The sequence below is a fragment of the Musca domestica genome, unplaced genomic scaffold (assembly GCF_030504385.1).
Source record: "Musca domestica strain aabys unplaced genomic scaffold, Musca_domestica.polishedcontigs.V.1.1 31, whole genome shotgun sequence".
In the NCBI taxonomy this organism is placed as follows: domain Eukaryota; kingdom Metazoa; phylum Arthropoda; class Insecta; order Diptera; family Muscidae; genus Musca; species Musca domestica.
The window spans coordinates 9,437,362-9,725,719 of NW_026712309.1; the positions used below are offsets into that span (position 1 = coordinate 9,437,362).

The 288,358-nt window shown below is 35.0% G+C and overlaps 5 protein-coding genes and 4 long non-coding RNA genes across 11 annotated transcripts in view; 7 read left to right on the forward strand and 2 right to left on the reverse strand.

The window, feature by feature from the left end:
• Positions 1-12,487: 12,487 nt before the first annotated feature.
• On the forward strand, positions 12,488-13,753 carry LOC131803644 (uncharacterized). The gene is made up of 3 exons (XR_009342699.1): positions 12,488-12,816; positions 13,084-13,367; positions 13,441-13,753. It is a non-coding gene; the product is annotated as an uncharacterized LOC131803644 (long non-coding RNA).
• Positions 13,754-18,184: 4,431 nt separating this feature from the next.
• Positions 18,185-227,435, reverse strand: LOC101888324 (poly(U)-binding-splicing factor half pint). 2 transcript variants are annotated; one of them, XM_059124983.1, is made up of 6 exons: positions 227,288-227,435; positions 227,144-227,231; positions 118,553-118,785; positions 117,569-117,627; positions 19,583-20,086; positions 18,185-19,525 (listed from the first exon to the last, which is right to left on the reverse strand). In XM_059124983.1, exons 1-6 carry the CDS (start codon positions 227,288-227,290, stop codon positions 18,526-18,528), a joined length of 1,887 nt encoding a protein of 628 aa, XP_058980966.1. In that variant the 5' UTR covers positions 227,291-227,435; the 3' UTR covers positions 18,185-18,525. The 2 variants fall into 2 exon arrangements, 1 of the variants encoding a protein (XP_058980966.1); XR_009342677.1 differs by lacking the exons at positions 18,185-19,525; positions 19,583-20,086; positions 117,569-117,627; positions 118,553-118,785 and adding exons at positions 166,375-166,649; positions 166,718-166,829; positions 166,916-167,028 and having other exon boundaries at positions 227,288-227,358.
• Positions 139,950-140,953, forward strand: LOC131803600 (uncharacterized). Its single transcript, XR_009342679.1, has 3 exons — positions 139,950-140,236; positions 140,306-140,462; positions 140,527-140,953. It is a non-coding gene; the product is annotated as an uncharacterized LOC131803600 (long non-coding RNA).
• LOC131803597 (uncharacterized) lies at positions 141,020-143,391 on the reverse strand. Of its 2 annotated transcripts, none has more exons than XM_059124986.1 (3): positions 142,165-143,391; positions 141,559-142,085; positions 141,020-141,495 (listed from the first exon to the last, which is right to left on the reverse strand). In XM_059124986.1, the coding sequence occupies exons 1-3, from the start codon at positions 142,458-142,460 to the stop codon at positions 141,437-141,439; spliced, it is 882 nt and encodes a 293-aa protein (XP_058980969.1). In that variant the 5' UTR covers positions 142,461-143,391; the 3' UTR covers positions 141,020-141,436. The 2 variants fall into 2 exon arrangements, with proteins under 2 accessions (XP_058980969.1, XP_058980968.1); XM_059124985.1 differs by having other exon boundaries at positions 141,022-141,499; positions 142,165-143,364.
• Positions 161,687-163,163, forward strand: LOC131803596 (uncharacterized). Its single transcript, XM_059124984.1, has 2 exons — positions 161,687-162,639; positions 162,705-163,163. Exons 1-2 carry the CDS (start codon positions 161,759-161,761, stop codon positions 162,763-162,765), a joined length of 942 nt encoding a protein of 313 aa, XP_058980967.1. The 5' UTR covers positions 161,687-161,758; the 3' UTR covers positions 162,766-163,163.
• Positions 183,724-184,431, forward strand: LOC131803599 (uncharacterized). Its single transcript, XR_009342678.1, has 3 exons — positions 183,724-183,857; positions 183,949-184,086; positions 184,162-184,431. It is a non-coding gene; the product is annotated as an uncharacterized LOC131803599 (long non-coding RNA).
• Positions 194,182-194,810, forward strand: LOC131803598 (uncharacterized). Its single transcript, XM_059124987.1, has 3 exons — positions 194,182-194,321; positions 194,413-194,550; positions 194,626-194,810. The coding sequence occupies exons 1-3, from the start codon at positions 194,219-194,221 to the stop codon at positions 194,739-194,741; spliced, it is 357 nt and encodes a 118-aa protein (XP_058980970.1). The 5' UTR covers positions 194,182-194,218; the 3' UTR covers positions 194,742-194,810.
• Positions 221,599-222,209, forward strand: LOC109612398 (uncharacterized). The gene is made up of 3 exons (XR_002194488.2): positions 221,599-221,690; positions 221,930-221,979; positions 222,041-222,209. It is a non-coding gene; the product is annotated as an uncharacterized LOC109612398 (long non-coding RNA).
• Positions 227,436-262,102: 34,667 nt separating the features above from the next.
• Positions 262,103-288,358, forward strand: part of LOC101901661 (activator of 90 kDa heat shock protein ATPase homolog 1) — a 27,093-nt gene continuing 837 nt past the window's right edge. Inside the window, exons 1-3 of the mRNA XM_059124924.1 lie at positions 262,103-262,367; positions 262,428-263,040; positions 279,777-279,912. Of these exons, the coding sequence (XP_058980907.1) occupies positions 262,220-262,367; positions 262,428-263,040; positions 279,777-279,912 (897 nt within the window). The 5' untranslated portion in view covers positions 262,103-262,219. The remainder of the gene's footprint in view (positions 262,368-262,427; positions 263,041-279,776; positions 279,913-288,358) is intronic.

Consider the following 288,358-nt stretch of genomic DNA (forward strand, 5'->3'; position numbering starts at 1 on the left):
TACAAACCCCAATGCGTAAGGTATTCAAATAAAAAATTATCCCTGGCCCCAAACAACTACCAGGCTCCACTTCAGCCTCCGAGTGTCCTTTAGCCATAGAAGAATCCAACCCTTCCAATGAAATCCCCAAAAAAAACCCCAACAGTGACCATTCTCCAAACACCAAATGAGGCAAAAAATTATTATATCCATTTCGCCCATATCATGAGAGGTATAAAGCATATATGGAAAAACGCAATCAGATTTTCTCTATTGCTGAGCTCTCTTTAGAAAAGGCCAATCCACCAAAAAGATCCACCCGCCGATTAAGGCTTCATTACAAAAGACTAAAGATAGCTTCTAAATATATAAATAGTCCGATAGACCAGAGATTTTACGCCAAAGTCAACTTCTTCGATTTTAGTGAATACGGCTTGCTAGATACCGGCGCCAATATTTCTTGTATCGGATCGGATTTAGCAAACCTAGATTTTTCAAACTATCCGGAATTTATTCCAAGGAAAACCAGAGTTAAGACTGCTAATGGTTCAATAAAGAGGACCGCAGGTTCTTTGGAAGTAGAACTATATTTCCACGGTGAAAGCCATAAATTAACGCTTTGGATCATTCCATCCATCACTCAACGGTTGATTCTCGGCTTAGATTTTTGGAAAGCATTTTCCTTGGCACTGGAAATTTTCGATTGCTCAATCATTTCCAATCCATCTAATTTTGCCAGTCTTCCGTCTGTAATATCAGCAGTAGATTCGCCTGGTTGTCCATCCCATCCTAATATGTTCTCTTCTGATCAAGATTTAAAATATCCTTTAAGCTATAGCCAATAAATCCAGTTAAAAGCTATAATTAAACTTTTTCCCAGCTTTGACAAGCAAGGCTTAGGGAAAACATCATATTTAAAACATCACATTGACATAGATGACGCTAAGCCAGTAAAAGAGCGCTTCTATCCTGTATCACCGGCTGTAGGGAACAAGGTTCGTCTATGTTTGGACGCAAGAAAATAAAATATTGTTACCAAATAAGACGCCTACCCGCAGCCTAGCATCGAGTGTATATTTTCTTGGTAATGCCTTTCGGGCTCTGTACGGCCCCCAAACTATTTGTCGCTTGGTCGATATGATGATACCACCGGATCTTAGATACTGTGTCTTTGGTTATCTTGACGACGTCGTAATTGTCTCAGAAGACCTCGATAGTCATCTCTCGGGTTTAGTCAGAATAGCCGAAGAACTGAAAAAGGCAAATCGAACCATAAACATAGAGAAAAACCAATTTTGTGTTATAAGGACAGAATACTTAGGGTATGTGATAGTCATCGGGGGGATACTAACCGATTCCGAAAAAGTGGAATCTATTATTAACTGACCTGAGCTTAAAACCATCAGGCAAGTTCGTGGGTTCTTCAGGCTTGCGGAGTGGTATAGGAAACCTTGGCACTGTGATGCATCGGATTTTGGCATAGGGGCGGTTTTGGTCCAGCTAGACAAACAGGGAAATAAACGACCTATAGCGTTCATGTCAAAAAAAATTAATACTGCCCAAAGAAGCTATAGTACAACCGAAAGGGAGTGTTTAGCTGTGATCGAAGCCATAAAAAATATCGATGTTATCTTAAATTACAAGACTTCGAAGTGGTGACAGACTACTCTTCATTGTTATGGCTAATGAAACAAACAGATTTAACGGGTAGGTTAGCAAGGTGGGTTTTTAAGTTACAACCCTTTACATTCACTAAAAGCCACCGTAAGGGAAAGGGCCACATTGTTTCGGATGCATGACCGAGGTTACATGTCGAAGAAATAATTTCCTTAGAACAAACAGAGCCCGAGATAAATTTAAATTCTCCACATTTCGATGATATTGATTATGAATTGCTAAAAACTAGAATGAGTATATCATAGTATCCCAATATGAAAATAGTTGATAAGTACATTTACATACACACTGAACATTATAGAGAACAGGAGAATCTGACATGGAAGTTATGGATTACGCAGAAATTAGGATCTTCTATCATAATTAGGTTCCATAACTCTCCGGTCCCAGCTCACGGCGGAATGGGAAAAACCGTGGACCTGATCCGAAGGCACTTTTACGGTGAGAAGAAATTCAACGCGAAATTAGCACCCATATTTTTGCCAGCAAAAATTAAGAGAAAAGTAGGTAACGTGTACTATGATTTGGAAGATCTTGATGGTAAATTCATAGGGACTTTCCATGCCAAGGATTTACGTCCATAACATATTGCCTTATTCCGATTACAATTTTTATTCAAAAATGAATTTTAGTCGGTTTTGTGGTAAATAATGGTCACGCAATTATGTACCCATAATAAAATCAATTCCAGTGTAGTGATGAATCGCCCAATTATCCGGGAGTTGAGCCGAAATTTATTTTCCGAAAACTTAAATGTCAGTAATGACTTTTAAGTGCCTGCAAATCCTGCTAATGATTTGGTGGATGATTCCGCCACACAAAACTTTACAATCCCGAGCAATAATCTTTCGAGCATTTCAACTTCGTTGCAGAACCAAACTATAAAGAACTCTAGATTTCAAAATCAAACGGAAATAGATTATTCAAGAATCAATGAATATAGGAACATTGATTTCAAATCAAAATAATTAGACTCACACACACTTAACTATGAATTTTCCATTGAATTACACGACTGAAAATCAAAGCTATTCGGATAGACCTTCCAGTTCTGAGGAAACTTCGTCATTCCTACGGCCAGATCGAGTGACTTTTATAATTCAGAATTGGAATATTCATTTTGATGGCTCTGGTAATAACTTTCCTGCAGATAAATTTTTATTTAGGATCAACATTTTGACAAAGGAGCACCTCAACAACAATTTTGCACATAAATAAAGCCAAAGAATGGTACTGGCGATGCAAGAGCATCGAATCTATAGAGTGATTAGAATTTTGTGGAGCTTTACGATCTGAATTTAAAAATTTGAGGTCTAATTTTGATCTAATGGAATCGATTAGAGGCCGAAAAATGAAGGCAGGAGAATCTTTCGAATCTTGTGCAGATGAGGGAAAATTTACTGAATGACAATGCGTTCAGAAAGCACTAGCCTCAAAAACCACAAATCCCCGTGAATTCTCGTAGAATGGTGGGGGAACTTCAAACAGGGGAATATGATTCTCCAGATATTATTGATAACGCTTGCGTTGATGCAATTAAAAGAGATGATTCGAGAGTGATCCTCAAGGATCGCTCCGTTTTTTGTTACGGCTGTGGGAGTAAAAATGTTTACAAGCCCCATTGCGTAAGATGTTCCAATAAAAAAAATTATCTGTGGCCCCAAAAAACTTCCAGGCTCAACTTCAGCCTCCGAGTGTCCTTTAGCCATAGAAGAATCCAACCCTTCCAATGAAATCCCCAAAAAAACCCAACAGTGACCATTCTCCAAACACCAAATGAGGCAAAAAATTATTATATCAATTTCGCCCATATCATGAGAGGTATAAAGCATATATGGAAAAACGCAATCAGATTTTCTCTATTGCTGAGCTCTCTTTAGAAAAGGCCAATCCACCAAAAAGATCCACCCGCCGATTAAGGCTTCATTACAAAAGACTAAAGATAGCTTGTAAATATATAAATAGTCCGATAGACCAGAGATTTTACGCCAAAGTCAACTTCTTCGATTTTAGTGAATACGGCTTGCTAGATACCGGCGCCAATATTTCTTGTATCGGATCGGACTTAGTAAGCCTAGATTTTTCAAACTATCCGGAATTTATTCCAAGGAAAACCAGAGTTAAGACTGCAAATGGTTCAATAAAAAGGACCGCAGGATCTTTGGAAGTAGAACTATATTTCCACGGTGAAAGCCATAAATTAACGCTTTGGATCAATCCTTCCATCACTCAACGGTTGATTCTCGGCTTAGATTTTTGGAAAGCATTTTCTTTAGCACTGGAAATTTTCGATAGCTCAATCATTTCCAATCCATCTAATTCTGCCAGCCTTCCGTCTGTAATATCAGCAGTAGATTCGCCTGGTTGTCCATCCCATCCTAATATATTCTTTTCTGATCAAGATTTAAAATATCCTTTAAGCTATAGCCAACAAATCCAGTTAAAGCTATAATTAAACTTTTTCCCAGCTTTGCCAAGCAAGGCTTAGGGAAAACATCATATTTAAAACATCACATTGACATAGATGACGCTAAGCCAGTAAAAGAGCGCTTCTATCCTGTATCACCGGCTGTAGGGGACAAGGTTCTTCTATGTTTGGACGCAAGAAAATAAAATATTGTTACCAAAAAAGACGCCTACCCGCAGCCTAGCATCGAGGGTATCTTTTCTTGGTAATGCCTTTCGGGCTCTGTACGGCCCCCAAACTATTTGTCGCTTGGTCGATATGATGATACCACCGGATCTTAGATACTGTGTCTTTGGCTATCTTGACGACGTCATAATTGTCTCAGAAGACCTCGATAGTCATCTCTCGGGTTTAGTCAGAATAGCCGAAGAACTGAAAAAGGCAAATCGAACCATAAACATAGAGAAAAACCAATTTTGTGTTATAAGGACAGAATACTTAGGGTATGTGATAGTCATCGGGGGGATACTAACCGAAAAAGTGGAATCTATTATTAACTGACCTGAGCTTAAAACCATCAGGCAAGTTCGTGGGTTCTTAGGTCTTGCGGAGTAGTATAGGAAACCTTGACAAATACGAATCCTTTGAAAACATTAAATCTCTTCTCACCACAGCACCTGTACTGTCAAATCCCGGTTTTACTAAAAAGCAAATAAAGTAATATTAGACACTTTAATAATATCAGTAACAGTGATATTTGTAGAGCGCTCATTGATTAAATTCGTCAAATCACTGGAGACTTAAATTGATGCGTTAATTTTCCTAATTTTGAAAGAGTGATAGATAACACTAGGTTTTCAAATTCCATGATAATAATTATATTTCTTGATAGTAGTTTCTCATACAAATATTCTAAATAATAATAAACATAAATTTCTGTGTTTATCTGTTTTGTTTTTTCGTTGTTTATCAAACTATTTATTGTTTCTGATAATTTTTCAAAGTCGTCAAAATCAGGAGTGCCAGTTTTAACTTTTAACGCGGTACCCAGAAAATTTAGACTTACTTCACTAGTCAGCGGATGAATTATGTCAATGGGTCGTTTATCCGTGACGGAATGAATTGTCCCATTGTATTCTATTGTTGCTTGATATATTAAGTCGGCTGTGTCTTCAATGTTTCTTTCGATTTTCAGACATTGTGCTATTTCTACCACGGTGCTGTGAAATCTCTCTATCTGTCCATTTGAGAAACTATAAAGCGGTGGAGCATTGGAGATTTCTACGGCAAAAATTACTGATTACACCAATTCGAATTACATACCAATTACGGACGGAAATGCCGTTATTTGGGAGGAATTCGGATAACTAAAACAGTCAACAAATTTAACCATGTACTCAGTGATCGCAAAAGAGACTGAGGAAATGATAATCAATTTTCCCAGGTCACACATGAGACAACTATTGGACTCGGATATACGACATATGAAGACGCTTATAGAAACACTAAAGATTCATCATAGGCATGCTCGAAGTGTAAATTTTCTGGGTACCGCGTTAAAAGTTGTAAATGGCACTCCAGATTTTGACGACTTTGAAAAAATAAAATTTACACAGAAAGAGCTCATTCAGTCAGAACATAGGCAGATAAGCATTAATACTAAAACCCAAGAAAAAATAAACGAATTATCAGAAACAATAAATAGTTTGATAAACAACGAAAAAACAAAACAGATAAACACAGAAATTTATATTTATTATTATTTAGGATATTTGTATGAGAAACTACTATCAAGTAATATAATTATTATCATGGAATTTGAAAACCTAATGTTATCTATCACTCTTTCAAAATTAGGAATAATTAACGCATCAATTTAAGACTCCAGTGATTTGGAGAATTTAATCAATGAGCGCTCTACAAATATCACTGTTACCAATATTATTAAAGTGTCTAATATTAAGGTCGTGTTGAACGACAATTTTGTACATTTTATAATAAAGTATCCTACGATTAAATTAGACGAAAACTGTAAATTTCTACTTTTTATAGGTATAACTTTTCGTCTCGAAGGATACGATCTTTCACTCCACGTTGGGCGCCATTCTATTTGTATAATGTCCGAACATAACGGTTTAGATGTTTATGAGGATTTTTAGTTTTTTCTTCAAGCTCTTGGCACAGGTTTATTCGAACAAGGAAAGGAACATTTTTTAACACAAGACGAACGGGGAGCCATTGAGTATACTAGCTTAACAGTCGGGAGGGGGGTTCGTGTCCGTTTTGAGCTTCACGAGTCCTTTGTAGACTTAAATAAAATTATTATAGACTCCCTAATATAGAAAAAAAAAGAAAAACAAATTACTTTGGAAAGGACTAAGGCTCTGGTCAAACTCTGTAGACCCCTATTGGTCCAGAAAAATTAAACTAACATCACAATATCAATTCTAGATATGCATAATAGGAACTCCAGGTGGTAGTTGGTATCCTAGCTTCTATACCCTGCCTTACCATGATCTCTGTCGCTTTTCATTTATTGAGACCCCAAATACGAAGATTCCCCTCTTTAAATTACCTCACCCTAGCAAGAAGAGAATTTCGATTATCTTATTCCATAGTTGAATACATATCTATACTTGTATCATAGTAATTCATAATGGGTTATCGAATCGGAACTCGACTTTTTGAGACAAATTCATATCAGTAATGGAAATTTATATAATTTTAAATGGTATATATTAATAACAGAAAAAGGTGATACTCAAATTACTTTCTGCCTTGATTTCAAATATTTAAATAAATTGTGCCGGAGACGAGAGTCGAACCCAGATTCCTACAACTGCCAGCAATATGATGCTCACTACATCAGCCGCTTGCGCTCAGGCTATCGATGTGGTTATGAATGGGATGTTAAATAAAGCTTAGGTGCGCTATGCAGTAGATATACTTCTGCCAGTCTCCGCTTTTGGCAAAACCGATGAAATTTGGTTAGTGGAACAAAGTTGAAGAATAATTTTTAGCTTGTAATGGTAAATGTTCAAATAAGCACTTTCCTTATTGTGGTCACTAAAGGTGAGTTTGCAACATACAATTAATGTTAACCGTTTTAAAGAGGTACCCTTAGTTACTATGATTTTCATGCACAACTTAAACCGATAAATGATAGAAGATGGCGATGACTTTATTTCATGGTATCGAATGAATCTAGGTCCTATTGGGGACGCCGTGATAAAATTAGTTTTCTCTATAGATTTGAGCCAACGTTAAATCGTTATAGATATTAATACTTAATTGGTTTTCAAAAATCACAAAGGCCGCAAATTGGAGAAATCTTGCCGAGAAGAAGACGAATATAATTCAGTTTAGTAGTCGGTTGATTGTGGTAAAAGGGAATTTTCGTACATAAAAGATCTAAATGAGAGAGAAACAGTGTGTATCCAAAACTCTCTTGTATTATTTTTTTTTTTCCATATTCTTACCTCAATGTTATAATGTTGAGAACAAATTTATTGGCTCATTTAGTGGAAATATGTTTGGTCACATACAAAGTATAGATAATCAAAAGATATCCTAGCAATCACAATTTTCAAGGAATTATTAACAGATTTCTGTATAATCTGCGGATCTTTAACCAATTACCTGTTAAGGTCTTTAGTTTTTTTTTTTTTTTTTGGTTTTCTTTTTTCAATCTGATGTAGAATGAAACTTGCAAACTGTGATGCTCAAATTAATCCACTATTCATTTGTACACAAATTTTTGCTCCCTGATATGCGTGTTTTCTTCAGAGTGTCAGACAAGGAAAAGAACTATGACAAAAATCTGTTACTTCTAAATGAACGAATATCTAACAGCCCTCCGTTTTCACCACTAAGGGAACAACATTTGCGAGAGCTTAACGAAACTCATGAAAAAATCTGGATCCTCCACTTCTCACATATACCATGGTAATAAATCTACGTATGCCTTGTAATCTTGGTATGTGTTTCTTTTTGCTTTCCAGCAAGCATTGCGTAACTGAGCCGAACAACCAAGACACAAAAACATACGTTATAAGAATTCAAAATCCGTTCAACGTGATATTTCATTAAAATTCGAGATAAAAATTATGATTGTGTTTAACAATAATGAAAATTTAAGATATAATAAAATTTAAAAATCGGTCTAAATAGTATGCGCACTCGGGTCCTTAGTACTAAACTATTTCAAGGTTAGTGCGTAGATTGGTAAATTGATGTCCGGCCTTTTGGGCTCAATTGGGTGGTATGGCATACGCACTTAAAACCGTTAGCATACGAACTAATTGAGAATTTATCCCAGTAAACATCTAAGGAGAAATTGATTTTATTATGGGTATTTAATTGAGTGACCATAATTTACCCCACGTGACATCCAACTAAATGCTCGATGTCTCAAACCATTCGTCATGACATGTTATGACTAATAAAAGGCGATGTTGAATAATCACCCTTATTACGGTCGGCGTTGTCGTAGGCGTTGTCATAACTAATTTTTTTGATATTATGTACAATATTCGAATACGTCTTTTATGTAATGATGTGAAAAAGCAGGGTGCTTTGGAAAAACAAACATTTGTAGAATTACGAGCTACCCGGTAAAAATAAACAAAACGTCAGTTTAAATAGTTGAAGTAAAACGATTATTTGTTAAATTAAATATAGAAATATGTTAAGTGATGGCATTTTTATACCCTCCACCATGGGTAGGAGGGTATATTAACTTTGTCATTCCGTTTGTAACACCTCTAAATATTCGTCGTAGACCACATAAAGTATATATATTCATAATCAGCATAAAATTCTAAGACGATTTAGCGATGTCCGTCTGTCTGTCTGTCTGTCTGTCTGTCCGTCTGTCTGTCTGTTGAAATCACGATAGAGCCCACATTATTTGACGTAGACCTTTGAAATTTGGCACAAGTGTGTGTATTGTCCCTAGGATGGTTGGTATTGAAAATGAGATATATCGGTCCACGTTCTGGTATAGTCCCCATATAACGGTACCTCCCGATATTCGGTATTTTGATGATTTATGCCACATTTTTTCACGGATTTATCTGAAAATTGGTATTTGTAGGTCATGACGGGTCCCTGAGCGTGTGGCAAAACATTGCATGTATAGGTCCACGTTTTGGTATAGCCCCCATATAACGGTACCTACCGATATTCGATATTTTGATGATTTATGCCACATTTTTTCACGGATTTGTCTGAAAATTGGTATTTGTAGGTCACAACGGGTCCCTGAGCGTGTGGCAAAACATTGCATGTATAGGTCCACGTTCTGGTATAGTCCCCATATAACGGTACCTCCCGATATTCGGTATTTTGATGATTTATGCCACATTTTTTCACTGATTTGTGTAAAAGTTGGTATTTGTGGGTCATAATGGGTCCTAGTTCGTGTGGCGAAACATTGTAATTATAGGTCCACGTTTTGGTGTGGCCCCCATATAACGGTACCTCCCGATATTCGGCATTTTAATGTTTTTTGCCACATTTCTTCTAATGTTCTTTTACCCTAGGGTGGAGGGTATTAAAAGTTTGGCCCGGCCGAACTTAATGTTTTTTTACTTGTTTTATCTGAGGACGAATATGAAAATATTCAAAATGATTTAAACGTGAGGCGAAAAATACAATTCGAATACTGGCTGAAGGAAGTTATCAAAAGTGCGCTGGCAACGATTACCATGTCAGTTTATCACATTCGTCTGTTAGCAATGTGTATTGCATAATAAGCTGTGTACAAATTGGATTTCTTTTCCCACTACAGAAGAAGAGAAATATGAAATTAAGGAACAACACTGGACTTCCTGGTGTGATTTGAATTTGTAGTCGGCTTTCATCCAGGCCTCGCCTGTTCGAGCCCGCGGTCCTAGTATATTGAGTTTTGCACCAATTTTGTTTCAAGCCATTGCTGTAACCCCAAATCAATCCAATTTGGCTTCATTTGCAAGATCTGGATCATTTCGTAAAGTTGTTTCTTCGTTGTGACTTTAAATCTAAAAAAGCGAAATGTTAAAAGATGTACATACACATATATTTTTGTAATGTAAATACTTACTGCAGAGTCGTTAGAGATTTTGTTGCCGACAACAAACAAAAGTTCCTCCAAATTGACATTACAAAAGATTAATATACAAAAGGGATATCCTAGAACCGCCGGTTCGAACAGGGTGGCCTGGATGAAAGTCTTGGCCGACTACAAATTCAAATTGAGGAAGAAGCTAGTTCATAACAAGGCAGAATGTCGTGCTGCAGGTGGAGGGCCCTTTAAGCAGTTAACTTTAAGCGACACGGAGGAAGCAGCATCATCCTTGTTACAATTAGAGACAATTGTAAATGCAGGCGTCCAACACTTGGTGAACTGGAGACTGAGGAGGAACTGCTTGAAGGGTTTGAAATTAGTGAAGACAAAGAAAACTACAGTCGCTTCAATCAGACTGCACCGAAATATGCAATAGAAGCTGGTTGTGGTCATCCAGGATGTCTGTACGCTTCCCTCTGTAAGCACAAATAACCCGCATTATTTTTCGCCTCACGCTTAAATTATTTTGAATATACTCATCTTCATCCTCAGCTAAAAAAATGCCAGGAGTTGAAATATTTCAATATGTAATTAAACAAATAATCGTTTTACTTCAACCATTTTAACTGACGCTTTTATTTTTTAAACCGAGTAGCTCCTAAAATCAAAAAATGTTTATTAGCCCAGAGCACCCTGCTTTTTCATATCTATTACAAAAAAGACGTAGTCGAAAATTGTACATAATACCAAAAATTTCTAGTTACGACAACGCCAACCATAATAAGGGTAAATAACAACAATAGGCAAACAATTGCCAACCAAAAAGACACATGTAATGAAGACAAAGCGCAATCGCTACCTGTTTTTCCAATATATGAAAAAATACATTTCTTGTAACAAAGTATTTCTTGGCAAATACTAACATATTACAGGTACTTCTAATTAGCCCACACAAATTTTTCTCATTTCGTTTTTACTGACGAACCAATCCAAAATGCCAATCCTTATTAAAAACAATAATCCCCTGACCAAATTTCGTAATAAAAACACTGTTCGGTTTTTCTAATTTTGATTATACTTTCATACTTTTTGCCTCCGGTACTGAGGTGTAAATGAAAATGAGTGCTACTTTAATTCACGTAAACAACATTATATACTTTCATTGTTCTATTCTGTCCATATTCTGTTATTGAATGAGAGTCATATCTCTGCCCACTTACTTTAATCTTAATAGAACATATTTAGAAAATAGGCAAACAATATTTACGTATTATTTTATGTCCACAAATTTATGATAGACACCAATAAATTGGGATTGTAAAGTGTATTTTCCATTTTTTCTAGTCATTTGTTGATGTTTATGCATATTTTGTTATTGAATGAGAGTCATATCTGCCCCCATCTAATAATAATAAGAATAATTTAATACAATAATAATTATTAGTTTGGTACTCAATTTTACATTTATGCTGTGTTTGTTACTTCAAAATTACAGTACACACAAAAGCACATCCTCGCCGTCGAAAGTAACAAACACACACACACTCTCAATTTAAGCACACGTACACATATGACACACAAATATGACGACGACATGGTTCGATGTCATCGTCGACACCCTGCATTTATGGAGAACGCAATGCAAATATTCGAGTCAGCCATGCCACTATCGAACCTTAGACAATGGTACACATGCATCAAAATGGGGAATGTTGTTGGTTGTCATTGCCTATCAAATATATAGCTCATGATTGAGTAAAATTATATAATATTTAATTCATATAATTCGCATTGTTCTAACCTTATGTATTGTATGATGTACATCGAAACTTCTTAAGACTATTCTTCCGAATTCGGTCGGTAAGAAAGTCGGCAAAAAATCAGAAATGCGCACGAGATTGTAGAGACTCCGATTTCGAGATCGTCCGACAACTCCAATTTCCATTTCGAATTACCCATGGAATTCAGACTTTCATCCGACCCTTCGGTCCGACAACACGTCAACCACTTTTTTTTGGAAATTTGAAGTTTCATTCGATACTTGGTTCGCTGGGAGGTGTGACTAAATTTAGAATTAATTTTAAAAGTCAGATGCTGTCTATGAAATATAAATATAATATATAAACGTATATCATATGTTGCAATATATATATATATATATATATATATATATATATATATATATATATATATATATATATATATATATATATATATATACACGAAATTCTTCGCTCTGGCATCCCTAATTCTATTTCATAAGTTTCGAGTTAACCATAAGCTTTGCTTGTGTTTGTGTCGCTCAATTACTCAAAATGTCCGTTTGTGTCTTATCTGTGGCTTTTCAATTTTCCTTCTTCCTAATAAATTTACTTGTAAACCAACCTACAATCACAACTGTTGTTATTGGTAAGCGTCCTTCAAATTTTCCAATTTGAATAAATTAAGAACCATAATTGTTCTTTTTCCAAACCCAAAACTCATCCAATTGTTTTATTCCTTTCTTTCCATTTTTTTCGATTCAAAACCGAGAGGAAAATATTTCTTACTCCAAGGAATATTTTCTGTCCACCAACAGCAGCATAACAATCCAGCATTTTCCAGGAAAATACCCACAAATTTAGCATTTTCATTTGGTCCACTTCGAACCGGATTTTATTGCTGTTTAAATTTCCATGTTTTACATCGAGTTTCATCAAAAATCAAGGTCAGTTCGCATAAGTGCATTAAAAGAAAGAAATTAAATTTCAGTGCGTTAGTCAAAGTATGTTTTGCCGTCGGCAATTCGATTTTATATTTTCTATCTAACGCACAGTGTTTCTATTTACATTTCGAAAAGTATTCATTTTTTCGGTATACTTTCGAACCAATTCAAGTCCAATATTAAATATTCCTTTAAATCTCCATATTTTTCTTAGATTCCTTTAATAAATAAAGTGAATAGATATTTCATTTATTACTTTATTATTTACAGCCAGTTCCACGATATCGAAAGAACACGTTCGCACAACTTTTACACGACAAACAGCTGTTTTCCGTTCCACTAAAATCCATCAGAACGAAAATTTGCACGAAAATCAAAGCGAACGAAAACGTAAGCATTTCAGTGTAATTTTGCGTTCCACTATCTTTTTTCTTTCGTACGCATGCGAACACAAATGTCAAAATCAGTCACTTGTGTGTTTGCTATCGTATAATAACAATTAAGGAAAATTGTTTTAACATAAACATTGCTTGATTGAAAATGGAAACAAAAATGTAAGTAAAAATAATAAATGCAATTTAATATGTGAAAAACAAATATATATTTTTTTTATTTTCTCAATTCCAGCACGAAAAAATCATCAACTACACAGCTGCGGGCACTAGTTGAGTATATGGAGGAGAATCCTGTGTTCGCCAGAGGAGTGCCAATTTTTGGAAGCAGCAGAAGAAGTTTTAAATCGGGGCGGATTTGGGTAGTTCTGCAACCGGGCACCCACATCTCTTCCATCATATCCAAAAGAGCCCGAAAACTTCCTTCGACACACCAAAATTGGACACAAACCTAGAAAAAATCATTTTTTATTATTTCAAAAATGTAAAAATACAATCATACTTACTGGTTGTTAGGTACTTCAAATAAATTCGAAGCATCTCTTAAATGCCTCCGTGGCACATTTTGAACCTCCTTCACATCATCCATAAAAAATAGGACTACGGAAATATTCTTTTTTTTATTTTCTAAGAGCACAAATGGTTTGAACACAATCACTAGAAATTTTATTTTGTTTGTTTATTTACAATTTGTTTGTTTACAACTGAAATGTCAGTTAAGACAGAGCCACTGCTGCTTTTTCGCGTTTAAATTAGACATTTGGCGCTTTTTTTGCCTTATTTCGAGATTAATTTTTCCAAAAAAATATTTAGCAACACTGAATCACGTAAGGCTATGCGAAAGAAAGAACGAAAGTTAGTGGAACGCATTCTTATACGAAAGTGAGTGAGTAACCTTCGTTCGCACAAATTTTCTTTCGAGATCGTGGAACAGGCTGTTAATTTTCTTATTCCACGTATTTCTTAACACGCGACAGTGTGTTTCCTTTTTCATTTTTGTTTTGCCGCGAAAATATTGCATTTTTTCTATTATCCATCGTCATTTTTTTTTTCATTATTATTGTTGTTGTCGTAAAAGAACCCTCGCTGAATCTCTTCAACAACATCAATACTTACATACAGTCACACACATTTCCACTTGTTGTCGAGTCGTTCGTTCTCAGCCTCATCCAACACGTTGATTCTCAAATGGCGATTTTTCGAATATGTGTTCAACGGTGTTATCCAGAAAATGTACCGTCAGATCCTGGTTCATTCCGATCATATCCATTCCAAAGAATAGTCTTCCGCAAACACCCAGGTGATATCATTCAAGATTTTGAGCTACAAACTGTCACATTTGGTGTCAATTGTGTTCCGTATTTAGCTATCCGCACTCTGCTTCGGCTAGCTGATGACGTCCAAAGTAGCCATCCAAAGGCTAGCATGATTATTCGTAATTATATGTACGTGGATGATGTACTTTCCGGTGCACATTCAATTTCCGATGCTCTTCAATCCAGAAATGAGCTTTAAACCGCTCTAGCATCAGCTGGCTTCTCCCTCCGAAAATGGACAGCGAACTCAATGGATATTCTAGCGGATATTCCAAAAGATCATTTGTTGTGTGATGATTTCGTAAACTTCGATGACTGTAGTACAGCCTATACGCTAGGGATCCGTTGGAATGCTCGTTCAGATTCATTTTTCTTTGCGACAACGCCTTTTCCATCTTCGTGTACTTACACAAAAAGGGAGATTCTGCCATGTATTGTTGTGGCTAAAATAATAATGCAGCAGATATGGTCCGATGGTACTGGTTGGGACGAAGTCCTAAGTCCACCCACCTTGCACCAATGGAAGATGTTTCAATCCGACTATTCCAGTCTTGATCGAGTAAAAATTCCGAGATGGCTTAAATATGTTCCGTCTGCTGAAGTTCAGTTTCATGGGTTTTGCGATGCTTCTGAAAAGGCATACGCAGCCACTTTATACTGGCGGTAATGATCGACGTACTACTCCCAACGCTCGATATTCCCAATTACTTCGTATTCTGCTGGTCAGTCTCCACAATAGCTCTTTCCTGGCTTTCAAAACCTCCTTCTCATTGGTTATCATTCGTAGCCAACAGAGTTTCCACTGTTATTCAAGTGGTGGATCCTTCCAGATTCCATCACGTTCCGTCCGAATCAAACCCTGCTGATCTGGCAAGCCGCGGTCTGTTACCCCGAGGCATCATTCGCAATGATCTCTGGTGATTTAGACCTTTATGGCTTCGGGAATCCTCAAGTCAGTGGCCAAACTGTGGTCGTATTCAAGAAACATGAGTCCAACGTAAACCCCTGAAGGTCCACTTTTCATACTTCGAAGATTCCACCGATATTCTTGAAGACTTTTATTCATATTCTCGTCCGCTTAGAGTGTTTGCCTACATTCATCGGTTCTTTCGCCAAACACACCCACGACTTCGCTATAATTTCCTCCACAAGACTCTGCTTGTTTCCAGTGTGGCCCGAAATTAATTGGTCAAATGGTACCAGAAGTTTCATTTCCCTAATGAGTACAAGGCATTATCTTGCAAGCAGCAAGTTTCACCATCAAGTTCCATTTTAAGTCTAAAACGCCCAATCATCCTTCCATACAGCTGCAAATTTGCCCGGCTTTATGTTGATTTTGTTCATAAAATCACTATCCATGGTGGAAATCAATTAACTTTTCGAGTAATAAGATCCCAGTATTGGATTCCTAAAGTCAAGAACCACATTAAAGACTCGATTCATAAATGCAAGCCTTGTATCCCTTATAAAAAGCGCTGACAGAAACAGATAATGGCTGCTCTTCCTCCTTAACGTACAGAGCTTATTGCAGACGCACATGCCGTATAACAAATGGATACGTATGTATATTCGTATGTTTTTCCAATAAAGCAATACATCTCAAAGCAACGTCCTATCTTTCCAATTCCACCTTCTTGGCAGCATTTCATAGATTCGTCTCTAGATGAGGATGTCCTGAACATCTTAATTCCCATAATGGTACAACGTTTGTGGAAGCGTCCAAGGTCCTGGCGAAAGAGTTTATTCAAGCTACTCGTTCCGCTGTTATTTCCAATTATTCCGTGCAAAATCTTAGCTGGCACTTCATTCCGCCTGGGGCTCCTCATATGGGAGGGCTCTGGGAAGCCGGGGTTAAAAGTTTCAAAACCCATTTCAAAAAGTTTGCGGGCTCATTCAAGTTTACGTTCGAAGAATTTCTAACGCTTTTTATGATGATAATCTTCTGCCAAATTCCTGACGCCTTGGTAGGGTTTGCAAGGCTTATCAAGGTTCCGATCGTCATATCCGTGTTGCAGATATTGTAACTCAAAAAGGGGTTATTACTCGCCCTATCACTAAGCTTGTCGTCCTTCCTAGCCACTAACTTAATACTTTATTTTTTCCCTTCTGTGTCCTTTTGTCCGCATTCTATTTAGAACCATGCCCAAACATTCCGCACCAAAGTTCAGCGCAACCACAACAAAGCCCCATACCAAAATGGGAAGTTCTTATGCCGGCTCTGCCAGCGTCCCCATTCATTACGTCGATGCCTGGATATAGACATGACGGAACGATTCGAAGTGGTTCGCAAACACAAATATTGTGTGAATTGTTTGGCCCTGGACCATTCCCACGGTTCGTGTTTCAGTGACACCGGCTGTCGCCACTGTCACAAATACCACCGCACACTGCTCCACGTAGAACCTATGCTGCGGGCCCAGATCCTTCCACCATCTCCTAGGTCCCGATCGGAGTCTAGGTCGGTTTCACCACGACCATCAACATCCAAAGCTCGGCGAGTACCACAGAGGCCTTCATCGTCCTCAGAGTCCTCCCGCAACCCGAAGAGATCTCTCACATCCCTGATCCAGCAAAATCGGACCATTTTGCTACCCACGGTCCTGGTAAGGATAGATGCGAAGAATGTGGCTCGATGTCTCTTGGATTCTGCTTCGCCAGTGAGCCGCGTCTCGAAGAACTTCGTGGAAAAAATTAAAGTCAACACCTTGACATTGAGAAAGGAGACAGTGTTCCAATTGACTCTGTTCTCAAGATTTGATTCGAAGGTAAAAATCGAAGGTACTTTTCGCGTGGATAATCGGATCACCACAAAGACGACAGCCGAGTCCCTGCCCGACAACTTCAAAAAAAATTTCCCCCACCTATTCTTGGTGGATCCGAAATTTTACCAGTCATCGGGGATAGATATCGTCATAGGCGTCGATATCTACCCGAAAGTAATTTCGGAGGGGGTGTATGCCAGGAATGGGTTACCAACTGCCCAAAGTACAGTTTTTGGTTGGGCCATCTATGGGCTATGTTCTTAGAATTGTTAATTCGTTCATTTTAAATTTATTGCCTGAGTATTAATTAATAAATTCCTGAATTCCTTAAAATGCACCATTGTCTTACTTCCCCCAAAAAGCACAAACTTTTCTTTTCAGCTTGTACATTCCGAAGCAGGTGCGAGTTCGTGATTCCATCTGGTCTGACGACAGAAACCTATGTATTTGATCATCATCTTTATAAAAATTATCCTATTATTAAGTTATTGCTTTTGTAACCAGACCAGGACATACACGGATCAGATTGCATATTTTCCATTGCAGACCCAACTGCAAGGGGCCGGTGATGTAAATACGAAATTTTTCGATCAAAATGTCCGTTTGTGTCCTATCTGCGGCTTTTCAATTTTCCTTCTTCCTAATAAATTTACTTGTATACCAACCTACAATCACAGTTTTTGTTATTTGTAAGCGTCGTTCAAATTTTCCGATTTGAATAAAAAAAGAACCATAATTGTTCTTTTTCCAAACCCAAAACTTTTCGATTTAAAACCGAGAGGAAAATATTTCTAACTCCAAGGAATATTTTAATATATATTTAGTAACAATCATATATAAAATATGTTTTTATCAAAATAAGTTATAAATAAATTTGCCTGGAATTATGAAACAATAGATATTAATTGCAATTTACACTTTATTTAATATATCCATGTTGAATGTGACAAATATGAAATTAGTTTGATACCATTACTCTAAATTCGACCGTCAGCAGAAATAATTGTTATTATAATTTTCCTCAAAATACTAAACTTGTATGTATGACAATTTCCCCAAAATAAGAATAAACGTTTAAAAATTGAATTCGTTACATTCGACGTATTTTGTTACGATTCCAACATATATGTTTAACTTTGGTTGCGGAAAGTTCAGTCCGACAGTCACATTTTTGGTAATGTTATTTATATTTTTTTTAAATCATTTAAATTATATTTAATTGAAGGTATTTATAGTAATCATTCAACCCGATAAGTCACCATGATCAAATAGAGATTGGTCATATAGTTCCGCAATAACTCTTCTTCCGCCGAAAAATCGCCCGTGAAGAGCTTCCTTGCCGCGCTCCGCTTCCGATGCCATAGAAAACTCGACAAATATTTTGACAATTATTTCTGCTTCATCATCGTCTTCATTTTCAGTTTGTTTTTCATTGAAAATAATTACGCGGCTTACTGTTCCAAATTTACTGCATTCCTCTTGAATTTCTTCTTGCAGGGTTTCATCGACGTCTTCAGGTCCAACCATATTGCGGAGAATTATAACCCGTGATTCTTGAGGTCTCATCAAGCGTTGCATTACGAATTGTCTTGCACTCTGTCCCTTAATAGACATGTTCTCTTGCTGCTGTAACGTCTGTGTTTCTCCTTCTTCGATAAGTTTTTTTTGTAACTCTTCTTGTTGCTTTTCTTGAGCTTTTTTCTGGTTGTCTGGTTGATTTGTTGCAGAGACAGCAGTTTTTGCTATTAAAGCGCCAACAACACTTGTCTGTGGTGGAGCTATGAGACCCTCAGTCGTCACAGTTCCAATCTTACCTACAACTGGTACAGACATACCAGAGGGATTTGCAATTATTGTTTTGTTAGCAGAATTAATAGCTTGTGCGGTTACAGCTTGTATAGTAGAAGCTGTGGCAGTTAACAAGCTAGGATTAACACTGGGATTTTGAAAAATGCTAGCCGCTAAGAACGCAGGCCCTGTTGTTGCCGGTAAAGCTATTGAAGGGTGAAAAGAGCTTGGAGCCGCTGCTAAAGGCAATGTTCCTACTTTGGTGTTACCAATTGAAGATATACCCAGGGCCGGTGTTGTAGCAGACAATCCAAGGACGGCGTTACTAGCCACAGCATCTAAAGCTTGGATTTTAGCAGTAGCCGCAGCAGCTGCAACTGCTGCTGCTGTTGGCATTGTAGAATTGGTAGCCGGGCTAACCAGCGCATTAGGGGGTGTAATTGAACGTCCCACCCTGTAAATACAATGACAATTTATACAAATGAATAAAAGAAATTTACAAAACACGTACCTTAACAGCTGTCCACCAAGGTCAAAAAGATTCATACTCGCAATTGCTTCGTCCATTGCTTGCTTATTGGCATATTCGATGAATCCGTATCCTTTATGTGTATGGAGTGATGTGCCTTGTGCAAGTTTGCAATACATTATAGGCCCAAAAGCTTCAAAAACACTTTTTATATCCTCTTCTGATAAGTCTGGATGTATAGATGCAACGTAAATTCGGTTAAAATTTTTAGCTTCCTCTTGTATTTCGTCGATAACTTGCTGAGCTTGAGGCATGTTACTTGGTCGTCCAACTTTTATATTGCGGCCACCCATAAGAGCGCCATTCATTTGTTCCAACGCAAGTTGTGCACCCTCCGGAATTTCGTATTCAACAAAAGCGAATCCTTTATGTTTCTGGGTTATCGGATCCCATGACATATTTATAGATTTAATTGGCCCAAATGGAAGAAATGCAGCTCGAATAGTGTCCTCCTTCAACTCGAATGATATGCTTCCGACATAAACCCTGAAATAAATACATGAAAACGTTGTTTTAAATACATTAAAAATAACTTGGTAGTAACATGCATGTTAAGTAAACTTTACGTTCTTACATTGCATGTTTAATGGCAAAAGTAGTAAAGGATTCAAATGTGAAATTCGGCCCGACAAAATAATTTTGTACAGAAAGAACAAGAACTGAAAACTACTAAAAATTTAAAAATTAGTAGACAATCCCTCAAAATTAACTCGATAGTTTCTACGAAGGTACAATAAGGACAAGGCAGGCTATGTTGAAAAATTTGCAACCTGTATGGATTATTACTATAATACTACTAATTACTATCAACATATGCAACACGTTGCTTTACATCCAATAAAAAATAACTTGCTGTATAGTTTTTAAAATAATAATAAAAAACCCGAAAACGGAATGACAAGTAAAAAAGCAGCTAAGTTCGGCCGGGTCGAACTTTTTATACCCTCCACCATTTGGAAGAAACTTGAAAAAAAAATCAAATGAAAACCGTTTATGGGGGCTATACGAAAACGTGGTCCTGCAAAAGTAATTTGTGTCGTAGACTGTAGTAACTGCTCCGAACTCTTGACCTATGTACACAATTCTCTTCTAGGGGATAAAGTACTGATAAGAAAGTTCTTATGAGAATTTTTAGACGATTTCATTGAAATATTTGGCTAAAATCATCAAAATACCAAATATAGGGGGTACCGTTATATGGAGTATATACTATATCGTGAACGTATATAGACAATTCTCTTTCAGGGGTTAAAGTACTCGCAAAAAACTCCTTGTGTAAAATTTCAGACAATTCCAATGAAAAATGTGGCTAAAATCATCAAAATACCGAATATTGGATGGTCTCGTTATATGGGGGCTATACGATATCGTGGACCGATATAGCCCATCTTCGAACTTGACCTGCCTGCAGACAAAAGACAGATCTGTGCAAAATTTTAGCTTCCTATATTAATTCGTTTTGCCTGTAGCGTGCTTACAACAGACGGACGGACGAACAGGTCTAAATCGTCTAAGAATTTTAAGCTGGAGTGTATAAAAATGTCTTTACAAAATCATGTTCCATATACTTGTGAAGACTTATTTTCCGCAAAAAGGGTAGATTTTGTGCACTCGAACGTTGTAAGAAGCATTTTCGTTACAACATAATTGTAAAGGATACTCACATACAACACTAACGTTGATATCGTAAGCCAAGAAAATAAATAAAACCAGTAAAAAAGCTGTCATTTCGGCCGGGTCGAACTTTGAATACCCATTTGGAACGAATGTGGCAATTCTCAAAAACAATAAATAATACCTTAAAAATACCGAGTGTAGGTATATTAGGGTCTATACGACGACATTACAATATTCAACTGCGAAACTTAAAAAATCGGTAATAATGTAGCTAAAATCATCAAAATACCGAATATCGGGATGTACCGTTATATGGGGGCTATACGAAGACGTGGACCTGCACAGACAATTTTTTGTCTTAGGCTGTAGTATCCATTACAAACTTCAAATACCAAATTTGAAACAATCCCGTTGAGTAATGGCGCTAAAATCATCAAAATACCGATTATAAGGAAGTGCTATTATATGGGGGCTATATGAAAACGTGGAGCTGCACAGACAATTTTCTGTCATAGGCTGTAGTATCCAAATTCCATATTTGAAACAATTCCGGTGAATAATGTCGCTAAAATCGTCAAAATACCAAATATCGGGAGGTACCGTTATATGGGGGCTGTACCAAAACGTGGACCTACATACAAAAATGCTTGTCATAGGCTGTAGTACCCATTACGAACAAAAATATGACATTTGAAACAATTTCGGTAAATAATGCTATACGAAAACGTGAACCGACATTGCCCATTTACGAGCTTAACCTACCTACTGGTAAACTATGCATGTATGCACAATTTTAGCCTTCTATCTCAATTCGTTCGAAAGATAGTGTAATTACAACAGACAGGCCGAAATAGATAGCGATATAGTCTTAGAATTTTACGCTGATCCAGAATATGTATACTTTGTAGGGTCTATTATTATTATTTCGAGGAGTTACATACGGAATGACAAAGTTAATATACCCTCCATAGAATGGTTGAGGGTATAAAAACAATTGTACATTGCAGAAAAACAAAATTAACAAAAAAGTAAAGGAGAGGAAAATAAGCTAAAAGATAAGCCTACCTATATTTCAACAATTTATTTACGAGCTCTATTTCTAAATGCTGGCAAAGGAACAAAGCTTTGACTAACACAATTTTTGCTTAAATAATTTTATTGACTTTTGACTGTTTACTAAAAATTCCATTTTAAATAGCGAATCAAACAAAAAGTTGATTATTGCGAGTTGCTGGCTTTTACTGGTAAACATTTTTCTAGAGATCTAACGAAGATCTAACGAAGTCATCCAGCTATTATTTTTTAATTTAGGGTCGAAAAGGAATTTAAAATCAGAGTGTATTTTTAAAATCTAGCATTTCTTTTTGAAGAACGGGATTTTAGTTGGTAATTTGATGTCAACCAAATAAAAATTAAATGGTTGTCCCATCAATTTTAATTTAAATGAAGGCGATAAATGAATTTAAAAAACAGCAGCTGTTTTCTTGGTAATTTTTACTGAAAGTAGGCTGTTTACCTCTTGTCTTATTTTCAATTGAGTAAATCATTTATTTAGAAAATTTCACTGAAAATATATGCAGACACATAAAAATAATGGGTAATGTGAGTAAAATCGTATTGTTCCATCGATTTCATAAAAAGTTTATATATTTACTAAAAAGAACAGTGTTGGCATGTTTGTTCGGGATACCATAGTATATTGTTGTTGCAAACTGGTCAGGCTTAATCCCATTATTGTTGTTTTTATAAAAACAACGTTTGTTTCTTTCTTTTTTACACTACTTTCACGTGAAAGAAACGAATTTCTCAGTACGCAAAATTTCGTAATTTTTAATGAATAATTTTATTGTACACTCCTATAACCCCTAGAAATGCATCTACTAAATATGCCTTTTATTTATCAATATTACATTTTTATTATGTTTTAAAGTAGTCATATCGAAAACGGAGGCCATTTTTTCTATTTAAATATTTTAAATATATGTTCTATTAATATGCGTTACCTGCTGTTTTTGGTCGGGGATTCAAAGGAGCATCTCATATTCAACTTTAAATGTGTTTTGAAACCTTTCAAAAAAGCAATAAGTACAGACGGGCCGAACTTTCAATACCCTCCACCATTTTGAAAGAAATTTGCAAATTAAAAAGAAAATCAAAAATACTACTAAAATCATAAAAATACCGACTGTAGGGATTAAAAGTTATATTGGGACCCTTACGAAGACGTGGACCTGTATATTAAATTTTTGTCATAAGCCGTAACGATATTCAAATACGAAACTTGAAACTTGAATAATGTCGCCGTTATATGGGAGCTATAAGAAGTAACAAGCGGAATGACAAAATTAATATATATTGTGGAGGATATAAAAATCAAACCAATAACAAAAGATTAGTTAGTTAATAATGGTTCCTTAGTCAATTTCATCGTGGCATCCTAACTTGCAATAAATCTGAAAATATTTATTTTATTCCAACAATTGGCTAAATGTACAAAATCAGCATACTGTTTATCTACAAGTGTCACAGAATGGACTGAAAATGAGAAACACATGTAAGTATAGTATATAGATCGCTTTATGGAATGGAATATAATAAGAAATTTAATTTTTACTTTTTTTACTCCAAATTTACTGTCAATAGGCAGCATGTGTTCCTATTATGTAATAAACAGCATAGCGTAGCACTGTCAATATAGTTTGTGTGACACTTTTCACCGGAATTGTTTCAAATTTCGTATTTGAAGTTCCTAATGGGTACTACCGCCTGCAACAGAAAATTGCCTATACACGTCTTCGCAAAGCCCTTATATAAAACTTATATACAGTGGTTTCTATTTACCTGCATCAACATTAGCTGCGCATTGGCCTTTGCAGACCAAAAAACTTTTGTTATGCCATTTTTTTCTGAATCCCTTTATTTGAATTGTATTTAAGTGCCCAATCGATAGCTGCACATTGGACATTCCTGCCTCGAAAATTTGGTATTTTTTTTAATTTGGTTACAAAAGTTGTATTTATCTGTACAAGAAAATTTTTTGCAAACTTAAAAAAGACACTAAAAACTACCACTTCGTTTTTGTTTTTGTATTCGCAAAAACAATAACAACACAAGAAAAGAGCATGCATTAAAAACATATTCTCGCTTCCTCTCCCACACTAAAAGATGGACCTGCATTTTTGGCATTGCTGCACAAGATGTCGTGCAATTTTTGATTGTGCAGGTAAGCAAAAAATACTGAACTTTATTCACCGAAATTGCATAAAATATCGTATTTGAAGTTCATAATGGGTAGTAAAGTTTATGACAGAAAATTGCATATACAGGTCCAGGTCTTCGTATAGCCCCAATATAACGGTACATCCTTATATTCGGTAATTTGATGAATTTAGCGACATTATTCACAAGAATTGCTTCAAGTTTCGTATTTGAATATCGTTATGGCCTATGATAAAAATATAATATACAATTCTACGTCTTCGTATAGGTCCCAATATAACGGTAAATCCTACCTACATTTGGTATTCTTACTATTTTAGCAGTATTTTTCTAATGTTTTTTTTTATTATTTGCAAATTCCTTCCAAATGGTGGAGGTATTCAAAGTTCGGCCCGGCTGAACTTAATGCTTTTTTACATGTTTGGGAGATTTCAAAACACATTTAAAGTTGAATATGAGATGCTCTTTTGAATCCCCGACCAAATACAGCAGAAAATGTTGTAATAAAAAAATAGTCTCCGTTTTCGCTATGACTATTTTCAAAAATAATAATTAGCCTTACATGTTAAAAAGTCGCCAGAACCTCAAAAGACTCATCGATTTGGAAAAAATTTAATATTAATAATTATTTAGTAGATACAAATTATGATTTTTTTTGTATTTTTTAATACATTTATTTTTATTTAATAATTAATTATTTTTGTGTGTTATTACTACCATGAGTTGTTGTCCACTGCTTACATTATATTTCATTCCTTAATCTAAGCTCCTACGAAATGCTCCACTGCCGTAGCTCTGCTACCGGTTTGCTGACATTGCGAGAAGTTGCTCTGCTACCGCTGTGCTGATGTTGCTGCACTATATTTGGTTACTCAGGTGTCAAGAACTTGTGGGAACGCGTATAGCGTTCAGTTACCTGACAAAAGCCAAAACTGTGGGAATGATGAAATAAGTGTATTTCTTCACGATATCTCCTCCTCTTCTAAGTTAGGGCCGTCCACGGTCCCAAAGTTAGCGTTTTTTATTGCGACCTCCACAGATTTAGTTAAAAGAATTTTTTTCTTTGTGGAGGCCCTGCGTCGGAGTGGGTAAGCAATCAGTCCTATAAGTAATAGAATTCCAATAGTCGATAAACTTGCGATATGACCTTGATATACCACATGTTGTAGGTGATGGATATGTTGGAGATTTTGCTTATTAACATGATGGAGATAGGACGTGCTTAGTATATCGGTATGTTGCGTTAGGTTAATCATAAAAGCCCATGGAATATCTGGTTGTAGGGGTGTCGTTGAATTCTCGTTGTAGTACATCATATTATTGAGTCTAACGAAATCATTGAAGATAACTAGGTAAGTACCATTGACCTAACAGGGGTTCGTCGTGGTCATTGATGACCACCAAACCATTGCCTATCGCTGTAATTGGTGGGAGGTTCTTGACTGTTGTGCTGCAGTTAGCGGTGTTACGTGTCATTAGTTCCAGAGCGCATGATGTGAGTGATGATGACAGACAAAATGTTGGTATATTTTCGCTGCAGTTTCTTACTGCTGAGGTGTAATTGTGACATGCAGCGAGGGTTGATTCTTGCAAGTGGAGCATGAGGTGACCTCTTGCTACTGGTAATATAATAATTTTGTTATATTTAAACTTAAAGATAGGATATCTTATAAGGAAATATATTACATTATTGTATTGTAAAATCTTAATTTTAGCTACGGCCATAATATCAGCTACGGAGAGGTTTGTGAAGTGTTGGTTTTTTTATTGTGAAATTGATTTCATTGCTATCTAAAAGGATAAGATTCAAAACTCCAATTTTTTGCGAATGTATGTGATAGAGGTTACTAAGTTATTTAATTCTGTTATTATCGCCCTGTTTCTGGCTATGATGACATCATAAAGATTTCCTGTATCAACTTCCCTTTGTTTTTCTGCCTTTAAAATTTTGTTTACTGTAGTGGTGAGGCTATTAATTTCTTTCTGCCCTTCGGCGTTGATAGTAAACTGTCTCTCCTGTGAGTTGATTAGTTGGTCAACTGTGTTGGTAAGTTTGCCGAAGTTATCATGATCAGGTGTCCCAGTGAAGTATTTCAAGACTGTTCCTAATGCATTCAGGCTTCTCGCTTGTCTGTGGTGAATATCTACCGTCTGTATCAGTCTACTTATTTAGTTTACGTCCGCATCCAGCAATTTTCGCATATGAGTTTGGGAAAAGTAGTTTGTAGCATTAGCTGTTTCGTCTCTTAGTAATTTGTATAAAGTTAGGTTAGTAACATGTTTTATGTGTCCAAAGTTTTCCCAAATTACGAGATCTCTGCCGGTTACCGGAATGTATCTCGCATTAGAGTAGACACTAATATGGCTTTGACCAATCTTAAGGCAGTCCTAAAAAATATAAACAATATTTATATTGTTCTCACTATAAAGAGGAGAAAGTTTGTTCCCTAATCTCCTATTATTCTTGACGAGAACTTTTTCCCCTACGGAAAACTCCCTGTCACGTCGGTTCTTATTGTGAGCTGCTAACTCTTTATCCTGGGCGGATTTTTAACGTGACACTATTTTTTGATCATCCTTTGTTGAATGGAAGATGCTTATGGGTTTCATTCCAGTCACCGTATGTATTGATTTATTATACTCAATGGTGGCTAAAAGTACTATATCTTCGATATCGTCCAGATTCTTGTCAATTTTAAGGCATCGCACTATTTCCATCAGTGTGTTGTGGAAGCGTTCCACCTGCCCATTTGATGTGCTGTGTAGGGGTGGGGCATTCACGACATCTATGTCAAAGTGATTTTTTAACATAGCCTTAATGGTGTGCGAGTTAAGTGACTTTCGTTGCCACAATAAATGGTTTTTGTGCCATGGAACATATTGAGCAACTGTAGTAACCGTGGCTTAACATCCACTATAGTCCTGGAATTTAGTGACTCTTCTATCGCGAATTTTGAAAATTTTTCAGAAAGTATTTTGACCCAGTGGAAAATTTGTCAATGTGAAGGACTTCCCCACAAAACGTTGGTATGGGTGTCTGGGCAATAATTTGCCTTTTTGGATGACGATCATACTTTGCCTGGGAAAATACTCGGCAGTTTGCCACCAACTGCTTCGCTTTCTTTTCCATTTTTGAAAAAAATAGTCTTCCAGAATATGCTTCACATTTTCCTGAGCTGCTCGGTGTGTACGATTATGTTCAGCTGTTATAATTTCCTGTTGTTCATTCGGGTCGGATATATCAATAACTAACTTCTCCGTATGTCTCAACTTAACATTGGGAAAGAGTTCAACCAATTTATGCTGGAATCGTCCGAAACGGCAAATGTTAGTGGTTGATGATCTGTGAATACATTCAGATCTGATACTCCGTAGAGATAATTTCTAAGCGTTTGTAGTGCCCAGACGATGGCCAACAACTCCCGCTCATTAGTAGCGTAATGTCTTCGCTTTTGGATAAAGTGCGGGAGATCATAGTAATAGGTCTGCCTCCATGCGAAAGAACAGCTCCTATAGCATGTGACGATGCATCCGTCGTTAAATCAAATGTTTTCCGAAAATCTGGATATGTTAACGTTACATCTTCGGACGTTAGGATTTCTTTTATTGTGTTGAATGCCTCTTTCTGTTCACTGGTCAAATCAATTTTGATTTTTTTTCGACTGCAATACAGAAACTCTGCCATATTCTCCTCTATCGTCCTCTGAAAAATGCTTGGAGCATTCTTCAGACTGAAGGGCAGTCTATGAAACTCGTATATTCCGTTTTTTATGGAAAACGCAGTTTTTCCCTATTTGGTTCTGATAGTTGTATCTGGTAAAACCCAGATTTCAAGTCAATTGTGGTAAAAAATTTACTTCCTCCAATATTGGACAAGGTCTCCGTGATTTCTGGAATCGGATATTTATCGCTGATAGTTTTCTCATTAATCGGAAGTTCATCACCAAACGTTTTTTCTCTTGTCCAGTTTCGTCAAGACCCTTTTTCTTTACTACCCATATTGGGTTATTGTATAGAGACCTAGACTTTCGAATAATACCATTCGCCAATAAGTCCTGGATTTCTTTGTTTACAAAATCCGAAAAACCTAAAGGATACGGGTACAATCTCGAGTACACTGGGTCTTCGTTTTCTGTGCGGATCGTCGCAACGACGTTTGTATTGTATGGAAGTGCTTCATTGGGATCTGCAAACCCTCCATTATCATTTTTAATTGCCTTGAAAAATGCTTCTTTCAAATGGTTTGGTACCGACTTGGCATGAAGTTGCAGATGATTTAAGTCATGTCTAGTTATGAATAAAATAGTTTCCTTTCCATTGGCACAAGATGTCGTGCAATTTTTGATTGTGCAGGTAAGCAAAAAATACTGAACTTTATTCACCGAAATTGCATAAAATATCGTATTTGAAGTTCATAATGGGTAGTAAAGTTTATGACAGAAAATTGCATATACAGGTCCAGGTCTTCGTATAGCCCCAATATAACGGTACATCCTTAAATTCGGTAATTTGATGAATTTAGCGACATTATTCACAAGAATTGCTTCAAGTTTCGTATTTGAATATCGTTATGGCCTATAATAAAAATATAATATACAATTCTACGTCTTCGTATAGGTCCCAATATAACGGTAAATCCTACCTACATTTGGTATTCTTACTATTTTAGCAGTATTTTTCTAATGTTTTTTTTTATTATTTGCAAATTCCTTCCAAATGGTGGAGGTATTCAAAGTTCGGCCCGGCTGAACTTAATGCTTTTTTACATGTTTGGGAGATTTCAAAACACATTCAAAGTTGAATATGAGATGCTCTTTTGAATCCCCGACCAAATACAGCAGAAAATGTTGTAATAAAAAAATAGTCTCCGTTTTCGCTATGACTATTTTCAAAAATAATAATTAGCCTTACATGTTAAAAAGTCGCCAGAACCTCAAAAGACTCATCGATTTGGAAAAAATTTAATATTAATAATTATTTAGTAGATACAAATTATGATTTTTTTTTTGTATTTTTTAATACATTTATTTTTATTTAATAATTAATTATTTTTGTGTGTTATTACTACCATGAGTTGTTGTCCACTGCTTACATTATATTTCATTCCTTAATCTAAGCTCCTACGAAATGCTCCACTGCCGTAGCTCTGCTACCGGTTTGCTGACATTGCGAGAAGTTGCTCTGCTACCGCTGTGCTGATGTTGCTGCACTATATTTGGTTACTCAGGTGTCAAGAACTTGTGGGAACGCGTATAGCGTTCAGTTACCTGACAAAAGCCAAAACTGTGGGAATGATGAAATAAGTGTATTTCTTCACGATATCTCCTCCTCTTCTAAGTTAGGGCCGTCCACGGTCCCAAAGTTAGCGTTTTTTATTGCGACCTCCACAGATTTAGTTAAAAGAATTTTTTTCTTTGTGGAGGCCCTGCGTCGGAGTGGGTAAGCAATCAGTCCTATAAGTAATAGAATTCCAATAGTCGATAAACTTGCGATATGACCTTGATATACCACATGTTGTAGGTGATGGATATGTTGGAGATTTTGCTTATTAACATGATGGAGATAGGACGTGCTTAGTATATCGGTATGTTGCGTTAGGTTAATCATAAAAGCCCATGGAATATCTGGTTGTAGGGGTGTCGTTGAATTCTCGTTGTAGTACATCATATTATTGAGTCTAACGAAATCATTGAAGATAACTAGGTAAGTACCATTGACCTAACAGGGGTTCGTCGTTGTCATTGATGACCACCAAACCATTGCCTATCGCTGTAATTGGTGGGAGGTTCTTGACTGTTGTGCTGCAGTTAGCGGTGTTACGTGTCATTAGTTCCAGAGCGCATGATGTGAGTGATGATGACAGACAAAATGTTGGTATATTTTCGCTGCAGTTTCTTACTGCTGAGGTGTAATTGTGACATGCAGCGAGGGTTGATTCTTGCAAGTGGAGCATGAGGTGACCTCTTGCTACAGGTAATATAATAATTTTCTTATATTTAAACTTAAAGATAGGATATCTTATAAGGAAATATATTACATTATTGTATTGTAAAATCTTAATTTTAGCTACGGCCATAATATCAGCTACGGAGAGGTTTGTGAAGTGTTGGTTTTTTTATTGTGAAATTGATTTCATTGCTATCTAAAAGGATAAGATTCAAAACTCCAATTTTTTGCGAATGTATGTGATAGAGGTTACTAAGTTATTTAATTCTGTTATTATCGCCCTGTTTCTGGCTATGATGACATCATAAAGATTTCCTGTATCAACTTCCCTTTGTTTTTCTGCCTTTAAAATTTTGTTTACTGTAGTGGTGAGGCTATTAATTTCTTTCTGCCCTTCGGCGTTGATAGTAAACTGTCTCTCCTGTGAGTTGATTAGTTGGTCAACTGTGTTGGTAAGTTTGCCGAAGTTATCATGATCAGGTGTCCCAGTGAAGTATTTCAAGACTGTTCCTAATGCATTCAGGCTTCTCGCTTGTCTGTGGTGAATATCTACCGTCTGTATCAGTCTACTTATTTAGTTTACGTCCGCATCCAGCAATTTTCGCATATGAGTTTGGGAAAAGTAGTTTGTAGCATTAGCTGTTTCGTCTCTTAGTAATTTGTATAAAGTTAGGTTAGTAACATGTTTTATGTGTCCAAAGTTTTCCCAAATTACGAGATCTCTGCCGGTTACCGGAATGTATCTCGCATTAGAGTAGACACTAATATGGCTTTGACCAATCTTAAGGCAGTCCTAAAAAATATAAACAATATTTATATTGTTCTCACTATAAAGAGGAGAAAGTTTGTTCCCTAATCTCCTATTATTCTTGACGAGAACTTTTTCCCCTACGGAAAACTCCCTGTCACGTCGGTTCTTATTGTGAGCTGCTAACTCTTTATCCTGGGCGGATTTTTAACGTGACACTATTTTTTGATCATCCTTTGTTGAATGGAAGATGCTTATGGGTTTCATTCCAGTCACCGTATGTATTGATTTATTATACTCAATGGTGGCTAAAAGTACTATATCTTCGATATCGTCCAGATTCTTGTCAATTTTAAGGCACCGCGCTATTTCCATCAGTGTGTTGTGGAAGCGTTCCACCTGCCCATTTGATGTGCTGTGTAGGGGTGGGGCATTCACGACATCTATGTCAAAGTGATTTTTTAACATAGCCTTAATGGTGTGCGAGTTAAGTGACTTTCATTGCCACAATAAATGGTTTTTGTGCCATGGAACATATTGAGCAACTGTAGTAACCGTGGCTTAACATCCACTATAGTCCTGGAATTTAGTGACTCTTCTATCGCGAATTTTGAAAATTTTTCAGAAAGTATTTTGACCCAGTGGAAAATTTGTCAATGTGAAGGACTTCCCCACAAAACGTTGGTATGGGTGTCTGGGCAATAATTTGCCTTTTTGGATGACGATCATACTTTGCCTGGGAAAATACTCGGCAGTTTGCCACCAACTGCTTCGCTTTCTTTTCCATTTTTGAAAAAAAATAGTCTTCCAGAATATGCTTCACATTTTCCTGAGCTGCTCGGTGTGTACGATTATGTTCAGCTGTTATAATTTCCTGTTGTTCATTCGGGTCGGATATATCGATAACTAACTTCTCCGTATGTCTGAACTTAACATTGGGAAAGAGTTCAACCAATTTATGCTGGAATCGTCCGAAACGGCAAATGTTAGTGGTTGATGATCTGTGAATACATTCAGATCTGATACTCCGTAGAGATAATTTCTAAGCGTTTGTAGTGCCCAGACGATGGCCAACAACTCCCGCTCATTAGTAGCGTAATGTCTTCGCTTTTGGATAAAGTGCGGGAGATCATAGTAATAGGTCTGCCTCCATGCGAAAGAACAGCTCCTATAGCATGTGACGATGCATCCGTCGTTAAATCAAATGTTTTCCGAAAATCTGGATATGTTAACGTTACATCTTCGGACGTTAGGATTTCTTTTATTGTGTTGAATGCCTCTTTCTGTTCACTGGTCAAATCAATTTTGATTTTTTTTCGACTGCAATACAGAAACTCTGCCATATTCTCCTCTATCGTCCTCTGAAAAATGCTTGGAGCATTCTTCAGACTGAAGGGCAGTCTACGAAACTCGTATATTCCGTTTTTTATGGAAAACGCAGTTTTTCCCTATTTGGTTCTGATAGTTGTATCTGGTAAAACCCAGATTTCAAGTCAATTGTGGTAAAAAATTTACTTCCTCCAATATTGGACAAGGTCTCCGTGATTTCTGGAATCGGATATTTATCGCTGATAGTTTTCTCATTAATCGGAAGTTCATCACCAAACGTTTTTTCTCTTGTCCAGTTTCGTCAAGACCCTTTTTCTTTACTACCCATATTGGGTTATTGTATAGAGACCTAGACTTTCGAATAATACCATTCGCCAATAAGTCCTGGATTTCTTTGTTTACAAAATCCGAAAAACCTAAAGGATACGGGTACAATCTCGAGTACACTGGGTCTTCGTTTTCTGTGCGGATCGTCGCAACGACGTTTGTATTGTATGGAAGTGCTTCATTGGGATCTGCAAACCCTCCATTATCATTTTTAATTGCCTTGAAAAATGCTTCTTTCAAATGGTTTGGTACCGACTTGGCATGAAGTTGCAGATGATTTAAGTCATGTCTAGTTATGAATAAAATAGTTTCCTTTCCATTGGCATGAGTCAGTTCAGGTAAAATTAAAAAATCAGCAACTACACCAAAAATTTTAACTGCACATATGCATATATATGGGTAACCCCGTGGATTGATTTTACTGAAAAAGAATGCTGAACTAATTTAATTCCTTTTAGTTCAGGTAGTGGTTTGTTATACCTCTTTGATGCTCATGTGTCGACAAGGAGCTTAGCTTCTCTCCCCCCAATTGACTTTGAAATCCAAGGCAGGAGGGGCTTTGTCACCAATAAATTAAGCTCATCATTTTCGTTGTCATCCTCGACCTGTTCCGCTTCTTCTTCGTATGTTAGGTCAGCAGGTAAATCAGGTAGATTACGATCATCATTAAGATGATTTACACGTTGCATTTTTGGTCCTGTGTATCGTCCAGAATTGGCAGGTCGTTTCGTCATATGTCCTTGCGGCCTGTAAGTATGATGCGTACGATGCTTAAATTGGAAGAGGGAGGGGGGTTCATCCCCATAGGCTCCACTCGTCTTCGGTCAGAGTTGTTACCACTGGCATATGATTTCTGATAACCCGTGAACTGCTGCGAGTGGCCAACCTGTTTCTGTCTATTTACCGAATAATGTGGATTCTTGTGTCCTACATTGTGTTCTTGATTAGAGAAAGATTGGGCAGAGTTTGCCTCTTTATTGTTAGAATTTTCATAAGATTTATTTGCGAAAATTTTCGCAAAAGCTACGCTTTTTGTTATTTGCGTCTACTTCTTGTGCCAAAGCCAGAACAGATGGAAGGTCGGATGGTCTTGAAGCAAAAAGGATATCGCACAGAGGCTTCCTTAAACCAGATATGAATACCCTAAGTGAATCAGCCCTATACTTTTCTTTTGTAGTGTCTGCTACACTGTTTTCGTATGACATAATTGTCTTGTTTACTAATAAAGTTAGTTTCTTTTCTACTTCGTCATAGACCTCTAAACATGACATTGAACCCTGTCTAAGTGTGGATAGTTCCTGTTCTATTAAATAAATGGGATGTTTGTCCGCATAGGTAAAGTCCAGCCTTGCAATGATTGCATTAAAATTTAGCACTTTGTTAAAAGATGAGAATACCGCATCGGCTGCACCCCGCACTTTATTTCTTAATATGGTCACTGCTTGATAGTGGCGTTCACTGCCATCATACCTCTTAAATAATTCATAAGAGTTGTCCGCAGCCTCACACCAAGACACATAGGTGTCTTGTTGTCCGGAAAATTCCGGAAGAGATTTTATCTCATCTAGAGTAATTTCACACGGCACAAGTGGGTTGATCGTAACCTTCGCGAATTTGTGGATTTTCTTTTTTCCCAAGTCAAATTGGCCTTGAATCGCGGTAATTTTTCTGTAAAATTCTACTTCAAATTCGGCATTTGAAGTTCGAAATGGATACTACAGCCTAAGACAGAAATTTGTCTGTGCAGGTCCACGTCTTCATATAGCCCCCATATAACGGTTCTTCCCTATATTCGGTATTTTGATCATTTTAGCCACATTATTCACCGAAATTGTTTCAAATATGGTATTTGAAGTTTGTAATGGATACTACAGTCTATGACAGAAAATTGTCGACGATACCTTCCTATATACGATATTTTCAAATTTCGAATTTTATTTCATTTTTTGGCTTATGAAAAGAGTAAATGATGTTCAATGTTGTCACTTCTCATAGCACACAATCTTAGCTCTGTTCTACTCTGCACATTTGCACTTTCCATTATCACAAAACGTGGTAAATTTACTAAACGTGCTCTAACAGACGCTGTATCTCGAGGAAGTCAAATTTCCGAGTCAGCAGTTTAATTTTTAGGCCTTGAAACAACTAGCTCACTTCGGAAGCCGGTTTATATAGGAAATATTGGTGAATACATTGAAAAATGAAAATTTTCTGTAAATATTGACTTGTTCAACGAAAACAATAGTTACTTCTTCTTATAGACCAAATCCTTCATATACTCAAAAGAATCCTTAGCTGAATGTCACTTTTTGGTATAATCATTATATGAATTACGCTATTTTCGTGATATTGGCCACTTTTTTCATTTTTTGGCCCTTAGTTGGCATATTTTTTTCTCATAAAATTTTCAATTTTCGGAGTAGGGTCCCTCTTGATCTTGACCACATTCATCAATCAATAAAATTGTATTTACAGAACCATATTACAGGTAATGGTCAACATAGGCAATTACCAAGTCCACTTTCCCAACCATTATGTGGTCAGAAAAGAAAATTTTGTATTTTTATTGAATTTTTAAGCCCCAAGAGAATATTGGTTGGGAACAAAGATTTGGGATGTATGTAGATTTGGGATTAACGTCTACGTGAAATAAACAACTCATTCAGTTGGAAATAGTGGCAGAAACAAGAAAAAAAATTACGAATATTAGAATGTAGTACGGGACCTAAGATTTGTTTAATCCTAATTAATTTATACTATAATGAAAAATATGGACTTTATTGGGTCTCCAACTCTATCTTACGATAATGGATGTAAAAGAGTAATTATGTTTGACTATTCTAAAATCATTGTAATACTAATTATGAGATGGAAAATAGTATTTAGCACGCAGCACGGTATTCTAAATGTCGGAAATTACAGCTACTTTGAAAATGTTTGTAAGCTCTTTACTATACCAAAAATTGAGGCCGTATAAAATTTGAAAGTTGAACATTCCAACATTGACAATTGAAGATATGGATATGTGGACCTGACGTATTTGTTATACGGACGTACAAAACATTTTATCATAATGGGGAATTTGAATATTTGTGTACGCTACATCGAATCTTAGGTAATGCTATGTTCTCATTACACTTTCAATCACGTTGTTCGCTCTCAGAATTAGGTACACGAATTAACCCGTTCATACGGCACAATTCGTTATTCATAGTAAAATAACTCTTTTTTTTTAAATTTTGTTTGTTGATTTTAATAGGCATTTAAACGAAAATACATGAAAATTTCACTAATATGAATAGAAGAAATTATTGTTTTTCTCCCAGGGATTTATTTTATAATTAATTTTACAATTTTCGTTTATGTTTTCAACTTTTTGTGTAAAAGGTGAAATTTTGAACAAATTGTTATATTTTTCTATTTTTAAATTCTGCTGTCAAACATTTATCTGCTGATACAAACATTTTGAAAATATTGCCTCTTTTCTTTGCAAATTTCTGGGGAAATTTCAACTCGGGGACAAAATGCGCACCTCGGATGAGAGAGAAAACAAAATTAACATTCGTTTAAATGTACATACGCCATTCAACATTGTAGTTTTCATTCATAATTTTCTGTCTTCTCAAAAAATTTTTAAATTTCATTAAATTTTTCTATTTTGAATTTTTAAATGTCATAATTTATTTTTTCGATAAATGCTCTCATTTGCTAGAGATGGCACACATTTCATCTTAGTTCTGAGAGTGATTTGAATTAAACAAATCAAAGTAGATTTTACAGGTAACCGCATCGGCGAATTGCTACAACAAAGCAACTTCTGTGGTACCCTCAAATGTAAAAATTGGCATCTAAGGCGAAAAACATACATTCGCCATGACATTTAAAGTTTGCGCAAATTTGTTTCAACCGATCATGTTTACATTTTATGTTGTGTGTGGAAATTAAACCAAATAATAATACGACTGTCGGGGACCATTGCAACAGCCCCAAGTTGATAGTTAGCCCCTGAAATGTCTATACAACCCCACAACTGTAATATCTTCTACGTCATAGACAAATACCACTAATATTCCAGCTAATGTTGGAAGCTGGAGGTTACACCGACTCCAGCACATGAATCAACAGAAGAACAAAGAGTTTTCACAGACCACAGAGAGCTGGAAGAGCTGGGAATAGTAGAAGTTTGGATAAGACCAACAGAGTCATAGCTCTCGTGACTCACGGTATTTCTTATTGCAAATGGAACACTTTTTCATTTTATTTATAATTTTTTTACTGGTAATTTACTCTAAACTTGCTCTTAAATTTTGAAATATCAGAAAAAAATACTTTTTGTGAAGAAGACACAAACAAACTTTGTTTTTGTGTTGCATTTATTTAGGGCGAATTCAGCATTACAACAACTTGTTTTGACATTTAAAGGTGCCGTCAGCTGGGGTGATGCGACTACCTAGTAGATCTAACTTAGAACAAAGAACAAAAATCTTTGTTCGCTGAGGAAATTTTGTGAGGGGAATTAAGTAGATATTTCTTAATTAATGGTCGAACAAGGAATAGAGAGCGAATCACGTGCCATGTGAACTTAGCATAACGCTGTAAAAAGAGATTCGTTTTGAATTAATAGTTTTATTCGAGCAGTCGATGAGGAAGCTGCTGTCGGATATTTTTATGAATAAACCGTTAGCAAACTTTATAGATACATATAAATATTTAATTTTGATTTCAGAAAAAGGCGTGACAAAGATGGCCATGGACTATTAGTGTGTTTTGATTTGCTCAAACACAAACAAATTTTATAGTTTACTATCTATCCCGGTCCGCATTGCTGGCCCTTTAGGTATAGTGTTTAACACATAAACTTTTAGGAACAGTGTTTAAATGAAATTGAATAATTGAAATTGAATGTAATGTTTGAATTAGAAATAAGTTGCAATCTAATGCGATTCCTGTTTAAAAAAAATAGCGTGTGTTTCCCTAAAAAACACACGCACATTTTCCAGCCACTGTATTTTAATATATCTAAAAAACTTATACTCGTCATTTTGTATGTTTCTGTCATATTCGATTCGAATAAGCTGTATTATTTAGACTTGCGAAATATTTTTCTGCAATAATTGTTTAACATTGGATCACTGACGTAGCTAAAAATGCTTTCCGCGACAATTTCGGAGGGTCCAAAGGACAAAAAAATAAGATTTTAAAGTGAACTGTGCGGAAAATATCTAAAAACATACCAGACTAATTCGGTTTATTGGTTTCCTGTTTGGCTTATTCCAATCAAATTAGTATTTTTAGCGTCCAGGTTCTCAGAGGATATAAATCCGCCATTTGATATTGCCTTCATATAGAGTAAATCTTGACATCCGAAATTTCACTGATTTCCATCCCAATGTCCGACTAAATGGGCTGACATTTCACATTATGGGTTTTTATTGGATGCAAATTTGCCATAGAAAGATAATAGGCTCACGTTTCGATATAAGCTTCTGCTGTTTTGGTCAATTTTACAAATACCATCCTACTGTGCATTAATTTAATTTTCTTCCCTTTTTAATGTAAATTCAAAAATCCTATGACAGAAAAATGCACTTTTTTCAGTATTTTGACAAAAAATTTCGTATGCAAATCCTCCTCTTCGTAAAGCCACCATATAACTGTTTTCATTTAAACAGTATTTTTCTACGAAATTTTCTGTAAGTTTCTTCCTGGTGAAGGAGTTTTTTACTTGTATATCCGTTTTCATAACCACTTTTCGGTTATAGAAATTTATATTTTGATTAAATAAATTCGCTATTAATTTGACAGATTTTACTTACATTTTACTTAAAATTACGGTAAAAAGGGTTTTATGAAAGAACATTTTTAGGAAAAGCCGCAAAATTGGAAAAATCGAAATTTAATTATTGATATAAAATTTTGTGTAAAATTGTTACAGTATGGTAAAAAATCTTGGTGGAAAGCACGACAAAATAGATGAAGTCGCATAATATATTTTGTCATATATTTTTAAAATGTTTTTATAACGCATAACATTTTTTCAATTTGACTTTCTATTTTGAATTGTATTATTTTGTAATACTATTTGCTTTGTTTTTGAATTTACATTAAAAAGCGAAGAAAATTAAATTAAAGCACAGTAGGATGGTATTTGTAAAATTGACCAAAACAGCAGAAGATTATATCGAAACGTGAGCCTATTATCTTTGTATGGCAAATTAGCATCCAATAAAAACCCGTAATGTGAAATGTCAGCCCATTTAGTCGGACATTGGGATGGAAATCAGTGAAATTTCGGATGTCAAGATTTACTCTATATGAAGGCAATATCAAATGGCGGATTTATATCCTCTGAGAACCTGGACGCTAAAAATACTAATTTGATTGGAATAAGCTTCTTAAAACATCCAAATACTTAAAATCTGCAGATACCGTTATATTGGTGCTGTGCCAAACAGGAGACCAATAAACCAAAGTATTCTGGTATGTTTTTAGATATTTTCCGCACAGTTCACTTTAAAATCTTATTTTTTTGTCCTTTGGACCCTCCGAAATTGTCGCGGAAAGCATTTTTAGCTACGTCAGTGATCCAATGTTACACAATTATTGCAGAAAAATATTTCGCAAGTCTAAATACTACAGCTTATTCGAATCGAATATGACAGAAACATACAAAATGACGAGTATAAGTTTTTTAGATATATTAAAATACAGTGGCTGGAAAATGTGGGCCCCCTTTAAAGGGGAGCTGAGAGCCCATATATTTTTGCGAAACATACGCTATTTTTTAAACAGGAATCGCATTAGATTGCAACTTATTTCTAATTCAAACATTACATTCAATTTCAATTATTCAATTTAATTTAAACACTGTTCCTAAAAGTTTTAGTGTTAAACACTAAAACTAAAGGGCCAGCAATGCGGACCGGGACAGCTAGTAAACTATAAATTTTTTTTGGAAGAGAATAGATACACGTATGACGTAAAAAATATTTAATGTGACGTTTTCACAAAATTTTATAAAATTATAAAAGCTTTGTATGTTGAGATTATGGATTAAGGAAAACTTATAAAAAAAATTATACAAAAGTATATTTGGAACCTTTCTCATTCACTATCATTATAAAACTAAAAATACATATGGTTAGCTAAAATGCAAAAAGGCGGAACTAACAAGAAATTAAAAATAGAGTTTTCGAATGAATATTGTGAATGTCATTATACTAAATGTCTTGACAAAATTTTACACGTCTGTGATCAAAAAAGGCACTCTTATTAACTTAGAGAAATCTTCATCCGACATGTTTATAGTTTACATTTATAAAAGTTTGTTTACTTCCCCTACGCAATTATGTTTTTTTTAGTTGCGCCTTTTTGCATTTTAGTTAACGATATATTTCTTTTGTGTTTGAGCAAATCAAAACACACTAATAGTCCATGGCCATCTTTGTCACGCCTTTTTCTGAAATCAAAATTAAATATTTAAAAGTGCTTAAGTATGTATTCGATATGATCCAAACATTCGCCTATGTATCTATAAAGTTTGCTAACGGTTTATTCATAAAAATATCCGACAGCAGCTTCCTCATCGACTGCTCGAATAAAGCTAAAAATTCAAAACGAATCTATTTTTACAGCGTTATGCTAAGTTCATGGCACGTGATTCGCTCTCTATTCCTTGTTCGACCATTAATTAAGAAATATCTACTTAATTCCCTTACAAAATTTCCTCTGCGAACAAAGGTTTTTGTTCTTTGTTCTAAGGTAGATCTACTAGGTAGTCGCATCACCCCAGCTGACGGCACCTTTAAATGTCAAAACAAGTTGTTGTAATGCTGAATTCGCCCTCAATAAATGCAACACAAAAACAAAGTTTGTTTATGTCTTCTTCACAAAAAGTATTTTTTTCTGATATTTCAAAATTTAAGAGCAAGTTTAGAGTAAATTACCAGTAAAAATTTAAAAATAAAATGAACAAGTGTTCCATTTGCAATAAGAAATACTGTGAGTCACTAGAGTTATGACTCTGTTGGTCTTATCCAAACTTCTACTATCCCCAGCTCTCTGTGGTCTGTGAAAACTCCTTGTTCTTCTGTTGTTTCATGTGCTGGTGTCGGTGTAACCTCCAGTTACCAACATTAGCTGGAATATTAGTGGTATTTGTCGATGACGTAGAAGATATTACAGTTGTGGGGTTGTATACACATTTCGCCTTAGATGCCAATTTTGACATTTGAGGGTACCACAAAAGTTGCTATATTGTAGCAATTCACCGATACGGTTACCTGTAAAATCTACTTTGATTTGTTTAATTCAAATCACTCTCAGAACTAAGATGAAATGTGTGCCATCTCTAGCAAATGAGAGCATTTATCGAAAAAAAAATTATTACATTTAAAAATTCAAAATAGAAAAATTTAATGAAATTTAAAATTTTTTTGGGAAGACTGACAATTATGAATGAAAACTACAATGTTGAATGGCGTATGTACATATAACCAAAAGTAAATTTTATTTTCTCTCTCATCCGAGGTGCGCATTTTGTCTACGAGTTGAAATTTCCCCAGAAATCTGCAAACAAAAGAGGCAATATTTTCAAAATGTTTGTATCAGCAGAAAAAATGTTTGACAAGTGTCTCTCCAGCAGAATTTAAAAACAGAAAAATATAACAATTTGTTCAAAATGTCAACTTTTACACAAAAAGTTGAAAACATAAACGAAAATTGTAAAATTAATTATAAAATAAATCCCTGGGAGAAAAACAATAATTTCTTCTATTCATATTAGTGAAAATTTCATGTATTTTCGTTTAAATGCCTATTAAAATCAACAAACAAAATTTAAAAAAAAAAAATGAGTTATTTTACTATGAATAACGAATTGTGCCGTATGAACAGGTTAATTTGTGTACCTAATTCTGAGAGCGAACAACGTGATTGAAAGCGCAATGAGAACATAGCATTACCTAAGATTCGATGTAGCGTACACAAATATTCAAATTCCCCATTATGATAAAATGTTTTGTACGTCCGTATTACCCAAATACGTCAGGTCCACATATCCATATCTTCAATTGTCAATGTTGGAATGTTCAACTTTCAAATTTTGTACGGCCGACGTATTTGGGTAACACTTATATAAAAACATGTGTTTAAATTGTGTTGAAAAAACGTCGATTGACTACATCGAATTTCAGGTAACGTTATTACCTTGGACGCTTATTATCTACCCATGTTATCTATACATATAAATGTAAGTTGTGTTAGTTACTACGCTTATAACTTAAGAACCGCTGGATTAATTTTAACGATTCACACAAATTCGGAGTTGTCTACTCTCCGAAAAGGATAATATCCAAATAAATCGCGTAAAAATGTGATATATTAACATTTTCATTTTGACTTTTCAAATGTACAATAGTAATATTTTATTTTGCATGATTTTTTTCCATTTTGACTTACTTTTTTCTAATGTACATTTGTAGTGTTTTTTTATATTTTATTTTTGAATTCGAATATTTATACCAATTTATTTAATTGACTTGATTTCTTGAGAACTGAAATTGATGGCGGGTTACATGGAAGTGTAGTAGCGAATTATGTGGTGGCGAAACGGAATAGATGATATCGAAATAATTTAACGCGGTCACACCAAAGTTAAAAGATAATTACTTTTTCTAAATCGCTGAAAAATCATGAAAAAGAGATCTCATTGCAAAAATCAAAAAAACATTTTCAATGGAATCGAATTTTAAAGTAATAGTACATTCTATTGACAAACTTTGTAAGGAAGGATCTTAAAACATTTGCTGTAAAAAATCAGCGAAAAAGTTGAAGACTTTTTCAATTTGTTATTCTTTTTTTTTGTCAATTTTTTTTTTCAATTTGTATTATCATATTGAATTCAGTGGATTTTTTGTGAACAAAATAAAGAATAATTTTTCACTAAAAAAATTAAATAAGTGCGAAATAGGATGTTAACTGACATCTACCTTTCAACTCCAGGGCCTACATCGTGGGTTAGCTGAAAGATGCGAACACATTTAAACAAACAAAAATGACCGAAAAAGCTTAATGGGGCTCATTTCAAAGCGTGACAATGATCCGTCCAATGAGAGCTCAAAATGCAAAATTCTTTGGGAGAATAATAAGTAATATACCAATATTGAAATAAAAGGTGCAAAATAGTAGAGCGAATGGGACTTTTAGTAAGAAAAGGTTTTATATCCTTCCAGAAATTCTTCCCAAACATTCAAAATACCTAAAATCACTTTTGCAGGTCTTTATATCGATCATAACTCATGGATAAGGGAACAACCCGATTTCATATTTATATAACCATCTATGATTTAAGTTATTTTTGGGGTCTTGGCCGGCCACTTTTTTCATTTTTTGGCCCTTATTTGACATTTTTGTTTCTAAGGGGGTAGATAACCTCTTCGCATAAAATTTGAAATTTTCAGAGTAGGGCCTATATTGGTATTGACCAAATTCATCAATTGATTTGGCTAAAAAAATTTATTTATGCCACCCTGGGGTAGGGAACCATCATACAGATAATTGCCACATAGGAATTTATTTAAGTAAAGTCCCCACATTGGAGTATCCCCAAGTCCACTTTCACATCTAATGTGTGGTCAGAAAAGAAAATTTTGTATTCTATTGAATTTTTAACCCCCAAGAGAATATTGGTTGGGATCGTAGATTTGGGATTTTCATCCATATGAAATAAATTGTGGAAACATGAAGAAATTACAAATATAAGAAAGTAGCACGGGACCGAATATTTGATTGATCATCATTGAATTATCCTATGATGAAAATATGGACTTTAAGGGGTCTCCAACTTACAATTTAAATTGCAAATAAAATTAATTCCCATCTTATCATTCTGCCCTCAATTATGAGGTGGATAAAACTATTTTTACTTATTTAAATCACGCGAAATGCTATGACATGCTATATTGTTCTGCTATATTTTTGATTTGGCCTCTATTTGTCATCTTGGATTATAAGGGGTAGAAGAAAGTTTTCAATGTAGGTCGATGTTTCGGAGTAGTGCCCATATAAAGAAGGTACCTCCTAATTTAACCACATTTCAAAGAATTTGGCTAATAATGCGTATTAGGGGGGTGAAAATCTTACACTAAAATTTCAACATATCTACAAATTTTAGACTTTTTATCCATGTTATAATACCCTCTCAAGTCCACCTTTTGGCGGACAAACAGACTGACATGGTTAGGGGGACTTATGAGGACTCTAATGCACAATCTAAGTTGCTAATGGGTTTAAAAAAGTAATTAACTTTGGCTATTCTTAAATCATTCAGCCCTCAATTATGTAGTATACAAAATACAGCAAATTCCAAATTACTGATCATTTGACTGGAAGATTTTGCTACGATTTTTACCATATTAAAAATTAATTTGATCCCTTATATGGCGATAAGATTGATATATACTTTTTAATAGATTTGTATAGCACATCCTCACAGTTGAAGCCCACGGTTTAAATATTGAAGCCCACTGGTTAAAAATGGGTACAGGTATTTTAAAACACTTTAAATCGACCTGTACGTGAACACTTATATCAGTCATATCTGTGAATAATTATGCTTGGGAATATATGCATAATAGACAAAAACTACGGGCCAGCAACGCGGACCGGGCCAGCTAGTAAAATATATATCTAATATCATTATAAGCGTCCATTATTCAGTTCAATCAGTTATTCAATTCAAGGTTGCACAATCGATTATGAATGGTCGATTAATCGGTTTTCACCACAGTTCATAATGCTAAGTTCACATGGCACGTGATTCGCTCTCTATTTGCTGTTCTATCATTAATTATGAAATATCTACTTGATTCCCAAACACAAAATTTTCTGAGTAAACAAAGATTATTGATCTTAGTTCCATTCAAATCACTCTACGAACTACGATGAAATGTGTGCCATATCTAAGAAATGAGAGCATTTATCGAAAAAATAAAATATTAATTAATTATATTTTTTTAGAAAAACTGAAAATTATGAATGAGAGATATAAAATTGAAGACTGGAAAGAAAAGAGACACTATTTTCAAAATTTTTGTATCCACAAAAAAATTTGTTGACAAGTGGCTCTCCAACCGAATTTAAAAACAGAAAAATACAAAAATATATGTAAGATGTCAACATTTATACAAAAAGATCTAAACATGAATGAAAATTGTTAAATGAAAGCTAAAATAAATCTTTGGAGGAAAAATAATAATTTCTTCTATTATAATTAATGCTAATTTCATCTACTTTCGAATATATTCCTAAAAAATCAACAAACAAATAATTTGTAAAACAGCAATTATGTTACTATGAGTTAAGAATCTTGCCGTATGAACGGGTTAATTCGTGTACCTAATTCTGAGACAAACAACGTGATTAAAAGTGCAATGAGAACATAGCATAAACCTGAGTGACCTGCGTGAAGTTAGCAACGACGCTAACTTTCGATAACACGTGCTATCGAAATTCACATTTAGTACTTTTTTATACCCTCCACCATACTATGGAGGGTATATTAACTTTGTCATTCCGTTTGTAACTCCTCGAAATACTCATATCAGACCCAACAAAGTATATATATTCTTGATCAGCGTAAAATTCTAAGTCGATTTAGCGATGTCCGTCTGTCTGTCTGTCCGTCTGTCTGTCTGTCTGTCTGTCCGTCTGTCTGTCTGTTGTAATCACGCTATCTTTCGAATGAATTGAGATAGGTGGCTAAAATTTTGCACACATGTTTATTTTTCCAGTAGGCAGGTTAAGTTCGTAAATGGGCCATGTAGATCCACGTTTTCATATAGCCCCCATATAACGGTACCTCCCTATATTCGGTATTTTGATGATTTTAGCGACATTATTCACGGGAATTGTTTCAAATTTTGTATTTGAAGTTCAAAATGGATACTACACCCTAAGACGGAAAATTATCCGTGCAGGTCCACGTGTTCGTATAGCCCCCATATAACGGTACCTCCCGATATTCGGTATTTTGATGATTTTAGTGACATTATTCACGGGAATTGTTTCAAATTTGGTATTTGAAGTTCAAAATGGATACTACACCCTAAGACAGAAAATTGTCTGTGCAGGTCCACGTCTTCATATAGCCCCCATATAACGGTACCTCCCGATATTCGGTATTTTGATGATTTTAGCGACATTATTCACCGGAATTGTTTTAAAATTGGTATTTGATGTTCGTTATGGGAACTACAGTCTGTGACAGAAAATTGTCTGTGCGGGTCCAGGTCTTCGGATAGCCCCCATATAACGGTACCTCCCTATATTCGGTATTTTGATGATTTTAGCTACATTATTCACCGTTTATTTCAAGTTTCGAATTTGAATATGGTAATGGCTTATGACAAACAATGCCTATGTATGTCCACGTCGTATAGACCCCAAAATAACGGCTATATTCGGTATTTTTAAAATTTTAACAGAATTTTTTAAGGATTTTATTTTTTGAAAATTTCCCAATTCGTTGCAAATGGTGGAGGGTATTAAAAGTTCGGCCCGGCCGAACTTACTGCTTTTTAACTTGTTTAACTATTCTGATAAGAAATAATTGGTCTGTTCCAGAACCAACAATATTTGTAAAATATGGCTAAATTGCGTATATTTTTTTAATTTCAAGATTTTACCACTATCCTAATTGTACTTTATTTAGTGCATTTAATACTTATGATACACGTATTGTTAGAATTTCGAAAACCCTTAGGTTTGTCTATACCAAAAGCAAAGACTCTTATTAACACCTTCTCCAAACATCATAGTTAATAATATTCAGTTCTTTTAATACTTTTTAGTACATATTTCCAAATCCCACGCCAAGTATCAAGCAAACAGCCCAAAACATGATCTTAATGGCAAATTGTAGACTTGTAAGGCGGTGCCTTCTATTATTAATCTGGCCCTCTTATTAAGTATCTTCTGTCTCTTATTGAACACGTATACATTGGGTAACAACTTAAACGGATATCCAGTGACGATATGTTGGTCGATTAAATACCCTTACACCACCTATACGGATAGTTTCTGCTGTTATACCGGTCTATTTATCAGCCAGTTGGTAGCTACAACATATTTATTTGTCATTGCTTTTATAAAAATATTTTGACCGCCATTAGAAAGATTGGTGGACGCAAAAGTTTTATTACTCGGTCATTTTGTCGTCACTAATTCGAAGTGTCTAGAAAAGTCTTATAACAATTATATTTTATCAGAAGTTTATATAAAGTGATTATTTATTTCTTTGTGTCCATAATCGGGAATTGGTAAGTTTACTACCATAAACATACACCATAAAAGATTTTCTTGCTACTTTGGATCTCAATTTGTAGATTTTTTTGTCGAGTGGCATATACGTTTTGTCCTGTGAACGACAAATATTTATGGGTTTGCATTTAATTGATCGTCTTAAATCCCAAAATTGTTCAATTTTTTTTACTCTGGTGCCATTTCGCTAATAGCGGTAATATGTTTTTTATTATTCTCATTTAAATTGAGAGCTAAAGTCATCTTAATGTTTTTTTTTCTAAATGTCACCATATGCGTATAAACCTACAAAAATGCAATTGCAATGTTCTTCTTAGCTATGTAGCTCCATAAAGATACCGGTTTTTTCACTATCAAGCTGAGGTACGCACATGAAGATCAGCAAGAACAGCAATCATTTGACGACAATGTCTTTAAAACGGGTACAAATTTGCAAATCACAAAAGTGCCAGACGAAATTCATTACTATTGGGGAAAAGGAACATCATGTCCCTTTGGAAATAAATCCGGTAAATTAAAGGACATAATGACATTTTATGAGAGATTCGTGGCCTTTCAGGGCAATATTCAAGAAAAAAGTTGAAAACAGCAGCAGTGGAAGCAACAGCAAACCGCAAAGCAAAGATTTTGTCAGAAGGAGCTTCAAGTGTTTTTTTTATTTATTTAAGTTATAGTGAAACAGGAAACAAGTAGTGGCAAGTGAATTGTAATTCCAAGATATGTGGTATATATTTTTTATTGATTTTTTCTTAATTGTTTTCAAATGCCAATATTTAGTTGCACTGTGAAAATGTTTAAAATATTTCTTATACTACACCTTTTTTACCCCTGGTTTCGTCAAACTGGTCAAACACAAAGCAAATACACCACTCACCATACAAATATATCTGTCTGTGACCGACATTGTAATAGATAAAAAGGAAAAAAAGAGATGTCTGGGTTGTGTTCCCGACTAAGATTGATTGAAACAATCTATCAGAGAAATAAGCCATTCAAATTGCAAGCGTGTTGCCAGTGCTGAGTTGCAGACGGTTATCAACATTGTTGCAGAAAATAACATTTGTACTTACAAACATACGATCACTATGAAAGGTCTTTTAACGTGGGATTATGCAGAGTAAGTGAGAATACACATTTCTCTCAAAATATTTCTCTTTAATTGTCGTAAGTACTTTGAGAAATTTAATATTTGGTTTTACACGGTTCTCTTTCTACATAAAGCATGTTGATTGTACAAACTGCAATTCATGTACATTAGAGTGGGTGGCGATTTAAATTTTTATATTGTTATTAGTTTTTTTTTTTTTTTTTTTTTTTTGTTGATACCAATTTTAGTTTATCCCCACTCATCGTACTTTTAGTTTTTTCCTACGTTTTTACATATTCGCCGCTAATAATAATCCAAATTTAAATGTACATTAAAGTGAACTATGGACTTAAGATCTATAGCCTCTCTTTTCATTACTAAAGCTTTTTTTGTAAACGAGCACGTAGAGTAAAATATTTATATGTAGCTGAAGGAAGGACATGAGGGCTTCAAACCTGCCCCTCCGACGAGTAAGACCTGACGTGCTCAGTCTCTCTACATATGTTCTTAATACCATCTCCTTCTATCACCGATCGTAGTATGCTATAGACTTCCAATCCCTTACCCAAAAAGCACTTTTAGTACTTTTCAGTAAGTATTTCCAAAACCACCTCCAAATCTCAACCCTACACATAAACAATGATCCAAATTTTTTACCATTCAGTACTTTTGGCACACATAATAACAAATTTCCAAAGGTTACCACATACCTCAATCCTGTAACATTTCAAGATTCTAGCTTAAGTAGCATAGTGGCGTCGACTATGCTGGATCAAATTTTAACACACACCATTTAAACCTACAACAAATCAGAACTTTGACCAATACTGTAAAATCTTTTCACTTAATTTGTTTTATTAATTTTCATTTATATTTTTTTCTTATTGTATTAAATTTATTTATTTTATTCTCATAAGCTTCTAATTATGTAAAATTTGTGTCAAAATTCCGTTTGTACCTCAACGAAATAATAATTTTAGACCCAACAAAGTATATATATTCTTGATCGGTGTAAAATTCTAAGACGATTTGGCCCTGTCCGTCCGTCCGTCTGTCCGTCTTTGTAATCAGGCTACATTCAAAACGAATTAAGATAGGAAGCTAAAATTTTGCACAGATCTGTCTTTTGTCTGCAGGCAGGTCATGTTCGAAGATTGGCTATATCGCTCCACGATACCGTATAGCCCCCATATAACAGTACCTCCCGATATTCGGTATTTCCATTATTTTAACCACATTTTTCAATGACATTGTCTGAAATTTTACACAAAAAGTTCTTTTTGGGTACTTTAACCCCAGAAAGAGAATTGTCAATATACGTCTACGATGTGGTATATCCCCCATATAACGGTACCACCGATATTCGGTACTTTAATGATTTCAGCCACATTTTTTAACAGCAGAATTGTGTATATAAAGTTCGGAACAGTTACTAACTACAGCCTACCCAAATTATTTATGCAGGACCACGTTTTCGTATAGATCCCATATAATGGGATTCATTTGAGCGGTATTTTCCGAAGGAGTTTTTTTTAAATAGCGTATAAAAGGTTCGGCTCGGCCGAACTTCGCTGTTTTTTTACTTGTTTTAATTAACATTATTGGACAACTAAAAACAAATAAATATGTATAAATACAGAGAGACGGACGGCCAGCGTATCTCTTAAAAACGCGATATCTCACTCTTATGGGAAAAATCACTATAAACTTTTTGTAGATATAAGATTCACTTTTTTTTTTTGAAACTATACCTTTTTTGCACACAACATTGTTTGTAACGGTAGCAGTACACTAACATTTCGACGACTATTTTTATGTTCACGTTGACCCCACCACAATAGTTAATGTCTAGTCTTATAGGGGATGATCCAACACCCGAATCAGCCGCCACTTAATCTTTATTTCGACATGTGGACCGAAATTTGAAATTTTCCGTGAGACGACTTTTCATACCACCATGTCGGGTATCGTTATATGATATTCATACTACGTGGAACTTCGTGGCAATTTCTCAATATCAACAATTTCACTGTCGTAGAATGCGCCATAAAAAAAACATAGAGCAATTTTACAGATGGATGTTATGTCCTTCATCTATGTTTAATGTCATCGTTATCGATATATAGAGCATTTTCATTAATAAAGACTTTTCTAAGTTAAAAGAAATATTTACCAAATTAAATGAAAGCTATATATAAAATTTGTGTAAAAAATATATAGTAACTCATCAATTGAGAACGGTTGGACCGATTTTACTGAAATTTTCATTCGCTTTGTTGTAATTCCAGTGAATTAAATTTTCTTTCGTAAAACCCTTCACGAAAGAAAATGTTTTTGTGTGGAACTGTTCTGGAATAGCTGTTTGAATAAAAAAATTAATTTCTAGTGAACTCGGAAATTTCCGAAAAACGCGAAATTTTGCATATATTGAAAACTTCGTTCTGAAACTTGTCAAATTTCGGATAATTACGAAATTCATGAAATAAGACGTTTGCGTGAAGAAGTTAACAAGGTAAATATGTGATATTTCTATGCTGGATCAATGCCACAACTTGATATATTGCTTTATACGTTGACTTAGGTACGTAAGCAGCTTGAAGTCTTACATGACATATCATAAAGGAACGCCAGAGCCGTACTCGAATTCTGCCGTCGTTTTTTTTATCCCTAGCTATAATACCAAGCTGCTTATGAACCGAACTAAAGGCCTGCACAAGACGAATTATTTGAATTATGCTTTTTTCGACACACTGACTTTGTCTACTCAATCATGCGCTATGTATTTGAAAAGCAATGACAACCAACAACATCCCCCATTTTGATTCATGTGTGCCATTGTCTAAAGTTCGATCGTGGCATGGCTGACTCGAATATTTGCATGATGTTCTCGAAAAATGCAGGGTGTCAACGATGACATCGAACCGTGTCATCGTCAAATTGTGTGTCATTTGTGTACGTGTGCTTAAATTGAGAGAGTGTGTGTGTGTTACTTTCGACGGTGAGGATGTGTTTTTGTGCGCTGTAATTTTGAAGTAACAAACACCGCGTAAATATAAAATTGAGTTCAATAACAAAATGTGCATTGACATCAACAAATTAATAGAAAAAAATGAAATATATACTGAACAATCCCAATTTATTGGTGATTATCATAAAATTTTGGTCATAAAAAAGAGGTAAATATTGTTTGCCTATTTTCTATCTGCATATAGTGTTCTTTTAAAATTAAAGAGATTTGACTCTCATTCAATAACAGAATATGCACAGAATTGAACAATGGAAGTATATAGTGTTGTTACGTGAATTACAGTAGCACTCATTCTCATTTACACCTCAATACCGGAGGCAAACATTTATGAAATTATAATCAAAATAAGAACATTTATCAGGGGATTATTGTTTTTTAATAAGGATTAACATTTTAGATTTTTCGTCAATAACCACGAAATGTGAATGTTTCGTGTGGATCAATTAGAAGTACCTTTAATATTTTAGTATTCGCCAAGAAATTCTTCATTACAAAAAATTTATTTTTTCACATATCGGAAAAGCAGGTAGCGATTGCGCTTTGCATTCATCACGTGCGTGTCTTTTTCGTTGGCAATTGTTTCATAATTGTTGTTGTTTTTTTGATAGAACATTTTTGCCTGACACACTATTCAACATTCCCTTTTATTAGTTATTACATGTTATGACGATGGGTTTGAGTGTGACCGACATGACGAGACATCGAGCATTTGGTTGGATGTCACGTACTGTTATGCGTTTGATCAAACAGGGCACAACATGACGAGCGTTTTCTCTCTGTTGGAGCAAAAGTTATTTATTATTTTTATTCTAAGTCTTATTATTTCATTTATCATAATTATCTTATTATTTTTATTATAATTTACAATCCCTATTTGTCTGAACTGACATCCCTAATTACATTGTAAAATTTTGAACCGGCATCCCTATTTCTTTTCTAATTGCAATTTTTGACAATTCCTCTTTTAATCGCATTCTTCGATTCAAGGTCAATATTTGTCTCAACATAAGCCGGACAATGATCTTTGCTGACTCCGTTACGTTATGCTTTGTTGTTGTTGTTAATTTCTCTATTTACCCTAATGAGTGGAAATGTAAACAAAGCAATAGCGTCAGCAGAGACAGTAAATAGGTTCAATGCTGGCTCGTTATGTTGACGATTACAAATCTATTTTTAGTATTGTTCCTTTTCTCTGCCGTGCTGCATTAAATCGATCAAACATAATTTTCTGCCTTGCTGCTAATAAAAACAAAACGACCTAAGTCGCAAATTTTATAAATTAATATTAAATTAAAGTTTAAGAATATCAATATGAATTAAGTGTCCCATCAGGAGCAAAACTATTAACAAATTATATTTAATTATAATTTTGATTAAATAAAATTGCCCCAGTGACAATAAATTTTAAAGAACATTTTAGTGTGTTTTTTTGCTCTGGCTCAAGCAGCCAATCTCCTACATTTTTATGGTGCCGAAACCCGGGAAAAGTGAAAATTCCTGACTCTAAAACTTAATTAAAAACAGTGTTCGTGAACTTTAATTAAATAAAAAAAAAGAAAATAACTTTACTCGGTCTCAAATTTGTGAAATAAAATAATGAATAATATGAGAAAGATTAATAACATTTAAAGAATAGTAAAAGTGAACTTCCGAAACAATTAAACTGCGATAAAAATCAACTGTGAACATTTTATAAAAATATATGTCTGCCGCTATTCTGGGAAAATTCTAAATCTAAACAAATATACAACCTGAGAAAATTAATTGGACAAATTTAAAAGAATAATACTGTGAACTTCAATACTTACCCCTGTGTTGAACTTCTATACTTACCACTGTGCTGAACATCTCTACTTACCACTGTTCTGAACTTCAATACTTATACCTGTGCTGAAAAAGATATTTTTTTTTGGAAAAAACAAAGTGAAGTCTTCGTACTGCAACAATAGCTCAAATAAGTTTTGTTATATTTTGGTGCTGTCTCATACTGGTGAGAAATTGAATAGACATTTTATATAAATTTATGAACATTTGCGCCATTTTGACACATTTTGCTGCCTCAAATTTTAATCAAATTCAAAATGGAGGATTACTCGAGAGCAATTGAAGACCAAAGGATTTTAATGAGCCGTGTCCAACGCATAATTTCTGACTTCGATCAATTGTCTGTTGGTGAAAAAACGCGAGGTTTGTGTCAAAGTTGTCTCGACGAGATAGAAGAAATTAAGAAAACTTTTGAGGCCAACCATGAGCAGATTTTTGATGCGGTGCGTGACCGATCAATCAACACTGATGATGTCCCATATTTTCATGAAGATGTGCATTACTCATTTTTCAAAATTTATCTCAGTGGTAAAGGAAAGTTGCTTGATTTTATGGCCGAATATCGAGCTCCAAATTCTCCAAATTTTCATTCTACTTTTCATGCCTCAAGTTCCTCTCAAAGAAACGATTCCATTATCCCAGACATTCGTCTTCCGAAAATCGACATTCCAATTTTTTCTGGTGACTATTTAAATTGGGTGTCATATAGAGACATGTTTATTTCGCTGGTTCACAACAACCAAAGCTTGTCCAATGTTCAAAAATATTATTTTTTGAAAAATTCTTGTCGAGATACCCCATTAACTATCGTCAACGAATATCCTGCCTCTGAGACAAGCTATGATCTTGCGTGGACTGCATTGAGTAAAAGATACCACAACAAACGAAAAATAGCTGACACTGTGTTACGCAAACTACTTAGTATCCCGAAATCCAATGGTTCATGTGAAAGCATAAAAAATCTTCTTGATTCTACGAGAAATAGCTTGGCTCTCCTAAGCAGTTTAGGTGTTGATTGTTCCACTTGGGATCCGCTCCTGATTCACATTACTGTCAGTAAATTAGACCTGCAAACATGCAAAGAATGGGAACAATCATTAAAAGCTGCCACAGAAATTCCCAAAATTACCATCTTATACAACTTTCTCGAAACGACATTTCGCACATTAGAATCGATCTCTGAGTTTACTGAGTGCATTCCTAAGCCACATTTTAAATCAAACAACTCGAAATCGTATCAATCCCAAAGAATGACTCAACATCGTCGAATAAATATGGCGACGATAAACGATGAAAATTGCCCCTGTTGTGGTAAGCGTCATTTTCTTTATAAGTGTTTCAAATTTCTTGCGATGCCCTCTGCCTCGAAGCTTGAATTTATCAACTCCAAGAAAGTATGTCGAAATTGTTTAAATGTTGGTCATTTCTCGAGAGACTGTAAAAGTACAAGTCGTTGTAAATCCTGCCACCTCGCTCATCATACGATTGTACACAACGATTATAACTCTCGCAATACCTCAAGTTTCTCCGATGTTTCTCATAGCAGGAACGATAATGCAGCTTCTACTTCCGCCGTTGAGAATTCTAATGTCAACTTGTCTCTATTGAATACCACAGTCATGCCTCATGTTCTGTTAGCAACCATTCGTGTATTAGTGAAAAGCGAATTTGGAAACTTCAAATTAAGGGCCATTTTGGATCAAGGAGCCCAAGCATCTTTGATAACGGAAAGTGCTTCCCAACTTTTGCGGCTTCAAAAATACAACACTTTAGCTCAGATCACAGGTGTAGGTGGAAAAACAGTAATGGTTAAAAAATATGTTAAATTTGCTCTTGCCTCTCACTACGAATCAGGCTTTGAATTAAGAGGCCAAGCATATGTCATGCCTTCCCTAAATAATTATTGTGCTGGTCCTGTGGACAGACATAAATTGCCGTCTTTAGCAGAATTTTCTCTAGCTGACCCTGAATTTGATAAAAATGATCCCATAGATTTACTTATTGGTGGTGATTTATACGGAGACATACTACTACCGCAACAAAAGAAATTCGAAAAAGGCATTTTTCTTCAACTTACCCATTTTGGATGGATTGTTTCTGGCCCTACCGCTGAAATCTCTTATGCGCATTCCGTCAATGTCAATTTATGTTCCATAGACACACAACTTAAGGCATTTTGGGAACAAGAAGAGCTCATAGAAACAAGAAAAATGACCCACGAAGAAAAAGCATGTGAGGAGTTCTTTAAGAAAACTTGTTCTCGTGGCTCTGATGGAAGATATACCGTTGCATTACCATTCATTTCTCAAATACTTGGCAAATCTTCCCCTGTATTTAGTCACAGTGACTTCAGCGCTTTAAAACGTTTAAAACAAGTGGAGAGTAAATTCGTTAAAAACCCCAAATTTGCCTCAGAATATAGGAATTTTATGGATGAATATGAATCGCTAGGACATATGGTCAATATTGGTCCCTATCCTCAATCCATTCATCCTTACGGATATTTTCTGCCCCATCATGGCGTTATTCGGGAATCAAGTTCCACGACAAAATTACGTGTGGTTTTTGATGGTAGCAGCAAAATCCCTCTTTCTCCTTCCTTAAATGAGGAACTGTTCCCCGGACCTGCTTTGCAAAATGACTTGCCGGCAATCATCAATCGCTGGCGTCGATTCAAAATTGGTTTCAGGTCAGATTTAGAAAAAATGTTCCGTCAGATAAGAGTCATAGAAAACCATCAACATTATCAGCAAATTTTGTGGCGAAATTCCGATTCTAACATTCACGTATATAAACTGCAAACCGTCACCTATGGTACCTCCTCGGCTCCGTATCTCTCAATAAGAGTTCTTCATCAATTGGCTCAAGATGAAAGAGAAACTTTCCCTGAAGCTTGTAAGATTTTAAAATCTGATACTTATGTCGACGATATTATTTCTGGAGCTGACTCTGAGTCCGAAGCAATATTTTTGCAAAAACAGTTGGTCCAACTACTCTCTGCTGGAGGATTCAATTTACGTAAGTGGACTTCTAACTCTCCAGAGCTTATGTCCCACATACCAGAAGACTTCCGTGAAAAGTCAAATGTTTTTGATTTAAATGGACCAAACTTGGTAAAGGCCTTGGGCTTATGTTGGAATACTGACAAAGATACGTTTTCATTTGAGGTTAATTTTCCCATAAAACCTCACGTCACAAAAGCTAGTCTTCTCTCTGATGCCGCCAAATTATATGACCCTTTGGGATGGCTAGCACCTGTCACGATACAAGCGAAAATTTATTTCCAAAAGTTATGGCTCGAAGGCTTCGATTGGAAAGATGATGTTTCTGATACAATGAAATCTAATTGGCACTCTTACTTAAAACGATTAAAAGGCATCGAAAATATTGCCATTCCCCGCTGGTTAGGCAGTTTTAAAGAATGCCCCGTCGAGCTGCACGGATTTTGCGATGCATCTACTTCAGCTTTTGCAGCCGCGGTTTATATTAAAATTTTGAATGATAATGGAGTAGGTGTAGTAAACTTACTACAATCAAAAACAAAAGTTGCCCCCCTAAAGGTTTTGTCTATCCCGAAGTTAGAATTATGTGGAGCAACGCTTTTAACAAAACTGATGCATAAAGTACACGATATGCTGGATCTCAACATTACTAATGTTTATTACTGGACTGATAGTATTACCGTTTTGTGCTGGCTCAGAGGAGAGTCGTCCAGATGGAACGTTTTCGTTGGAAATCGAGTCGGTGAAGTCCAACGACATTCTAACATATCTCAATGGCGCTATATTTCAACTCATGACAACCCTGCTGACTGTGCTTCCCGTGGTATTACGTCTACTGAGTTAGTTCAACATCCTCTTTGGTGGTCTGGTCCTCTTTGGCTCTCTCATCCTCAAAATCTCTGGCCCAAACAACCAGACAACTCTTATGACACTAATCTGGAAAAGCGGAAATCGCTTAACGTTCATTCTTCTACTGTGTCAAAATATCCGGATTTATTAACTGATTACTCTTCTCTTACTAAGTTAACTCGAGTCATGGCTTATATTTTGAGATTTCTTCAATACAAACCTGGTTCTAAAATCCGACATAAAGGCTTTCTTCGAGCGACGGAATTGAATAAGGCGCTACAAAAACTTGTTATTTTGTCTCAAGACGTCGATTTCCCCGAGGAACTACAAATATTAAAGAAAGGAGGAAGCATTTATCCAAGAAGCAAAATTGCCCAATTGTGTCCCTTTATTGACGACGATGGCGTACTACGTGTTGGAGGCAGATTGCAAAAAGCTAAGTTTCACTATGACTTTAAATATCCTATGTTATTGTCCAAACACAGTCCTTTATCTCTCTTAATATTTACAGATGCTCATAAGAAGACACTTCATGGAGGTCTCATCCAGATGCAAGCCTATGTCACTAGAAGGTTTTGGATATTATCTGCCCGAAATCTTGCTAAAAAGGTCCAACGCCAATGTATTACGTGCTTTAAGTACAAGGCCAAATCCCTGCAGCAAATCATGGGCAATCTTCCGTCTGTGCGATTGCAACCCACAAGACCTTTTAAACATAGTGGTGTGGATTACGCTGGCCCAATAACCATTAAGCAATCAACTGCCAGGAATTCTGTCACGACAAAAGGATACATCTGTCTCTTCATATGTATGGTCACGAAAGCTCTACACCTTGAAGCCGTAACAAGTCTCTCTACTGATGCTTTCATTGCTGCCTTCAGAAGGTTCACCTCACGACGAGGGATGTGTTCAGACCTTTACTCCGATTGTGGCACGAATTTCATTGGCTCTAATAAGGAACTTAAGATTCTACAAAGAAGAAATACAGAATCTCTACCGGAAGATTTGGCAAACCTACTAGCTGACAATGGCACAAATTGGCATTTTATTCCACCGGCTTCCCCAAATTTTGGAGGACTTTGGGAAGCTGGCGTCAAATCCACAAAACATCATTTAAAACGCATCATGGAGCATCGCATTCTTACTTACGAAGAATTGGCAACTCTGTTGGCTCAAATTGAAGGATGTCTCAATTCAAGACCGCTATGTCCTATTTCGCCTGACCCTTCAGATTTCGAAGCACTAACTCCATCTCATTTTCTCGTTGGAGAACCGATTTTATGTGTCCCAGACGAAAATCTGTTAAATTTCTCCATTGATAGACTTTCCCGGTGGAAAGTTGTCCAACTCCTTAAACAACAATTCTGGAAACGCTGGTCCTCAGAATATGTAAACCGTTTGCAGTCTCGCCCTAAATGGCTCAAACCTCAAAAGAATCTTGAAGTCGATGATCTTGTCATTATTTTCGATGAAAGATTGCCTCCAGGACAGTGGCCGCTTGCCCGAATTATCGATGTACATCCTGGTACTGATGGAAAAGTAAGAGTTGTCTCATTAAAGTCGAAGGGAAAAATCTACAAACGTCCTGTCTCCAAAGTCGCACTACTTCCTCTTCAAGACTATTTCAATCCCCCACAAGGCCAACATAAGAGTTGCTGTGAGCAGAGGCATAGCATGGTAATCTCTAAAACCAAATAAAACACCTCATCATTCATCATGGTCAAGAACAGTTGTTCTTTGTGCGGGGGAATGTTGGAGCAAAAGTTATTTATTATTTTTATTCTAAGTCTTATTATTTCATTTATCATAATTATCTTATTATTTTTATTATAATTTACAATCCCTATTTGTCTGAACTGACATCCCTAATTACATTGTAAAATTTTGAACCGGCATCCCTATTTCTTTTCTAATTGCAATTTTTGACAATTCCTCTTTTAATCGCATTCTTCGATTCAAGGTCAATATTTGTCTCAACATAAGCCGGACAATGATCTTTGCTGACTCCGTTACGTTATGCTTTGTTGTTGTTGTTAATTTCTCTATTTACCCTAATGAGTGGAAATGTAAACAAAGCAATAGCGTCAGCAGAGACAGTAAATAGGTTCAATGCTGGCTCGTTATGTTGACGATTACAAATCTATTTTTAGTATTGTTCCTTTTCTCTGCCGTGCTGCATTAAATCGATCAAACATAATTTTCTGCCTTGCTGCTAATAAAAACAAAACGACCTAAGTCGCAAATTTTATAAATTAATATTAAATTAAAGTTTAAGAATATCAATATGAATTAAGTGTCCCATCAGGAGCAAAACTATTAACAAATTATATTTAATTATAATTTTGATTAAATAAAATTGCCCCAGTGACAATAAATTTTAAAGAACATTTTAGTGTGTTTTTTTGCTCTGGCTCAAGCAGCCAATCTCCTACACTCTCCATGGCATAAAGAGAGAAAATTGTCACATTTGCAGCCCTTTAAACCGAACCCTTTAGGCTGTTAGAAATTTGAAATGTTCCTTTAAAATTGTCATTTCACATTGAGTACATGTGACATTGGTTTAAGACGAAACATAAAATCGTAACATTTTTTTTTCTTGGATATTTTTTGGCGACTACTCATTGAATGTGTGCTAAAATTAAACTATTTTTTATGTTTTTTTCAGGATTCTACTTAAAAATGTGTATCCAGTTTCGCATATCTCCTATGGATATCCATTTTATACAATTATCTTTGAAAAATACAATATTTTTAACTTTTTAGAAATGTTTTCTGTTTTTTTAAATAAAATATAAAGCAATAACGTTTAAAAAAACATCTTCTATATTTGCTCTGATATACTTCTATAACTACGAAGAAAAATTACATATACTAACGCAATAACAAATATCTGCTTTCAGATCAGATTAGCACCTACAAGGTAAGTTTTATATTTGCTCTGATGTACTTCTATAACTACGAAGAAAAATTACATATACTAACGCAATAACAAATATCAGCTTTAAGATCAGATTAGCACCTTCAAGGTAAGTTTTCAAATGCGTAAAATTCAATTATGGTGAATAAATTTGAATTTTTAACAGTCGTTAGATAATACCGACGATATTTTGGTGCTTACGTGCACTACGACTAATTATATACTATTTCATTTTTATGAAAAAAAAAAACCAACGTCGTTTGAGTTGATTCGATTATTATTACGAGTAATGTGGTCTATACAAAATTGTCGATTTGTGCCGCGAAACAATAGATTTTATCGTTCGAAATTAATGAATCACACGAGAACAGGGGCCAAATCACCGCGTTCGTCATCGAGTTCTGTTTCGTATAGAGATCGCTTTCGATCGCTGTAAATTTTTGGATCACCGCATTCGATCGCAATTTATTTTGTCTACTACTTTTTTATACCCTACACCACATAGTGGTAAGGGTATTATGTCTTTGTGAATTTATTTGTAACATGGAGAAGGAAGCGAGATAGACCCATAGTTACTTTTGAGGATCTCCATAGAATCACTCTCGAGTTGATTTATGCATGTCAGTCTGTCCGTCCGTCTGTACATGTATTCTTGTGAACAAAATGCAGGTCGCATATTTTTAAGACACTGGCGGAATATTTCTAAGACACTGGCGCGAGTAGACGTGTTTTGCTACACCTCCACTAAAATATAAAAATATTTGGTTCACATTCGTTTGTTCTGAAAACAAACCTGGCAACAAACAAAAATCAAATCCTGTGTATAAAATTCATAAAATAATAAGTGCGCAAGCTTTATAAGCTTTATAATTTACGTATCCGCATTATACTTCGGCAAAAATAATAAAAAAAAACGAAAAGTAATATCAAAACAATAAAAAACAATTGAGAGAACCATAAAAACGAGAGTGAGTGTCAAATAGTCTCTCCACTCCAAGTGTCAAACGCAATTAAAAAATCGATATTAACAAAACAAAAGTTATCCCAACAAAGCTTAAACATTGCGCTTAACAGACTCTGAGAGGTTTTTCAACATTTTAACATTTTATATGTTAATTAACACTATAAACTATACGATAGCGCCTAAAAGTATGCTGTAACATTCACGGGTAAAACTTATTGAAGTATCTGTGTACCTGTATTACAAGGAAGACTTTGACCGTTACTTTAAAAGTTCTGTTTTGCTCATTTTAAAACCAAAATACATATAAACAACATGGCTGAACAAAATGAACTCGACTATACTCAGGTTAACATTGATGACCAAAATGAAGGCGTGGTAAGTGAAGAGTTCATCCGGTTCAGATATAGCTATAGCTCCCATATAGGTTGTTCATCCGATTTGTTATTTTTGTCCTCCGCAGCCGTAATATGCACTCTGTAACAACAGTATTTGGACAAATATGTCAAATGCAGCTCAGAAATATCTTTGCTAAATTTTACTAAGATCGGTTCAGATTCTGATTTACGTCTGATTTACCTTTTATTGTGCACCAAACGTCAAATGGGATGAAATTTGGCACTTACGACCGAATTGAGAATAGAAGGTAGTATGTCAAATTTGGTGGAGATCGGTTCAGATATAGCTATAGCTCCCATATATATTGTTCATCCGATTTGTAGTATTTGCTATCCACAGCCGTAATATGCACTCCGTAACAACGATATTCAGGGAAATATATCAAATTAGGCCTGAAAATAAGTATGCCAAATTTGATCGAAATCGGTTCAGATATAGCTATAGCTCCCATATTGTTCATCCGATTTGTTATTTTTGTCCTCCGCAGCCGTAATATGCACGCTGTAACAACAATATTTGGACAAATATGTCAAATGCAGCTCAGAAATATCTTTGCCAAATTTTATCGAGATCGGTTCAGCTCCCATATATATCTTTATCATGCTTCAGCATATTTAGTCCTTTGAACTTTAAATTATAATTATAATCATAGCGTGTATGATTGAATTCTCCCATAAAAACTTTTAGTTGTTATGTGTTTACACTGCTGTAAACATATGGTAATAAGAAATTGGAAGCGAAAGAGAATTTCAAAATAAGTTTTTGCGATCAAAATATATTATTTCTGAGAAATGTATATTGTGTGTTTAAATACATGTGTATAAATATATTATGGATGCAAGTGGAAAAATATTCGTGGCAAATTCAGTCCTTTAACTTTGCCTGAATTGGTGTGATTCTATTTAAAATAGAATAAAACTTACACTTTCACCAATTGATTGTTTCTTTTTGTTTTCATTTTTCCCGCACAAAAATCTATACATGCTTTGTTTTCGATAGCATACTACCTATCGTGTACAACTTCGAGTAAAAACAATTCGATAACGACTGCGGTGATCCGCGTAAACTACATTACGATGCTGAAGTACTCGATTTCGACTGCGGTGATTTAGCCCCAGAGCAGTTTAATTATGACCAGACTTCATTTATCACAAACACAAGAAGAAATACAAACGGTACTAAAAGTATTGACCACCACAACATCCCGGAAATCTATATCAACATCAACACGTGAGTATGAGTTCTTATATAATCGATTTGAATGGAGGAGAGTAATTTTATGAATATATTACAATTCCATGAATATTTCTCTATAAATAATGACATCAAGGTATCACAAGTACCTATGCATATGTAAAAGTTATAATGCAATATAACGTTTGCCGAGTCATATAAATTATTATAAAATATGACACGTATATTTATTTTTATCGTTTTTAAATAATTTCTTAACTTGAAATAGTGGAATTTTAATAAAAAAAATGGTTGTATAGTATTTGTGAATAAAAATTATAGTTATCGATGTATTCTTGTATTTTACTTTTTTCCTAAAAAAAAGTATCCCAACAAAGGAAAAAGCTAATATTCACAGACGGATATCGATTTGATCTTAACTATATACTATAGAAGAAGGAATTATCTCACCGTTTATCATCAACAAAATCGGATCAGCAAGTGTCGTCAGGTGCATGAGTGAAAATATTGAAGTCACTTAATTCTCAAATGTTAAAAATATCGACAACTGAAGCCTATTTCACAGTTAAAATTGGTCCAAAGTAAAATATAAGTGTAACTTACGTGATGAAATTAAAAAATGCGAGAATAATCAAGTGAAATTTAAAACAATAATGTCCACAACGATGAATAAAAATATAACACTTACTTTTGCAAAAGAAAAAAAACAAAAAAAAAATTGGGAGTTGTGCATTATAATTAAATTATTAAGTGCGAATGTAAAATTCAATTCATAGAAGTTTTTTGGTGGAGATTACTCCAAACATAGAGAACGCATTTCTAATAATGGATTATGCTAAAACGGACAATTGGTAGAAATAATATAGCATAGATAGACCACAAGAGATGTCAACATAAATTCCTGTTTATGTTTAATGTTTAATCCACTTCCTTTTTATATGCTCCTACATATGGCTACAGAAGGTATACATCAATCGGACAAAATGTTAATCCTAAAAATAACGGTTTTAGACCATTTGACTGTTTGCAGCAAATCCTTTTAGGACATTTGTATCTAGGAGGATCCGTCTATTTGTCTGGCTGGATTGGGCGCATGATAACTCTCAATGGGAGCATCCGATTTGGTATATGCTTGGTACATCGTAACAAACAAAGTTCGGAGATTTGCAATATCGATCCACTCCTTCTGGTACCTCATCATCCGAAGGTACATTTTTTACAAAAACTAGTTTACCTCATATGAAGGAAAGGATCATCCGATTTTGTTCAAATACTTCTACTTGTATCAACCACCCCAAAATAAAAACGTGAAATAAGAGTCAGATTGTCTGTAAATTTCACACATACTGAAATTTAATCAATACAGTGGTCCTCCACTATATCCACTCCTTCTGGTACCTCCGCCACAACAGATCAAAATGTTGTATAATAAGACGCTAATAAAATAGATTCAAATCTTTTCAGACTTCACACATTCAAATACATTTACAAACATACGATCTGGTGGCAATATGTGATATAACGGACTATTCCTTCAAGTACCTGCACCAAAAAGGTCTCCACTCCTTCTGGTACCTCCGCCACAACATGGATTCAATAACATGGATTCAAATCTTTTCAGGCTTAACATATTCAAATACATTTACAAACATACGATCTGGTGGCAATATGTGATATAACGGACCATTACTTTAAGTACCTGCACCAAAAAGGGTCAAAATTTTGAGTACTTATAACAAGCGTAAGAAGTATGTGAGTAAATCTAATGTTTACTAAACCCAGGATCAGATGTAAATATCGAATTTTTCGACTCACTCGTTCTGATACCTTCAAAATAATTTTTCAAAGTTTATATCGCTCAAATCAGTAATTTATTCAGACATAGAGTATCTTATAGATGTAAATATGGAATGTGTCGGCCCACTTCTTCTCGTACCTCCCTCATAAAATATAACAATTTTTATTAACAAGTAATCACATAAACATAGGAAAAAGTAATTTTTGCACATCTCGATATTTTTTTTTATCAGCATTAGATAATTTGTAAAAATGAAATATATTGGTCATTCTTTGTCGTACGGGAAGTAGTTGATATAGTATAGATCTGGCATATCGCAATATTTTTTATCAGAATTGAGTCAGATGCAAAAAGGAAAATATTGGCCCATTCCAACAAAGAGTCAATATTTTAAAAAGTCATAACGCAAGTCAAAATATATTTTAATAAACCGACAGAGGCAGAGGTATAATTATTATAACTTGTTAAAAATCAAATCTGTGAACTGGCCATAACATAACTTATGTTATAAAGGACAACATTCATTACATAAATCAGCAAGATATTTCCAACTATGTATTGGACATGCCGTTGAAAATTCTTCAAGCAGGATATCGGGAGCCGCTCCATTAGATAAGAAAATTAATGTGACATCAATAATTCTTTTAATCCCGCTTCTCGTCCCGAATTTAACATTAAACAAAACCTAGCAACAGTCAATTTTTTCTTTAAGTTTTAAATGGTGTGCAATGGAATCTAGAAATTTTTTATTCATTTTCTTGTAACAATATTTTTGCCAATCCTTCGAAAATTTACCAACTGAAAAAAATTGTTTTCTTCTTTGTGCTCAGTGACATTCGCTCGAAAGCTTCTACTTCCCATTGTATTTTTGGGTTTTTATAATACAAGAAAGAACGTGAAAAAAAAGATAGGAAGAGACCTATCGTTTTGAAGAAAAAATCCCCATTTCGTACAGAATCAACATATGAACTGTTTTAACACATAAAAATTTTTGCTGGCACCTCTTGCAGGTCCATATTATTCCACTGTTTTTATACCTTTTTATTTTATACTTTTTTGATATGTTTTCAATTTATTGGGATTGAAACAAGCAGCACTACTCATAATAAAATTTAATCAAAAACTTAACAAAGTAATGGTTACGAAAATACTAACATATTAAAGATTCTCGGCAATAGACATGAACCTTTAAAATTTATATAAAAACATAAATTAAAACGAATACGTTTGATTACGAACGATTCGAATGAAAGCAACGTTTTTTTACAAAAACAGGCTGTTTAAGTTCCCAATTCGTTCGGAAGGTAGAGCGGTTTCCACAGATGGACAGACAGTCGGTGTTAAATCGAAATAGAATTTCATGCTGATCAAGAATATATCTTGTGGGGTTTAAAATGTATATTTCGATGCGTTGCTATCCGATGACAAACTTAATATACCCTCCATACTATGGTGGAGGATATAAAAAGTAAAAACAAACCATTACATACGTACTTTATTGTTTTTTTTTTGCATTTACTTAATGTTTATACCTTTGAACGTATTTCCCATTTTAACTGCACAGACACACGCGATTTGTTCGGAAAGTTAGCTCTATCGCGATCTCCAAATTTGTGTGCAATAGAAAAAACACAAGATGATCGATCGCAGATATAAGTTATTGTGAATACAAAGTTGGTTGGTTGGTTGCCACATAATTATATTGGTAGAAATTTCGATGAATAGTTGCACGGCTTATTGGAATCTATTGAAAATTCTTCAAAAAGTGGTTGAACTAAACTTAGTCCAAGGTGTTCCAGCTTTTTTTCTTGAACCTTGACATAAATCAACAAAACAGTAAATTAAGTTTATGAAGCTCTTAAATACTTAAAACCATTCCTGATTTTTCGTATTCATGCACTGATATTTAGTGCACTATTGCTCAGTGGACCTGAATCGTGACAAAAATAAAAAACCTGAATAAAATAAAAATTAACTTTAGCGCTGCAAATATTCTCTTAACATATCAATATCATCATTTTATTATTTTAAACCCGTATTTGGCTACACAAAGCAGAGAAGTACTCATAGCAGTATAGTGAGTTCAAAAATTAAATTACACCAAAAGTTTTTAGATTGAATGTTAAGGACAATTTTTCAATCGAAAACTTAAAATGTATTTTCCCTGAAACTGCACTTTTTGAGATGTGACAGATTTTATAGAAAGGATCACAAGGTAGAGTACACTTTGATACAAAGTGATGACGACTATGCCTGTGGTTTTTCTGGGTCACTTCTACAATTGATTTTATAACGGTAAATAATGAGAAAATCCAACTTTGAACGTGCATTGATTCTATTTTGAACAACGGATTTCAAACGGATAATCTTTTGTGTTTTATATTATAATGACTTACACAATTTTCACACTTTCTGAAACCCCACCTGCAACATACAGGGTTTAGCATAATAATAATTTTAATTAACCCATTAACAGCCATTGTACCTGCTTGAGGAGAGAAAAATGAATTTTAAAACAAGGTTTCATTCTGCAAAAAATATCATAGAAAATAAACAATTTTACCTGCCAGTTTCAATGATCTTTCAAGAAGAATTTCTTTTAAATTAAAAATTTGTATGGGATAAAAGGGTAAACAAGACCAACAAATTAACACATTAATGGTCATTGTACCTACTTCAGTAAAGAGGGGCGAATGTTGAAAAAGGATTTCATTCAGTAAAAATTACCACAGAAAATACGATTTTTTTGGGAAACTGGCACAGTATAATTTTTGCAAGTGAACAATAAGAATCAAAGTGATTTTGGTTTGAACAATAGGTATCTTATAGTTCCAGGCTTTAAAGCAGTGCTTTTGCATCATGATGTATTGCTCCCTTCTGTACCATTGGCTTACGCTTCAAGGCATCGTATGTCGGTAATACTAAATACCACAGATTACAGTACGCATACATGACTAATTGTGTCTGATTTGAAAGTGTTGACAATCTTGATTGATTTGCCCCACAAAGTATCCTTGCCATTTCTGTGAATGGGACAGTCGGGACATTTCCAAATATTACATTCAGGAAGACTGTAAACAGCGTTCATTGGTGAAAAAAGCGGAAAATTAAAATAAGGTAAGATATATACTATGAACGTATGTACTGTAAAAACTAAACAAATGAACTCGGAAGAGAATAATGCATGGAAGCGAAAATTTTTCTCGGAAACAAAAAAGTGAATATTATGAACAATATGCTCTCTGCCTATAATGCAATGTGTTGCAAAATGTCTATAAAAGTCATCTATCTGCATTCTCATTTGGACAGATGAGTGATGAACAAGGCGAAATATGCCACCAGTTGAACAACGATACATAGGAAAAACTAAAATCAATCACTGAATACTGTTGGCCTTTAACTCGCAGTACTGACGGCGAAGTTTATAAAAGGCAAAGAAATACAAACAATTTTTAAATAAAGAACAAGAAAGTTAAAACTCAAAAAATTATAACTCATCATTTTCTCAACCGATTTTAGTGATCTTTCCAGTTTTTGAAAGATTCCCTTTCCCTTCCGTTTTTAGCAAAAATTTATAATATTACTGTTTGGTATCAACTTTGCAGTGTAGATCACGAAAAATAGTTTTCCTGTTTTTTGGTGCTTATTTTTCACACTTAAACTACTGTAAATTTGCTATTTCAAATATCTGTGATTTGTTTGAAAGGTATAAAAAGACAAATCCGCTGTTAAAAATAGTAGCAATGCACGTTTCGAGCTCGTTGCTAAAAAACTAACGTTTCTTTTTATTCCAATAGTTGTTTCGTGTTGTATCATCATAGATCATCTTCAAATTTAATCATCCTTTGCATACATATTATTAACCGTTATTTTTATTAAAAGAGACTGCTACACATATGGAGTTTTGTTGTATTATATTAATACTAGCTGAACCGGTCCGTGTTGCAGGCCCGTACTTTTAGTATTTAATGTATATTTTTTAAAGCATAATAAATCACAAATCTCGCTTATGTAAGCGGTCGGTTTTAGATATTTTTAAAAACCTGATCATATTTTTCAGCTATAGGCTTTAATTTGAGTGTTAAAAATCTATATGATATAGAATATATATAATAGCCCCATAAGAAAACTCAGCTCAATTTTTGCTATTGTTAAGAGCTTAGCAATATTTTCCATTCAAATGACCTGTAATTTGGAATTTATATTTCCAACATTTAGAATACCGTGCTGCGTGGTATTTAATTTTGTCAAATATTTTCCTCTGGTTTTTCGTTTGGTTTGAGGTCAGAATTAAAAAAAAAAACAGACGAATTTGCTTTTTTATATTTTAATTTATTTTTCCCATATTTCGACTATCTTCGATAGTCATCATCAGGGAGTTGAATTGGATTCTATCGCTTCTGTTTTTAAGTTCTCTGATGCAGCTTTTCCATCCTTTCCTTTTTACTCGAATTTTCCAACAACAATTTTCCAAATGTATTTACTCTTTTACACCCATTACCGTAAGATGAGAATTAATATTCTGGTCATTTAAATTGTGTTTTGGAGACCCCCATCTATATATATAAAAGGAAGTTGTGTTAGTTACTACGCTTATAACTTAAGATCCGCTGGTCTTATTTTAACGATTCAGATAAATTCGGAACTGTCTCTTGGCAGAATAGGATACATTCGCGGAAGAATGTGAAAATTTTCATTTTGACTTTTGGAATGTGCAATAATAATGTTTTATATTGCATGATTTTTTTCCATTTTGACTTACTATTTTCAAATGTACATTTGTAGTGTTTTATTTTGTTTATATGTAATATGATGTTCAGTGTCTTTGGGGATTATAAAGAGACAACGGACAAAACTGTTATTTATAGATTATATATATATTGAGTAAATGAAACTATACGAATAAAAGATGATAAGCTATGAACAAATAAAAAGTCAATATTTTACCATGTACGAACGGTTTTTTTTTCTAACTTTATTTAATTGAGCCGATTTTTTGAGAACTTATATTGGAGGCGGGTTACATTGAAGTGTGGTACCGAATCATGTGGTGGCGAAACTGAATAGATGATGTCGAAATAATTTAACGCGGTATCTCATTGCAAAAATCAGGAAAAAAATCGAGAAAAAAATTTCAATGGAATCGAATTTAAAAATAATAGTTGACATGCTATATTGAAGCGTACATTTTTTATTGTTCTGAATTCTGAATTTTAAAAATAAAATAAGTGCGCAATCTGATGTTAAATGTGAAAGAAGTAGGTCCACGTTTTTAAATGAGCCCCATAACGCTTTCTCGGTCATTTTTGTTTTTTTAAATGTTTTCGCATCTTCCAGCTGAAGCACGATGTAGGTCCTGGAGTTGAAAGTTTTAGGCATGAAAGATCGCCATTTAACATCGTATTGTGCACTCATTAAATTAAAGTAAAATATTATGATAACAATAATTTTTATTCATACACAACTTTAAAAACTTTTTTTTATTAAAACTACATCATTTGAAGATAAGATTTTTTTTAAAACAACAAAATTTACTATGCTTTTAATGTTTCCTGAATTAATAATAGATGTTCCATTTAATTTTAAAAAAGTTTCATTTAATTTGGAAAAGATATAATTTCAAGTGAAAAAGGTTTCATATCATTTGGAAATAGTTTAAATTTATTTGAAAGTTTCATTTCATATAATGTCTTCTGCGCATAATATAATGTCTTCTACGCTTATGGAGAACCTTCTGTTAAAGCCCTCAGGTTTGTCATTACGCATTGATCATGTAAATACTTTTTATCAATCATTGTGTATTGTTTACTACTATCTTTTTATACCCTACACCACATAGTGGTAAGGTATTATGTCTTTGTGCATTTATTTGTAACATGGAGAAGGAAGCGAGATAGATCCATAGTTACTTTTGAGGATCTCCATAGAATCCGTCCGTCCGTCTGTGCATGTATTCTTGTGAACAAAATGCAGGTTTCATTTATTATCCGATTGAGATGAAATTTTGCACATATCATTTGTTTAACCCAAGGACGAACCCTGTTGAAATTGGAGATAATCGGTCATAATTTAGATATAGCTCCCATACATAAGTTCGTCCGATTTGCCTTTTATTGTGCACCAAAAGTGTAATATCAGCCCGAATACAATGGAATATTGCACATACAACCAAATTACGCCTAAAAATAAGTACGCCAAATTTGATCGAGATCGGTTCAGATATAGCTATAGCTCCCATATATATTGTTCATCCGATTTGTTATTTTTGTCCTCCGCAGCCGTAATATGCACGCTGTAACAACAATATTTGGACAAATATGTCAAATGCAGCTCAGAAATATCTTTGCTAAATTTTATAAAGATCGGTTCAGATTTGGATACAGCTTCCATAAATAGCTTTATCATGCTTTGGCATATTTAGTCCTCTGAACTTTAAATTATAATTATAATCATAGCGTGTGTGATTGAATTCTCCCATAAAAACTTTTAATTGTTATGTGGAGCTCTACTAAATTAGCAAAGTGGTGTAGGGTATCAAAAAGTCGGCCCCGCCCGACTTTAGCACTTTCCTTACTGGTTTCACATTGCTGTAAACATATGGTAATAAGAAATTGGAAGGGAAAGAGAATTTCAAAATAAGTTTTTGCGATCTAAATATATTATTTCTGAGAAATGTATATTGTGTGTTTAAATACATGTGTATAAATATATTATGGATGCAAGTGAGCGCAAAGAGTACAAAGTGGCATTACTAAGGAAAGATATTCGTGGCAAATTCAGTCCTTTAACTTTGCCTGAATTGCTGTGATTCTATTTAAAATAGAATAAAACTTACACTTTCACCAATTGATTGTTTCTTTTTGTTTGCATTTTTCCCGCACAAAAATCTATACATGCTTTGTTTTCGATAGCATACTACCTATCGTGTACAACTTCGAGTAAAAACAATTCGATAACGACTGCGGTGATCCGCGTAAACTACATTACGATGCTGAAGTACTCGATTTCGACTGCGGTGATTTAGCCCCAGAGCAGTTTAATTATGACCAGACTTCATTTATCACACGGTACTAAAGTATTGACCACCACAACATCTCGGAAATCTATATCAACATCAACATGTGAGTATGAGTTCTTATATAATCGATTTGAATGGAGGAGAGTAATTAGATGAATATATTGCAATTCCATGAATATTTCTCTATAAATAATGACATCAAGGTACCACAAGTACCTATGTATATGTAAAAGTTATAATGCAATATAACGTTTGCCGAGTCTTATAAATCATTATCAAAATATGACACGTATATTTATTTTTATCGTTTTTAAATAATTTCTTAACTTGAAATAGTGGAATTTTAATAAAAAAAAATGGTTGTATAGTATTTGTGAATAAAAATTATAGTTATCGATGTATTTTTGTATTTTACTTTTTTCCTAAAAAAAAGTATCCCAACAAAGGAAAAAGCTAATATTCATAGACGGATATCGATTTGATCTTAACTATATACTATAGAAGAAGGAATTCTCTCACCGTTTATCATCAAAAAAATCGGATCAGCAAATGTCGTCAGGTGCATGAGTGAAAATATTGAAGTCACTTAATTCTCAAATGTTAAAAATATCGACAACTGAAGCATATTTCACAGTTAAAATTGGTCCAAAGTAAAATATAAGTGTAAATTACGTGATGAAATCAAAAAATGCGAGAATAATCAAGTGAAATTTAAAACAATAATATCTACAACGATAGATAAAAATGTAACACTTACTTTTGCAAAAAAAAAAAAAAAAATTGGGAGTTGTGCATTATAATTAAATTATTAAGTACGAATGTAAAATTCAATTCATAGAAGTTTTTTGGAGGAGATTACTCTAAATATAGAAAACGCATTTCTAATAATGGATTATACTAAAACGGACAATTGGTAGAAATAATATAGAATAGATAGACCACAAGAGATGTCAACATAAATTCCTGCCACCTTACCCCATGTTTAATACACTTCCTTTTTATATGCTCCTACATATGGCTACAGAAGGTATACATCAATCGGACAAAATGTTAATCCTAAAAATAACGGTTTTAGACCATTTGACTGTTTGCAGCAAATCCTTTTAGGACATTTGTATCTAGGAGGATCCGTCTATTTGTCTGGCTGGATTGGGCGCATGATAACTCTCAATGGGAGCATCCGATTTGGTATATGCTTGGTACATCGTAACAAATAAAGTTCGGAGATTTGCAATATCGATCCACTCCTTCTGGTACCTCATCATCCGAAGGTAAATTTTTTACGAAAACTAGTTTACCTCATATGAAGGAAAGTATCATCCGATTTTGTTCAAATACTTCTACTTGTATCAGCCACCCCAAAATAAAAACGTGAAATAAGAGTCAGATTGTCTGTAAATTTCACACATACCGGTCCTCCACTATATCCACTCCTTCTGGTACCTCCGACACAACAGATCAAAATGTTGTATAATAAAACGCTAATAAAATAGATTCAAATCTTTTCAGGCTTCACACATTCAAATACATTTACAAACATACGATCTGGTGGCAATATGTGATATAACGGACCATTCCTTTAAGTACCTGCACCAAAAAGGGTCAACATTTTGAGTACTTATAACAAGCGTAAGAAGTATGTGAGTAAATCTAATGTTTACTAAACCCAGGATCAGATGTAAATATCGAATTTTTCGACCCACTCGTTCTGATACCTTCAAAATAATTTTTCGAAGTTTATATCGCTCAAATCAGTAATTTATTCAAACATAGAGTATCTTATAGATGTAAATATGGAATGTGTCGGCCCACTTCTTCTCGTACCTCCCTCATAAAATATAACAATTTTTATTAACAATTAATCACATAAACATAGGAAAAAGTAATTTTTGCACATCTTGATATTTTTTTATCAGCATTAGATAATTTGTAAAAATGAAATATATTGGTCATTCTTTGTCGTACGGGAAGTAGTTGATATAGTATAGATCTGGCATATCGCAATATTTTTTATCAGAATTGAGTCAGATGCAAAAAGGAAAATATTGGCCCATTCCAACAAAGAGTCAATATTTTAAAAAGTCATAACGCAAGTCAAAATACATTTTAATAAACCGACAGAGGCAGAGGTATAATTATTATAACTTGTTAAAAATCAAATCTGTGAACTGGCCATAACATAACTTATGTTATAAAGGACAACATGCATTACATAAATCAGCAAGATATTTCCAACTATGTATTGGACATGCCGTTGAAAATTCTTCAAGCAGGATATCGGGAGCCGCTCCATTAGATAAGAAAATTAATGTGACATCAATAATTCTTTTAATCCCGCTTCTCGTCCCGAATTTAACATTAAACAAAACCTAGCAACAGTCAATTTTTTCTTTAAGTTTTAAATGGTGTGAAATGTAATCTAGAAATTTTTATTCATTTTCTTGTAACAATATTTTTGCCAATCCTTCGAAAATTTACCAACTGAAAAAAATTGTTTTCTTTTTTGTGCTCAGTGACATTCGCACAAAAGCTTCTACTTCCCATTGTATTTTTGGTTTTTATAATAAATACAAGAAAAAACGTGAAAAAAAACGATAGGAAGAGACCTATCGTTTTGAAGAAAAAATCCCCATTTGGTACAGAATCAACATATGAACTGTTTTAACACATAAAAATTTTTGCTGCCACATCTTGCAGGTACATATTATTCCACTGTTGTTATACCTTTTTATTTTATAATTTTTTGATATGTTTTCAATTTATTGGGATTGAAACAAGCAGCACTACTCATTTAAAATTTAATCAAAAATTTAACAAAGTAATGGTTACGAAAACACTGACTTATTAAAGCTTCTCGGCAATTGACATGAACTTTAAAAATTTATATAAAAACATAAATTAAAACGAATACGTTTGATTACGAACGATTCGAATGAAAGCAACATTTTTTTACAAAAACAGGCTGTTTAAGTTCCCAATTCGTTTCCACAGATGGACAGACAGTCGGTGTTAAATCGAAATAGAATTTCATGCTGATCACGAATATATCTTGTGGGGTTTAAAACGTATATTTCGATGCGTTGCTATCCGATGACAAAACTTAATATACCCTCCATACTATGGTGGAGGGTATAAAAAGTAAAAAACAAACCATAAAATACATGTCTATTTTATTGTTTTTTTTATTTTGTTTTTTTTTGTTTTGCATTTACTTAATGTTTATACCTTTGAACGTATTTCCCATTTGAACTGCACAGACACACGCGGTTTGTTCGGAAAGTTAGCTCTAGCGCGATGTCCAAATTTGTGTGCAATAGAAAAAAAACACAAGATGATCGATCGCAGATATAAGTTATTGTGAATACAAAGTAAAACCAAAATAATAAATGACGCTGCAAAATTAACTATCATTAAAAAAAAATTGTGGCAAAATCCACTACAATGGCGAAGGGGCATGAATGCACAAAAGAGTTGGTTGCCACATAGTTATATTGGTAGAAATTTCGATGAGTAGTTGCACGGCTTATTGGAATCTTTTGAAAATCCTTCAAAAAGTGGTTGAACTAAACTTAGTCCACGTCATCATATCGCTCATTTAAAAGAATGACATAACTTAAAAAATTCATTTTTTTATATCTGTAAAATTCAAGGTGTTCCACCTTTTTCTCTTGAACCTTGACATAAATCAACAAAACAGTAAATTAAGTTTATGAAGCTCTTAAATACTTAAAACCATTCTTGCTTTTTCGTATTCATGCACTGATATTTAGTGTACTATTGCACAGTGGACCCGAATCGTGACAAAAATAAAAACCTGAATAAAATAAAAATTAACTTTAGCGCTGCAAATATTCTCTTAACATATCAATATCATCATTTTATTATTTTAAACCCGTATTTGGCTACACAAAGCAGAGAAGTACTCATAGCAGTATAGTGAGTTCAAAAATTAAATTACACCAAAAGTGTTTAGATTGAATGTTAAGGACAATTTTTCAATCGAAAACTTAAAATGTGTTTTCCCTGAAACTGCACTTTTTGAGATGTGACAGATTTTATAGAAAGGATAACAAGGTAGAGTACACTTTGATACAAAGTGATGACGACTATGCCTGTGGTTTTTCTGGGCCACTTCTACAATTGATTTTATAACGGTAAATAAGGAGAAAATCCAACTTTAAACGTGCATTGATTCTATTTTGAACAACGGATTTCAAAAGGATATTTTTTTGTGTTTTATATTATAAAAATGTATAATGACTTACACAATTTTCACACTTTCTGAAACCCCACCTGCAACATGCAGGGTTTAGCATAATAATTTTAATTAACCCATTAACAGCCATTGTACCTGCTTGAGGAGAGAAAAATGAATTTTAAAACAAGGTTTCATTCTGCAAAAAATATCATAGAAAATAAACAATTTTACCTGCCAGTTTCAATGTTCTTTCAAGAAGAATTTCTTTTTAATTAAAAAATTGTATGGGCTACAAGGGTAAACAAGACCAACAAATTAACACATCAATGGTCATTGTACCTACTTCAGTAAAGAGGGGCGAATGTTGAAAAAGGGTTTCATTCAGTAAAAATTACCACAGAAAATACGAAATTTTTTTGGGAAACTGGCACAGTATAATTTCTGCAAGTGAACAATAAGAATCAAAGTGATTTTGGTTTGAAAAGCAGTGCTTTTGCATCATAATGTATTGCTCCCTTCTGTACCATTGGCTTGTGCGTCAAGGCATCGTATGTCTGTAATACTAAATGCCATAGATTACAGTACGCATACATGACTAATTGTGTCTGATTTGAAAGTGTTGACAATCTTGATTGATTTGCCCCACAAAGTATCCTTGCCATTTCTGTGAATGGGACAGTCGGGACAGTTCCAAATATTACATTCAGGAAGACTGCAAACAGCGTTCAATGGCGATTGTTGGTGAAAAAAGCGGAAAATTAAAATAAGGTAAGATATATACTATGAACGTATGTACTGTAAAAACTAAACAAATGAACTCGGAAGAGAATAATGCATGGAAGCGAAAATTTTTCTCGGAAACAAAAAAAGTGAATATTATGAACATATAGTGAACAATATGCTGTCTGCCTACCATGCAATGTGTTGGAAAATGTCTATAAAAGTCATCTATCTGTATTCTCATTTGGACAGATTTCCAATAAGTTTAGGACAGATGAGTGATGAACAAGACGAAATATGCCACCAGTTGAACAACGATACATAGGAAAAACTAAAATCAATCACTGAATACTGTTGGCCTTTCACTCGAAGTACTGACATTGAAGTTTATAAAAGGCAAATTTTTAAATAAAGAACAAGAAAGTTAAAACTCAAAAAATTATAACTCATCATTTTCTCAACCGATTTTAGTGATCTTTCCAGTTTTTGAAAGATTCCCTTTCCCTTCCGTTTTTAGCAAAAATTTATAATATTACTGTTTGGTATCAGCTTTGCAGTGTAGATCACGAAAAATAGTTTTCCTGTTTTTTGGTGCTTATTTTTCACACTAAAACTACTGTAAATTTGCTATTTCAAAAATCTTTGATTTGTTTGAAAGGTATAAAAAGACAAATCCGCTGTTAAAAATAGTAGCAATGCACGTTTCGAGCTCGTTGCTAAAAAACTAACGTTTCTTTTTATCCCAATAGTTGTTTCGTGTTGTATCATCATAGATCATCTTCAAATTTAATCATCCTTTGCATACATATTATTAACCGTTATTTTTATTAAAAGAGACTGCTACACATATGGAGTTTTGTTGTATTATATTAATACTAGCTGAACCGGTCCGTGTTGCAGGCCCGTACTTTTAGTATTTAATGTATATTTTTTAAAGCATAATAAATCACAAATCTCGCTTATGTAAGCGGTCGGTTTTAGATATTTTTAAAAACCTGATCTTATTTTTCAGCTATAGGCTTTAATTTGAGTGTTAAAAATCTATATGATATAGAATATATATAATAGCCCCATAAGAAAACTCAGCTCAATTTTTGCTATTGTTAAGAGCTTAGCAGTATGTTCCATTCAAATGACCTGTAATTTGGAATTTATATTTCCAACATTTAGAATACCGTGCTGCGTGGTATTTAATTTTGTCCACCTCATAATTGAGGGCAGAATGATTTCAGAATAGTCAAATATTTTCCTCTGGTTTTTCGTTTGGTTTGAGATCAGAATTTAAAAAAAAACAGACGAATTTGCTTTTTTATATTTTAATTTATTTTTCCCATATTTCGACTATCTTCGATAGTCATCATCAGGGAGTTGAATTGGATTCTATCACTTCTGTTTTTAAGTTCTCTGATGCATCCTTCCTATGTATCTGATGCATCTGATCCATCCTTTCCTTTTTACTCGAATTTTCCAACAACAATTTTCCAAATGTATTTACTCTTTTACACCCATTACCGTAAGATGAGAATTAATTTTCTGGTCATTTAAATTGTGTTTTGGAGACCCCCATCTATATATATAAAAGGAAGTTGTGTTAGTTACTACGCTTATAACTTAAGATCCGCTGGTTTGATTTTAACGATTTAGATAAATTCGGAATTGTCTCTTGGCAGAATAGGATACATTCGCTGAAGAATGTGAAAATTTTCATTTTGACTTTTGGAATGTGCAATAATAATGTTTTATATTGCATGATTTTTTTCCATTTTGATTTTTATATCTAATATGATGTTCAGTGTTTTTGGGGATTATAAAGAGACAACGGACAAAACTGTTATTTATAGATTTTATATATATATATATATATATATATATATATATATATATATATATATATATATGTATATATATATATATATATATATATATATATATATATATATATATATATATATATATATATATTGAGTAAATGAAACTATACGAATAAAAGATGATAAGCTATGAACAAATAAAAAGTCAATATTTTACCATGTACGAACGGTTTTTTTTTTCTAACTTTATTTAATTGAGACGATTTTTTGAGAACTTAAATTGGAGGCGGGTTAGATTGAAGTGTGGTACCGAATCATGTGATGGCGAAACTGAATAGATGATGTCGAAATAATTTAACGCGGTATCTCATTGCAAAAATCAGGGAAAAATCGAGAAAAAATTTTCAATGGAATCGAATTTAAAAATAATAGTTGACATGCTATATTGAAGCGTACATTTTTTATTGTTCTGAATTCTGAATTTTAAAAATAAAATAAGTGCGCAATCTGATGTTAAATGTGAAAGAAGTAGGTCCACGTTTTTAAATGAGCCCCATAACGCTTTCTCGGTCATTTTTGTTTTTTTTTTTAAATGTGTTCGCATCTTCCAGCTGAAGCACGATGTAGGTTCTGGAGTTGAAAGTTTTAGACATGAAAGATCGCCATTTAACATCGTATTGCGCACTCAATTAATTAAAGTAAAATATTATGATAATAATAATTTTTATTCATACACAACTTTAAAAACTTTTTTATTAGAACTACATCATTTGAAGATAGGAATTTTTTTTAAAACAACAAAATTTACTATGCTTTTAATTTTTCCTGAATTAATAATAGATGTTCCATTTAATTTTAAAAAAAAAGTTTCATTTAATTTGGAAAAAATGTAATTTCAGGTGAAAAAGGTTTCATATCATTTGGAAATAGTTTAAATTTATTTGAAAGTTTCATTTCATATAATGTATTCTGCGCATAATATAATGTCTTCTACGCTCATAGAGAACCTTCTGTTAAAGCCCTCAGGTTTGTCATTACGCATTGATCATGTAAATACTTTTTATCAATCATTGTGTATTGGTGTAGATTCATTAAAAATGGTTTGCGGAATGCATGTAGCTAATGTAAGCGATTTGTGGTTTACAATATCACAAACAGTTATAATATAATTAAAACGGAGCGTGATTCTTAAGTGAACAGGTATGAATGAACATGTATTTGTCAGTCTTAAAGATAGCCAAATAATATTTATTTAATATTTTAAAATTGATGAGCGAAAATTAAATTTCAGAAGATCAATTTAGTTCGCTAAATACAAATTATTTATAACCGAATAGAGGAAACAAAATTATTTTTATGGTAAGCAATTTTATTCTTCTCAACTAGGGTCAGGATTATTTAGTGCGCAAACATTTTTGTAATTTTAAAAAACAAAGCCAAAAAGCAAGCATATTATAAACATGAATAATATTATCTTCAATGTCATGCGAATTATTAAAATTAAATTCTTGAAAGTTTGAGTCTTTTTTTATTATTGATATAAGTCATGTTCCAACTTAAAGGAAAAATTATGTTAAATTCTATCCTGTGGTATTTTCAAAATTAAACGCTAGATTTTACAAATCAGCTCTAATAATAATATAAACATATGTTATGAACCTTTGTTCCACTCCTTTTACACTTTTGAGCAAGAAGAACTTAAATAAATAAATTAAAACCAAATTAAATACGAAATCATAAATTTATTGCAACTCCATTATACATCGGATTGTTGACTTCAAGAAAGATTGAGAGCTTTTTTAAAGTTGTAAAATTTAAAACTAAATACCTTAAAAAACTATGTTTTACCCGCACCTGTAGTTAACCCATTAGTGGGCAGTGTCCCTTATAAGGGACTCTCACATTTTCCACTGTAGCACTTTCCAATACTCGTTTTTTTTTGTATACAACTAGGCTATGCCATTACTGACACTCCAACGAATTATGTTCTATCCCATTAATTTAATTTCTTGCGAGTTGCGTGTTGTATTTTGTGCAAAATATGGAAAACCAATTTGTGAAAAAAACAAAAATCTCGAGCTTGGTAAGTAAAATTTCAATAAAGCTATGATTCTGTGAATATTTATGATTGTGTTTGTATTGTTATTTGTAAGTAAGTGTAATAAACTACTTTATGTCCAAAAAATAAAATAAATTGTTGTGACACGTGCATAAAGTGAATATGAATGTAACGTCCCCTAAGAGGGACACTGCGCCCGTAGTACAATTGTAATCCACTGATTGAGTAATAAATCTGGTATGTGCAGACTTACAGTTTCTGAAATACTGAATGAATTGGATGTTATTGGCGATAATGAGTTGCACGACATTGAAATTTACGCGATCCCCCCAATAGATGGTGCAGATACTGATGGTGGTGGCCCATATTTGCATATTTGCTTGATGGTCAGTAGTGAATGCATGGCTGTTAATGAAGAAGTTACATCCCAATGATACAGTATGTTCAACTCTTCTAAATTTTCGCCGTTACATTGCAACATCATATCTGGAATCGTATGGTACCCCAGCATCAAGAGGTTTGCGCAATAGCAATGTCACTGCAGATACTAGATATGATGACAGAAACCACATTATTGAATATTCAAAAGCAGATAAACGGAGTGAATTATGCGGCAAAAAGTCTAACTTTATTTGTAAGAAGTGTGACAAAGGTCTCCACCCTAAAAATTGCTTTAAGGAATATCATAAGCCAAGTGTACCCAATGCGCAGCGTCCCTTATAAGGGACGGTCCATAACTCCAAAACCATAAGCTTTTTTGAATAAATTGTTTTTAAAACAAATTAACTAGACGATTTTTATTTGTAATTGGTGTAAATCGCTTAAAGATAGTGCCCAGGGAACTTCGTCCACTAATGGGTTAAATTAATAAACAGCGGCAGCTCTATTGCGATTCGCTTTCTATCACATACCACAATGTAATAATAGGCAAATGAGAGATTATGTAATATGTTGTTGTAATCATATGATTTATATTAAAACAAGTTAAAAAGCAGTAAGTTCGGCCGGGCCGAACTTTTAATACCCTCCACCATTTGCAACGAATTGGGAAATTTTCAAAAAATAAAATCCTTAAAAAATTCTGTTAAAATTTTAAAAATACCGAATATAGCCGTTATTTTGGGGTCTATACGACGTGGACATACATAGGCATTGTTTGTCATAAGCCATTACCATATTCAAATTCGAAACTTGAAATAAACGGTGAATAATGTAGCTAAAATCATCAAAATACCGAATATAGGGAGGTACCGTTATATGGGGGCTATCCGAAGACCTGGACCCGCACAGACAATTTTCTGTCACAGACTGTAGTTCCCATAACGAACATCAAATACCAATTTTAAAACAATTCCGGTGAATAATGTCGCTAAAATCATCAAAATACCGAATATCGGGAGGTACCGTTATATGGGGGCTATATGAAGACGTGGACCTGCACAGACAATTTTCTGTCTTAGGGTGTAGTATCCATTTTGAACTTCAAATACCAAATTTGAAACAATTCCCGTGAATAATGTCACTAAAATCATCAAAATACCGAATATCGGGAGGTACCGTTATATGGGGGCTATACGAACACGTGGACCTGCACGGATAATTTTCCGTCTTAGGGTGTAGTATCCATTTTGAACTTCAAATACAAAATTTGAAACAATTCCCGTGAATAATGTCGCTAAAATCATCAAAATACCGAATATAGGGAGGTACCGTTATATGGGGGCTATATGAAAACGTGGATCTACATGGCCCATTTACGAACTTAACCTGCCTACTGGAAAAATAAACATGTGTGCAAAATTTTAGCCACCTATCTCAATTCATTCGAAAGATAGCGTGATTACAACAGACAGACAGACAGACAGACAGACGGACAGACAGACAGACAGACGGACATCGCTAAATCGACTGATATGAGTCTGATATGAGTATTTCGAGGAGTTACAAACGGAATGACAAAGTTAATATACCCTCCATAGTATGGTGGAGGGTATAAAAAAAAAAACCAAAAACCTACCTTTCCAATTGGCAACCGGACTAGCAAAAATTCTTTTCCTTTCAACATTCAACAAGTAAAGAAGAATTCTCAAAAATAAATTAAAACACCTTGGGTCCACACAATACCGATTTGTATTATGCAATTTAATAATTTTGAAGTGAAAATATTTAAAAGAAAAATCAAATTATTAAATTATTAAAAAAATTGAAAGTAACATTTAAAAAATTTTTAATTATTTATAGAAAAAGTTAATTAAGTTTATTAATGAGTTTACCTATGAGTTAATCATGCTAATTGGTGTTCTTTTCGTGTAGAAAAAAATTATGCTGAAAATTTTGTGGTCGTATTTAAAAATGACAACACATTTTCTATCCCGGTATACTTCTTTAACCTACGTTCCATCTGAGACACACCATCGTAGCATCAGTGTATACAGGGGGCGACAAAAATATAGAAAACGTCATCTTAATTGCATTGAATTCCACCATCCTCACGTGAGATAATTTTGGAGCGGTATTCCAACAAATTTTGATGAAGTATCAGACATATAACATGCACTGGTGCCACAATTAATTGATTAAGAATCCCAATAACACTTGCAATTGATTCAACTGATATCATTAAAAAATCATGCTTGTGAAGATTTACTGTCTCAAATACCAACAAAAACAACAATATTAATTTCGTCCTTTTCCTATTCGTCTTTATGGCTAAAATGACACAATCTTTTGAAGGAAACACAATGTGGATCTTTTTAAATTAAGTATTTTGTCAAACAAAAAATTATAAGAAATATTATTTAGATTAACATATTTTCTTGTTACCATTTAAGGCATACATATATCACAACATTATTTTTTAAAACCGTCCTAATTAACATCAAAAATTGTGTCATTAGATCATAATTTTTAATTAAGATGCAGAAATACAAATAATGAAGTAATTGCATGTGGGCACACGTTGCATGTAGAAAAGTTTGATCAAAACTCATTTGTATTGCACTAAGTTTTTAGTGCACTAAGTATTAAATAATTAGTGGCAGTTCATTTTTTTAATCCACTACCACTAAAGGGTTAGTGGTAGTGAAAAATAAATTGCACTACCACTAACCATTTTGTGATATTTAGAAAAAAATGGCAATACCACAAAATTTTAGTGGTAGTGCAATTTTAATAGCACTACCGTTAAATTTAGTGATTCCTTAAAAAAAATTATAGCGAAGCCAAAAAAAAGCACTATGTACATAAGTATTATACCAGCTAACATGAAGTTTATTGAAGTGAGAAGCGAACAACAATCCAGAATATATAGTACATAATCATAAAATTTTATATTTTTTATGAAATACCACTAATTTAGTGCGATTGTTTTTAAATACCACTAAATTAAGTGGTAGTGCTATTGCAATTTTACTACCACTTAAATTTGGTGGTAGTGCAATTTTTTTAAAATATCACTAAATGGTTTGTTTACCAGATATTATAAGGTGAAAGGTAGTATACAGGGTACTGTTGACGCTCCGTTCAAGTATATATATATATATATATATATATATATATATATATATATATATATATATATATATATATATATATATATATATATATATATATATATAAAAAAAAAATATATATATATATATATATATATATATATATATATATAAATATATATATATATATATATATATATATATATATATATATATATATATATATATATGTATATATATATCACAATCTGACTACCAAATATAATTTGACGGTAAATACAAAAACAGCTGATTTTGGGAAAACAAAATTATTTGCCAGAAAACAAAAATTTGACCAGTGTGTCCATAATGTGAACACCTATGATCAATTATTTTCCTCTTTTTTGGTCAAACATTTATTTGACGGAGCAAATGTTTTGTAAGGTCAAACAAGGAAAAATATCAGTTTAAAACATTGGGCAGCATTTTGCTTTAAGAACAGGAGCATTTGTAACATGATGTTTAATGAATAGAAAAGCAAACGAATACAATAGGTGGTTTTGTTTATTTGATATTTTTGAATTAACTGAATTTGAATGTTTAGTAAAAATTTAATATATGGTCTGTTCCAGAACTGCAAGATGTAAAAGTTTTTACTACGATTGCCGATTTTTCCTTTATTATATCGAAGAAAATTGACAAACTGGTAGATTCTTGCAGGTTCATGAATACGATATAGGTAGATGCATCAACGCTTGAAACATTGATATGTCAAACATTTTGAAATGTTTTGACAAAAATAAGAAGATTTTTCTATGTTTCCTTTTACGTAATAATATGTATTTTTCAACAATTTTTACAAATTTCAATAATATTTCATTCATTATTGTTTTGTCAGTTCATTGTCCCAGCAGCTATGTCGATGCGAGTACCAGTATTCTTCTACCGTGATACAAACATACAAAAATGCAAAAAAAAAATGTTCTGACATGGAATTTATTCCGAAACTCCATTTTCTTTATGTCTCTCTTTCACTCTCTCTGTCTATTTCTCCCGGCCAAATAAATTTATGTTTCCTCACAGTTTGATCAAACAATTTATTGGGAAAATATATTTTACGAATGTGAACTTGTGTCAAACATGTTTCCCCATAGCACTATTTGACGCTATTTGGTGACTGTTTGAACAAACAAAGTCTGTCAAATATTTGACTGTAATGTGAACATCGAATCAACTCTGTATGAATTTCACATTTGTTCAGTCAAATATGGGAAAACAAATTTCGATCAAATATTTGCCCAGTGTGACCGTACCTTAAGAATGATATAAACACACGGATATAATTTAATCGACTGTAACGTGCTGACTCTCATACGAATTTATTATTTCATTTATTAATATTAAACTAAAAATGAAATTACTTTAATTATTTCACTGCTATTTTTATGATCATGATTGTTATTATTTCTATTGCACTCATTTGACAAAATCTGATTTTTGTATAGTTATAGTTTCACTCAATTTGTTAATGAAACACTCAATTTATAATTTTGCAACAACAAATCAACATGTAATTCATTTATGTTTTCTCTTGGCCTCATTTTGATCCCGTTACCTTTATTTTGTTACATTGTAATATTCTTATAAGTAACGATGATCTGTCGATATTTTGTCATTCTGTTTACGAACCTTTTTCAATAAAGACATAATAAATGAACATACATACCCGCTTTTAATTGGTAATAAGTGGGAAGTTAGTTATAAAATTATATTCTTTAATAAATAATATTACTTTTGAAAGATATTCAGATTTGACGTATGACGACTGCCAACAATTCTTTCATATAAATAAAAGTAGGCGAATTTGACGGAAAACGTCTGTTCAGCCTCTTCATAAAAAAAGTAAATTTAATAAACCGAAAGCAGAACCATCTCATGCTCACCCCCACACATTACATTGGCGCCCAACAATAAAAAATCCATATAATTTAAAGACATTGTTACAGTTTGTAGTTGTTGTTTGGAGATTTGTTTATTTTATATGTTTGTGGGTTACAAGGAATAACATCGAGATGATTCGTCGCAGCCCCAGAAACACGCCAAATACTTCAGGCAAAAATCATGCATCGCCTTCAAATGGTGATTTATCAAATCCACCTAGGAGAAGTCCACGTACCACCACAAATACTTCTAATGTAGCTCCTTCAAGTCAATTTTCGGCTCCAATTCGATCAAATAGTGATTCTAATTCTGCGCAAAATGTGGATGTTGCACAAAATCCTGGCAATGACATTCCGCTGTTATTGGAAGGTTATGTGTCTACATGGTGGCAGGGAGTCCAACATGAGGCTAAAAAATTTTATATGGCTATTGATTTTTTGCGTAAAGCATTTTCTCCCCCAAAACCCGATTGGCGTATATTTGCAGAAATAACGCAGGATAAGCAGAAAATTCTTGAATCCACCGATTCATTTATATGTCGAAAACGTAGATATTTTCCTCAACTTTCTACTAAAGGCCTGCACAAGACGAATTGTATGAATTATGCTTTTTTCGACACACTGACTTTGTCTACTCAATCATGCGCTATGTATTTGATAGGCAATGACAACCAACAACATCCCCCATTTTGATTCATGTGTGCCATTGTCTAAGGTTCGATCGTGGCATGGCTGACTCGAATATTTGCATGGTGTTCTCCATAAATGCAGGGTGTCAACGATGACATCGAACCGTGTCATCGTCAAATTGTGTGTCATTTGTGTACGTGTGCTTAAATTGAGAGAGAGTGTGTGTGTGTTACTTTCGACGGTGAGGGTGTGTTCTTGTGTGTGCTATAATTTTGAAAATATAAAATTGAGTTCAATAACAAAATGTGCATAGACATCAACAAATGAATAGAAAAAATAAAATATATACTGAACAATACCAATTTATTGGTGATTATCATAAAAATTTGGTCATAAAAAGAGGATATTGTTTGCCTATTTTCTATCTACATATAGTGTTATTTAAAAATTAAAGTTTGTGGGCAGAGATTTGACTCTCATTCAATAACAGAATATGCACAGAATTGAACAATGGAAGTATATAGTGTTGTTACGTGAATTACAGTAGCACTCATTCTCATTTACACCTCACTACCGGAAGCAAACATTTATGAAATTATAATCAAAATAAGACAAATCTTCAGGGATTATTGTTTTTCAATAAGTATAAATATTTAAGATTGTTTCGTCAATAACCACGAAATGTGAATTAGAAGTACCTTTAATATTTAAGTATTCGCCAAGAAATTCTTTATTACAAAAAATGCATTTTTCACATATCGAAAAAGCAGGTAGCGATTGCGCTTTGCCTTCATCACGTGTGTGTCTTTTTCGTTGGCAATTGTTTCATAATTGTTGTTGTTCTTTTGATAGAACATTTTTGTATGACACACTATTCAACATTCCCTTTTATTGGTCATTACATGTTATGACGATGAGTTTGAGTGTGACCGACATGACGAGACATCGAGCATTTGGTTGGATGTCACGTACTGTTATGCGTTTGAAACAAAAACAAACAGGACACAACATGACGAGCATTTTCTCTCCATGGCATAAATAGAGAAAATTGTCGCATTTGCAGCCTTTTACTTTCTAATGGATTGTGAGAGAACACTATGATCAACATAATATTCTCTCAACTGAATGTGTTCCTTAGGGAGAAATTATCTAGAGATGAAGTAAAAACGTTTCAAGATTTGCTTCATAAGGCTAGAGTTATTGAAATGTTTCGTGAAGAAAATAATATGCCTAAGCCGAGACCCGAATCATTTGAAAGACCAAATATTCGATGCTCCTTTTGCCGAAAGAAACATCATACAATTGATACATGCTACAAAAAGATTGAATCGGACAGGAGAGGTAATACCAAAGAGCGGGAACAGGCAATAAATTGCTACGGTTGCGGTGCAGCTGGCTACTTTAGAACGAATTGCCCAAACTGCAACAGAAACAAAAACACAATAAATAGTCCATGAAAATTGGATTTTAATTCCCTTTCCACTACCATAAGTTGTGTTCCAGAACCTGCAAATTAGTACTAATTAGCAATAATTCTGCTACAACGCGTTCCCGTACTCCAAAAACTAGCAAAACTTGCCGCTCTCTCGAGAAAAAAATGGCGCTGAGTGGTGCACATTTCTGCTTGTTTTAGCTACATGAATTTGGCCGAGCAGAAATGTGCATTTTGTCAATTTGACATTTAATTGGCAGGGCTAACAAGGTTGAAAAATGTATTGATACATTTCAATAAAGAAAATGATCAACTTGAAAACTAAAGGAAAAACTAATATTTGTCGTGCAAAAAACAAAAAGAGAAAATATGGAGCAACTGATGTATTCACTTTTGGATGATTCCAGCAGTGAAGAGGACTGGCTGAATGAGGAATCAGATTATTAATTATTATTATAAATTATTAATTTTAACTTATCGTCTTCAATACTCATTTTTTAAATGTTGGCGCTCTTTTCAGTAAGGTTTCACCAGTCCAATTTAGGCTGTTTACTTTTGGAATTTTGAATTTTGACATTTTATCGCATTTCTGCTAATTTTCCGTTCCCTTATTTTTTGAGCAAACCTAAATGAGAATGACATTTCGAACTGTTCTCTCTTCTGCTAATTTTACTACTAAAAAAGTACTGGAACACAACTATAGTGGGCAGAAACGTACCAACAGTTGCGATCAATATAGATGGTATGGACGGCGAAGCGTATTTTTCAAAAACTTAAGGAAAGAAAAGTCGAGTTTCAAAGTGTTTCGGCAGAAATTATTCTAGCTGATGGAATACCTCGGCAGGAAACAGTATTTTCCACAATAGTCAAAATTCTCATAGGAAAACGTTTCAGGAAAATACGCTTTATATGTTTACCCAAAGATAAAGATAACCGAACACTGATTGGAATAGAGTTTATGGTGCAAGCTAATATTGTTCTGGATCTTCCAGATAGATGCTGGCATTTCAAAGATGAGCCCAATAAAAATTTCGAGTTTAAAATGAATAAACCTTGTGAAATACGTTCGATACCAATAACACTTACCAATAGAAAGGATCACAATGCTGTAAAAAGTTATTTATCACTGATCGAACAAGGCAATTCAACCACCTGTAACAACGTCACAGATTACCCGCCTAGATCTATAAATCGAATTTTTAAAGACTCTGTCCCAAATATATGTATGTATATAAATGTCTACAAAATTTGGAACCACAAACTTTCGATATTATAAAGGGAAAATCGGTTATCGTAGTAAAAACTTGTACATTCTTGTAGTTCTGGAACAGACCAAATATGTATGAAAATAAAAATAATCTACTTGCACAATACATGTCAAACCTTTATTTCGTTCGTAACTATTCGCTCCTTCGCATTTAATAGTTTGACATGTATTGTGCAAGTAGATTATTTTTATTTTCATACATATTTGGTCTGTTCCAGAACGAATACAAAAAAATTGTTACCACCTATTCTGCAACTTTTTAGCAACCATACTCATTGTTTTTTTTTACAAAAAAAAAATCATTTTTTAAAAATTAAATAGTGGGAAACATCTTGTAGATTCATCTAGGGAATGCTAGTCTCTATAATATCAGTTGCGTTATGGCCAGTTTACAGACATTCAGTTTAAGTTCAGCCTAAGAAAATGGGATAAACATTGGAGATTAAAGTTGTAAGGATTTTACTTGTTGTCTCTTACTTTCTATCTATTCTATGTTTATGCCATGCCTCTTGTGTATTTGGGCATTATTCATTATCACAAATAAGTTTTCTAAATCTGTAGTTTTTTCTTCAAAAGACCTTCTACGGATGGATTGATTTTTTTACATTCACACACACTGAATTCCCTCGTATTTGATCGCTGCAATAAGAGTTACATTTCGACCTATCACTGCATCCATGTTAACCGTACTTTAGAATATGTTTGCGTACTGTGGAGCCCTATCTATAAATAATATTCAAGAAAGATTGAATCTGTACAAGTCCAATTTCTCCTGTTTGAACTACTCCCACCATATCGTTCTCCCTAATCTGGAGAAGAGGCTTATTTTTAACATCAAACCTTTGCGCGGTCAAATTGATTCCGTGTTTTTTAGTGAAGTACTGAGGGGTACAAGCTCTTTACGTCATAGGTCTGGTCTGCAGGGGTGGGAAAGTGAAGCGTCGGAAACGATCGAAAAAATGGTGTTATATCCACTAATCTAACTAACAATTACTTTTCCTAATCTGGCGTTTACACAAGACAAGAGTTGAATCACAATAGTTTTATTCATGGTACAATGAAGACAAGATAGGCTAACTTTGAAAAAATTGCAAGTATAGAGGTCTACCTGTTTGGCTTGTAATGTCAGAATTACTATCAAAACAATTAAAAAGCAAACAACTTGTTGCACTGATTTTGAATAAATAATTTAAAACCGCGAAAACTGAATGAAAGGTCAAAATTTCTTTTCAAAATCATGTTTTATATATCTCTTATGGTTTATTTCGCGAAAACTGTAGATTTTGTCGATGCATTCGTTGCAATAATCATTTTGAAAACACCCGAATTTGAATATTTTCTGAGAATTATTTTTATTATTGAAAAGAAGACACACACATAAGCAAATTAAGTTGACATATTAAGCCAGAAAAATAAAAAAAAATAAATCATATGGTAGTTCTGCCCTACCTTGAATTAATTGTACCATGGTTTGATTATTTTTTGCAAACACTGTAAATGTTACCAATGTTTGACATTACAAACAAATGAAAACAAAAAAAAATAAAATATTTTTGAGAGGAAAGTAAACAAAATTATTTTCTTTAATTGATAATCTAAAAATTATTTTTGAAATTTTGGGAATGCCTACGCCCCAAGAAAAATTTGTTGTTTTGACAATTAATACATGAACCCTATTTTCCTGTCTTATGAACACACGGTAAGCGATAGGGAGTTAAAAAATTAAAGGCTTGCTTAGTTTAATAATTCCCATGATACAATGAAAATTAAAGATTGAGCTACCAGCTGATTACAATTTTTTCTACTTTCCGACTTCTGCAAATTTTTCGTATGTATTGATTCTTTTAAAATAAAAATAAAATATTTTGAAAATCAATAATTGGAATCATGTGTGCCATTGTCTAAGGTTCGATCGTGGCATGGCTGACTCGAATATTTGCATGGTGTTCTCCATAAATGCAGGGTGTCAACGATGACATCGAACCGTGTCATCGTCAAATTGTGTGTCATTTGTGTACGTGTGCTTAAATTGAGAGAGAGTGTGTGTGTGTGTGTTACTTTCGACGGTGAGGGTGTGTTCTTGTGTGTGCTGTAATTTTGAAGTAACAAACACCGCGAAAATATAAAATTGAGTTCAATAACAAAATGTGCATAGACATCAACAAATGAATAGAAAAAATAAAATATATACTGAACAATACCAATTTATTGGTGATTATCATGAAAATTTGGTCATAAAAAGAGAATATTGTTTGCCTATTTTCTATCTACATATAGTGTTATTTAAAAATTAAAGTTTGTGGGCAGAGATTTGGCTCTCATTCAATAACATAATATTTTAGTATTCGCCAAGAAATTCTTTATTACAAAAAAATGCATTTTTCACATATCGAAAAAGTAGGTAGCGATTGCGCTTTGCCTTCATCACGTGTGTGTCTTTTTCGTTGGCAATTGTTTCATAATTGTTGTTGTTCTTTTGATAGAACATTTTTGTATGACACACTATTCAACATTCCCTTTTATTGGTCATTACATGTTATGACGATGGGTTTGAGTGTGACCGACATGACGAGACATCGAGCATTTGGTTGGATGTCACGTACTGTTATGCGTTTGATCAAATAAATAGAGAAAATTGTCGCATTTGCAGCCTTTTACTTTCTAATGGATTGTGAGAGAACACTATGATCAACATAATATTCTCTCAACTGAATGTGTTCATTAGGGAGAAAATATCTAGAGATGAAGTAAAAACGTTTCAAGATTTGCTTCATAAGGCTAGAGATATTGAAATGTTTCGTAAAGAAAATAATATGCCTAAGCCGATTCGATGCTCCTTTTGCCGAAAGAAACATCATACAATTGATACATGCTACAAAAAGATTGAATCGGACAGGAGAGGTAATACCAAAGAGCGGGAACAGGCAATAAATTGCTACGGTTGCGGTGCAGCTGGCTACTTTAGAACGAATTGCCCAAACTGCAACAGAAACAAAAACACAATAAATAGTCCATGAAAATTGGATTTTAATTCCCTTTCCACTACCATAGTGGGCAGAAACGTACCAACAGTTGCGATCAATATAGATGGTATGGACGGCGAAGCGTATTTAGATACGGCAGCCCGAACCAGTGTAGCAGGATATACATTTTTTCAAAAACTTTAGGAAAGAAAGGTCGAGTTTCAAAGTGTTTCGGCAGAAATTATTCTAGCTAATGGAATACCTAGGCAGGAAACAGTATTTTCCACAGTAGTCAAAATTCTCATAGGAAAACGTTTCAGGAAAATACGCTTTATATGTTTACCCAAAGCTAAAGATAACCGAACACTGATTGGAATAGAGTTTATGGTACAAGCTAATATTGTTCTGGATCTTCCAGATAGATGCTGGCATTTTAAATATGAGCCCAATAAAAATTTCGAGTTTAAAATGAATAAACCTTGTGAAATACGTTCGATACCAATAACACTTACCAATATAAAGGATCACAATGCAGTAAACAGTTATTTATCACTGATCGAACAAAGCAATTCAACCACCTGTAACAACGTCACAGATTACCCGCCTAGATCTATAAATCGAATTTTTAAAGACTCTGTCCCAAATATATGTATGTATATAAATGTCTACAAAATTTGGAACCACAAACTTTCGATATTATAAAGGGAAAATCGGTTATCGTAGTAAAAACTTGTACATTCTTGTAGTTCTGGAACAGACCAAATATGTATGAAAATAAAAATAATCTACTTGCACAATACATTTCAAACTATTAAATGCGAAGGAGCGAATAGAAACGAAGGAAATAAAGACGAATACAAAAAAAATTGTTACCACCTATTCTGCAACTTTTTAACAACCATACTCATTGTTTTTTTTTTTTTTACAAAAAAAAAATCATTTTTTAAAAATTAAATAGTGGGAAACATCTTGTAGATTCATCTAGGGAATGCTAGTCTCTATAATATCAGTTGCGTTATGGCCAGTTTACAGACATTCAGTTGAAGTTCAGCCTTAGAAAATGGGATAAACATTGGAGATTAAAGTTGTAAGGATTTTTACTTGTTGTCTCTTACTTTCTATCTATTCTATGTTTATGCCATGCCTCTTGTGTATTTGGGCATTATTCATTATCACAAATAAGTTTTCTAAATCTGTAGTTTTTTCTTCAAAAGACCTTCTACGGATGGATTGATTTTTTTACATTCACACACACTGAATTCCCTCGTATTTGATCGCTGCAATAAGAGTTACATTTCGACCTATCACTGCATCCATGTTAACCGTACTTTAGAATATGTTTGCGTACTGTGGAGCCCTATCTATAAATAATATTCAAGAAAGATTGAATCTGTACAAGTCCAATTTCTCCTGTTTGAACTACTCCCACCATATCGTTCTCCCTAATCTGGAGAAGAGGCTTATTTTTAACATCAAACCTTTGCGCGGTCAAATTGATTCCGTGTTTTTTAGTGAAGTACTGAGGGGTACAAGCTCTTTACGTCATAGGTCTGGTCTGCAGGGGTGGGAAAGTGAAGCGTCGGAAACGATCGAAAAAATGGTGTTATATCCACTAATCTAACTAACAATTACTTTTCCTAATCTGGCGTTTACACAAGACAAGAGTTGAATTCATGGTACAATGAAGACAAGGTAGGCTCAGAATTACTATCAAAACAATTAAAAGGCAAACAACTTGTTGCACTGATTTTGAATAAATAATTTAAAACCGCGAAAACTGAATGAAATGTCAAAATTTCTTTTCAAAATCATGTTCTATATATCTCTTATGGTTTATTTCGCGAAAACTGTAGATTTTGTCGATGCATTCGTTGCAATAATCATTTTGAAAACACCCGAATTTGAATATTTTCTGAGAATTATTTTTATTATTGAAAAGAAGACACACACATAAGCAAATTAAGTTGACATATTAAGCCAGAAAAATAAAAAAATTAAATCATATGGTAGTTCTGCCCTACCTTGAATTCATTGTACCATGGTTTGATTATTTTTTGCAAACACTGTAAATGTTACCAATGTTTGACATTACAAACAAATGAAAACAAAAAAAATATAATATTTTTGAGAGGAAAGTAAACAAAATTATTTTCTTTAATTGATAATCTAAAAATTATTTTTGAAATTTTGGGAAAGCCTACGCTCCAAGAAAAATTTGTTGTTTTGACAATTAATACATGAACCCTATTTTCCTGTCTTATGAACACACGGTAAGCGATAGGGAGTTAAAAAATTAAAGGCTTGCTTAGTTTAATAATTCCCATGATACAATGAAAATTAAAGATTGAGCTACCAGCTGATTACAATTTTTTCTACTTTCCGACTTCTGCAAATTTTTCGTATGTATTGATTTTTTTAAAATAAAAATAAAATATTTTGAAAATCAATAATTGGAATCATGTGTGCCATTGTCTAAGGTTCTTTCGTAGCATGGCTGACTCGAATATTTGCATGGTGTTCTCCATAAATGCAGGGTGTCAACGATGACATCGAACCGTGTCATCGTCAAATTGTGTGTCATTTGTGTACGTGTGCTTAAATTGAGAGAGAGTGTGTGTGTGTGTTACTTTCGACGGTGAGGGTGTGTTCTTGTGTGTACTGTAATTTTGAAGTAACAAACACCGCGAAAATATAAAATTGAGTTCAATAACAAAATGTGCATAGACATCAACAAATGAATAGAGAAAATAAAATATATACTGAACAATACCAATTTATTGGTGATTATCATGAAAATTTGGTCATAAAAAGAGAATATTGTTTGCCTATTTTCTATCTACATATAGTGTTATTTAAAAATTAAAGTTTGTGGGCAGAGATTTGGCTCTCATTCAATAACATAATATTTTAGTATTCGCCAACAAATTCTTTATTACAAAAAAATGCATTTTTCACATATCGAAAAAGCAGGTAGCGATTGCGCTTTGCCTTCATCACGTGTGTGTCTTTTTCGTTGGCAATTGTTTCATAATTGTTGTTGTTCTTTTGATAGAACATTTTTGTATGACACACTATTCAACATTCCCTTTTATTGGTCATTACATGTTATGACGATGGGTTTGAGTGTGACCGACATGACGAGACATCGAGCATTTGGTTGGATGTCACGTACTGTTATGCGTTTGATCAAATAAATAGAGAAAATTGTCGCATTTGCAGCCTTTTACTTTCTAATGGATTGTGAGAGAACACTATGATCAACATAATATTCTCTCAACTGAATGTGTTCATTAGGGAGAAATTATCTAGAGATGAAGTAAAAACGTTTCAAGATTTGCTTCATAAGGCTAGAGATATTGAAATGTTTCGTAAAGAAAATAATATGCCTAAGCCGATTCGATGCTCCTTTTGCCGAAAGAAACATCATACAATTGATACATTCTACAAAAAGATTGAATCGGACAGGAGAGGTAATACCAAAGAGCGGGAACAGGCAATAAATTGCTACGGTTGCGGTGCAGCTGGCTACTTTAGAACGAATTGCCCAAACTGCAACAGAAACAAAAACACAATAAATAGTCCATGAAAATTGGATTTTAATTCCCTTTCCACTACCATAGTGGGCAGAAACGTACCAACAGTTGCGATCAATATAGATGGTATGGACGGCGAAGCGTATTTAGATACGGCAGCCCGAACCAGTGTAGCAGGATATACATTTTTTCAAAAACTTTAGGAAAGAAAGGTCGAGTTTCAAAGTGTTTCGGCAGAAATTATTCTAGCTAATGGAATACCTAGGCAGGAAACAGTATTTTCCACAATAGTCAAAATTCTCATAGGAAAACGTTTCAGGAAAATACGCTTTATATGTTTACCCAAAGCTAAAGATAACCGAACACTGATTGGAATAGAGTTTATGGTACAAGCTAATATTGTTCTGGATCTTCCAGATAGATGCTGGCATTTCAAAGATGAGCCCAATAAAAATTTCGAGTTTAAAATGAATAAACCTTGTGAAATACGTTCGATACCAATAACACTTACCAATATAAAGGATCACAATGCAGTAAACAATTATTTATCACTGATCGAACAAAGCAATTCAACCACCTGTAACAACGTCACAGATTACCCGCCTAGATCTATAAATCGAATTTTTAAAGACTCTGTCCCAAATATATGTATGTATATAAATGTCTACAAAATTTGGAACCACAAACTTTCGATATTATAAAGGGAAAATCGGTTATCGTAGTAAAAACTTGTACATTCTTGTAGTTCTGGAACAGACCAAATATGTATGAAAATAAAAATAATCTACTTGCACAATACATTTCAAACTATTAAATGCGATGGAGCGAATAGAAACGAACGAAATAAAGACGAATACAAAAAAATTGTTACCACCTATTCTGCAACTTTTTAACAACCATACTCATTGTTTTTTTTTTTTTACAAAAAAAAATCATTTTTAAAAAATTAAATAGTGGGAAACATCTTGTAGATTCATGTAGGGAATGCTAGTCTCTATAATATCAGTTGCGTTATGGCCAGTTTACAGACATTCAGTTGAAGTTCAGCCTTAGAAAATGGGATAAACATTGGAGATTAAAGTTGTAAGGATTTTTACTTGTTGTCTCTTACTTTCTATCTATTCTATGTTTATGCCATGCCTCTTGTGTATTTGGGCATTATTCATTATCACAAATAAGTTTTCTAAATCTGTAGTTTTGTCTTCAAAAGACCTTCTACGGATGGATTGATTTTTTTACATTCACACACACTGAATTCCCTCGTATTTGATCGCTGCAATAAGAGTTACATTTCGACCTATCACTGCATCCATGTTAACCGTACTTTAGAATATGTTTGCGTACTGTGGAGCCCTATCTATAAATAATATTCAAGAAAGATTGAATCTGTACAAGTCCAATTTCTCCTGTTTGAACTACTCCCACCATATCGTTCTCTCTAATCTGGAGAAGAGGCTTATTTTTAACATCAAACCTTTGCGCGGTCAAATTAATTCCGTGTTTTTTAGTGAAGTACTGAGGGGTACAAGCTCTTTACGTCATAGGTCTGGTCTGCAGGGGTGGGAAAGTGAAGCGTCGGAAACGACCGAAAAAATGGTGTTATATCCACTAATCTAACTAACAATTACTTTTCCTAATCTGGCGTTTACACAAGACAAGAGTTGAATCACAAAAGTTTTATTCATGGTACAATGAAGACAAGGTAGGCTAACTTTGAAAAAATTGCAAGTATAGAGGTCTACCTGTTTGGCTTGTAATGTCAGAACTACTATCAAAACAATAAAAAAGCAAACAACTTGTTGCACTGATTTTGAATAAATAATTTAAAACCGCGAAAACTGAATGAAAGGTCAAAATTTCTTTTCAAAACCATGTTCTATATATCTCTTATGGTTTATTTCGCGAAAACTGTAGATTTTGTTGATGCATTCGTTGCAATAATCATTTTGAAAACACCCGAATTTGAATATTTTCTGATAATTATTTTTATTATTGAAAAGAAGACACACACATAAGCAAATTAAGTTGACATATTAAGCCAGAAAAATAAAAAAATTAAATCATATGGTAGTTCTGCCCTACCTTGAATTCATTGTACCATGGTTTGATTATTTTTTGCAAACACTGTAAATGTTACCAATGTTTGACATTACGAACAAATGAAAACAAAAAAAAAATAAAATATTTTTGAGAGGAAAGTAAACAAAATTATTTTCTTTAATTGATAATCTAAAAATTATTTTTGAAATTTTGGGAAAGCCTACGCTCCAAGAAAAATTTGTTGTTTTGACAATTAATACATGAACCCTATTTTCCTGTCTTATGAACACACGGTAAGCGATAGGGAGTTAAAAAATTAAAGGCTTGCTTAGTTTAATAATTCCCATGATACAATGAAAATTAAAGATTGAGCTACCAGCTGATTACAATTTTTTCTACTTTCCGACTTCTGCAAATTTTTCGTATGTATTGATTCTTTTAAAATAAAAATAAAATATTTTGAAAATCAATAATTGGAATCATGTGTGCCATTGTCTAAGGTTCGATCGTGGCATGGCTGACTCGAATATTTGCATGGTGTTCTCCATAAATGCAGGGTGTCAACGATGACATCGAACCGTGTCATCGTCAAATTGTGTGTCATTTGTGTACGTGTGCTTAAATTGAGAGAGAGTGTGTGTGTGTGTGTTACTTTCGACGGTGAGGGTGTGTTCTTGTGTGTGCTGTAATTTTGAAGTAACAAACACCGCGAAAATATAAAATTGAGTTCAATAACAAAATGTGCATAGACATCAACAAATGAATAGAAAAAATAAAATATATACTGAACAATACCAATTTATTGGTGATTATCATAAAAATTTGGTCATAAAAAGAGGATATTGTTTGCCTATTTTCTATCTACATATAGTGTTATTTAAAAATTAAAATTTGTGGGCAGAGATTTGACTCTCATTCAATAACAGAATATGCACAGAATTGAACAATGGAAGTATATAGTGTTGTTACGTGAATTACAGTAGCACTCATTCTCATTTACACCTCACTACCGGAAGCAAACATTTATGAAATTATAATCAAAATAAGAAAAAATTTCAGGGGATTATTGTTTTTCAATAGGTATAAATATTTAAGATTGTTTCGTCAATAACCACGAAATGTGAATTAGAAGTACCTTTAATATTTTAGTATTCGCCAAGAAATTCTTTATTACAAAAAATGCATTTTTCACATATCGAAAAAGCAGGTAGCGATTGCGCTTTGCCTTCATCACGTGTGTGTCTTTTTCGTTGGCAATTGTTTCATAATTGTTGTTGTTCTTCTTCCATTCAACATTCCCTTTTATTGGTCATTACATGTTATGACGATGGGTTTGAGTGTGACCGACATGACGAGACATCGAGCATTTGGTTGGATGTCACGTACTGTTATGCGTTTGATCAAACAGGACACAACATGACGAACATTTTCTCTCCATGGCATAAATAGAGAAAATTGTCGCATTTGCAGCCTTTTACTTTCTAATGGATTGTGAGAGAACACTATGATCAACATAATATTCTCTCGACTGAATGTGTTCATTAGGGAGAAATTATCTAGAGATGAAGTAAAAACGTTTCAAGATTTGCTTCATAAGGCTAGAGATATTGAAATGTTTCGTGAAGAAAATAATATGCCTTTTGCCGAAAGAAACATCATACAATTGATACATGCTACAAAAAGATTGAATCGGACAGGACAGGTAATACCAAAGAGCGGGAACAGGCAATAAATTGCTAAGGTTGCGAGTTTAAAATGAACGTATTTCACAAGGTTTATACGTTCGATACCAATAACACTTACCAATATAAAGGATCACAATGCAGTAAACAGTTATTTATCACTGATCGAACAAAGCAATTCAACCACCTGTAACAACGTCACAGATTACCCGCCTAGATCTATAAATCGAATTTTTAAAGACTCTGTCCCAAATATATGTATGTATATAAATGTCTACAAAATTTGGAACCACAAACTTTCAATATTATAAAGGGAAAATCGGTTATCGTAGTAAAAACTTGTACATTCTTGTAGTTCTGGAACAGACCAAATATGTATGAAAATAAAAATAATCTACTTGCACAATACATGTCAAACCTTTATTTCGTTCGTAACTATTCGCTCCTTCGCATTTAATAGTTTGACACGTATTGTGCAAGTAGATTATTTTTATTTTCATCAAACCTTTGCGCGGTCAAATTGATTCCGTGTTTTTTAGTGAAGTACTGAGGGGAACAAGCTCTTTACGTCATAGGTCTGGTCTGCAGGGGTGGGAAAGTGAAGCGTCGGAAACGATCGAAAAAATGGTGTTATATCCACTAATCTAACTAACAATTACTTTTCCTAATCTGGCGTTTACACAAGACAAGAGTTGAATCACAATAGTTTTATTCATGGTACAATGAAGACAAGGTAGGCTAACTTTGAAAAAATTGCAAGTATAGAGGTCTACCTGTTTGGCTTGTAATGTCAGAATTACTATCAAAACAATTAAAAGGCAAACAACTTGTTGCACTGATTTTGAATAAATAATTTAAAACCGCGAAAACTGAATGAAATGTCAAAATTTCTTTTCAAAATCATGTTCTATATCTCTTATGGTTTATTTCGCGAAAACTGTAGATTTTGTCGATGCATTCGTTGCAATAATCATTTTGAAAACACCCGAATTTGAATATTTTCTGAGAATTATTTTTATTATTGAAAAGAAGACACACACATAAGCAAATTAAGTTGACATATTAAGCCAGAAAAATAAAAAAATTAAATCATATGGTAGTTCTGCCCTACCTTGAATTCATTGTACCATGGTTTGATTATTTTTTGCAAACACTGTAAATGTTACCAATGTTTGACATTACAAACAAATGAAAACAAAAAAAAAAATATAATATTTTTGAGAGGAAAGTAAACAAAATTATTTTCTTTAATTGATAATCTAAAAATTATTTTTGAAATTTTGGGAAAGCCTACGCCCCAAGAAAAATTTGTTGTTTTGACAATTAATACATGAACCCTATTTTCCTGTCTTATGAACACACGGTAAGCGATAGGGAGTTAAAAAATTAAAGGCTTGCTTAGTTTAATAATTCCCATGATACAATGAAAATTAAAGATTGAGCTATCAGCTGATTACAATTTTTTCTACTTTCCGACTTCTGCAAATTTTTCGTATGTATTGATTTTTTTAAAATAAAAATAAAATATTTTGAAAATCAATAATTGGAATCATGTGTGCCATTGTCTAAGGTTCTTTCGTGGCATGGCTGACTCGAATATTTGCATGGTGTTCTCCATAAATGCAGGGTGTCAACGATGACATCGAACCGTGTCATCGTCAAATTGTGTGTCATTTGTGTACGTGTGCTTAAATTGAGAGAGAGTGTGTGTGTGTGTGTTACTTTCGACGGTGAGGGTGTGTTCTTGTGTGTACTGTAATTTTGAAGTAACAAACACCGCGAAAATATAAAATTGAGTTCAATAACAAAATGTGCATAGACATCAACAAATGAATAGAGAAAATAAAATATATACTGAACAATACCAATTTATTGGTGATTATCATGAAAATTTGGTCATAAAAAGAGAATATTGTTTGCCTATTTTCTATCTACATATAGTGTTATTTAAAAATTAAAGTTTGTGGGCAGAGATTTGGCTCTCATTCAATAACATAATATTTTAGTATTCGCCAACAAATTCTTTATTACAAAAAAATGCATTTTTCACATATCGAAAAAGCAGGTAGCGATTGCGCTTTGCCTTCATCACGTGTGTGTCTTTTTCGTTGGCAATTGTTTCATAATTGTTGTTGTTCTTTTGATAGAACATTTTTGTATGACACACTATTCAACATTCCCTTTTATTGGTCATTACATGTTATGACGATGGGTTTGAGTGTGACCGACATGACGAGACATCGAGCATTTGGTTGGATGTCACGTACTGTTATGCGTTTGATCAAATAAATAGAGAAAATTGTCGCATTTGCAGCCTTTTACTTTCTAATGGATTGTGAGAGAACACTATGATCAACATAATATTCTCTCAACTGAATGTGTTCATTAGGGAGAAATTATCTAGAGATGAAGTAAAAACGTTTCAAGATTTGCTTCATAAGGCTAGAGATATTGAAATGTTTCGTAAAGAAAATAATATGCCTAAGCCGATTCGATGCTCCTTTTGCCGAAAGAAACATCATACAATTGATACATTCTACAAAAATATTGAATCGGACAGGAGAGGTAATACCAAAGAGCGGGAACAGGCAATAAATTGCTACGGTTGCGGTGCAGCTGGCTACTTTAGAACGAATTGCCCAAACTGCAACAGAAACAAAAACACAATAAATAGTCCATGAAAATTGGATTTTAATTCCCTTTCCACTACCATAGTGGGCAGAAACGTACCAACAGTTGCGATCAATATAGATGGTATGGACGGCGAAGCGTATTTAGATACGGCAGCCCGAACCAGTGTAGCAGGATATACATTTTTTCAAAAACTTTAGGAAAGAAAGGTCGAGTTTCAAAGTGTTTCGGCAGAAATTATTCTAGCTAATGGAATACCTAGGCAGGAAACAGTATTTTCCACAATAGTCAAAATTCTCATAGGAAAACGTTTCAGGAAAATACGCTTTATATGTTTACCCAAAGCTAAAGATAACCGAACACTGATTGGAATAGAGTTTATGGTACAAGCTAATATTGTTCTGGATCTTCCAGATAGATGCTGGCATTTCAAAGATGAGCCCAATAAAAATTTCGAGTTTAAAATGAATAAACCTTGTGAAATACGTTCGATACCAATAACACTTACCAATATAAAGGATCACAATGCAGTAAACAATTATTTATCACTGATCGAACAAAGCAATTCAACCACCTGTAACAACGTCACAGATTACCCGCCTAGATCTATAAATCGAATTTTTAAAGACTCTGTCCCAAATATATGTATGTATATAAATGTCTACAAAATTTGGAACCACAAACTTTCGATATTATAAAGGGAAAATCGGTTATCGTAGTAAAAACTTGTACATTCTTGTAGTTCTGGAACAGACCAAATATGTATGAAAATAAAAATAATCTACTTGCACAATACATTTCAAACTATTAAATGCGATGGAGCGAATAGAAACGAACGAAATAAAGACGAATACAAAAAAATTGTTACCACCTATTCTGCAACTTTTTAGGCAATGCTAGTCTCTATAATATCAGTTGCGTTATGGCCAGTTTACAGACATTCAGTTGAAGTTCAGCCTTAGAAAATGGGATAAACATTGGAGATTAAAGTTGTAAGGATTTTTACTTGTTGTCTCTTACTTTCTATCTATTCTATGCTTATGCCATGCCTCTTGTGTATTTGGGCATTATTCATTATCACAAATAAGTTTTCTAAATCTGTAGTTTTGTCTTCAAAAGACCTTCTACGGATGGATTGATTTTTTTACATTCACACACACTGAATTCCCTCGTATTTGATCGCTGCAATAAGAGTTACATTTCGACCTATCACTGCATCCATGTTAACCGTACTTTAGAATATGTTTGCGTACTGTGGAGCCCTATCTATAAATAATATTCAAGAAAGATTGAATCTGTACAAGTCCAATTTCTCCTGTTTGAACTACTCCCACCATATCGTTCTCTCTAATCTGGAGAAGAGGCTTATTTTTAACATCAAACCTTTGCGCGGTCAAATTAATTCCGTGTTTTTTAGTGAAGTACTGAGGGGTACAAGCTCTTTACGTCATAGGTCTGGTCTGCAGGGGTGGGAAAGTGAAGCGTCGGAAACGACCGAAAAAATGGTGTTATATCCACTAATCTAACTAACAATTACTTTTCCTAATCTGGCGTTTACACAAGACAAGAGTTGAATCACAAAAGTTTTATTCATGGTACAATGAAGACAAGGTAGGCTAACTTTGAAAAAATTGCAAGTATAGAGGTCTACCTGTTTGGCTTGTAATGTCAGAACTACTATCAAAACAATAAAAAAGCAAACAACTTGTTGCACTGATTTTGAATAAATAATTTAAAACCGCGAAAACTGAATGAAAGGTCAAAATTTCTTTTCAAAACCATGTTCTATATATCTCTTATGGTTTATTTCGCGAAAACTGTAGATTTTGTTGATGCATTCGTTGCAATAATCATTTTGAAAACACCCGAATTTGAATATTTTCTGAGAATTATTTTTATTATTGAAAAGAAGACACACACATAAGCAAATTAAGTTGACATATTAAGCCAGAAAAATAAAAAAATTAAATCATATGGTAGTTCTGCCCTACCTTGAATTCATTGTACCATGGTTTGATTATTTTTTGCAAACACTGTAAATGTTACCAATGTTTGACATTACGAACAAATGAAAACAAAAAAAAAATAAAATATTTTTGAGAGGAAAGTAAACAAAATTATTTTCTTTAATTGATAATCTAAAAATTATTTTTGAAATTTTGGGAAAGCCTACGCTCCAAGAAAAATTTGTTGTTTTGACAATTAATACATGAACCCTATTTTCCTGTCTTATGAACACACGGTAAGCGATAGGGAGTTAAAAAATTAAAGGCTTGCTTAGTTTAATAATTCCCATGATACAATGAAAATTAAAGATTGAGCTACCAGCTGATTACAATTTTTTCTACTTTCCGACTTCTGCAAATTTTTCGTATGTATTGATTCTTTTAAAATAAAAATAAAATATTTTGAAAATCAATAATTGGAATCATGTGTGCCATTGTCTAAGGTTCGATCGTGGCATGGCTGACTCGAATATTTGCATGGTGTTCTCCATAAATGCAGGGTGTCAACGATGACATCGAACCGTATCATCGTCAAATTGTGTGTCATTTGTGTACGTGTGCTTAAATTGAGAGAGAGTGTGTGTGTGTGTTACTTTCGACGGTGAGGGTGTGTTCTTGTGTGTGCTGTAATTTTGAAGTAACAAACACCGCGAAAATATAAAATTGAGTTCAATAACAAAATGTGCATAGACATCAACAAATGAATAGAAAAAATAAAATATATACTGAACAATACCAATTTATTGGTGATTATCATAAAAATTTGGTCATAAAAAGAGGATATTGTTTGCCTATTTTCTATCTACATATAGTGTTATTTAAAAATTAAAATTTGTGGGCAGAGATTTGACTCTCATTCAATAACAGAATATGCACAGAATTGAACAATGGAAGTATATAGTGTTGTTACGTGAATTACAGTAGCACTCATTCTCATTTACACCTCACTACCGGAAGCAAACATTTATGAAATTATAATCAAAATAAGAAAAAATTTCAGGGGATTATTGTTTTTCAATAGGTATAAATATTTAAGATTGTTTCGTCAATAACCACGAAATGTGAATTAGAAGTACCTTTAATATTTTAGTATTCGCCAAGAAATTCTTTATTACAAAAAATGCATTTTTCACATATCGAAAAAGCAGGTAGCGATTGCGCTTTGCCTTCATCACGTGTGTGTCTTTTTCGTTGGCAATTGTTTCATAATTGTTGTTGTTCTTCTTCCATTCAACATTCCCTTTTATTGGTCATTACATGTTATGACGATGGGTTTGAGTGTGACCGACATGACGAGACATCGACCATTTGGTTGGATGTCACGTACTGTTATGCGTTTGATCAAACAGGACACAACATGACGAACATTTTCTCTCCATGGCATAAATAGAGAAAATTGTCGCATTTGCAGCCTTTTACTTTCTAATGGATTGTGAGAGAACACTATGATCAACATAATATTCTCTCGACTGAATGTGTTCATTAGGGAGAAATTATCTAGAGATGAAGTAAAAACGTTTCAAGATTTGCTTCATAAGGCTAGAGATATTGAAATGTTTCGTGAAGAAAATAATATGCCTTTTGCCGAAAGAAACATCATACAATTGATACATGCTACAAAAAGATTGAATCGGACAGGACAGGTAATACCAAAGAGCGGGAACAGGCAATAAATTGCTAAGGTTGCGAGTTTAAAATGAACGTATTTCACAAGGTTTATACGTTCGATACCAATAACACTTACCAATATAAAGGATCACAATGCAGTAAACAGTTATTTATCACTGATCGAACAAAGCAATTCAACCACCTGTAACAACGTCACAGATTACCCGCCTAGATCTATAAATCGAATTTTTAAAGACTCTGTCCCAAATATATGTATGTATATAAATGTCTACAAAATTTGGAACCACAAACTTTCAATATTATAAAGGGAAAATCGGTTATCGTAGTAAAAACTTGTACATTCTTGTAGTTCTGGAACAGACCAAATATGTATGAAAATAAAAATAATCTACTTGCACAATACATGTCAAACCTTTATTTCGTTCGTAACTATTCGCTCCTTCGCATTTAATAGTTTGACACGTATTGTGCAAGTAGATTATTTTTATTTTCATACATATTTGGTCTGTTCCAGAACGAATACAAAAAAATTGTTACCACCTATTCTGCAACTTTTTAACAACCATACTCATTATTTTTTTTTTACAAAAAAAGTCATTTTTTAAAAATTAAATAGTGGGAAACATCTTGTAGATTCATCTAGGGAATGAATATTATCATATCAGTTGCGTTATGGCCAGTTTACAGACATTCAGTTGAAGTTCAGCCTAAGAAAATGGGATAAACATTGGAGATTAAAGTTGTAAGGATTTTTACTTGTTGTCTCTTACTTTCTATCTATTCTATGCTTATGCCATGCCTCTTGTGTATTTGGGCATTATTCATTATCACAAATAAGTTTTCTAAATCTGTAGTTTTTTCTTCTAAAGACCTTCTACGGATGGATTGATTTTTTTACATTCACACACACTGAACTCCCTCGTATTTGATCGCTGCAATAAGAGTTACATTTCGACCTATCACTGCATCCATGTTAACCGTACTTTAGAATATGTTTGCGTACTGTGGAGCCCTATCTATAAATAATATTCAAGAAAGATTGAATCTGTACAAGTCCAATTTCTCCTGTTTGAACTACTCCCACCATATCGTTCTCCCTAATCTGGAGAAGAGGCGTATTTTTAACATGGTGTATTTTTAACATCAAACCTTTGCGCGGTCAAATTGATTCCGTGTTTTTTAGTGAAGTACTGAGGGGTACAAGCTCTTTACGTCATAGGTCTGGTCTGCAGGGGTGGGAAAGTGAAGCGTCGGAAACGACCGAAAAAATGGTGTTATATCCACTAATCTAACTAACAATTACTTTTCCTAATCTGGCGTTTACACAAGACAAGAGTTGAATCACAATAGTTTTATTCATGGTACAATGAAGACAAGGTAGGCTAACTTTGAAAAAATTGCAAGTATAGAGGTCTACCTGTTTGGCTTGTAATGTCAGAATTACTATCAAAACAATTAAAAAGCAAACAAATTGTTGCACTGATTTTGAATAAATAATTTAAAACCGCGAAAACTGAATGAAAGGTCAAAATTTCTTTTCAAAATCATGTTCCATATATCTCTTATGGTTTATTTCGCGAAAACTGTAGATTTTGTCGATGCATTCGTTGCAATAATCATTTTGAAAACACCCGAATTCGAATATTTTCTGAGAATTATTTTTATTATTGAAAAGAAGACACACACATAAGCAAATTAAGTTGACATATTAAGCCAGAAAAATAAAAAAATTAAATCATATGGTAGTTCTGCCCTACCTTGAATTCATTGTACCATGGTTTGATTATTTTTTGCAAACACTGCAAACAAAGCCTACGCCCCAAGAAAAATTTGTTGTTTTGACAATTAATACATGAACCCTATTTTCCTGTCTTATGAACACACGGTAAGCGATAGGGAGTTAAAAAATTAAAGGCTTACTTAGGTTAATAATTCCCATGATACAATGAAAATTTAAGATTGAGCTACCAGCTGATTACAATTTTTTCTAAGTTTGTCCGACTTCTGCAAATTTTTCGTATGTATTGATTCTTTTAAAATAAAAATAAAATATTTTGAAAGTCAATAATTGGAAGAATATATATATTGAATATATTTATCAATTTTGGAATGGACTTTAAAGATTGAACAGTTTGAATCATATTTTTGAAAGAAAAAAAGTATTTTTTACCCATTTTAAAAATCAAGAAAAATCTAAAATTAATTAAAACAACTTGTTGCAACTGATTTTGAATAGTTCTGACAGGAAGAGATGCTATGCTCTCTGGGTATATTTCAATAGTTTTACGAAGCTGTTCTACATTCTTATTGTACCATGGTAATTCCGTAAAATTATCCATAAATATTTAATATCGATAATTCACATTAATGATCTACTGCAGAATTGCAAAAATTTAAAACTTTTAAATTTCAAATTGCTTACATTTGGTTTCCTCAGATCTTATCAGCTGTTGTTTTAATCACTATATTGAAGGGAAATCTAGCTCATTAACTTGAACTAAATAGTACACCAACAATATTCACAACAATTTTTTTAATCTTCATTGGAACACGTTTATTTATAACCTTTGATGATCTTTTGAATCAATCGCCCTTTTAATTTCAATAATAATTACTGATTGTTAATATTTTTTACATTCTATTAGCGCGATGAAGGGAAAATATAGATCAATTGTCTCGAAATGTTGCATGGACTACTGCTACCTTGTAACAAGTAAAAAAACATTAAGTTCGGCCGGGCCAAATCTTTAATACCCTCCACCTTAGGGTAAAGGAAACATTAGAAGAAATGTGCCAAAAACCATTAAAATGCCGAATATCGGGAGGTATCGTTATATGGGGGCTATACCAAATCGTGGACCTACACATGCAATGTTTCGCCAACGGAGCTAGAACCCATTATGACCTACAAATACCAATTTTCAGACAAATACGTGAAAAAATATGGGAAAAATCATCAAATTATCGAATATCGGGAGATAGCGTAATATGGGGGCTATACCAAAACGTGGATCTATAATTACATTGACTCGCCACACGAACTGAGACCCATTATGATCTACAACTACCAATTTTCAGAAATTCGTGAAAAAAATGTGGCAAAAACCATCAAAATATCGAATATCGGGAGGTACCGTTATATGAGGCCTATACCAAATCGTGGACCCGTACATGCAATGTTTCGCCACAGGAGCTGGAACACATTATGACCAACAAATACCAATTTTTAGACAAATCCGTGAAAAAAATGTTGCAAAAATAATCAAAATACCGAATATCGGGAGGTACCGTTATATGGGGACTATACCAGAACGTGGACCGATATATCTCATTTTCAACCATCCTATATCGCAATACAAACCATCCTAGACACAATACAAATTGCTTTGCTAAATTTTGGCGCTATACGTCAAATAATGTGGGCTGTATCGTGATTTCAACATACAGACAGACGGACATCGTTATATCGACTTAGAATTTTATGCTGATAATGAATATATGTACTTTATGGGATCTACGACGAATATTTAAGGATGTTACAAACGAAATGACAAAGTTAATATACCCTCCTTTCCAAGGTGGAGGGTAAAAAATAAATAAAATACCATTACAGGACTATCCGACATTAATAAATATGTATCAAATACATGAAATGTTCATTATACACCGTAAAACTTGCGGGTGTTTTTATCTTTTCCTAAATTACCAATGTCTTGTTTTACAGTTTTAAGAAAATTTACGTTTCTGGAAAATATTAGATCTAGATAAATTAGGATTAATCGAACGAAACAACGTAATAATAACAATATTTGATCTTTAATTTCAAAATAACAAATTGGAGAACAAACTTTGCTATTTTCAATGTCTTGCTTAAAAACTAATGAATCGTATTTAATAATTAATGTTTATTTGTCAAAATGGTTTAGGTCTAAAGGTAAGCTCACTCAAAGTTGCGTATATGGTAAAAGTTTTTATTTTCGACATAAAAAAACAAGAATTGAATTTTTCCAACTTATTTACTTTAACTTTTTACTTAGTGTATAGAAAAGCAAAAATTGTTGACTCAAAAAAAAAAAGATTTTGTTTGGTTATGTCACTCTATAAAATAAGCGATTTGATGACTATGTTTAGTTCAATCACTTTTGAAGACTTTTTTAAAGATTCCAAGAATCCGCGCAATTGCTCTTCGAAATGACAAAAGATCCAAATTTTCGCCCAATGAAGATACAATACGTTGATTATTTAAGTCTGGAGTATTCCTAATTAACTTAATATTATTTTCTATTACAGTGAGCAGAGAGTTTTCAAAATAAAACTGACCGCTTTGCACTATATGCTGGTCGCTACCAATATACTGATTTCATCCCGGCGAATAGAATATTCACTTGACACTTGAATACATTTAAACAAACAAGAATGACCGAGAAAGCGTTATGGGGCTCATTTAAAAACGTGGACCTACTTCTTTCATATGACAATAATCCGTCCAATGGCAACTCGAAATGTAGCATTCATTGGGACTGCAATCAGTGAAATAAAGAATATAAAGGGTGCAAAATAGTAGAGCGAATTCCTTCCTGAAATTCTTCTTAAACTTTCAAGATACCTTAAATCGCTTTTACAGGAAATAACCCGATTTCAAGTATATTTTACATTTTAACCATGTTTTATACCCTCCAACATACTATGGGGGTATATTAATTTTGTCATTCCGTTTGTAACTCCTCGAAATACTCATGTCAGACCCAACAAAGTATAGATATTATACATCAGCGTAAAATTCTAAGACGATTTAGCAATGTCCGTCTGTCTGTCTGTTGTAATTACGCTATCTTTCGAACGAATTGAGATAGAAGGCTAAAATTTTGCACACATGTTTATTTGAAGTTCGAAATGGATACTACAGCCTGAGTCCACGTCTTCGTATACCCCCATATAATGGTACCTCCCTATATTCGGTATTTTGATGATTTTAGATACATTATTCACCGGAATTGATTTTAGCGTTATTATTCACTGTAGTAGTTTCAAATTACGTATTTAGAGTTCGTAATGGGAACTTCAGTGTGTGACAGAAAATTGTCTATGCAGGTCCAGGTCTTCGTATAGGCCCCATATATCAGTACCTCCCTATATTGGGTATTTTGACGAATTTAGGTACAATACTCACCGAAATGGTTTGAGATGTCGTATTTGAAGTTGGTAATGGAAGCTACAGCCTGTGACAGAAAATTGTCTATGCTGGTCTAGGTCTTCGTATAGCTCCGATATAATGGTACCTCCATATGTACGGCATTTTGGTTATTTTAGCTACATTATTCACCGTTTATTTCAAGTTTCGAATTTAAATATGGTAATGGCTTGTGACAAACTATACATACGTAGGTGCACTTCGTACAGACCCTAATATAACGGCTATATTCGGTATTTTTAAGATGTTAACAGAATTTTTGGCGAATGTTATCTTTTTCGAAAACTTCCAAATTCGTTTTAAATGGTGGAGGGTATTCAAAGTTCAGCCCGGCCGAACTTACTGCTTTTTTACTTGTTTCATACAAATTTCGGCAAATTTTGGTAATTTGAGAAGAAACCATCCTTGCAAAAAATGATCACGTTTTTGTATAACCATCATTTGATTTAAGCTATTTTCGGGGTCTTCACCACATTTTTAATTTTTTGGCCATTATTTGTTTCTAAGTGGTTAAAAACCTATTACCAAAAATTTTCAATTTTCGGAGAAAAAATGTATTTAGGCTACTCTGGGGTAGAGAACCATCTTACAGATAATTGTCCACATAGGTATTTATTTAAGTATAGTCCCCACATTAGGTGTGAAATGATTGTATTCTATTGAATTTACAACCCTCAAGAGGGCAGTGGTTAGGAACGTAGATTTGGGATGTACGTCTATATGAAATAAACTTCAAAAAATTAATTCCCATCTTACGGTAATGGGTGTAAAAGAGTAATTAAATTTGACTATTCTGAAATCATTCTGCCCTCAATTATGAGGTGGGCCAAAATATATATATATATATATATATATATATATAATATATATATATATATATATATATATATATATATATATATATATATATGTATATATATACATATATACATATATATATACATATATAAACATATATATATATATATATATATATATATATATATATATATATATATATATATATATGTATATATATATGTATATATATATATGTATATATATATATGTATATATATATGTGTGTGGAGATTTAGTAGTACCCGAAGTAAGTTAGCATACGGCAAGAAATACTTTATTACCAAAAAATGGTTTCCTTCATATAGTAAAACAGGTAGCGATTACGCTTTGCGTTCATTGTGTGTATGCACTTCTGCGGTGGTAATTGTTCCATTATTGTTGTTATTTTTGCTGTTTGTATGACACACTATTCAACATCCAAATTTATTGGTCATACCACGTTATAACATTATTATATGTATGTTTGAGTATGAACGGCATCACGACACATCGAGCATTTGGTTGAATGTCACGAACTGTTATACCTTTAAACTACAGAGCATAGCGTGCCTTTTTTCAATGACATAAATATAGAAATATGTCACATTTGTAGCCCTTTGATACCGACAAGATAGGGCAGAATGATTAAATTTAAAATGTAACTTTAAATTTAACAATAACAAAAGTAACAAACTTTTTTAATACCTTCCACCATATTATGGAGGGTATATTAGCTTTGTCATCTCGTTTTTAACTCCGCGAAATATTCATACATACCCTACAAAGTACATATATTCTGGATCAGAGCAAATTATAAGACGCGTCGGTCCACTTTTTCGCCTTCATATAACGGTTCCACCCGATATTTGGCATTTTCATGATTTTAGCGACATTATTTACCGGAATTATTTCAAATTTCGTATTGGAAAATCTTTATAGGTACTACAAACTATGGCAAAAAATTTCGTATGCAGGTCCACGTCTTCGTGTAGCCACCATATAACGGTACCTCCCGATATTCGGTATTTTGATGATTTCAGCAACATTATTCACCGAAATCGTATTGGAAAAATTTCGTATTGGAAGATCTTAATGGATAGTACAAACTATGGCAAAAAATTTCGTATGCGGGTCCACGTCTTCGTCATATGACGGTGACTCCCGATATTCGGTATTTTCATGATTTTAGCGACATTATTTACCGGAATTATTTCATGTCCGTCTGTCTGTCTGTGTGTCTGTCTGTCCGTCCGTCTGTGTGTCTGTCTGTCCGTCCGTCTGTCTGTTGTAATCACGCTATCTTTCGAACAAATTGAGATAGAAGGCTATCTCACATGTATATTTTGTCAGTAGGCAGGTTAAGTTCGTAAATGGGCCATGTAGGTCCAAGTTATCATATAGCCCCCATATAACGGTACCTCCCGATATTCGGTATTTTGATGATTTTAGCGACATTATTCACCGAAATTGTTTCAAATTTGGCATTTGAAGTTCGTAATGGATACTTCAGCCTAAGACGGAAAATTATCTGTGCAGGTCCACGTCTTCGTATAGCTCCCATATAACGGTACCCCCCGATATTCGGTGTTTTGATGATTTTAGCGACATTATTCACCGGAATTGTTTCAAATATGGAATTTGAAGTTCATAATGGATACTACATCCTAAGTCAAAAAATGAGCCATGTAGATCCACGTCTTCATATAGCCCCCATATAACGGTACCCCCCCTGTATTCGGTTTTTTGAGGATTTTAGCGACATTATTTAACGGAACCGTTCCAAATTTGCTATTTGAAGTTCGTAATAGATACTGCAGCAGAAAACAGAAAATGGACCATGTAGGTCCACGTCTTCGCATTGCCCCCATATACCGTACCCCCGATATTCTGTATTTTGATGATTTTAGCGACATTATTTACCGGGATTGTTTCAAATTTCGCATTTGAAGTTCGTATTGGATACTTCAGCCCATGCCAGAAAATTGTCTGTGCTTGCTTACTTGTTTTTTTTAACATTTTCAAGCCCCGCCGGTCTTAACTGCTTTTTTAATTGTTTTAATTTAAACTTTTCTCACAATATACTTATATGGGAGAACATCGCGAAAAACTAATGGAATACCGTGGATTTTTCACAACATCGCGGTCCTAATAGAATTGCAAATTCTTTTTCATCTCAAAACGGAAACATTTGTTCTTCCCAAAGGCTGTAATGTGAATTTAAATGTCAACCAAAAGAAAACGTTGTATTCAGATGATTACTATACCCTACATTGGGAATTATTGTAACATGCATGTGATTTCTCTTAGTTTTTACAAACCCTAAACAAAACAACAGTTGAGCATCTTAATTTTTTCGATAATTTGATTTCTAAATGCCATTTACAAAAAATTATGATGTTTATAGAAATTTCTTATTCACTGATATAGATATAGAAATATGCAGTTTTCCACAAGTTGCTCCTTAGTAGACTATCGGTTATTTGGTTGACATAAGCAAATGTGAATCTGTTGCCCCTTTGCATATGCTGCATCTATCACATTAAACCATATCATTTTGTATATATTTTAAGCTATATATATTAAATTATATTATATTATATTATATTATATTATATTATATTATATTATATTATATTATATTATATTATATTATATTATATTATATTATATTATATTATATTATATTATATTATATTATATTATATTATATTATATTATATTATATTATATTATATTATATTATATTATATTATATTATATTATATTATATTATATTATATTATATTATATTATATTATATTATATTATATTATATTATATTATATTATATTATCTTAACACAGTTAGTATACGACGGAATCTTGACTCTCTAACCCTCCCCCAACTCTAGATATCTGTTTGGCCACACCTACTTCTTTAAATTTATATGTAAAAAATTGAAAAAGTATAGTAACATATCAGTTGAGAACGGCTGGGCCGATATGACTCTAATTTTCTTTTGGTTATTTATAATTACAGTGGAAACGTTGTCATGAAAGAAAATTTTGAGAAAAATCGCGAAACTGAAAAAATTGACTGTTATATTATGATACGGATTTTTGTGTAGAATTGTTTCAGAATTTCTTTTGGAATTGAAAATTCTAATTGAAGAAAATCGAGAAAGTTTGCATATTTTCTATACACGCTGTTATATGGTGCCATACCCAAATGAGTAGAGAACCATCTGACATGGGCATATTATAAACAGTTAATGTATACTTTGAGAGTTAAAAACCATAATAATATAGCATATATATATTAAGAAGTACACATTAACTGTTTATAATAGGTCCATTTAAGATGGTTCCCTACCCCCAAAGTAGTCTAGACACACATTTTAGGTCAAATCGATTCGAAAATATAATCAAAACCCTCGAAATAGGTAAAATCAGGAGGTAGTTTTATATGAGCCTATGTAAGATGTATCTCTACCCTCAAAGTAGCCCAAAACACACATTTTAGGTCAAATCGATTCGAAAATATATATATAAAATAAGGAGGTAGTTTTATATGAGCGCTACTGCGAAACATTGACATTGAAAAATTTCAGATGCCAAATTAAGGCAAAATCAATTGGAAAATGTGACCAAGATCCTGGTAATAGCTAAAATCACCGGATACCTTCAAATACGAGTTATAATGAAGCATGGTCCTATACTTATAATTATTTGAAAGCATTTGTTTTTCTTTCTAAAATCTCAAATTACCGATATTTGAGGAATTTGAAAGGGGCTATATCATTTGAGGGGGACTATATCACAATGTAGACCTACCTGATACATATATTGTACAAATGATTCCTCATGTAACCCCTAGGACTGTATCAAACTTAAAACTTTATCGTAACTTTTGCGGAGTATAGGGAAAAATATTTGCGGCCCTTTGTGTATGGTTAAGCTATACAAAATGGACTCTAAAAAGTTAGATCCGGGAACCCCTCTTTTGGGATTTTTATTTACCAACCGAAAAATTTCCTAACCCCAAGATTGTCTGCGGCGCAGTGTAGTTACTGACGATAGCGCATAGTGCCCGTATAACGTTACCTATGATTTAAGGTTACTTTTAAGGGTTCGGAAGAATTTTCCGAGTACATGAATCCTGTTTTTACTATATTTTCAATTCACTCCATTATTTTGTATAGTCCGCATATTGCAGTGCCTCTTCATATTCGATATTCAACTGATTGCGGCCTGTGGGGGTAGAGAACCATCTTACATGAGGCGTATTATAAACAGTTAATGTATACTTTTTAATAAACTAAAACCTCTTACTTAAAACTAAGATCAGGTTTTTTGAAAGAGGTATTTTTTTTGTATTTAATCGAGTCATCATTTACACTAAAAATTGTGCCACTTATGTGAGCCAGATTTGTGAATTATTATGCTTTGAAAACTATCCATTATGGACTAAAACTACGGGCCGGCAACGCAGACTGGGCCAGCTAGTTATATATAATATATTATATTAACGTTATATATATTAACGTTGAGCTGTAGCTTAAGTGGTAGATGGTTGGATGAAGGTCCTAAGCAATTCAGCAGGGGCCAAGTCCTATCCAAAACGGAAAATTTCTAGGTTACTTTTCTAAAAAAATTGTATGAGCACTTTCATTTTTAAATTTCAAAAATTATTTATTTTAGCGTTTAGTTATAATAAAAATATACACTTATCCTTTCATTTAAAAGCCGCCGGAAATGGCGATTTCTAAATCGAAACTTAAACTTATTCAATACTTGAAGACGAAGTAACCTTCAAAAGTTTTCCCCTGATACTAATATATTCCTATTCATAAATATCCAAGCGACAAAAAATAAAATTGCGACAAAAGTCACCGAATCTGTGATTTCTAAATCCAATTTTAACCTTCGGAATATTAGAAAGTACTCTTTATAGGCTGACACATAGAATTCCGAGAAAAAATATTATACATATTCCTTAAATTTTATGCGTCAATGCCAACCAGGAAGTACGTAGTATATTTAAATAAGTGAAAATATAATTTCTAAATATACTTTTCTTCCGAATGTGTTAAAAACCATTATAGTTTTGAGTAAAAATCATATTTTTGTAGATCTGTTCATGACCCTGATAACGACTGAGCAGAATGTATGATTTATGTCTTCGCTAATTAAACTCGAATTTATCTAAATGGATCTCCAAAAAGAGTGGTCCAACATATCCCATATATATTGGGGATAATCGCTTACTTGTTTCGTATGTTATAAGGGTTATAATTAGGAGATAGGTGAAGGAGATATTCCTATATTTTTGTAGATCTGTTCATGACCCTGATAACGACTGAGCAGAATGTATGATTTATGTCTTCGCTAATTAAACTCGAATTTATCTAAATGGATCTCCAAAAAGAGTGGTCCAACATATCCCATATATATTGGGGATAATCGCTTACTTGTTTCGTATGTTATAAGGGTTATAATTAGGAGATAGGTGAAGGAGATATTCCATACTCACATCAGATCACTGGTTGAGAGAAATATATAAATATACTACGCTTGAAAAGAATCGCTGACTTGTTCCGAATGGGCCGATATATTCCATCCTCACGCTAGATTTTGCGTTAGTAGAAATATTGGAATGTTTGGCGCTCATTTTACATTTTGTGAGGGTTAGGGTATTTAAAATTTGCAACCGTTGTGGGGACGTTCCAGAGGGAGTGGTCCATTCTAACGTTGTGAATAATCAACATCTTGACGCTTTTGTCGGGGAGGTAGGATAAAGAGTGGACCGATGTTCATCTCCGAAATCAATCTAATGTTATGTTTACGTTAGAACTTTTTGCAGGGTTAACCTACTTCTAGAGGATTTATTTGAAGTATAGGTAATGGATAAGACAATTTAAATCCAAATCCAGTGGGTTAACCCATTTATATGTAAACGTACTGTAAGTTCGATAATAATACGATTTACAAAGTTTGTACCAAATCGGATACTCCCTTTGAAAGATAATGTGCGCACCAACCAGACGCAGAAACAGACGGACGAACACCACTAGATCGATTCCAAATGTCCTGAAAAGGACTTTTGACCTGGGGTCTGAAACCGTTATTTCGAAGAGGCACATTTTGGCCGTATCAAATGATATATGCCTTCTTCATCCTTATGTCTGGGGGTGTGAAAACTGCTCCGACTCTAGCAAAATTACTTAAATCTGCAACATTGAATGAAATTCTATGCAACAATCTTAGAACACTATTCTACCGAAAAGTCCGCACCTTAAACGGAACCAATTTGTTTACTATAGTTGTTAATTTTATACAATTCTTTAATGAATGTTAAACACACATAACATAAGAAGTTGTACTTACCTGCACATTAATGCCAAAGCTTGTTGTCTTTGTACTTGAGTACGCTGGGAGGCCAATTGCTGAAAAAGTAATAATTAATTCCTATTATACATGGATATAAAACAGCGGAGGGGGTGAACATATTTGAATTAAATGTTTAGGCCGAGATATACATATATCTCGGCCTATATATATATATATATATATATATATATATATATATATATATATATATATATATATATATATATATATATATATAAATGCTCTAATTTAATGTCACTCGCTTAAGGGAGATTATTATTAGCTCAAAATCGAGCAGATTATACTCTTTTTTGGTTTTGTTGGAAGTATGTGCCTTTTCCCAACCCACAGCTTCAATCGAAACACTTAACAAGGTAAAAAAGTCGAAGATCATATATTTGTTATTGATTTCTTACTTCTCTTTCGACGCAAGCTTAATGATCTGAAATTTCCAGTAGAAAGGAAAGGTAGATAGACACTATTACACACTGAGATTTAACCGGCTCCACAGGCATGTTTTCACTGCAAACTTCAGATCATTAAGCTCATCTCAAAAGAGAAACAAACATTCAGTAATATCTAGCAAAAATGGCTGTATCGAACAATGAAGGCGTTGCACTTTTTAATTGTACAGAACATATAATATCAAAATTGTCATTTTCGTAATGAATGGAAAAATAATTTTAATGAGCAAATTATTGCCAAAATTTGTGTAAACATTTTTGCATCGGCCATAATATACCTCTTTTCAACCATCTGGTTATGATGTTAAAAACTCGCAGTAATTCAACCGTCAAAATTGCTCTCTTTACTCGTCCCACATTTGCAGGACTTTTGCGTTATCAAACAACAAAATTTGTACAAAATATTGGGTTATTGTATAATTTAATAAATATTATATAATTTAATAAAATAAATCATTTGACGTTATGCTAGTCGAACATAATTTACATCGAATCGAGTTATAAAAAGTATATTTACCTGTTGTTGATGGGCAAGAGTCTGCTTCATAAGCACCATTTTAATACTCTGTTCCATTGCATATTTTTTTGCTTTACTGACAGCATCATGTTGTTCCGATGACAGCTTTGGTAGCGCTCCACCTAGCAATCCCAGCAAAGGTGATCTGGTTCCAGGACCAAATTTTACATCTCCAGTCTGCTTTAGGTCGTACACGGGCTGGGAAATGTAAGGAATTTTACTGTCTGATTTACCTATGGAGGAATAAGATCAAATTATTGGTAATCAGTTTATAACATAATAATTGATTTGGAAGATTTTTTTTTTTTGCAAGCCACGTTGCAGATGCCTATCGCTGTTGATTGATATATATGGTAAAATGAAGCCAAGTTAGGATAAGTTATAGAAAGTAAGGAGTAAGGAGACCCAAAAATAAATATACATCAAGTTGTTTTGTTCATCTAATTGTTTTAGCAAGTAAACAAAAACCCAAAAACTTAATGAAAGACATTTTTCCTCCACAAATGCATGTTCTTTTTATCTTTAAAGATTTATTTCGTTGCGGAATGTGTGAATTTGGCCCATATCAGTTGTTTATCGATGATCAATTCTTGTTCAAATAAAACAAGTAAGCAAAGGCTACAGTCGAGCGGGGCCGACCGTTGAATACCCTACAACACTATAATAAATGATACAGTTTATATAGGCCATATACTCGAAAGAATTCCACAAGATATTGTGACAAATAATAAAAGAAAACCATCAGGTTTCGTTCTCTAATTTTCGAATAATAGCAACTTAAACTAATTTGCTCATTTCCAATTTATTGGTAGATATTGCACGTAAATGGTCTTCCTAGATCTGGAACCAATATTTCCCAAAGACCTATAATCTCTCAGAAGTGGCAAAAGATTAACATTTATTATTGGTTTTTGACTTAAACGCATCTATGTGAGATACAGATATTTGACTATATTCTTCAACGAAATCAGCTTTAAAAAAAAAATAGTCAGAAGTGCGCCTTTCCTGTATTTGTGAATTCTCCAACAAGACACTGGAATGGATATTTTCGTATTTTGTCTACAAAAGTTGGCAAACTATTTCACACATTGAATATTTTTGGATGGCCATCTAAATCTATTTGGCTTTGGCAATATCCGGTAACCTCCATTCAAATGCGATCGGGCGATAATTACGACTTGCTGAAAATTTTGCAGTTTTTTTGTCCATTTCAACCCCTAAATATATGGCGATTATCTCCAAAAAGAGTAGGCTTCTATTCTGACCCTCATCTTATCCACATGCAAAATTTCATAAGGATCGGGCCATAAATGCGATCTGTATATGATATCCTGATATCCTAACTACTTAGTTTTGTTAGCTGTAGAAATATTACCAAATGTTTAACCCAAAATGGAAATATGCCAAACATATGACAAAATTGAAAAAATATGAGAAAATATTACAAAATCAATATTTTCATCTTTAGAGTGATATTTTTATGCGATTTTTTAGACGTTTTTTCTTTCCTGCGAAGAGGTCATTCTGAATTAATGAGAACTGTCGAAATCAGTTCAGCCGTTCTCGACATATAAGAGATCTTTCAAGCATATCTTCTTTGATAGACATATATATCGCACATATTTTGCTATATATCCGATTTGATGGATCTTAACATCAATGTAAAGATCAGAGGTAACCTTGTCATGGCTTTTGATTTCGCCGGGATTTAAAATATTCGCGGTTTAATGAAAAATTTTGATTTTTTTTCAACACAAAAATATGGTCTATTTTACCCACTAAATATTATCCAATGACCACCCAAATGGGTAGGCTTCTTCCCCGCCCTAAACTCTAGCTACATGCGCAATTCCGCGTCGATTGGTCTATAATTGCGACCTGTAGAGCAACTGCAAAATCACGAATTTTTTCAGTATTTGGTCCATTTCAACCCCTAAATATTATGCGATCATCTCCAAAAGAAATAGGGTTCTATTATGACCTTAACCCCACCTACATTCTAAATTTCGTGAAGATCGGGCCATAATTGCGACCTGTAGAGTGATTACAAATTAACATGGACAGACGGACAGACGGACGGACGGACATACATAGCTAGATCGACTCAGCTCGGCGAGCTAGGAAGATCCATATATACTTTCCTATATGGGAAACCAATATTTCGAGGTGTTACATAAATTCTGGCCCAATAAAACTTATAATACCCCCAACACATAGTGTTGTAGGGTATAAAAATGTATAAAAGAAGATATTTCATTTCGAGTTCAGTTCAAAGTTCTCCATTGATATAAAGCACAATTTGGTACCCTGCATCACAAATATAAGCGATTTCGCAGTGCTGCACTGCCAAAACAAAATAAACAACAGTGAGGAATGTCAAAAAGAAATGTAAAAGCTTGTTTAAAAAAAAATATTTAAAGCATGTCAAGAAAGTATGTCAATGGTTATGGATGCGGTGGTGTTAGGGTTTGTGGACGAAGAACTAGGTGAAGGAGTTTCAAGAAGAATTTTAAGAAGTAGATCAACCTCATTATGCCGAACAAACTCACAGCAAGTCCAACACCAATAATAGTAGCCGTATGTACAAGGTGGTTATCAAAACAAATTGATCAAGACCAAGTCTTTGATTATCGCAACAATCTACAGTATGTCATTCATAATTAGATTTTACTAGTTGCAGATTAAAAGGCATATAATTACAAGTAAAACTAGAGGACACATTCAAATGTATTTACTGATTAAAAATTTAAAAAATAGAACAACGTAAGGGTCTTACTAGAAATATAACTTTAAAGCAAAAAACGCCTCCGTTATTCAATTCAATTATATTTGAATAACATTTATAAAATGGGCTCCATAATACACAACCATATTCTTATTCCAAATTCTAAACTGCCTGGCAAACCAGCGTTTAGTCACAAACGGATCGTCGAATTACTTATACCAAATCCTAACAACGATTTCGATTTGCTTACTACCTAAAAAACGCCAAGATCAACAAAATAGTCAACATAACCAAGTTTGTAAGAACCTATGATAGGGATAATTTTTTACACTTATTAATATTAATCACTTAGCAATTTCACAAGAGAATGCAGATCAATTTGTAAATATTGAGGTTGCTCGCGTGCCAAAAAAATTTAATATCGTCAGCGAACATTGACATTTTAGAAAAGTGAACTACTAATGGAAGATCATTCAAGTATAGAACAAACAAGTAAAAAAGCAGCTAAGTAATTGTGCCGGGCCGACCACCTCCACCATTTGGAAGAAACTTGAAAAATTAAAAAAAAAACCTTCGGAAAATACCGCTCAAATGAAACCCATTATATGGGGCTATACGAAGACGTGGTCCTGCATAAGTAATTTGTGTCATAGGCAGTAGTAACTGTTCCGAACTTTATATATGAAATAATTCTCCTTTATGACAATTCCATTGAAAAATTTGGCTAAAATCAACAAAATACCGAATATCGGGGGTACCTTAATATGGGGGGTATACGTGAACCTATGTGGATAATTCTCTTCCAGGGGATAAAGTACTCACAAGGGACTCCTTGTGTGAATTTCAGACAATTCCGTTGAAAATGGAGCTAAAATCATTAAAATACCGAATATCAGGGGTATCGTTATATGGAGGATATACTACATCGTGGACGTATATAGACAATTCTCTTTCAGGGGATTAAGTACTCACAAAGAACTCCTTGTGTAGAATTTCAAACAATTCCATTGAAAATGTGGCTAAAATCATCAAAATACCGAATATGGGGGCAACTGTTACTACCTTGAGGAATATAAACATGTACATCAATGGTCTAAGCAATGATGTGACTAAAAGATACCTGTTGCTTCCGTTTTTGTAAATAAGAAGAAGTCCATGATAGAAATACTGTTGGAAATCCATCATATCCAGTTTATCCGAATTCAAGTTTTTTCTTAAGATTTCACAAGTTATGGCATAAACATTTCTTTAATTCTGGATATTGTTAGCTTAAATATATTGCGAAAACATTTTTAAATCATACAGAAATTATAACAAAAATAAAAGCTATTACAATTTTCAGGTGTCACAAAATACTTAACACAAATCACACTTTTCCACTTTATTTTTAGTTAAAAGAAAATGAAAGCACAGTAATTTGAATTAAGGTCATCCGCCAATTTTATCATTTCTTGACAAAATTAGCCAACAATATTTCACAAAGCACTCAAGTATCGAACCGAATGGAGCATATATAAGTAGTTTTAACTAAATCTAAGTCGATTTTCACCAAATTTGACATACTTGCTTGTAGACTAAATTCGGACATACGCCGAAAAAAAATCCTTTTTAGACTAATATTACACATTTGGGGCACAATATACCTCATATTAAAATAAAAATTTCTATGTAAATTAGATACACAAGATTTTGGAATTTTGAAAAAGGCATTCATTGTAGAAGTGTCAGCGAAAATATAACCGAACATTCCTACATATCCTGCGGTCCAAGCAATTGATAAAAAAAAATAATTGTCTGTCCATCCGTTCAATGTACAGGGTGAGATAAAAAAACTGCAACCAACTTCAGACTGCTGTCATTTCCAATCCATTAATTTGAATTAAGGTCATCCGCCAATTTTATCATTTCTTGACAAAATTAGCCAACAATATTTCACAAAGCACTCAAGTATCGAACCGAATGGAGCATATATAAGTAGTTTTAACTAAATCTAAGTCGATTTTCACCAAATTTGACATACTTGCTTGTAGACTAAATTCGGACATACGCCGAAAAAAAATCCTTTTTACACATTTGGGGCACAATATACCTCATATTAAAATAAAAATTTCTATGTAAATTAGATACACAAGATTTTGGAATTTTGAAAAAGGCATTCATTGTAGAAGTGTCAGCGAAAATATAACCGGACATTCCTACATATCCTGCGGTCCAAGCAATTGATAAAAAAAAATAATTGTCTGTCCATCCGTTCAATGTACAGGGTGAGATAAAAAAACTGCAACCAACTTCAGACTGCTGTCATTTCCAATCCACTTGTCCAACAGCTGTTAAAATTATTCCAGTGATAGCTCATTATATTGTTTACAAGCGTACAAAAGCATTTTGGAGAGAATTTTCCAGAAAAAAGTTATTTGTGATAGAATTCGAGCGTGATAGTGTGATTTCTTTATATTTGGCTGGAAAACCACAAGTGGCTATCGTTAGAGCACTCCAGCATTTTAATATGACGTCAAGAAAGTGGACGGAAAAAACAGCAACATCAGCAGAAATGGTTCGAAAAGTAAAGAAGCGACTTGATTGAAACCCGTGAGCTGAACATATCGCAATATTTCATTCGAAAAATGAGCTCGGGTTAAAGCCATTGAAATTCCAAAAAGTGCAAGAACTTACACCGCAACATAAAGAAAATAGACTCAAAAGAGCTAAAGAGATGCTTCGAAAGTGGTGAATTGCCTAATTTGGTTTTCTCCGATGACGAAACATTCGTTGTCCAGTAGTTTGTAAACAAACAAAATGATCGTGTTTACTTGTCAAGTTAGTCAGCAGAACTCAGGCACCAGCCATGTTCGCACAATGGACACCAAAATCTCAGAATACCAATACGTTGTACTATTGCGTCTGAAGTATTTTGAAAAGGTAGGCAAAAAAATACCAAGGTGTGATAATTATATATATATACATGGCCCATTTTTAATACCAAAAGCCCTGCAGACATAATACACATTTGGGTAAATTTTTATCAACTTACTTCGTTCGGAAGCTAGAGTGATTTCCACAGACGAAAGGACATTGTTATATCGACATAGAATTTTATGCTGATCAAGAATATATATACTTTGTGGGGTCTAAAATGTATATTTCGAGGTGTTACAAGCGGAATGACGAACTTAACTGGAGGGTATAACAAATTGCTAAGACCTTTAAAATACTATCGAATAGAATGGGAAATAAATCATGAAGTGGACTTTCGTTGTATTTTTCTTTCGATGGTTTCGAGTCCTTCAAAATACCTCAAATCGACAGGTTATATGGGGAATCAGTATTAAAAGACTAGATTTTTTATTGTACTAAAATCATCAAATGCCATATTAGAGAACATTTGGCCGACGAATATTAGGGGATAATATTATATGAGAGCTATATCTAAATGAGGATAAATATACACCTTTTGTAATATCACACAAGACACATATTAAATTTGGTGACCTCTATCGTAACTGCAAATGACGAACGGGGAAGCACTGGACGTAATTAAATCGACATAGATTTCTGCTCTTTTATACACTTTATTTCTAAATTTTTTTGTCGTCGTTAAACCTAAAAATTTATCGTATATACGGTAATATACGATAAATATTGTGCACTCTAAATAAATAAGTCGGAAAGAATACATATATATATTTACAAGAAAGAAAGAATGCATATATATTTTCGGCCGATTTCATGTATTTGATGCATTAAACACACACATTCCAATGAAATTTAGAATGTGTTATCGAATTTGTCTAAAGGATTATTTTGCGAAATTATATTAAAATCAGTTCAGATTTGGATATAGCTCCCATATACATTTTCGGCCGATTTCATGTATTTGATGAACCAAACACGATATGAATGTTCGATTCCAATGAAATTTGGAATGTGTGACGGGATTTAATTAGAAAATAAATTTGTCAAATTATATTAAAATCGGTTCAAATTTGGATATTGTTCCCATATATATTTTCGGCCGATTTCACACATTTGATGCACCAAAAACGACACGTTTTTCCAATTTCAATTGAAATTCGGCATGAGTGACTAAATTTGGTACTAAAATAAATTGGTCAAATTATATTCAAATCGTTTCAGATTTGGATATAGCTCCCATATATATTTTCAGCCGATTTTACATGTTTGATGCACCCAACGCGATATCTATGTCCAATTCCAATGAAATTCGGAAAGAGAGACGAAATTTGGTACCAAAAAAAATTTCAAATTATATTGAAATCGATTTCAGTTATGTTATGCACCAAAAACGATATGTATGTCCGATTCAAAAGAAATTCAGAATCTGTGACGGAATTTGGTTACAATAATAAAATTGACAAATTAATTAGAAATCTTTTAAGATTTGAATATAGCTCCCTATTTATTCTCGGCCGATTTCACATATTTGATGCACCAAACACTTTATGAAATATGGAAGGAGTGACGAAATTTGGTGTAAAAGTAAATTTTGTCAAATTATTGAAATCGGTTCAGGTAGGGATATGATTTTATTAAGACGCATTGACCCACAACGCCTTTGTAATGGCATCAGGCTAACAGTAAAAAACTACACGTAGGTAATTGACCTCACGTGTGCTCTGAAGATAGTCCCTAATTTAGGCAGTCGGGGGTTTCGCCTTCCGAGTTCGACTCCTCTAATCTTTGGTGAGATGGGCCACATTGGCTACGCCAAAATAGTTCTCATTGGGATTTATCCAAATTTTCTCTGCTTGAAACCCAAATTGAAATGCGTGCTGTAAGAGTCATGATTTTTTAATAATTATTTTCACCCCTTAGAAGATTTCTCTTCATTAGATAGGACTCTTCGAGTCCTCTCCTCTATTTTTGGATTTTTCCACCGGACTCATTCTGGAAATTAACTGATTTAACACATCATTAGAATTAAATATTGGGTCCCACGACTCACGTCGCCACTAAATGTAAAACATGTTTCTTGGACAAAAACAGTCTTGCTCTCGGATAATGGCTGCTCTCCCTCCTGAGAGAACAGTATTATCTTAAATCGTTTAAAGGCCGATTTGGTGAAATCTGTGTGTTACGTCTGTGTTTTTGTTTGCTTTTCTACGAAAGCACGGCAACATTTTTAGCAGCTTTTCATCGCTATATTTCCAGCCGTAGTTGTTCAAATACAATTTTTTCTGATAACGGTACAAACTTCATTGGAATTTCTAGGCAAATTGAAAATATCTTTAAAATTGCATTTCCGTAAGCAAGCTAATAACTTAAAATTTACGTTTTAAGAATTTCTTTTCAGAATTGGAGCTTGTTTAAATTCACGTCCTTTGTGTCCTATATATGTCCTAGGTCATTTTCTCATTGGATCCCCAATTCTTGCTCCTCCAAAGCCAGGAATTGACGAAGCGTCTTTACATCTTGTAAATCGGTTTGGGAAACTTAAAGCTCTCACTCACCAACTCTGCCTACGGTGGAAAGATGAGTATTTGAAGAGCTTGCACAAAAGATACAAATGGAAGTTTCCACAACGGAATTTTTAAAAGGGTGACTTAGTCGTCGTGCGGCATGAGAATCTTCCTCCTACTTCGTCGTAGATATTCATACGGAAAATGGCACTGTCCGCACTTAATTAATTGCGTTACTATAATTGTCATAGTCCATGTTTTTCGATTTGTAATTGTATGTGCTTTTTCGTGAAATTAAAAATCATTATTTATGCCGCGAAAGCGAATTGTTATCCTCATCGTTGTGTTATTGCATATTCTTTATTTTTCACAGAACATGGAAGATTGAAGCAAGATGGCTGAAACACTCCCTTACAATGACGAAGACGTCCCCATGTCCAATGAGGAACGGGAGCTCGATCCCATTGCTGTCCCATCTCCGATGAGCCAACGGTTGCAGGGCCTCCGGAAATTCTACATAACCAGACGCATCGATCATTCCCCGACAGTTTAAAAACAGTGGGTTTTCGCTTTCCGTTGCAAAACGGTCAATATCCACTTTTCAGCAGGCGCCTACAATAGTGATACATCTGCTTTTAAATGAGCCAGAGCCATGTTCCTGGCCTGCAGTTAGCCGATCCTCGGTTTTATGAGGCTGCAGCGGTCAGCATGGGTCTAGACCATGAAGTTTACCACAAAATAATGAAGCCTCAAACTTATTCGAGTCCTGGTTTACCACGTGTCCAGCTCCACCTTTTAAGGGTGGGTAATATCGGGCCCATGTAATATTTAAATTCACGTAAGGAGAAATCTTTAATTGCCTCGTCACTACATTCTACGAGTCAGTTGTTACAAAAAAAGTTAAGAGATCTCGTCTCTACGAGCCAATTACGTTCTATGCTCTTTTTTAAACATTAAAAAAAATAAAAAATGCACACATATATATCATTTTGCAACATAGTGGATGTTGCAACGCGGGCGGCAATGTATACTTTCAAAGTAATAGAGATTTAATTTCATTTAATAAATCAATAAAATATACAGTCCACGACTGCATTGAAAGAAAGTTCTAATCCTTGTGTTTTTTTTTTTAATTTTTTTTACTTTTATTTTGCAACGCAAATACATACGTTTGGAATTGTTTTGTTTTATGCTGAATCCCAGTTTTATATTTGGAAGCTATCATAAGCTAGTCACGAAGGTGTGAATCCAAGGCGATTGTTTTCGCCTGTTTAGTGTTGTGTTCTGTTGTTATTTAGTACTGACTGTACTAGCTGCCAATCGATACCTCCTTTTAAAATAAAACAAAAAAGCTGTCAGTTCGGCCGAACTTTGAATACCCACCACCATTTGACACGAATTTGGCAATTCTCAAAAAAAAAAAAAAAAAAAAAAATCTGTTAAAATCTTAAAAATGCCGAATGTAGCTGTTATATTAGGGTCTATACAACGACATGGACCTGCATAGGAAACATTTGTCATAAGCCATTAGAAAATATTCAAATGCGAAACTTGAAAAAAATCGGTAACAATGTAGCTAAAATCATCAAAATTTGTAACAACTCCGGTAAATAATGTCGCTAAAATCATCAAAATACCGAATATAGAGCTGTACCGTTATATGGGGCTATACGAAGACGTGGACCGGCACAGACAATTTTCTGTCTTAAGCTGTACTATCCATTACGAACTTCAAATACCAAATTTGAAAGAATTCCGGCGAATAATGTCGCTATACCAAAGCGCGGACCTACATGGCCCATTTTTAATACCAAAACTCCTGCAGACTAACATACATTTGAGTCAAATTTAATCAATTCGTTCGGAAACTAGAGTGATTTCCACAGACGGACATCGCTTAATCGACATAGAATATATATACTTTGTGGGGTCTAAAATGTATATTTCGAGGTGATACAAACGGAATGACAAACTTAATATACCCTCCATACTATGGTGGAGGGTATAATAAGTATATATAAGTGGTATTCCAATTTTTTAGGCTTAAAGTATTGAGTATTTTATATGCTAAGAGTATTGTAATCCACAAAAAATCCTTTTTCAATCTGATAAATACAGACATGTCACAGGAACGAATTCAGGACGAAAGTGGTCGCACATTACGAATGATAAATTGAAGCGGAGATAAAAAATAAATTCAAACTAGTAAAAATGCGGCAGTACTTTTAAGGCCTTTCACAGTGATGATCGGGATTGAATATTGGGTCCACTTCCATTTTTTCTGGTGAAATCGGTTGGGAAAAAGTCTTTAATATGCCGCAACGCAATAGTACTAATTTCCTGCAAAAGTGGTTGTGAAAGGGTTAAATACCAGTTAAAAAATCAGCTAAAAATGTGGATAAAATCACCAAAATACAAAATATTTAAAGTCACCGCCTTATGAATGACAAGAGGTATAATGAGCATATTCCAGCTGTCTTCTGACACAGAAGACAGAGCACATACCAAACTCTACAAAACGATTTCCTTGAAAAAGTGTGGCTAAAATCAACAGAATACGAAATACAGGGAAGTACTATAAGATATAGACAATGTTTTGACAAAGGATGTACAACCCGTTACAAATTCTAAGTATGAATATTAAACAATTCCGTTTGAAAATGTAGCTTAAATCGAGATATACTTATATGACCCTATAAGAAAAAGTGAACCTACATAGAAAATGTCTGTCACATAAAGCAGAACCCGTTAAAAACTTTAAAGTACCACATTTTTAACAATTGTGTTAAACAATTCGTAATTGGGATGGAAAAACAGGAAAACGTGGACCTATACCGACAATATTTTGCCACAAAAGGTAGAACCCATTGTAAAATCTATGAACCGAATTATAAACAATTCTGTTTAAAATTGTGGTTTCAATTCCTAAAATACCGAATATCGGGAGGTACGGTTAAATGGGTGCTATAAGAAACAATGTTCGGCAAACAATTGTAAATCGTAAAATATTGATTATCTGGAGGTACCTTTATAGGTCGTATACTAAAAATAGACCAACATTTACAAACTTAACCTGCCTACTGACAAAAATTTTAGAATTTTATCAATTCGTTCTAAAAATAGCGTGATTACAACAGACAGACAGAAATTTATGCTGATCAAGAATATATATACTTTGTTGGGTCTTACATGGGTATTTCGAGGAATTACAAACGGAATGACAAAGTGTATATACCCTCCATTGTATGGTGGAGGGTTCAAAAAGGTATTTTGTGCAAAAAAGAAAGAATTTTTAAATATGTACTTTAAAATGTTAATTAACATTTTAATCATTTAGGGATAATTACAGGAAATAATTTATAAGTTGAAACAAAAGTCGTTATTCAAATGTTCACACTGCATTGGAGACAGGACAAAAAAGCATATCTTAAATTCCTTAGGTGTACTTTTTCAGTATTGTGTTCATTACTTTGCTTCTCAATTAAAGAAACAATCGAAACTTCTGTCATTGCGTAAATATTAACAAAATTAACTCTCTCTTCACACAAAAAAACCCTCTGCTTATTCATTTATTTAAATACATTTTGACACTGAGATTTTTCAAATGGATAATTTTGAATAAAATGTCAACATGTGGTTGCACGGGCTTATCTTTTTAATTTTACTATGGGTAAAGTCTAGGTTCTTACCGAAATTCGGCTTTTGTGGGATTTTTTGCAATTTGCGTCTATTTCGACTGACCTTCAGATTGCTAGTTTAAATTTCACTGCAAGCCCTAATAATTCATCCGTAAATGGATTATAATTTTTAAATTATGCAATTTTCTTTAATGGTGTACTCAACAAATTGTGGGTTACATATTCTGCCATTTCCGAAAAAAAAAACAATACCAATAGACTTAACACACACAGCTTTTGAAATTATGAAAAAAATCCAATATAAATATCTATTCTGTCTTAAAATATTATACTAAAATTTTATGCTACTTTATAAATTATATTTAGTTTATAACGTTTTTGCTTCTTCTATAAAATTATGGTTTTGAGGGTTACGCTTTTGGACATTTCTAATGACAGTATATAACATTCGCTTAGGTATTTGATGATATATTATATAATTATGACTGCCACTGGTAATAGTAATAATAATAATAATAGTAACATTAAGAATAACAAAAAATAAAATAATTATATCATAACAATGTAATAATAAAGTTAATAACAATATGAGTATGGTTTCATTGTTTGGCCCGATTTTAGCTATTGTGAAGTTTCTAATTCAAAATTCATTTGAAAAGTGCGAAACAAATCATCTAAATATCGAATATTTGGAACAACTGTTATATAGAATTATATCAAATTAGACCTTCATTGACTGTTCTAAATATGGAAGGATGTTTCTTACTTAAAGGGGACATATGCTGCCAATTTACAGCAAATTTGGGTTGGGTCAATCGTGTCTCACAGCCAGATTCCATCTGAGGCACGGCATGTCATGGAAAATACAGTGTGTCCATGATGGATAAAGTTCAAAATGACGGAGGCTGAAAAAAAAAAAAAAAAAACAACTGAAGCCAAATAAATTTTTATTTATAAAACTAATTGGCTGGTTGGTGTTATTGGCTGGGTGGATGAAACACACATCAAATTGTTCGACCTAAATAACGAAGGTCAGTACCTCTACTTTATTTAGCGTAGACGTATTTGGAATTGTTTTCAAAGTGGTTCCATTATCATTTCGCGCAGAACTGAAGGTTCTTATAACTTAACAACGCAATAGTACTAATTTCCTGCAAAAGTGGTTGTGAAAGGGTTAAATACCAGTTAAAAAATCAGCTAAAAATGTGGATAAAATCACCAAAATACAAAATATTTAAAGTCACCGCCTTATGAATGACAAGAGGTATAATGAGCATATTCCAGCTGTCTTCTGACACAGAAGACAGAGCACATACCAAACTCTACAAAACGATTTCCTTGAAAAAGTGTGGCTAAAATCAACAGAATACGAAATACAGGGAAGTACTATAAGATATAGACAATGTTTTGACAAAGGATGTACAACCCGTTACAAATTCTAAGTATGAATATTAAACAATTCCGTTTGAAAATGTAGCTTAAATCGAGATATACTTATATGACCCTATAAGAAAAAGTGAACCTACATAGAAAATGTCTGTCACATAAAGCAGAACCCGTTAAAAACTTTAAAGTACCACATTTTTAACAATTGTGTTAAACAATTCGTAATTGGGATGGAAAAACAGGAAAACGTGGACCTATACCGACAATATTTTGCCACAAAAGGTAGAACCCATTGTAAAATCTATGAACCGAATTATAAACAATTCTGTTTAAAATTGTGGTTTCAATTCCTAAAATACCGAATATCGGGAGGTACGGTTAAATGGGTGCTATAAGAAACAATGTTCGGCAAACAATTGTAAATCGTAAAATATTGATTATCTGGAGGTACCTTTATAGGTCGTATACTAAAAATAGACCAACATTTACAAACTTAACCTGCCTACTGACAAAAATTTTAGAATTCTATCAATTCGTTCTAAAGATAGCGTGATTACAACAGACAGACAGAATTTATGCTGATCAAGAATATATATACTTTGTTGGGTCTTACATGGGTATTTCGAGGAATTACAAACAGAATGACAAAGTTTATATACCCTCCATTGTATGGTGGAGGGTTCAAAAAGGTATTTTGTGCAAAAAAGAAAGAATTTTTAAATATGTACTTTAAAATATTAATTAACATTTTAATCATTTAGGGATAATTACAGGAAATAATTTATAAGTTGAAACAAAAGTCGTTATTCAAATGTTCACACTGCATTGGAGACAGGACAAAAAAGCATATCTTAAATTCCTTAGGTGTACTTTTTCAGTATTGTGTTCATTACTTTGCTTCTCAATTAAAGAAACAATCGAAACTTCTGTCATTGCGTAAATATTAACAAAATTAACTTTCTCTTCACACAAAAAAACCCTCTGCTTATTCATTTATTTAAATACATTTTGACACTGAGATTTTCTCAAATGGATAATTTTGAATAAAATGTCAACATGTGGTTGGACGGGCTTATCTTTTTAATTTTACTATGGGTAAAGTCTAGGTTCTTACCGAAATTCGGCTTTTGTGGGATTTTTTGCAATTTGCGTCTATTTCGACTGACCTTCAGATTGCTAGTTTAAATTTCACTGCAAGCCCTAATAATTCATCCGTAAATGGATTATAATTTTTAAATTATGCAATTTTCTTTAATGGTGTACTCAACAAATTGTGGGTTACATATTCTGCCATTTCCGAAAAAAAAAACAATACCAATAGACTTAACACACACAGCTTTTGAAATTATGAAAAAAATCCAATATAAATATCTATTCTGTCTTAAAATATTATACTAAAATTTTATGCTACTTTATAAATTATATTTAGTTTATAACGTTTTTGCTTCTTCTATAAAATTATGGTTTTGAGGGTTACGCTTTTGGACATTTCTAATGACAGTATATAACATTCGCTTAGGTATTTGATGATATATTATATAATTATGACTGCCACTGGTAATAGTAATAATAATAATAATAATAGTAACATTAAGAATAACAAAAAATAAAATAATTATATCATAACAATGTAATAATAAAGTTAATAACAATGTGAGTATGGTTTCATTGTTTGGCCCGATTTTAGCTATTGTGAAGTTTCTAATTCAAAATTCATTTGAAAAGTGCGAAACAAATCATCTAAATATCGAATATTTGGAACAACTGTTATTTAGAATTATATCAAATTAGACCTTCATTGACTGTTCTAAATATGGAAGGATGTTTCTTACTTAAAGGGGACATATGCTGCCAATTTACAGCAAATTTGGGTTGGGTCAATCGTGTCTCACAGCCAGATTCCATCTGAGGCACGGCATGTCATGGAAAATACAGTGTGTCCATGATGGATAAAGTTCAAAATGACGGAGGCTGAAAAAAAAACAACTGAAGCCAAATAAATTTTTATTTATAAAACTAATTGGCTGGTTGGTGTTATTGGCTGGGTGGATGAAACACACATCAAATTGTTCGACCTAAATAACGAAGGTCAGTACCTCTACTTTATTTAGCGTAGACGTATTTGGAATTGTTTTCAAAGTGGTTCCATTATCATTTCGCGCAGAACTGAAGGTTCTTATAACTTAACATTTTAAGTCTTGTCAAAACAAAGAACTTTGTCAAACAACTTATTTTTCTAGAATATAATTTACTTTACCTTTGCCATCCATCACCAGACCTTTTTGGTGCCCCAAGTGCATCTAGTACTTGGGAAACACTTTTCTTTGCCCCTTACAAGTAGATTTTGACTTTGTTATTTTTATTTTGGGGTTTCCTTTTTTTATGTTATTTTGTAAAAAAGACCAAACAAATACAAGTCGACATAAAAATCATTAGCAGAATAAAAGAAAACCTCACAAATGGTAATATTGACATTCGCCAAAAGTTGTCGACAAATAGAATAATGGTAAATGATTAAATGAACATGTTATAAAATCAAGATTTGTAAACAATAATTAAAAAAACACTATTTGTAACGTATTAAATAATTATCTCCAATCAAAGGACCGTCAAACACTCACAACTATGAATCGCGTTTCGTCGTTGGTTAAGCGGCTCATCAGGCATAGTTGGTGTGGAAGCCATCATCCGTTCTTTGCAAAGTAATATTTATTAATACCAGAAACTGTCCAAGATCGATTCAAGTTCTAATAGCAATCCTTTTCACAGAAATGTTTGTTTTTAAAGTGCTGGATTTTTTTGTCCACAACAACTACATTGCTTCCAATGCTTAAACCTGTTATAGTGTTGCTGTAGAAAGACGGTTTAATGGCTCTGAATGTTGAGACGGCAACTTCTAGTTGGCTGCACACCGAGGTCCGTGGTTCAAAAAAGTTGCTAATAGCACTTGAATCATAAATATGATATTTCAGTCACTAAGTCTATAACAGATATCTTCTTTCAGATCTAAGTATCTACGAGACAATTTTTCAAATCTGTTATTCAATTATGAGGTCTGTTGATTTAATTTGAACTTTAAATATCAACGATATTTCGGTGCTTATTTTACTACGTCTAATTAAATATTATATCGAGGTGACACAAACATACAGTTGTTTTTAACTTCGAAACAAACGCAGAACTTTTGCGTTGATTCGATCCATTATAACAAAGATAGAAGCAATATTAAATCTTTTAAAGTAAAAAGTAAACAGAACATTAGCTTGGTCTTTTCTACATAAAAGTGAAAATTTGTGGCATTCTCAATGCGGCGGAACAGTAGATCTAATCGTTCCCCTGGAACCCGTAATGAAGTTAGGAAAATAAATCAAAAATCACACGAAAACGAAGCAGATTTAGTTTGACCAGATTCCATATATCACAAACACTAGAATAAATACAAACTATGCTGAAGGTATTGACCACCTCAACATCCTAAAACTTTATATCAATACGTAAGTATGGGTACTCAAATCGTTGATTTTCCTTCTGCTGAAAAATTTCCGAACGCCTCGTTCGACGTTTATACAATAAATATCTTACTTTAAATAATAAGTTCAATGTATCACTCATTGGTTAGTCCTCCTATCTGAACTGGAGGAATTACTAAACTTTAAAAATGAGACTTAAGAATTCTGATTGAATAGCGGAGCTTGGAAGCAAGCTATTAGAAGACCTCAGTACCCAGGGATCATCCACAAAGGAATACGAAAGTGGTACCGATGAGTGACGGTACACGTGAATGTGTAAACAGATTTTTCCCGATTGTATCGTAAAGGTTTATTCTTACATATATTATTATTATTATTATTATTATTATTATTATTATTATTATTATTATTATTATTATTATTATTATTATTATTATTATTATTATTATTATTATTATTATTATTATTATTATTATTATTATTATTATTATTATTATTATTATTATTATTATTATTATTATTATTATTATTATTATTATTATTATTATTATTATTATTATTATTATTATTATTATTATTATTATTATTATTATTATTATTATTATTATTATTATTATTATTATTATTATTATTATTATTATTATTATTATTATTATTATTATTATTATATTATTATTATTATTATTATTATTATTATTATTATTATTATTATTATTATTATTATTATTATTATTATTATTATTATTATTATTATTATTATTATTATTATTATTATTATTATTATTATTATTATTATTATTATTATTATTATTATTATTATTATTATTATTATTATTATTATTATTATTATTATTATTATTATTATTATTATTATATTATTATTATTATTATTATTATTATTATTATTATTATTATTATTATTATTATTATTATTATTATTATTATTATTATTATTATTATTATTATTATTATTATTATTATTATTATTATTATTATTATTATTATTATTATTATTATTATTATTATTATTATTATTATTATTATTATTATTATTATTATTATTATTAATTAACGTGTATAATTTATATATGCAATACAAAAGGACAATAATTAATTTAATTGAAGACCTACTTCTTTTGAATATTAATGTAGTTATACTGTGAATCCATGTCCAGGAATCTCTTCTCAGACACTGCCGCAAAAATGGATAAAATCGAAAAAAACAAAAACCTTTTTTTATATCGCATTATTTTTTTTTTTCAATTTGACATTCTATATTAAATTGTACATCTTGTTTTGAAAGTTGAAACGAATCAAATTAGTGTAAAATGAGCAAGGCAGGGCAAGGCCTATATAAGGTCGGCCAGAAAGCCCATCTGACAACTAATTTTGGTGTCACACGACAAGAAATTTATAGAGGGTCCAATGTACGAAAACTACTAAGTTTATTGCCACATTTTGGTTTTCTTGGTCGGAAAATTTTTATATTTTAAAGAAGCGCAGAGGAAATTAATTAAACGAAATATAATGCATACCAATGTCTACCTAACAAACATAATGAATGGAACGTGCAAACACGTATTGTGAATCAACTGGTGCTCATTCCCCCTTTCACAACCATGAAAGGGGCTTGGCGAATTCAGCATTACAACAACTTGTTGTGACATTTAATGGTGCCGTCAGCTGGGCTGATACGACTGCCTAGTAGATCTACCTTGGCCTACATAAGACAACTTTTGACCATGGCTCAGTAGAAAAGATAAGTCAACTTCAAAGAAACTAGAAAAATGCAACTCTGTGCTGGAGTCTTATAGTGTCAAATAGACTTTTAAATATGCAACAGTTTGCTTTGTTTATTTTTTTAACAAAATTCTTATATTGGAAAATACCCGCGAAACAGTAATGGAATTTCGGGGTTATTCCACGAAATGGAGTCTAAAATAGTAGGATAGTTCAGTTGTATCACAAAATTGTGCAATTTTATTTTGCATCCAAATTTTAAATAATTTCAAATTATTGTATTTTTTATTAAACTAGCTGGCCCGGTCCGCGTTGCCGGCCCGTACTTTTAGTCGTTAATGCATATTTTTTAAAGCATAATAAATCACAGATCTGACTTACATAAGCGGTGCAATTTTTATTATAACTAATGATTCCACAGTAATTTCTAAATAGAAATAAATATTCATGGCAAAAATTATAATAGTTGTCCACCTACTGTCGGTTTTAAATATTTTAAATAGCCTTATGATCTTATTTCTTATTTTTCAGCCATAGGACTTAATTTGATTCAAATGAGATGCAAATTGCAATTCGTATCTCCAACGTTTATTACGTGGTATTTAGTTTTGTCCACCTCATAATTGAGGGAAGAATGATTTCAGAATAGTCAAAGATAATTGTAATATATATGCCGTAAGATGGGAATTAATTTTTTGTCACTTAATTTGTGAGTTGGAGACCCCATGAAGTCCATATTTTTCATCATAGTATAATTCAATGACGAATACCAAATGTTCGGTCCCGTGCTACTTTCTAATATTCGTATTTATTTTTTTCATGTTTTTGCCATAAATTTCGGATTTTATTTGAGATTTCGGATTTTATGGACGTACATTCCAAATCTACGTTCCCAACCAATATTCTATTGGGGGTTAAAAAATGTTCTTTTCTGACCACACATTGGTTGGGAAAGTGGACTTGGGGGTACACTAATATAAAGACTATACTTAAATAAATGCATATGTGGACAATTATCTGTAAGATTCTTCTCTACCCCAGAGTAGCCTATATACAATTTTTTAACCAAATCAAGTGATGAATGTGGTCAAGATTCAGATGGACCCTAATCTGAAATTCAAATTCAAGTCATGAGAAGAGGTTTTCTACCCCATTAGAAACAAAAATACCAAATAAGGGCAAAAAATCAAAAATAAAAGTGGCCAAGACCCCGAAAATAACTTAAATAGTGGTTACACCAAAACGTGATCAGTTTGCAAGGATGGTTTCTTTTCATCGGGTGAAATCGGGTTGTACCCCTATGCGTGGGTTATGACCCATATCATGACCTACAAAAGGTCAGTATTTCACTGATTACAGTCCCAATGAATTTTGCATTTTGAGTTCTCATTGGACGAATTATTGTTATGTGAACGAAGTAGGTCCACGTTTTGAAATGAGCCCCATAATGCTTTGTCGTTAATTTTTGTTTGTTTAAATGTGTTTGCATCTTCCAGCTGAAACACGATGTAGGTCCCTGAATTGAAAGCTAGATGCCAATTTTAGACATGAAAGATCGCTATTTAATATCGTATTGCGCATTCATTTAAAAAAAGAAAAACACATTGAAAAGAAAATCTTCAACTTATTGCGGATTATTTATAGCAAATGTTTAAAGGTCCTTACGAAGTTTGTCAATAGAGTGTACTATAATTTTGAAATTCGATTTCAATGAAATTTTTTCTCGATTTTTTTCGGATTTTAATATCTTTGCAATGAGGTAGCCTCTTTTTTTGATTTTTTAGCGATTTTGAAAAAAGTAATTATTCGTTAACTATGGTATGACCGCGTTAAATTACTTCGACATCATATATTCAGTTTCGCCACCACATGATTCGGTACTACACTTCCGGGCTACGCAGCAATTGTTTTGTTAATAGCTGTTTTGCCGTTGCCGCTTTTAATTTCCTAAAAATACTACACATTATATTATAATATAAAAGAAAAATGCAAAATAAAACATTACTATTGTACATTCCAAAAGTCAAAATGAAAATGTTCAAATTTCACATTTTTATGGATTTCACCCTTTTCTAATAAGAGAATTTGTCTGGATCGTTAAGATCAGATCAGGGGTCCTTTAGTTATATTATATTATATATAAGTTGGGAAACACAGATTCCTAAAGCGAAATTTATAGTTTAATCGAGCTAAAGTAGACATAGTCGAGTTTGGTCGATCAATTTTTGTTAATATCAAAAAGGAGAAAATGTTATCCAAGTTTGGGTTCCAGCAACTGCCTGTTCGAATCTGGCTGAAATTGACAACTGGAAAGAAAACATAAGCAGAGTTCATACAAATGGGTTTCACTTAAAGTAATTACTCGAAAGTGAACATATATGTATCTATAAAAGAGGAAAATGTACGTTTGATTGTTTGATTGTAAGTTATTGATTGAAAACCGCTGAACAGATTTTCCTGAAAATTTTAAAATATACAACATCGCCTGAATGTAACATAGGCTACACAAATTTTTGAAATCCCACTTATAACTGGATATGTGACATCAGAATCAGGGGTATCTGCAAAAAAATCAGATTTTGTATGCACATATCTTTCGGTTACAGATACAGTCTTCAAATTTGGAATGTGTAACAGAATTTGGTACAAAAATAAATTTGCTAAATTTAGCACCAAAAAATAAATCGGTTTCACTAAAAATAATTACTCGAAATCGAACATATCTGTATCTATAAAAGAGGAAAATGTACGTTTGATTGTTTGTTTGTAAGTTATTGACTGAAAACCGCTAAACAGATTTTCCTGAAATTTTTCAAATATACAACATCGCCTGAAAGTAACATAGGCTATACAAATTTTTGAAATCCCACTTGTAACTGGATATGTGGCATCAGAATCAGATTTTGTATGCACATATCTTTCGGTTACAGATAGTCTTCAAATTTGGAATGTGTAAAGGGTCTGTCAGATAGAATACGTTGTGTCCGTTGCGGCAACGTATTAGACTGACAGCCGATTGGGTTGCTTATATTTTAATGAAGAATGTCACATTCACAACGTGTAAGTTGCCGTAACGGATTAAAGTTGGTCTACTCTCAACTTTTGACATGCGGCAAGTCCGGCACAGAAATCAGCTGTTATTTGTGAATATTTTATGTTAGGTTTTTGAAATGGAATTTTTATTAATAGAAGCGGTGCAGATTCACCCTTGTCTTTTTGACAAAAAAAAAAAAAAACAGTGCTATATCGCAACAAAATTGCTAAGGAAAAAGCTTGGAGAGCTGTGGCAGCTTCCACAAACGCGACTAGTGACTTATTTTCATAAATTGTATATTTAAGGTAGATATTGACAGGAGGTATTTTGTATTATATTGCAGTCGAACAATGCCAAAGTCGCTGGAGGTCCCTTCGGGACAGATATGTAAAGGAGGTTAACGGAAGTAAGCTTCCGTCGGGAAGTGGTGCAAAAGAAGGTAGTGGTTGGCGGTATATGAATGCGATGTCTTTTTTGCAACGACATGTCGTTCCTCGCAGGTAATTACAGAGTTCCTTGATATTTTTTTTTTTTTGGAGATTCCTAATCGATTTTATATCCCAGAACTTCTTCAAATATGCAATGGTCGAGTGAAGATTCATTTTTAAGTACGCAGTTCGAGAGTGGCGACATATATGGAAGTTCGCAGTTGTCGGGGGAAGACGAAACAATTGAAAATGTAGATTTTTTTTGCAGCGAGCTGCCACGTCCTTTTGATCAATCCACACCACAAGTGGAAAAGCGTTGCGATAAAAGAAAGAGACAAGAAGACAGGTTTGATCACCTTTGTGACTCTGTGTCTGACTGGATAAAAAAAAACAGGTATCACAGAGTCAAAGTCCCCCACCAGTGTCTCGTATTGCCGATTTTTTAAGAGTACTAGACGAGTATTTGCTGAAGCACTCAAAGGACGAGCAATATAGAATTAAAATCAAATTGCTCAACATTGTCTCAAATTTTAAACAATGAATGAATTTTAAACAATGTTCTTTCTTCTTGCTTTCTTATTTAATAAAATAAATTATTTTTAGTTTTTAGTATAATGAAATGATTTATTTTTTAGTAAATTAAAATATGACAAGAAATACTAAATGTTTGATACATGCTTTCATCAGTATTTTTTATTAAACAAATATGAAGTTACTGCCGGGAAAATTGCCGAATTGGATGTGAAACGACATAGCTCATGAGTTCATCCCTTAATTTGAATGCGCATTTTGCTGCATTATTTGAAGCTGTTCTCCTGGCTCTCTGTAAAGGGACAGGCACTTCGTTGCGCCACAGACCATTTATCAATACAATGCCGTCGTCCGGTCGACATATTCTGGCGGACAATAAATGCCATCATGCATTTTGAGGAAATTGTGAAGAAGTACCGTGGCTTTAATAACTTTCTCTGCGGATGCTGGGCTCATTTGTAGGGATCACAACAAAATCCTCCATCGGCTCGCCAAAATACCAAAAGCATTTTCTATTACCCTACGGGCCCGTGACAAATGTTTATTAAATATTTCCTTTTCAGGCGGCAAGTTACTTCCTTAAAAAAAATTTTGTTACATAAAATCGAAGAGGAAAATATGAATTGCTCATGCAAACCTGGATAAGGTCTAATTAAAAATGGTTTTAATGGGAACGCGGCATCTGCAACGAAATAGTGCGGGAAACTTTTATTTGTACCGGGTAGTATTTCTTCTGTTGGTAGATCCAATTGGCCCTTATACAACTGTTGAACGAATCTTGAGTTCCACATAACTCCACCGTCACTTTGGGAACCAAACGCACCAATATCCACGGAAGTAAATGTGTAATTAGCTTCACAAGCTGCCAGAAGGACAATGGAGTAGTTCCGTTTATAATTGTAAAACTGGGAGCCAGAGTTCGATGGGCAAGTTAAATTGATGTGCTTGCCATCAATAGCGCCAACACAATTGGGTAAATCCCACATTGTGTAAAAATCAATGGCGATTCGCTTCCACTCATTTTCCTTTGGGACTGATAAATATATTGGGCCAAGTATTTCCCAAAGCACTTCGCAGGTTTCTGATACTATTCCTTTCATAGTTGACACCCCAATTTTAAAGGCAGCAGAAAATATCTGCTTACTTCCGTCATGAGCTAAATATCTTAAATTTTATGGAAGTATTTGAGAATGTTATCCGGACTCATACGATTACATGTACATCCATATGTATAAGAACTTACGCAAGGGTCATAAAAAGTCGACATTCCGGTGAAATTGATGACCTATTGGAGTGCTTCCTTAACCTCTCTTTTACGAAAGTCAGGAGGAGATCGAATGTGTTCTTTTCCATCCTTATGGTTTTCTGGAATTCGTCTGGGAAGCAAAATGTGGTGGCGAAAAATCCATGCGTGTCGCGATTCCGCAATAGTGGTCGCACCCAATATCTTCTACGCCCGTACAATTTTTTCAAGCATTCGCCGGCCTCGAACAGCGTTAGGATTAATAATTTAATGTTCATTAATTGTGAGGTTTCCATTTTCAAATAACAGAAAATGTTGTATGTTTTCAAACTGAATTTTACCACCAATGCAAATCAGCTGTTTTCTTATGTACGACGACGGATTTGTTGTGGCGAGTCTATACTTTTTGTACGTCACGTCAGTCAAATACGTTGCCGCAACGGACACAACGTATTCTATCTGACAGACCCTTAACAGAATTTGGTACAAAAACAAATTTGCCAAATTTAGCACCAAAACATAAATTTGCCAAATGATATTTGTGAAGATCTGGAAACACTGATATTGAGTAGTTATGTTTCTAGGTATGAAATTGTCATTCGAAGTTTAAGTAGACATGCAAAGTATTGTATGATTTTGGGTTTTCGAGAAAATAAAAAGAATTAAATTGAAAAACGATTAAACTAAAAACTGTGTGTGTGTGTTTGTAAACCGCGGGTCATTACATTGGCGATTGAGGTAAATATTTAATTGAGCTGGAGGAATGCAAGATTAATTGCATCAAATTTTAAGGAAAATTCAAAATCCTTTGCATTAAATTGCAGCGAAAGACATTAAATTGTCGGCATTGACTGATAATAGTCATCTGCGACATTTAATTGCTGATAATGAGAACTAGGGACATTAAATTGTCGTTGGAATGCATTACATTTAATTGTAAAGACGTTGGACGGCGTGAGTCCGAGGTTGTGGAAAGAGATGAGCTCGGCAGGTATATCACCTTTCCTTTGGGATGCCACTCCTGCGCACAGAGTGGAAAAAATGTATCGTTCATTTTCCATATATTTGGATACAGAGGAAATAAAGGACACTGCGAAGAAGAGGAACAAACCTCTGTATTTGGGTGGCACACAACTCCAAGAGGTTGTATACAGCATTCCCGGAAAGCGAAAAGACAAGCTAATTGATAATTGGACACTAAATGGTTTAAAGAAACGACTCCTAAAAAACGAATATGCACTCACAGAAACCATCGAAAGGTGTCATGCCCACGAACAGATAAATAGGAAGACAGAAACGATGAAATTGCCCAATGTATCTGGATATTTATATATACTGGATATTTTACCCGCAAATAGAAGTGGAAAGGTTTGAAACGGAAGCAGCCGGGTTTTGGATACACAGATACGAAAAAGCGGAATTATTCAAACATTCAATTTGTCTCAAGTGACGGTGTGAAAGAAGTTGGCTCCATGAAAAATAAGTGGGAAGAATATATATATATATATATATATATATATATATATATATATATATATATATATATATATATATATATATATTTATATATATATATATATATATATATATATATATAATGGGCAACAGATTGTGCAACTTTGGGATACATTGTCCTACTATCTTATTATAATCGAAACATTCCTATTATGTTTTGCGGGTTTTCCGCATTTTTCTAGTTTCTTGATGTTAAGCAACCTCTCTGGTTGAGCCATGGTTTGTAGTACAAAACGATTGACAAAAATTCTACAGTTTGTGACTTGTGGCCAGTACGTTAATTGCTTCGTTTGTTTTCGTTCGCTGATGAGGATGCCTTTTTTGTCTAAAATTAAAAATAATATTCCGATAAAAGCATTGGTCGCTACAAAAGAAATTAGTAAGCTTTCCAGCTACTAAGGTTTGCTGACGAACATGTTATTTACCATTTTCAGTAACCACTTCAATAAAAACAAGTAAAGAAGCAGTACCCTCCACCTTTTGAAACGAATTAGAAAATTTTCAAAAAAATAAAATCCATTAAAAAAACTGTTAAAATCTTTAAAATGTCTAATATAAGAAGGTACCGATATATGGGGGGATATACGATATTGTGGACCTATAAAGAAAAATCTATGTATGCGTGTAAAGTACTCACAAGGAACTCCTTGTGTGGATTTTCAGATAATTCCATTGGAAAAAGTGGCTAAAATCATCAAAATGCCGAATATAGGGGAGTACCCTTATATGGGGGATATACGATATTGTTGACATATATAGACAATTCCGTTTCAGGGGTAAAGTGCTCACAAAGAACTCCGTGTGTGGATTTTCAGACAATACGATTGGTAAATGTGGCTAAAATCAACAAAATACCGAATATCGCGGGGTACCGTTATGGGAGCTATACGTTATTGTTAACCTATATAGAGAATTTTCTTTTGGGGGTAAAGTGCTCACAAGGAACCCCTTGTGATCATTCCGTTGAAAAATATGGCTAAAAAAATCAAAATATCGAATATCGGGGGTACCGTTATATGAGGCCTTTACGATATCGTGGACCTATATAGATAATTCTCTGCCGAGGTATAAAGTACCCACAAGGAACTCCTTGTGTGGATTTTCAGACAATTCCGACGAAAAATGTGGGTAAAATCATAAAAATACCGAATTTCGGGGGGTACCGTTATATGGGGGATATACGATATCGTGGATCTGTAGACAATTCTCTCTCAGGGGGTGAAGTACTCACAAGGAACTACTTGTGTGGATTTTAAGACAATTCTATTGAAAAGTGTGGCTAACATCATCAAAATACCGAATATCGGGGGGGTACAGTTATATGGGGGATATACGATATCGTGGACCTATATAGACAATTCTTTTTGAGGGGGTAAAATGCCCACAAGGGACTCCTTTTGTCAGACAATTCCATTGAAAAATATGGCTAAAAACATGAAAATACCGAATACCGTGGGGGTAACGTTATATGAGGGCTATACGATATCGTGGACCTATATAGATAATTCTCTGCCGAGGTATAAAGTACCCACAGGGAACTCCTTGTGTGGATTTTCAGACAATTCCGATGAACAATGTGGGTAAAATCATAAAAATACCGAATATCGGGGGGTACCGTTATATGGGGGATATACGATATCGTGGACCGATATAGCCCATCTTCGAACTTGACCTGCCTGCAGACAAAAGAGAAAGTTTGGGTTCCAGCAGAGTTCATACAAATGGGTTTCACAAAAAATAATTACTCGAAAGCGAACATATCTGTATCTATAAAAGAGGAAAATGTACGTTTGATTGTTTGTTTGTAAGTTATTGACTGAAAACCGCTAAACAGATTTTCCTGAACATTTTCAAATATACAACATCGCCTGCAAGTAACATAGGCTATACAAATTTTTGAAATCCCATTGGTAACTGGATATGTGGCGTCAGAATCAGGGGTACCTGCAAAAAAATCAGATTTTGTATGCACATATCTTTTGGTTACAGATACAGTCTTCAAATTTGGAATGTGTAACAGAATTTGGTACAAAAATAAAATTGCCAAATTTAGCACCAAAAAATAAATTTGCCAAATGATATTTTTGGAGATTTGGCAACACTGATATTGAGTAGTTAAGTTTCTATGGTATGAAATTGTCATTCGAAATCTAAGTAGACATGCAAAGGATTGTATGATTTTGGTTTTTCGAGAAAATAAAAAGAATTAAATTGAAAACGATTAAACTAAAAACTGTGTGTGTGTTTGTAAAACGCGGGTCATTACATTGGCGATTGTGGTAAATATTTAATTGAGCTGGAGGAATGCAAGATTAATTGCATCAAATTGCAAGGAAAATTCAAATTCCTTTGCATTAAATTGCAGCGAAAGACATTAAATTGTCGGCATTGACTGATAATAGTCATCTGCGACATTTAATTGCTGATAATGAGAACTAGGGATATTAAATTGTCGTTGGAATGCATTACATTTAATTGTAAAGACGTTGGACGGCGTGAGTCCGAGGTTGTGGAAAGAGATGAGCTCGGCAGGTATATCACCTTTCCTGCGCACAGAGTGGAAAAAATGTATCGTTCATTTTCCATATATTTGGATACAGAAGAAATAAAGGACACTGCGAAGAAGAGGAACAAACCTCTGTATTTGGGTGGCACACAACTCCAAGAGGTTGTATACAGCATTCCCGGAAAGCTAAAAGACAAGCTAATTGATAATTGGACACTAAATGATTTAAAGAAACGACTTCTAAAAAACGAATATGCACTCACAGAAACCATCGAAAGGTGTCATGCCCACGAACAGATAAATAGGAAGACAGAAACGATGAAATTGCCCAATGTATCTGTCGATATCAACAAGATAAAATGTGTTTACCCGCAAATAGAAGTGGAAAGGTTTGAAACGGAAGCAGCCGGGTTTTGGATACACAGATACGAAAAAGCGGAAATATTCAAACATTCAATTTGTCTCAAGTGACGGTGTGAAAGAATATATATATATATATATATATATATATATATATATATATATATATATATATATATATATATATATATATATATATATATATATATATATATATATATATATATATATATATATATATATATATATGGGGGATATACGATATTGTGGACCTATAAAGAAAAATCTATGCATGCGTGTAAAGTACTCACAAGGAACTCCTTGTGTGGATTTTCAGATAATTCCATTGGAAAAAGTGGCTAAAATCATCAAAATGCCGAATATAAGGGTACTCCCCTTATATGGGGGATATACGATATTGTGGACATATATAGACAATTCCGTTTCAGGGGTAAAGTGCTCACAAAGAACTCCGTGTGTGGATTTTCAGACAATACGATTGGTAAATGTGGCTAAAATCAACAAAATACCGAATATCGCGGGGTACCGTTATGGGAGCTATACGTTATTGTTAACCTATATAGACAATTTTCTTTTGGGGGGTAAAGTGCTCACAAGGAACCCCTTGTGATCATTCCGTTGAAAAATATGGCTAAAAAAATCAAAATATCGAATATCTGGGGTACCGTTATATGAGGCCTATACGATATCGTGGACCTATATAGATAATTATCTGCCGAGGTATAAAGTACCCACAAGGAACTCCTTGTGTGGATTTTCAGACAATTCCGATGAACAATGTGGGTAAAATCATAAAAATACCGAATATCGGGGGGTACCGTTATATGGGGGATATACGATATCGTGGACCGATATAGCCCATCTTCGAACTTGACCTGCCTGCAGACAAAAGAGAAAGTTTGGGTTCCAGCAGAGTTCATACAAATGGGTTTCACAAAAAATAATTACTCGAAAGCGAACATATCTGTATCTATAAAAGAGGAAAATGTACGTTTGATTGTTTGTTTGTAAGTTATTGACTGAAAACCGCTAAACAGATTTTCCTGAACATTTTCAAATATACAACATCGCCTGCAAGTAACATAGGCTATACAAATTTTTGAAATCCCATTGGTAACTGGATATGTGGCATCAGAATCAGGGGTACCTGCAAAAAAATCATATTTTGTATGCACATATCTTTCGGTTACAGATAGTCTTCAAATTTGGAATGTGTAACAGAATTTGGTACAAAAATAAAATTTGCCAAATGATATTTTGGAGATTTGGCATATATATATATATATATATATATATATATATATATATATATATATATATATATATATATATATATATATATATATATATATATATATATATATATATATATATATATATATATATATATATATAATTGAATGTTTCCTCTTTCCTTTTTCCCGCAGATGACTATTATCAGTCAATGCCGGCAATTTAATGTCTTTCGCTGCAATTTAATGGAAAGGAATTTTAATTTTCCTTACAATTTGATGAAATTAATCTTGCATTCCTCCAGCTCAATTAAATATTTACCTCAATCGCCAATGTAATGACCCGCGGTTTACAAAAACACACACACAGTGTTAGTTTAATCGTTTTTCAATATAATTCTTTTTATTTTCTCGAAAAATCAAAATCATACAATCCTTTGCATGTCTACTTAGATTTCGAATGACAATTTCATACCATAGAAACTTAACTACTCAATATCAGTGTTGCCAGATCTCCATAAATATCATTTGGCAAATTTATTTTTGGGTGCTAATTTTGGCAAATTTATTTTTGTACCAAATTCTGTTACACATTCCAAATTTGAAGACTATATCTGTAACCAAAAGATATGTGCATACAAAGTCTGAATTTTTTGCAGGTACCCCTGATTCTGACGCCACATACCCAGTTACCAATGGGATTTCAAAAATTTGTATAGCCTATGTTACTTGCAGGCGATGTTGTATATTTGAAAATGTTCAGGAAAATCTGTTTAGCGGTTTTCAGTCAATAACTTACAAACAAACAATCAAACGTACATTTTCCTCTTTTATAGATACAGATATGTTCGCCTTCGAGTAATTATTTTTAGTGAAACCCATTTGTATGAACTCTGCTTATGTTTTCTTTCCAGTTGTCAATTTCGGTCAGATTCGAACAGAAGGATTGGATAACATTTTCTCCTTTTTGATATCAACAAAAATTGATCGACCAAACTCGACTATGTCTACTTTAGCTCGATTAAATTATAATTTTCGCTTTAGGAATCTGTGTTCCCCACCTTGATTTTCATAAAAAAGTGTAATTTGTAACATAATATATCGCCTTTTCCCCTCTTTCATTTCCACCCATTTCCGTTAGATATAATTTTTATACCCTCCACCAAAAAAGTATGGAGGGTATATTAAGTTCGTCATTCCGTTTGTAACTCATCGAAATAATCATTTTAGACCCAACAAAGTATATATTCTTGATTAGCGTGAAATTCTAAGACGATTTAGCCCTGTCCGTCCGTCTGTCCGTCTGTTGTAATCACGCTACAGTCTAAACGAATTAAGATAGGAAGCTAAAATATTGCACAGATTTCTCTTTTGTCTGCAGGCAGGTCAAGTTCGAAGATGGGCTATATCGGTCCACGATGTTGTATATCCCCCATATAACGGTACCCCCCGATATTCGGTATTTTTATGATTTTACCCACATTTTTCATCGGAATTGTCTGAAAATCCACACAAGGAGTTCCTTGTGGGTACTTTATACCTCGAGAATTATCTATATAGGTCCACCATATCGTATAGCCCTCATATAACGGTACCCCCGATATTCGATATTTTGATTTTTTTAGCCATATTTTTCAACGGAATGATCACAAGGCGTCTTTGTACACAAGGGGTTCTTTGTGAGCACTTTACCCCCCAAAAGAAAGTTCTCTATATAGGTTAACAATAACGTATAGCTCCCATAACGGTACCGCGCGATATTCGGTATTTTGATGATTTTAGCCACATTTACCAATCGTATTGTCTGAAAATCCACACACGGAGTTCTTTGTGAGCACTTTACCCACAATATCGTATATCCCCCATATAACGGTACTCCCCTATATTCGGCATTTTGATGATTTTAGCCACTTTTTCCAATGGAATTATCTGAAAATCCACACAAGGAGTTCCTTGTGAGTACTTTACACGCATACATAAATTTTTCTTTATAGGTCCACAATATCGTATATCCCCCCATATATCGGCACCTTCCTATATTAGACATTTTAAAGATTTTAACAGATTTTTTAATGGATTTTATTTTTTTGAAAATTTTCTAATTCGTTCCAAAAGGTGGAGGGTATTCAACGTTCGGCCCGGCCGAACTTACTGCTTTTTTACTTGTTTTTATTGAAGTGGTTACAGAAAATGGTAAATAACATGTTCGTCAGCAAACCTTACTAGCTGGAAAGCTTACTAATTTCTTTTGTAGCGACCAATGCTTTTATCGGAATATTATTTTTAATTTTAGACAAAAAAGGCATCCTCATCAGCGAACGAAAACAAACGAAGCAATTAACGTACCGGCCACAAGTCACAAACTTTACAATTTTTGTCAATCGTTTTGTACTACAAACCATGGCTCAACCAGAGAGGTTGCTCAACATCAAGAAACTAGGAAAAATGCGGGAAACCCGCAAAACATAATAGGAATGTTTCGGTAGTAGGACAAATATGTATTCCAAAGTTGCACAATCTGTTGCCCATTAAAGTCGAAAACATGAATTCTAACTTCTGTAATTGTGTCATGCTCCAAACAACACAAAACCACTAACATTTTAATGCCAGAAGTATTCAAACAATATGATTGTCATAATGTACTTCGGCTGCGAGTTGTATCGTTTGCGAACGAATCGCCGAGAAATGTTTCAAAACGTTTGCTGTGTGAAATGATGAATGGTACATTTATGCAAATTTCACATGGCACGTGATTCGCTCTCTATTCCTTGTTCAACCATTAATTAAGAAATATCTACTTAATTCCCCACACAAACTTTGCTGAGCGAACAAAGATTTTTGTTCTTTGTTCTATTCAAATGACTCTCAAAACTAAGATAAAATGTGTGCCATCCCTAACAAATGAGAGCATTTATCGAAAAAATAAATTATTACATTTAAAAATTCAAAATAGAAAAATTTAATAAAATATTTAAAAAATTTGGGAAGACTTAATTATGAATGAAAACTATAATGTTGAATGGCATATGTACATTCACTGCAAATTTCAGATCATTAAGCTCGTCCCGAGAGAGAACTGCAAATTTCACATCATTAAGCTCGTCTCGAAAGAGAAAACAAACACATAAATCATAAAACATATGATCTTCGCCTTAACAAGGCAAAACTCAAAAATTCAGCCGAGCCTGGCTGTGGGATTTGAACCGCGGACCTCGGTGTGCAGCCAACTAGAAGTTGCCGTCTCTACGTTCAGAGCCATTAACCCGTCTTCCTAAAGCAGCACTAAAAAACAAGTGTATGCATTGGAAGCAATGTAGTTGTTGTGGACAAAAAAGCCATCACTACCAAAAAAAAACTTTGCTGTGAAAAAGATCTGCCAATAGAACTTGAGTCGAACTTGAAGAGTTTCTAGTGTATAATTCGCATATGCTAATTTGCAATAAGTTCGAAATATATACAACTTTCCAGAGAACGGCCCTTGTAAGCCATCATCCACACCAAATATGCCTGATGAGCCGCTTAACCAACGGTGAAACGCGTCGCATAGTGGTGAGTGTGTGATAGTGTCTATCTGGCTTTCCTTTTCACTGCAAATTTCAGATCATTAAGCTCGTCTCGAAAGAGAAAAAAACACAAAAATCATAAAACATATGATCTTCGCCTTAACAAGGCAAAACTCGAAAGTAAATTTTGTTTTCTCTCCCATCCGAGGTACGCATTTTGTCCACGATTTGAAATTTCCACAGAAAATTGGAAACAAAAGTGGCAATATTTTCAAAATGTTTGTATCAGCAGAAAAAATGTTTGACAAGTGTCTCTCCAGCTGAATTTAAAAGTAGAAAAATACAAAAATATGTTCAAATTGTCAACATTTACGCAAAAAGTTGAAAACATGAATGAAAATTGTAAAATTAATGATATAATAAATCTTTGGGAGAAAAACAATAATTTCTTCTACCCATATTAGTGAGGATTTCATGTAATTTCATATAAATTGCCATTGAAATCAACAAACAAAACAAACAAATCAACAAACAAACAAAGGAATTATTTTACTATTGAAAGTGCATTAGAGTTGTCATTCTAAATATTATTTTTGTACCGCTTTCAATTGTATGAGAGACATAATAAATGAATGGAAAGTCATGAATTTAACTTAATATTAGTTTTTACATTGCTTGCAATGACTTAATATTTAATATACAGGGACACTTTTACAAAGAGTTTTGTACTGTTTCGTTTCCATTGGTATGACATCCATCAGAGTACGTTTCAGTTTTTTTTCCACTCATCTACACAAATAGTACGAAATAAAAAATGTACCGTTACGATTGCAAACATTTTATATAGTTTATTTTCGTACGTTGATCCTCAGAGATTTTGTGCGAAAAAAAGTTTTTTTTTTTAATTTTTCCACACTGCCGGGATTTTTGATTGTTTCTGTAATTCCACGGTGAAGTGTTAACATTGTTTTAATAACAAAACAACATTGTTTTAATAACAAACTAATATTAAGTTAAATTCATGACTTTCCATTTATTTATTATGTCTCTCATACAATTGAAAGCGGTACAAAAATAATATTTAGAATGAAAACTCGAATGCACTTTCAATCACGTGGTTCGCTCTCAGAATTAGGTACACGAATTAACCCGTTCATACTGCACGACTCGTTATTCATAGTAAAATAATTCATTTTTTTCAAAAATTTTGTTTGTTGATTTCACTGGCAATTTATATGAAAATACATGAAATCCTCACTAATATGAATAGAAGAAATTATTGTTTTTCTCCCAAAGATTTATTATATCATTAATTTTACAATTTTCATTCATGTTTTCAACTTTTTGCGTAAATGTTGACAATTTGAACATATTTTTGTATTTTTCTACTTTTAAATTCAGCTGGAGAGACACTTGTCAAACATTTTTTCTGCTAATACAAACATTTTTAAAATATTGCCACTTTTGTTTCCAATTTTCTGTAGAAATTTCAAATCGTGGACAAAATGCGTACCTCGGATGGGAGAGAAAACAAAATTTACTTTCGTTTGAATGTACATACGTACATAGTTTTCATTCATAATTTTCAGTCTTCCCAATATTTTTTTAAAATTTTATTAAATTTTTCTATTTTGAATTTTTAAATGTAATAATTTATTTTTTCGATAAATGCTCTCATTTGTTAGGGATGGCACACATTTTATCTTAGTTTTGAGAGTGATTTGAATAGAACAAAGAACAAAAATCTTTGTTCGCTCAGCAAAGTTTGTGTGGGGAATTAAGTAGATATTTCTTAATTAATGGTTGAACAAGGAATAGAGAGCGAATCACGTGCCATGTGAAATTTGCATAAATGTACCATTCATCATTTCACACAGCAAACGTTTTGAAACATTTCTCGGCGATTCGTTCGCAAACGATACAACTCGCAGCCGAAGTACATTATGACAATCATATTGTTAGAATACTCCTGGCATTAAAATGTTAGTGGTTTTGTGTTGTTTGGAGCATGACACAATTACAGAAGTTAGAATTCATGTTTTCGACTTTAATGGGCAACAGATTGTGCAACTTTGGAATACATTGTCCTACTACCGAAACATTCCTATTATGTTTTGCGGGTTTCCCGCATTTTTCCTAGTTTCTTGATGTTGAGCAACCTCTCTGGTTGAGCCATGGTTTGTAGTACAAAACGATTGACAAAAATTGTAAAGTTTGTGACTTGTGGCCGGTACGTTAATTGCTTCGTTTGTTTTCGTTCGCTGATGAGGATGCCTTTTTTGTCTAAAATTAAAAATAATATTCAAATAAAAGCATTGGTCGCTACAAAAGAAATTAGTAAGCTTTCCAGCTACTAAGGCTTGCTGACGAACATGTTATTTACCATTTTCAGTAACCACCTCAATAAAAAAAATTATATCTAACGGAAATGGGTGGAAGTGACAGAGGGGAATAGGCGATATGTTATGTCTACACGTAGAAAATCTGCTGACGACAGAATCACAAATAAAGGGAAAACCAGACTTCTGAACATTTACATAATTTTGTCTAAAATTTTAAAATATATTGCCGTAATAGACAAAGAGTACAAACAGGGTTTAAAAATTTAAAAACTGCCTATAAGGAAAGTTCTGCTACAACTAAACACTGATGAATTGGTGAACTTATATAATCGACTTAGTCGGATGTCATAACAATTTGTTTATATATTGCGGATGATGTAAACAAATAAAAACATATTAGGTTCGCCCGGGCCAAACTTTATTTTAAACTGCAAATGGCCGCGAACACCTCGGATAACCTGTTAAAAAATTCAAATATTAAAAAGGGGGCGATGTAAAATGAGGATATACCAAAACTTAAATATATAAACAATTTTCTGCTACAGGGGTATATACATTGGTATATATTCTGACTATCAAGTAATTTGAAAAATTCCCGATATCTGGAAGTATCTGTATCTGGGGTATATAGAAAAATGTGGACCTATGTAGACAATGTTTCATCACCAGACATACATCCCATTACCGTTATATGGGGACTAAAGTAAAACGATCTATATAATCAATTTTCTGCCACATGTGGTATAATCTATTACGATCTCTAAATACAGAATACAATTTCTAAATACCAAATATGGAACAAAACGTGGACCTGCTTTTCCAGCATTTTGCCCTTGACTTTGTAAGTTAATAATAAGATTTGCATCAAAATTTAATCGCTTTTGCCAACTCCTTCTATTTTCGGCCACTGTTAATATGAATTCGTGACATAGTGCGTTGGTGAACTAATGTTTTACAATTATTGCGGGAAAAGATATATAAGTTAGGGTGCTGAACTCTTTATACTTCAATCATGATGTGGACAACAGGACCTTGCAACGTGGATTCTTAAATTAACGATTTTAAAATTACAGCCTATTTGATTGGATTTGATTTGGAAATTTTAAATGATCTTTTTTAACAATTAATAATAACGTCGCCGATAAATTACACTTTTTATGAAAATCAAGTTGGGGAACACAGATTCCTAAAGCGAAATTTATAGTTTAATCGAGCTAAAGTAGACATAGTCGAGTTTGGTCGATCAATTTTTGTTGATATCAAAAAGGAGAAAATGTTATCCAAGTTTGGGTTCCAACAACTGCCTGTTTCTGCCTTCTGTTCGAATCTGGCTGGAATTGACAACTGGAAAGAAAACATAAGCACAGTTCATACAAATGGGTTTCACTAAAAATAATTACTCGAAAGCGAACATATATGTATCTATAAAAGAGGAAAATGTACGTTTGATTGTTTGTTTGTAAGTTATTGACTGAAAACCGCTAAACAGATTTTCCTGAAATTTTTCAAATATACAACATCGCATAAAAGTAACATAGGCTATACAAATTTTTGAAATCCCGCTTGTAACTGGATATGTGGCATCAGAATCAGGGGTATCTGCAAAAAAATCAGATTTTGTATGCACATATCTTTCGGTTACAGATACAGTCTTCAAATTTGGAATGTGTAACAGAATTTGGTACAAAAATAAATTTGCCAAATTTAGCACCAAAAAAAAATTGCCAAATGATATTTGTGGAGATCTGGCAACACTGTTATTGAGCAGTTAAGTTTCTATGGTATGAAATTGTCATTCGAAATCTAAGTAGACATGCGAAGGATTGTACGATTTTGGATTTTCGAGAAAATAAAAAGAATTAAATTGAAAAACGATTAAACTAAAAACTGTGTGTGTGTTTGTGACCTGGGGGTCATTACATTGGCGATTGAGGTAAACATTTAATTGAGCTGGAGGAATGCAAGATTAATTGCATCCAATTGTAAGGAAAATTCAAATTCCTTTGCATTAAATTGCAGCAAAAGACATTAAATTGTCGGCATTGACTGATAATAGTCATCTGCGGAAAAAAGGAAAGAGGAAATATGTAAGTGCAACATTTAATTGTAGCAAGCAGAGAGACATTTAATTGCTGATAAGGAGAACTAGGGACATTAAATTTAATTGTAAAGACGTTGGATGGCGTGAGTCCGAGGTTGTGGAAAGAGATGAGCTTGGCAGGTATATCACCTTTCCTTTGGGATGCCACAGATAAGGCACTTCTGCAGAGGAAATAAAGGACACTGCGAAGAAGAGGAACAAACTTCTGTATTTGGGTGGCACACAACTCCATGAGGTTGTATACAGCATTCCCGGAGCACTTGTAGAGTCTGACGATACAACTGGAGGTGCTGATGTGTTCAAATTTCTGGTAGAAAATCTCAACGAATATTTTTCACCAGAAAGAAACACGACATTTGAAAGACACCCTTTCGTTCGCTTAAGCCTGAAGGAGGCAAGTGTTTAAACAGATTTCTTGTGAGACTACGGAACCAGGCCGCAAATTGTCATTTCGGTGAGACAAAAGATGAGTTACTGGGTATAAATATAAAAGACAAGCTAATTGATAATTGGACACTAAATGATTTAAAGAAACGACTCCAAAAAAAGAATATACACTCACAGAAACCATCGAAATGTGTCATGCCCATGAACAGATAAATAGCAAGACAGAAACGATGAAATTGCCCAATGTATCTGTCGATATTAACAAGATCAAATCAAAGAATCAACAGACTGAATGTGTCAGATGTGGTCGGCAAGGTCATGAAGGTACAAGTATTGACTGACACTGGACATTTTGCCCGCAAGCAGCCGGGTTTTGGATACACAGATTCGAAAAAGCGGAAATATTCAAACATTCAATTTGTCTCAAGTGACGGTGTGAAAGAAGTTGGATCCATGGAAATAAGTGGAAAGAACACAATTGTATCCAAATTGCAGAGAAGTTAAACGAGCACATGGACGAACTGATAGAGTGCCACTGAATGCCTCGTTAAGGGAACGCCACGGTTTGGAATATACGGACTAAATCTGAGGATCAGTTTCGTGCGTATGTTGGAAACAATTTACTCCAGGTGAAAGCTGTCTTCGAAGCGGTAATTGACCTTGATCCAGTTTCAAATTTGACTTCCTCGTTTTATGTAATTGAGAACGGCCGTCAATCCCTGCTGGGTTGAGTTACTGCTATCAAATTGGGCGTTTCGAAACTAGGACGAGAGGTAAATCAAATCTAGAACTGTCAGATCTTTCCAAAAATAAGAGGCGTTAAAGTTTCGCTGAGAATTGACAAGTCTGTTAAACCTGTCCAACAGCCATTGCGGAGATGGCTTAGAAGAGAAGTTAGAGAGAAAATTGAATGAAGCTTTACAAGATATTATAGAACCCGTGATAGGACTCAGCCCATGGATATCTCCAATAGTAATTGTATTTAAAGGTGACGGGGATATCCAATAATGCATCGACATGAGACGTGCGAATATGGCCATATTACGGGAAAATTATCCTCTACCAACATTCGATTTCTTCCTGACCAAGCTACAGGGTGCTGAATATTTTTCTAGGTTGGATCTGAAAAATGCGTACCACCAGTTGGTTAGTTAGAGGAAAAGAGTCGCGAGATAACCAATTTTATAACTTCAAAAGGCCTATTTAGATATAAACGATTATTGTTCGGCGTAAACTCTGCACCAGAAATGTTCCAAAGAATTATGGAAAGCATTTTGGCGCCGTGTAATTGCGCCATAAACTATTTGGGCGACATTATCGTGTTTGGGAAGACAGACGCTGAACACGACGGAAATCTTAAAGAGGTGTTGGCAGTTTTAGAAAAGGCGAATGTCATGCTGAACGGGGATACATGTATTTGGAAAGCAAGGAGGCTACTATTCTTAGGCCACATTTTGTCTGACAGAGGCATAAATCCAGACCCTGCAAAAATTAACACCATCATGAATTTTCGTCCATCAACCAGTAAATAGGAATTAAGGAATTTCCTGGGTTTAGTCACCTATCTAGGGAAATTCATACCAGATTTGGCTGATCTTACGGATACGCTTGTTGGTCAAGACCGCCCCGCCCAGCACCAATAACTCGACGTGTTTTACCAGAAGGGCCGTGGTTATGCATAGCAATGGATCTGTTAGGACCATTACCTAACAATGATTTCATATTTGTGGTCATTGATTATTATTCAAGATACCAAAAGGTAAAATTTCTAAAAAAAAATACATCAAAGGAGATAATCAATTTTCTGGATGAATTGTTCTCTCGATTGGGCTACCCAAAGTCAGTTACCACAGATATGGGTCGTCAATGACGAGTTCAGGAGCTATTGCGCTAATAAAAACATCAAAATCGTAACGTCCCCACCCTACTGGCCACAAGCGAATGGAGAAGTAGAGAATATGAATCGTTCGGACGGAACGGACTATAAGAGGGAATTTCAAAAGTTCCTGCTTATGAACAATGTCGCCCTTCATTGAACAACTGGAAAAACTCCAATGGAACTGCTTTTCAATCGAATAATTCGGGACAAAATACCATCTATATCTGATGTCGGTGAAAACATTTTGGATGCGGGAAGCGGGAAGATCGTGTTGAGACACAAATGGGTCAAGATCAGGTAAATCCAAGACTAACGCTGAAGCTGAAAAACATAGGAGAGATGTGGAGATCTGCCAACACTGATATTGAGTAGTTAAGTTTCTATGGTATGAAATTCGAAATCTAAGTAGGCATGCAAAGGATTGTATGATTTTGGGTTTCCAAAAAATAAAAAGAATTAAATTGAAAAACGATTAAACTAAAAACTGTGTGTGTGTTTGTGAACCGCGGGTCATTACAATATTGAAATCTATTTAGAATTGGATGCAGCTCCCATATATTTTTTCGGCCTATTTGAAATAGTTGAAATTTGGAATGAGTGATGAAATCCACCACGTCTTTGCAATTGCATTAGGCTAACAGTAAAAACCAGCACAAGAATTTAATTGAGGCCACTTATTATTACGGGAAGTATATACAACTAGCTACCTCGCATCTCTCTACGAGTAACAGAAATGTCTTTCCCATGGACAATCTCTTCGTGTATGCGGACTAAATTTAGCATGTTCCTGAGTGAAAAAAACAAAAAATATGTATCCTAAATCATTTATTTTTTACTTAAACCCACAAAATATTCGCATATAAAACTTTTAATGCATATAATGTCGAAAGAGCCGTGTCATAGAACAATAGGGGTGGCTCTCGAAATATCAAATGCCTCTGATACTGTCAATCATGACAGTATCAGAGGCATGTAAATAGAAAGGTAGGAACAAGGACCACGGGACTCTAGCCGGCAGCACTTGAAGCGCGGATAGGAAAATATTGTTAACCTCTTAAAGGACCTGCACAATCTAGAGAGAGATCCAACGATACAAGAGAAAGCCTCTAGATCAGGATGCATGAAAGCCATAATCGAAGTCCATAGCAGCCGAAGAACGTAGGCTGCCTAGACAAAGTAGGGTATTTTTGGTTCAACTACGCACAATACGCTGCATCTTTTTTGTTATCCTGCCAAAACAACCCAACTCTCTCCAGAGGATTTTTAGTTACATCCCATAAGATAGCTGTCTTCGTTATATAAACAGCAAAATGCATTTGCTACAACAACAAATGTCAATTTCAGACACTTGCTTTTGAGGTGACGGAAAAATCGAAATCGCGTTCTGTAGGCCAAAAGTATAATTTTGTAACATTGTATCGTGTATCGCATACGTAAAGTCATTAGAAAGAAAGCTAAGAAGTTGGAGAAACCCAATTAAATTTTCAGTAATTGTTCATATACTGCAGAGACTGTGTAAATAGTTTTTCAAACGCTATTATTACATCATATGGAAAAATCATGTTCTTCTGATTACACTTATCAAATACGGATTATTATCAAAAACATTATTGCTTATAACTTAAGTTAATGTAGTTTTGTTGTAAATTTTTCTGCATTAATTTGCAAGAAAATGTATTTGGGAATCAAATAGATTTGATAATGCATAGATCAAGAGGAAATCAAGTATATTTTTTTATTTTCCGGTACTATCGTTTGGAAACTGTCTTATTTTAAATTTATAGATAAAATAAACTGTTGGCAAGGACACAATATCTATCTGTGGACCTGGCTCAAATTCGATTAAAATATATCACTGAATTTCTCTTGATATATAGCCGAGTTTGGATTTGCTTCGGTTGAGAAACATATTGCAAAGAAAGATAATAATAAAGTCTTCTGCTTTTTGAGATAAAGCTAAAACAAGTAAGTAAACATTTTGATGCAAAATATACATACAGGGTAAGATGAAAAAACAGCAACCAACAATCCCACGGCAGCGGGTTCTACGATACCGGATTGACCCGAAACAACAAGATTCCAGTTTCGGCCAGCGGTTGCCAACCCAGTATGTACATGTTTGTGTTGGTTGATTTTTCCGCATTGGGAGCAGCATATCCCGGAATGCTTGCTCCGGATTTTGTTGGTCCGTGCCGGGATTGAGGAAAACCCCGGACCTTGGTTCTGCTCGGTTTGTCAGAACGTCATCCACCACAGATCTGTCTCGGTGCGATGTAATGGGTGCAGAGAGTGGGTGCACTTCAAGAACTGTTCCGGACTAAGGCGTTTGCGAGACTACAGCGAAAGGGATTATGTTGCGACTTGCTGCAGTAACGTAGTCCCCAGCGAGTCCACTTCTTCGTCGTCCTCGTCAGAGACGTCGTCGGAGTATGGCACTCCACCGCAGTCTCCAGAACAGCAACCAACACCGCAGCACCTAACGCCACATTTTGCTGTTCCAACTCCGGATTGTGCATCATTCTTGCAATTCAATTGCAACGGACATCGAGGCAAAATAGATGAGATAGTGGAATTTATGAGTCGGAGGAATATTAAGATCGCAGCGGTGCAGGAAACCAAGCTGAATGAAAATTGCAGCCTACAACGTTGTTATGGTTACAATGTACTAAGGAAAGATCGCACCAGAAATGGAGGTGGGGGATTAGCGTTCCTGTTACACCATTCTGTTCAGTACAGACCTATCTCGCTTGAGCTAGTCTCTAGTGACCCATACATGGAATGTATGGGGGTAGCAGTCAAGTGTGGAACTGCCGAGGTAGAGGTGCTTAATGTGTATATCCCGCCGATTAATAGCTGTGAACCGCGTTATTTGCCTGATATTAGCCCATTATTGGTAGGCAATAACCGCCTGGTACTAGGGGATTTTAATGCCCACCATGAGTTGTGGCATTCCGTCCTAGGTAATGACCAGAGGGGATCAGCGCTGGCAGAGCAGATTGACTGCTCCACATTCTGCACGGTTAACGAGGATGCCCCCACCCGAATAAGAGGAGAGTGTCACAGTTCGCCAGACTTAACCATAGTGTCACCCGGTCTGATAAATGACGTGACTTGGCAACCCGTCATTTCTCTTGGCTCAGACCATCTCCCGATAATCGTCTCCATAAGCAGGTCGCCCGATTTCATAACCTCTGAACGCCGCACTTTCCTTAACCATGGGAAAGCTCACTGGCCCGAGTTCAGAGAATTCACCAACCGCCGCTTCAGAGAACTGCCCAACCCTTCTGATGTTCGGGTAGCAGAAAGGATTTTCCGAAACATCATCAGAGCTGCAGCCGCTCGCTATATACCTGCTGGTCGAATACCCGAGATAAGACCAAACTTCCCAGCAGAGGCAGCGGGATTAGCAAACGAGCGTGATGATCTCCGTCGTACCAACCCTACTGATCCTAGAATCAGTGATTTGACAATGGAAGTCAACCGGTTGGTACAGGAGCATAAGAGGAAAAAGTGGCTAGACCATCTGAAGTGCTGCAACATTGGAACCGATATGAGTAAGCTGTGGGTAACGGTTAAGTCGGTGCAGGAAACCAAGCTGAATGAAAATTGCAGCCTACAACGTTGTTATGGTTACAATGTACTAAGGAAAGATCGCACCAGAAATGGAGGTGGGGGATTAGCGTTCCTGTTACACCATTCTGTTCAGTACAGACCTATCTCGCTTGAGCTAGTCTCTAGTGACCCATACATGGAATGTATGGGGGTAGCAGTCAAGTGTGGAACTGCCGAGGTAGAGGTGCTTAATGTGTATATCCCGCCGATTAATAGCTGTGAACCGCGTTATTTGCCTGATATTAGCCCATTATTGGTAGGCAATAACCGCCTGGTACTAGGGGATTTTAATGCCCACCATGAGTTGTGGCATTCCGTCCTAGGTAATGACCAGAGGGGATCAGCGCTGGCAGAGCAGATTGACTGCTCCACATTCTGCACGGTTAACGAGGATGCCCCCACCCGAATAAGAGGAGAGTGTCACAGTTCGCCAGACTTAACCATAGTGTCACCCGGTCTGATAAATGACGTGACTTGGCAACCCGTCATTTCTCTTGGCTCAGACCATCTCCCGATAATCGTCTCCATAAGCAGGTCGCCCGATTTCATAACCTCTGAACGCCGCACTTTCCTTAACCATGGGAAAGCTCACTGGCTCGAGTTCAGAGAATTCACCAACCGCCGCTTCAGAGAACTGCCCAACCCTTCTGATGTTCGGGTAGCAGAAAGGATTTTCCGAAACATCATCAGAGCTGCAGCCGCTCGCTATATACCTGCTGGTCGAATACCCGAGATAAGACCAAACTTCCCAGCAGAGGCAGCGGGATTAGCAAACGAGCGTGATGATCTCCGTCGTACCAACCCTACTGATCCTAGAATCAGTGATTTGACAATGGAAGTCAACCGGTTGGTACAGGAGCATAAGAGGAAAAAGTGGCTAGACCATCTGAAGTGCTGCAACATTGGAACCGATATGAGTAAGCTGTGGGTAACGGTTAAGTCGCTCTCGAACCCTGGAAAAAAGGATGATAGGACCTCAGTCACTTTTAACGACGTAACGGTGACTGATCCGAAGAGGTGCACGGAATATTTTAACCGACAATTTGTCGAGCACCCCGAGAGCGATAGGGCGAAGCGAAGAGTACTACGTCGTATCAGATCTCTTCCCGCCGAGGAGGAACCACCACAGTTTACGATGGGTGATGTTGCAAATGTCATCCGTAACGCTAAGTCATCCAAAGCGTTGGGCCCGGACGGAATCTCAATGGTAATGTTGAAGCAGCTGGATACGCCGGGAGTCGAGTACTTAACGAAAGTTCTCAATTTGTCGCTAGCCACCCACATAGTGCCCGAAACCTGGAAAATGGGCCGGGTGGTCCCGCTACTGAAGCCAGGCAAGGATGCCAGTAAAGGCGAATCGTACAGGCCGATTTCGCTTTTGTCGCCAGTAGCAAAGACTCTTGAGGCTTTACTCCTCCCCAGCATTAGAGGAAGTTATACAGTTGCCAACCACCAGCACGGATTCCGTCCACAACATAGTACCACAACAGCATTACACGCCATTTCCACACATATTAGTAGAGGACTGAACCAGAACAGGCCGTGTGACAGAACAGTGTTGGTAGCCCTTGACCTATCAAAGGCATTTGATACGGTCAATCATGCCACATTGTTTGAGGACGTACAGAGAACTACTCCGGCCAAGTTTGAAACGTTGGATAATCAACTATATGTGTGGACGCCAGTCGTACGTGGAATTCCGGAACAAGAAGTCCAAAGCCCGTAGAGTGAAACAGGGAGTTCCCCAAGGCGGGGTGATATCTCCGGAACTGTTTAACCTCTACCTTTCCGGAATTCCTCGCCCTCCAGACGGCATTGAGATCGTAACGTATGCGGATGATTGTACGATCATGGCGTCGGGTCCAGTGGTCGATGACATATGGGAAAGGTTGAACCCCTATCTCGCGGAGCTTGCCGCATACTTCCACGCGAGGAATATGAAAATATCCGCCACGAAATCAACGGCCACACTCTTTACCACATGGTCTGCGGAGATGAAAACACAGCTGAATGTTCAGGTCGAGGGGAATCTAATACCGACCACGAACTACCCCAAGATTCTTGGGGTAACGTTCGACAGCATGTTCAAGTCGTCCGCGCAAGCCACAGCTATCTGCGACAAGATGAAAAGTAGGAACAAGGTCCTCAAGGCGCTAGCCGGCAGCTCTTGGGGTGCGGACAAAGAAACCTTGTTGACCTCTTATAACGCGATAGGTCGGTCTGTGGTCAGCTATGCGGCTCCAGTGTGGTCTGCGAATACTAGTGCTACGCAGTGGAAGCATATCCAGACCTGCCAGAACGCTGCCCTGAGAACTGCGACAGGGTGCCTCCTCATGACACCAGTGGACCATCTACATGAGGAGGCGAAAGTCCTTCCCTTACGTCAGCATAATCATATGCTTTCGTTGCAGTACCTGCTTGGGTGTTACCGTGAGAGTCATCCCAACCATCATATGGTGGATAACTCTCCCCCACCCAGGCGTGTCAGGAAGGACATACACGATCTAGAGAGGGAGGTCCAGCGCTACAAGAGAGAGCCTCTAGATCAAGAAGCCTATCAGGCAGGTCTGAGTGGCATTCACACCGATGCAGTCGCGGATGCTATTAGCAGTTATAAAGTGAATGCCGTCCTCGGAGTCCGTCGTATTGGGCACGAATTGATGAAGATGTGCGTGACGCCTGTCCGGCGTGCGATACAGGCCCGCACAATACGCTACACCTTTTTAATTGCTCAGCCAAACCTACCCAACTCACTCCAGAAGACCTCTGGCTACAGCCCGTTAAAGTAGCCGAATTTCTAAACCTGGAGCTGGAACCAGATTAGCAGAACACAAACACATACATGTAATACTGCTACAACAACAACAGCAGCAACCAACTTCAGTCTGCTGTCATTTCCAAGCCAATCATCCGACAGCTGTTAAAATTATTTCAGTGACAGCTCATTATATTGTTTACAAGCGTACAAAGCATTTAGGTGAGAATTTTCCAGAAAAAAAGTTATTCACGATGGAATTTAAGCGTGATAGTGTGATTTCGTTATATTTGGCTGGAAAACCACAAGTGGCTATCGTTAGAGCACCCCAGCATTTACATGTGAATAAATCTTTTGTGTCTCGTACCATCGCTCGTTACCGTGAAGAAAACAGCAACATCATCAGAAATGGTTCGAAAAGTAAAGAAGCGACCTGATCGAAACCCGAGTCGCAGTGGCCGAAAAATGGCTCGTGAGCTGAACATATCGCAAAATGACCATGTTTATTTACCAAAGAGGTCAGCTGAAAATGTGAACCTTCGGTTGGCCACCAGTACTCAAGCTCCGGCCATGGTGTGTGCCGCCCAAAAGCCGATGGTCGCTATCCGCTCGTATAAATCGACCGTGGCATCAACTTGGCCACGCAAACACTTTGGCCGCAGACCATGGACATTCCAACAGGACTCAGCACCATCGCACTCAGCACGCACAACCCAAGAACGGTTACAAAATGAGGTTCCTCGCTTCATTTCCAACGCACAATGGCCACCAAAATCTCCGGATACCAATCAGTTGGACTATTGTGTCTGGAGTATTTTAGAAAGCAAGGTTGGCACTAAAAATTCCTAAGTGTCGATTACCTCAAGCAGGGGCCAGAATACCGCAGAGCAACATTCGGGCAGCTTGTGACGGTTTCATTGACCATAGTTCGTGCCAAAGGTGAAGAATTCGAACAAATCTAAACGTATTCTAAAATTTGATGCTATTTCCGACTTTTTTGCTTTCATTCAAAAAAATTTAAAAAAAAAAAGTAAAAATTATGACGTTTGACTTTTTTCAGTTTTTTTTATCTCACCCTGTATTATTAAGACTTTTTTTTGGTTCTTTTCCACCATTTTATGAAAACGATGTATTCAAGAATATCAGAAAACAAGTAAATAAGTACAAGCGTTACAGAGCCTCACCTATCAAAAAATGTTTATATTTCGTACCACAGTTAGTTTAGGATGTAAATATTAACAACTGTAAAAAGCCTTAGTACGAGTATGAGAAAATGAAAACGTTGTAAAATATGTGCGTATTCACTATGTGCTGCAATACCAATTATTGGCATTACACAGAAACAACCCCTTAAAGGTGACTTAAATCGGGAGGAGCTTCTAACATATCTAATATCAGATGGAACCAGAAAAATAAAACGTTTCTAAATGTTGAATTGAAATTAACGTATATATCTAGTATATTTATTTAAACCATAATGGGAAATAGTTTTTTACGCTGATCCGGCCATTTTTTATACGAAAGGACGGAAATAGTTCTTAAAGAAATATTGCATAAGTTTCGCCTACGTTTCAAAATGTTTAAAAAATTAATATGTTACCATCTAACATAATTTTTTTTAAACCAATAAAGGAATGAAATCGCAATATTGAACAGTTTCGATTGTGCGACTGTTATTGAGTACTTACAGTTTTTACAAAATTGATGATTTTTTTTTTTTTTTTGATAAACCGACAATATATGTAGCAAAACTACATTTATGAATTATTTTTTTGGTTCTCAAAATGTTTTCAAAATGAACTACCAAATTTTGACTTGTATCAAGTGCATGTAAGTGCATGTATGTGTTCATTTGTGAAGCTTTTTTCACGATTGAAAGCAAATTCAAAAAATAACGGTCTAATTACAAGTTAGTAATTGAATCATTTCGCTGGCAACGTAACATGGGTTCGGTTGCAATACACAATCATTCAATGGAATAAAGATACATTCATAAATCGAATATAGAGAATTTTTTATTTAAACAAATTAGCTTGGTAGTTATTTGGTAAACAATACAATAAAACTCTAATCCATATTATCTATAAATAACCCAACAGCATTAATTCACACCAAACCCCTATCTTAACTAATTGGTAGAAATTCCATTTGACATTTTTGTACTGTAGTCTAGTTCAATCAATGATTCCGGTCAATAAACTCTTAATGTAACCAAAAAATTTCAATGCGGAAATCTCTTTAGCCAGCATAAAGTTCGAACAATAGAAGTACGCTGAAAAGATAATAATAGACAAAAAGAAATAATAGTGATTTTAATAAATTGAATCACTGGATTATTACCCGCAGATATAGTCAGCAACCATCATTTACGTGAAGAAAAATTCTTGGTCATAAGGTATGTTAGAAAACAGGCTCTATATACAATAAAAGAAATAATATAGAAATAAAAATCCTAAAAAAGCAAAAAAGAAAGAACATGAAATCAATTAAATATGCCTTTATATAAAAGAAAAAGACGCATCAAGTTTTACAACACACCCTTTAACAATCCTCCAGTGAGCACGATGTTAGCAATTTTTTACATATGTCTGCATCGACAATTGACCATTTTACTCTTATCGTCGCGGTTTCCGTGTAGATAGGACATTATTCTATGGTAATAATATAGAAACAACGAATAAAAGAGAAACAAAAAAGAAGACAATAAATAGAAAATCAGTCATTTTTTCTCAATTTAGTAAATGTATAGATCCAGACAAAGCCATAACATATTTAGTGACTTTAACTCATATGTGTATTTAATTAATGAAAAAACTCTATCCATTCAATCACATGTTCTTTATTTTCACAGCCACACACTTGTGACTATGTAAATACCAGCTTTCGAAAATAAACAGTATGGTACTGTACCGTTCCTAGGTGGAGTGGTACACTAAGATAATGCACCGTACCGGAGCACAACCCTTAAAAAAATTAGTGATACTGTACCGGGGCACAACGAGAATCGTACTGTACCGCAGTCGAAGCACTAAAAAACGTAGTGTACCGCACTCGGATCACTACGAAATCGTAGTGTTCCGCAGTCGGAGCACTACAAAATCGTAGTGTATCGCATGGCGGAACATTAAAAAAATAATATACCTGTAGTGTAACACATATGTGTTGTTTACGATTTGTGAGAAAATTTAGATGTTTGATGTTTTTGATAATGCAAAAATTACTAATACAATTTAATTTTATGAAAATAAAAGCTGAATTTATTTTATTTGTAACGTGTGTTTAGATTGGTTGCGAAAGAAATAAAAGGACCAAATCTGAAGTGATAATAATTTATATTTAACCATTGAAAATCGAAATTTTTAATTTTCTGCGAAAAAGGGTATTTTAGTGGTTGCATTGTAATGGGGTATTATGCAAATAATTTACCTGTTATTTTGTGGTACCGAAAAATTAATGAATGTATGTTTAAAAAACTAAATATTTTACAAAGTATGGCTAACTGTTCAAAATCAGTTTTATGATTTCAATTATTTTAATGTTGTGCATGTGGTACACTACTACTACGATTTTTTAGCGCTCCGACTGGGGTACACTACGATCATCGTTGTATTTCGTTCGTTCTACCCCGATTTATGTTTTTGTGCAAAGAAAGTGACCACGCCCAATTTTGCGCCCATTTTTTTGATTTATCTAAAATCTTAATTTTTGCCCAAATCAAGGAGATATCTGTTCCACAGTTAGTATACGACGGAATCTTGACTCTCCAACCCTCCCCCCAACCCTAGATATATATATATATATATATATATATATATATATATATATATATATATATATATATATATATATATATATATATATATATATATATATATATATATATATATATATATATATATATATATATATATATATACATATATATTTACAAAAAAAAAAAAAATATATATATATATATATATACATATAGAATATCCTTAGCTTTACATTAGCTATTTTTCTGTAATGTATTTGGTCCATTCAAACAACAAAACCGAACTTTAATCAAATATTTTTATTAGGATTGAATACAATCGTCAATGGTTATGATTTTACAATTGTTAGGCTACAGGTTTTTTAAATAATGAATCCTGTGTTTTGATTTTCGATCTATATTTCGATTGGAATCTTTAATCATTTTGAAGGAACTACAATTAAAGGTTTTAAAAGAAAGAACAGTGTTGGCATGTTTGTTCGTAGTATTTTGTTGTTTCAAAATAGTCAGGCTTAATCCCATTATTGTTGTTTTTATAAAAACAACGTTTGTTTATTAGTGGAGAAAGATGGTAATGTTAACCAGGGGGTAAGGCAAGTAATGTTAACCTAGGTTTCGGAAAGAGCAACCAATCCTCATCAGTTCCCTCGATTTTTGTCTGTGATATTCTCCCCAGGAGTTATTTTCTGGTCAGGCAACGCCCGTTCAAAGCCATTGTTTCTGTGGGAAACACTTTATCACAGCCTGTTTCAGTTAATATATCTGATACAACTGAGACCGTGCGTGAACAATCCTATGCCAGTGTTGTGACACGTCCAGTCCCGGTAATTAACTTGGATGTACGGAAAGTGGTGAATAATCCTGAGGTTATGAGTAATGATAGTGTGGTTACTGAAAAAATTCACAATCCATTCAAGATGGTTAGGTATCTTCCTACATCTGACGTTTAACTGACACCTATCGTTAGTTCTTGTCATTAAAATTGTATTTGCGTCCAAGTTTGCATCGGAAACAGTGGCTGATGATATGATTTATTATATAAATTCAAAAATAGAGTAAGATTATTTTTTGAGATTTTATAAGTCTCAATCTTCATTTTCTGAAATTATAACTTCCTTCATAATTGTAGTGCTTGAAAATGTTTATTAAAATTAATTTTAAAAGAATTTTGGCCTGCCAGGACATACATTAAAGAATTTTTGGAGAAATCTGATAATTTAGCTCATTTGCCTCTAAGATCAGATTCATTGTTAAAAAAAATGATAATCCTCTTTCTATTTGTTATCAGATTGTAAGGGGTTTAACACAAACTTAGCCCGCTTATATTTCGACAACATTGGTTTACTATGTCCAGCGTCGTAGTTGAACCTTTCGGTTCAACGTTTTTTTATAAAGGGTGTCCAATTGTGAAATCTGAATAGTAAAATAATACCAAGTATTTTCTTGCATAGAATTGAAAAAAAATGATGTGGAGGACATGTGGATTCAACAGAATAGCGACATATTTTATACAATCCAAGAAACAATTCAATCACTGCATCAGTCATTTCACGGTCGTGTTATTTCGCGTTCTGGATACCTAGATCGTGCGATTAAACACTTGTAGATTTTTTTCTTTTGGGGGTTTTGAAGTCGATGCTTTACGCGAATGAGCCGACGACGGCTCAAGCCTTAAGAGGAAATTGAACGCTGTACTAATAAAATACCGCAGCATTTATGCAAAATGTCAGCAGCCAGCAAATCTTGTTACGGCCATCTTGTTACATTACCTCATTCTGTCTACTTTGCGATATAATAAAGTTTCACGATTTTTTCAATATCTGTGTCCACCTTAAAATTTTAGATTCGTTCCAACATTTGGTGTTAGGCCTTTTTGGTAGTTAAAATGCACAACTTGTTCAGTTTGATATAATTCATACATCGTCCAAAAATTTTCAGACTTTCAAGTTTTTCATTTTTCGGAAAGAATAATACGAAAATGATTGCCATTTACACCAAATAGTTTTCAAAATCTTTATTTTTTTTTGTTGAGAAGGATATGTAAAACCATTGCACAATGGACCCACATCTAATTTGTATTTCAACCTCTCCATATGTAAACCCTAGAAACCAACAGTGACCTAAATATCAAATTTCAGTATTCAAGCCTTATCCACTCACTCAGGGGCAAAGTTAGTACTATTTAGTAATTTTCGAACAATCATAGTATGGCTTCCATATCAAGTTTCAGGATTTCAGCTCTATCCTTTTCTTTTCGTACAGTGAAAGTACGCATTTTTATAACAATCTTCTTACAGGGTGAGATAAAAAAAACTGCAACAAAGTCCAACGCCATAACTTTTACATTTTTTTATTTTATTGAGTGAAAGCAAAAAATGTCGGAAATATCATCAAACTTTAGAATAAGTTTAGATTTGTTCAAATTGGTCACTTAGGCACGAATTATGGCCTTCAAACGCTGCCCGAATGTTGCTCTGCGGTATTTTGGCCCATTCCCGACGAAGCTCTTGCTTGAGGTGATCAACGCTTTGGTATTTTTTAGTGCCAACCTTGCTTTCCAAAATACTCCAGACACAATAGTCCAACGGATTGGTATCCGGATTTTTTGTGGCCATTGTGCGCTGGAAATGGAGCAAGGAACCTCATTTTGTAACCATTCTTGGGTGGCGCGTGCTGAGTCCTGTTGGAATGTCCAAGGGTTTAATACACCCTCCAGAATATTTTCGCGATAATATTCGGCATTTATTCTGATGCCACGGTCGATTAATACGAGCGGTGTAAGTTCTTGCAATTTTTTGACATTTTCAACGGCTTTACCCCGAGCTCATTTTTCAATATTTGCCGAATGGAATATTGCGATATGTTCGGCCACTGCGACGCGGGTTTCGACCAAGTCGCTTCTTTACTTTTCGAATCATTAGTTTTTTGTTGCTGTTTTCTTCCGTCCACTTCCTTGACGTCGGGCTACGCTACCAGTATCACGGTAACGGGCGATGGTATGAGACACAAAAGATTTATTCACATTTAAATGCTGGGGTGCTCTAAGGATAGCCACTTGTTTATTTTTCAGCCAAATATAAAGGAATCACACTATCACGCTTGAATTCCATCACGAACAAATTTTTAGAAATGACAGCAGTCTGAAGTAGGTTGCAGTTTTTCATCTCAACCTGTATAGATTCTATTCTAGGATTCTTTTCAAAAAATCTTCAATAACAATAATATAATTATAATAACAGCAGACAAACGCAACAAGACGGTAATAATGTACATGGAGGAAAACTCATGCAAAGTAAAAAAACTATAAGATGATAAAATGACGTATAAACTAATAAGAACTGGTCCAACAATGAAACCCCAAAGAACAAGCAATAATAAAAACGAAAAGGAAAATAATAGATTAATTTCTCATTCCGCTTAGCTCCTGGACTATATGGACTACACAAAACATACAAAGAACATTTACCGCTTCGACCAATTTCGTCCTCAACTAAAGTCCCATGTTATTACTTATCCCAATACATTGGAAACATTTTAAAAAATATAATATCTTCGGAATGATACACCATTGATACACTCTCAAGTCTTCCAATTCAAGAAAAAATACATAAACACCAAAGAAGACAAGGACAACATTAAACACCAATATTCAGTTGCAATTATTTAAAAACGTTCAGTTCTGTGATATAAGATTAAGTTTTTCTGTAATATTTTTATTATACATTTTTAATTATTTTTAAATTAAATAAATTATACCAAATCTATGTTTGTTTCTAAAATATGATCCTAACTGTTCAATCTTCAAATTCAATCCAATGATTGATTTTGAAAATATTTTTCAATACAATAACTTAAAAAAATTGTAATCCGCTTATAGAGCTACTTTATCCTTATATCACGCAGAGAAAAAATATAGTTGAACATTTTCACTGCAATCACTAAATATTTGCTACAATCATACAATTGTTCCCTCAAACATGTTTTTATTGGTTTCAACCACATTATTATTTCCACAATAAAAACCTGATCAATATTTTGTAGGAAAAATGTTTTTCATTAAAAAATCTGCAGTATGGTTGCTTTGAACAATCATACAATTATCAGAGGAACTATTTAATAGTTTCTGATACAATGATTGTTTGCATTAATAAAGTATTTTATGGTAACATACCATTTACATAGTTGTAAGCAATAATACTATGGTCGATTTTTTTTATCCATAATGTAATTATCAGAATCTTACTAACATTAAACATGACATGATTATATGGAATAATAACATTGTCATTTCGTATGTTGCTGTAAAGCTCCCACTATGCTTTCTTCAGTTTATATTCGGCAACGTTCGAAGTCGTTCGTACCAGTTTATAAATAAACGGGTATTGTGAAATAAAAGTGTTTTTCATAGTTTTTAGTTTAATTTTTACATGTGTCATCCTACACTTTAATGTAATATATACATATATTAGTTTAAGAAAATCTAAATTATAGAAATTCAGAGAATTTTTTGCATTTCTTGCAAAATGTCTGATTTTCTATTAAATATCCCGACAATGTAAACGTATAGCTATTCGTATTTATATTTTGTGTATGCGTTGGAATGCAATAAAATCATTTTTGAAATTAATAACGATATTTTTATGGCAACCATGTTATGTTTGTTGTCAACAAATAATTCTGCATTTTCAAACATTCATGCATACATACGCATTTCTTGATGAGAGTCCCGTTATTTTTTTTTTTTGCTTGCAAAAAAAGAACAGAATTTACGTCAGTTGTTCTGTTCTGTTTGTGCGAGAAAGTTGTGCGTTTAACAAAATCAATAAATGAAAGGTTTAAAATTTATAAAAACAATTTTTGGTGACAAAAAAGAAATTATTTGTGTTACATTTGACGGAGATAACATTTACCAATTGTTCCTAGATGAAGGTAAATATAAGAAATTTGATAAAACAAACACAAATGTGCAAGCAATTTTTATGTTTATTTATGTAATTATGTTTGTTTGTTTTTATTGCAGTTCGTAAAAGCTACAGTTTAAGAGATGTTAATGTAGACGTACTCTCTAAAGGTTTCAAGATAAAACCAAGCCATTTTTCGGATTTTGTTAAACAGTTTATTGGATCTACTGATTTTGTTCTAGACATTAAGCTGCCAAGTAAGTATTAGTTAAAAGAATCAAATTTATTTTTAATTGTAGAATTTTATATTTTCTTAATTCTAATTTTCTCAGGTATTGACGTTTGTGTATCCAATGCGGACTCTGCATTTGAAAGTGAATCTATAGATTCGCCATCAGCAGAACATTTCGCAGCTGCTCATCAAGCAATATCCTGCATATTTCCTTAGGAAATTAGCGCCATCCCTGATATTAACCAATTCTTAAATGTTAAAACATTGGAAAATAAGGACCGCATTAAAAGGCTTTAATGGAATTTATTCTAAATAAAACCCCAAACAGACAGTATGTATGTATGTTTCTGTATCTAAAGAAAATAAGTTATTTTTGAATTGATTTGACGTACAATGTATGTATATTATATAATAAAATAAAATATATTTTAAATAAATAATGCATTTTATTCACAGGTACTTTAATGCATGTAACCATATTAGGTTTACCTGTATTATAACATGGTTAGACAGTATGGTTACATTGAACTATAACATGGTTATTTTTTAGCCATAGCATGATTGTTTATCTACCATAATATTATTAACTAGGACCATACTATGATTATTTTGAAAAATATTATGTTTATATTGGAACCACAGTATGGTTTCCCATGACCATGGTATGATTAGTTGAAGAACAATAAATGGTTAGGAACAACCATTACATGGTTAGTTGGGGACCATAGTGTTTTTGAAAGAGAACAATAATTATTTTTACGGTGACCATTGTATTGTTAAAATTTTAAATTTTATGCCAAAAATGTTATGTACGTTGCTTCAACCAAGTACTATGTTTGCTGCAGCCATATCCCTACCATAACATTATGCTCTTCGAATATAGTTGCTGCAACCATAATCCTTCTCTGCGTGATAGTACCGTGCTAACTACCTATTTGCTTTTTTGAATGTATCAATTGCTTAAGTAATATGTCTTTCACTTCTTATTTTTTACTTTTGTTACAGACTTTTTAATACTTTTACAGTAAGTACCCATTCTCTTTTAGTTTTTTATAATGCTGCTTAAAATGAAACACCATAACTCTTTAATGACACTATGGGTGTTTAAAACATTGGAGAAGCACAGTCACAGTCCTTATCTTGTAAAAAAATAAAGAAAGTGTCGTCCAATTTTGAAATAGATCCCAATATTTAAGATAGATCTTCGAAAGTAACATATACGTATACATATTTCCTATACCTGATTAGGTATAGCCTCATATAAGACCACCACCTGGCACTCGTCTATTAGCGAACGAGGTAGCTCTAATATTCAGTTTTTTAATCTTTTCTGGCAATACTCGTAATTTGGTTCATCGACGTAATCAGTAATTCCTTTCGCAACAATTTCAGGGAATCCAACAACAACGAACATCATCAAGTATTTTGATGATTGGAAAAAAGTTTCCAATCAAATTAGTATTTCGTTTCAGTTCTTAGAAGATATAAATGCACTGTTTGTTATGATACTCATATAGTGGTATCCTTTGTGATATCCGGAACTTCACTAATCTCAATTCCTAATTCCAAACAAATGGGATGTAATTAAGCATTTTGGTTTCTTATTGGAAAAAATTTATCCATAAGAAAATAGAAGAACCACGTTTTAATCTATATATAGATATGTTGGTCGTATTAGGATTTGTCACAACTACCACCGACTTGTGCACTAATTAGATTTTTTCACTTTTCCAACTTAAATTAAAAAAATAATAAAGCTATAGAGATATGTAGAAAATGATTTTAAAATGAAAGTTTGACCCTTTCCTTTTTATCGATATGCATAATATAATAAATTGAGCTGCGCTCACAAAATAAAATGATAAACAAAGAAGTCTGGTTTAAATCATGTTTACATTAGATAAAATCTCTATTATTGGAAAACAGAACAGAACAATTGTGTGACACATTATTCAAATCTACATCAGCGGGCTGCAATGAGTACGAATTAAAGGCCTGCACAAGACGAATTGTATGAATTATGCTTTTTTCGACACACTGACTTTGTCTACTCAATCATGCGCTATGTATTTGATAGGCAATGACAACCAACAACATCCCCCATTTTAATTCATGTGTGCCATTGTCTAAGGTTCGATCGTGGCATGGCTGACTCGAATATTTGCATGGTGTTCTCCATAAATGCAAGGTGTCAACGATGACATCGAACCGTGTCATCGTCAAATTGTGTGTCATTTGTGTACGTGCGCTTAAATTGAAAGAGTGTGTGTGTTACTTTCGACGGTGAGGATGTGTTTTTGTGTGCGCTGTAATTTTGAAGTAACAAACACCGCGTAAATATAAAATTGAGTTCAATAACAAAATGTGCATAGACATCAACAAATGAATAGAAAAAATGAAATATTTACTGAACAATCCCAATTTATTGGTGATTATCATAAAATTTTGGTCATAAAAAAGAGGTATTGTTTGCCTATTTTCTATCTACATAAAGTGTTCTTTTAAAATTAAAGTTTGTGGGCAGAGATTTGACTCTCATTCAATAACAGAATATGCACAGAATTGAACAATTGAAGTATACAGTGTTGTTACGTGATTTACAGTAGCACTCATTCTCATTTACACCTCAATACCGGAGGCAAACATTTATGAAATTATAATAAAAATAAGAAAAATTTTCAGGGGATTATTGTTTTGTAATAAGGATTAACATTTTAGATTGTTTCGTCAATAACCACGAAATGTGAAAATTTTGTGTGAACCAATTAGAAGTGCTTTTAATATTTTAGTTTTCGCCAAAAAAATTTTTATTACAAAAAATTTATTTTTTCACATATCGGAAAAGCAGGTAGCGATTGCGCTTTGCCTTCATCACGTGTGTGTCTTTTTCGTTGGCAATTGTTTCATAATTGTTGTTGTTTTTTTGATAGAACATTTTTGTATGACACACTATTCAACATTTCCTTTTATTGGTCATTACACGTTATGACGATGGGTTTGAGTGTGACCGACATGACGAGACATCGAGCATTTGGTTGGATGTCACGTACTGTTATGCGTTTGATCAAACAGGACACAACATGACGAGCGTTTTCTCTCCATGGCATAAATAGAGAAAATTGTCACATTTGCAGCCCTTTAGTACGAACGAATAAATCACACTGGATCTCTTACATGATTTTTTGTTGATGCAGTCGTATGGTGTGATCTGAATGAAAATATCATGTCTGAATCGTATTGAATCGCACACTCTATTTGAAGCACTTCACTTGTAATCAAACATGAGGTTTGAAGCGTTTGATTTAATGAGTTAATCGAACACCTGAATTAAAGTGAGCAATCACAACTGTGATTTGTTTCTTTCTGTTTACAATTTGTATCAATTTATTTAATGGGCCTTTTAGTTATTAAATGCTTAGTAAAATTAAAAATCATGATTTCGTTCAAGTTTGATCATTTGTGTTTTAATCAAATCACCCACTTTACAAAGAAGAATCAAACTGATAGATGATTGCCCTTTATGAATAATTCAATTTTAGTTCGTAAACAAATCATTCATATGAGCTGTTCGATTGCGAACACATAGCTTTGGTCAATTAGATATTATATCTGATCAGCTGATTGAGTTAGATTTTATTTCCACTAAGTGTGATCAAGCCTACCCAATCATACTCATTGCAGCCCTCTGATCGACATATTTTGTTCATTGCATGTTATGACGATGAGTTTGAGTCTGACCGACATGACGAGACATCGAACATTTGGTTGGATGTTTGGCACTGTTGTGCGTATGGTCAAACAAAGTATAACGCGAACGTTTTCCCTAAATGCCATGAATACAAAAATATGTCGCATTTGCAGCTCTCAATTTCACTTGGAAAAACACATCACAAACAATTAGATTTTGTATGCACATATCTATTGATCGGTTACACATAGTCTTCAAATTTGATATGTGTAACGGTACAAAAGAAATTTGCCAAATCGTTTTGACAACGGTCCGGATTTGTATATAGCTCCCATATGTAATTTCGGACGATTTGATGCACCAAATGCGCTATGTGTGTCAAATTTCAATGAAATTTGGAAAGTTTAGAATTAAACTTGCCTAATAATATTGAAACCGGTTTAGATTTGGGCGTGGTCTGCAAAAATGTGTACATTTACCGCACTTAAAGAAAGCGTGCGAATTTACTGCAATTGAAGGACTTGCGACCCGACACCACACTGTTATACATTTGTGAATTTTTTTGTAACAGACAAAAAGATGAAAAGGTGATCTTCAGAGAGTCACATTCTGAATCAATTTATCTGTCAGGTATTTTTTTGAACAATATACAAGTCGCATTTATTGCTCGACTGTGATAATTTATTAGGCCCAAGGAAGAGCCCTATTGAAATTGCTAATTATAGTTCCAGATTTAGTTGCGTAATATAATCCAAAATTTAAAAAAAAAATCTAGAAAATACGACCAAATTTAACCCATAAGTATGCTGAATAGAAACAACGAATAAAAGAGAAACAAAAAAGAAGACAATAAATAGAAAATCAGTCATTTTTTCTCAATTTAGTAAATGTATAGATCCAGACAAAGCCATAACATATTTAGTGACTTTAACTCATATGTGTATTTAATTAATGAAAAAACTCTATCCATTCAATCACATGTTCTTTATTTTCACAGCCACACACTTGTGACTATGTAAATACCAGCTTTCGAAAATAAACAGTATGGTACTGTACCGTTCCTAGGTGGAGTGGTACACTAAGATAATGCACCGTACCGGAGCACAACCCTTAAAAAAATTAGTGATACTGTACCGGGGCACAACGAGAATCGTACTGTACCGCAGTCGGAGCACTAAAAAACGTAGTGTACCGCACTCGGATCACTACGAAATCGTAGTGTTCCGCAGTCGGAGCACTACAAAATCGTAGTGTATCGCATGGCGGAACATTAAAAAAATAATATACCTGTAGTGTAACACATATGTGTTGTTTACGATTTGTGAGAAAATTTAGATGTTTGATGTTTTTGATAATGCAAAAATTACTAATACAATTTAATTTTATGAAAATAAAAGCTGAATTTATTTTATTTGTAACGTGTGTTTAGATTGGTTGCGAAAGAAATAAAAGGACCAAATCTGAAGTGATAATAATTTATATTTAACCATTGAAAATCGAAATTTTTAATTTTCTGCGAAAAAGGGTATTTTAGTGGTTGCATTGTAATGGGGTATTATGCAAATAATTTACCTGTTATTTTGTGGTACCGAAAAATTAATGAATGTATGTTTAAAAAACTAAATATTTTACAAAGTATGGCTAACTGTTCAAAATCAGTTTTATGATTTCAATTATTTTAATGTTGTGCATGTGGTACACTACTACTACGATTTTTTAGCGCTCCGACTGGGGTACACTACGATCATCGTTGTATTTCGTTCGTTCTACCCCGATTTATGTTTTTGTGCAAAGAAAGTGACCACGCCCAATTTTGCGCCCATTTTTTTGATTTATCTAAAATCTTAATTTTTGCCCAAATCAAGGAGATATCTGTTCCACAGTTAGTATACGACGGAATCTTGACTCTCCAACCCTCCCCCCAACCCTAGATATATATATATATATATATATATATATATATATATATATATATATATATATATATATATATATATATATATATATATATATATATATATATATATATATATATATATATATATATATATATATATATATATATATATATATATATATATATATACATATATATTTACAAAAAAAAAAAAAAAATATATATATATATATATACATATAGAATATCCTTAGCTTTACATTAGCTATTTTTCTGTAATGTATTTGGTCCATTCAAACAACAAAACCGAACTTTAATCAAATATTTTTATTAGGATTGAATACAATCGTCAATGGTTATGATTTTACAATTGTTAGGCTACAGGTTTTTTAAATAATGAATCCTGTGTTTTGATTTTCGATCTATATTTCGATTGGAATCTTTAATCATTTTGAAGGAACTACAATTAAAGGTTTTAAAAGAAAGAACAGTGTTGGCATGTTTGTTCGTAGTATTTTGTTGTTTCAAAATAGTCAGGCTTAATCCCATTATTGTTGTTTTTATAAAAACAACGTTTGTTTATTAGTGGAGAAAGATGGTAATGTTAACCAGGGGGTAAGGCAAGTAATGTTAACCTAGGTTTCGGAAAGAGCAACCAATCCTCATCAGTTCCCTCGATTTTTGTCTGTGATATTCTCCCCAGGAGTTATTTTCTGGTCAGGCAACGCCCGTTCAAAGCCATTGTTTCTGTGGGAAACACTTTATCACAGCCTGTTTCAGTTAATATATCTGATACAACTGAGACCGTGCGTGAACAATCCTATGCCAGTGTTGTGACACGTCCAGTCCCGGTAATTAACTTGGATGTACGGAAAGTGGTGAATAATCCTGAGGTTATGAGTAATGATAGTGTGGTTACTGAAAAAATTCACAATCCATTCAAGATGGTTAGGTATCTTCCTACATCTGACGTTTAACTGACACCTATCGTTAGTTCTTGTCATTAAAATTGTATTTGCGTCCAAGTTTGCATCGGAAACAGTGGCTGATGATATGATTTATTATATAAATTCAAAAATAGAGTAAGATTATTTTTTGAGATTTTATAAGTCTCAATCTTCATTTTCTGAAATTATAACTTCCTTCATAATTGTAGTGCTTGAAAATGTTTATTAAAATTAATTTTAAAAGAATTTTGGCCTGCCAGGACATACATTAAAGAATTTTTGGAGAAATCTGATAATTTAGCTCATTTGCCTCTAAGATCAGATTCATTGTTAAAAAAATGATAATCCTCTTTCTATTTGTTATCAGACTGTAAGGGGTTTAACACAAACTTAGCCCGCTTATATTTCGACAACATTGGTTTACTATGTCCAGCGTCGTAGTTGAACCTTTCGGTTCAACGTTTTTTTTATAAAGGGTGTCCAATTGTGAAATCTGAATAGTAAAATAATACCAAGTATTTTCTTGCATAGAATTGAAAAAAAATGATGTGGAGGACATGTGGATTCAACAGAATAGCGACATATTTTATACAATCCAAGAAACAATTCAATCACTGCATTAGTCATTTCACGGTCGTGTTATTTCGCGTTCTGGATACCTAGATCGTGCGATTAAACACTTGTAGATTTTTTTCTTTTGGGGGTTTTGAAGTCGATGCTTTACGCGAATGAGCCGACGACGGCTCAAGCCTTAAGAGGAAATTGAACGCTGTACTAATAAAATACCGCAGCATTTATGCAAAATGTCAGCAGCCAGCAAATCTTGTTACGGCCATCTTGTTACATTACCTCATTCTGTCTACTTTGCGATATAATAAAGTTTCACGATTTTTTCAATATCTGTGTCCACCTTAAAATTTTAGATTCGTTCCAACATTTGGTGTTAGGCCTTTTTGGTAGTTAAAATGCACAACTTGTTCAGTTTGATATAATTCATACATCGTCCAAAAATTTTCAGACTTTCAAGTTTTTCATTTTTCGGAAAGAATAATACGAAAATGATTGCCATTTACACCAAATAGTTTTCAAAATCTTTATTTTTTTTGTTGAGAAGTATATGTAAAACCATTGCACAATGGACCCACATCTAATTTGTATTTCAACCTCTCCATATGTAAACCCTAGAAACCAACAGTGACCTAAATATCAAATTTCAGTATTCAAGCCTTATCCACTCACTCAGGGGCAAAGTTAGTACTATTTAGTAATTTTCGAACAATCATAGTATGGCTTCCATATCAAGTTTCAGGATTTCAGCTCTATCCTTTTCTTTTCGTACAGTGAAAGTACGCATTTTTATAACAATCTTCTTACAGGGTGAGATAAAAAAAACTGCAACAAAGTCCAACGCCATAACTTTTACATTTTTTTATTTTATTGAGTGAAAGCAAAAAATGTCGGAAATATCATCAAACTTTAGAATAAGTTTAGATTTGTTCAAATTGGTCACTTAGGCACGAATTATGGCCTTCAAACGGCCAATGAAACCGTCACACGCTGCCCGAATGTTGCTCTGCGGTATTTTGGCCCATTCCCGACGAAGCTCTTGCTTGAGGTGATCAACGCTTTGGTATTTTTTAGTGCCAACCTTGCTTTCCAAAATACTCCAGACACAATAGTCCAACGGATTGGTATCCGGATTTTTTGTGGCCATTGTGCGCTGGAAATGGAGCAAGGAACCTCATTTTGTAACCATTCTTGGGTGGCGCGTGCTGAGTCCTGTTGGAATGTCCAAAGTCTGCGAGCAAAATGTTTGCGTGTCCAAGGGTTTAATACACCCTCCAGAATATTTTCGCGATAATATTCGGCATTTATTCTGATGCCACGGTCGATTAATACGAGCGGTGTAAGTTCTTGCAATTTTTTGACATTTTCAACGGCTTTACCCCGAGCTCATTTTTCAATATTTGCCGAATGGAATATTGCGATATGTTCGGCCACTGCGACGCGGGTTTCGACCAAGTCGCTTCTTTACTTTTCGAATCATTAGTTTTTTGTTGCTGTTTTCTTCCGTCCACTTCCTTGACGTCGGGCTACGCTACCAGTATCACGGTAACGGGCGATGGTATGAGACACAAAAGATTTATTCACATTTAAATGCTGGGGTGCTCTAAGGATAGCCACTTGTTTATTTTTCAGCCAAATATAAAGGAATCACACTATCACGCTTGAATTCCATCACGAACAAATTTTTAGAAATGACAGCAGTCTGAAGTAGGTTGCAGTTTTTCATCTCAACCTGTATAGATTCTATTCTAGGATTCTTTTCAAAAAATCTTCAATAACAATAATATAATTATAATAACAGCAGACAAACGCAACAAGACGGTAATAATGTACATGGAGGAAAACTCATGCAAAGTAAAAAAAACTATAAGATGATAAAATGACGTATAAACTAATAAGAACTGGTCCAACAATGAAACCCCAAAGAACAAGCAATAATAAAAACGAAAAGGAAAATAATAGATTAATTTCTCATTCCGCTTAGCTCCTGGACTATATGGACTACACAAAACATACAAAGAACATTTACCGCTTCGACCAATTTCGTCCTCAACTAAAGTCCCATGTTATTACTTATCCCAATACATTGGAATCATTTTAAAAAATATAATATCTTCGGAATGATACACCATTGATACACTCTCAAGTCTTCCAATTCAAGAAAAAATACATAAACACCAAAGAAGACAAGGACAACATTAAACACCAATATTCAGTTGCAATTATTTAAAAACGTTCAGTTCTGTGATATAAGATTAAGTTTTTCTGTAATATTTTTATTATACATTTTTAATTATTTTTAAATTAAATAAATTATACCAAATCTATGTTTGTTTCTAAAATATGATCCTAACTGTTCAATCTTCAAATTCAATCCAATGATTGATTTTGAAAATATTTTTCAATACAATAACTTAAAAAAATTGTAATCCGCTTATAGAGCTACTTTATCCTTATATCACGCAGAGAAAAAATATAGTTGAACATTTTCACTGCAATCACTAAATATTTGCTACAATCATACAATTGTTCCCTCAAACATGTTTTTATTGGTTTCAACCACATTATTATTTCCACAATAAAAACCTGATCAATATTTTGTAGGAAAAATGTTTTTCATTAAAAAATCTGCAGTATGGTTGCTTTGAACAATCATACAATTATCAGAGGAACTATTTAATAGTTTCTGATACAATGATTGTTTGCATTAATAAAGTATTTTATGGTAACATACCATTTACATAGTTGTAAGCAATAATACTATGGTCGATTTTTTTTATCCATAATGTAATTATCAGAATCTTACTAACATTAAACATGACATGATTATATGGAATAATAACATTGTCATTTCGTATGTTGCTGTAAAGCTCCCACTATGCTTTCTTCAGTTTATATTCGGCAACGTTCGAAGTCGTTCGTACCAGTTTATAAATAAACGGGTATTGTGAAATAAAAGTGTTTGTCATAGTTTTTAGTTTAATTTTTACATGTGTCATCCTACACTTTAATGTAATATATACATATATTAGTTTAAGAAAATCTAAATTATAGAAATTCAGAAAATTTTTTGCATTTCTTGCAAAATGTCTGATTTTCTATTAAATATCCCGACAATGTAAACGTATAGCTATTCGTATTTATATTTTGTGTATGCGTTGGAATGCAATAAAATCATTTTTGAAATTAATAACGATATTTTTATGGCAACCATGTTATGTTTGTTGTCAACAAATAATTCTGCATTTTCAAACATTCATGCATACATACGCATTTCTTGATGAGAGTCCCGTTATTTTTTTTTTTTTTGCTTGCAAAAAAAGAACAGAATTTACGTCAGTTGTTCTGTTCTGTTTGTGCGAGAAAGTTGTGCGTTTAACAAAATCAATAAATGAAAGGTTTAAAATTTATAAAAACAATTTTTGGTGACAAAAAAGAAATTATTTGTGTTACATTTGACTGAGATAACATTTACCAATTGTTCCTAGATGAAGGTAAATATAAGAAATTTGATAAAACAAACACAAATGTGCAAGCAATTTTTATGTTTATTTATGTAATTATGTTTGTTTGTTTTTATTGCAGTTCGTAAAAGCTACAGTTTAAGAGATGTTAATGTAGACGTACTCTCTAAAGGTTTCAAGATAAAACCAAGCCATTTTTCGGATTTTGTTAAACAGTTTATTGGATCTACTGATTTTGTTCTAGACATTAAGCTGCCAAGTAAGTATTAGTTAAAAGAATCAAATTTATTTTTAATTGTAGAATTTTATATTTTCTTAATTCTAATTTTCTCAGGTATTGACGTTTGTGTATCCAATACGGACTCTGCATTTGAAAGTGAATCTATAGATTCGCCATCAGCAGAACATTTCGCAGCTGCTCATCAAGCAATATCCTGCATATTTCCTTAGGAAATTAGCGCCATCCCTGATATTAACCAATTCTTAAATGTTAAAACATTGGAAAATAAGGACCGCATTAAAAGGCTTTAATGGAATTTATTCTAAATAAAACCCCAAACAGACAGTATGTATGTATGTTTCTGTATCTAAAGAAAATAAGTTATTTTTGAATTGATTTGACGTACAATGTATGTATATTATATAATAAAATAAAATATATTTTAAATAAATAATGCATTTTATTCACAGGTACTTTAATGCATGTAACCATATTAGGTTTACCTGTATTATAACATGGTTAGACAGTATGGTTACATTGAACTATAACATGGTTATTTTTTAGCCATAGCATGATTGTTTATCTACCATAATATTATTAACTAGGACCATACTATGATTATTTTGAAAAATATTATGTTTATATTGGAACCACAGTATGGTTTCCCATGACCATGGTATGATTAGTTGAAGAACAATAAATGGTTAGGAACAACCATTACATGGTTAGTTGGGGACCATAGTGTTTTTGAAAGAGAACAATAATTATTTTTACGGTGACCATTGTATTGTTAAAATTTTAAATTTTATGCCAAAAATGTTATGTACGTTGCTTCAACCAAGTACTATGTTTGCTGCAGCCATATCCCTACCATAACATTATGCTCTTCGAATATAGTTGCTGCAACCATAATCCTTCTCTGCGTGATAGTACCGTGCTAACTACCTATTTGCTTTTTTGAATGTATCAATTGCTTAAGTAATATGTCTTTCACTTCTTATTTTTTACTTTTGTTACAGACTTTTTAATACTTTTACAGTAAGTACCCATTCTCTTTTAGTTTTTTATAATGCTGCTTAAAATGAAACACCATAACTCTTTAATGACACTATGGGTGTTTAAAACATTGGAGAAGCACAGTCACAGTCCTTATCTTGTAAAAAAATAAAGAAAGTGTCGTCCAATTTTGAAATAGATCCCAATATTTAAGATAGATCTTCGAAAGTAACATATACGTATACATATTTCCTATACCTGATTAGGTATAGCCTCATATAAGACCACCACCTGGCACTCGTCTATTAGCGAACGAGGTAGCTCTAATATTCAGTTTTTTAATCTTTTCTGGCAATACTCGTAATTTGGTTCATCGACGTAATCAGTAATTCCTTTCGCAACAATTTCAGGGAATCCAACAACAACGAACATCATCAAGTATTTTGATGATTGGAAAAAAAGTTTCCAATCAAATTAGTATTTCGTTTCAGTTCTTAGAAGATATAAATGCACTGTTTGTTATGATACTCATATAGTGGTATCCTTTGTGATATCCGGAACTTCACTAATCTCAATTCCTAATTCCAAACAAATGGGATGTAATTAAGCATTTTGGTTTCTTATTGGAAAAAATTTATCCATAAGAAAATAGAAGAACCACGTTTTAATCTATATATAGATATGTTGGTCGTATTAGGATTTGTCACAACTACCACCGACTTGTGCACTAATTAGATTTTTTCACTTTTCCAACTTAAATTAAAAAAATAATAAAGCTATAGAGATATGTAGAAAATGATTTTAAAATGAAAGTTTGACCCTTTCCTTTTTATCGATATGCATAATATAATAAATTGAGCTGCGCTCACAAAATAAAATGATAAACAAAGAAGTCTGGTTTAAATCATGTTTACATTAGATAAAATCTCTATTATTGGAAAACAGAACAGAACAATTGTGTGACACATTATTCAAATCTACATCAGCGGGCTGCAATGAGTACGAATTAAAGGCCTGCACAAGACGAATTGTATGAATTATGCTTTTTTCGACACACTGACTTTGTCTACTCAATCATGCGCTATGTATTTGATAGGCAATGACAACCAACAACATCCCCCATTTTAATTCATGTGTGCCATTGTCTAAGGTTCGATCGTGGCATGGCTGACTCGAATATTTGCATGGTGTTCTCCATAAATGCAAGGTGTCAACGATGACATCGAACCGTGTCATCGTCAAATTGTGTGTCATTTGTGTACGTGCGCTTAAATTGAGAGAGTGTGTGTGTTACTTTCGACGGTGAGGATGTGTTTTTGTGTGCGCTGTAATTTTGAAGTAACAAACACCGCGTAAATATAAAATTGAGTTCAATAACAAAATGTGCATAGACATCAACAAATGAATAGAAAAAATGAAATATTTACTGAACAATCCCAATTTATTGGTGATTATCATAAAATTTTGGTCATAAAAAAGAGGTATTGTTTGCCTATTTTCTATCTACATAAAGTGTTCTTTTAAAATTAAAGTTTGTGGGCAGAGATTTGACTCTCATTCAATAACAGAATATGCACAGAATTGAACAATTGAAGTATACAGTGTTGTTACGTGATTTACAGTAGCACTCATTCTCATTTACACCTCAATACCGGAGGCAAACATTTATGAAATTATAATAAAAATAAGAAAAATTTTCAGGGGATTATTGTTTTGTAATAAGGATTAACATTTTAGATTGTTTCGTCAATAACCACGAAATGTGAAAATTTTGTGTGAACCAATTAGAAGTGCTTTTAATATTTTAGTTTTCGCCAAAAAAATTTTTATTACAAAAAATTTATTTTTTCACATATCGGAAAAGCAGGTAGCGATTGCGCTTTGCCTTCATCACGTGTGTGTCTTTTTCGTTGGCAATTGTTTCATAATTGTTGTTGTTTTTTTGATAGAACATTTTTGTATGACACACTATTCAACATTTCCTTTTATTGGTCATTACACGTTATGACGATGGGTTTGAGTGTGACCGACATGACGAGACATCGAGCATTTGGTTGGATGTCACGTACTGTTATGCGTTTGATCAAACAGGACACAACATGACGAGCGTTTTCTCTCCATGGCATAAATAGAGAAAATTGTCACATTTGCAGCCCTTTAGTACGAACGAATAAATCACACTGGATCTCTTACATGATTTTTTGTTGATGCAGTCGTATGGTGTGATCTGAATGAAAATATCATGTCATCGTATTGAATCGCACACTCTATTTGAAGCACTTCACTTGTAATCAAACATGAGGTTTGAAGCGTTTGATTTAATGAGTTAATCGAACACCTGAATTAAAGTGAGCAATCACAACTGTGATTTGTTTCTTTCTGTTTACAATTTGTATCAATTTATTTAATGGGCCTTTTAGTTATTAAATGCTTAGTAAAATTAAAAATCATGATTTCGTTCAAGTTTGATCATTTGTGTTTTAATCAAATCACCCACTTTACAAAGAAGAATCAAACTGATAGATGATTGCCCTTTATGAATAATTCAATTTTAGTTCGTAAACAAATCATTCATATGAGCTGTTCGATTGCGAACACATAGCTTTGGTCAATTAGATATTATATCTGATCAGCTGATTGAGTTAGATTTTATTTCCACTAAGTGTGATCAAGCCTACCCAATCATACTCATTGCAGCCCTCTGATCGACATATTTTGTTCATTGCATGTTATGACGATGAGTTTGAGTCTGACCGACATGACGAGACATCGAACATTTGGTTGGATGTTTGGCACTGTTGTGCGTATGGTCAAACAAAGTATAACGCGAACGTTTTCCCTAAATGCCATGAATACAAAAATATGTCGCATTTGCAGCTCTCAATTTCACTTGGAAAAACACATCACAAACAATTAGATTTTGTATGCACATATCTATTGATCGGTTACACATAGTCTTCAAATTTGATATGTGTAACGGTACAAAAGAAATTTGCCAAATCGTTTTGACAACGGTCCGGATTTGTATATAGCTCCCATATGTAATTTCGGACGATTTGATGCACCAAATGCGCTATGTGTGTCAAATTTCAATGAAATTTGGAAAGTTTAGAATTAAACTTGCCTAATAATATTGAAACCGGTTTAGATTTGGGCGTGGTCTGCAAAAATGTGTACATTTACCGCACTTAAAGAAAGCGTGCGAATTTACTGCAATTGAAGGACTTGCGACCCGACACCACACTGTTATACATTTGTGAATTTTTTTGTAACAGACAAAAAGATGAAAAGGTGATCTTCAGAGAGTCACATTCTGAATCAATTTATCTGTCAGGTATTTTTTTGAACAATATACAAGTCGCATTTATTGCTCGACTGTGATAATTTATTAGGCCCAAGGAAGAGCCCTATTGAAATTGCTAATTATAGTTCCAGATTTAGTTGCGTAATATAATCCAAAATTTAAAAAAAAAATCTAGAAAATACGACCAAATTTAACCCATAAGTATGCTGAATAGAAACAACGAATAAAAGAGAAAGAAAAAAGAAGACAATAAATAGAAAATCAGTCATTTTTTCTCAATTTAGTAAATGTATAGATCCAGACAAAGCCATAACATATTTAGTGACTTTAACTCATATGTGTATTTAATTAATGAAAAAACTCTATCCATTCAATCACATGTTCTTTATTTTCACAGCCACACACTTGTGACTATGTAAATACCAGCTTTCGAAAATAAACAGTATGGTACTGTACCGTTCCTAGGTGGAGTGGTACACTAAGATAATGCACCGTACCGGAGCACAACCCTTAAAAAAAATTAGTGATACTGTACCGGGGCACAACGAGAATCGTACTGTACCGCAGTCGGAGCACTAAAAAACGTAGTGTACCGCACTCGGATCACTACGAAATCGTAGTGTTCCGCAGTCGGAGCACTACAAAATCGTAGTGTATCGCATGGCGGAACATTAAAAAAATAATATACCTGTAGTGTAACACATATGTGTTGTTTACGATTTGTGAGAAAATTTAGATGTTTGATGTTTTTGATAATGCAAAAATTACTAATACAATTTAATTTTATGAAAATAAAAGCTGAATTTATTTTATTTGTAACGTGTGTTTAGATTGGTTGCGAAAGAAATAAAAGGACCAAATCTGAAGTGATAATAATTTATATTTAACCATTGAAAATCGAAATTTTTAATTTTCTGCGAAAAAGGGTATTTTAGTGGCAAAGTGGAAAGTGAAAGTGACCACGCCCAATTTTGCGCCCATTTTTTTGATTTATCTAAAATCTTAATTTTTGCCCAAATCAAGGAGATATCTGTTCCACAGTTAGTATACGACGGAATCTTGACTCTCCAACCCTCCCCCCAACCCTAGATATATATATATATATATATATATATATATATATATATATATATATATATATATATATATATATATATATATATATATATATATACATATATATTTACAAAAAAAAAATATATATATATACATATAGAATATCCTTAGCTTTACATTAGCTATTTTTCTGTAATGTATTTGGTCCATTCAAACAACAAAACCGAACTTTAATCAAATATTTTTATTAGGATTGAATACAATCGTCAATGGTTATGATTTTACAATTGTTAGGCTACAGGTTTTTTAAATAATGAATCCTGTGTTTTGATTTTCGATCTATATTTCGATTGGAATCTTTAATCATTTTGAAGGAACTACAATTAAAGGTTTTAAAAGAAAGAACAGTGTTGGCATGTTTGTTCGTAGTATTTTGTTGTTTCAAAATAGTCAGGCTTAATCCCATTATTGTTGTTTTTATAAAAACAACGTTTGTTTATTAGTGGAGAAAGATGGTAATGTTAACCAGGGGGTAAGGCAAGTAATGTTAACCTAGGTTTCGGAAAGAGCAACCAATCCTCATCAGTTCCCTCGTTTTTTGTCTGTGATATTCTCCCCAGGAGTTATTTTCTGGTCAGGCAACGCCCGTTCAAAGCCATTGTTTCTGTGGGAAACACTTTATCACAGCCTGTTTCAGTTAATATATCTGATACAACTGAGACCGTGCGTGAACAATCCTATGCCAGTGTTGTGACACGTCCAGTCCCGGTAATTAACTTGGATGTACGGAAAGTGGTGAATAATCCTGAGGTTATGAGTAATGATAGTGTGGTTACTGAAAAAATTCACAATCCATTCAAGATGGTTAGGTATCTTCCTACATCTGACGTTTAACTGACACCTATCGTTAGTTCTTGTCATTAAAATTGTATTTGCGTCCAAGTTTGCATCGGAAACAGTGGCTGATGATATGATTTATTATATAAATTCAAAAATAGAGTAAGATTATTTTTTGAGATTTTATAAGTCTCAATCTTCATTTTCTGAAATTATAACTTCCTTCATAATTGTAGTGCTTGAAAATGTTTATTAAAATTAATTTTAAAAGAATTTTGGCCTGCCAGGACATACATTAAAGAATTTTTGGAGAAATCTGATAATTTAGCTCATTTGCCTCTAAGATCAGATTCATTGTTAAAAAAATGATAATCCTCTTTCTATTTGTTATCAGACTGTAAGGGGTTTAACACAAACTTAGCCCGCTTATATTTCGACAACATTGGTTTACTATGTCCAGCGTCGTAGTTGAACCTTTCGGTTCAACGTTTTTTTATAAAGGGTGTCCAATTGTGAAATCTGAATAGTAAAATAATACCAAGTATTTTCTTGCATAGAATTGAAAAAAAATGATGTGGAGGACATGTGGATTCAACAGAATAGCGACATATTTTATACAATCCAAGAAACAATTCAATCACTGCATCAGTCATTTCACGGTCGTGTTATTTCGCGTTCTGGATACCTAGATCGTGCGATTAAACACTTGTAGATTTTTTTCTTTTGGGGGTTTTGAAGTCGATGCTTTACGCGAATGAGCCGACGACGGCTCAAGCCTTAAGAGGAAATTGAACGCTGTACTAATAAAATACCGCAGCATTTATGCAAAATGTCAGCAGCCAGCAAATCTTGTTACGGCCATCTTGTTACATTACCTCATTCTGTCTACTTTGCGATATAATAAAGTTTCACGATTTTTTCAATATCTGTGTCCACCTTAAAATTTTAGATTCGTTCCAACATTTGGTGTTAGGCCTTTTTGGTAGTTAAAATGCACAACTTGTTCAGTTTGATATAATTCATACATCGTCCAAAAATTTTCAGACTTTCAAGTTTTTCATTTTTCGGAAAGAATAATACGAAAATGATTGCCATTTACACCAAATAGTTTTCAAAATCTTTATTTTTTTTGTTGAGAAGGATATGTAAAACCATTGCACAATGGACCCACATCTAATTTGTATTTCAACCTCTCCATATGTAAACCCTAGAAACCAACAGTGACCTAAATATCAAATTTCAGTATTCAAGCCTTATCCACTCACTCAGGGGCAAAGTTAGTACTATTTAGTAATTTTCGAACAATCATAGTATGGCTTCCATATCAAGTTTCAGGATTTCAGCTCTATCCTTTTCTTTTCGTACAGTGAAAGTAAGCATTTTTATAACAATCTTCTTACAGGGTGAGATAAAAAAAACTGCAACAAAGTCCAACGCCATAACTTTTACATTTTTTTATTTTATTGAGTGAAAGCAAAAAATGTCGGAAATATCATCAAACTTTAGAATAAGTTTAGATTTGTTCAAATTGGTCACTTAGGCACGAATTATGGCCTTCAAACGGCCAATGAAACCGTCACACGCTGCCCGAATGTTGCTCTGCGGTATTTTGGCCCATTCCCGACGAAGCTCTTGCTTGAGGTGATCAACGCTTTGGTATTTTTTAGTGCCAACCTTGCTTTCCAAAATACTCCAGACACAATAGTCCAACGGATTGGTATCCGGATTTTTTGTGGCCATTGTGCGCTGGAAATGGAGCAAGGAACCTCATTTTGTAACCATTCTTGGGTGGCGCGTGCTGAGTCCTGTTGGAATGTCCAAAGTCTGCGAGCAAAATGTTTGCGTGTCCAAGGGTTTAATACACCCTCCAGAATATTTTCGCGATAATATTCGGCATTTATTCTGATGCCACGGTCGATTAATACGAGCGGTGTAAGTTCTTGCAATTTTTTGACATTTTCAACGGCTTTACCCCGAGCTCATTTTTCAATATTTGCCGAATGGAATATTGCGATATGTTCGGCCACTGCGACGCGGGTTTCGACCAAGTCGCTTCTTTACTTTTCGAATCATTAGTTTTTTGTTGCTGTTTTCTTCCGTCCACTTCCTTGACGTCGGGCTACGCTACCAGTATCACGGTAACGGGCGATGGTATGAGACACAAAAGATTTATTCACATTTAAATGCTGGGGTGCTCTAAGGATAGCCACTTGTTTATTTTTCAGCCAAATATAAAGGAATCACGCTTGAATTCCATCACGAACAAATTTTTAGAAATGACAGCAGTCTGAAGTAGGTTGCAGTTTTTCATCTCAACCTGTATAGATTCTATTCTAGGATTCTTTTCAAAAAATCTTCAATAACAATAATATAATTATAATAACAGCAGACAAACGCAACAAGACGGTAATAATGTACATGGAGGAAAACTCATGCAAAGTAAAAAAACTATAAGATGATAAAATGACGTATAAACTAATAAGAACTGGTCCAACAATGAAACCCCAAAGAACAAGCAATAATAAAAACGAAAAGGAAAATAATAGATTAATTTCTCATTCCGCTTAGCTCCTGGACTATATGGACTACACAAAAAATACAAAGAACATTTACCGCTTCGACCAATTTCGTCCTCAACTAAAGTCCCATGTTATTACTTATCCCAATACATTGGAAACATTTTAAAAAATATAATATCTTCGGAATGATACACCATTGATACACTCTCAAGTCTTCCAATTCAAGAAAAAATACATAAACACCAAAGAAGACAAGGACAACATTAAACACCAATATTCAGTTGCAATTATTTAAAAACGTTCAGTTCTGTGATATAAGATTAAGTTTTTCTGTAATATTTTTATTATACATTTTTAATTATTTTTAAATTAAATAAATTATACCAAATCTATGTTTGTTTCTAAAATATGATCCTAACTGTTCAATCTTCAAATTCAATCCAATGATTGATTTTGAAAATATTTTTCAATACAATAACTTAAAAAAATTGTAATCCGCTTATAGAGCTACTTTATCCTTATATCACGCAGAGAAAAAATATAGTTGAACATTTTCACTGCAATCACTAAATATTTGCTACAATCATACAATTGTTCCCTCAAACATGTTTTTATTGGTTTCAACCACATTATTATTTCCACAATAAAAACCTGATCAATATTTTGTAGGAAAAATGTTTTTCATTAAAAAATCTGCAGTATGGTTGCTTTGAACAATCATACAATTATCAGAGGAACTATTTAATAGTTTCTGATACAATGATTGTTTGCATTAATAAAGTATTTTATGGTAACATACCATTTACATAGTTGTAAGCAATAATACTATGGTCGATTTTTTTTATCCATAATGTAATTATCAGAATCTTACTAACATTAAACATGACATGATTATATGGAATAATAACATTGTCATTTCGTATGTTGCTGTAAAGCTCCCACTATGCTTTCTTCAGTTTATATTCGGCAACGTTCGAAGTCGTTCGTACCAGTTTATAAATAAACGGGTATTGTGAAATAAAAGTGTTTGTCATAGTTTTTAGTTTAATTTTTACATGTGTCATCCTACACTTTAATGTAATATATACATATATTAGTTTAAGAAAATCTAAATTATAGAAATTCAGAAAATTTTTTGCATTTCTTGCAAAATGTCTGATTTTCTATTAAATATCCCGACAATGTAAACGTATAGCTATTCGTATTTATATTTTGTGTATGCGTTGGAATGCAATAAAATCATTTTTGAAATTAATAACGATATTTTTATGGCAACCATGTTATGTTTGTTGTCAACAAATAATTCTGCATTTTCAAACATTCATGCATACATACGCATTTCTTGATGAGAGTCCCGTTATTTTTTTTTTTTTTTTGCTTGCAAAAAAAAGAACAGAATTTACGTCAGTTGTTCTGTTCTGTTTGTGCGAGAAAGTTGTGCGTTTAACAAAATCAATAAATGAAAGGTTTAAAATTTATAAAAACAATTTTTGGTGACAAAAAAGAAATTATTTGTGTTACATTTGACGGAGATAACATTTACCAATTGTTCCTAGATGAAGGTAAATATAAGAAATTTGATAAAACAAACACAAATGTGCAAGCAATTTTTATGTTTATTTATGTAATTATGTTTGTTTGTTTTTATTGCAGTTCGTAAAAGCTACAGTTTAAGAGATGTTAATGTAGACGTACTCTCTAAAGGTTTCAAGATAAAACCAAGCCATTTTTCGGATTTTGTTAAACAGTTTATTGGATCTACTGATTTTGTTCTAGACATTAAGCTGCCAAGTAAGTATTAGTTAAAAGAATCAAATTTATTTTTAATTGTAGAATTTTATATTTTCTTAATTCTAATTTTCTCAGGTATTGACGTTTGTGTATCCAATACGGACTCTGCATTTGAAAGTGAATCTATAGATTCGCCATCAGCAGAACATTTCGCAGCTGCTCATCAAGCAATATCCTGCATATTTCCTTAGGAAATTAGCGCCATCCCTGATATTAACCAATTCTTAAATGTTAAAACATTGGAAAATAAGGACCGCATTAAAAGGCTTTAATGAAATTTATTCTAAATAAAACCCCAAACAGACAGTATGTATGTATGTTTCTGTATCTAAAGAAAATAAGTTATTTTTGAATTGATTTGACGTACAATGTATGTATATTATATAATAAAATAAAATATATTTTAAATAAATAATGCATTTTATTCACAGGTACTTTAATGCATGTAACCATATTAGGTTTACCTGTATTATAACATGGTTAGACAGTATGGTTACATTGAACTATAACATGGTTATTTTTTAGCCATAGCATGATTGTTTATCTACCATAATATTATTAACTAGGACCATACTATGATTATTTTGAAAAATATTATGTTTATATTGGAACCACAGTATGGTTTCCCATGACCATGGTATGATTAGTTGAAGAACAATAAATGGTTAGGAACAACCATTACATGGTTAGTTGGGGACCATAGTGTTTTTGAAAGAGAACAATAATTATTTTTACGGTGACCATTGTATTGTTAAAATTTTAAATTTTATGCCAAAAATGTTATGTACGTTGCTTCAACCAAGTACTATGTTTGCTGCAGCCATATCCCTACCATAACATTATGCTCTTCGAATATAGTTGCTGCAACCATAATCCTTCTCTGCGTGATAGTACCGTGCTAACTACCTATTTGCTTTTTTGAATGTATCAATTGCTTAAGTAATATGTCTTTCACTTCTTATTTTTTACTTTTGTTACAGACTTTTTAATACTTTTACAGTAAGTACCCATTCTCTTTTAGTTTTTTATAATGCTGCTTAAAATGAAACACCATAACTCTTTAATGACACTATGGGTGTTTAAAACATTGGAGAAGCACAGTCACAGTCCTTATCTTGTAAAAAAATAAAGTGTCGTCCAATTTTGAAATAGATCCCAATATTTAAGATAGATCTTCGAAAGTAACATATACGTATACATATTTCCTATACCTGATTAGGTATAGCCTCATATAAGACCACCACCTGGCACTCGTCTATTAGCGAACGAGGTAGCTCTAATATTCAGTTTTTTAATCTTTTCTGGCAATACTCGTAATTTGGTTCATCGACGTAATCAGTAATTCCTTTCGCAACAATTTCAGGGAATCCAACAACAACAAACATCATCAAGTATTTTGATGATTGGAAAAAAAGTTTCCAATCAAATTAGTATTTCGTTTCAGTTCTTAGAAGATATAAATGCACTGTTTGTTATGATACTCATATAGTGGTATCCTTTGTGATATCCGGAACTTCACTAATCTCAATTCCTAATTCCAAACAAATGGGATGTAATTAAGCATTTTGGTTTCTTATTGGAAAAAATTTATCCATAAGAAAATAGAAGAACCACGTTTTAATCTATATATAGATATGTTGGTCGTATTAGGATTTGTCACAACTACCACCGACTTGTGCACTAATTAGATTTTTTCACTTTTCCAACTTAAAAAAATAATAAAGCTATAGAGATATGTAGAAAATGATTTTAAAATGAAAGTTTGACCCTTTCCTTTTTATCGATATGCATAATATAATAAATTGAGCTGCGCTCACAAAATAAAATGATAAACAAAGAAGTCTGGTTTAAATCATGTTTACATTAGATAAAATCTCTATTATTGGAAAACAGAACAGAACAATTGTGTGACACATTATTCAAATCTACATCAGCGGGCTGCAATGAGTACGAATTAAAGGCCTGCACAAGACGAATTGTATGAATTATGCTTTTTTCGACACACTGACTTTGTCTACTCAATCATGCGCTATGTATTTGATAGGCAATGACAACCAACAACATCCCCCATTTTAATTCATGTGTGCCATTGTCTAAGGTTCGATCGTGGCATGGCTGACTCGAATATTTGCATGGTGTTCTCCATAAATGCAAGGTGTCAACGATGACATCGAACCGTGTCATCGTCAAATTGTGTGTCATTTGTGTACGTGCGCTTAAATTGAGAGAGTGTGTGTGTTACTTTCGACGGTGAGGATGTGTTTTTGTGTGCGCTGTAATTTTGAAGTAACAAACACCGCGTAAATATAAAATTGAGTTCAATAACAAAATGTGCATAGACATCAACAAATGAATAGAAAAAATGAAATATTTACTGAACAATCCCAATTTATTGGTGATTATCATAAAATTTTGGTCATAAAAAAGAGGTAAATATTGTTTGCCTATTTTCTATCTACATAAAGTGTTCTTTTAAAATTAAAGTTTGTGGGCAGAGATTTGACTCTCATTCAATAACAGAATATGCACAGAATTGAACAATTGAAGTATACAGTGTTGTTACGTGATTTACAGTAGCACTCATTCTCATTTACACCTCAATACCGGAGGCAAACATTTATGAAATTATAATAAAAATAAGAAAAATTTTCAGGGGATTATTGTTTTGTAATAAGGATTAACATTTTAGATTGTTTCGTCAATAACCACGAAATGTGAAAATTTTGTGTGAACCAATTAGAAGTGCTTTTAATATTTTAGTTTTCGCCAAAAAAATTTTTATTACAAAAAATTTATTTTTTCACATATCGGAAAAGCAGGTAGCGATTGCGCTTTGCCTTCATCACGTGTGTGTCTTTTTCGTTGGCAATTGTTTCATAATTGTTGTTGTTTTTTGATAGAACATTTTTGTATGACACACTATTCAACATTTCCTTTTATTGGTCATTACACGTTATGACGATGGGTTTGAGTGTGACCGACATGACGAGACATCGAGCATTTGGTTGGATGTCACGTACTGTTATGCGTTTGATCAAACAGGACACAACATGACGAGCGTTTTCTCTCCATGGCATAAATAGAGAAAATTGTCACATTTGCAGCCCTTTAGTACGAACGAATAAATCACACTGGATCTCTTACATGATTTTTTGTTGATGCAGTCGTATGGTGTGATCTGAATGAAAATATCATGTCTGAATCGTATTGAATCGCACACTCTATTTGAAGCACTTCACTTGTAATCAAACATGAGGTTTGAAGCGTTTGATTTAATGAGTTAATCGAACACCTGAATTAAAGTGAGCAATCACAACTGTGATTTGTTTCTTTCTGTTTACAATTTGTATCAATTTATTTAATGGGCCTTTTAGTTATTAAATGCTTAGTAAAATTAAAAATCATGATTTCGTTCAAGTTTGATCATTTGTGTTTTAATCAAATCACCCACTTTACAAAGAAGAATCAAACTGATAGATGATTGCCCTTTATGAATAATTCAATTTTAGTTCGTAAACAAATCATTCATATGAGCTGTTCGATTGCGAACACATAGCTTTGGTCAATTAGATATTATATCTGATCAGCTGATTGAGTTAGATTTTATTTCCACTAAGTGTGATCAAGCCTACCCAATCATACTCATTGCAGCCCTCTGATCGACATATTTTGTTCATTGCATGTTATGACGATGAGTTTGAGTCTGACCGACATGACGAGACATCGAACATTTGGTTGGATGTTTGGCACTGTTGTGCGTATGGTCAAACAAAGTATAACGCGAACGTTTTCCCTAAATGCCATGAATACAAAAATATGTCGCATTTGCAGCTCTCAATTTCACTTGGAAAAACACATCACAAACAATTAGATTTTGTATGCACATATCTATTGATCGGTTACACATAGTCTTCAAATTTGATATGTGTAACGGTACAAAAGAAATTTGCCAAATCGTTTTGACAACGGTCCGGATTTGTATATAGCTCCCATATGTAATTTCGGACGATTTGATGCACCAAATGCGCTATGTGTGTCAAATTTCAATGAAATTTGGAAAGTTTAGAATTAAACTTGCCTAATAATATTGAAACCGGTTTAGATTTGGGCGTGGTCTGCAAAAATGTGTACATTTACCGCACTTAAAGAAAGCGTGCGAATTTACTGCAATTGAAGGACTTGCGACCCGACACCACACTGTTATACATTTGTGAATTTTTTTGTAACAGACAAAAAGATGAAAAGGTGATCTTCAGAGAGTCACATTCTGAATCAATTTATCTGTCAGGTATTTTTTTGAACAATATACAAGTCGCATTTATTGCTCGACTGTGATAATTTATTAGGCCCAAGGAAGAGCCCTATTGAAATTGCTAATTATAGTTCCAGATTTAGTTGCGTAATATAATCCAAAATTTAAAAAAAAAATCTAGAAAATACGACCAAATTTAACCCATAAGTATGCTGAATTTGTTGAAAAGCGGTTGAGATATAGCTTCCATATATATGTTTCTTCTGATTTGGTGTTTAAGTCCCCCCATTCGTAATATGTAAAAATGTGTACATTTATCGCACTTAAAGAAAGCGTGCGAATTTACTGCAATTGAAGGACTTGCGACCAAAGAAATGCCAAATCAAATTTTATTTTAACACAGATAAATAAAACCTTTTTGAGGAGCATAAAACACAGAGTCACCTTCTGAATCATCTTATCTGTCATGTATTTTTGTGAACAATATACAGGTCGCATTTATTGCTCGATTGGTGATTATAGTTCCAGATTTAGTTGCGTTATATGATCCAAAATTTGAAATATTCTAGCACATACGGATGCTGAATTTGTTGAAAAACGGTTGAGATATATCTTCCATATATATGTTTCATCCGATTGGGTGTTTAAGCCCCCTCATCGCAATATGCAATATGCAGTAGCTAATATCAGATACAGCTCACAAATACCTCTGCCAAATGTTATCAAGATCGGTTCAGATTTGGATATACCTCACATATATATTTTCGTTCGATTTCAAGTATATTGTAATATTAGCCAAATGTGATGAGTTTTAGCAGGGACCACCAAATTTAGCTTAGAATCAAGTGTGTTAAATTTCAGTTCAGATATTGCTATAGCTCCCATACATATCTTTCATCCTATTTTATATCTAAGTCGCCCAAATCGATATTCTACACTTCATAACAAGAATTTCCAGTGCAAGATATTGGGTACATCCTAAAAACACATTTCAAAGTTTCGTCAAGATCAGTTCAGATTTAGATATATCTCTTATTTATATTTCCCTCTAATTTGATACATATATACAATTGAATTTAAATACAAGGACACTACATTTGACCAAATGTAGATGTTTCATCCGACTTTTATATTGTGAAAGTCATAACATACACTCCATATCAACGACATTTGGTTCGAGTGGTCACATACAACGTAAACTTACCTCAGACAAGTTTACTGGAAATCGATTAAGATATAACTTTTCCAGGTTATTTTTAACCTATTTCAAATTTAAACAACACCAAAGCCTTAATACGCAATAGATTTTATTTGAAAATAAAATGGCTACAATTTCAACGCCATTTGAGACAGGAGAAAAAGCCCAACTTCGCTGTTCTTACTGTAGAAAGAAGAATCATACGGCTGACGTTTGTTATAAACGTATTGAAATTGAGAAGAGGGGAAACCCCGAAGAAAATTAACTGAACTGTTATGGATGTGGTGCTGTAGGATATTATAGATCCTACATGCAACAACAGGGATGTAATGATTTCTTGATTTCAAAAGTGTCCAAAAACTTTCATAGGTCATAACGTTCCCACCGTGGACATCAATGAATGGACTGAACGGTGAAGCCCATTTAGACACAGCTTCTAGGACTAGTATTGCCGGCTACCATCTTTTCCAAAAATTGTTGAAATGAAGGAGAAAATCCAAAAAGTTTACTCCGAAATAACGATGGCTGATGGAATAGTTCTTTAAGGAGTGCTGAAGATTAAAATTGGAAAAAGATTGAAAAAAATAAAGGTAAGGTCACATTGGGCAATTATTTGACGAAAAATGTCAAATATTTCTTTGTCACAATCTGACCAACAAATATTATTTGACGGTAAATACAAAAACAGCTGATTTCGGGAAAACAAAATTATTTGCCAGGAAACAAAAATTTGACCAGTGTGTCCATAATGTCAACACATATGATCAATTATTTTCCTTCTTTTTTTGGTCAAACATTTATTTGACGGTGCAATATTTTGTAAGGTCAAACAAGAAAAAATATCAGTTAAAACATTGGACAGCATTTTGCTTTAAGAACAGGAGCATTTGTAACATGATGTTTAATGAATAGAAAAACAAACGAATGCAATAAGTGGTTTTGTTTATTTGATATTTTTGAATTAACTGAATTTGAATGTTTAGTACAAATTTTAATATATGGTCTGTTCAGAACTGCAAGAATGTAAATGTTTTTACTACGATAACCGATTTTCCCTTTATTATATCGAAGAAAATTGCGAAACTAGTAGATTCTTGCAGGTTCTGGAACAGGATATAGGTAGATGCATTAAAGCTTGAGACATTGATGTGTCAACAATTTTGAAATGTTTTGACAAAAATAAGTAGATTTTTTATGTTTTCTTATACGACGCAAATCGGAGGTTGTAATGATATGTATTTTTCAACAATTTTTACAAATTTCAATAATATTTCATTCATTATTTTCAATTTCAAAATTGTTTTGACAGTTCATTGTCCCAGCAGCTATGTCGATGCGACTACCTTTTACCATGATACAAACATACAAAAATGAAAAAGAAATTGTTCTGACAAGGAATTTATTCCACAACAGTTGGTCTATTTGATTCCCTTCTCCAAATAAATTATACCCGAAACTCCATTTTCTTTATGTCTCTCTTTCACTCTCTCGGCCAAATAAACTTATGTTTCCTCACAGTTTGATCAAATAATTTAATGGGAAAATATATTTTACAAATGTGAACTTGTGTCAAACACGTTTTCCCATAGCACTATTTGACACTGTTTGGTGATTGTTTGAACTAATAAAATCTGTCAAATATTTGACTGTAATGTGAACATCGAATCAACCCTGTATGAATTTCACATTTGTTCAGTCAAATATGGGAAAACAAATTTCGATCAAATATTTGCCGAGTGTGACCGTACTTAAGGTTCATATGTCTGCCAAACGCCAAAAATAACAGAACTCTTTTGGGCATCGATTTTCTTGAGCAAGCTGGTATGGTTATGGATCTGGTTCAGAGAATGTGGTATTTTAAAGATGCACAGAAAGAGTTTTTTTCATTTAAAGCAAAAATATCGAACATGGACGACATAAGACTTAATCAGACTTTAATTAAAAATGGAACACCGAAAATGGCATGCGATATAAAAAATTTATGGCTTGGTTTGAATCCAACTATGATGAAGAACCCCCAACTTTGGGTGAAATGTAATCAAAACCAGAAGATTATTCCCCTGGTGGATTATTGAGAATGTTTTCGTACACATTGCCCAATGATTTTGAAATGCCAAAGTAGTCAGATCTTTTCCCGCCATTGAAAAAATGTCGCAAGGACTCTACAGTTGCTTTTGAATTAAATGTTACAGATTTCAACATATGTTAGGATGACAAATCTACATTGAGATCACATTTTCTGGGAGTTTTTAAATGCCAATCAGGAAATATTTGAAAATATATGTACAATAAAGGGCATAGAACACAAAATTGACACTGGTTCTCATGCACCAATTTCCAATCCACCATATGGAATTTCACCTGCCATGAAGGAAAAATTGAAGGTCGAAATCACCAACATGTTACAAAGAGGAATTATAGAAGAAGTAGAATCTTCTTGGACATTTCCAGTGGTGCTCATTCCAAAAAGGATAGTTCTATTCCTTTTCGCGTTGATTATAGGAAATTGAACACCATAACAACCACTGACACATATCCACTGCCACGTATGGAGGATATTTTGCATTCAGCGAAAACAACCCCATTTATGTCAACTTTGGACCTTAAATCAGGCTATTGGCAAATAAAAATGTCAGATGAGGATAAATTAAAGACAGCATTCAAAACTCCATTCGGAATTTTTGCATTTAATAGAATGCCCTTCGGTCTTAAAAACGCGCCAGCCACATTTCAGAGAATTATTGACAAATTTCGGTCCAGTCTGCCGGATATCCTTATTCTGGCTTATTTGGACGATATTATTATTTGTTCAGAAAACTTTAATTCTTATTTCAAAAATTGAAGAACATTTAAATAGTGAAAAATGCTTCTTCTGTAAAGCTGAGGTCAAATATTTGGGCCACATTCTTACGAAAGAAGGGATAAAAGTCGATCCAATTTTAAAGCGTCCAGTCCCCAAAAATATCAAGCAGCTTATGTCTTTCTTGCAAACCTGCTCATGGTTTCGCAGATTCATGCCAAAAACGAAAAAGAATGTTGTGTGGAAATGGTCAGAAGAGAAAAACAACGCATTTGAAAAATTAAAGAAAATGTTAACATATCGCCAGCCAGCCATTTTTTCTAAGCAATAAGTAATACTCCAGAGGGAGAAAGAAAACCAACATCCGATCGAGTATGCAAGCTGTCTCCTTTTACCAGCAGAGAGAAACTACTCCACAACAGAACGTGAAGCTCTCGCTGTAGTATGGGCAGTTCAGAAATTTAGAGGATATATCGAAGGATCTGAAATTAGAGTAATTACAGATCACCAACCTCTTAAATAGCTTTTTTCTATAAAATCAACTACCAGCAGATTAGCAAGATGGTCGTTATTGCTACCAAGTTACAACATAACTTTCGATTATACACCAGACAAACAAAATATCATAGCTGGTACTTGATCACGACCACCATGTGGAAACGAACTTTGTACTGAGTCCTGTGCGTGTTTCACTATAGACATTGATTTTCCAAGAGAGGGATTAGAAGATTTTCGTAAGGCTTGGAAGACGACAAGTTGAAAGATATAATAATGTTATTCGAGAACGACGACGAAAATGTCACAAGGCACACAAATCGCGGCTACATAACGATAGATGGAGTTCTTTACAGATATTGTTCGGAGCAAGACTCAGAAAATGGTTAATTGGTGCTGCCGAAATCTCTTCATAATCAGATTTTAGATAAACATCACCAAGACCAACTAGCAGGACACTATGGTATAGATAAACCGACGAATAGAATTACTCCGATATTTTATTGGTCAGGTCAGGTATTGCGAATTATGTAAAAGACTGTGAGGAATGTAAACGCTACGAGGCATCGAATCTGAAGCCATGCGGATTACTGCAAACTATAAGCACTAACAAACGATTTGAAATATTGGCGGTCGATCTCTTTAGACCTTTAACTAAAACAGTAGAGGGTGATCATGGATATTAATAGTAGAAGATATCTGTAGTAGATGGGTGGGGTTATTTGCACTAAAGCAAGGTTCTGCAGAAAATTGTGCACTCACATTGTTAAATGAGGTTATTCTAAGATACGGAGTTCCCCACAGGATACACACGGACAATGGGACACAATTTATTTCGGCCTTGATGCAAAAATTAACGTACTGTCTTGGGATAAAACAGACTTTTACCCCAATATATCATCCACAATCAAATCCAGAAGAAAGAAGAAATCGTGATCTAAAAACCCAATTAAGTATTTACGTAGGTAAGGATCACAGAACTTGGAACGCATTTTTGCCAACAGTTAGATTTGCTATGAATACTGCCAAATGCGATAGCACAGGCTAAAGATCAGCTTATCTAACGTTTGAAAGAGAGCTGAGGACGCCAACCGAAGTACACTTTGATTGTAAAGCCATCGTTTTGGCAGAAAACGTTGTTCCACAAATTACACCTCATCTTATAAAACTAGCAAATGTATTGGAAATTGCAAATGATTTACAAATTAAGATGCAGGATAAGATAAAGAACTTTGGGGATATGAAACGAAGAAAGCAGCCAGATTTTCCAATTGGCTGTAAAGTTTTGATTGATACACACATGCTAAGTAAGGCCAAGGATGGAATAACTTTCAAATTAGCGCCTCGTAGCGACGGTCCGTAAATCATTAAAGAAAAGAAAGGATCTAACTGCTACGTCATAGCTACAACAACTGATTCCAATGCCCCAATAGCAACAGTACATTCATCGGCATTAACTCAATATAAAGGCGAGCAAGAAATTGTAATATATCTGAAACAAAAAAGAGGTCGCCCACCTAAGACCAATATGAATCAGCAACAACAAAACCAACAGCAACATAATCAATCCCACGGCGGCCGGTTCTATGTACCGGATTGACTCGGAGGCACATTTCTCCGACCAGGGGCCGCCAACCCAGCAAATACATGTTCGTGTTCGTCCATTTTTCTGATGTGGGAGCAACATTACCCGGAATGTTTGCTCCGTATTCTCTTGGTCCGAGCCGGGATCGAGACCAACCCCGGACCATGGTTCTGCTCCGTTTGTCGTAATCGCATCCACCACAGATCGGTTTCGGTGAGATGCAACGGATGCATGGAGTGGGTGCATTTCCGGAATTGTTCCGGCCTAAACCGGATACAGGAGTATAGCGATAGGGACTACATTGCTTCCTGCTGCGTCAATGTAGACCCCAGTGAGTCTTCATCTTCGGCGTCCTCATCGTCGTCGCAATATGAGACTCCCCCGCAATCTCCTCAACAGCAATCTACGCAGCAGCTGACGCCACACATTGCTGTTCAAGTTCCGGACAATGCATCATTTCTCCAATTTAATTGTGATGGTCTCAGAGGTAAGATCAATGAAATTGTAAGCTTTATGAGTCGGAAGAACATCAAGGTCGCAGCGATCCAGGAGACGAAGCTGAGTACCACCTGCAGGCTTCAAAGTTGTGATGGATACAACGTACTAAGGAAGGATCGCTCCAGAGGTGGAGGTGGAGGATTAGCGTTCCTATTGCACCACTCTGTCCAGTACAGACCTATCTCGCCTGAGCTTGACTCTAGTGACCCGTACATGGAATGTATGGGGGTAGCGGTCAAGTGTGGAACCGCCGAGGTAGAGGTGCTCAACGTGTACATTCCGCCGGTAAATAGCTGTGCCCCACGTTATATGCCTAATATCAGTTCACTACTGGTAGGCAATAACCGTCTGGTGCTAGGGGATTTCAATGCCCATCATGAATTATGGCATTCCGTCCTAGGTAATGACCAGAGAGGCATGGCGCTGGCTGAGCAAATCGATAGCTCCACGTTTTGCACAGTGAATGAGGACGCGCCCACCAGAATAAGGGGAGACTGCCACAGTTCTCCGGACATATCCATCGTGTCCCCAGGTCTGACGAATGACGTAACTTGGCAATCAGTCATTTCTCTAGGCTCAGACCACCTCCCCATTATTATCGCCATCAATAGACCACCCGACTTCATCGACTCTGAACGCCGCACTTTCCTTAACCACGGGAAAGCTAATTGGCAAGAATTCAGAGAGTATACCAATCGCCGCTTCAGAGAACTGCCCAACCCATCTGATGTTCAGGTAGCAGATAGGTGTTTCCGGGACATCATCAAAGCTGCAGCCGCTCGCTATATACCTGCTGGTCGAATACCTGAAATAAGACCAAATTTCCCAGCAGAGGCAGCGGGATTAGCAAACGAGCGAGATGAGCTTCGCCGTACTAACCCTAATAACCCCAGAGTCAGAGAACTTACTCTGGAGGTAAACAGGTTAGTAAGTGAGCATAAGCGGAAAAAGTGGCTAGAACATCTGAAGCATTGCAACATCGGTACCGGAACGAGTAAATTGTGGGCAACGGTTAAGTCGCTTTCGAACCCTGGAAAAAAGGACGATCGGACATCTGTCTCATTTAACGGCGTAGAAGTGACAGATCCGAAGAGGTGCGCGTGTTATTTTAACCGGCAATTTGTAGAGCACCCCGAGAGTGACAGGGCGAAGAGAAGGATACTACGCCGTGTACGATCCCTTCCAGCCGAGGAGGTACCACCACAATTTACGTTGGCAGATGTTGCACAGGTCATCAGAAGCGCAAAGTCATCCAAAGCGCTTGGTCCTGACGGAATCTCAATGGTGATGTTGAAGCAACTGGATGAACCAGGAGTTGAGTATCTGACAAAGCTTCTCAATCTGTCGTTAGCCACCCTAGTAGTTCCCGATGCCTGGAAAATGGGCAGGGTGGTCCCGCTACTGAAGCCAGGCAAGGATGCCAGCAAAAGTGATTCATACAGGCCGATATCACTTTTGTCACCAGTAGCAAAGACGCTTGAGGCTTTACTCCTCCCCAGCATAAGAGAGTGTTTCCCAGTAGCCGATCATCAACACGGATTCCGAAAATTGCATAGCACAACAACAGCTTTACACGCCATTTCCACACATGTCAGTAGAGGTCTCAACCAGAACAGGCCGTGCGATAGAACAGTTATGGTGGCACTTGATTTATCAAAAGCCTTTGATACAGTCAATCATGCCACACTGTTCGAGGACATTGAACGCACCACCCTCCGGCCAAGTTTGAAACGTTGGATAGTAAACTACATGTGTGGACGCCAGTCGTACGTGGAATTCAGAAACAAGAAGTCGAGCATCCGTAGAGTTAAACAGGGAGTTCCCCAAGGTGGGGTGATATCTCCGGAACTGTTTAACCTCTACCTTTCTGAAATTCCACGCCCTCCAGACGGCATAGAGATTATTACGTACGCAGATGATTGTACGCTCGTGGCGTCCGGACCCATTATTGATGACATTTGCGATCGGTTGAACGCTTACCTTGTTGATCTTACCGCCTTTTTCACTGCGAGGAATATGAAGATATCCGCCACTAAGTCGACGGCCACACTTTTCACCACATGGACTGCGGAGATGGGGCTATCCTTGAATGTGCAGGTCGATGGTGCTATTATTCCGACCACCAACTACCCCAAGGTATTAGGGGTCACATTCGATAGCCTATTTAAGTCGTCCGCGCATACCACAGCTATCTGCGACAAGATTAGAAGTAGGAACAAGGTCCTCAAGTCTCTGGCCGGCAGTACTTGGGGAGCTGATAAGGAGACCTTGTTGACCTCTTACAACGCGATAGGCCGGTCTGTGGTAAACTATGCGGCTCCAGTGTGGTCCGCTAACGTCAGTGCTACGCAGTGGAAAAATGTTCAGTCCTGCCAGAATGCCGCCCTTAGAACCGCAACAGGGTGCCTTCTCATGACACCCGTCGATCACCTACATGAGGAGGCGAAGGTCTTACCGGTGCGACAGCATAACAAAATGCTGTCAATGCAATACCTGCTTGGGTGTTATAGACAAAGCCATCCAAATCACCATCTTGTGGATAGGCAACCTCCGCCCAGGCACGTTAGGAAAGACCTTCATGATCTAGAGAGAGAGGTACAGAGGTATAAGAGAGAGCCTCTAGATCAACAGGCCTATCAAGCGGGACTGAATAGTATTCACTCTAATGCGGTCTCAGAAGCCATTGAAGGATATAGAGTGAATACTGTGCTAGGAGACCATCCCCCTCCCGTCGCAGCTGAAGAACGAGAGCTGCCCCGACAAACCCGAGTAGTCTTGGCTCAATTACGATCCGGATGGTGCAGCCGCCTAAATTCCTACTGGGCCCGGATCAATGGCGAAGTGCAGAACATCTGCCCAGCATGTGGCACAGGCCCACATGACACGCTGCATTTATTTCGCTGCCCAGCCAAGCCTACTCACCTAACTCCAGTCTCGTTATGGACTCAACCCATACAGGTTGCATCCTTTTTGAGACTGGACTTAGAGGCAGAACCGGATTGAACTGAGTTAGAAAATGGAAACCAAACGAACACATATGTATGAGCTGCTACAACAACAACAACAACAGCAACATAATCAGTAACAACATAGCCAACAACGAAATTACCAGCAACAAGACGGACAACGTCAACAACAACCTAGCCAACAACGAAATCACCAGCAACAAGACGTACGATGTCATCAGCAACAACAAAACGATCGTGACTCGGAACCGACAGTATTAAGAAGATCCTTACGTTTGAAGAATAAGAATTGATGGTATCCTGTTCGCATCATCGAGACGATTAATGCAACAGAGGGGGAGATTGTAGCAGCCCGTTTATATATGTTTAACATAATATAATACATAATAACCAACATAAGAGAATGTAATATCAGTATAATGTTAATGCACGTTACATCGCATTGTTGTTGTAATATTGCCTTCGGAATTAGTAGTTAAGTTCTATTTAATGTTATGATTAAACTTATGTTTAGCTGGTCATAGAAATAATGTTGCATCTTTCTATTCTGACCGAGCAGCAGAGTAATAAAGTAGGTAAACGGAAAAAGTCCTCTTTTATTTTGGGATACATAAAATAATTATAAAATTTACAACTCGCTTAGACTTTGGAAGCCTTAAGATACATAAGCAAGCGCCTGAGGACGAATACTGTTCGATTCGACTTATTCTGTCCCAGAATAAATTAATAAAAATTACAAAATTAATAATAACTCATACCAAGGAAAGGAGTTTCCACATTTGGAGATTTTCCCCCCTTACACTTTGAATAATACAATCGAAAGTTCTTCCAAATGAAATCCAATTAGTTGCAGCACTTTTTACTTGATCCGAGCTCCTACACAATTTCTACCGTTCCAAGCTACTTGTTTATAATTGTTTTCTATCAAATGGGTTGGGTTAAATGAGAAAGAGGAGCAGACAATGAAAGTTAATTGTCCGGTTAATATTTGCAAAAAAATCCGAAACAGGTTTTAAAGGTCATAAGGCATGTTTACGTTATAGTTTTTTTCCGGATTAACTTTCGTTATGAAGATTTATTTGAGGCATATACAATAGAATTGTCAATTCCGACTGGGTTTTCTAAATCTTTTACAACGTAAACGTGCTTTTAAAAAAATTTTGTTAGAACTGTTTGATATTTAGAGGGACTTTCTTGCGGACAAAAATGTATAGAATTAAAACAAGTAAGCAGAGGCTATAGTCGTGCGGGGCCGACCACTACAAAATGTTGGAAGCCCCCTAACCGTCCAAATTTTTTTTGGAAGATTTCGTTTTTGAAATAACTCCTCCGTGTTGTTATGTGCTCGAAATAAATTCAACAAAAGTTGTGGTCGAATTTACAGCTACATATAATCCAAACAAAATGCTCGTCACCTTAACTCTCTTCTCATGTAAGATTCCGTGTCAATTGGTTTTCAATTCTGACCTGTGGAACGCCTGCAAAATCAGGAAAACTTTATTTTTTTGATCCATTTGAACTCCTAATTGTAAATCTCCATAACAATAGGCTTCAATTCCATCCTTTGCCACACATCCATGCCAAATTTCGTCAGGACTGGGCCATAATTGGACAGACGGACGGACATGTATAGCTAGATCGACTCAGCTCGGCGAGACAGGAAGATTCATATATTGGTTTCTATGTCGGGGACCAATATTTCGAGGTGTTACATAGTTTTTGGCCGAATCAAACTTATAATAACACAGTGTTGCAAGGTATATATATCGATCAATTATAGCTACAGAAAATATATGCAAATTTATGCAATTTTGAACACCATGTCCATTATGTTTACGGTGACCATCCGTTCACTATTATAGTGGACAGTACACTATTTGAGCCTCGTGTACACAATTTTTTTCATGTACACTATTTGTACATTTTTTTGCCAATTGCCCAATTTTTTAAAACATTTTTCTTTCATGTGTTCACTTATGTTAACTTTTCTCTTCTATTGACTATTCTTGGTCATTAATTAATATTTTTGGCAACTCTATGTCTCATTCTTATTTATTATGAATTATAATCTGGCCACTATGCCTTTTATGAGAAAAGAAGAGAGAATTTGTCAGTTCTTCAGCTGTTCATACACATACATACATACATATACACACATATATTTGAGTGTTTTTGTTTGTTTTTTCATCCAGTTTAAATAACTGTTTAATTTTTCGGTGGAGAGAAACAAAACTAATAAAAGCGAAATATTTGTAGTGATAAACAGTTTGCTTTCAAGTTTATTTCGATATATTTACGTCGAGGTAATCTATTGTGTATATATATTACTGTTTTTTTGTAATATAACAAAAATGGCTTTTAAATGAATTCTAGAAATGCCTCCAAGACGAAAATGTGCATTCAACAAAGATCTTCAAAAGGATTATCCATTCATTAAAAAGGGGAATACAGAGAGCGATGTAACGTGTTCAACTTGCACAGCTAGCTTTTCAATAGCCTGTGGTGGTCGCCACAATATCCAACAACACATTGATACCAACAAACACAAAAAGGCAGTAATTGAAAGAAGTTCCAATAAAAAAATAACCATATTCAGCAGAGCGATTAACTTTAAATCCAGTGAAAAGGAATTGGCTCTTGCAGAAGGGATTTGGACATATCATTCTGTTCAACACAATTTTTCATTTCGTTCAAACGATTGTACTTCCAAACTGATTAAATCTTGCTTTGAAAGTAAATATTCCTGTGCTAGAACAAAATGTGGAGCAATCGCTAGTAAAGTTTTTGCACCGCTTTCAATGGAATTATTAAAAGAAGATCTGAAGCGCATCCATAATATATCGGTATATTTAGACTGTTCCAATCATGGATCCATTAAGATCTGTCCAGTTTTAGTGAGATATTTCTTACCTGACAGAGGAACTTTAGTGAAAGTATTAAAAATTAATGAATTAAAAGGAGAAACTTCTGACATAATATTAAATAATCTGCAAAATACGTTAAGTATGTTTGACATTACGAGTAAAATTTTAGCTTTTTGTGGAGATAATACTAAATGTAACTTCGGTGGTGCGGCAAAAAAGGCAAAAATAATGTTTTTTATAAAATGCAAAAGTTTTTAGGAAAAAAAATTATTGATGTCAATTGTGTTGCTCATATTTTGAATAATTGTATACAAACTGCGGCAGAATCCCTACCAATAGATATAGAGGTAATTATAGTAAAACTATATTCATATATTTTATATTTATACAGTTAGGGTAGAAAAGTTTAAAGAAATTTGTGAAAATGTTGACGTTGAATATAAACAACTATTAGGCCATAGTAAAACACGTTGGTTAACACTAATGCCAGCTTTAGGACGAATATTGGAATTATTTGTACCTTTAAAAGAGTTTTTTCTTGAACAAGAAAAATGCCCAACAGTATTGCTCAATTTCTGTAATTCAGTAATTTTAAAAGACTTAAAACTGAAGTTAATAGAACGAAATGATGAAGTATTTCTACCATTAGCGGTTCAAAATGCTGTTTCAGATCTAGAGTCGGAGGGATTAGATGTTAATATTTTGAAAGAAAAAATAAAACATTTTTACGGAACTTGTATTGATTATTTGCACCAATGGGATGAATCATTCAGAGAAATTGAGGGATTTTCTTGGGTACTTTTAAAAACAGTTCCATCTTGGCAGCAAGTAGAAAAATCGTTGGCTAAAGTAATAGAATTTAGAAATGATTTAAATATAAATAATAACGACGTCTTTGATGAATTTACTTCCGTAAAAAATTATGCAAACGTGGACAAAATAGAAATGTGGAAAAAATCCGAAATAAATCCTGATAAAAAGTGGGTTGAAGTTTTTAAATTCTTCGACAACGAAAATATTCCTTATAAAAATATTTTAAAATTAGTGGATTTTGCATTTTCTTTGCCTTTGGACTTCGGAGAAAACTCAAATGAAATTGGAAACACTAGAATCTCTCTTAATTATAAAATGCAATTTTGAAATGGACTGCACTGAATTTACATCATTCACAGAGCTGATGTTTTGAAAAAAATACACTCTGTTGAGAAATACCAAAAGTAAAGTATGTATATTTTTACATTCGTTTGTATGTATATATGTATGTATTTTTAGTTTAGTTTCATTTATAATATATGTTTATGGCAATGAATTTTATGTTATGTTTTTAAATAAAATAACTACAATCTATGAAAATGTGTACACTATTTCTTTATGGGTTTAATGGTCACCGTAATTATGTTGTATAGCACTTAGTCAATATTGTGATCCGTTAAAAGGTCCCGAAATTCCGTTATTGTAGTGTGTCACACTATATTATCAAATACAAGTGTAAATGCAGAAGAACCCAAAATGTTTTTTTCAATGTCATTTGAAGAAAATTGGACCCGAATTAGACAACTCCTTTTTAGTAATAGATCATGCCAAAATTCACAAAAGACATAATATAGTCTTTACAAGAATCCATTATATGTAGCATTAAATTCTAGCTACCATATTCACCAATGCATAAATAAATACATTGGAAAATGCTTTTTCAAAATTAAAATGTCGAACAAAAGCAGAACACCGGGACCTAACAACGGCGCATTATGTTCTGGTCTTGATACAGCATACTCAACAAGACTCATCTGACTACAAGATGGATAGGGTATTAACAATTACACAAGCTGCGAAGCGTGAATCTCTCTATTAGGTTATATAAAAATTTACTATAACTGTATAAGATTGTTATAAAGCTAAATTTCGAATTTTAGACCAGCCCATTCAATTTATAATAACAAGGGCCCAAACTTGTTTCAATTGGTCTTTTTGGTATTAGTTTAGAATCAATAACGAACAATTTGTTATTACGATAATTACAAATTTAGAAAAATTAAGAGTAAATTTAGATATTAATAATATGTGTTTCAATTAATCTTTTTTGGTGCTGTATAATGCATATTTAATATGAAAATAAGTTATATAGGAACAATAACGAAAAATTTGTAATAACAATAATTGAAAATTTTGAAATAATAAGAGTAAGTTTAGATATAAATAATCACTAAAAGTACTTAGCAACTGTCCTACTACAAATCCCAAAATCACATGGGCTTTGATACTTTCAGATCTTTTAAATCACCTGGGCCAGATGGTAGTATTCCCACAATGATACAGGTAATAGTGCCGATTCTGGAGGATATCTTTAAGGCTTGCACATTCCAGTGCTGTGGAGGAAAGTCACTGTCAATTACATTATCAAAGCTGGGAAACGAAGTCATTCGCTTCCAAAAGCATACAGGCTTATTAGTTTTTAATCCTTTCTACTTAAATCACTAGAAAGGTCAATAAAACAAAAGTTGTTGTTGTAGCAGTTTTAACATGTTCCGTTGTTTGTTTCCTGACTAATCCGGTTCTTCCTCAATGTCCAGGTTTAGGAATTCTGCTACCTTTATGGGCTGTAGCCATAGATCCTCTGGACGGAGTTGGTTAGGTTTGGCTGGACAATTAAACAGGTGCAACGTATTGTGCGGGCCTGTATCGCACGCTGGACAGGCGTTCCGCACATCTTCGTCAATTCGTGCCCAATACGAATCGAGACGGCTGCACCATCCTGAACGTAGTTGGGCCAAAACTACTCTGGTTTGCCTAGGCAGCCGACGTTCTTCAGGACCTTCTTGAGGACCTTGTTCCTGCACATTCAGCTGTGTTTTCATCTCCGCAGTCCATGTGGTTTAGTGGCGGATATTTTCATATTCCTCGCATGGAAAAAGGCGACAGGCTCCGCGAGATAGTTATTCACCCTGACATATGTCATCAACTACAGGACCCGACGCCATGATCGTACAGTCATCCACATAGGTTACGATCTCGATGCCGTCTGGAGGGCGCGGAATTCCGGAAAGGTAAAGGTTAAACAGTTCCGGGGATATCACCCCACCTTGGGGAACTCCCTGTTTCACTCTACGAGGCCTGGACTTCTTATTCCGGAATTCCACGTACGACTGGCGTCCACACATATAGTTGACTATCCAATGTTTCAAACTTGGCCGAAGGGTAGTGTTCTCAACGTCCTCGAACAGCGTGGCATGGTTGACTGTACCTGTTCTGGTTGAGTTCTCGACTGATATGTGTGGATATGGCGTGCAAAGCTGTTATAGTACTATGTAGTGGACGGAAACCGTGTTGATGGTTAGCAACTGAACTGAACTGAACTGAACTTCCTCTGATACTGGGGAGGAGTAAGGCCTCGAGAGTCTTTGCTACTGGCGACAAAAGCGAAATTGGCCTGTATGATTCGCCTTTGCCGGCATCCTTGCCAGGCTTTAGTAGCGGGACCACCCTGCACATTTTCCAGTCTTCGGGAACTATGTATACTCAACTCCCGGTGTATCCAGTTGCTTCAACATTACCATTAATATTCCGTCCGGGCCCAACGCTTTAGATGACTTAGCGTTGAGGAAAGTGCGGCGTTCAGAGGTTATGAAATCGGGCGATCTGCTGATGGAGACGATTGTCGGGAGATGGTCTGAGCCAAGAGAAATGACGGGTTGCCAAGTCACGTCATTTATCAGACCGGGTGACACAATGGTTAAATCTGGCGATTTCTTATTCGGGTGGGGGCATCCTCGTTTACCGTGCAAAATGTGGAGCAGTCAATCTGCTCTTCCAACGCTGATCCCCTCTGGTCATTACCTAGGACGGAATGCCACAACTCATGGTGGGCATTGAAGTCCCCTAGTACCAGGCGGTTATTGCCTTCCAAAAATGGGCTTATATTAGGCAAGTAACGGGTTCACAGCTATTAACCGGCGGGATATACACATTAAGCACCTCCACCTCGGCAGTTCCACACTTGACTGCTACCCCCATACACTCCATGTATGTGTCACTAGAGACTAGCTCAAGCGAGATAGGTCTGTATTGAACAGAATGGTGTAACAGGAACGCTAATCCCCACCTCCACTTCTGGTGCGATCTTTCCTCAATACGTTGTAACCATTGCAACGTTGTAAGCTAGAATTTTCATTGAGCTTTGTTTCCTGCACCGCTGCGATTTTAATATTCCTCCGATTCATAAAATCCACTATCTCATCAATTTTACCTTGGAGTCCGTTGCAACTGAACTGCAAGAATGATGCACTGTCCGGAATTGGAACAACAACATGTGGCGTTAGGGACTACGTTGGTACAGCACGATGCAACATAGTCCCTATCGCTATTGTCTCGCAACCGGGTTAAACCGGAACAATTCCTAAAATGCACCCATCCTCTGCATCCATTACATCGCACCGAGACTGATCTATGGTGGATGGTGTTTTGGCAAACCGTACAGAACCATAGTCCGGAAATGCTGCTGCAAATGCAGAAAAATAAACAAACTCGAACATGTATACACTGGGTTGGCGGCTGGCCGAAACTGGAGTGTTGTTGTTTCGGGTCAATCCGGTGTCGTAGAACCCGCTGCCGTGGGATTGTGATCGTCTAGTGGTTAGGACTCTACGTTGTGTAAAACAAAAGTCGTGGCTTACGCTGCAGACGTGGTTCTGCTGATTGCAAGAAATTCCCTGCAATCTGCCGACTATGCTGGACGATGTCACGTTAAGTCCATCTTCGCAAACAGAGCAAAAAATTGTGACCGTCTCATTTGCTATTGCTTGGTTGACAGAAATTGAAACTCAGTTTTCTTTCTTGACTAAAAAAATGCAAGCAGAGCAACACATTTTTCTTTTTCTCATTTGCTCTTTGTTACTGCTTAGCTGATAGAAACAGAATATTCAATATATAAAAAATTATATAAAAAATTCGCCTTCATAAAAGGCGAAAAAAAAATTCGCCTTCATAATGAGAATGATGCCTAGTTTTAGAAGGTTTACAGTAGAACCCTAACAATTTATTATTGTATTGCGATCATCTAAAGATTGATTAGTCTTTAAAAGATCATGCAGCTGTTTGAAAGGTGATCATAATAATGCATTTTTTGATCATATTTGGCACACATAAGTGCTTCAATATTGCTTGTTTTGCTAACGGTACATATTTTTGCGTTTCTGGAGTGGCTTTTAAAAGTTGTATTTTTGTTAATTTATAAAAGTGCGTAAAGCTGTAAACATTAAAAGTGTAAAATATTGAAAAGACAAATAAAATAGGACAGCTCAACAATGACTCACCCCTTTCTGAGGCACTTAAAAAAGACATAGAAAACATTCCCATAAGACTTGTGAGAAGTCTCAACATCAGGAGAGATCTTCGTCGGTCGTTTCCAAGCCTCCATCGGCAAGACGCCATCGACATAGGCGCTGGCAGTAACCCTACCACTCGCGAAGGCGCCGACCCGAAAGATGCGAAAGCAAATCACCGACAATACGACTACTGCGGTAGCCGTTCCTACGGTGGAGGTGGATGCTGTCCCCGCTGAATCAAGCCCTCCTGCCAAGAAGCACAGGAGACGTAAGGCAAGGAAGTCAGAGCCTACGATGACCGCAGCCTCAAATCAGCGAGAGTCAATGGCTGCTAATCGAAGGTCGTCTGGGTGAAAGAGATCCAAAAAGGTTGCGGTTTGGCAGCGCTACCCTTTACAAGGGCGTGAACGTCATCTGCTGTGAAAACGAGGAATCTAAAGAATTTCTGGTTACCACAGTAGATGGCTTTCACGAGCTTTGGGAAGGGTGCAACTTGGCGGCTGTATCCTTGAAGAAGATCCCTTGCAGTAAAGTATTGACGGCGTGGGTGCCACCACCATAGATGGATGCGGCACGCATTCTGACGATACTCGGCAAACAAGACCCCAACCTCAGAACAGACCACTGACGTATCGTTAGTTCAAGCACTGAGGTGGTGGCCTGGTTCTCAAGGTATCTATTGATACGGATGGCTAGGACTATCTTAAACCTCGCATTTCAGAACCGGTTGGATGCGTTTCCGGCTGGCGCCGCTGCATTAGGAGAAAGAAAACAGCAGCCACTTAGCATCAAGCAGATTAATATACATCACTGCACAGCAGCTGCTGCCGAAGTCTCCTATCCCTCACGAAAGCTGAAGTAGACATAGCCCTGGTGCAGGGACCCTATATCTACAGCAATAGACTCTTAATATGTTAGTCAGTACAAACTGTATTGACGTGGTAATTATTCGGCAAACCGATCAAGCGTATCGTAACTATTCGGCTGGGGACATAAATCTAATCGACAGCACATTCAAAATTTGGTGGGACATAGACGCATTCATCCTTTTTAAATCACCAGGGCTAGACGGCATTATTCCCGCCATGATTCAACATGTCTCGGCGTGGATATCTCCAATTCTGGGTGAGATTTTCAAAGCTTGTCTGTGCCTATCCCACATCCCGGTACTATGGAGGGAAGTTACTTACATCCCAAAAGTTGGGAAACCAAGTCACTTACTTCCTAAGGACTACAGACCAATCATTCTATCACCTTTCCTGTTGAAAACATTTGAAAGGCTGATAGACATAGAAATCAGATCTCTACTACCCACGACTATCATCAGCACTGCTCAACATGCCTACATGAAAGGTACATGAAAATGGATTGATACAATGCTTAGTAGCAGAATTATCAACTCAAGCATTGGGGAAATTTCCATCGGTCACCAGGGGCACACCGCAAGACGGTGTTTTATCACCTTGGGGAAATCATCTTACCTATTGTTTAAATAAGAATTGTCTCCATTTATTTGAAATGGAATCGTGGTGCAGTTTGTTGCAACACTTATCGTATTGTACATTCGTTGAAAGCTGTTCACCACTTCTTATTGCAACATTGATATGTCAATGTCAGATTCCAACGAATTGGTGCTAAAGCTACCACTTTAGTCTGTCTTGGTGATTCCTGCTTGCTATCGGTTGAGTGTTCGTGCTCAACACTGTAAACGTTACACGTTCGTGTGTAACTACTAAGGTAAATTTGGTTACCTATTGATTTGAATATCAATAAAGAATTCACATATTTAACTTTCAAGAAACTAAAACGATCGTGTTTTATTTCTATTTTTCTCTCCCCTTTATCGGAGCGCAATTTCGGCGCAATAATACCTATGTCACATTGACAAAGTTCAACGAGCCGCATCCCTACTAATAACGGGTGCATTCAAGAGCACACCTCAAGCTGCACCCTACTGTGCTTAAGCCCACTAAACATACACGTAGAGGAACAGGCAACTTAAGCAACACTAGTGATTATATCTTACCGCGGTTGCGCTTTGACCCACCTGACATCCACACAATTGATAGGGACACCTGTCAATACGAACGGTTCAAAGATGTCTGTGACACTCTTAATGTTAGCGAATCCCAAAAGCTTAAAAATGATTGTGCGTAGTCAAAAAAGCCACACCCCTGTTGGAAACGAGAAAGAACGAGGTTAGAAGCCCGGTGACTACATACGTCGATAGTCAAGCGGCACTGAAAGCCCTCAACTCCTATCAAGTCTAAGGTTGTTTTGGACTGCATGAGATGCTTAGAAAACGCTGGGTTGTCCATCAAGCTCTGTTGCAACAGCTCCAAACGGTTATTGATATTTGTTGTTGTTGTTGTTAATATGTACATCTTTTTTCCGAATACGGGCCGAAAATATTAGAAAGTTTGCAAAAAATCTGTAATGCGCACCATATTACTTCCGAGTTCGGTCCGAAATCAGTCCCACAAGTCAAATTTCCCTTCCGAATTTTCCACAAATATTCAAGCGTCTTAGGTCCGACTTCGGTTCGAAAGTCGACTAAAACTTCAGTTTCATCTGACCCTTCGGTCAGAAAATACCAACTCAGTATAACTTTTGATCGGACCGAATTTGCATCCGAAATCGGAATCTTTTCTGACTTTCAGTTCGAGTTCGGACCGAACTCTGACAGTTTGGTTCACTGGGTGCAGTCACATTGTCTGACCTTGTAAAACTTTTTAAAAATAACGCGATATAACATGCTGCTATAATCCTGAGAGATGTTTTTGACTTATTTGGTATAGCGACCAATTTTATTGGAATCATCTTTGAACCGTCAGTACAAACAGCTATGCCGCGGAAAGGTTGGTTGCCAACATTGACAGTTTAAAAAAAAATGTGTTCTCTGTGTTGAAAATAGAAATTAATAATACAAAACTAGTAAAGTAAGATCAAAACTCGGGCGTGCCGACTTTATAATACCGTACACCACTAGACATATTTAGTAGAGCTACTTGTTACAAATAAACTTTTAGGCGCGAATTAATGTGAAGTGGATCGTACCAATTATGAACCTTTTTTGAATCCATATTACGGTTTTAGAACAGTTATAATTATGTTAAAATTATGTATCTCATATCTGGCTTTAAATATCATTGTCATGGAGAGCATATTAGGAACATAAACACGAAATCGGATTAGACACATATATCTGAACCGGTTTTCACCAAATTTGAAGTACTTGCTTTTGTATTTAATCGGATGTGAAGAAATCTATCCCAATTTGAATGAATATTACACACATGGCGCACAATAAAATTAAAAGCAAACGAAAATATATACGGAAGCTATAACTAAATAAGAACCGATATTTAGAGTAGTCAAGTATAGGAATCACGGTTCCAAGGTTATGGCTATATGGGCTAGGTAACTGTATTAATTGAAAATAAATAAAAAATCTCTGACTATTAACCCATTTACGCCGGCTCCCTTATTAGTGGGAGAAAAATGTTGAAACTTAGTGGAGGTGCCATAATGTCACTCATATTCCGCGCACAAAAATTCAGCCCCCTATCTCTACCCTTTGCTCGAGCAGGGGGTAGTGCCTTTTTCACTCCCGTCGGCGTTACTGAGTACAATTTTAGTACTAGAAAATGTTTTAATAAATTAATAGCATTGTAAAGGAAAATACATGAATTAAGTTGGAATTTTTATAAAATTACTCAAAAATTAGACGATAATATTAAAAAATAGTGAAGTAATACGTGTTCCAAGGTTGCACGTTATCATACCCTCCACTTTGGAAAGGAGGGTATATTAACTTTGTCATTCCTTTTGTAACATCCCTAAATATTTGTCGAAAACCCCATAAAGTATATATATTCATAATCAGCACAAAATTCTAAGTCGATTTAACGATGTCCGTCCGTCTGTCCATCTGTCAGTTGAAATCAAGATACAGCTCCATTATTTGACGTAGAGCGTCAAAATTTAGCAGAACAATTTGTATTGTGTCTAGGATGGTTGGTATCGAAAATGATATATGTATATCCGTTCACGTTTTGGTATAGTCCCCATATAATGGTACCCGCCATTATTCGGTATGTTGATGATTTTAGCCACATGGAATTGTCTGAAATTCAACACAAGGAGTTCCTTGTGAGTACTTTACCCTCTGAAAGAGAATTATCTTTATAGGTACACAATATCGTATATCGCTCCATATATCGGTACCTTCCGATATTCGGCATTTTTATTTTTTTGTTAAAGTTTCCTAATTCGTTCCAAATGGTGGAGTATTCAAAGTTCGGCCCGGCCGAACTTACTGCTTTTTACTTGTTGCAATTATAAATATTGGAGAGAATTTGTTTGGGAATATAGCAACGCTAATGGGGTTTGACGTGCCTTTTACACTCTATTTCTTTATTATCATACTATACTTTTTATAGTAGTTAAACAGCTTAATTTAACAAATTTATAATATAAGGATTCGAATATACGTGCGAATATACGGATGTTGCTAAGTCTGAAGAGTAACATAGAAGATCGAAAACACGATACTGAAGAACCAATTTTATTTATGGCTCTTTTTCGCTTTTCAGCAACGTCAGTCTTATGACTAAGAGGGTAATGTCATTTGATACAAGGAAAATATATTACCTTGTAAAAAGAGAAAGAATCATCCAATTGAAAATCAGATCAGGATCAGATTTGAATATAGCTTCCATACACAGAGCCGAAAATACAATGACTTTTTTAACCATGTGCATGGTTAATTTTTTCATGGTAAATGTTTGAGATTACAAACACGAAATAACGTTATATAAGGTCAAATGTAGATGAAAAATAGTTTAATTAACGTTGTATAAGTTTGTTGTTATTTGAGAGAGACGGAAAAATGTGAGAGATACATAAAAATTTAAAGAGCCTTCGGCTCTGTTGTGGTCAACAATTTTGAACTGCTTTGTGTTTGACGAAGTTCAATATTACAATATACGAAGTTGCAACGAATGTGACTGACATATTCCCCCTCCTCCTCTTTATCGAATCTCTTTCTGTGGTCTGAATATGTGTAAGAAAGATCAAATAGACAATCACTACTTTAGTTGGTGTTGAAGAGTGCAAGGGAGTAGTGCACGTGCTCGTGGGAATAGTGCTTGGTATAAAGGTAAGTAAAAGCTGGTGAAATTAACAAATATATTTGATTGTAATTTGTATTTGTTTTAATAGAAAACCCTGATACTATTTCAACATAGTAATGTGTTATTCCTATATTCAAATTGTATCAGATTTGTCTATCAAATAAACTATAAATTACAATAAAGAAACAAAAATAACGTTGTACGTTGTTGTTGTTGAAGCGACAGTGTTCATATTTATGTATATCTTTTTGTTTTTTCTTCTCAGTTCTTTTTTCTCTGGTGTCTTTGTTTTGGGTACTCGTGCGTACATTTTTGGTAAGTTGTGACAATACTATTTGTTTTTATTAACTACTAGTTTCTTCTTCTGTTTTTGCAGTCGGTGTTTGGCGTTTTGTAGTTTTTTTTTTCACAATGGCTGAGGATATAATTTAAAATCACTCGGTAAGGCGTTAAAAAATAAAATTTATATTAAACATATATCTTTCTTTACCAGCCCTCCCTTAAATATACATACATTTTGTAATGGAAATACATATTTTAGAAATATGCGGTATTAATAAATAAATAATAAATAAACTTGTAAAAATTACATTTTTCTTGTTTTATTCAAACAAAGGTTAATTTATTATTAAAATTATCATATGAACTGTTTAGACAAACTGACTATGAAATGTTATTATTAACAATTCTCATGGTTACAAAAATTTAACAGTGCATTGTTAAAACAACAATTTTTTTTCAATATCAACAATTTTCGTGGTTAAAAAAGTCAATCATGGAATAGCTAAATTAACGATGATTATTTTTAAATACCAGTCAACAAGAAAATGTTTAAATTAACCTTACATAACGTAGACTCCAAATCATGTTTATTTATGGTTAAGCTAACCTTGTATAAGGTTAATTTTTTTCTCTGTGTACATAGAGTCGTCCGATTTCATAAGTATTGTAATATCAGTCCGAATCAAATCAATTAAAGCACACACAAATCAATTTAACCAAGACGTTTATATGTACAATTTTGAAAATTTTATGAGTTAAATAACGGGCAGAGGGCTACCGATCCATACCAATATATATTTACATTTTTTTTCGATTTGTTTTCTTTGTATAATAGGGTTATTTTTTGCATGTGGGAAAACCTGCACTTGGCGATGCGTTTATCATCATGTAGGTGACGTCTGATGAAAAAACAGCCCAAGTCAAATAAATAGACCCATCCATTTACTATCTATATCAAAAAAGAGAAAAGAAAAACACCTCTATTTTTGGTGCGTTTTCGCACCCGTCGGCGTTAATGGGTCAATAAAGCATATAAAAGTTTGGGCTTTATAAAAGGGTGGAGTAAATAATTTTTAGTTTGTAAACAGCTTTATGGGTCTGTAATATGGGATCCAGCATATATCATTCATTCTAATATATTAGAGTCCGTTCAAAATCATTTTTATTATTTTGACTTCGTGGTCATGGATGAACTCAACAAAGATTGCCAAGATATAAACATAGGTTAAAGCTTATAAAGCTATCTACATTGAAAAATCGCCGTACGATGCTAAATGTTTTTTTATTATTTATTCATGGGAAGATATTGTCAGGTGTTTTTTTTAGATAAACTGCACAAAACGTACCATTCAGACTAACGCCAAAGTATTAATTGTTTAATATAAATTATTATTTTACAAACTATGGCAATAATGATCCTTTACGTCGTCTTTTCCTTGAATTTAACAAATTTTATAATTAAACTGAACTATCAGGGAGTCGCGAGTCTCTAAAACGTAAATTAACTTTGCACTTAAACAGAGTTTGGTTTCTAAACCTCTACATTTTTCCATTGTATAAAACAAAAATTGTCTCAATTGTATATAGCAATTTAGTTTCTAATTCAGTCTGTAAGGAATAGACTTAACAAACAAAACAGACTTAACAAACAATCAGACAATAAATGTGACCTGTACATTTTTTTACAAAAATACAGGGACGCGGGCGGATATGCATAATTCTGCTCAGTATGTGATTCTATGAAGATCTTCAAAAGGAACTATGAGTCTATTTCTATTTCACAGAGAGACTGTACCACAGTATGGCGTAGGGTATAAAAAGTGTGAATATTGGCAATTGGAAAATATAACAAATTTCCAATTTTTACAACGTTGTAAGTTGGTTTTAATATATTGACCTGGAGTATTTGGGTAATACGAACTTACAACACATAGTGCAGAAGATAAATATTTGTGTACGCTACGTCGAATTTTAGACTTGCCTTGTGCTGTAGAAGATTTGTTAGAACTTAAAACCTCAAAGCTTTTGGAAGTTTGTTTATAATTAGCCTAATTTTTACATAATAGCTAAATAGTTATCAAACAAAAAGGCTATCGATAAAACAAACAATAATTGTTACAATTGTCAGTCATTTCTTTAGGCTCAGACCACCTCCCCATTATTTTCGCCATAAACAGACCACCCGATTACATAGACTCTAAACGCCGCACTTTTCTTACCATGGGAAACCCAATTGGCAAGAATTCAAAAAATATACCTATCGCCGCTTCAGAGAACTGCCCAACCCATCTGATGTTCGGGCAACAGATAGGTGTTTCCGGGACATCATCAAAGCTGTAGCCGCTGGCTATATACCTGCTAGTCGAATACCTAAAATAAGACCAAAATTAACCAGCAGAGGCAGCGCCGTACTAAACCTAATAAATCCAGAGTCAGGGAACTTACAATGGAGGTAAACAGGTTAGTCGGTGAGCATAAGAGAAAAATGGCTAGAACATCTGAAACATTGCAACATCAGTACAGGGTCGAGTAAATTGTGGGCAACGGTTAGCTCTCGAACCCTGGAAAAAAAGATGATAGAACATCTGTCGCATTTAAAGGCGCAGAAGTGACAGATGGGCAGAGGTGCGCGTGTTATTTCAACCGGCAATTTATAGCGCACCCCGAGAGTGACAGGGCTAAGCGAAGAATCCTACGCCGTATACGATATCTTCCAGTCGAGGAGGTACCACCACAATTAACGTTGGAAGATGCTGCACATGTCATCAGAAGCGCAGTCACCCAAAGCGTTTGGTCCTGACGGAATCTCTATTGGTGATGTTAAAGCAACTAGATGAACCAGGAGTTGAGTATCTCACCAAACTCCTCAACCTGTCGTTAGCCACCCTTATAGTTCCCGATGCCTGAAAAATGAGAAGGGCGGTCCCGCTCTGAGGCCAGGCAAGGATGCCAGCAAAAGTGATTCATACAGGTCGATATCACTTTTGTCATCAGTAGCAAAGACGCTTAAGGCTTTACTCCTCCCCAGCATAAGAGAGTGTTTACCAGTAGCTGATCATCGATACAGCTATCTGCGACAATATTAGAAGTAGGAACAAGGTTCTCAAATCTCTGGCCGTCAGCACTTGGGGAGCTGATAAGGAACCTTGTTGCCCTCTTACAACGCGATAGGCCGGTCTATGGTAAATTATGTGCTACACAGTGAAAAAAATATTCAGGCCTACCAGAATGCCACCGTTAAAACCGCAACATGGTGCCTTCTCATGACTCCTGCCTATCACTTACATGAGGAGGCGAAGGTGTTACTGGTGCGACAGTATAATGCTGTCAATGAAATAACAGCTTGGGTGTTACAGTCAAAGCCGAATCACCATCTGGAGGGTATTCAACCTCCGCCTAGACACGTATAAGAAAGAGCCTCTAGATCACCAGGCCTATCAAGCAGAACTGAATAGTATCCACTTTAACGCGGTCTCAGAAGTCATGGAAGGATATAGAGCGAATACTGTACTATAGGACCATCCCCCTCTCATCGCAGCTGAAGAGCGAGAGCTGCCCCGAGAAAGCCGGGTAGTTTTGACTCAGATCCGGATGGTGTAGCCGCCTCAATTCGCATTGCCAGCCTGCCAGCTTGTGGCACAGGTCCACAAGACACGCTGCACCTATTTCGCTGCCCAGCCATACCTACTTAACTAAATCCAGTATCGTTGTGGACCCAACCCGTAGGGGTTGTGTCCTTTTTGAGACTGGACTTTGAAGCAAAACCCGATTGAGAGGAGTCAAAACGAAGACAGCAGTATGAGCTGCTACAACAACAACAATTGTTACCCAAACCACACGTTAAAACCGTTGGTATAACTTGAAGAGTAGTCAAGTTGTGTGCTTTAGTCACAAACGTCCAATTTGGGTTTGGTGTTGTTTCTATAAAAATAAACAATAAATGAATAATGTTTGCAACATGTCCACAAACTTTACAACCGATAGGTACAACAACAACAACATCTTGAATACAATCTCTCCATGTTGCACAAAGGGTTAAAATGTGTGTGGCTTGCATTAAAAGAAACAGTGCAGGCCTACTGATCCATGTTGTATGGGATAATCCCCAGTACAATTAGACCAAAAATGGGATCCTCAATACAATAAGTACAAACAGTTAATGCTTTTTGCACTGACATCTATATTGGAATAATTATGTGTTGCAGTCCTACATTTCCTAAATTAATAAGCAGACGTATTTTGTTGAACTGTTTGATAATAATATGAAATAGTAATGCACCTTATAAGTGCTACAACAGTTTATATTCCAATTTTCTACGAATTATACGATTGGCCAACCCTACAAATATAATGTGAGTAAATGTTAAATATGTTTACTAGAATGTAGACTCAAGTATTGTCAGAAGTTGTAAAATCAATAATATCACACCCGGACAAGGCCGTCTATTTAAACAATTATAGAATGTTGAAAAACTTTGGTTCACTGTAGAACACGTATTTTGAGCTCCAGCCGAAAGTTGGATACTTGAAACAGAAATGTTTAAAAACTTAGCTTCACATTATAGAAGAGAAAGTCTTAAGCCCTGTATTACCCTCCTACACAATCAGGTTAAAATTAATTCCATTGTCTACATTAAAAACTACTAAATCTGAAACAAAACAAACAAACAACATTTTATATACAAAAAACGTTGGTTCGAACCAGAAAAAATAGAAATAAATGTAGAAACTTTGTCTCGGACTGCCGGTGTTGGACACACTCCAGAGGAGAAACTTTCAAGATCCAGGCGAATGCCTGCTACTCAAAAAGTATCAACTTGAGACAAACTTCATTTCGTGTGGCCGATGGTGGATATGCCTGAGGGAAGGAACTTCAATTAAGCAATGGTAACATGACTAATATCCCTGGGTCTTGAAAACATATTGACGCTTTTAGCGCGCTTCTGAACAGGTTCATTCAAGTGTGACATATAGTTTGGCAAAGAAAAAAAGGTTTGTTGCTTATTCGAACATATTTTGACACTCGAATACATTTAACAAGACTACAACAAAATTTATGAGGAATGGGTTGAACTAAACTAAATCCATATATAGCGCACTGTTACTGTTCTTCGACCATTTAAATTTTATATATCTTTATTATTAATTATATCTCTAAGCGCATATGAATATATTTTTTAACAGATGTTATATTTACCAGATTCTTGACGAAACTTCTTCGAGGGAGACATGGAATCATTTCCACTCTCATCCGAACGCGGAGAACGATTTCTTTCACACGTTGACTGAAAGGAAATTATAATTTTAATAAGGAAAGAACAGGAAAAAATCTCAAAATTACCATTTTATATGAAGCAAATATTTAACAAACAAATAAACAATGTGGTATGTCTGTTGCGAATACAGACGCCGATTGCGGTTGTACGACTCGGAACGTATCTAATGTTACCAATGAAAAACTGCAACGTTGCCAACCATAAAAACTATACATGCTCTGTTCCAGAACCAGTAAGAATGTAAAACCGAATTAAGGAATTTAGGGTCTACGTATAATTGTTAATATTAAAATATGGCTGACCATCATCACAAACATATATGTGTTTGGTTACCCTAAAATTTGTAACAATTGTTGCAAATGTTTACTGAAAGTCGTCTGTTAACACAAGAGATTTGCGAAAGAGAGCGATTTGAAAGAACAATATTGACAGTTCATTCACGGAGAGTTTGCTTTTTCTTCTTGCAATCACTTGCAACTCTTCTTCTTCGCCTTCCGGAGATCTATATTTTGATAAGCAATTTAAAAACTTTTTTTTTGGAAATCGTAAGAACAACTGATTTGTTTTTTCGGATCATTTTTAATTTCTGCATGATTAATTTCTGTTTATGACGCACAAATTGTTTTGTTTTAACAAACCACCTGATTGCTTGCAAGTTCTTGTAGAGAATTCGTCTGTTTACTTTTCACACTTTTCTTGCAAAAGAGAATAAAACCATGGTACAATAAAAAAGCTAAGGTGGAACTTACCTGCCAATTTTGTGTAGAAATAAAATGAAAATAAGAACAGAATATTTTCAAAATCAATGATAGGGAGACGCGTAAATTGCGAGACGCGCATTAAAGTTATTCGCCAGATTTGCCATGGAATTGAAAGATAGAACTGTTTAGATCATAATTTTGAAGGAAAATTTACGCAGTTTATTCATTTTTCCCGTTATTCAACTGATTTTAAAAATGACGAAAAATATTGAATAAATGAAAACAATTTGTTGCATGCAAATTCCTGCAGAAAAAGTAATTCTTACCCTAAGGCTGCAAATACATAAAAAGCTTGAAGTCATGGCTAGGCATATTTTGCAAAAGAGAGTGATTTGAGAGATCAATTTTGACAGTTCTTTCACTAATAGTTCTTTCAAATCTCTTCTTGCAATCACTAGCAACTCTTCTCTTTCCAGTGATGTCAAGAAATGTTAAAACATATTTATTTTGAAAAAAAAGTAAGCATCATAATTTTTTTTTTTTTTTTTTTGATTAATTTTTAATTTTTTGTACAGCTTGTTCCACGATCTCGAAAGAACACGTTCGCACAAAATTTACACGACAAACAGCTGATTTCCGTTCCACTAAAATTCATCAGAAAGAAAAATTGTACGAAATCAAAGCGAACGAAACTGCAAGCATTTCAGTGCAATTTTGCTTTCAGACTTAATCCCTTTATAGTTGTTTTTATAAAAACAACGTTTGTTTATTAGTGGAGAAGGATGGTAATATTAACCAAATTTTTTCAAAATAATTATTACTTGATTGAAAATGGAGTAAAAATAATAAATACAATTACAGTATGTCAAAAAAAATTGTTAATTTTACAATTTTTTTATCCATTGGCCGCAAATGTGGTTCTCAAAAATCTGCAGACATTCAGCATAGGTTCTGCTTACTGTAGACTTCGCTGTTGAAGTCAGGGCTTCGTTCTATAAATGCTGCTGGTTGCTTCCTGCAGCCAAAAACCGCAAGAATGTGCCAAGATTTAAATCGGGGCGTATATGGGTTGTTCTGCAACCGGGAACCCATTTATCTTCTAGCATATCTAAAAGAGCCCGAAAAACTTCCTTCAACACACGAAAATTGGCCACAAACCTAGGAAAATAAATTTTTTATTATTTCAAACAAATTCGAAGCATCTCTTAAATGGCTCCGTGGTACTTTTTGAAGCTCCTCCACATCATCCATAAAGTATAGGGCTACAGAAATACTCATTTTTTTATTTTGTTAAGAACCATCTTACATATAATCGTATTTTTTATTGCTTTTCCGCGTTTAAATCAGTCATTCTGGCGTTTTTTTTTTTGCTTAAATTCGCGATTACTTTTTAAAAAGTATATATATCAACCATGGCAGAAGAATTCAGGTAGATGCATCAACGCTTGGGAGCATTCATATGTCAAAAGTTTTTTTCAAATATAAATAGATTTTTATATGTTTTCTTATACGACGTCATTCGGAGGTTATTAAAATCCGCGTTTTTCAACATTTTTTTGCAAATTTAAATAATTTTTCATTCAACATTTTCAATTCCAAAATTGGTTTGACAGTTAATTGTCCCAGCAGCTGTGTCGATGCGTCTACCTATATTCTTCTATCATGATAGCAACACTGCGTCACGTAAGGCTATGCGAAATATTAGTGGAACGCATTCTGATACGAAAGTGAGTGACTAGCTTTCTTTCGCATAAATTTGTTGTTACAGCCTGTTCCACGATATCGAAGGAGCACGTTCGCATGCCTTCTACACGACAAACAGCTGATTTCCGTTCCACTAAAATTCATCAGAACGAAAAATTGTACGAAAATCAAAGCGAACGAAAACGTAAGCATTTGAGTGCAATTTTGCGTTCCACTATCTTTTTTTCGCATGTATGCGAACACAAATGTCAACATCAGTAACTTGTGTGTTTACTGTCGTAAGACACAAAACTCTTAAATTTTGAACAAAAATGAAGTCGATGGCATTTCTCTCGACAAAGAAGACATGATTTTCCAATTGAAGGGAATTAACCGAATTTGAATTAGGCGAAGGAATCGATTTGTCGCTATAATTTTCCAAAAGCACAAGCGTGTTTTTCCTTTCTGAAAGAAAGGTGTCTAAATCTTTCGACGAAGAAAGAGCCGATTTGTTTTTGATACCTTGTTCCCTTGTTATTTTCGTATTTTTCCCCAAATTGGTTCAGTGTTTTTTGCGATAATTATGGCCTCCACTCCTCTACAAACTTTCGTAAAAGCCTCGGACGCTCTGATAGAATTTAGTGCACAAATCGGTGCAATAAAAGATAACGATTTAGATATTAGTATGCTAGAGGAAAGGAAGAGCAAGCTAGAAAACATATGGCAATCGGTATATAAGTCGTCGCACAATTAAAAAAAAACGGAAAATATAACAAAAGAAAATCTGCATTTGGCAGAAAATAAATATAACGCTTCTTTTAACAATTACTCTAATACAATGGCAACACTTAATAGAAAAATTATAAAATATCGTTGCCTAACAAGAAATTCGAATAAAATTGCGGATAAAACTAAAGAACAATCGGCTCAAACACTTTTGGCTCCTGAATCGCAGGAAAGTACCGCAATTATGTCTTCTGGCTGTGATATCGTTCACAATATGGCATTGCCCCTATTGATATTGATATTTTTGAGGGAGATTTTTCTTCTTGGCCTTCCTTTCGGGATTTGTTTAGCGACATTTACATAAATAACTCTCGCTTGAGTGATGTGCAGCGCCTGTATTACTTGCTTGTATTACTTCTCATTCCGTGGATCTTGCTTCATACCGCGTATAACCTCTTATAATATTCTTGAAGAGATAAAACGCGGTGCTTATTACCTGTTTATATAAAAGTTTTATTAATTATTAAATAAATTAAAAAAATTATAAATAACTATAATTATATGCTCCGAATATAATATGATATACTCTAAAGGTACCATCCTATATTTGGTATTTTGATGATTATAGCCACATTATTCACTGCAATTGCTTCAAGTTTCGTATTTGAATGTCGTACTGGCCTATGACAGGAATTGCAAATACAAGTTTATGTCTGAATATAATATAACCAATATAATGGTAAATCCCTATGTTCGGTATTTTTATGATCTTTGCAGTATTTTTCAACGTTTTTTTTTTGAAAATTTTCAAACTTGTTCTATATTGTTATTGCTTTTTTACTTGTTCGTTGACTTTTGGTATTTTGGAAAATTTTGAATCACATTCCGACACTGCTAACTAATACAACATCCAAGAATCCATATTTATTATAGAAGCTGCTTGTCAAAGGAGTAGAAAAGACGCAATTTAAAACTGCTCAGGTAAGATTGGATTTGATAATGATATTTGAATTTGAGGACGAGAATTGCAATCCTTTACTAGGCTTTTAAATGCCTGTGAGATTCAGCTTGTAGAATATCTGCTAATAAAACTCGGACCTAGAAGGATTCAGTTCAAACACATAAATTTGAACTGACACTTATAGTCCTTAAAGATCTCCTTGAAAGCATACAAACTTGAAGAAAAGGCGATGTTTAAAAATTAAACACAAATTGGTTCTGTTTGCATCATGAAAGGCAAGTCACATTATTTGTGACAACTGACAAACTCTTTTTATTATTTTCATTATTTTATACAAATAATTTCTTAGCATAATTGATGAATTGCATAAAGTAAAACTAGGTCAACTATTATTCATACAAAAGTGTAGAAATTAAATTGTTAAATATTGCAAATCGTCAATGAACCTTAATAAATATATGTCACATCAACGATAAAATGATTTACTGATACGTTAATAAATGCTGAATTAACAATTTGAACAACTAGAATAAAACTATAAATATGTCATAACTAAAATACAACATAAATATAAATGTGTATGTATGTTTTAACATTTTCCGCCGCATTGACAGTGTTCAAGTAGTAAATGTAGCAGACACGGAGCCATTTGTCGCTGATTGGTAAGTTCTTACAGCTGGAGTAGGTGTAAATTGAGCTGGTTTGCTTAACTTTGAATGCATTCTCCAACTCAGTAGACAAAGCAGAATAATAATGCAGCAGCATAATGAGGTGTAGCTAACTGCATGAAGGTGAAGACTGGTGGAGTGTATAAGTTGTGGCAAATGCTTAAGAGTTGATTCATTCAACTTCCGTTGTATATTATCCAATACTTCCAGATGAACGTTGTAAGAAGTAGTGTTCGTGGGCATTAAAAACTTTCCTATTTCCAGTTGTGGACTCATAGAATGGATGTCTTTTAATTTCACATAAGAAGTGTGTACGATATTTGAGGCTTGTGTGGTGACAAAATCGTTCTTCATGGCACAGTTGGAACCCATCTCTATTATTCTGGCATTCTTGATGATAGTAAGATTTGTCTCCGTACCACATACAACAGAAGATTCAACATCGACAGTAGTGCCGAAAATGGATCTATTTTGATGATTTGACTCCAAACTGTAGATCCAATAATCCTGTTGAGGTTGCAATTGACAGTTGAATTGCATTCTTCCGCAGTTTGGACCGCTGATTTTTACAGAAATATTCGTCATTCTTTGGTTTAAGGCATCTTAATAAGTCCTCAGGTCGGAATATAATGTACTCGTCTCTGTGCGCATCAGTAGCAAAGTATGACATTTCTGGCTTAATGGCGATTAAAGTGCCATTCCTTATTGTAGGAAAGGCTACTACATTGCATAATTCAAAGAACTGTTGATTGACTAAGGGTATCTTGACGTCGAAGATGTCTTCATGATTTGTCACTACATCCTTGACGGTCATAACTTTATAGAGCTCAATCAAGTTCTTATCGTCCGTTGCTAAAGCATGCAAAATTGGAAGATTAGATCAATTGGAAGATGTCTCCTCAATTGATGAGGAGACAGTAAAAGTGGGTTTATTTTGCCATTATGTGTATCGGTTAGTACACTAATAATTTCAGACTCTACTCTCTGCAGGTTCATTGCGGAGTATACCAAGTACGTTGACAAGAGTCCGACAATCTGTGAGTTTCTTAACTGGGATGATTCCTTAGCCACATCATTATTTATTTTCTCAACTATTTCTGAGATCTTTTTTATCTTTTGTTGATTGCCGATCTCATCCTGTTTTATGACATTAATGTTAGAGTCAACAGCTGAAGTTTGGGCTTTCAATAGACTTGTCATATGCTCGAGCTCAATTCTTGCTTTGCTGATGGTTTTAGATATTTCTTCCGCATAATCTGCATCAAGGACAATAAAAAATGAACATGCAATGTTTCAACTATTTTGAATGGGGATCTTTTAATCCGTCTGTTGGTAAATAACTCCTATTCCTGTAGTAGTAAATTTGGTAGGTGTTTGAGATTGCTCACGAACATGTCACACATCTCGTGTTGCTGAATTACAGGACACATTTGCTGCAGCGATTGTAAGCCGGTTAAAAGCGACTTTATTTCGGATGCGAGAGGCGTTAAATCGTAATACACCAACATTATCCATTCTGCCGTGTTAAGCTTAACTCTTCCTAAGCCTTCAAAATATAATCCCGGATCATTGTCGCATTAAAGGCATTAAAGCAAGGCTAATAATACTGTTAGCATTATTGGGCTATTTTCGACCTTCATTATTTTACTCGGAACGGTTTCTTTCCCATTTTCCTCTTGCTTTGATGAACCGATATCACCCTGCGTTGTCTGGTCTGTGGATAATTCAATATGCTCTTCTGAAAATAGTGGAGCCAGCCTCTGAATGGCCGTTTGTATACTCCAGTTGATGTTTTCACATGAGCAACTAGTACGGTTCCGTCGTCGCCAGCAAACACATTCTTCCCAATGGCCACTTCATCGGCGGTAAATGATCTCCTTTGATGATGACCATATCACCTTTCTGAAGTTTGTTTATCTTTCTCCTCCATTTGTTCCGTTCTTGCAGTTCGTGGAGGTATTCATCCGACCTTCTTCTCCGGAACTGCTGCTTAATATGTGAGAGCAGTCTCCAATGGGATCTGCTGAAGATCTTAACAGATTCTGCTGTGCTGTCTACTTGCGTAGTTAAAGCCTCCCCGATTAAAAGGTGTCCTGGTGTTAGAGCCTTAAGATAATCTGGATAGTTTGACAAAGGCGTGAGCGGCCGGGAATTTACGATTGCTTCTGTCTCAATTATAATCGTTTCCAATTCCTCATGCGTTAGGTTTTCCCTTGACACGCTACGTACCAAGAGGTGTTTGTGGCAAGATGCCACAACTGCTGGATAAACATCTTTGATTTCACAACAATTGGTGCAACCAGAACAAGTTAATCAAAGAGTTTCGCTAGCCCAGACGTAACTGTTCGTTTCGTTATTACTTGACAATGATCACTATTTGTCTTTACGTAAAATTGGTCGACCTGAGGCATCCAGTATAGTCCCAAAGTCTTTATCGTTTTGATTTCATCAAAATTTAGATTGATTTATCAGACGCCATATATCCCATAGCAATCTTGGACTGTTTGACGACCATTTTCTCAAATTGAAGCTGTGCTTCTTCAAAATAATTATCAATTCCTTTTGCGTCTCCATCGCTATGTTTAAGCTATCAGAACCAACGATACCATCGTCCATATAAAAGTTCTCTCTCTCTGACCCAAGGGAATAGTGATTCATGTTGTCGTCTCCGATTTCCTGTGGACACTTTGTGGCACGGTACGGTTCTGTACGAGCTCCATATGTAACAGTATTGAGCTTATAATAGCTAATGATCAGTTGATATTTCTGATCATCGGGGTGAATTAAGATTTGTCTATACATCTTTTCAATGTCAGTTGTGAAGACAAACTTTGGTAATCGGAACCGTAGCAGGATAGAGAACAGCTCGCTTTGTACAGTTGGTCCTGTGTACATTGAGTCATTTAACGAATGACCCGATGACGTTTTTGGGGATGCATCAAATACCACCCTTAATTTTGTTGTGGTACTATCTGGTTTAAGAACACTGTGATGCGGAATAAAATATTTAGTGCTCGACACTATATTCACTTCAATTGTCTGCATGTGTTCTAGCTGTTCATATTCCTGCATGAAATTGATACATTGCATGCGGATATCATTCTTGTGAAAAAGCCGACGTTCAATACTCATGAACCGGTTATACGCCATCGCATGAGATTTCCCCAATGCTGTTGGAGATTCTTGGAAAGGAAGACTAACAACGAATAGACCGTTCTGATCCATCTGGACATGCGGGTTTCCAGCGAAGACGTTACCAGACAATCCAGCCAAGCGCAGAATTGGTTGGCAATATCGTTGGCAAAACAAATGCTTCCAAATAAGTTGAAAATCCAGAATTGTTAGACAATATTTGCATGTTCTCTTCTGTAACAATATTTACTTGTGAACCGGAATCAAGTACAGCTCTGAACTCGCTTGAAATACCGTTTGCAGCTTTTATGGTGACTCTCGCAGTGGCAAGAAGTACGTTCTTCTGATCTTCTGCTGATGCCGAAGAAATTACAGCAGTGTTGACTGATGTATGATTGCTACTTGTAGTTGGCGTTTGCTGATTATTGAGATTTCCCTGTTAAATGTAACAACGTATTGTGCTTATTATTACATTTCTTGCAGTTACCAGATGTACAGTTTTTCGCTATATGATCAGCCTTGAAACAGTTCACGCACACTTTATGTTATTGTACCCATTCGGGTCTTTCAGATTCCGACATCGCCAAGAATTATTACACTGATAAAGACGATGGTAACCATTTTTGCATAGCTTGCAATTACTGTGATTCTCCACTGATGTTATGAACGAAACAGCTTTGTTTGAACCTTTGTGAGCAGTTGCCAATTTCCCAATCGATTCCATCGACTGTCAATATCCATATTGTTCAGGGCTAGCATACATTCCGTTCTTGGAGCAACATCCATGCAGTTTGCGTAGTTGTCCTCGGTCAAGGCTTATGGGTTTTCCAGCTTCGCCCGACAAATTTGTTTTTAAGTACAACATCTTTTGGACATTAAGAAGATGCTGCTTGTCCACCATCTCCAGAAACAGTTCATAGAACTGACGCCACTTCAAATAATCCCCATTGTATTGAGGGATTGTTACCTTTGGTAGTGGAAGTAAGCTGTGTGCTACCAAGTCAGTTCCCAATTGAGGTGTGCTTCTTACATTGCGACCGCATTTCTCTTTCAAGACTGCCAGCCTTATCAAGTTGCTTTGAACCACATCTTCTAGGCTATCGTGGTTATCTTGATTCAGCCCGATTCTCGAAGGATCCTTGACCTGTTGCTGTAATTTGACTCCACAGCCTTTCTTTTATCACATAGACTTGGTTTGACTGTCCCGCTTCTATATTTTCCAAACTCTGCAGTAGGGCTGTCATTCACGCTCTTAACCTTCGGGTCAGTCTCTCAACTTGTGCAGACGCAGGTTTCTCAAACAGGGCCGATGCTTGGGTCTCTGAATCATTTGCTGGCGACTTTGCCTTTGGTTTATCTGCATTGACCTTGGCAGACTTCAGCTTCTCCAACTCCGCCTTGATATAGTCCACTGTTGCATTGATCTTTTCTCCTATGGCCTGGTGCAGATTCTCCGCTATATACGAATCATCCTCTGCCTCATGTGTTGTATCCTGGGTTGCGTGTAGACTTGGGGGATCTGTGTATTATCCGGGGGATGAGTAACGAATCAGGATGGATGTACGTTGTATCCAAAGTTGGATATGCGGTCGCGAGGATTCGTATCGAAGTAGAGCGACACGTAATACTTAAACTGAAACTAAAATCACGTTGGGGTCACCAATACATAGACCATAGTAGCATCTGTTGGCCAACACTATCCTTCTCCGACTCTCAAAACTAATGACATTTGTTTTGTTTATGGCGGTACCGAGGAAGATAAAATCAGTTATTGCCTCGAATCTGTAGTTTTCAAGTCCCAGTCTACTGGACGTCTTGCGCGTTGATACCATCAGCTTGGTCTTCTCGCCATTTACTGCCAGACCCACTTTGGCAGACTCCTTCTCAATTTTTTCAAAGGTGGCTGTTACCGCTCTCAATGTTCGACCCATTACGTCGATGTCATCGGCGTAGGCGAGCAACATGTGTTGTTTGGTGTACAGAGTGTCATTTCTGTTCACCTTTGCATCTCGTATGACCTTTTCCAGCAGTTGGTCCTGTGTACATTAAGTCATTTAACGAATGACCCGATGACGTTTTTGCGGATGCATCAAATACCACCCTTAATTTTGTTGTGGTACTATCTGGTTTAAGAACACTGTGATGATGAATAAAATATTTAGTGCTCGACACTATATTTACTTCAATTTTCTGCATGTGTTCTAGCTGTTCATATTCCTGCATGAACTTAATACATTGCATGCGGATATCATTCTTCTGTGGTGGACTTATAGAATGAATGTCTTTTGATTTCACATAAGAAGTGTGTACGATATTTGAGGCTTGTGTGGTGACAAAATCGTTCTTCATGGCACAGTTGGAACCCATCTCTATTATTCTGGCATTCTTGATGATAGTAAGATTTGTCTCCGTACCACATACAACAGAAGATTCAACATCGACAGTAGTGCCGAAAATGCATCTATTTTGATGGTTTGACTCCAAACTGTAGATCCAATAATCCTGTTGAGGTTGCAATTGACAGTTGAATTGCATTCTTCCGCAGTTTGGACCGCTGATTTTTACAGAAATATTCGTCATTCTTTGGTTTAAGGCATCTTAATAAGTCCTCAGGTCGGAATATAATGTACTCGTCTCTGTGCGCATCAGTAGCAAAGTATGACATTTCTGGCTTAATGGCGATTAAAGTGCCATTCCTTATTGTAGGAAAGGCTATTACATTGCATAATTCAAAGAACTGTTGATTGACTAAGGGTATCTTGACGTCGAAGATGTCGTCATGATTTGTCACTACATCCTTGACGGTCATAACTTTATAGAGCTCAATCAAGTTCTTATCGTCCGTTGCTAAAGCATGCAAAATTGGAAGATTAGATCAATTGGAAGATGTCTCCTCAATCGATGAGGAGACAGTAAAAGTGGGCTTATTTTGCCATTATGTGTATCGGTTAGTACACTAATAATTTCAGACTCTACTCTCTGCAGGTTCATTGCGGAGTATACCAAGTACGTTGACAAGAGTCCGACAATCTGTGAGTTTCTTAACTGGGATGATTCCTTAGCCACATCATTATTTATTTTCTCAACTTTTTCTGAGATCTTTTTTATCTTTTGTTGATTGCCGATCTCATCCTGTTTTATGACATTAATGTTAGAGTCAACAGCTGAAGTTTGGGCTTTCAATAGACTTGTCATGTGCTCGAGCTCGATTCTTGCTTTGCTGATGGTTTTAGATATTTCTTCCGCATAATCTGCATCAAGGACAACAAAAAATGAACATGCAATGTTTCAACTATTTTGAATGGGGATTTTTTAATCCGTCTGTTGGTAAATAACTCCTATTCCTGTAGTAGTAAATTTGGTAGGTGTTTGAGATTGCTCACGAACATGTCACACATCTCGTGTTGCTGAATTACAGGACACATTTGCTGCAGCGATTGTAAGCCGGTTAAAAGCGACTTTATTTCGGATGCGAGAGGCGTTAAATCGTAATACACCAACATTATCCATTCTGCCGTGTTAAGCTTAACTCTTCCTAAGCCTTCAAAATATAATCCCGGATCATTGTCGCATGGGACCACAGGCATTAAAAGCAAGGCTAATAATACTGTTAGCATTATTGGGCTATTTTCGACCTTCATTATTTTACTCGGAACGGTTTCTTTCCCATTTCCTCTTGCTTTGATGAACCGATATCACCCTGCGTTGTCTGGTCTGTGGATAATTCAATATGCTCTTCTGGAAATAGTGGAGCCAGCCTCTGAATGGCCGTTTGTATACTCCAGTTGATGTTTTCACATGAGCAACTAGTACGGTTCCGTCGCCGCCAGCAAACACATGCTTCCCAATGGCCACTTCATCGGCGGTAAATGATCTCCTTTGATGATGACCATATCACCTTTCTGAAGTTTGTTTATCTTTCTCCTCCATTTGTTCCGTTCTTGCAGTTCGTGGAGGTATTCATCCGACCTTCTTCTCCGGAACTGCTGCTTGATATGTGAGAGCAGTCTCCAATGGGATCTGCTGAAGATCTTAACAGATTCTGCTGTGCTGTCTACTTGCGTAGTTAAAGCCTCCCCGATTAAAAGGTGTCCTGGTGTTAGAGCCTTAAGATAATCTGGATAGTTTGACAAAGGCGTGAGCGGCCGGAAATTTACGATTGCTTCTGTCTCAATTATAATCGTTTCCAATTCCTCATGCGTTAGGTTTTCCCTTGACACGCTACGTACCAAGAGGTGTTTGTGGCAAGACGCCACAACTGCTGGATAAACATCTTTGATTTCACAACAATTGGTGCAACCAGAACAAGTGGATCAAAGAGTAACTGTTCGTTTCGTTATTACTTGACAATGATTACTATTTGTCTTTATGTAAAATTGGTCGACCTGAGGCATCCAGTATAGTCCCAAAGTCTTTATCGTTTTGATTTCATCAAAATTTAGATTGATTTGTCAGACGCCATATATCCCATAGCAATCTTGGACTGTTTGACGACCATTTTCTCAAGTTGAAGCCGTGCTTCTTCAAAATAATTTTCAATTCCTTTTGCGTCTCCATCGCTATGTTTAAGCTATCAGAACCAACGATACCATCGTCCATATAAAAGTTCTCTCTTTCTCTGACCCAAGGGAGTAGTGATTCATGTTGTCGTCTCCGATTTTCTGTAGACACTTTGTGCCACGGTACGGTTCTGTACGAGTTCCATATGCAACAGTATTGAGCTTATAATAGCTAATGATCAGTTGATATTTCTGATCATCGGGGTGAATTAAGATTTGTTTATACATCTTTTCAATATCAGTTGTGAAGACAAACTTTGGTAATCGGAACCGTAGCAGGATAGAGAACAGCTCGCTTTGTACAGTTGGTTCTGTGTACATTGAGTCATTTAACGAATGACCCGATGACGTTTTTGCGGATGCATCAAATACCACCCTTAATTTTGTTGTGGTACTATCTGGTTTAAGAACACTGTGATGCGGAATAAAATATTTAGTGCTCGACACTATATTCACTTCAATTGTCTGCATGTGTTCTAGCTGTTCATATTCCTGCATGAAATTGATAAATTGCATGCGGATGTCATTCTTGTGAAAAAGTCGACGTTCAAGACTCATGAACTGGTTATGCGCCATCACATGAGGTTTCCCCAATGCTGTTGGAGATTCTTGGAAAGGAAGACTAACAACGAATAGACCGTTCTGATCCATCTGGACATGCGGGTTTCCAGCGAAGACGTTACCCTTTCGGTTGATGCTACTTCGTCGAGTTTCCATATATTCTCAATTGCTTGCGCTAGTGAGGTTTCACTATCGAAAATTGCACATGTCAGCGCTGCTGATGTGACGTTCGTCGGCGCTTGTTTGATTAAGCCGCCTACAATCCAGCCAAGCGCAGTATTCTGCGCAGAATTGGTTGATTATCATTCAGTTTTATTGTACCCGTTTGCATAAGACTGAAGTAGAACTCCGCCCGAGAAGGATGCCACTTTTTCCTTGAGTATTAAAATTGGGATCCGCCAATTTAATGTTCGTTGGAATCTGCCAGATAGATATGTCCAAATCGTGATTCGGTTGTGCAGGAATAATCGTTGGCAAAACAAATGCTTCCAAATAAGTTGAAAATCCAGAATTGTTAGACAATATTTGCATGTTCTGTTCTGTAACAATATTTACTTGTAAACCGGAATCAAGTACAGCTCTGAACTGGATTGACATACCGTTTGCAGCTTTTATGGTTACTCTCCCAGTGGCAAGAAGTACGTACTCCTGATCTTCTGCTGATGCCGAAGAAATTACAGAAATGTAGACTGGTGTATGATTGCTACTTGTGGTTGGCGTTTGATTTAAGCCTGTTGCTGATTATTGAGATTTCCCTGTTAAATGTAACAACGTATTGTGCTTATTATTACATTTCTTGCAGTTACCAGATATACAGTTTTTCGCTATATGATCAGCCTTAAAACAGTTCACGCACATTTTATGTTGTACCCATTCGAGTCTTTCAGATTCCGACATCGCCAAGAATTGTTACACTGATAAAGACGATGGTAATCATTTTTGTATAGCTTGCAATTACTGTGATTCTCCACTGATGTTATGAACGAAACAGCTTTGTTTGAACCTTTGTGAGCAGTTGCCACTTTCCCAATCGATTCCATCGACTCAAACTGCAATTCCAAAATTGCAAACAGTTCTTCCATTGAAGGGGCCTCCTTCGGCCTTTTTAACGATTGTCGTAATCAATTGCCGAAGTGTCAATATCCATATTGTTCAGGGCTAGCATACATTCCCTCGTCGTATCATGCAAAGCTTTGATAGAAGCGGTTGGCTGGTTCAGAATACCTTCTACCAATGTTGAAACAAGAACCCGTTTTTATTGTACCGTTCTTGGTGCAACATCCATGCAGTTGCGTAGTTGTCCTCGGTCAAGGCTTAGGGGTTTTCCAGCTTCGCCCGGCAAATTTGTTTTTAAGTACAACATCTTTTGGACATTAAGAAGATGCTGCTTGTCCATCATTTCCAGAAACAGTTCATAGAACTGACGCCACTTCAAACAATCCCCATTGAATTGAGGGATTGTTACCTTTTGGTAGTGGAAGTAAGCTGTGTGCTACCAAGTCAGTTCCCAATTGAGGTGTGCTTGTTACATTGCCACCGCATTTCTCTTTCAGGACTGCCAGCCTTATCAAGTTGCTTTGAACCGCATCTTCTAGGCTATCGTAGTTATCTTGATTCAGCTCGATTCTCGAAGGATCCTTGACCTGTTGCTGTAATTTGACTCCACAGCCTTTCTTTTATCACATAGACTTGGTTTGACTGTCCCGCTTCTATATTTTCCAAACTCTGCAGAAGGGCTGTCATTCTCGCTCTTAACCTTCGGGTCAGTCCCTCAACTTGTGCAGACGCAGGTTTCTCAATCCGGGCCGATGCTCTGAATTGCTGGCGACTTTGCCTTTGGTTTATCTGGATTGACCTTGGCAGACTTCAGCTTCTCCAACTCCGCCTTGATATAGTCCACTGTTGCATTGATCTTTTCTCCTATGGCCTGGTGCAGATTCTCCGCTATATACGAATCATCCTCTGCCAATGATGGATCCTTGCGGATCTCGTTTTCCGCTGTTTCAAACGCCTGCCAAAGCTGCTCTAGCTCCTTGCGCTTGCCAATGTAGAACTCCTCAGTTCTGCTCTTAAGCGGAGCCTTCTTGTCGCTATGAATTTTTCGAAATTACTGCCCTTTACTTTATGTTGGGCGATGAGCTCTCGAACAGTTGTTTTATCATCATCAACCGTTTGTGGAGTTGTTGCTTACTTGTCAAATTAACACTGCTGTTTTTTGTTAAACAAACCAGAATATGCATGTTTTGCCAAGTCTTCTAATTTCTTTGGTGATTAGAATTGCGTCCTTGTTGATGTAAAGCTCGCTTTTTTGCCTTAACAATTACCAAAATACATGTTGTGCCACATCTGGTAATTTCTCCGATGCGTTGATTTGTGTTGTTGATGAATGTTTGTCTGCGCGTAAGAGGTTGCGTGTAGCCTCATGTGTTGTATCCTGGGTTGCGTGTAGACTTAGGGGGATCTGTGTGGTATCCGGGGGATGAGTAACGAATCAGGATGGATGTACGTTGTATCCAAAGTTGGGTGCGAAATCAGTAAGGATATGCGGTCGCGAGGATTCGAATCGAAGTAGCGCGACACATAATACTTAAACCGAAACTAAAATCACGTCTGGATCACCAATACAAAGACCATTGTTTTGTTTATGGCGGTACCGAGGAAGATAAAATCAGTTATTACTTCGAAGCTGTAGTTTACAAGTCCCAGTCTATTGGACGTCTTGAGCGTTGATGCCATCAGCCTGGTCTTCTCGCAATTTACTGCCAGACTTACTTTGGCAGACGCCTTCTCAATTTGTTCAAAGGTGGCTGTTACCGCTCTCAATGTTCGACCCATTACGTCAATGTCATCGGCGTAGGCGAGCAACATGTGTTGTTTGGTGTACAGAGTGTCATTTCTGTTCACCTTTTCATCTCGTATGACCTTTTCCAGCAAGATGTTAAATAGGTCACACGAGAGGCTGTCATCTTGTCTGAAGGACTCCGAGAGGTCCTTTCCGATTCTATCTGCTGACCTTGTGCCAGTTAAAGTTGTCCTGCATAGCCTTATTAATTTTGCAGGAATACCGAACGCAGACAAGGCTTTTAACACCTCTGAATGGATAGGCAATGCGGTTTTATAGTCGAAGAGTTATTCGTGGGTCTTTTCCAAGATTTGGCGCAGAGTCTGAACCCGCATTGGTATGGTCCAATAATGTCATTAAACATTGGCTTCAGTCGTTCACACAACACGCTGGAAAGCACTTTATACGCGATGGCAAGGAGACTGATTCCTCTATAGTGACACAGGATGCTATAGGGACACAGGATGCTGAGGTTCCAATCGTTGGGCATACATTCTTCTGGCCAAATTGTACTAATCAGCTGAAGCATGCTCCTGATCAGCTTTTGACCACCGATCTTGAATAGTTCGGCTGGCAAACCATCGGCACCTGCTGCTTTGTTATTCTTCAGCCGATTGATTGCTATTGTGACCTCTTCTTGGCTAGGTGGTATACACTCTATACCGTCATCTCTTATTGGTTCTGGGGTATCTTTTTCACCGCCATTATTTGATACCAGAAGCTTTGCAAAATGCTCCTTCCAGATCTTCAGCAAGCTACATGTATCTGTTACCAGATTTCCTTCTTCATCTCTACAGGAGGATGTGCCTACACCAAAGCCTTCGATTTGGTGTTTTACTCGTTGGTAAAATTTCCGGACTTCATTCTGACTCCTGTACATCTCGATTTGAAAACACTTTTTTTCTCTCTCCTTTTCTCCCGACTATTCTCTTTTGCATTACGTTTTGCAACTGTCTGCAGGGTTGCCCTATACGCTGCGTTTTTCACCTCAGTAGCATTACGACACCGTGGTTTCTTGCTGGTTGTCTTTGGTACCCAAGTGTTGCTTTTGCTGCAGTTTGTAGGGAGTGGGCAATTCTTTGCCATTGTGCTTCGATATTATCAGTACAAGGAATGCTTTCGTCAAGAAGGTGGGTAAGTTGATCGGAGTAGGTTTCTGCTATCTGTTGTGTTTGCAGCTTTTCGACGTCGAGTTTCCGTGTTGTGTAAGATTGCACATTTGCTCCTACATTAAGACGAGTGCGAACCTTGGCTGCTAGAAGGTAGTGGTCCGAATCGATATTCGCTCCTCGGATCGATCGAACGTCTAAAGCACTGGATGAATTTCTCCGTCTATCACAACATGTTCAATTTGATTTCTCGTTGTTTGATCAGGAGAAAATCATCCGACGGTGGGCCCAAAGATATTCTCCCTTCCTATTTTTGCATTAAAATCTCACAGCAGAATTTTAATGTTATGGCCAGAGCAGCGGTCATATGTTGTTTATAAGCGCTCGTATAATATGTCTTTGGTCTGCTCATCTTTGTCTTCAGTCGGAGCATGGGCGCAAATGAGACTGATGTAGAAGAACTTGGCTTTTATACGAATTATAGCAATTCGCTCATCTACTGGAGTGAATCTGAATCATTTGATTTACTTATGACTGTCCTTTTCCATCGCATTTCCTGCAAGCCAATAATATCGGCTTTGCACTTCTTTAGTACATCGCCAAAGCGAATACTGCGCCTTTTATGTTCAACGTGCGCACATTCCAAGTGCAGATTCGCAGATCGTGGTCCTTTATATGTTTGCGGGGGTCGTCAATATTTCTACATATACCATGTACTCTCTACTATGGTTGGTGCGCACTAAAAACCTCGAAATAAGCACATCCCAATATTTTTGTCAAACTTAGGTCAATCTCGAAGATGGGTGATATCGATCTAATCCTTTCAATTTCATATATCCAATTTTGTTCTCTTTATTTCTATCGTCATCAATTAAATTACAATCATTTTTTATACTACAATATTTCTATTTATTAATTCATTAAATATTTTCCCTACTTAGTATGTATATGTAACATTTTTGTTTACAATTATGTTGTCATTTTGGCCTATGATCTTATAATTTAGACTATTGCTTAATGGTATAATTGACTTAATTGTTGTATTAATAAAATGAATTAGATTTTTATAGTCCGCATTTTATTTTTGTACATTACTCTTATTCTTATAATTTGTAAAAATTTATTTATATAGTATTTTGTATTGCATTTACTTTATTTTGTACATACCTATGTTTAATTAACTGATCGTGGCAAAGAAGTTTTTCTTTAGTATCTTTGTCATATTTGCTCATGTTTGGTTTATCAATATTCTGTCATATTGTCAAGTTCTCTTATTCAAAACTTAGATTCCTCTTCATTTCTTACACTTTTATAATTCTGCATCTATCCGATTTTCCTATATTCCTCATAATCTCTCATTGTGCCTCCCATGAAGATCATTTTACTGTTCTATGGAATTAAATTAAGAGCCCAAATTCTTTCTCATTGTATTTATAATCTCCTCGCCTCAATAACCATCATTCTGTTCACCTTTTCATCTCGTATGACCTTTTCCAGCAAGATGTTAAATAGGTCACACGAGAGGCTGTCATCTTGTCTGAAGGACTCCGAGAGGTCCTTTCCGATTCTATCTGCTGACCTTGTGCCAGTTAAAGTTGTCCTGCATAGCCTTATTAATTTTGCAGGAATACCGAACGCAGACAAGGCTTTTAACACCTCTGAATGGATAGGCAATGCGGTTTTATAGTCGAAGAGTTATTCGTGGGTCTTTTCCAAGATTTGGCGCAGAGTCTGAACCCGCATTGGTATGGTCCAATAATGTCATTAAACATTGGCTTCAGTCGTTCACACAACACGCTGGAAAGCACTTTATACGCGATGGCAAGGAGACTGATTCCTCTATAGTGACACAGGATGCTATAGGGACACAGGATGCTGAGGTTCCAATCGTTGGGCATACATTCTTCTGGCCAAATTGTACTAATCAGCTGAAGCATGCTCCTGATCAGCTTTTGACCACCGATCTTGAATAGTTCGGCTGGCAAACCATCGGCACCTGCTGCTTTGTTATTCTTCAGCCGATTGATTGCTATTGTGACCTCTTCTTGGCTAGGTGGTATACACTCTATACCGTCATCTCTTATTGGTTCTGGGGTATCTTTTTCACCGCCATTATTTGATACCAGAAGCTTTGCAAAATGCTCCTTCCAGATCTTCAGCAAGCTACATGTATCTGTTACCAGATTTCCTTCTTCATCTCTACAGGAGGATGTGCCTACACCAAAGCCTTCGATTTGGTGTTTTACTCGTTGGTAAAATTTCCGGACTTCATTCTGACTCCTGTACATCTCGATTTGAAAACACTTTTTTTCTCTCTCCTTTTCTCCCGACTATTCTCTTTTGCATTACGTGTTGCAACTGTCTGCAGGGTTGCCCTATACGCTGCGTTTTTCACCTCAGTAGCATTACGACACCGTGGTTTCTTGCTGGTTGTCTTTGGTACCCAAGTGTTGCTTTTGCTGCAGTTTGTAGGGAGTGGGCAATTCTTTGCCATTGTGCTTCGATATTATCAGTACAAGGAATGCTTTCGTCAAGAAGGTGGGTAAGTTGATCGGAGTAGGTTTCTGCTATCTGTTGTGTTTGCAGCTTTTCGACGTCGAGTTTCCGTGTTGTGTAAGATTGCACATTTGCTCCTACATTAAGACGAGTGCGAACCTTGGCTGCTAGAAGGTAGTGGTCCGAATCGATATTCGCTCCTCGGATCGATCGAACGTCTAAAGCACTGGATGAATTTCTCCGTCTATCACAACATGTTCAATTTGATTTCTCGTTGTTTGATCAGGAGAAAATCATCCGACGGTGGGCCCAAAGATATTCTCCCTTCCTATTTTTGCATTCAAATCTCACAGCAGAATTTTAATGTTATGGCCAGAGCAGCGGTCATATGTTGTTTATAAGCGCTCGTATAATATGTCTTTGGTCTGCTCATCTTTGTCTTCAGTCGGAGCATGGGCGCAAATGAGACTGATGTAGAAGAACTTGGCTTTTATACGAATTATAGCAATTCGCTCATCTACTGGAGTGAATCTGAATCATTTGATTTACTTATGACTGTCCTTTTCCATCGCATTTCCTGCAAGCCAATAATATCGGCTTTGCACTTCTTTAGTACATCGCCAAAGCGAATACTGCGCCTTTTATGTTCAACGTGCGCACATTCCAAGTGCAGATTCGCAGATCGTGGTCCTTTATATGTTTGCGGGGGTCGTCAATATTTCTACATATACCATGTACTCTCTACTATGGTTGGTGCGCACTAAAAACCTCGAAATAAGCACATCCCAATATTTTTGTCAAACTTAGGTCAATCTCGAAGATGGGTGATATCGATCTAATCCTTTCAATTTCATATATCCAATTTTGTTCTCTTTATTTCTATCGTCATCAATTAAATTACAATCATTTTTTATACTACAATATTTCTATTTATTAATTCATTAAATATTTTCCCTACTTAGTATGTATATGTAACATTTTTGTTTACAATTATGTTGTCATTTTGGCCTATGATCTTATAATTTAGACTATTGCTTAATGGTATAATTGACTTAATTGTTGTATTAATAAAATGAATTAGATTTTTATAGTCCGCATTTTATTTTTGTACATTACTCTTATTCTTATAATTTGTAAAAATTTATTTATATAGTATTTTGTATTGCATTTACTTTATTTTGTACATACCTATGTTTAATTAACTGATCGTGGCAAAGAAGTTTTTCTTTAGTATCTTTGTCATATTTGCTCATGTTTGGTTTATCAATATTCTGTCATATTGTCAAGTTCTCTTATTCAAAACTTAGATTCCTCTTCATTTCTTACACTTTTATAATTCTGCATCTATCCGATTTTCCTATATTCCTCATAATCTCTCATTGTGCCTCCCATGAAGATCATTTTACTGTTCTATGGAATTAAATTAAGAGCCCAAATTCTTTCTCATTGTATTTATAATCTCCTCGCCTCAATAACCATCATTCTGTTCACCTTTTCATCTCGTATGACCTTTTCCAGCAAGATGTTAAATAGGTCACACGAGAGGCTGTCATCTTGTCTGAAGGACTCCGAGAGGTCCTTTCCGATTCTATCTGCTGACCTTGTGCCAGTTAAAGTTGTCCTGCATAGCCTTATTAATTTTGCAGGAATACCGAACGCAGACAAGGCTTTTAACACCTCTGAATGGATAGGCAATGCGGTTTTATAGTCGAAGAGTTATTCGTGGGTCTTTTCCAAGATTTGGCGCAGAGTCTGAACCCGCATTGGTATGGTCCAATAATGTCATTAAACATTGGCTTCAGTCGTTCACACAACACGCTGGAAAGCACTTTATACGCGATGGCAAGGAGACTGATTCCTCTATAGTGACACAGGATGCTATAGGGACACAGGATGCTGAGGTTCCAATCGTTGGGCATACATTCTTCTGGCCAAATTGTACTAATCAGCTGAAGCATGCTCCTGATCAGCTTTTGACCACCGATCTTGAATAGTTCGGCTGGCAAACCATCGGCACCTGCTGCTTTGTTATTCTTCAGCCGATTGATTGCTATTGTGACCTCTTCTTGGCTAGGTGGTATACACTCTATACCGTCATCTCTTATTGGTTCTGGGGTATCTTTTTCACCGCCATTATTTGATACCAGAAGCTTTGCAAAATGCTCCTTCCAGATCTTCAGCAAGCTACATGTATCTGTTACCAGATTTCCTTCTTCATCTCTACAGGAGGATGTGCCTACACCAAAGCCTTCGATTTGGTGTTTTACTCGTTGGTAAAATTTCCGGACTTCATTCTGACTCCTGTACATCTCGATTTGAAAACACTTTTTTTCTCTCTCCTTTTCTCCCGACTATTCTCTTTTGCATTACGTGTTGCAACTGTCTGCAGGGTTGCCCTATACGCTGCGTTTTTCACCTCAGTAGCATTACGACACCGTGGTTTCTTGCTGGTTGTCTTTGGTACCCAAGTGTTGCTTTTGCTGCAGTTTGTAGGGAGTGGGCAATTCTTTGCCATTGTGCTTCGATATTATCAGTACAAGGAATGCTTTCGTCAAGAAGGTGGGTAAGTTGATCGGAGTAGGTTTCTGCTATCTGTTGTGTTTGCAGCTTTTCGACGTCGAGTTTCCGTGTTGTGTAAGATTGCACATTTGCTCCTACATTAAGACGAGTGCGAACCTTGGCTGCTAGAAGGTAGTGGTCCGAATCGATATTCGCTCCTCGGATCGATCGAACGTCTAAAGCACTGGATGAATTTCTCCGTCTATCACAACATGTTCAATTTGATTTCTCGTTGTTTGATCAGGAGAAAATCATCCGACGGTGGGCCCAAAGATATTCTCCCTTCCTATTTTTGCATTCAAATCTCACAGCAGAATTTTAATGTTATGGCCAGAGCAGCGGTCATATGTTGTTTATAAGCGCTCGTATAATATGTCTTTGGTCTGCTCATCTTTGTCTTCAGTCGGAGCATGGGCGCAAATGAGACTGATGTAGAAGAACTTGGCTTTTATACGAATTATAGCAATTCGCTCATCTACTGGAGTGAATCTGAATCATTTGATTTACTTATGACTGTCCTTTTCCATCGCATTTCCTGCAAGCCAATAATATCGGCTTTGCACTTCTTTAGTACATCGCCAAAGCGAATACTGCGCCTTTTATGTTCAACGTGCGCACATTCCAAGTGCAGATTCGCAGATCGTGGTCCTTTATATGTTTGCGGGGGTCGTCAATATTTCTACATATACCATGTACTCTCTACTATGGTTGGTGCGCACTAAAAACCTCGAAATAAGCACATCCCAATATTTTTGTCAAACTTAGGTCAATCTCGAAGATGGGTGATATCGATCTAATCCTTTCAATTTCATATATCCAATTTTGTTCTCTTTATTTCTATCGTCATCAATTAAATTACAATCATTTTTTATACTACAATATTTCTATTTATTAATTCATTAAATATTTTCCCTACTTAGTATGTATATGTAACATTTTTGTTTACAATTATGTTGTCATTTTGGCCTATGATCTTATAATTTAGACTATTGCTTAATGGTATAATTGACTTAATTGTTGTATTAATAAAATGAATTAGATTTTTATAGTCCGCATTTTATTTTTGTACATTACTCTTATTCTTATAATTTGTAAAAATTTATTTATATAGTATTTTGTATTGCATTTACTTTATTTTGTACATACCTATGTTTAATTAACTGATCGTGGCAAAGAAGTTTTTCTTTAGTATCTTTGTCATATTTGCTCATGTTTGGTTTATCAATATTCTGTCATATTGTCAAGTTCTCTTATTCAAAACTTAGATTCCTCTTCATTTCTTACACTTTTATAATTCTGCATCTATCCGATTTTCCTATATTCCTCATAATCTCTCATTGTGCCTCCCATGAAGATCATTTTACTGTTCTATGGAATTAAATTAAGAGCCCAAATTCTTTCTCATTGTATTTATAATCTCCTTGCCTCAATAACCATCTTTGAAGCTGCGGACTTATGTCTTTCTTGGCATATTTTGCTAGAAGCCATCTAATTGATTGATGATCAACGTTTCCCATACATCTAGGGTCTAAATTATTTTATGTCCAAACGATGGCTAATTGTACCTTTTCAATAATTGAGTAGTTGGTTTCGTGAACCTTAAGGGTTCGAGATGCATATGCTATTGGATGGCTTTCTTGTGTCAAAATGGCGAGTTGGTATAATTCATCTACTCGTATTCTTGGATTTGTATTACCGCCACTATAATTTCTTACTATCTTATCATAGTCCTTTGTATTGATATAACAATTAGGTCCTGAAAACGTATTGTTTTTATATTGAGAATATATGTGTGCAGTATGGTGCAATATTGTAAACAGACCTTGGTTAAAACCAAGGTATATCGAATATGTAGTGCCATGGCTAAATTATAATGTCGGCCAGAGGACTAATTCACAAAAATATAAATCTTTCCATTTGTTGTGAAAATATGTAATGGCTATGTCGAGGGCTAGGTTAAGTGTCTCCATGTCACCAATTTTGTCTACTATTTAGAGAGATTTTCAATACTTTGTAAATATAAACAATTAAAGCTGATAAATTCTGCTTCTTATTTTTCATTTATTCTTTTTGTGAAGCTGCGAAAAGTGTTTAGTTAAAAGAAGGTGGATGACAAGATTTTTATTTTGTGGAGCCATATTGTGTAGTCTGTTTAATAATGAAATGGTAAAAATAATATCTGTTGGCATTATATAGCTCACATTGACTGCTAACTCACTGGTTCCAATATCTCCATCTTCCCAGTAAGAACTACTGACATACTATTGTCAATTCACTAGTTACTTCCGAATAAAAAACAAAATGTCTATAAGAAAAAAAAAAAAAAACATTGCTTGTGTGCACTTGGTGAATAGTAGTGGTGTCGAAGTCAATAGTAAGTCAGTACCCTGTAGAAAGGGTCGTGTTATATCTTCACTTTTGTCTACAAATTATGAGACATTATTTAAACATTGTCTACAAGTTGTATCTTTTTCCGGATAAGAAGAAGCACAAACAATGAGAAATGATAAATTCTCCTTCTCATTTTCCTTTATTTCATTAATTGCTGTGAAGTCTACAAACACCGGAAAAGTAATTAGTTAAAAACAAGTAAAAAGCAGCCTTGTTCGGCATAACCTAACTTTTAATACCCTCCACCATTTGGAGGGAACTTGAAAATACCGAAATTTAGGCATAGTATGTAGTACTCATTTCAAACTTCGAATACGAAATTTGAAACCACTCGGGTAAATAATGACGCTAAATTCGTCAAAATACTGGATATCGGGAGGTACCGTTATATGGGTGTTATACAGGCGTAGGCTGTAGCATGGTACAATGAAGAGAAGGTAGGTCAACTTTGAAAAAATTGCAAGTATAGAGGTCTACCTGTTTGGCTTGTAATGTCAGAATTAGTATCAAAACAATAAAAAATCAAACAACTTGTTGCATTTACTTTGAATAAATAATTGAAAACCGCGAAAACTGAATGAAAAGTCAACACTTCTTTTCAAAACCAGGTTCTATATATCTCTAAAGGATTATTTCGCTACAAAAACTCTAGATTTTGTCGATGCATGCGATGAAATAAACATTTTGAAAACATCCGAATTTGAATGTTTTCTGAACACTTTTTTTGTTATTGAAAAGAAAACACATACATAAACAAATAAAGATGACATATTAAGCCAAGAAAATAAAAAAATTGAAATCATATGGTATCATAGCCCTACCTTGATATCATTGTACCATGGGCTGTAGTACCCATTACAAACTTCGAATACGAAATTTGAAACAATACGGGTGAATAATGTCGCTAAAATCTTAAAAAACCGAATATCGGAATGTACTGTTTATGGGGGATACGCGAAATCGACAAGGCCAATTAACGAACTTAAGCTGTCTTCCGGCAAAGTAAACATGTGTGCAAAATTGTAGCCTTCTATCTAAATTCGTTCGAGAGATGTGATGCGTGATTAAAACAGACAGACAGACAGGCGGACATCGCTAAATCGACTTAGAATTTTACGCTGATCAAGATTATATAACTTGTTGGGTCTGACATGAATGTTTCGAGGAATTACAAACGGAATGACAATGTTAATATACCCTCCATAGTATGGTGGAGGGTATGTAACTACATGGACTGTTGGCTCACTGGTTCCAAAATATCTTATCTCAATATGGCCCCGAAAGAACTACTAACTTACTATTGACAATGTCACTAGTGACTTCCATTGACAAACTCACTCACAAAAAAACATTGCTTGTCTAAACTTAGTCAGTAGCATGGTACAATAAGGAGGTTGAACAGCTTCGTAAAAGTACAGAAATACAGCCCTGAGGCTATGCCCGCTTTCTGTCAGAATTATTCAAAATTACATCCAACAAGTTGTTTTCATTTATTTGATACATTTTGGTTATTTTTCTAATGCATCAATTAGTGCGAAAGATGTATGAAATGCCTGGATGTTCTTTCAAAAATATGATCCTAACAGTACGTTTATATATATGAGGGTTAACCCACTGGATTTGGATTTAAATTGTCATTTCCATTACTTTTACTTCAAATAAATCCTCTCAAAGTAGGTTAACCCTACAAAAAGTTCTAACGTAAACATGGCATAAATGTTCAATCTTTCAATTACGTGCCAAGTTTGGTTAATATCATTAATGTACGTTCCGCTATTTATGTTTCTTCCTATAATTGATTTTGGAAATATTTTATTTTCATTTTTCAAAATAATTAATACATACACAAAATTGACAGAAGTCGGGCACACTTAGAAAAAAATTGTAATCACCTGGTAGCTCTACCTTACCTTTTTATTGTACCATGGTCAGTAGTACTGGGCTTTGTCAATTGTAAAGATTTTATTATACCCTCCACAATACATAGTATGGAGGGTATATTAAGTTCGTCATTCCGTTTGTAACTCATCGAAATAATCATTTTAGACCCAACAAAGTATATATATTATTCTTGATCAGCGTAAAATTCTGAGAAGATTTAGCCCTGCCCGTCCGTTGTAATCACGCTACAGTCTAAAAAAAATTAGATAGGATGCTAAAATTTTGCACAGACCTCTCTTTTGTCTGACCTCTCTCTCTTTTGTCTGAAAATTCACACAAGGAGTTCCATGTATATATATTACTCTTGATCAGCGTAAAATTCTGAGACGATTTAGCCCTGCCAGTCTGTTGTAATCACGCTACAGTCTAAAAAAAATTAGATATGAAGCTAAAATTTTGCACAGACCTCTCTTTTGTCTGCAGGCAGGTCAGGTTCGAAGATGGGGTATATCGGTCCACGTTATCGTATGGCCCCCATATAACGATACCCCCGATATTCGGTATTTTGATGAATTTACCCACATTTTTCAACGGAATTGTCTGAAAATCCACACAAAGAGTTCCATGTGGATAATTTATACCTCGCATAGCCACCATATAACGGTACCCCCCGATATTCGGCATTTTGATGATTTTACCCATATTTTCTAATAGAATGATCTGAAATTCCACACAAAGAGTCCCTTATGAGTGTTTCACTTCCTGAAAGAGAATTGTCTACATAGCTCCACGATATCGTATATCCCCCATATAACGATATTGTCAAATGAATAATTTTGAAAAAATTGTAACGTATGATTGCATATACCCATGGTACAATGTTTTTATTTTCTTGGCTTAATATGTCGACTTTATTTGTTTATTTGTGTGTATTCTTTTCAATAATAAATAAAATTGTTCAGAAAATATTAAAATTCGGGTGTTTCCAAAATGCTTATTGCAACGTATTCTTGGGCAAGATCTTCAGTTTTGCAGCGAAATAAACCTTTACAGATATATATAACATGATTTTGAAAAAAAAATTTGACATTTAATTCAATTTTCGTGGTTTTCAACTATTTATTCAAAAACAATGCAACAAGTTGTTTGGTTTTTTTATTGTTTTAATAGTAGTTCCCTGTTTGGCTTGTAATGTCAGAATTACAAGCCAAATAGGGATACCTCTATACTTCAAATTTTTTCAAAGTTAGCCTACCTTGTTTTCATTGTACCACGGATATACCTTTGTTAAAATCATAGCCCAATTATAAAGTCGACAAACAAGCTCAACTGATAGCTACATTTACACAAATAATTTGAATTCGCCTGACAACTGCAGTAGGTGTCAAAAACCCAACAAAGTATATATATTATTCTTGACACTAGTGACTTCCATTGACAAACTCACTCACAAAAAAACATTGCTTGTCTAAACTTAGTCAGTAGCATGGTACAATAAGGAGGTTGAACAGCTTCGTAAAAGTACAGAAATACAGCCCTGAGGCTATGCCCGCTTTCTGTCAGAATTATTCAAAATTACATCCAACAAGTTGTTTTCATTTATTTGATACATTTTGGTTATTTTTCTAATGCATCAATTAGTGCGAAAGATGTATGAAATGCCTGGATGTTCTTTCAAAAATATGATCCTAACAGTACGTTTATATATATGAGGGCTAACCCACTGGATTTGGATTTAAATTGTCATTTCCATTACTTTTACTTCAAATAAATCCTCTCAAAGTAGGTTAGCCCTACAAAAAGTTCTAACGTAAACATGGCATAAATGTTCAATCTTTCAATTACGTGCCAAGTTTGGTTAATATCATTAATGTACGTTCCGCTATTTATGTTTCTTCCTATAATTGATATTTGAAATATTTTATTTTCATTTTTCAAAATAATTAATACATACACAAAATTGACAGAAGTCGGGCACACTTAGAAAAAAATTGTAATCACCTGGTAGCTCTACCTTACCTTTTTATTGTACCATGGTCAGTAGTACTGGGCTTTGTCAATTGTAAAGATTTTATTATACCCTCCACAATACATAGTATGGAGGGTATATTAAGTTCGTCATTCCGTTTGTAACTCATCGAAATAATCATTTTAGACGCAACAAAGTATATATATTATTCTTGATCAGCGTAAAATTCTGAGACGATTTAGCCCTGCCCGTCTGTTGTAATCACGCTACAGTCTAAAAAAAATTAGATAGGAAGCTAAAATTTTGCACAGACCTCTCTTTTGTCTGCAGGCATGAAGATGGGGTATATCGGTCCACGTTATCGTATGGCCCCCATATAACGGTACCCCCCGATATTCGGTATTTTGATGAATTTACCCACATTTTTCAATGTAATTGTCTGAAAATTCACACAAGGAGTCCGTGTATATATATATTACTCTTGATCAGCGTAAAATTCTGAGACGATTTAGCCCTGCCAGTCTGTTGTAATCACGCTACAGTCTAAAAAAATTTAGATATGAAGCTAAAATTTTGCACAGACCTCTCTTTTGTCTGCAGGCAGGTCAGGTTCGAAGATGGGGTATATCGGTCCACGTTATCGTATGGCCCCCATATAACGATACCCCCGATACTCGGTATTTTGATGAATTTACCCACATTTTTCAACGGAATTGTCTGAAAATCCACACAAGGATTTCCATGTGGATAATGTATACCTCGCATAGCCACCATATAACGGTACCCCCCGATATTCGGCATTTTGATGATTTTACCCACATTTTCTAATAGAATGATCTGAAATTCCACACAAAGAGTCCCTTATGAGTGTTTCACTTCCTGAAAGAGAATTGTCTACATAGCTCCACGATATCGTATATCCCCCATATAACGATATTGTCAAATGAATAATTTTGAAAAAATTGTAACGTATGATTGCATATACCCATATTACAATGTTTTTATTTTCTTGGCTTAATATGTCGACTTTATTTGTTTATTTGTGTGTATTCTTTTCAATAATAAATAAAATTGTTCAGAAAATATTAAAATTCGGGTGTTTCCAAAATGCTTATTGCAACGTATTCTTGGGCAAGATCTTCAGTTTTGCAGCGAAATAAACCTTTACAGATATATATAACATGATTTTGAAAAAAAAAATTGACATTTAATTCAATTTTCGTGGTTTTCAACTATTTATTCAAAAACAATGCAACAAGTTGTTTGGTTTTTTTATTGTTTTAATAGTAGTTCCCTGTTTGGCTTGTAATGTCAGAATTACAAGCCAAATAGGGATACCTCTATACTTCAAATTTTTTCAAAGTTAGCCTACCTTGTTTTCATTGTACCACGGATATACCTTTGTTAAAATCATAGCCCAATTATAAAGTCGACAAACAAGCTCAACTGATAGCTACATTTACACAAATAATTTGAATTCGCCTGACAACTGCAGTAGGTGTCAAAAATATATTCGACCTTTTCTTATTAGTTTATTTTGTAAACAATTTATTTATTATTTATTTATTTATTTTTTGTCTAGGTGAAATACATTTTCCCTCTAATAAATAACAAATTTTGACAATAAATGTAGGTGGAAAAGTTGTACTTCTTGGGAAATCGCTTTCTGGGCCATGGTTAAAAAAAGATAGAACAAAGTTATCGACTAAATATTTTTTTTCTTTTGGTGCCCTTATTCTGTCAAAACATATACACCTCTAGTGTATGTGTGTGCATTGTTTTGAATAAAAAATACAATAATTTGATCCTTCTATTTTAGACTCAATCTCCAAAACTCCACTCTTGTTTCGCGTGTCTTTCCCAATATAAGAATTTTGTAAAAAAAAAATAAACAAACAAAACTAACTGTTGCATATTTAAAAGTCTATTTGGCACTATAAGACACCATTACCGAGTTCCATTTTTCTAGTTTCTTGGAAGTTGAGCAACTTTTCTTATTGAGCCATGGTTAAAACCATGGTAGAATGAGGGGGTAGAACAGCTGTTCTACCTCCTTATTGTACCATGGTTAAAACTATTACCATTGTCAAATTAAGAAGGTAAAGCCATTTCAAATAAGCATATTCATCTCTGAATTTTCTGTTGTTGTTGTAGCAGTTTTACATGTTCCGTTGTTTTTTCTGACTAATCCGGTTCTTCCTTAATGTCCAGGTTTATTAATTCTGCTACCTTTATGGGCTGTAGCCATAGATCCTCTGGACGGATTTGGGTAGGTTTGGCTGGACAATTAAACAATTGCAGCGCGTTGTGCAGGCGTTCGCACATCCTCATCAATTCGTGCCCAATACGAATTGAGACGGATGCACCACCCTGAAAGTAGTTAGGCCAAAACTACCCTGGTTTGCCTAGGCAGCCGACGTTCTTTAGCTGCAATGGATGGGGGTGGACTCCGAGTATGACATTCATACTGTAATTATTAACTACCTCTGCGACTGCATCAGTATGAATGCTATTCAGACCCGCTTGATAGGCTTCATGATCTAGAGGCTCTCTCTTATATCGCTGGACCTCTCTCTCTAGATCGTGCAGGTCCTTCCTGACACGCCTGGGTGGGGGAGTTCTATCCACCATATGGGTGTTATCCCACGATAACACGCAAGCAGGTACTGCAACGAAAGCATATGATTATGCTGACGTAAGGGAAGAACCTTCGTCTCCTCATTTAAATGGTCCACAGGAGTCATGAGGAGGCCCCCTGTTGCAGTTCTCACGGCGGCTTTAAAAGAGGTCAACAAGGTTTCCTTATCCGCACCCCAAGTGCTGCCGGCTAGCGCCTTGATGACCCTGTTCCTACTTTTCATTTTATCGCAAATAGCTGTGGCTTGCTCGGAAGACTTGAACATGCTATCGAATGTGACCCCAAGGATTTTGGGGTAGTTGGTGGTCGGAATTATATGCCCCTCGACCTGCACATTCAGCTGTGTTCTCATCTCCGCAGTCCATGTGGTAAATAGTGTGGCCGTCGATTTAGTGGCGGATATTCTCATATTCCTCGCATGGAAGAAGGCGGCAAGTTCCGCGAGATAGTTATTCGCCCTGACACATATGTCATAAATTACAGGACCCGACGCCATGATCGTACAATCATCCGCAAAAGTTACAATCTGCCGTCTGGAGGGCGCGGAATTCCGGAAAGGTAGAGGTTAAACAGTTTCGGAGATATCACCCCACCTTGGGGAACTCCCTGTTTCACTCTACGAGGCTTGAATTTCTTATTCCACGTATGAATTCCACGGCCGTGAATTCTGTGGCACGGCCTGTTTTGGTTGAGTCCTCGACTGATATGTGTGGATGTGGAGTGCAATGCTGTTGTAATGCTATGTAGTGGACGGAAACCGTGTTGATGGTTAGCAACTGAATAGCTTCCTCTGATACTGGGGAGGAGTAAGGTCTCGAGAGTCTTTGCTACTGGCGACAAAAGCGAATTTTGCCTGTATGATTCGCCTTTACTGGCATCCTTGCCAGGCTTCAGTAGCAGGACCACCCAGCCCATTTTCCAGGCTTCGGGAACTATGTGGGTGGCTAACGACAATTTAAGGACTTTGGTTAAATACTCAACTCCCGGCGTATCCAGTTGCTTCAACATTACCATTGATATTCCGTCCGGGCCCAACGCTTTAGATGACTTAGCGTTTCGGATGACATTCGCAACATCACCCATCGTAAACTGTGGAGGTACATCCTCGGCGGGAAGAGCTCTTATACGACGTAGTACTCTTCGCCTCGCCCTATCACTCTCGGGGTGCTCGACAAATTGGCGGTTAAAACAGCCAGCGCACCTCTTCGGATCAGTCACAGTTACGTCGTTAAATGTGACTGCTGTCCTATCATCCTTTTTTCCAGGGTTCGAGAGTGACTTTACCGTTACCCACAGTTTACTAAATCGGTTCCAACGTTGCAACACTTCAGATGGTCTAGCCACTTTTTCCGCTTATGCTCCTGTACCAACCGGTTGACTTCCACAGTCAGTTCACTGACTCTGGGATCCCGCTGTCCTCTGCTGGGAAATTTGATCTTACTTCGGGTAAGCGGCTGCAGCTTTGATGATGTCCCGGAAAATCCTTTCTGCTACCCGAACATCAGAAGGATTGGACAGTTCTCTGAAGCGAAGGTTGGTGAACACTCTGAACACGGGCCAGTGGGCTTTCCCATGTTTAAGGAAAGTGCGGCGTTCAGAGGTTATGAAATCGGGCGATCTGCTGATGGAGACGATTATCAGGAGATGGTCTGAGCCAAGAGAAATGACGGGTTGCCAAGTCACGTCATTTATCAGACCGGGTGACACGATGGTTAAATCTGGCGAACTGTGACACTCTCCTCTTATTCGGGTGGGGGCATCCTCGTTTACCGTGCAAAATGTGGAGCAGTCAATCGCTCTGCCAACGCTGATCCCCTCTGGTCATTACCTAGGACGGAATGCCACAACTCATGGTGGGCATTGAAGTCCCCTAGTACCAGGCGTTTATTGCCTTCCAAAAGTGGGCTTATATTAGGCAAGTAACGCGGTTCACAGCTATTAACCGGCGGGATATACACATTAAGCACCTCTACCTCGGCAGTACCACACTTGACTGCTACCCCCATACACTCCATGTACGGGTCACCAGAGACTAGCTCAAGCGATATAGGTCTGTATTGAACAGAATGGTGTAACAGAAACGCTAATCCCCACATCCACTTCTGGTGCGATCTTTCCTCAATACGTTGTAACCATTGCAACGTTGTAAGCTACAATTTTCATTGAGCTTGGTTTCGGAAGTTGACGACGAGGTCGTGGACTCACTGGGGACTACGGTGGTACAGCACGAAGCAACATAGTCCCTATCGCTGTAGTCACGCAACCGGGTTAAACCGGAACAATTCCTAAAATGCACCCATCCTCTGCATCCATTACATCGCACCGAGACTGATCTATGGTGGATGGTGTTTTGGCAAACCGTACAGAACCATGGTCCGGGGTTTTCCTCAAGCCCGGCACGGACCAAAAGAATCCGGAGCAAGCATTCCGGGATGTGCTGCTCCCAATACAGAAAAATAAATAAACATGAACATGTATACGCTGAGGTGGCAGCCGCTGGCGGAAAGTGGAGTGTTATTGCTTCGTGTCAATCCGGTGTCGTAGAACCCGCTTACCTTGTCAAATATCTTTGCAAAGAAAACAGGTTCCCATATCTGACGTGTGTTATATAATGGTAGAATTAAGAAGATACAGTCATGCAATCAGATGTTTACAATCATCTCAAATATATTCATTTGACAAAATCTCGTTGTCAAAATTTATATATACAAATCCACATCAGAGATGGGAACTTGTGTTATTTGCTTTATTAAAAATAAAGTGTTCGCTTAATTTGAAAATGCGGCATATCACTTCAGAAGTCCAGGGTATATTTTATTTGTATTCGGATCCTTCCCCACAGAGGAATATTTAGTTAGTCATTTAACATTGAACAATTTATTTTTTAGTGTGTTGAAAACAACAGAATAGTGTAAATAAAAAAATTTAAATTTTACAACATTATTAGTTGGTAGATTTTAATTGACCTGACCTATGCTTTAACGCTTGGGAAAATTGATATATCAAAAAATTGTAAATGTTTTTCAAATATAAGTAGATTTTTATATGTTTTCTTACACGATGTCATTCGGATGTTATTATAATTCGCATTTTTTCAACAATTTTTACAAATTTGAATAATTTTTCATTCAATATTTTCAATTGCAAAATTGGTTTGACAGTTCATTGTCCCAGCAGCTGTGTCGACGCGTTTACCTATATTCTTCTACCATGGGTAATACGGACGTACAAAACGTTTTATAATAACGGGAATGTTTGTGTACGCTACGCTCTAAAACTACCACAATCTTTCAGTTTCGAAAATTTTTTGATATCATAAAGGAAAAATCAGTTATCGCTGTAAAACGTTTGATTTTCGTGCAGTTCGGGAACAGAGCATATGTATGTGTTTTGACTTTACAAGATTACCGTAAGAAAATGTATTCAGGTGATTCGTTTTGCCCTTGAAAATTGGACATTTGTGAACCATGGTACAATGATATCAAGGTAGGGCTATGATACCATATGATTTTAATTTTTTTTATTTTCTTGGCTTAATATGTCATCCTTATTTGTTTATGTATGTGTTTTCTTTTCAATAACAAAAATAATTCGCAGAAAATATTCAAATTCGGGTGTTTTCAAAATGTTTATTTCAACGTATGCATCGACAAAATCTACAGTTTTCGTGAAATAAACCATAAGAGATATATAGAACATGATTTTGAAAAGAAATTTTGACCTTTCATTCAGTTTTCGCGGTTTTAAATTATTTATTCAAAATAAATGCAACAAGTTGTTTGATTTTTTATTGTTTTGATACTAATTCTGACATTACAAGCCAAACAGGTAGACCTCTATACTTGCATTTTTTACCTTCTCTTTATTATACCATGTTTGTGATAAGTAATTCAAATATATCCGAGGATTCCTAAATTGTACTATTTTACATCTGCGTTGTTTAACGCTTTCCGCTTTTGTTTGTGTGTTGTAAGCGTATGGAACGGAAATTATTTGTGGTAGTTTATGGTGTCAAATGGACTATTGAGGTTATGGTGTTCATACATATTTTCTCGAAGTTTCAGAGACTGCAACTAAGTTAGTTCGAAGGAACGATAAACATTTAACAAAAATAGAAAAGAATGGCTAAGTGGGGCGAAGGTGATCCACGCTGGATTGTTGAAGAACGTCCAGATGCTACTAACGTCAATAATTGGCATTGGACTGAAAAAAATGCCACACCTTGGTCAAAAGACAGATTCCATCAACTCTTCAGTAAAGTAAAGATTGGTATGACAAATTACTTTTCAATATATTGAATGAAAAAATAACCGTGATATTTATTTCTAGATAATGAAAACATTGAATGCATTATTGAATCTCTGGACAAATGTAGTGGAGAAGCTACTGCCAATAATCGCAAAGGGAAACTTATATTTTTTTATGAATGGGAATTGACTCTTTGCTGGATTGGATTCTTCAAAAACAACCACGAAAAACGCCACAAAGGAAAAGCAACTATACCAAACCTTTCAGAAGAGAATGAGATAGATGATGTGGAAATAACCATCACAATTGATGAATCTAATGAAGAATCGGAAGTCATAAAGCAGTTTATGTATAACGATGGTCGAAAGAAAATAAGGCAGTTGTTGGGTATCTATATTAAGGAGCTTAAGGAGGAGTACTCGAAAAATCTTATTCTGCCAAACAAGAACTCGGAAAAAATGCAACCTCAATCTGATATCCAGCACAAAGGAAACAGCATCTTTACTTACGGAACTAGTTCTAGCTCATCAAAAGTGGAATCATCTCTTGGTTGCAAATTGGATGTTCGAACGCTTAATATTGAGGAAGAATTTCAATGTACAGCTAATGATCTGTATAATGCTCTAACTAAAAATGACATGCTAGCATCCTTTACAAGAGCTCCTGCAAAGGCCGAAGCATCGAGAGGTGGAGAGTAAGTAAATATTATCTTTTTTCCCTTATGTAGAACATTCTTCTCTTTAACTTGAAGAGTTGAGTTACAAAAATCGGATAATATTTAGTTATACCGATCCGATACTCAGTATTTAAAAGCTTATGGAAACACCTATCTAACTTTAACTCATAATTTTATTTACCTGTTCGGAACGATTACTAAGTTATTTATATATAACTGTGTACCAAATGATAAGATATGTACCATATCGTATTTATACCCATACATACATTGTATATGTATGTATTAGGTTAGGTTAGAGGATGCGCGGTTGCTTAGCAACCGCTCCACTCGGAGCCCTGCTGGTCCATTGTGATCATCCTGATAGAGTGAAAGAAAAAAGGAAGAGAGATAAGCTTATGTTAGGGAAGATGTATCTACGAAGAAGTTATCGTTTTGTCTTTAGCCATTTTAGTTGTTCTTGTAGCAGTGATGTGACGTTTTTTATATACTGTTAACCCAGTTCTTCCTGGACAATTAAACAGATGCAGCGTATGGTGCGGGCCTGTATCGCACGCTGGGCAGACGTTCCGCACATCTTCTTCAATTCGTACCCAATATAAATTGAGACGGCTGCACCATCCTGTACGTAGTTGGGCCAAAACTACCTTGGTTTGCCTAGCAGCCGACGTTCTTCAGCTGCAATGGATGGGGGTAAACTCCGAGGATAGCATTCATACTGTAATTGTTAACTACTTTTGCGACTGCATCAATATGAATGCCCGTCTGATAGGTTTCAAGATCTAGGGGCTCTCTCTTATATCACTAGACCTCTCTCTCCAGGTCATGTAGGTCCTTCCTGACACGCCTGGGTGGGGGAGTTCTGTCCACCCACGATAACACCCAAGCAGGTACTGCAACGAAAGCATATGATTATACTGGCGTAAGGGAAAAATCTTCGTCTTCTCGTGTAAATTGTCCACAGGAGTCATGAGGAGGCACCCCGTTGCAGTTCTCAGAGCGGCATTCTGGAAGGGCTGAATACTCTTCCACTGCGTTGCACTCGTATTCGCTGACCACGCTTTGAGGAATTTGTTCCTACTTTATTACAGATTGCTGTGGCTTCCGCGGAAGACTTGAACATGCTATCGAATGTGACCCCAAGGATTTTAGGGAAGTTAGTGGTCGGTATTATGTGTCCTCGACCTGCACATTCAGCTGTGTTCTCATCTCCGTAGTCCATGTGGTAATTAGTGTTCCCGTTTATTTAGTGGGGGACATTTTCATATTCTTCGATAGGAAGAAGGCTGCGAGCTCCGCGGGACAGCTGTTCAACCTGACACATTTTTCATCAACTACAGGACTCGACCCCATGATCGTACAGTCATCCGCATATGTTACGATCACCCCATCTTGGGTAATATTTAAAAGCTTATTGAAACACCTATCTAACTTTAACTCATAATCGTATTTATACCCATATCGTATATATACCCATACATACATTTTATATGTATGTATTAGGTAAGGTTACGGGGTTGTTTCACTCTACGGGGCTCGGACTTCTTGTTCCGGAATTCTACGTACGACTAGCGTCCACACATATAATTGACTATCCAAGGTTTCAAACTTGGCATTCTCAACGTCCTCGAATAGCGTGGCATGGTTGACCGTATCAAAGGCCTTTGATAGATCAAGGGCCACCGCTACTGTTCTATGGCACGGCCTGTTCTGGTTGAGTCCTCGACTGATATGTGTGGATATGGCGTGCAATGCTGTTGTGGTACTATGTAGTGGACGGAAACCGTGTTGATGATTAGCAACTGAATAGCTTTTCGTGATACTGGGGAGGAGTAAAACCTACTACTTCTTTGCTACTGGCGATAAACGCGAAATTGGCCTGTATGATTCGCCTTTGCTGGCATCCTTGTCTGGCTTCAGTAGCGCTACCACCCTGCCCTTTTTCCATGCTTAGGGAACTATGTGGGTGGCTAACGACAAATTAAGGACTTTGGTTAGATACTCAACTCCCGGTGCATCGAGTTGCTTCAACATTGCCATTGATATTCCTCCCGGGGCGCATTAGATGACTTAGCGTTTCGTTTACATCCTCGGCGGAAAGAGCTCGTTCTATCACTCTCTGGGTGTTTGATAAATTGGCGGTTAAAATGGCCAGCGCACCTCTTCGAATCAGTCACCGTTACGTCGTTAAATGTGACTGCTGTCCTATCATCCTTTTTCCAGGGTTCGAGAGTGACTTTACCGTTAACCACAGTTTACTCAAATCGGTTCCAATGTTGCAACACTTCAGATGGTCTAGCAACTTTTTCCGCTTATGCTCCTGTACCATCCTGTTGAATTCCACTGTCAGTTTACTGACTCTGCGATCAGTAGGGTTTTTAGGCCGAAGTTCATCACGCTCACACGCTAGTCACGCTTCTCACGCTGCTGAGGAACTTGGTCTTGAGAAAAGTGGGGCGTTCAGAGGTTATTAAATCGGGCGATGTACTGATGGAGACGATTATCGGGTGATGATCATTTTAGTCATCTAGCTAGCTGAAGAATTGTTGTAGTCAGTATCATCCGATTCATCAGCAATTTGACGGCTGGTCAAAACCCGACCCCCTAAATTCTCCACATACTTCATAATGACCGAATGTCCAAATAATTGACTACACAAATTGACAAAGTTCTATGAGTCTCACTGTACAACTCGCTGCTTGTTCCTTTACAAATAGACTTAAGGGTTTCAAGTTAAGTAGGGTGTCCAAGGTAGACTGAGGTGTGCTTCTAAGTGCACCTGTAATTAATGGTGATACTACTCTTTGGACTTTGTCAATGTTTTTACTGAGGGAAGCATTCCCCAGAGAGTGCCACCAAACTAAACCACCATAAGTCAAACAGCAATCCCACGGCGGCCGGTTCTATGTACCGGATTGACTCGGAGGTACAAATCGCCGACCAGGGGCCGCCAACTCAGCAAATATATGTTCGTGTTCGTCCATTTTTCTGACGTGGGAGCAACATTACCCGGAATGTTTGCTCCGTATTCTCTTGGTCCAAGCCGGGATCGAGACCAACCCCGGACCATAGTTCTGCTCCGTTTGTCGTAATCGCATCCACCACAGATCGGTTTTGGTGAGATGCAACGGATGCATGGAGTGGGTGCATTTCCGGAATTGTTCCGGCTTAAACCGGATACAGGAGTACAGCGATAGGGACTACATTGCTTCCTGCTGCGTCAATGTAGACCCCAGTGAGTCTTAATCTTCGGCGTCCTCGTCGTCTTAGCAATATGAGACTCCCCCGCAATCTCCTCTACAGCAATTTACGCAGCAGTTGACGCCACACATTGCTGTTCAAGTTCCGGATAACGCATCATTTCTCCAGTTTAATTGTGATGGTCTCCGAGGTAAGATTAACGAAATTGTAAGCTTTATGAGTCGGAAAAACATCAAGGTCGCAGCGATCCAGGAAACGAAGCTAAGTACCACCTGCAGGCTTCAAAGTTGTGATGGATACAACGTACTGAGGAAGGATCGCTCCAGAGGTGGAGGATTAGCGTTCCTATAGCACCACTCTGTCCAGTACAGACCTATATCGCCTGAGCTTGATTCTAGTGACCCGTACATGGAATGTATGGGGGTAGCGGTCAAGTGTGGAACCGCCGAGGTAGAGCTGCTCAACGAGTACATTCCGCCGTTAAATAGCTGTGCCCCACGTTATATGCCTAATATCAGTTCACTTCTGGTAGGCAATAACCGTCCGGTGCTAGGGGATTTCAATGCCCATCATGAATTATTCCATTCCGTCCTAGGTAATGACCAAAGAGGCATGGCGCTGGCTGAGCAAATTGATAGCTCCAAGTTTTGCACAGTGAATGAGGACGCGCCACCAGAATAAGGGGAGACTGTCACAGTTCACCGGGCATATCCATCGTGTCTCCAGGTCTCACGAATGACGTAACTTGGCAATCAGCCATTTCTCTATGCTCAGACCACCTCCCCATTATTGTCGCCATCAACAGACCACCCGACTTCATGGACTCAGAACGCCGCACTTTCCTTAACCATGGGAAAGCCAATTGGCAAGAATTCAGAGAATATACCAATCGCCGCTTCAGAGAACTGCTGATTTTCAGGTAGCAGATAGCTGTTTCCGGGACATCATCAAAGCTGCAGCCGCTCTTAACTTACTCTGGGGTAAACAGTCGTTATCCACCCTGGAAGTTCCCGATGTCTGGAAAATGGGCAGGGTGGTCCCGCTACTGAAGCCAGGCAAGGATGCCAGCAAAAGTGATTCATACAGGACGATATCACTTTTGTAATCAGTAGCAAAGACGCTTGAGACTTTATTCCTCTCCAGCATAAGAGAGTGTTTCCCAGTAGCCGATCATCAACACGGATTCCGGAAATTGCACAGCACAACAACAGTATTACACGCCATTTCCACAAATGTCAGCAGAGGTCTCAACTAGAACAGGCCATGCGATAGAACAGTTATGGTGGCACTTGATTTATCAAAAGCTTTTGATACAGTCAATCATGCCACACTGTTCGAGGACATTGAGCGCACCGCCCTCCGGCCAAGTTTGAAACGTTGGAAAGTAAAGTACATGTGTGGACGCCAGTCGTACGTGGAATTCAGAAACAAGAAGTCGATCATCCGTAGAGTTAAACAGGGAGTTCTCCAAGGCGAGGAACTCCGGAACTGTTTAAAATCTACCTTTCTGACATTCCACGCCCTTCATACGGCATAGAGATTATAACGAACGCAAATGATTGTACGCTCGTGGCGTCCAGACCCATTCTTGATGATATTTGCGATCTGTTAAACGCTTACCTTGTTGATCTTACCGCCTTTTTCACTGCGAGGAATATGAAGATATCCGCCACTAGTGTGAGATCAATGACCTCCTCCCCATCCTTGTTTTGAAATGTAGCCTCGTTTCTCCTATTACATATTTTGAGATTATGTCTATGAATAAAATCAAATAACGGACTCACCTCTTGCATTGGTAACCTTACTGTCCCATTGAAAGTGTTGCGCGTTGGCGTCAAATCTAACGATGAGACTGCCTTTGCTTCCCAGATCCGCGAACAGCTTCTCTACTACTTGGCCCTTTGGGTCGGGGTACTCGTATGGCAGTTATAAGGAGATGAAGACGAGAACCCTCCCAGATTGAGTCCCCAATCTAACCGCCGTGGTGTCTCCTCTGCTGAAATTATTAAGGAAGATTAAGTTCAAGTTCTTTTTAGCGACAATACAAGTTTTAACCGGTTGATAGGGATGTTGGAGGGTGTACTACCCACTTCATCACCATCCTGCACCTGGAGGTTAACCGCATTGGTGCATGCCGATGGCTTCTTCTGCTCGAGTTTTGGCCTCACCGGAGTGCCAGATGCCTCAACTCTCTGAGTTGTAGATATGACAGAGAGAGGTGAGTCATTCCCAAAGCAAGATGGGACACTTTTCTGAGTGAGCCTCAGGGTTTTGATTCTATTCATTGGATGCTTCGGCATACTACGTCTCTGTACGTGAGCAATATCTCGTCCTCACCCGCATTTGAGATCATGTCCATGGTCGTCGCCGTTGAATAATTGTCGTTGATTGGTTTTGTTTTTTATTAATTTTTATTTCGTTTTCCATTAGAGGTTTGGACAGTGCACTATAGGGCCGATGGCATGTTTTTGAGGCAACAAATTATATATTTAAGTTAGTCGTTTGAATAAAAAAACTAATGAAATTATGTTCAGAACACTTTCAAAACCTCGAAAACAAAAAAATACAACCTGGCAACAACTTACTTATGTCTTATGTCGAGTTGTTAAATAAGCCATATTTTCTTTTCACCATTTCCTGAAATTCAAACTTAATCAAGCCTTATAATATTATTGGCGCCAAACCAAAACTGTTTGCATTACATTAACAACGTGGAACACATGGAAAATAATGTAGATCAAGATTATTATTAGAAATAAAATGTATTGTTAAACGTGGTAAATTTTCTCTGGGGTGAATGTGTACTGTCTTTTAATATAGTTTTTGTTTTCGTTCGTGTGTCATTTGGAGTAGAACTTTCGGTATTGGGGGCGTATTTTGGAGACAATATACATGTGATGAAAAGTAATAAAGCGTTCTATCATATTTTTAAACAATTGTTTGCACCAATTTGCACCTTTTCGAAAAAATCAATTTGCAGTAGCTTAACGTTCAAATTCATATATTTTTTTACATTTAGCTGGAAAATCAGTGATAACCCACAAATGTAATAAACTGGATCTCAGCAATATTGAATTAAATATTGCCGACAAATATGAAACATGAGCATAAAAAAACTAACTAATAATATTTGAACCGAACAGCATTTTTAAGAAGAAAAAAGTTTATTTTGGTTCAAGACAGAGTCTTCAAGTTATTGGCGTCATCTGATCCGTCCTTGTCAATTACGTATTTTAACGAGTATGGAAAAGATAAAAGTCAAGCTGGGCCGACAATATGATGCCCTAACTCACTCTGCATACTTAGTAGAGCTACTAGTAAAAACCAATTGCTTATATTGTGTATTTGTTTGAAGTAAATAATGTCAACAATGATCTTCATTGAATGCCCAATATGGATTAAATCGGATGAAATATATATAAGGAAGCTAAATCTTAATCTGAATTGTTTTCCACTAAATTTAAAGGAGATATTTCTATACTGTAGTACCAAATGTCATTGCTTTAGAGGGTATATTATGACATAGAGAAGACTTAGATATAAAATCGCATGAAACATATATAGGAGAGCTTTAGATATAAAGGAATTGATTTTGTCCAAACATGGCAGACATTAATTTTGACGGAATTTTATCGTATGATCCAAGACACAACTTAATTAGAAAAAAATAGCAAGGTTGGTGTATCATTTACAAAAAAAAAAAAAAAAAAATAAATAAAATGATGGGAATATATATGGCCGCTATATGTAAATCTGAACCGATTTCGACCAAATTTGTCAACCTGTGGACGCGTCCGGTCGCACTCAGCTGTGCATCCAATACATAGCTCCTCGAAAGTATATATAGTATATATACTCTTGATCAGCACAAGGTTCCATGAATGACCTTACGTGGAAATCACTCTAGCTTCCAAACGAAATAAATTAGGAGGTTGATAAAATTTTGCTGAGACGTATTTTTTAGGTCCGTAGAATTTTTGACACTAAAAATGAACAGAATTGTTGTAAATTAGCAGTTTGTGTTCCCTATGTGTGGAAACACCTTTGCAAAGAAATGTCCATAAAGTCCATTTGTTTTACAAAAAATTCACTTGATGTTTGGTTTTTGTTACAATTACAAAAGAAATTTTAACAATAAGAAGAGTAGTTAAATGTACAAGTATAGTGCCTATATAAATGTACCCTCTCTATTCGGTATTTTGTTGACTTGTGTCATGTTTGTTATCGGAATTGTAACAAATGTGTTCGTAATTGGTACTACATGCACTGACAGAAAATTGTTTATATAGGTTCATCATTCTACAAATTCTTACCAAATGGTAGGAAAGGTATTAAGGAGGAGCAAGTTGAGTTTTGGTGCTATATTTTAATTAATGCTATTTTTTTAACATACTTACGGCAAAGTAATTTTTTCGTGGAGGAAGTAGTACTCGGTTATCCGGTTATTCGACACGAAAGTTGGGATACAAAATCAGTTCCGGTTCTACAAAACCGATACGTACAAAATGGGAACCAATTAAAAGCTTATGAAAATACCTAACCAACATATGATGGGTTGGTTGTTCCAGAGTAATACTAGAAAATTGGTATTTCGCACCGGAAGATTTGGAAAAAACATAAAAAGTCCAAAATGACCCTTTTGGGATATTAAAATCTGTATACTAAATTGTAGCCTACACTCTCACATTTCCAAAAGCTGGCGGAAAACTCTGTAATTTTTACCGAATGTAGGTCTTGTTATCCTAAACGCAGCGACAGTATGGACCAACCTTCCGAAATCAGGATACAAAACCTACCTGTCGTGACATTTTGAAATCCTTATTTCGATTATCGCTTTAGAAATAGCAAAGTAAAAAAGGAATATATTTGCAATTTGGAACCCTATATCTCGGGAAGTATTGATTTACCCCAAACTGTGTTTAGAATAACAAGACCTACCTTCGGTAAAAATTTCAGGATTTTCCGCCAGCTGGAGCGGCTTCCGACTCAAGGTATACATGTTCGTGTTTGTTTATTTTTCTATTTTGGGAGCAACGCATCTCGGAATGCTTGCTCCGGATTCTTATGGTTCAGTCTCGGCGCGATGCCTAACATGAGTGCGAGATTAAAGCGATAAGGACTATGGGAATCCTCGTCATAGTAAGGAACTCCCCCGCAGTCTTCTGAGAAGCAATCACAATGGTGGCTCTTGACTTATCAAAGGGCTTTGATACGGTCAATCGAGGACGTTGAAAATACTACCCTCCGGCCGTGTTTGAAACGATTGATATTCAATTATTTGTGTGGACGCCAGTCGTACGTAGAATTCCGGAACGGGTAGTTCCCCAAGGTATATATGGATATATACGGAACTGTTTAACCTCTAACTTTCTGCGCCCTCCAGACAGCATCGAGATCGTAACTTATACGAATGACTGTACGATTATGGCGTCGGGTCCTGTCGTTGATGACGTATTTTTTGGTGACGTAGTTGGTGCCTTTTTCGCAACCCTTTTGCGTTTCTGGCCAGAAACTGACGGTGAGGACACAAACTCATCTAAATCTTGGTATTTCTCAAACAATGTAGAGAAATTCTCGAATCGGAGTGATAGTGAGGAAAAATCTTTTTTCATCGATGTCAATTCCGACTGCAAATTCTTTACAAAATTAAAAAAGTCTGCAGAGAGTTTCCTACATTGCACACAACACCAACGAACACCAACATTATTTCTAATTGTGTCTACAACTTTTGCATTAATCCTAGCACATTTTGCATGCCATTGATTAAGACAAAACCAACAGGTAACACACAATTCATCCTCTGCAACAATATTACATAATTTAAAAGGGCACGACATTTTTTATTTTAATTATTATTTTTTTAATTATAATTATTTCTTTTTTAATACAAGTTACAGCTATATTTTTCAAGATTAGATCTGTAGCTGGAATTTTTTATTTATTTATTTATTTTATTCTTTTTTAAATTCTTTTTTAAATGTTGGCAACTCTTATGAGATGACAAACAAGACGATATGTTACAACAACTAATTAGCTAATGTAACAAAAGAAAGAGGATAAAAGGAGAATGTATAACTACACAATTTGAAAATTGATATTTCTTTAAAAGACAAAACAAAATTTTAAAACACTACACCAATTATCACTTTGAGTTACAAAATCACTATTGAACACTTTAATACACCTTTTTACCAGATTAATTAATTTAATAAAACATATAACTTAATTTTTTTTCAAAAGCACGGAGCATCACAATTTTTTGACACTAATCACAACAGGGTTGCCAACTGAACTGTTTTGATATAACACGGTTTGAAAATTGAATATTTTTAATTTTTTTACACGATTTTATTCCATTTAGCACGATTTGAAATGTTATGTACTTACATTTTTAAATTTAAATTTAATTTTAACGCACTAAGATAAAAGGTAAGCCAAAAAATATTTTGTATTTATTCAGTTATTTATGTTTTTTAATTTTGTTAAATATTTTATGTATCCCTAAAAGGAAATGTCAGATAAAAAACTAAAAGAGAAGGCAATTTCTTTGGAAACCAAGATTAAAATTTTAGTAAGTCTGTTTTTACACGGTAGATTGGTTTCAGAAGAAGCCGTATATATATATATATATATATATATATATATATATATATATATATATATATATATATATATATATATATATATATATATATATATATATATATATATATATATGAATTGAAGACTGCCCTGCCCGGCAAGCGCCGTGAGCACCTTGTTCCTACTTTTCAATTTATGGCAGATATCTGTGGCTTGCGCGGACGACTTGAACTTGCTGTCGAAAGTGACCCCAAGAACTTTGGGTTAGTTAGTGGTCAGAACTATGTGCCCCTCGACCTGCACATTCAGCTGTGTTCTCATCTCCGCAGTCCATGTAGTAAATAGTGTAGTCGTTCATTGGTGCCGGATATTTTCATATCCCTTACATAGACGAAGGCGGCAAGTTGCTCTCCCAAACAAATACGTCATCAACGACAGGACCCGACGCCATAATCGTACAGTCATTCGTATAAGTTACGATCTCGATGCTGTCTGGAGGGCGCAGAAAGTTAGACGTTAAACAGTTCCGTATATATCCATATATACCTTGGGGAACTACCCGTTCCGGAATTCTACGTACGACTGGCGTCCACACAAATAATTGAATATCAATCGTTTCAAACACGGCCGGAGGGTAGTATTTTCAACGTCCTCGATTGACCGTATCAAAGCCCTTTGATAAGTCAAGAGCCACCATTGTGATTGCTTCTCAGAAGACTGCGGGGGAGTTCCTTACTATGACGAGGATTCCCATAGTCCTTATCGCTTTAATCTCGCACTCATGTTAGGCATCGCGCCGAGACTGAACCATAAGAATCCGGAGCAAGCATTCCGAGATGCGTTGCTCCCAAAATAGAAAAATAAACAAACACGAACATGTATACCTTGAGTCGGAAGCCGCTCCAGCTGGCGGAAAATCCTGAAATTTTTACCGAAGGTAGGTCTTGTTATTCTAAACACAGTTTGGGGTAAATCAATACTTCCCGAGATATAGGGTTCCAAATTGCAAATATATTCCTTTTTTACTTTGCTATTTCTAAAGCGATAATCGAAATAAGGATTTCAAAATGTCACGACAGGTAGGTTTTGTATCCTGATTTCGGAAGGTTGGTCCATACTGTCGCTGCGTTTAGGATAACAAGACCTACATTCGGTAAAAATTACAGAGTTTTCCGCCAGCTTTTGGAAATGTGAGAGTGTAGGCTACAATTTAGTATACAGATTTTAATATCCCAAAAGGGTCATTTTGGACTTTTTATGTTTTTTCCAAATCTTCCGGTGCGAAATACCAATTTTCTAGTATTACTCTGGAACAACCAACCCATCATATGTTGGTTAGGTATTTTCATAAGCTTTTAATTGGTTCCCATTTTGTACGTATCGGTTTTGTAGAACCGGAACTGATTTTGTATCCCAACTTTCGTGTCGAATAACCGGGTAACCGAGTACTACTTCCTCCATGAAAAAATTACTTTGCCGTAAGTATGTTAAAAAAATAGCATTAATTAAAATATAGCACCAAAATTCAACTTGCTCCTCCTTAATACCTTTCCTACCATTTGGTAAGAATTTGTAGAATGATGAACCTATATAAACAATTTTCTGTCAGTGCATGTAGTACCAATTACGAACACATTTGTTACAATTCCGATAACAAACATGACACAAGTCAACAAAATACCGAATAGAGAGGGTACATTTATATAGGCACTATACTTGTACATTTAACTACTCTTCTTATTGTTAAAATTTCTTTTGTAATTGTAACAAAAACCAAACATCAAGTGAATTTTTTGTAAAACAAATGGACTTTATACATTTCTTTGCATAGGTGTTTCCACACATAGGGAACACAAACTGCTAATTTACAACAATTCTGTTCATTTTTAGTGTCAAAAATTCTACGGACCTAAAAAATACGTCCCAGCAAAATTTTATCAACCTCCTAATTTATTTCGTTTGGAAGCTTGGGGTCACTTTCGACAGCAAGTTCAAGTCGTCCGCGCAAGCCACAGATATCTGCCATAAATTGAAAAGTAGGAACAAGGTGCTCACGGCGCTTGCCGGGCAGGGCAGTCTACAATTCATCTGTCCTGCCAATCCTACCTATATATATATATATATATATATATATATATATATATATAAATATTTATATATATACGGCTTCTTCTGAAACCAATCTACCGTGTAAAAACAGACTTACTAAAATTTTAATCTTGGTTTCCAAAGAAATTGCCTTCTCTTTTAGTTTTTTATCTGACATTTCCTTTTAGGGATACATAAAATATTTAACAAAATTAAAAAACATAAATAACTGAATAAATACAATATATTTAAGTACATAACATTTCAAATCGTGCTAAATGGAATAAAATCGTGTAAAAAAATTAAAAATATTCAATTTTCAAACCGTGTTATATCAAAACAGTTCAGTTGGCAACCCTGTTGTGATTAGTGTCAAAAAATTGTGATGCTCCGTGCTTTTGAAAAAAAATTAAGTTATATGTTTTATTAAATTAATTAATCTGGTAAAAAGGTGTATTAAAGTGTTCAATAGTGATTTTGTAACTCAAAGTGATAATTGGTGTAGTGTTTTAAAATTTTGTTTTGTCTTTTAAAGAAATATCAATTTTCAAATTGTGTAGTTATACATTCTCCTTTTATCCTCTTTCTTTTGTTACATTAGCTAATTAGTTGTTGTAACATATCGTCTTGTTTGTCATCTCATAAGAGTTGCCAACATTTAAAAAAGAATTTAAAAAAGAATAAAATAAATAAATAAATAAAAAATTCCAGCTACAGATCTAATCTTGAAAAATATAGCTGTAACTTGTATTAAAAAAGAAATAATTATAATTAAAAAAATAATAATTAAAATAAAAAATGTCGTGCCCTTTTAAATTATGTAATACTGTTGCAGAGGATGAATTGTGTGTTACCTGTTGGTTTTGTCTTAATCAATGGCATGCAAAATGTGCTAGGATTAATGCAAAAGTTGTAGACACAATTAGAAATAATGTTGGTGTTCGTTGGTGTTGTGTGCAATGTAGGAAACTCTCTGCAGACTTTTATAATTTTGTAAAGGATTTGCAGTCGGAATTGACATCGATGAAAAAAGATTTTTCCTCACTATCACTCCGATTCGAGAATTTCTCTACATTGTTTGAGAAATACCAAGATTTAGATGAGTTTGTGTCCTCACCGTCAGTTTCTGGCCAGAAACGCAAAAGGGTTGCGAAAAAGGCACCAACTAAGGGAATGCCTAGTTTCTGTGGAGAACACTGTTCCACAACCGGTTTCAGTTAATATCACTGAAACAACTGAGACTGGACGTGAACAGTCGTATGCCAGTGCTGTTACACACCCAGTTCCGGTAGATAACAGCGGTATAGGTAAAGGGGTTAATAATCCTGAAGTCATGAGTATTGATAGTGAGGTTTCTAAGAAAACCTCCCAATCTACTCGTAACATACAGGAATTATCACTTCCTTCACTTATCACTAGTGATCGTCCCGTGACTGCTACTGGCAAAACTCAACCTGTCCAAAGATCATTATCTATGGCTCCCGCCATGAAAATGATATTTGCAACAAGGTTTGCGCCTCAATCAAAAATTGAGGGAGATTACTTTTTGAGATGCTACAAGCTCCGATCTGCATTTTCTGAAAGTAGATCTTCTTTCAAAATCGTTGTGCCTGAAAATATTTTTGTACAGTTGATTTTAAAAGAATTTTGGCCTGCTAGGGCATTTATTAAAGAATTTGTGGAGAGATCCGATAATTTAGCTCATTTGCCTCTTAGACCAGATTCGGTGCCAAAAAACTAAATGACTCATTTTCTATTTGCTTTCAGAATGTAAGGGGGCTTAATACAAAATTAACCAGTTTATATACTGATAGCATTGGTTTCAATTATAATGTATTGGTTTTCTCCGAAACTTGGTTAAAAACATCTATATTAAATAGTGAAATTTTATGTTCAAAATATCAAATATTTAGAAAAGATCGTGTTTGTAGTATTGCAGTTGATACCAAATATACCACTAATTTAATTGATCTAAATGATTTTCTTGATATAGAATTTGTTGGTGTTTCCATTGAATTGGGCATATCTAAATTGTTTGTAACTTGCTCTTATATTCCCCCTTCATCTTCACTTGACATTTATAATCAGCATTTATCAGCAATAAATTTAATCACTGAAAAAATGAAAGATTCTGATCGCATTCTGATCCTTGGTGATTTTAATATGCCCTCCATTAGGTGGCTTCCAATGCCAGATTCTGAAGCTTTGATTCCTTTGCCATCCGAAATGAACAGTACCCAGTATACATTTGATGTTATAAATAGTTTGTGTGACTTAAATCTTTATCAAATAAACAGTGTGAAAAATTCCCTCGGCAAAATTCTTGATTTGGCGTTTGTAAATATAACACAGCATTTTGATATATTCAGAATTCCTCCAATATGCACTCCTGAAGATATATAGCATCCAACTTTATATATCTCCATGACTCACAGTTATGTAATTGAAGAAAGTCAGTCCGACTCATTTAAAACTGTCCTTAATTACAAAAAAACTAATTTTCGAAAATTTAATACCCTCATTTCCTCTGTAAATTGGGCTTCTGTGTGCCTGTGTAACAGCCATAAAGATTTAGAATATGTAATTGATAAATTTTATGATATTTTAAATAGATTTAAACTGGAATGTGTTCCAACCACTAGAGTTAAAAATTCAAATAAATATCCATGGATAACCTCTGAGTTATCAAGTTAAAAAAACTCTAAAAATAAACTTTTTCGTAAATATAAAAAATCAGGCTTAACAATAGACTACACTAATTACTCTGTTGCTAGATCTAAATATACTTTAGAGTCTCGTAGATTGTATAATCTTTACCTAGACAAGATTAAAAATAATTTTAAATCCAATCCTAAATCTTTTTATGATTTTGTTAATCTAAAACGAAAAGTTTCCTCAAAGCCCTCAGTATTGAAATATAACAATAAAGAATTTGTCACAGGCACAGATATTGCTGAATGTTTCGCAGATTTTTTTGCCACAACCTATTCCAGTACATCTTGCCAAATTAAAGATTCGTATCCTTATAAGTTATCACAGGCTGATCAAATTTGTATGCCTTTTCTACAACGTCAAGATGTGTACAATAGTCTGTGTAGTTTAAAATCGATTAAATGTCCAGGACCGGATGGCATACCTAATATAATTCTTAAATATTGTTCAGAAACATTAGCATTTCCGTTAACTATATTGTTTAATTATTCACTGAAATTTGGTCACTTTCCTACTTTCTGGAAAAAATCTTATATTATACCTTTACATAAGTCTGGTAGTCTTACTAATGTGTCAAATTATAGAGGAATTGCAAAATTAAGTGCCATACCAAAATTGTTTGAAAAATTAATTACTGCAGTAATTTCACAGAAAATTCAATCTATATTGAGTCCATATCAGCATGGTTTTCGTAGTGGTCTTTCAACTACAACAAATCTTATACAATTTACGTCAACAGTAATAAAAGGATTTGTTCAGCGTAAACAAACTGATACAATTTATACTGATTTTAGTAAAGCTTTTGATAGGGCTAACCATGAACTCCTAATATATAAATTAAATTATATGGGTTTCAACACAAACTTAGTCAAATGGATATCATCTTACTTAAAAGATAGATCACAACTAGTTTTGTTTGAAGGGTATCTATCCAAAACGATTAACGTTCCATCGGGTGTTCCGCAAGGAAGTCACCTTGGACCGGTCCTCTTTCTTTTATTTATCAACGATTTACCTAATTCCATAAATTACTCGAAATTGTTAATGTACGCAGATGATGTTAAATTATTCATTTCCCATAATTGTGATAAACGAGCCAGTTTACTTCAAAACGATTTAGATAGCCTTTTTAAATGGTGCAAGTTAAACTGTATGGAGTTAAATTTAAGCAAATGTGCTTCTCCAGATCTTCTTCTCTGATATTACAATATAATATTGACGGTCATTCATTATCAACTGTAGATTCATTTGTGGATCTAGGGCTCTTGATGGATCTAAAATTAAATTTTAATAGCCATGTAATAACAATGGTAAATAAAGCAAATGGTGTTTTAGGTTTTGTTAAACGGTGGGCCAAAGAATTTTCTGATCCATATATAATAAAACAGTTATTTACGTCTCTTGTTAGACCTATATTGGAATAGGGTTCTGTTGTATGGGATCCTCAATATGCAATATACTCAGATAAAATAGAATCCGTGCAAAAACAATTTCTGCTATTTGCCTTACGAGGTTTACATTGGAATAGTGATTTTGTTTTGCCTTCTTATGCTAGCAGGCTAAAATTAATTAGATTGCCTACACTTAAAAGTAGACGTATTATGTTGAACTCCATGTTTGTACTAAAAATATTAAATGGTAATATACCTTCAGATTTCCTAATCTCATCTATTAGAATTAATGTCCCGTTTAGATCTAGTAGATACTACCAATTATTATATACTGATTTTCACCGCACGAATTATTCAATGGGCGAACCTCTTAGTAAAATGTGTGTTGACTTTAATTCTGTGTATTGTAATGTAGATTTTTGTATGAGTTTAGAAGTTATTAAATCTAGAATAATTTTATTTTTAAACAATTAACATACATGTTTTATTATTTGACAAACTAGCTGATGAATTAGATTCTGTAGCTGGTTTTCAATTTCCTACTGAATTCCCATTATGATGCGGATCATGATGTGTACGCGATCCCTCCGTAAAGGGAGTTCGCCCCCTCGGTCGGCAGGGGTGGGAATGTGAGGCGTGGGAACGTCCGAAAAAAAAAAGACCGTGTAAAAACAGACTTAGGTGTATTCTTTTCTTTATTCCGTTTTATATATATCTTTAACATATATATATATATATATATAACAGATCAAATATACATATTTTTTGATTGACTTCTAGGTTTCATCTTTATGGTGGTAATGTACATGGAGTTTTTGACGAACTTATACCTGAAAAGAAGATAGTACTTCGATGGCGGCTTAAGTCTTGGCCATCTGGTCACTATTCAAACGTTGAAATCGATTTGACTGAAATGGTAAGTTATAGTAAAAATGTGTATAGGATTAGGTAAACATGTATTTCCAAATAGTCTTAATGTTGTCCCCTTTTATAGAAAATGTATAAAGCCTTATTTTTTGCGGATAAATTTAAATTGGCTTATCAAAAATATAAAACTCCCTCCAGGGAATTTTTGTCTATAGATGGCTTCCTAAACCAGAACATGGAAGCAGAACTAGTTTTGCAGTCTATAAACAACACAAAATACACCACTGTTACAAAAAACATGTTTTTGTGCTCCAAAAAAAATTAAAATCTCGACTTTTACGACAAATGTTTTTTGGCCCCCCACAATTTCAATTTTTTATGCAAAGTTCCTGTTTATATTTTCGATTACTCGATCTTTTCTTCAACCATTCTATCAATTATCGCTTTAATTAATTATTGAATTTAACGATTTTATTTCTTTTCCACTAAATACTAAATATAGCCTTCAAAATTGTATGCTTCACAACAATAAACAAAATGAAAAAAAAGAAATATAAAGCTGTTAGACAAAGTCTCATAATGTCTCATAAATAGAATACAAAAGTGGTGACATGTTATGCCCTGCTTGATCATACATACGTGACATACATGTTTTATTTGGGTCCACGTTTCGATATAGACTGTATCATCGGATCGGATTCGTTCCATACAATTTCTCGACAAGCTTATTATACATTGTTATGTTTTTTTTAGTTTTATTTTCGAATTCAATTTCTTCAACAATTTTAGAGGCAGTTAATAATTATCGTACTAAACTAAATTTTACAATAGAAATGGAAGAAAAGAACTGTATTCCTTTTTGGATATAAAACAACTCTGCTCTATTGAAAGTGTTTCTTTTCTGTGTGTTCGTCTTACGAAATAAAAATACTTTTTTTGTGTTTAAAGCGTCAATAAAAGTGTCAAATTGTGATACTTAAATTAACACTATTTATCTTTTTTCCAAAAATGTGAAGTTTTTCTGAATAAAGTGTTTTTTCTTGCTTAATAAGTTTATTAAATATTTTCTGCGTAAAACATCTGTGTTTTGTTTTATTTTCGTCGTGTTTTTGTTTGTTTTGTCGTTTGTAGCTGATTCCCCTTTAGCAGTTCTGTACGTAATAATAGATTTTTAGCATACTTTTAGGCACTAATAGTATATTGATTATTTCACCGTGTTCACATTACACAATTTTATAAAAAATTATTAAGTGGTATTTTCATCTAATTTGTTATTTTACAAAAAATGGCTTGCTCTTTCAAAGACTTCAGTTAGAGACATCAATGAGCGTCTTATTTCTTGGTTTATTTGCGATAATTTTATGCATCTTAAATGTGCTGGTTTTAATGGTAGACACTCAGGGCTGTCATAGAAACCAATTTTGTCACTATTGGTTTTAAAAACGACAAGAAAAAATGATTTGGTGTCATGAAAATCAATGTTATCGGTTTTATTTTCGAATTAGAATTTTATCGGTTTTGGTTGTCATAGAAGCCAAAGTTATTGGTTTTGTTATTGGAAATAAACCAAGTTGCTTAGAGCTGTCACTTTTCATTTGCTTTGGATTTTTTAAACAATTTTTAAAGGACTAGAAACTTGGATTTTTTAAAGAATTTTTAAAGGACATTTAAAGGACAACAAATGTGGATTTTTTAAAGAATTTTTAAAGGACTATAGACGTGGATTTTTTTAAAGAATTTTTAAAGGACTATAGACGTGGATTTTTTAAAGAATTTTTAAAGGACTATAGACGTGGATTTTTTAAAGAATTTTTAAAGGACTATAGACGTGGATTTTTTAACAAATTTTTAAAGGACTATAGACGTGGATTTTTTTAAGAATTTTTAAAGGACTATAGACTTGGATTTTTTAAAGAATTTTTAAAGGACTATAGACGTGGATTTTTTAACAAATTTTTAAAGGACTATAGACGTGGATTTTTTAACAAATTTTTAAAGGACTATAGACTTGGATTTTTTAAAGAATTTTTAAAGGACTATTGACGTGGATTTTTTAAAGACTTTTAAAGGACTATTGATGTGGATTTTTTAAAGAATTTTTAAAGGACTATTGACGTGGATTTTTTAAAGAATTTTTAAAGGACTATAGACGTGGATTTTTTAAAGGACTATAAACGTGGATTTTTTAAAGGACTATAGACGTGGATTTTTTAAAGGACTATAAACTTGGATTTTTTAAAGGACTATAAACGTGGATTTTTTAAAGGACTATAAACGTGGATTTTTTAAAGGACTATAAACGTGGATTTTTTAAAGGACTATAAACGTGGATTTTTTAAAGAATTTTTAAAGGATATTTAAAGGACCATAAACGCGGATTTTTTAAAGAATTTTTAAAGGACCATAAACGTGGATTTTTTAAAGAATTTTTAAAGGACCATAAACGAGGATTTTTTAAAGAATTTTTAAAGGACCATAAACGTGGATTTTTTAAAGAATTTTTAAAGGACCATAAACGTGGATTTTTTAAAGAATTTTTAAAGGACCATAAACGTGGATTTTTTAAAGAATTTTCAAAGGACCATAAACCATAAATCTAGAAAGCAGCTTTATGAGTAAGTTTACAATAAAAAAAATTACTTACGCTATCTCCGGTAACTCCAGTGGGTTGCTGAAATCTCTAAGAGCTTTTCTCTGAGCGTTCTTCGTCCAACAACACAAAGAGTACCACTGCTGATGCCATTTTACTTTATTTATAGCGACTTATTCCTTTTTTTATTTTCTTTACTTTAACTGATATTTCAATGACAAATAAACAAACAACACATGTAAGCAACAACAGCTGTTTCGAACATTGGTTTTATTTACATTCGAAATTGACAAAACCAACTTGGTTTCATGACACCAAATGAAACCAACATTGGTTTACAAAAACGACAATAAGCAAAACCGACATGGTTTCTGTGACAGCCCTGACTATGTTTTTATTACTGACAAGACTAAAGGTCTACGTTGGTCTTGTTTTGATTGTAGAGATCTTCAAGTTGATTATCATAGCCTTTATAAAGAAACTAAGGCTAAAATCGATAAGTTAAAAAAATGTTTTAATTTAACTTTTAAAAAATTTGAAAAAATTGAAAAATTGGTTAACAGGTTTGAATTATCTGATGGTTCTCCAAAGAGGAAAAAAAGCTTCAGCTGTTGTTAACAATATGGAAACAAACAATTTAGGTCTCGATAATTTAATCAGCTTAAATTCTCCGATTTCGTCAAATCCTCCTCCTAATAGTAAAAAACTAGTTTGTCATGATAGTCGTAAAGAATCGGATGTTACTTCCAACGCTACAACCTCAATCTCGAATTGTACGACTACCAAAAGAGCATTTTCTAACCCACCTGTAATTGTGGTGCAAGCTCCAAATTTAATTCCTCCAAACCCTTCGGCTGCTGTAAATGTTGATGATCCATCAACTTCTAATCAGCTTGTTGTTGTCGCACGTCGCAAAACAGTATTTATATCCAGACTTCATCCTGAAACTTCTATCGTTAATATCTGTAATTATATGAAATCTAAGTTACGTGACATAAGCAATAATGATTTAAACATCTTTAAATTTAACTCGTCTCAGGAGCGGGACATTATGTCGTTTAAAATAACAGTTCTTAATAGACTTTTTAACACTGTTGTTAGTAGTTCATTTTGGTCCGATGATATATTGGTAAAATAATTTGTTTTTAGAGAACGCTCCAATGTAGATAAGTCTGTAAACATCGTAACTGCGCCAAAAAACTAAATGACGTCTGTCCGATCCTTTATCAAAATGTAAGAGGATTGAACACTAAGCTTAGAGATGTTTTCCTTAAAAGTTTCTTTTTCTGAACATAAAATAATTGATTTCACTGAAACGTGGTTAAAGCCTGATATCCTGGACACTGAGTTATTCTCATAATTATCAAGTCGACAGAAAAGATAGATTATTAAAAAAAAGGTGGACGAGTTCTAATAGCAGTTCAAAATTTGATTCCTTCAGAAATGATTGATGTCTCAGCGGATCCTAATATTGAATTTATCTGCGCAAAATTAAACATCATTGGTAATACTATTTTCTTAACGAGTTCATATATTTCACCTAATTCTGAACTTGAAATTTATTTTAACCATGCAGATTTATTTGCAAAGGTGTCTTCATTGCTTACAGATAATTCTGCATTAATTTGTTTAGGGGATTTTAACCTTCCTTGGGTATCTTGGACCTCAGGTGACAATATTCTAGATTACATACCTCTGACTTACCCAACAGGTTTTGATAACTTTTGGGATAAGATATTTGAGCTTTGTCTGTACCAAGTAAATCATGTGTTAAATGTTAAAGACAGGTTGTTAGACTTAATTTTTTCGTCTTCATTGAATATTTCGATAATTTCATACAATTCAATATAAATAAGCCAACATGGCCAAAATCTTATATTAACATACAACAGTATAAAAACAGTCTATAACCAAATTAATCTAAAAAAAACTAAATAAATAACAAAAACTATCAACGAATAGTAAAATATGTACAAAAAATAATAATAATAATTTAAATTTAATAGCAATTTAGCAATTAGACCCTCAGACAAAACTCCTCTACCAAGCTGAACAACAGTTTAGCAAGGTAGAGAGGAAAAAGGCAAGAGGCATCAATACACTTAAGCGCTAATCATCACTCGTTTCAAACCGAGCGAATGTAGCTACTACAAGTATAGCAAAAAAATCCTTAAAAAAGAAAAAATACAATAAAATTATGTACTACATGGAAAATAAACAACCATAAAAATGGGCCCCAGCCAACAACTAAAAAAAAATAACAAAAAATAACCCTCAACCAGAAACTCAATGAACAGACAAATATTCAAAACACCTCTTCTTGTACATATCAAAATAACAGGTAAAATTACGCAGGGTCAGAGGGAGCTGATTCCACAATCTCGCAACTCTCACAACAAACGCCTTCTCACCAACTACAGACGAAAATCTTGGAAACAGCAATTGCAAATTTCGAGATGATCTACAAAACACAAACTTATACAAAGGAGAATTAACATTCCTCATAATTCGGTAATGACACAAAAGAAGGCGATATTCAACATATCTGTCAAATGACAGTCCAAGAAACTTAATAACATACTGTGTTACACGATCACTACGGCGCAACCCAAACACATATCTAACAATAGAGTTAACAAGTTTGCGTACGTGAAGAATTAGGGAAGCATTCGCCCCAGAGATGACTTCCAAACAATAGTTGACATGAGACATTAATAAAGATCTGGCAGCCATCATCCTAACACTAAGAGGCAAATGAGCTTGAAGACTATTGCTGTCTCGTTTGCGTTTTCAGATGCGGAGGCTAGCATCTGAAAACGCACACGAGACATCAACGAATCAACATACGCTGAAAAACTAAGTTTGGTGTCAATGACTACACCTAAACATCTCATCTCATCCACAACATTAACCACAAAGGAGCCAACACAGATGCACGGCGTAGGAACATAACGAGGACTATTAAACAGAACAGCTTCTGTTTTATTCCAATTTACAGACAAACCATTAGAGGAGATCCACATAGAAAGCAATCTCAAAGTAGTGTTTGCCACATTTTCCAACTCAAAGAGATCTGCACTTCTAAAGAAGACATGAATGTCATCCGCATACATGAAAACTTCACAACTGGAATTAGACACAGACCCCACAATGTCATTAATGAACATAATAAAAAGCAGAGGGCCAAGCACAGATCCTTGTGGGACACCACACCGCACAGCACAAACATCAGACTAAACACCCCTGTGCACAACAAACTGAGATCTTCCACTCAAATACGACGATATCAATCTACACGAAGAAGGAGAGAAACAAAACTTGTCTCTCAGCTTACAGAGCAGAAGCGTATGATCCACAGAATCAAAGGCCTTAGACAAATCAAGGCCAACAAGCAAACCAACATCAGAACTATTGAACACGTCACGAATGAGATCAGTGAGGGCTAAAAGATGAACCGTGGTGCTAGAACCACGCCGAAACCCAAACTGGGAACTACTCAAATACTTACGGTCATCCAGAAAATCAACAATCGCATCCTTAATAACATGTTCAACCAATTTCGACATAGCCGGCAGAATGCTTATTGGTCGAAGATTCGTCTGATGATAAGAACTCCCCTTCTTCGGCACAGGCACCACACGAGCAACCTTCCAAGCAAGTGGAAAGGTTGACGTCATAAAAATACAATTTACAAAATGCAGAAAGTGACTACAAATGTAAGGGAATACGCATTTGAAGAACTTAATAGGTATGCCATCAACACCTACAGCAAAAAATCATCCATGTACACACAGTCAAATCTAAAAGAATTAAAATCATTGGCCACACTAACAACAAAATCACGAGACGAACCTAAATTGCCAACACTACAAAAGTAATTATTAACAGCATTGACATCAATAAATGGTACATCACAACCATCATCAAGACAACCAAACGACTTTAACGACTTCCATATCTGCATACTACTCATACGACCAAACATTTCCTCATAAAATTTCCTTCTTTCATTACGCATGACAGCCTTACATCGGTTTCTATACATACAAAATATCTGCCTGTTGCGAACCGTAGGACGCCTACGCCACTCCAGATAAGCCTGATCCCTAACGTAACAGGCCGACTTTACCACATCCAACCCCAACCAAGCATCCTTTTTTGGGCGAGAACAGCTGGTAGCAGTAGGTACAAAAGACAACAAATTTTGAAACAACAAATCGAACAAAGCCAACTGTTGGTCAACATCACTTGTAAGATACAGAAGACTAAAATCAAAATTGCAAACATAATCTTCCACACCCCGCCAGTCAGTCCTACGAAAATCCAGGAACTCAATAACCTTTTTTCAGCAAGAACCGGGAATTCAACCCCTCCAAAAATTAATGCATGGTGGGAAATACCAGGGCACTGCCCCTGCGAGGAAAAATTCACAGTCAAGGCATCAGAGACCAGGCAAAAGTCAATTAATGAGGTAGTGCTACGAGCAACATCAAGATGAGTGGGACTGGAATTGTGTACAACAGAAAGCCCAAGAGATCTGCACAGTCTTCGCATTGATAAAGAATTCAACGGTTTAAACAAATTATAGTTAAAATCGCCACAGACAACAATGTTCGCATATGAATCAAAAATACCCTCATGGATAAGACTAAATGTGTCTACATCCCCACGAGGTAAGTAGACGACAGTAAAGAGCACTGTAGTGCCGCCCAGGAAAAGCTCAGCAGACAAAGATTCACACACACCATAATTCTCCGATCGGTAAACCATCTTATATGACAAATTATCACGTACATATAGCATTACACCTCCACCAACGCGGCCAACACGGTCATTACGCAGAACCTTGTACCCCGGAACCATCAACGACCTCGAAGAAACTGCAGGGTTAAGCCAAGACTCAGTCACTGCAAAAACATCAATATCACTACCAACAAGCAGACATTTCAACTCATCAACCTTATGATTATATCTAGATGGTCGCAAACTTTGACAATTCAAGTGACCATACGTAAGTTTACCATGGAAGCAAGAAGAGACATGCCTGAAAAATTGAGCATCCCTGATCACGGGTCCGAGATTCCCATCAAGGGACAAAGAAATCAAAAAAAAAAAAAAAAAAAGGCTGGGGAGCATAATTATAGAAGTTAGAAAAATCATAGAAAACAATAAAATAAGAATAAATACAATAAAATAAATTTATAATAAGGCAAAAATAAAGGCAAAATTTGTTATATTAACAATTCACTTGGCCCAAGAAAAATAAGAAAAAATATCAAAAAATAGTGAGATCAACAACACTATTTTCATAAAGTGGTCTAGGAGCATTTTAGATACTCTTTCCGAAAATGAACACCATAAAGGTGCATCCCTAACCATTTTCCCACAGTGGGCCCAAACCAATTTCTCCTACAGTGACCATATGAAATATAAGACTGGCCACTGTGGGATTTCCAGATGGATTTGGATTATGAGAATAAGTGGTCTGGGAGCATTTTCGACGCTCTTTCGAAAATGAACACCATAGTGGTGCATCCCTAACCATTTTCCCACAGTGGGTCCAAACCAATATCTCCTACAGTGACCATATGAAATATAAATCTGGCCAATGTGAGATTTCCAGATGGGTTTGGATTATGAAAATAAGTGGTCTAGGAGCATTTTCGATGCTCTTTCCGAAAATGAACACCATAAAGGTGCATCCCTAACCATTTTCCCACAGTGGGCCCAAACCAATTTCACCTAAGAGGACCACATGAAATATAAGTCTGGCCACTGTGGGATTTCCAGATGGGTTTGGTTTATCAAAATAAGTGTTCTAGGAGCCTTATCGATGCTCTTTCCAAAATTCGATATTGGAACAAAATTCAAGCAATTATGCCTTTTTTATTAAATCCATATAACA

Coding starts and splice junctions, on each gene's coding strand:
- LOC131803597 (XM_059124985.1), bottom strand. CDS start 142,460: ATGGAAACCTCACAATTAATGAACATTAAATTATTAATCCTAACGCTG. Junction 142,086..142,164: donor CGACTTTTTATGACCCTTGC/GTAAGTTCTTAT, acceptor ATAAAATTTAAG/ATATTTAGCTCATGACGGAA. Junction 141,500..141,558: donor TTTAATTAGACCTTATCCAG/GTTTGCATGAGC, acceptor ATTTTTTTTAAG/GAAGTAACTTGCCGCCTGAA.
- LOC131803596 (XM_059124984.1), top strand. CDS start 161,759: ATGGAATGTATGGGGGTAGCAGTCAAGTGTGGAACTGCCGAGGTAGAG. Junction 162,640..162,704: donor ACGGTGACTGATCCGAAGAG/GTGCACGGAATA, acceptor CGAAGCGAAGAG/TACTACGTCGTATCAGATCT.
- LOC131803598 (XM_059124987.1), top strand. CDS start 194,219: ATGAAAGGTTTAAAATTTATAAAAACAATTTTTGGTGACAAAAAAGAA. Junction 194,322..194,412: donor CCAATTGTTCCTAGATGAAG/GTAAATATAAGA, acceptor TTTTTATTGCAG/TTCGTAAAAGCTACAGTTTA. Junction 194,551..194,625: donor TCTAGACATTAAGCTGCCAA/GTAAGTATTAGT, acceptor TAATTTTCTCAG/GTATTGACGTTTGTGTATCC.
- LOC101888324 (XM_059124983.1), bottom strand. Junction 118,786..227,143: donor GAAGTTTCGTCAAGAATCTG/GTAAATATAACA, acceptor ATTCCTCCATAG/GTAAATCAGACAGTAAAATT. Junction 117,628..118,552: donor CTCTTGCCCATCAACAACAG/GTAAATATACTT, acceptor TTACTTTTTCAG/CAATTGGCCTCCCAGCGTAC.